The sequence below is a fragment of the Pelophylax lessonae genome (genome assembly GCF_965119305.1).
Source record: "Pelophylax lessonae genome assembly, chromosome: 8".
Lineage (NCBI taxonomy): Eukaryota > Metazoa > Chordata > Amphibia > Anura > Ranidae > Pelophylax > Pelophylax lessonae.
The window spans coordinates 90981581-91269938 of NC_138775.1; the positions used below are offsets into that span (position 1 = coordinate 90981581).

The 288358-nt window shown below is 42.3% G+C and overlaps 1 protein-coding gene across 2 annotated transcripts; it reads left to right on the plus strand.

Annotated features, from left to right (window-relative positions):
• The first annotated feature begins 3176 nt into the window (after positions 1–3176).
• CACNG2 (calcium voltage-gated channel auxiliary subunit gamma 2) lies at positions 3177–234074 on the plus strand. Of its 2 annotated transcripts, XM_082265107.1 has the most exons (5): positions 3177–4454; positions 134531–134614; positions 154172–154186; positions 226968–227108; positions 231555–234074. In XM_082265107.1, the coding sequence occupies exons 1-5, from the start codon at positions 4244–4246 to the stop codon at positions 232082–232084; spliced, it is 981 nt and encodes a 326-aa protein (XP_082121233.1). In that variant the 5' UTR covers positions 3177–4243; the 3' UTR covers positions 232085–234074. The 2 variants fall into 2 exon arrangements, with proteins under 2 accessions (XP_082121233.1, XP_082121234.1); XM_082265108.1 differs by lacking the exon at positions 154172–154186 and having other exon boundaries at positions 3179–4454; positions 231555–234072.
• Positions 234075–288358: the final 54284 nt, after the last annotated feature.

Below are 288358 nucleotides of genomic sequence, written 5' to 3' on the forward strand. Positions count from 1 at the left end.
GAGAAAGAAGACTGAGAAGTCCTCAACCTTCATATTTGCAGCCTCAGCAGCACAGAATGAATGAACAGGAATGGCTCTGTGCAGAGCTTCCCAGTCATTCACAAACTGAAACATAGTAAACATTTTGTTATGCTTATGTTATGAATGAACACAGTGAGTGACTGGTACTGAACACTCACTGTGTTCATTCAGAAAAGTAAGGGGCTGATAAAAGACATATTTACCTGCCCCTTCTCCTGCTTTTGATCTTCCATAGCAGTCGTTGGGAAAGCAGAGGAGGGGTAACGCCGCGGGGGGTTCAGGAGATCACACAGGGGGCCCAGGCAGCAGAAAGAAGGGGAACCTAGAGAGAAAGGGAACCTAGACAGAAGAGGTGGGCATTAACTGGAGCTGATCCCCTTTTCTCTAGTTGCAGCTGAATCCCGGCAGGTGGGAGAGAAGGAGAAGCCTCCTTTCAGCTTCTGCAGGAGAAAAGAGGATCAGTTCCTGCAAATCCTGCCCCCTCTCCTGTCCAGGTTTCAGGGCTTGGCAAAGAAGAGATGCAATCTACCCGTCCCCTGTCCGCAGTTGACTGGTAGATTGCAATCAATGGGTTGCCGACCCCCCGCAAGTAACCATAACTTTCCTTGCAATCGAGAAAAACTAAATTTATTTTCAGTTTGATCAAAAATGAGTCGATTGGCCAGGGTGGAAAACGATCAACCCGTTAGCACTGAGATACTCTATGTATAAATACATTTGGTTGCATGGTGTATTCACGAACAATTGATTGATAATTTTCAACCCTGGCTGATGGACTCATTTTTATTGAATCTGATCTAAATGTAGTGTAAAGCGTTTTGAACCGCATCCGATTCGCATGACATGTGAACTGAACCAGCTTTCTATGGAGCCGATTCACATCTGTCCAGGCCAATCGCAGACTGTTTTTAACCGGTTCCCAACAGGCCACCGCCTTTTTACTGAGTCAAAGTGGCTCTGCTGTGCAAATCGACATAGGTCTACGCCGGTTGCGAGCAGGCAGCTAGGGGGCGAGTGCGTGCCCCCACTCGGCAGCGGGGAAACGGATGCGCGGGTCAGGCGGCTCCGATTGCCGCCTGACACCCACGAGCGTTCCCCGCTGAGAGAGAAGAACGGTCAGCTGTTGTAAACACAGCTGACCCTTCTTCTCCCTGGAGTGATCACAGAGGCCCTGTGATCCTTCTATATAGGATCACAGGTCTCTATGAACATTTCAGAAGCAACGTCCCCCCCACAGTTAGAATCACTCCCCTAGGCTCACATTTAACCCCTTGATCACCCACAATGTTAACCCCTTCCCTGCCAGTGTCATTATTACAGTAACAGTGCATATTTTTAGCACTGATTACTGTAGAAATGTCACTGGTCCCCCCAAAAGTGTCAAAAATGTCAGTCAGGGGTCCAAGCTGTCTGCCGCAATGTCGCAGTCCAGCTAAAAATCGCAGATCGCCGCCATTACTAGTAAAAAAAAACAATAAAAATGACATAAATCTTTCCCGTAGTTAGTAGACAAGATAACTTTTGCACAAACCAACCAAAATACGATGATTGCGATTTTTTTTTACCAAAAATATGTAGCAGAAAACAAATTGGCTGAAAATGTTAAAAAATTTGATTTTTTTTTTGAGAATGTTATACAGCAGAATGTGAAAAATATTGTTTTTTTTTTCAGAAATGTCGCTCTTTTTTTGTTTATAGCGCAAAGAATAAAAATCGCACAGGTAATCAAATACCTCCAAAAGAAAGCTCTATTTGTGGGAAAAAAGGACATTACTTTTATTTAAGTACAGTGTTGCACGACCGTGCAATTGCTCGTTAAAGTAACGCAGCGCCAAATCGCAAAATATGGCCTGGTCATTAAGGGGGAAAATCTTACGGTCCAGAAGTGGTTAAAAAGAGTCCTGTACATTTTTCAGTCTGATTCAGTAAAAAATTCATACCTGAATCGGTGAACAAAACTGCATTGTCATGAAACGAAAAAAAAAAAAAAAATACATTGGACTCCTTTTAAAAATCGCACAGAAAAAGCGGCTGTCCATATGTGAACCACCTTTAAATTGATCAGAAGGGAAGTTATGTCTATTTGACTGCTTACAGATTTGATCGTTTTGATCGAATCATCCATTGATCAGATAATAAAATCAAATCGTGTCTGTCCACCACCGATCGATCAGATTATGAGATTAAATGGTGAAAACCCAAATGTGATTGATAATTTATGATCGTAAGTTACAATTGTATCCTATTGATCTAGCACATCTCTCCCAGCAAGGAGTGTTGTCTCCAAGGGTTGGAGAGGCTGGATTCACCCCTTTTTTATGGATAGTGTATGACCCACTGACAATGGGGTACTTTGACGCAGTGGTGGGCTTGAGCACGATATGGCCATATGGTGGGACCAAATCCTCATTTTTATTTATGGATTGTCTCCATATTTGATAGTCATTTCTTTTGCATGTGTGCGCTATTCTTTTTTAATATACATGTCGCTTGGTTCATAGCTGCACCGGCTTTAGATATACATGTTCAGGGTTTGCTCCCCCAATTTTTTGCATGTTTATTATGTTTTTTATGTCTATTTGACTGCTTACATTGGACTCCTTTTAAAAATCGCACAGAAAAAGCGGCTGGCCATATGTGAACCACCTTTAAATCGATCAGAAGGGAAGTTATGTCTATTTGACTGCTTACAGCTTTGATCGTTTTGATCGAATCATCCATTGATCAGATAATAAAATCAAATCGTGTCTGTCCACCACCGATCGATCAAATTATGAGATTAAATGGTGAAAACCCAAATGTGATTGATAATTTATGATCGTAAGTTACAATTGTATCCTATTGATCTAAATCCACTTCCCAGTGTATGGCATATTAATCAAATGGATTGTGGCATATAGATTGGTTCTTCCTATCAGAAGAGATCGATTGGAAAAGAAAACGATCATTTATTGAAGCGTGTATGGCTGATTTCAATGAAAAGGAGACCCATTGTTGAAAGGAGACACAATAAATAAAAACACAGACGCTGCTGATACAAAAGGTGTAAATTGGGGGTGCAGACTTTCATCTGAGATATATTTTGACTTGGGGGGGGGGGAGGGAGATAAAAAGGGGGGGCTGTAAGATCTGACACCCCCCAATCCCTCCTAGAAGCTGAGCGGGGTGGTGACTTAGGACAGCAATGAGAGGAGGGACATGAAGGTTTCCAGTACAGGAGGTCCTACATGAAAGTGCTCTCCAGCAGCAGCAGCATCAGCAGCATTGGTGGTGTCTAGAAGCTGTCCATTGTAGGAGCTGTCCGTTCCAGGAGCTGTCTATACTCGGAGCTGTCCATTTCAGCACCACGTACTCCATCATCACTTCCATGCAGCAGCGGCGGAGGAAGCCCAGCCGACACCGCCAGCCTGGACAGCGCACAGGGGGCCTCGCACTGCTGATCCTCACCGACACCACCATGGATTGCAAAAGCCGCAGTCCGTCTCCAGCCAAAGCTTCCAGCATCCACAGGATACTTGTGCTGTAATCAACAGCAGGGGAGGAATCCCACACTCCATCAGACACACACACACAGCAGACAACCAGAAGAGGGGAGAAGAAAAGATCTGTCAAGAGCAGAGAGAGAAAAAAAAACAAGAAAAAAAAAAACCCTCTGATTTTTTTTTTTCCTTTTTTACATGGCGCAGGCTGCAGAGCAAAAGAAGGAAAGCAGAGCCCGCATCCCTAACCCTAAAGCCTCCCCTTGCTGCCTTGGTCCTGATGCTGCTGATGGTTGGTGATGAGAAGGCTGCTGTTTTATTCCTGCCGACAAGAGATTCCCAATTAGCCATCACTTATGGAAACTGAAGATCAGAATTTTAGGAAAAGGGATTAAGAGAGATTAGAGCCTCTCTGTCTGTTAGCTGCTATCCTGTGTGTTGTCAGTCTGTCTGCACTATTTTCATATTCTTTTTTTTTTTTTTTTTTTTTGTCCCCCCACCCCCCCTTTTTCTCCTGCAAACCTGCATTTGGACATGATCTGATGGACAACGAGCTCTCCATCCACAAACCTTCCAGGTTTACTTTTGCTATTTTTCTATTAGGATACCTCATCTTTTTTGGGCACCATCACTGCTAGCTAAGACCCCCCAGGTCCCCCCCCTTATCTACCACCTATTCAGCTCCTGCACCCCCTGCCCCCCCTACACCAGAAGACTGTTGGATGTCTATAGAATGAAGAATTATGGGTCTGTTTGATAGAGGTGTTCAGATGCTCTTGACCACTGTGGGAGCATTCGCTGCATTCAGTTTAATGACAATTGCTGTGGGCACAGACTACTGGTTATACTCCAGAGGGGTCTGCAAGAGCAAATCTATAAGTGAAAATGAAACCAGCAAAAAGAATGAAGAAGTCATGACCCATTCTGGATTGTGGAGAACATGTTGCCTTGAAGGTATTTTGGTGACTGGCTAAAAAGCCTTTTTTTTCTTCTCTTGCATTTTTTCACCCTCCTCCTAGCTTCCCTGCTCCCCTCCCTCTCCCCAGAATCAGAAAACTACATATTCCTCCATCTTATCATTTCATTTTTTTAAACAAGGGGTGGCTAGACTAAGCTAATAAACTGGAAGGGGGGAGGAGGGGGAGGGGAGGGGTGATTGGAGAGAGACTGATCCACTTCCAGCGGTTCATTGTGATGATGTGAATGATAGATTTTGTTAAGATGGAAGCAGTGGGGCACAGAGTGTAGTAAAAGGTGTGTAGAATACATTACTCTGGCTACATGGTGTGTGCAGCAGTGTGGGAGGCTTTTCAGCTGCACTGAGCCATGCCTTCTCAGCTATGGAGCAGTGCTAGAAATGGGAGACTGCAACCATACCTGAGCAGGCTAAAGCCTCCTATGTAAAATGGATGTCAAGCATTGCTGATTAAGAAATCAATGAGAATAGATTAAATGCTGTACAGGCCCAAAGCACCCTACTTACTCTACATCTGCAGGTAAGGGTAGGTCTGCCAATGGTGAGAGAGTAGACGTTGCATAGAGCTGCATCCTTAAAGGGGTTGTCCGTTGGCGTTAGCTCATTCATTCAGCTTCTAAAGAATATATATATATATATATATATATATATATATATATATATATATATAAATATAAAATTGGTGGTATGTTGTGAATAGTAGGTTGGGGCCTTGTGAGCTAATTGGCTATGTGCAAAAAGATGGCACTATGGTATCTATGTGTGTTTGTGTGTGTATGCATATATATATATATATATATATATATATATATATATATTTCATTGCTAATTTGAAAAAAAGACATAATTCCATCCATCCAATATCCAAATGAATAAAAAGAATACATAGAAAACCTCCATATACAGTTGACCCAGAGGAAGGCAAAAGAAAAAAATCCAATGAAGCATGGTCCAGTTTGCTCCAGTGGGTATATTTGTGTGTGTGCATGCATATGTTTTATATATAAATATTTATATATATATATATATATATATATATATATATATATATATATATAGTGCCATTGTAATGTCTTTTATTGTTGGTCATTACTGCATTATGTTATAAGAGGCCCATGGCTGTTGTGTTATTCCCTTTATTACTTTGCTGTGTTGCTGATAGCTGCTTCATCACTAGTAGATTGGAAACCCCTCACCCACCCTTCCTTTAACCATGTGTCCTGCCAGAAAGCCCTGCAGTGCATTGCCGTGTAAGCGGAAGGGTTAAACACAGCCCACTTGAAGGGAGATGAGGACTGTGTGCCAGGCAGAGTGAGGTAACAGTATGATTAGTATAGTGGTACACAGACCACCCAGCCCCTCCCCCACCACTCCCCTTTTCAATCACTGCAGGTCAGCAATCCAGCCTTACAACACAGTACATGCATACATACACAAAACCCTGGATGAAATATGACATGTATGGGAGCTGAATATATAGCAACACTTCAAAATTATTCCAAAAGATGGAAGAAAATATTTCATTTTACATAAGCAGAGAAAAAAAAAAACGCCATAGGATAGATTCTCTTGCATATTCTGTCTTTGCTAAACATACAAATTTTGTGTGAACCGGTACTCTTGTGTATATTTATTGCTAACCTTGGCTGAGATGGGAACAGATTGCCAGCACACATGTCCACGCACATATACTAAAATACACACACTATACAGCGTATGCCAAGCACATACACACAGCACCACACACCATATGTAGGGTCCAGACCTTGCAGAGCTGCAGACACAAAATTTAGGCACATATGTTCACAAATGATTTGCAAACAACATACCCTTTACACCTCCTACACATATCTTTCTTCTCACATTGCACACATTCAGATATGGCCAGACAGCCATGAACCAGACTTAGTCCACACCGGGTGTACACTTAGACATATAAATGCTAAAGTGAGCTGGATACAGCTTCTTATATTTCATGTCACAAAATGTAAAAGAAAAATGCACATATACACAATAGGGTGTATGTGTCAAATGTTCTTCTTATGGTCATAAAAAAAAAAAAAAAATTAATTATGCTAAACAGTTGCTTTTTTTTTCTACAATTAATGAGAATAAAGACACAAAAATCATCAACTCACATACCCACATAGATCGAACATTACACTTACTACAAACACCAAACCACTAATAAATGTCTGTAAGCCTAGACAAATCTAAAAGGTCACTACACCACAGGTACAGACATACGAGACTCGAATGTGAGGTAAGGTAAATGTGACACTAATATATATATATATATATATATATATATATATATTTATATAATATATACACATCTTCCAAGTATAATATCACCTCCACCAGCTATCAACACAGACACACAGTCTCCAGCGCAGGCTGTCAGCCTGTGGGACATTTTGGCCCTTCCTTCTCTGGAGCTGGGCTGTGATGGGACATGCTCTGAATTGCTAAGTGTCTCCATTGAGCGATGAGAACAGTTTGACGCATTAAACACGCATAGCGCATCCGCTGAGCCTCTCCTCAGCCAAGCCAGCCTCTTAACATAATCTGCAGAGGAACATTGTACTGAATAGAATATGCCGTCCCTCCCCAGGCAGGAGAAAATCAATAGCTATGAATTCACCCTGATAGATCTGAGGGCCCCCCTCCTCCTCCTCCTCTTCTTCTTCTTCTTCTTCCTTCACTCCACAGTTTCCACCATCCACAACACCTCATTCCTACCTCCCTCCTTCCAGGAATCCTTTTCAATTGATGCTGGTATTTATTAGGTGTCCCCAAAGTGGCTAGTGGTTACAATTAAACATTTATAAGATGCTAGGAATTTTTGTTTAAGCAGCCAGCTGATCCATTAGACCTTTTGCATGGCTAGCGGCTTGGGCAGCCGTTGCCTGGCGGTGAAATGGTTACACTTCTTTTTTTTTTTTTTGGAAGGGTGATGGAGCTGAGGAGACAGATGGAACAGTGGGGTAGTCTGGTCAGGTTACAGTTTTTTGAATGATAGTCATTGGTGGACTGAGAATGTGGATTTTTTTTCAGCAGTGCAGGTGTCTACATTTTAGGAGAGGAGTTAGCGGAGATGAGAGGAGCCATGCGCAACGTTCAGTTTAACTGCCTGGTTAAGAGAGGATTGTCTAATTTTCAAAGACTGCACAGGGTGTGTGTAGAGAGAAAGAGAGAGAGAGAGCACAAGGAAAGAGGAGGGTGAGGGAAAGAGGGGGAGGGGGGGAAGGCGAAAAGGGTGGGTGTGAGACAGGGGGAGGAAAAAAAAAAGAGGGAAAAGAGAAGACCTTTAGAGAGTGGGAGGACCAATGCAGAAGAGAGCAGGGAAGAAGAGATGGAGCAGAAGTCCCACTTTTGTTTTTTAGATCTCCCTTTCTGCACAGAGAAGCATGATCAGGCCTGTACAACATAGAGCATCACTAGTATTAGACCTTCATATTATATTAAGGTCACTGCACCCAGGCTCTTTGGCTATAAGCATTTCCGGCGCTTTTATATCTCTATACTCATGGTCAGCCAAGGGAGCTACCGCCATCAATTGCAGATATGTAAACACCAGTAAACTGGCATGGTCCAATAAAGCCTGTATCTCATGTATATATATATATATATATATATATATATATATATTTACAAAGTCATACCAAAGTCAGCGTTTCTAAGTCCATCCATAAACAGGCAGATCTTATAGGTAATTATTTCATATGCCCATCCTCAAAGCTCTTGTCGAATGAAAATGAATGATGCTCCTGATTCATTCAGTATCGCAAGCCGTGGGTAAAAAAGATCTTTACCCATTGGAAAGGAAACAATCGCAGGTTGACCTCAAGAGATTTTCCAACATGCTGGAAAATCTAAATCAACCCTGGGCTTAGCATCTGTCACATACATCCAATATGCGACAGTCGCAAGCGATGCTTAGATCACATACATAAACAGTATTGGGCTATTGGAAAGTGAATGTCATAATACGACATGATATGGCTAACAGGCAACTCAGCAATATGGTCTCAGATTGGCTTTTCAGTTGAATAATTCAATATCTGCAGCAGCAGGGCTATAGATGTTACAGACCTGGTAAGAAGGGGTTATAAGAGGGCTCAAATCATAGGCAAAGCAGAGGGAACACTGCTGTAATAATTTACAGATGAAGGCTGAGATGTAAGGGGGTGAGCTTCACCGAGGGCTTTGAAGGTCAAAGACAGAGCTTTGCATCTTATTCTGAGAGACAGAAGATGCCAGTGTAGGTATTTGTAATATGCTGGTAGCTGTTGTGTAAAGGAGACTGCTGGCAGGGCTTTAGATTAATTGCGGTGCAGATAATCAATTGCAGAGGCAATCAAGGAAAGGATATGATGAGTAAATTAATATCTTGATTTCATTTTTATAAGAACAACTGAACAATTGCATAGTGGAGGCAGCGGGACTCTGAAGACTAAAGGTGAACATTAAATATGTTAAGGTCACCTCTAGGCATCAGGCTTTTAATACTGAATGCATAAAGAGATCAGTGATCACGTCCTTATTGTTTTTGAGTTTTGTATGTGCTAGAAAACATCCAGTTTGTTAAATGAGACTATATGTGTTCCAATTTTGGTAAACATAGAGGGAAAACCTCTGCTCTCAGATGTCATATATCTATCACTGAATGCAGTAATCTTTTATTATTATTATTTATTCCAAACAATCTATGATACATAAAAAGGTTTCCATGAAAAATGTAAAGCCCATCCTTGTACGGGACTATTTCCTTTAGAAAACAGGGGTCCTTGCCTCTTTATACAACAGCAAGACTCCATCCTGTAGTAGAGAAAACCTGTGACCAACATATTGAGTTGTTTCCTATAGGTACTTAGTAGGATTTCATTTATCAATGTACTTTGCATATTTATTGATTGAACAGAATGAATGGTGTGTTTGAATTTTTATACCAGCCTTTCTCAATCAGGGTTCCATGGTACCCTAAAGTTCCTACAAAGGTTGCTAAGGGTTGCTTGAGCAAGGAGCAATTTCTGCCTCCCAGATGATTGACCACTAATATCATTGATCTTTTGGGGAGATTTCTTTCCACTGACCACAAATGTAATGAGCACTCTTCCCCCTGACCATCATGCGATCAGTGAGGGGTTGACGTAGTCATTTTTGGCAAGGATTCCTTGAGACTTTTATGTTTTTTTATGGGCTCCTCTATGTTGAAAAGGTTGAGATAGGCTGTTTTAGATGATTATCATCCCGTAGGTACTTAGAAAAATGGCATCTATGGGTCGTATATTTTAGTTCAGCTAGTAGGCTGAATGAGAAAAAAAAATTCCTCCATCCACACAAGCAAGGTGAAGCCCCCTGGGCCGCTTTGATGCCCGTAAAAAGGCTGCACCGCTTCTGACACAGACTTGCCAATAGGATTCCTGGTAAAGAGAAGTAAAATGTCCCTGCTGCTGACCTACTGAGTGAGGGCTGAAGACAAGGACAGAGCACAGGCCTCTCCCTCAGCATGGATGATGTAAACTGTGTCTGAGTAGAGGCCGGTTTATTGCCCCACTTTAGACTCTCTTCCCCGGCCAGCCCCAACCGAATTGCCCCAAACAGCCCCCTGCTGGCCAGGTTGGGAACTCGGATTTAACTGGTGAGTAGAGAGTACCTGGAGTGGAGGTTCAGCCTGGAATGAGGGTCAGGAGAAGGACAGTAAGAGGGAGAGTGGGAGTGGCCTGGAATGAGGGTCAGGAGCAGGACAGGGAGAGGGGAGTGGCCTGGAATGGGGGTCAGGAGGAGGACGGGAAGAGGGAGAGTGGGAGGGGGGCCGAGTCGCTGCACCATGGGCCTCTGGTTTGTACTTGACCCCTGGGCCAAAAGTTGCCAGTCTGTCCCTGGCTGTATGGCACAAGGCTTTCTTTTGCCTCTTATTTGGTGATCCTGGAACACTTCTGCTGGTGATGCTGGAACACCCTCCTTGATGCCATTACTAAGACCTCACAAAAAGCAATCCGATTCAAACTTTCCTTGCAAGTCTGAATGTGATTGGAGATGCATAAAGGACGGAGGGAGGAAGCTACACAGCAGAGGATTCAGAAATTACCCTCTGTGTAGCTGGATTTGCTTATTCTGTTGGGGATTTCACAGAAGTTAAATCAATGTAAATTGAGGTAACATTCTGATTTTGGCACAGTTGAAGTGTTTACTGAATAGCATAGGCACCTAACTGAATGCTTTTAAAGAACAGTTGGACATTCTAGTATTATCTGATTGTCTTATGGATGTCTCTTGGCTCACCCCTGCAGATCTAAAAGAGAAACAGTTATATGAGTGTTCCTATTTAGGCAGTGGAACAGGAACAATGTGGTATACAAACATTTCTGGTACCTTTGTATCCTGGGAAAAGCAATAGACATCACACAAGGTTTTCAAATGAAAGACAGCTGTAAGAGAGTGTCAGAGGCTGCCCCATAAACGGTAGACCTTACCCTTTTGTGGCCAGAAATGACTCGATGGGCAATTTTATTTATTACAGTCATTTATATAGTGCAGACAATTTACACAACACTTTATATACTATTTATTCACATCAGTCCTGCCCTCAAGGAGCTAACAATCTAAGGAATCTTTCTCACACACATACAGTGAGTACACCCCTCACATTTTTGTAAATATTTTATAACTTTTCATGTGACAACACTGAAGAAATTACACTTTTCTACAATGTAAAGTAATGAGTGTACAGCTTGTATAACAGTGCAAATTTGCTGTCCCCTCAAAATAACTCAACACACAGCCATTATGTCTAAACCGCTGGCAACAAAACTGAGTACACCCCCTAAGTGAAAATGTCCAAATTGGGCCCAAAGTGTCAATATTTTGTGGTGCCACCATTATTCTCCAGCACTGCCTTAACCCTCTTGGGCATGGAGTTCACCAGAGCTTTACAGGTTGCCACTGGAGCCCTTTTCCACTCCTGCATGACGACATCACGGAGCTGGTGGTTGTAAGAGAACTTGCGCTCCTCCACCTCCTGTTTGAGGATGCCCCACAGATGCTCAATAGGGTTTAGGTCTGGAGACATGGTCCACCGTCCATCACCTTTACCCTCAGCTTCTTTAGCAAGGCAGTGGTCATCTTGGAGGTGTGTTTGGGGTCGTTATCATGTTGGTATACTGCCCTGTGACACAGTCTCCGAAGGAAGGGGATCATGCTCTGCTTCAGTAAGTCACAGTACATGTTGGCATTCATGGTTCCCTCAATGAACTGTAGCTCCCAGTGGCGGCAGGGCTCATGCAGCCCCCAGACCATGACACTCCCACCACCATGCTTGACTGTAGGCAAGACACACTTGTCTTTGTACTCCTCACCTGGTTGCCACCACACGTGCTTGACACCATCTAAACCAAATAGGTTTATCTTGGTCACATCAGACCACAGGACATGGTTCCAGTAATCCATGTCTTTAGTCTGCTTGTCTTCAGCAGACTGTTTGAGGGCTTTCTTGTTCATATCTTTAGTGTACCCCCCTCCCCAGGCCCTATTTCATCTGAAACATACCAAAGCATAGGGGGGGCATGTGCAACACCACATAATTTGAAACAATGCCCACTTCTTGACCATGCCTTTACGTGTTTTTCTTTTTTTTTTTTTCTGTTTAAACGGTTTTTATTAAGGCAGAAGGAATGTAGTACAAAACAATACCAATAGGTAATAGTGGTGCATAACAGATGAATACACGTCAAAATGACATTATTAACAGCAAGTAGTAGCATAACAATCAGGTTTAGGAATAGGAAAGGGGCAAGCTGGGCGCCCGGTATACAGGTACAAAGGATAAACACAGTGCATAAGGGCGGCTGGGGGTAGGGCAAAAAGGGAGGCCGTAGTGCAGCAAAAGTTGGTGGTCCAGCCACAACAGGGAAACAAATTAGGTAGCGGACAACTCGAGGCAATAAGGGGGGGGGGGAGAGAAAAAGAAGGGAGTAAGAGGGGCAAGAAGGATGGGGGGGGAAAGGAAGGGCAAAACAGTGGGGGGGGGTTATGCGGGGGAGGAAGGGTGCCCGGAGGGAGTCCCGGGCCACTGATGTGGTTCAGAGCGACAATACCAGTAGGGAATCGGTGACCACAGGTCAAGCTAGTACAAGGGATTCATCAAAGCCTATCGGAAGACAGTTGTCAATCCATGGTTTCCAGAGCTTTTCGTAAGGTATAAGTTTATCCAGCAGGATAGCTTCAGTTTTAGCGTGGATCATAGCTTCAGTAACTCTATTTTTCGTGGTCAGGAAACAAAGGGAGGAAGTTTTCCAGGCCTTCGCTATGGTCTGTTTGGCAGCCGTGGTGACATACAGGATTACGTGTTTTTCTTAAGACCTTCAAGGTCTACCTCCTAATTATTTGCAAATGTTGGAAACTTTGTGAAAGTACCTGTTTTCCTTAGGGTATACAGTGGTGGATTGCATTGCATGGTGGGAGCATTGGAATAGTAAGAACAGGCAGCTTATGGAACTTCAGTGCCTCTTACAAAGCATGCTTGTTACTTTACTAAACTGGTATTGTGCACAGGTAGGGAGTGAGTAAAGTATTAGACAGTGTTTTCAGGTTGGGATGCCTAAGGTCTGTTGCACACAGGAAAAAAAAATGCTGAGTTTTTTGGTAATCTTAAATTAGATGCATTGTTGTCTATGGGACATTGCACACAGCTGAGTAAAGATCAGTAATACAGTGTTGGGTACAGAGCAGTAAAACAAAATAGAAAACGAAATTAACCTTTAAGTTGCAAGAATTGACTTGCGTGTTTACTCGTTTAATGTTTATGCGAGTATAAGTGAGTATACGCTTGCACACCTTTATTCACCTATACTGAACATTACTCAGGTCTTTACATGCAGTTTTTGGCCCCCGTGATTACGAAGAAAACATCAGTAAATTTTGAAGCTTCTGTGCAAGGGGCCTTAATCGGTATTAAACCCTAAACCAAAAGTGTAATATATTACCAATCATTAGATGTGGTGGCTGTATTAGTTTTTTTTGGCTTTTTTCCTCTGTTTCCATCTGGTGATCAGTCCAGGAACACACCTCCTGTATTAGAGGTGTCCCCACTCTAGATGAATGAGCACAGTGACACCTTTGGACAGCAGTGTTGTCAGTATGCGGGCAGGGGAGTTTTGAAAAATGTACTAGCAGATTTAAATACACTAGCAATTTGAAGCCAAATTACAGCTAAAACTTTTTAAGCAGTTACAGCAACAGGTTTGTTCCTTTTAGGATACAAATTTTACAAGAAAAAAAAGCTGACCATTGGAGGCAGCCCTGTCAGTGCTAAATGGTTTGTCCCAACCCTCTAACTGTTACATCTTCCGGACAGCTTATTCTGTTGAAAAACAACAGATTTACTGGCAGGATCATCAGGTGAAATATAGCATAGAAGGCATAAAAAAGAAAACAAATACAGCCACCACATCTAAGAACTAGTAAGCTGCAATATAAGAAATGTTTGCTTTTGGGTTTAATGCCACTTTAGTGCCTATTTCCATCTGCTTATTGGTGATGTGATGCAGTTACAGTAAAAAAAAGTTGTGCTTGCTGCATCTTTGATACGGTTTCCATCAAAATACAAGGTATATGTTATATAGAGTTCAATGGTAATATGCCTAAAACTCACGAGGCAAGGAACAGGTGTTAGTTACACCACAGAATTGTTAGTTCTTGGTGCAGAATTCCATTTCCTGAGTACTACTGCGACAGGCTAAGATACCATGCTGTCAAGGGCAGAGAAAGTTAGTTTGAAGTCCATTATAGGCAAACAGGAAAAAATACATATATGCTGCAGTCTGTCCACAGCATTACCAGGAGTTTTGTTTAAATGCGTCCTCTCTGTAACATAGTTTTATTACTAGCTGATCCTGCCAACAGATCCGTTAATTTTCCACTTTCTTTGAAAAGACCCTGTAGGTAAAAGCACAGGAAAATCAAGTATTTTAAATGCTTATATAAGAGAAAAGAGTGGTCAACTCCAAAGTCCTTGATGCAAAAATGTGTTGGCTACATTTGAGCATTAAAAACATACTGACGCGTTTCGGCGTGAGCTTACTTGCAGTGTTTTTTCTTTCCATAAATGATTATGTAGCTGTTGGGAAGGGATAAAGGAGAATAACAGAAAATGTCACTTGAGGGACAGTTCTGAGGCTACTGGAGGTGCTGATACTAAAACCAAGATGGCGCCACCAGCAGCAGTCTCAGGGCTTTGGGATGACTACACAGGAGAGGATTTCTATAACAAGGTGACAGCATCGTTTAATCTGCCATAAAATTACTGTAGCATTATCACCCTGTGGATAGGGTCATTTATGGCAGACCTATAATTTTAGGCTGCAGCAATAGTTTATTTTCTTGTAAAAAAAGCTTTAAACGATAGAAATAAAAGCACACTATTTAGGCACCATTGTCAATAAAATAGCTTGTCCCAACCACTGTAATGTTCACCATTGCTGGACAACTTGGTTCATATGTAGATGTGAAAAAAAATATCAATAAAGGCATGTGAAATAAAAAAGGTATTCATAAACTGAATGCTATACTATCATTATCTTAAAGTGGTTGTAAATCTTATTTTTTTTGTCTAAAATAACAAACATGGTATTCTTACCTGTTCTGTGCAATAGTATTGCACAGAGTGGCCCCAAACCTTCTCCTCTGGTGTCCCCCACCAGAGCTATATGGTCCTCCTCTTCTCGGCGCCCCAAAATAGGAAGCTGCTTCCTACGGTAGCGCACCTGGAGGTTCGGCCCCCGAGCAGGGCTGTGTGCATCTATGGGCACACAACGCAGCTTGGCCCTGCTCCCTCCTCACAAGATTTGATTGGCATCAGCAAGAGCCTACGGCTCCTGCAGCTCGCACTGAGTTTCATGAAAGAGAGAGAGCAGCGCTGCTGTTCTTAGGCACACTGCCGGATCAAGATAGGACTCAGGTAATTACTTATGGAGGTGAGAGGGTGATACAAATACTGGGAAATTTTTTACCTTAATGCAGGAAATGCTTTAAGGTAAAAAATGGCTTGCCTTTAGAACCACTTTAAACTGTTACCAGAATACAATAATTTTCATTATAGTGGGTCTCTAAATTCCATTGATAAGGGTTCTGTTTGAATCATACAATAAAATAAAGCTATTATAAATTTACTGGTAACTCTGTAAGAATGTTTGGCCGCTGGAACACTGGACAGTAGAATCGGCTGTAGAGGAACTGCATATGCTGACAGTTGCAGTCAGTATACAATGTAAGCTGGCCATAGATAATGCATTTTTCTTTCCTGTAACCATGGGTTGCAGGAAAGAAAATCACTCAGTTCCCTATCAGCACAGTCAGTTTTGATGGGGGAATCCCTCTCATAGGGCTGTTGGGTTCAATGGATTGATTTGGGTACAATCAGTCTGCCCATACATTCGGCCAAGGCTTAAACAATCTATTGGCTGGCTTTAGTTATCATGTTGTCCTTTACTCAAGTCATCTTTTGCCAGCTAAATTAGACTAGACATACTGTATAATGCCTATGATCATTTTTGTGTGCTCAACATACACCACATGGCAGCATTGATGTCCCTGTGAAGTAGTTGACTATTAAGCAGAAAATCCAAAATTTGCACTAGATTTTCAAGATCTATCTTCTTGGAATTTATGTTGCAAACTGAGCACTGCCAAAATTGTTATCACCAGCACAGATCCCCCTCAATTCTGTCATTAAAATAGGTCTATAATGGCTTGATCCAATGTAAAACGCAGACTATGTAGCACAATCTTTAAACAAAGAATAAAACTAGAAATGTCTTTCATTGGGTTAGTATAGAGAAAAATCCCCAAAACTGTGTGTCATAGACAGTGGCATATTAGTTGCAATTGCATTTGTTCGTCTGCTACAGGGGAGCCTAGAAAGCCTACCAAGCCATATCCAAACACTTTCTCCATCACCTTGAGGAATTGTGCAATTACATTGCTTAGGTCCAGTCTTTCTCAAGCAGAGTTCAGTGAAATCTTAGAGTTCCTTCCAAAATTGCTACAGGCTTCGTGAGCAGTGAGCAGTGTCTGATTGATCTCCTGCTCAATGGTGCCTGCCTAGTTCCAGGCCCAATGTCATTTAGCAGACCTTCCTAAACCCCTCCTGTCATCTTTAATTAAGTATACTTTTTACCAATGTTCTTTTTAGCTGTCTTTACCGTAGCTTTCTTTCAGCTGACCATCAGAGGCACTATACAGATTGCCAATGTAAGGGGCATTCTTCGCACCAACTATCAGTATTAGGTGGCCATTTTCCACCTGAGCACCAATCTAAGGGGACTGTTCTACAACGGACCATTAAAATATGGGGCCTTTTTCCCACTAACCATGAATGCAAGGGGGCACTTTACTGACAAGCAATGTAAGAACACCACAGCTTGCACTGTCTGAAATTCTTTTCTGTCAAATATGCAAGGTATGGCATGTCCCTTATTTTTTTATTTTTATATCTATGACTTATTGGTTACTGAGCTGTAGATATAATAATAATTGCTAGCAGAGGTTCCCTGAGACCTGAAAATTATTTTATGGATTTCTCTATGGTAAAAAGTTCAGAAAGGCTGTTTGCATGTAACTCAAGGGCAAGGTCCTGAATGGTATGAATGGTACCCTAATTTCGAACCGTACCGTACCACTTTTTTGGTACCCTTTCATTGGGGTACCAAGCACATTAGACCCGTACCAACAGGGTGGAGCTACACTCTGCAGAACTTTGATTGGTTGACAGAGAATCGTCTATCACACTTTCCTGCTACACCACGCCTATCATGAAAGGGTATTATTGGCAGTGGAAACGCAATGTGTACCGTACCGTACTGAACCGAACCGTACCGTACCGTACCACTCAGTGGAAACGAGGCATTAGAGTCTTTTGAAAGCCACCATACTTCCTGCAGAAACCACCTCTTGTAGTAGAGAATTCCACAATCTTGTAGCCCTAACAGGAAAGAACCCCCTCCCCACGTTGGCTGAGGTTAAAACGCTTCTCCTCTAATCGCATTGTATGCCCTCGAGTCCTCATGCAATCCCTTCGACTGAACAGCTTTTTTTCTAAGCTGAGATCCCCATTGAGATATTTAAAAATTGCTATCATGTCCCCCCTCAGGCGTCTCTTCTCCAGGGAGAAGAAATCAAGAGATTGCAGACGCTCTTCATACTTAAGGTCCTCCAATCCCCTAATTAGTTTAGTTGCCCTTCTCTGGACTCTCTCCAGCTCTAACACATCCCTCCTGTGAACTCGCGACCAGAACTGGACAGAATACTCCAGATGCGGTCGGACCAGAGTTTTATAACTAGACGTAGACTAGAGGTGGTGGATGTCTGGAGAAGAGGAATTCTCCACTAAATGAGAGGGAACATACTGTGCTATGTGGGGGAGGCTATAGGAGGTGCAGAATTCAGTAATAGGGGTTATGAGGATCCAGAGTTTTAGGTACAGGAAGTATTGGGGCAGGCATGTTAGCTTTGGGAAAGGAGTTTATAGGAGCTATGAATTTCAGGACTAAAGTATCGAGTATGGGATTAAAACTCCAAAGCCCCTGTTAATAACTAGTACCACAGTTCTGGTCAAGCTACAGCATTGTACATTGATATACCATGTTTAGTCCATGTTTGCATCACAAACTCCTAAATACGTTCTCATGTGGGCTTTTTGTATGATTGCATTCAATTAACTTGTGTCAGTATTATTGGGATACCATCTCAATAAATGCTTTTCTACTACTTGAAAATCTTGAGGTTATACCTTGCCTGAAGAAATGCCTGACCACTTCTCAAGGCTTAATGCTCAGCTTTGGGGTTTGCAAGCCCTAGATATAATGGATGAAGTCAGCCTTACAAGTGATTGTTCATCCTGCATGCTGATCTTGCATTATCTGTGCTTTTTTTTCCTTACTGGATCAATAGTCAGCCTTGCAGAACAACCAGCAAATAAAGGAAAAAACAGAACAAAAATGATTAAGTATGAAACTATTTATGTTACATTGCTTCTCAAAGCCTAAGCTTGTTTAGGTCTTACTATGCATGTCATGCCTCAGTGATGTCAGTTGTTATTAATCAATTTGTAGGCTTTGTGCCTTATTGATGTCATGAGCAACCAGTAAATGGATGGACCAAATTCTCATGAATATTGAATCAGCCCACAAAATGACTGTAAATGTAGAGTGGTTCACAGCTGCAGATACTGGCATTTAATTTTCTAAAACACTTTTGTAGCCGGAGCTTAACCTGAACATTTAAAAGCCTCCATAATAGATTGATAGATAGATAATGTTAGTTGGCCCTTGGGCTGCTTATCAGGTTTGCAGGAGGCCCGCACAGACCTGACCTGATAGGCAGGATGAGCAGTTAAAGCAACTTAAAGTAGGATGCCTACTGTCTGGACTCTGCTGGACAACTCACGCTATGAGGTCACTGTCCAAAATACCACAACTGTCCCACAAGATCCAGGCACTTGACATTTATGGCTTCTTAGGCTTCTGAGGCCTACTGTGCCTCATGGTAAATGTAGTCCTGCATGTACTGATTTAGGGGAAACATTATAGCTGGCCATATGCATGGCAATTTTTAGTCAACTTCAACCACTTTCAAGCTATTAGGAATCACAAATACAATCTAAGCACCTGAGAAACAAAGCAATCCACTTGGGTTCAACCAAGCACCAGACTTTGAATGGTTGTAAAATCAAAACCAGGCAATAAATTACAGGTTCATTACAATTAATTGAAAGATTGAATTGAAATTAAATTGAACCGGGAAAAACGATGGCAAATGCATCGAAAGCAATCAGATTTTTCTGCTGCATTTGTTGGGATAATTTCAATCTCATCTCCTGCCAGTTGATTTAAACCACCGTATTATGTTTTTTTTAACTGCTTGGTTATTTTGACATAGAATGAAATTAAACCTTCACTTGATCTATGGTCTGAAAAAGATCCTTTTCAGATAACTAATTTTTTTCTTCACCATACGCAGCCCCCCCTCCCCCCAGGGTAAGCCAAAGGAGGTTTAGGTCCGGTTCACACTTATGCGAGTGCGGGAAGGCTGCGAATCCGCAGCCTGTTCCCGCATCGCACACGCACCCCCGGCAGTTCACACTGCCATATACGATACGCTGGGGGTGTCAATGTAATCTTAACGACACCCCCAGTTTGATCGCATATCGCAGTGCGATCATGCAGTTCGCACAGGATCGGATCGCACAAGTGTGAACCGCTGTGCGATCCGATCCTGATGCAGCTGCCAAAAAGGGTCCCTGTTTCTTGTTTGGTGCGGCTGCAGTGCGAATTTAGCCATACAAACTGTATGGCTAAACTCGCAGCGCCCAGCCGATCGCATGTAATGTCGGAGCAGTGCGCTCCGACATTACATGCGAACCACGCACAAGTGTGAACCGGGGCTTACACAAGTTACAATGTGCCCACAGACGTACAGTATGATCATACCCTGATCTGAAAGGGATTGTGCAGTCAAATTATGAGATGTATGGTTAGCTTCAGATTTCAGGGGAAAGCAAAAGACAGAACATAGAACCAGAAAAAGGGAGTAGGAAAAATGTATATGTATAACAACCCACTCACCCAGCGCTAATATTTTATTTAAAAGAAATAATAAAAAGACGACAAAAACTGCCGATAAGCTGCTGCTATAAAATCACAATATATATAAACCAGGTGTGACTTATTCAGATGATTGATATAGAACCCAGTAACACTAGCAGCGCTAAAATAATGACATACATAAACAAATATGATATATAAAAATAAAATAAAATAGGGACACAGTCTTATTGTGCAGCATGCAAGTGTACAAGATACACTGTGATCAGTAGCTGGATTCTCGTACAAAGGAAAGTCCAACAAAAGTGCAAGATCCTTAGACATTTAATGGAAATATATGCTTCCTCTATACACCAGTGCACCTCCACCGTCACTCAGTGCCACCCCCGTCAGAATGGACACTCACCAGAGGTAGATAAGTATGCGCCTTTAAACACCAAATAAATGGTATAATCCACCAGAGGATAAGACTCAGCTGCACCTCAAATCCAATGAAGATTTGTGTCCCAAAGCGAATACAACTCACGCCAGCATTTACATGTAGGTGAAAGCACAAGAGCGGGGACTCATAGCGTAACTTTGTAAGATTTATTGAAACATCACACAATGAACAAACCCCGTTCCCTTAAGAAAGCTACTCACAATATTGCACAATCTTCAGGCGTTACAGTATATCAAAATAGCCGTTAGTCCAACGCTACTCACAAAATGTACGGCCGCTTGGTATCAAAGCCGGCCGTACATTTGTGAGTAGCGTTGGATTAACGGCTATTTTGATATAACGCCTGAAGATTGTGCAATATTGTGAGTAGCATTCTTAAGGGAACGGGGTTTGTTCATTGTGTGATGTTTCAATAAATGTTACAAAGTTACGCTATGAGTCACCGCTCTTGTGCTTTCACCTACATGTCAATGCTGGCGTGAGTTGTATTCGCTTTGGGACACAAATCTTCATTGGAGTCGAGGTGCGGCTGAGTCTTATCCTCTGGTGCAGTGTTTCTCAACCTTTTTTCAGTCGAGGCACCCTTTAAAATTATGGACAGTCTTGAGGCACCCCATCCTAAAATGTAAAAAATATTCTAAAAGTGTTACATAATGCAGCAACATACACACAGGTAGGATGCCCAATGTTAGAGGTACAAGTTGATACTGACTAGTATTCCAATGTTTCTCTTTTTCCCCAGTTTTTTTCTATCGCTCAGCTAATGTGACCCCAAAACTTATGGAGAGAAGCAGGGGGGGGGGGTCAAACAAGCATGCTACACAGGCAACTGACATCCCACTTATTAACTGATGATGTCATTCGTCGTTAGCAGGTCGGCAGCTAGAGGGTCGTAATGGTGCACAATGAAAACCTATGACTTTAAGTAAATAAAAAGTCTGGCTTCATCCACCCACTGACTTGTATACAATTTTTAGGACATTTTTAGGGCATTTTGCTGAGGCACGCCTGAGGAAACCTCAAGGCACACTAGGGTGCCTGGGCACCCTGGTTGAAAAAGGCTGCTCTGGTGGATTATACCATTTATTTGGTGTTTAAAGGCGCATACTTATCTACCTCTGGTGAGTGTCCATTCTGACGGGGGTGGCACTGAGTGACGGTGGAGGTGTACTGGTGTATAGAGGAAGCATATATTTCCATTATATGTCTAAGGATCTTGCACTTTTGTTGGACTTTCCTTTGTACGAGAATCCAGCTACTGATCACAGTCTATCTTCTACACTTGCATTGGAAATTTTTAGTCTATCCCTTATCACATTGAGTATTCCTCCTTTTTTTCATTGTACAACAACTAGTTACTCATCACAAAGTCTCAGATGACTGCGTCATGCTCTAATCCTATTAAACTGTATTTACAAAACTGGATTATCACCTTCTTTTTTTGACTTTGAGATGAACCCCTTGAAAATATTATTCTAAACAGGCATGATGATATGGGCAGAAAGTCAGAACCAAATGAGAAATCGCAAAACTCAGGAATTGTTATGGAATATACAGAACAAGGAATTTATTTGGTAATAACCAGCGGCGTAACTAGAATCTTCAGGGCCCCAGTGCAAGAAACCATGGAGGCCCCCCCCCCCCGACCCCCAGCCAGGGCCCTTTCCACCGAGCCCGATGGCAGAAAGCAAGAGCCTGGTCGCAAATGCAACCTTTGTGACCCTGGTAGTTCCGCTACTGGTGTCAGTCGTTTTTTATTTTTGTTATTTTATTTTTGATTATTTTTTACTATTTTTATTTTTGTTTACAATATTATTTTTTTTACAGTTCCCCTTGTGGCCAGTCAGCATCCCCACTGGCTTTTGGTTAACAAACTGAAGCATAGTAAACATAGTTTACTATGTTTCATTAATGAATGGACAGAGTCAGTTATTGGTACAGATCACTACTTTATTCAGTCAGACAAGGAACGGCCGGTAAATGACACATCTACCAGCCCCTTCCCTGTTTTCCATCCTGACAGCATCCCTTGCAGTGGCCTGGGGGAGAGGGGGGGGAAGCTGGCAGAGCTGCAGGGGACAAGAGGGGCAGGAGAGAGCACAGGGGGGCAAGGAAAGGGCACAGGGAGGCAGGAGAGCACACAGGCATAGAGCAGAAAGAAGCTAGATATGAGGATCGGCAGGGGTGGGTGCATACAGAGGAACTGATCTCTCCAATTTCCTCCTGCCGCTAAATACCTGTGGGAGGAAGAGGAGGAGAAGCAGGCACTCAGCTGCTCCTCCTATCAAGGTGTACAGGGGGGGGGGGTGCATGGGCCCCCTGGACCACAGGGCCAGGTCGCAATTGCGACCCCCTGCAACCCCTGTAGGTACAACCCTGGTACAGACACTGGAAATCACAGACTGTCACAGAAGACCTATCAAATGAACACAGTTTTTATTAAACTTAAATGACAAATTCACTTGAATAACTGTTGCTCCCAAGACCTCTCCTGTGACCTGAAGCCCTGAAGCAGCCCTAATCACATCATCACTGGTTACCACCAGGTGCACTGTGGCTGTTCATAACATTAGAGATTGCAGGCACTCTATTTTTCGTACTAAACTTGCAGTGAGGTATTAGGGTGCACCATTGTGAAGCACTACTTAAATACTGCATATATAATAATAATTGCTCCCCTGTAATTACAACACTTTACATAGAAACAACATTTTCTAATGCACATTGATAAGATCAGGGCCACTAATAAGGCCATACAGCCAGCCCTCCTGTACTGGGCCCATAACCCATCAGTTCAAAAGGGGGGTGGGGCCTGGGCACCTGGCTGTACTGTCTTATTGCAGACACCACATCCTCTTCTGCCTCCCCCTGCAGCACTGCCAGCTTCTCCTCTTCTTTCTCATTCTGGTTGCATTGCAGGGGGATTGGTTCTAGCCTATGCGCTCCTTTTATCTACTGTCCGGGCCCCCATGTGTGCCCCTTAATCCCGCAGTGCTGCCGGCTTCCCTCCTCTTCTGCCTGCAGCTGTTGTGGGATGGAGAGGGGTGGAAGGGGTGGGTGAACATGTAATTTACTGGCCCCTTCCATTCCTGAATGAACACAGTGAGTGATTGATACCAATCACTCCTGTGTCCATTTGTCACTGAAGCAAAGTAAACTGTGTTTACTATGCTTCAGTTTAGGAATGAGCGGGAGCCTCGGATCACTCCCTATTCATTCATCTGTGTGGCTGAGGCTACAGAGAAATGTCCTCACTCACTTTCAGCTGGGGGAAGGGGGCCCTCTCAGGTAGGCTGTATCTAACAGCAACCCTGGATAAGATTATAAGCTTTAGAATTTATTCTGATTCAAATTTATATTTCAGTTCCTGGTTCATGCTAGAAAGTTAAATGAGGTTCCTAATTTGTGTTATTAATACAGCTGAACTCCAGGCACCAAAACTTTCAACAAAATGTAATCCTTGATAGCCACAAAGACTTTAAATGCACTTTGTGTGGTGCACCAAATTTCTTTGCTAACTCAGTTATTATCTTTTAAAATTAGCAGTGACATCACCACCATGCTGTTCATAGCCTGTGCACAGAGCAGAGCCATATGAAGGAACCAACAAGCTCCATCCACTACAGGCTGCCTATAGAAAAACTATAAGAGGGGGGCGGAGACAAGACCAGTAACCCTGCACAAGAAGAGAGAGCAGCAGTAACCGGTCTTTATTATAGGAAACTCCTATACAAGAGGCAGTTTCACACTGAATTACTGCTCATATGTGGAAGAAATACACAAAGCTCACCAAAATTCAAAGAATAATACACATGGTTCATATCCACTGATAATATTTACTTATCCCTGAGTTTTTAGGAGAATGCAACAGGTTGAGTGGAACATCCCCAAAACTCCAGTATGGAAGGAAACTAAACCAAGAACTATGACAAAAGAGTCTATGCATCAAAATTCACCTATAACTAAAATACCACTTACTGGAACCTGAAAAAATGTTTTAAATAATATGAAAATGCGGGTTTACAGAATCCTAATATCATTTTCGTAACTAACAGCTTCCTTACCAGTGCCAGTGCCGGAACTTAAAGTTTGAGACTTGTGAGTACGTAAGAACTAAGCTTAAGCTGGCCAAATCAGGTCACTTATAGGTTAATAAAGGTCAAAAGAGGAAAGTCAATGATTCCCCTGCCTGATCATTGGTTTCGATATTGATTAAGTGGGATGGAAAATCCAGTTAGATATTGATTGCATTGGAGCGTGTACACAGTCATTAGTCAACTATTCTGGTTTTCCCGTATGATTTGGAATTTCAGCAGAGTTGCAGAACAACTGACCTGTTCTGGCTTGAGCAGGTCAATGTGGCAAAATCCTTATAAAGCTTTGTTCCAGGTTAGGATCTAAATAAACAGTTAAAATACATGTGTGGGGATTTTTTTGCCTGCCAATAGATTTGTAATTCTGTGCAGCCAGTATTATGGTCCAGAGGCCCCCTATCACACACCAAAGGCAGATCATCCCCCCCCCCCCCCACTGCAGCAGAGGTATATCTCTAGAAAAATGAGTTCAAAGACACCCTCAGCTACCTGATTATACTGTAAAACAGAACACTGGTAGGTCATCCCTCTTCTTAGTCTATTCTTTTTAGTTTCAGCATATGTTATATAGTTTTATAGTTGATTAGGTTGAATAAAGACATCAGCTTATCCTGTTCAACCTGTGTGAGTGAGGATGTGACTGTTTATGTTAGTACCATTTTCCAAATCTCTGTATATTGCGTTCACTAATATGCTCATCATGGAGTTTTTTTGAAACGATTGACACTTCCTGCTGACACCACCAATTGTTGAATTGTTGTGGGGAGTTCCACATCCCCATAATTCTGACAGTAAAGAATCCTCTATGCAGTTTAAGGTTAACCCGCTGCACCTCCCTGAAACTAAATCGTTTTTTCCCTATGCTAGAATTACCATTGAAGTATTTGTATATCACCATCATATCTCCTCTCAAGTGTATTTTCTCAAGGGAGAATACGTTTAATGCTTGTAATTGTTCCACCTAACTGTGGTCCTCCAGTCCCCTTATTAGTTTTGTTGTCCTTCTCTTCACTCTCTCCCTTTCCAGCACATCCTTTCTGAAGACTGGTGACCAGAACAGTATACTCAAGGTGCTTCTGAACCAGAACTTTGTAAAGTGGTAGAAATAGCATATTGTTTTGATTAGCAAATTATTGGATATACTACCTTATCATCCCCTCCAATAGTTTACATACTATCTGTGTTAGACTGACTGGTCTGTAGTTTCCAGGTATATATCTCTGCCCTTTTTTAAATATTGGTACAACAATGGCTTGTGCAAGGAACAGAGCTAGATTGGCTCCTAGTTCTGGTCATTCACTTCCATTCTATGTGCAGCTGTTTAGGGTTATAAGAGGCCTATAACAAGAAAAATGTAGCTACTATATTTATCATTTTTGGAATGTATTTTTAAACAAATATACACTATGGCACTGTGAGGAGGAGTGGCCATACACATCTCTTTTTTAAATTCTGCCACATGTGTTTGAAACCATGGAAAAAAAATCCATGGATATACATATGTGAAAGGATGCTATTATTGATATCCTTCAAAATTCCAGGATAATATAACCTTGGGGACACATAAATATCTCTGCTAATGTGATACTGTCCATGTATTTACAAGCTGTGGAATGCATATGAACAAGCATTTCTCATGTTGTGATATTATCTATAGAAACATTTGCAAGCTGTGGAATGCATACAACCAATGCTATGATATTTCGGATAATCTAATAGGATTGAAAGTGATACTATATATTGATGCTGGTGTTGTTGTCCACTATTTCTAAGTGGGTCTAAATAAGCCTTTCTTAATCTTGGTTCCTCCAGAGGTTGCTAAGGGTTCCTTGAGCAGTTTCTGAATCTCAGATAAGTAGTCACTGACACCGATGACCTTTTTTTTTCCTTTAAACTTGTTTTATTGCGTATACACAAAAAAGAGAACATATATTCACAAAACGGTGTTCCATACATCAAGCCTGTAAAATTATGTTACAAAAAAAACAGTGAAGCCGTCAGAGTGTGTGTAACAAATAAGCCTTGTTTGAATAGATGTATATAAAACATCCAAGCAATAGTTAGGCAAAAGGTTACAACAGAAACAAAAATAAAACTAGACACAAAAAGATAAGTGAACTAGTTTCACAATGTGTGCTTTCACCAGTTTTCCAGATAAAAGAGGTTGTAAAGTATCAAGCTAGCCGTGCATCCTGTGGTTTCTTCATTACTCATAAAATGTGTTGCAGTAAGATGTAGGGGTATTTCAAGGGGGAAGGCTAGTAATCAGTGAGAGAAGAGTGTCACTGGTGTCCTGGCTATCCAACCAGGCACCCCAGATCTTATAGAATTTCCCAGACCTCTGGTCTCGTAGGTCAGTTTATTCAAGAGTAGGTTTTGGTTAATCAATCTTTTCCTTGTATAATTTTATGAGGTTCTGTATGTATCCATTGGAGTGCCACCGTTTTCCTAGCATAGCACAGAAGGATCTGTAAGAAGTGCTTTTGCATTGCACGGATATCTAAAGCTGGCTACATATTATATACTTTTCTTGTACAATTTTCCTTTGGATTTACCAAAGACATATAATATGAGATCAAACCTGAACACTTTTTAATTTGCATGCAATCAGGCAGCCCCTTGCACTACATAAGTAAAGGTAAATCTAATGGAAATTGAACAAAAGAAATTATATTTTGTGTAGTCAGCTTCATGTGTAGCCAGCTTTAGTCTTCGAAAATGCCCAACAAACACCGTTTGGGGTTGCACAAGTTGTGGAATTTGAAGGTAGTGAAAACAAAGTCAATAATTTGAGACCAGAACAGACTGACTCTATCATAATTTCAGACCATATAAAGAAAATCCCTGGGTTCCTTAAAACATTTGTGGCAGGTAAGTATGTCCCTCTTTTGCATTCAAATTAGCCATTGTCGGTTGTTATATGTCCTATGTCCTATGCAAGTATCGTAATTGAAAACGTTTATCTCTGGCATAGCTAACCATAACAGATAATGGGTTAAAAAAAACTTTTGCCAGTTTTATGCAGAGTTATCTGGAATATTAAATTGCCATCATGTTTGTGCTTTGAGGACAGAAGGACATTGCTTATGCAAAAGAAGAAGATAAAGGTAGAGATGAGGCATGTACTGTATAAACTGGGTAAGGCAGGCCATAGATTACTCAACAGTGAAAGGAAAGAAAATCACTTGATTTCCCCATCAACACATTCATTGTTGATGGGGAATGCCTCCTGTAGAGCTATTGTATTCTGCCAGTTGGGGGCGTAGGGAGCCGCTGTAGCCACTGTAATCTTATGTAGAAAATCCAACAGGCTGATTGTACCCAAGTTGATCAATGGATGGTATAATCAGCCTGCCTATACATGGATCGAAGTTCGTCCGGTCCCTGCTGAACTGGCCAAATTTCGATCCACATATGGCTGACTGAAAGCAGTCTTCTATAATTTAGAGTTGGAAAGGTGCACTTCTTGAAGCCCAAACCGAGTCTCCACAGTGTGCCGAATCTGTAAATATCCAAAGTCCCAGTTTGCTGGGATACCCAGTTCCTGTTGCAATACTAAAAAGGCCTTGAACGAGCCCTGAGAATAGAGTTAACGGAGGTATTTTAGGTCATGTTGTGCTCACAGCAGACCATCCGGAAGGCAAAAAAGTGTAGAAGGCATGAATTAAGCCAGATAGGTTCATTTGTAGATCTAAGGTGTGCTGAGTCAGATAGTACAGTGAAGCACTGAGTATATATTCTCAATGATACAATTAAAATGTTAGTTCCCACTACTGTGGGGAGCGTATGCCTAACAATGAGCTTGGCCAATGTCTTGTACTAGAAGACTACAGCAGCTTCCGTTGCAGTGACTGCATTGTTCAATTGAGGGAAGAGCCACCAATAAATATATATACTATATCAACTAAGAAGCATAGTATTAAAGATAGCGGTTAGGTAGCGCCAAACATCCTCAAGAGGTGGGGAGAGGCAGAGTCTCTAACGAGAGTCTGGCCAATTTAGGGTGTCAAAAGAATGTGGAGAGAACTGATTCAATTTCTTGGAATACCCTTTGAGAACATAGATTGGTGAATTAGACAAAATGTACAATAATTTAGGAATAAAAATCATTTTAAATACATTCACTCTCCTCATAATTATAAGAGGAAGTTTAAGCCATTGTGCAGTTTTAGCACAGAAAGAGGGTATGCAGGACAACAGTTGAATATCAACACTTAAATACCTAAATTTGTATGTGATCTGCAATGGGCAGTTAGGTGGCAAGGCAAAACAGTGGGATGCACACTGAGTATCATCAGAATTAATGGATCAGCTCCTGGACTTCTGATCCTGCTACAAAGCACTACATAGTTTCCAGTTTTGGGTACATTTCGATTCAATTACAACCTTATCACTTGGATACAAATTCTATACATGCAGTCTCAAGCACGGCTATGTATCAATGACTGCATTTCCACCTCTTTTTTAACACAACGGGGAACTAGGCAGGGCTGTCCCCTTTCACCCCTGCTGTTTGCCTTTGCAATAGAACCACCAGGGAGTCCCAGGTCCAAAGGGAATATGTGTGATTTGGCCCAATTAACTTAGAATTCTTAGTAATGACCAAAGTTCTGAACAATTTGTAAAACTTCAGCTATAGTTTGTTGTGGGTTGTGTGTCTAACATGTACAACATGTCATCAGCATATAAAAGAGACTCGTTCTTCCAACACACCAACCTAGACACCTCTAAACAATGGAGTACTGTATTTCTAAAACGTTCCACTAGTGGTTCTATTGCAAGGGCAAACAGCAGGGACGAAAGGGGACAGCCCTGCCTAGATCCCTGTTGTGTTAAAAAAGAGGTGGAAATGCAGTCATTGATACATAGCCGTGCTTGAGACTGCATTTATAGAATTTGTATCCAAGTGATAAGGTTGTCATTGAATCGAAAAGTACCCAAAACTGGAAACTATGTAGTGCTTTGTAGCAGGATCAGAAGTCCAGGAGCTGATCAATTAATACTGATGATGCTCAATGTGCATCCCACTGTTCTGAAGACCAGGTTTGAGGTCTGCAGCCCAGCAGGTCATATGTTGGGCTGCTGGGCACCAAGGTAAAATGGCCCCATCTGCAGCCAATACCTTTCACTTTCTAAACATTTTTTTTAAAGCGCTTGTTCCCCCAGCACTTCAAATTCCTGATATGTGACTGCTGTACCAGGTACATGTATGGGAAAGAGTCCTGTTCTCTTTGTATCGCTTTCTTTATGGGAAATCCCTGGTGTTCCCGACAGTTTCTCTGCTTTCTTATTAAAAACTGACCACACTAAGCAGGAGAGCACATGGTGGTCAGTTTCCTAGCTATGCTGGGAACTCAGTGTGCTCTGCTCCAACTTGTGCTGACACGCCCCCGCTGCACAGCCATTCACTGACAAGCTCAGTGTGCTGCTGCTTCTCTTCCCCCCAGCTGAGAACAGAGGGAATGTGATCACTTGAAAAAAAGGGAAAAAGGGTATTTAGAATGTTTTTTTTATATCTATACAAAAATGTTTTGCCTTTAATTTCTATTTTAAACTGAATGGGTTGTTTTACAAGGTGATCCTTTACAATCGCCTTAGGTTTTTTCCAATTACAATCACTGTAATCGTTAATAAGTCAACAATACTTATAACAAGTTTATGCTAATGATCAATATTTCAAAGAGAACGTGCAGTCTCCAAAATTCTCACTATCTTACTATAAAGGTATTGAAAAGGAGGAGAGAAGGAAGATAAAGAGAAAGAAAGGAAAAATATATGAATGGAAAGGGGATGGACAAAGATATTGAGGGGTATAATGTTCATAAGTTAAAAAGTTGGAAGCCCCCTTGGAGGTAGGAAGAGAAGAGTAGAGATTTAGGGTAAAACGGAGAAGGCTCCAGATGTGCTTTTCCCTATGGTAATATTTAAAGAGAAGTGTAATTTGCATTTGGAAGTGAGACATGGGCATACTGGATCCATGGGGACTATTCTTGTGGAATTTTTGTGGGTGTCCATAATTATGCCTATAGGTTTGTCTTGGACGAAGAACAATTGTGTTTCAACTTTCGCAAAACAAATAATTTGTTTTAGCGATAGTTTGTTTAGCTGCTAAAAGCATGTATGTTGTAAGCTTAAATTGTGATTGGAGAAGTGCAAGCCATGGCTCATTGGAAATTGAACAGTGTATAGTGTATTAAATAGCATATGTAGGAGTTTAAATTCCTTGATGGTACCAACACTTTATTGTGTGTTTTTTTCTGTGCAATAGCATGAAGAAGGTCTAGAACTTCTGTTAAGTTTTTATTGTAATCTGTGTTCCTATTAAGTAGATTTTAGAGTAGATTTTAAAATGATCCCAATTTCATGTCTTGCAAACATGGGTTCACCAGGACAGGAAGTAATGAGAAATCGCTCAAATGGGCACAGAAAAATGAATAAAAACACAATTAATAGTACAGTAGGGGGAAATTAGACCCTCTGTAAGGTTTTTAGTGCTGGGTTTGATTTTCTGTCTTGGTGATCCATGTTTACTAATTTCTTGTCCTAGTGTCACAGTGGTGTCACAGGGACAACAAGTGAGGGGAAATCTTACCAGTGGAGTCAAAGACAGACTAAAAAACCCACCAGAAGCTCTCTTCCTTCCCCAAGCAATTCTAAAAAAAAAAAAAAACCTAAACTAAAAGAAAAATTAAAATGAACAGATTTCGGCTTTACTATAATCACATTTTAGATATGTGATAAGGCCTTTTAAGCAATATTGTAATCTCTACTTTTGTTCACTAGATAGTAAAACAACAGAAACATTTTGATGAATTCTCATCTGAGACATTTGGCTCAATGTAAACTTTACGCAGAATTGCACACCAGTTGTTCCTCTGTTTACAAGGCCTTACAAGTGGGCTGAGTATGGCCATCTGGCAACCTTGGCAATTGCCAAAAAGGCCTGTTTCAGTCTTAATGGTCTGTTGTGAGCTTTTGGGAGCTGCTCAGATTTAGTTGGGTTTGTTTTTATGAAATACCAGATTTTACTGCAGCCTTTGTGTTTTGTCCCCTCTATCATAATGTGTTGGCAGACATTTGCATACCCAATTATTATTTCTCTTATTCATTTGCAGAATGTTGATTAATACACAAATATGGGCAAATATGGACTTTTAAGCCAGGGCTGCTTTTTAGTCCCGATCTGCCTGGAACATGAATACATTTTAAAATAAATGAATATCTCCATAAAAAAAAAATGTTAGGTACGCAATGGTATATCTAATACTTGCTATGTTATATGTGGTCAGTTTTAGACTTCCTAGCCTCTTAAATCTTAACAAAAATTGATGATATCTGAATATAGTTTACAAGGATTCCTTGTTGCCAGGCAGATCTATCTTTACAAGTCCAACATGTTTAGGTTTAGTGGATCATAGCTGACAACATGATTCATTTTACCCAAGACAGAGTGCTCTGCTCCTGGTTTTCACACTAATTTCCCAGATGAATTAATCTGAACTGAATTGAATGAACATCATTTACTTAATTCAGCCTACGTTAATTGAATGGGGGACTAAGTGAAACATTGGAAGCAAGAAGCTTAGGTTCTGGGTGCAACTGATTACATCAATGATCAAACTGGGTGTACATAAAATATACTGCTAATGCTTTGTTACTGCAGTGTTAGATCACACTGTTTGGTGTAGAATATGTAACTGATATATCTAGAATAAAGGAAAAGTCTATTCTTTAAAAAATTGAATTACACACTAAATATGTGTGTCATGCACAATGGGATTTTTCCATGTTTTGCAACAGGCTCACTTCAGTGAGAACCCCACAAGCTGCACATACTTGCTTTGCCTTAACTCCTTTGTAGTCCTATTTGGCAGCCAGAAGTGAAGAGAGGAAGACCTATGTAAAGCTGGCCATACACTAGTAGAATGTACGAATTTTGGAATTTACAAACATTTTTACAAAAATTCTCATCAGTACATTCGATGACATGAGGAATGTACTTAAAATAAAAGTATTGATTTAACATTTCATTTTGGACAGAATGGACTTGACTTAATGGAATTAAAATTGCATTCCTCATCCTACTCATTCAAATGTTCTCATCAGTGTGGTCGAAAAAAAAAATCACCAATTTAACCCCCCCTAATAATTACAAAATTGAATGAATGTCCTTAAAACAAAATAATTTCCAGCAATATTCCACTAGTGTATGGCCAGCTTAGGTTCCAAGTCACAACCATGAGCAGAGGACTACAAAACAAACCATGTGCCTGAGCAGCCTATCACCAAACACTACTGCCAATACATGGGAGGGAGATAGGTGAGTCCCATGCACCCACTCACATGCCAAGAATTGCCAGGTATTTTGCTTTGATCCCAGCTGATGAACAGAGCAGATGAGGAAAGAATGGAAGGTGATTAGGTGCCACTGCGAGGTTTACTATTAAAATAAGCCTGTCGCTTTTCCATTCGTGTGCAAAACACAGGTTAGCTTTACATTTCACTGTTTAAATATTCATTGAAGGTGCTTAGTGAGATTTACTTCTCATTTCACCTGACCATCCTTGACCTTCTCTCATCATGACGAATTGCAGATTGATTCGCTCAGCTCTGATAATGAGAATGAGTGTAGATTGAAAATGTCTGTTTTCACTTGCTGAGATTCTCAGAATGTTGGAAAAGCACTGCAGTTGATTCAAAATTGTTCCCATTCCTTCACAGAAAATAGAATGAAGTGTTTACTATGTGATGAGTTTCCACACCACTTGGATTAAATTAAATGTTGTGTTGGTTTGGCTCTCGTGACAATGATGGGAAGATTTCTCATCTCCTGTTGTTTTCACTGATCTGCCTGTCTATAAGAAGCTTAAAGTGTACCCGTAGTCATCCTGAGCAAAATAATTTACCTCTGCAATGTTATAGCAGGCACCTCTAGCTGTCTTCTAGGGCATCCGCAGAGCCCAAAAAAATATATAAATCAATCTGACTTATCAATAGGTGAGGTGTGGGAACTGGGAATGAGTGGGTCAAAGAACTGATTTCTAGTTGAAGTTGGTAGACCATAACGGGATTAGGGCTCTCAGTTGGTAGACCATATCAGGGATTGGGGATTTTCAGGTACTCTAGAGAAAAGAAGAGTATATGTTTGGGCAGCTACTGGTACTTACCATAATTTCCACCACTTGGATTAGAATTAAATGTTTTGTTGGTTTGACTCTCGTGACAATGATGGGAAGATTTCTCATCTCCTGTTGTTTTCACTGATCTGCCTGTCTATAAGAAGCTTAAAGTGTACCCTTAGTCATCCTGAGCATAGTAATTTACCTCTGCAATGTTATAGCAGGCACCTCTAGCTGTCTTCTAGGGCATCCGCTGAGCCCAAAAAAATATATAAATCAATCTGACTTATCAATAGGTGAGGTGTGGGAACTGGGAATGAGTGGGTCAAAGAACTGATTTGTAGTTGAAGTTGGTAGACCATAACGGGATTAGGGGTTCTCAGTTGGTAGACCATATCAGGGATTGGGGATTTCCAGGTACTCTAGAGAAAAGAAGAGTATATGTTTGGGCAGCTACTGGTAGTTACCATCATTTCCAGCTATCGCTTATTTGGAGCAACTTGTCCTTCTTTTGGAACAATATCCCACTGCCCCTATTTTTTCATAACTCGTCCCTCTTCTTTTGTCAGATATTTTATATCTCTGTATATATATATATATATAAAATGTACTATTTAACTTCTGTAGGCTTTTGCTTTTCTAAATATTTCATCTGAGCTCCAAATTGTTGCATTTCTTATTTTTTAAAAGCCAGTATAAGAGCTCATTCACATAGATGCAAAATATTCAGATCCCTAATGCATCCATTTTTTTCTGAATTTGGACGCAGCAGTATAATATGCTTTGGCCTGATAAGCAAAGCTATGCACAGTTCCATAATCTAAAACAAAAGGAAAATTAAAGATCAATATCTACAGTCCTGCATATAGAACGTATTTAACATTGTAAGCACCCTAACAATCTAGTACACTAGGAGGCAGGAGCCACCTGCACCCTGGCAACCAAGGGTGCTAGGCAGTAGGAGCTGCCTGTGTCCTAGCAACCTAGGATGATAGGTGGCTGGAGCCCCCAAGTCCAAGAAACCTTGGACATTAAGCAGTAGGAACCACCTTCATCCTGGCAACCAAAGATGCTAGGTAGCAGGGGGCACCTGCATCTTGGCAGCTTAAAATACTAGGCAATAAGGGCCACCTGTGTCCTAGCAACCAAGGATGCTAGGCATTTGGCCACCTTTTTCCTAGAAAATAGGGTACATTTGCACTGTTCACATGTAATGATAGCACAAACAGTACATTTAAACGATGTACAGACAAGATTTTAACTAGGAATTTGCTCCCAGCAAGATCCTACATAAAATCCTATGCCTGTGTGGAGGAGAGAAAAAAAATCTTCTGGGTTCAGCCATTCATTTTGTGTATTTTTTCTTCATGGTCCATGTAGCTGGGGGACATGGCAGAAGTGTTTCCTTTTTCTACATGTTTTGGGCTAAATCGTGTCCCTCTTTTTGATTCCAGGAAGTTGGAAGGTATAACTTGCTTTATGAAGAGGTAGTTTACTAATAACTCTCTCTAATAAACATTTGTATCATTTATACCTAAAATCTGCCAATAAAAATTATTGGAAACGAAAAACATACAGGCCGTCACTTCTGATTTCTCCTTATATCACTAGTTGCCTGATTGTGATGCTGTTTTATTAGATTCAGTCATATTTGAGTCATAGACCTATAACAAGAAGTTGGATCAAGAGTCCTAACACTTTAACTCAGGGGTAGGCAACCTTATAGAAGTGGCAATCTACCTGAACAACATGAGAGAAGTCAAAGATCGCCCAGTGTCGCATAGTGTTGCCTCGTCACACCTGATTTAAACCTCGAATTGCTGTACTACCATGCTGCATTGCATGGCAATCACGGGTTCCTCACTCCCTTTTGAATCACTTTTCAAAGGAGCAGCAGTGCTGCTGCACTTGTGAATGAGCCCTTAGTTGCATTCGGCAACGGCACCCTTACAGCTCATTCACACATAAAGTTGGGGGGTGAAAAAACCCTGTGGATGAGTCGTAGATTTACCACCCCCAATCCCTACCCCCTTTAGCTGCTGAAGCAGCAGCTAAAGCTGTACACATGTAAACCCCCTGTTGCTTTTGGTGGGTGCTATCGCCTGCTAAACGCGACTTATTCAAGTAAATAGGGCCACTCTGCAAGCATCCTGCAACATCATGCTTCTGTAGGGTCCAAGGGGTTAAAGCAGGTGGCAAGAAAGCAACACAATGCTGCCTGTTTAACCCCTTGTTTGCTGTGCTGCACAAGGTTGCAGGCACTTGCAGAGTGACCTCATTCACTTGAATGGGTTATGCTTGGTAGGTGCAATACCCAGCAACCATAAGAGGGGGTATAACTCCTGTTGCGGCTACAACATGTATACACCCCTGGCCACTGCAGCTAAAGGGGGTGCTGTTGGGGCAGGGGTGGTATAAACTTGTCTTCCCTTATGGGGTTTTACCACCCGCAAACTACAAATGTAAAATAATGCTTACTGTTCTGAACCCCCTTTAAGGCTGCTTTCACACTGATGTGCTGCAGTTAACCTGCATCACAGGTGCAGCACAATGCATCTGCAAACTTCCTGGGTTAGCTGCACTTTGCCGTAGACTTACATTATATCCTGCAGGTGTGGTGCACTTTCCGTAAATGCACCAAAAAGCCTGCATTCAGAAAGTGCACCAAACCCACAGGATCTAATACCGTCGTGTTTCCCCAAAAATAAGCCTGGGTCTTATATTAGTTTTGGCATCAAAAAACACAGTGGGGATTATGGTAGGTCTTATCTCCCTCCCTGCCTGTCAGGATACCCCTGCGTGAACCTAGTTTAGTGTTTGTAAAATGCTAGAATCCATTTTATGACTGTTTTATATAATGCCCCGTGTGTTTCTGTAATCTAATAGTGTGAAATACCTTTGGTACAGTGCCGCTCGGCGCTCAGCTGATTTCCAGCTGTTCTTCCTTCTCTTCTCCCCCACTGACAGCTGGGGGTCATGGAAGCGCCAAGCGGCACTGTAACAAAGGTATTTCACACAATTATAATATAATGCTCCGCGCTTCTGTGATGCGCTCTGAACACTGCAGAGGGGAGGGGCTAAGATCCCCCGCTGACAGCTATGAGAAGAGGAGAAGAGCATAGCGGGGAATCAGCTGAGCACCGAACGGCACTGTACCGAAGGTATTTCACACTATTAGATGACAGAAACACACTCTGGACATTATATAAAACAGTATAAAACTGGATTCTGGGATTTTACAAAGACATAACTAGGGCTTATTTTCGGGGTAAGGCTTATATTGCAGCCCTCCCTGAAAAATAACAGTAGGTCTTATTTTCAGGGAAACACAGTAGAAGTCTATGGCTAAGCACAGCACACCTGGCGGAAAGCTGCAGGTACACTGCACTGTACTTACCGTGGTGTGGATAAACCACAACGCATCAGTGTGAAAGCAGCCATATATTATTATGCCCAGTGTATTTCTTCACACTGATCTGAAGATCTCTTCTTTCCTGCTGCTGGCACTACTCTGTAGACTGCTAGCCGGGATAAGAGGTGGAGTGCAATTGGTATCACTCCGCATGGGACAGGAGCCATCACTACAGAGGAGGTATCAGCCTATGTGACACTTTCTCCCTACTACAGCCCCAACTTTACAAGTAGTCATTCTGCATTGCACTTTGTTTGATGCTCTGGGATGGTGGGTCTGCAAGCCCAGAGCACAATCTACCAATCACCTGGCTGCTATTTACTGGTAGATCTCGGTTTACTGGTTGCTGACCCCTGCTTTAACTATACTTCTTGTCAGGGGCGTAACTACAGGGGTTGCAGGGGTTGCAACTGGGCCCCATGCTCTAGGGGGCCTGTGCGGCTCTCCTGTACACCTGTATAGGAGGGGCGGCGGGGGCAGCATGTAGAGAAATCACTGTCCTCCTTTTTCCTCCTGTAGCTGCAGGAGGAAAATGGAGGAGATTGGTTAATTTGTATGCTGCCCCCGCCACTCCTCCTATCCAGTTCACTTGTGTTCTGCTATCTCTGGGCCCCTGTGTGCTCCCCTGGTCCCCCCCCCTACTGTGCTGCCCTCTCCTGCCGGCTGCTTACGGGGATGTGTCACAATAGAGAACCAGGAATGGGTCGGTAAATATGAAATTTACCAGCTCCTTCCTTTTATGAATACAACTAAAATACCAAAAAATAAAATCTACTGACACCAGTGGGTGAACTTCCAGAATCGCAAAGGTCACACTTGCAACCAGGCCCGGGCATTCCACCACCGTGGGGAGGCCCCAAGATGGCAGGAAGGGGTCCCACTGCAGAACTTGTGAAAGGGTCCCACTGCGGGACCATAAAAGAGGGCCCCCGCAATGAGAGTAAAGGACCCCAGGATCAGTGGGAAGAGCCCCAGGCTTGAAGGGAAGGGCTCCAGCCAGGGGTCCGTGGGGCCCTTCATGGTTTCTTGCACCGAGGCCCAGAAGGTTCTAGTTACGCCTCTGCTTCCTGTGTTCTTTTCCCAGGCCAATGATTCAAAGTACAGAAAAGAGAGACAACCAGTCAAATATCATATTCAGAAAGTAAATAAAAAAATGTCAGCCCTCATATTTCTCTCAATATAGCAATAAAACTTATTTATTACAGATTTTTGCAAAGAATTGCTGGACAGCCAGACTGAACATATAGGCATATTAGAAACAGTAACTCTACAGAAGGAAAACTTACAGAAAGAAATTTCATGGGGCACTGGTTATATAAATATCGATGTATAGGAAACGTTATACAGAGTGATCTTTATGGAGCAGCAGGAAATTTATAAGCAATTGTTATGTGGAGTTATAGGAAGTAATTAGGGGGTAAAACATGACTTACTTGAAATAGCTTTCTGATACATGGAGCTATCAGGAAGGACCACAAAGACTGGCAGAAAAGATAGACACAGTTATAGCAAAACGTTATGTGAAGCAATCAGGAGAACTGTAGGAGAGTGTGATTTTTCTGTTCGTATCAAACTGCACATTCTTATTCTTTGACCAATCAAATCTATCCTGAAATGTTTAAAAGAATGGCACAGTACTTCGACATCTTCAATGTGTTTATGTTTTTTAACCTTTTTATTAATCATACATTTGTACTTATCTATATATGTCAGCGTATTCACAGTACTTTATAAGGCACCTACATCAATTTTCATGTCAATAAATATTTAATTAAAAATTCAGTATTTACTTAAAATATAACACTATTAACCTAAAAAAAATTAAATCTAACATATAAGTGACACACTTTGACAAATGAAAACCTTTAACTCAATTTCCCTCATGACAACTCATCATGAACACAATCACTCCAACGTCTATCAAAATCTTTTGCAACACATATTTAGTGTATCAGATCTTCATCTAAAAGTATTACATATATTAGCAATTGAACTACTCTTCATTTGCTGCCACACATAGTGATCCCTTTACCTAAGGGCTCTTTCACACGGGCGTTCCGTATGTCCGTATATCACCCCATCCATTTGCGGGTGATATACGGACATAATGCATGTCAATGGGATGACCATCCGCTGACATCCGATTTGTGTCCTTTCAGTTCTGTTCCGTTTTTTGGAACGGAACAGAACCCTATTTTTCTTCCGTTACAAAAACGGAACGGATGCAAAATCGGATGTCAGCGGTGTCATCTGCAATCCCCATAGACATACATTATGTCCGTATATCATCCGCAAACGGATGGGATGATATGCGGACATACGGAACGCTCGTGTGAAAGAGCCCTTAGGTGGAGGGATCACTATGTGTGGCAGCAAATGAAGAGTAGTTCAATTACTAATATATGTAATACTTTTAGATGAAGATCTGATACACTAAATATATGTTGCAAAGGATTTTGATATACGGAGCGGATGACACAAGTGTCATCTGTGTCCGTGAAAAAAAAAAAAAAGTGCCGCAGCGGAAGAAGAAATCGGAGCGGCTGTGTGAAAGAGCCCTAAAACTGAAACACACACCAGATTTTTAACCTCCCCAATCACAGAAAGGCAATCACACTTTATGGGGATACCACTCCGCCAGACAGTAAACTACCACTCTTGCTTCACCAAACATACTAATATTAATCTCTGCTTCTGACACTCATTTCTTTTCCAAATAAATCTTCCGTCATGTATGTGGTCATCATTCAATACTACAGAAGAAAGGAAAATCGCATATAGTGTGAAACTTTTTAAACTTATCAACACTGTCTCTAAAATTGCACTTATGAATTATTAGTGTTCATTAGCACCAGGGCTTTTTTTCAGCTGGAACTTGGTGGAACTCAGTTCCACCACCTTTGGCTCAGGCCCTCTGCTCCCTGCTCATCACTATCACTTGTAAACACAGGGTCATGGTTCAGTTCCTGCACCTTTTTTTCTGAGAAAAAAAAGCCCTGATTAGCACTAGATAAAAGCATCCAGGAACAGCAGCTGTAATCTCCTATGCACTCCTGTTCTTCCCCTCCGGCCTGTCTGTATCTACCTCACCCCTTGGGTTTGCCACTAACATGGCTAGGGACTCCACCTGCGCTATTCTGTAACATCACCAGACTCCGTCCAACACATTTCATCTATTTGGACTTTATTAAAGGCACCCTCACAGCCAAGACAAGCTGCAGCTATGAATCAGCTGTCTCCTTCCTAGCTGTTGTCAGATCAGTTGAAGCAGGAGGGGAGGGGGCAGGTTGGGCCTCATAAGTCGAGTTAGAAAGCACTTAGAAACATGGGACAAAGCACAGATGACAGTGTGGAGGTTTGGTGGTTGGTGACTAGGCCTGAGCACTGCAACCTAGAAGGAGGTTGCATGCCCCTCCAAACCAGACTGTTTATTGCGGACTGTCAGAATCTGGTTAATTCAGTTATGTATTTTTGAATGTAACTAGTGTAAAGTACCTGAAACATTTTATTTTTAAGCCTTCTATAATATGAATAACAGCAATTTGGAATATACAGTACATCTGGAAAGTATTCACAGCGCTTCACTTTTTCACGTTTTGTTATGTTACAGCCTTATTCCAAAATTGATTAAATTCATTATTTTCCTCAAAATTCTACAAACAAAACCCATAATGCAAAAAAAACAAAATGTGCTGCACCAGCTAAAGTATAAACCTCAAAACACCTTTAAGAGAATATAAACATAATCCACATAAGGCCCCGTTCACACTGGGGCGATCCGACTTGGGGGGGCGACCTCCGAGGTCGCGGTGCGAGCAGCGCGCCGCGACCTCGGAGCGGCCGGCACGGACTTCATAACATTGAAGTCTATGACGGTCGCCCCAAAGAAGCTCCGGACCCTTTTTCTAAGTCGGAGCGACTTGTGTCGCTCCTATTAGAACGGGTCCGCAGCTTTCCTATGGAAGGCGACCTACGGCGACCTGTGAGGCGACCAGGTCGCCTCACAGGTCGCCTTAGTGTGAACGGGGACTATATCCTTGTGAGTATAAACCAAACCCACATAAAATCAATAAAAATCAAATAAATAATAAATTATATGAAGTCCAAGTGTCCATAAGTGTATAAATTGTCCTACACCTCTGTGAAAATATATGAGTAAATGTGCTCCTTTATCCACCACCGAGTGATAAAGCCTCTCACCGTCCTCTCTGACCCAGGAGTCACCACTGGGTCAGATACCGTAGTACCCCTCAAGGGTTAACGGATGGCCGGATAAACCTTGGAAAGGGAAGCGACCAGTGATTTCCAGTACCAGGCTGCGTTTAAATTCCTCTCTGACCAAAGAGTCACCACTGGGTCAGATACAGTAATCCCCCTCAAGGGTTAATGGATGGTTGGATGGACCTCAGATAGGGAAGCGACCAGTGATTTCCAAGGACAAGGCTGCGTTTAACTCATAATAGAACCCCCAGGCATAGAAAAGATAAAGAAAGAATCCAATGCTCTCTGATAGAATATAATGGGAGATTTATTCATAGAAAGAAACTTACAAGCAAAGCACTTCACCAGTGCAAACTGTCTCGCAGTATCTGAGTATCTCACAGAAGAGGATGTGACATATGACAGACAGGCCCCGCCCCCATACGCATTACGTCGAAGCAATACCCCATAATGACAATGTGAAAGAAGTTTGTTTGAAATCTTTGCAAATTTATTAAAAATAAAAAAAAAATCCAATGTACATAAATATACACAGCCTTTCCCATGACACTCAAAAAATTTGATTGATTGCACATGATTTGGAAAGGCACACACCTGTCTATATAAGGTCCCCCAGTTAACAGTGCATGTCAAAGCACAAACCAAGCCAGGAAGTCCAAGGAATTGTCTCTAGACCCCCATTGACAGGATTGTATTGAGGCACAGATCTGGGAAAGGGTACAGAAAATTTCTGCAGCATTAAAGGTCCCAGTGAGCACAGTGGCCTCCATCATCCTTAAATGGAAGAAATTTCGAACCACCAGGACTAGAGTGGGCCTTATTCAGGAAGGTGACAAAGAACCTGATGTTTACTTTGACAGAGCTCTGGTGTTTCTCTGTGGAGAGAGGAGAACCTTCCAGAAGAACAACTATGTTGCAGCACACCGCCAATTAGGCCTGTATGGTAGATTGGCAAGACGGAAGTTACTCCTCGGTAAAAGGCACATGACAGCCCATTTGGAGTTTTCCAAAAGGCACCTGAAGGATTCTCAGGCCGTAAGAAACATAATTCTCTGGTCTAATAAAACAAAGATTGAACTCTTTGGCCTGCATGGCAAGCGTCATGTCTGGAGGAAACCAGGCACTGCTCATCACCTGGCTAATACCATCACTATAGTGAAGCATGGTGATGGCAGCATCATGCTGTGGGGATGTTTTTTAGCGGCATGAACTGGGAGACTAATCAGGATCGAGGGAAAGATGAATGCAGCAAAGTACAGAGACATCCTTGATAAAAACCTGCTCCAGAGCGCTCTGAACCTCAGACTGGGGTGAAGGTTTATTGTCAAACATAACAACGATCCTAAGCACACAGCCAAGATAACAAAGGAGTGGCTACGGGACAACCCAGAATTGAACATCTCTGTAGACATCTGAAAATGGCTGTGCGCCGATGGTCCCCATCCAACCTAATTGACCTTAGGAGGTCCTGCAAAGAAGAATGGGAAAAACTGCCCAAAAATAGGTGTGCCAAGCTATTATCTTGATACTCAAAAAGACGTGAGGCTGTAATTGGTGCCAAAGGTGCTTCAACAAAGTATTGAGCAAAGGCTGTAAATGAGAGTTTGTATACTTAAAAAGTACATCCCTCGCGCCAAAGGGTGGGGTCAGAGGTCTTATTCAAATGTGATAGTTAAATTACAATAGCAGCTGCTATAGGAAGGGTAAGGAATAAAAGAGTATAGCCACAAGAAAAAGGGGCTAACTATAGAGCTTGCTGAGAGGTATGTACTGGGAAGTGTTTAATCAGTGCAGATAGTTACAATATGATGTTGAGGTAGGTCTTAGATAGTGTTACCAGAAGAATGCTAATAATGCACAAAATCTCTAAAAATGCTTAATGTGCTAATGTTGATAAAATTATAAAAAAGATTGTGTTATCTGTAACCAGAATTACAGCACAAAGATGATATGTACTGTTACCCCTAGAATACTATTTGAGGTGTTGATGTGCTGTAAATAATAATAGATAATAATACATTCCTATACAATTAATTTTTAAAAAAATAGATACAGTGCAAATTATGTACAAACAATGGGATTCAATTACAAGTTTGGTAGGAGTCCATTAGTGATAGGAAGTGCAGTCCTTTTTGTGGTAATTCAATCAAAATGGTGCTCAAATATAAATAAATAAATAATTAAAAAATTCTTCATAAAAAACAGTTTGTAGGTGTATTGTGGTGCAAATATGCAAAATATCCTAGAGTGCAGAGTGAATATAAAGTGCAGGTGCTCTGTGCTCATTCTTCAAAGGGTCTGGTGCTGGTACTTGATGTCACCATGGGAGATAGTAAAACAACACACTCACCAGATAAAGTGGGTCTTAAATACCTTATAGTATGAAGACCTGTTATCGCTTGTTTGGCCACCTGGGCCAGGGGAGATACCGCTGGGCAATGTGGTGCCCCAATGCTCCTGATTGCCCTCTCCTGGATGGCCTCCTTCTGCGGATCCGATCGGGAATAGTGGGAATAAAAAGAGCTCCAGATGGTGTAGTACCGTTAAAAAACTTTTAATAAACTTAGGTACAATAAACGATAGGTAAAATAATAGGTGATGGTAAAACCGTCAGCTAAAATGGAGCCCGCGAGTGGAGAACGGTGAATACCAGCTTGCGTTCCCCTCTGCTGCAGTGAAGTAGACAGCGTGCATTCCACCTTACGTTCGTTTCGTCAAGTCGTTGGTACTTGATGTCACCATGGGAGATAGTAAAACAACACACTCACCAGATAAAGTGGGTCTTAAATACCTTATAGTATGAAGACCTGTTATCGCTTGTTTGGCCACCTGGGCCAGGGGAGATACCGCTGGGCAATGTGGTGCCCCAATGCTCCTGATTGCCCTCTCCTGGATGGCCTCCTTCTGCGGATCCGATCGGGAATAGTGGGAATAAAAAGAGCTCCAGATGGTGTAGTACCGTTAAAAAACTTTTAATAAACTTAGGTACAATAAACGATAGGTAAAATAATAGGTGATGGTAAAACCGTCAGCTAAAATGGAGCCCGCGAGTGGAGAACGGTGAATACCAGCTTGCGTTCCCCTCTGCTGCAGTGAAGTAGACAGCGTGCATTCCACCTTACGTTCGTTTCGTCAAGTCGTTGATGTCTTCAGAGGTGGCGTCTTCATTATGTGCACTGATTAAACACTTCCCAGTACATAACTCACTCTCAGGAAGCGCTATAGTTAGCCCCTTTTTCTTGTGGCTATACTCTTTCAAAGGCTGTAAATATTTAAGTACATGTGTTTTCATTATGGGGTATTGTTTGTAGAAATCTGAGGAAAATAATGAATTAAATCAATTTCGGAATAAGGCTGTAACATAACAAAATGTAAAAAAAAGTGAAGCGCTTTGAATCTTTTCTGGATGCACTGTATTTGATAAGGGTCAAAGTAGGCTCTACAGTGAACAGAGGGATGACTTCATCAGTGTGCTGCATCTCATTGAGTTCTGAACCGACAGACTAAAGCCCCATACACACGTATCGATCATCGGCCGAACGATCGGCCGTCTTTTGTCCGAGGGCTGTCTTGTCTGTTGAAAACTGCAAAAGGCTGCACACGAATTTTGTCGGCCAACAACAGCCGACTGCAGAAGTGATGTCATGTGATGGTTAACTTTCCTGGTCTTTTTTCTTTTCTGAGCATGCCCAGTCTTGCAAATCTGCTGTCTGTCGGCCGAATTCTGTACTGACTGGCGAACAATCGGCCGTTCTGGTGTTGGCCAACAAAAATTTTAATGCTTGCACGACAGATTCTTTTCGGCCGAAAGTGCGCTGTCGGCTGTCGGAAGCATCATACTAACAAGCCGAAAATGGGCCGATCGTTCGGCGGCCGAATATTTTCGGCCGACAATCGGTACGTGTGTACGGGCCTTAAGGTTCTGTCCAAGACCTGCTGTGGTGCTGTTGTCACATGGAAGGTCCCAGACAAGACTACCCTTCTTGCCAGGAGTATCCACATCACAGAACTGGTGGCAAGGAATTACACACCTTTCACAAAATAAGACAGTTTACATGTATGAAAAAAAAAAAATAGAAAAATATATTTTCCCAAGTTGAGGTGGTGCTGTGATCTCTACAAATCAATCTTTAGCATCATAAGTATAACATACACCTCCTGTAATCACACATTTAACCACTTGCCGACCGCCGCACGACTATCTACGTCGGCGGTCAGCCCCTCACAGGCAAAGTGACGTAGGTCTACGTCACTAGCTTGTGAGGGTCTAGGGAGCGAGCGCGTGCCCCCGGAGGCGCGCTCCCGAGTGGTCACGGACCCCCCCGCGCGTGTGACCGGCAGACCCGATGTCCGCCGGCCACTCTGCGATCGGCGGGGGAGAGGGAGAAAGTCAGGCAGCTTGTGTAAACAAGCTGCCTGTCATTCTCCTCGCTGTATGAGAGCTGATCATCTGGATCTACTATGTAGATCCGTTGATCACTCTGCATACAGCTGAAGCCCCAGCCAATCACAGTTAGAATCACGCCCCTAGGGACACACACAGCCCCTCCCTCTCAAATAAAGTTAACCCCTTCACTACCAGTGTATTTTTACAGTAACAGTGCATATGTATAGCACTGATTACTGTAGAAATGTCACTGGTAACCCCAAAAGTGTCAAAAATGTCAGTCAAGGGTCAGATCTGTCCGCCGCAATGTCGCAGTACCGCAAAAAAAATCGCAGATCGCCGCCATTACGCGTTAAAAAAAAAAACAACAAAAATGACAAAAATCTTTCCCTTAGTTAGTAAACGCAATAACTTTTGCGCAAACCAATCAAAATACGCTTTTTGTGATTTTTTTTACCAAACATAGGTAGCATAAAACAAATTGGCCGAAAATTTTATAAAATTTTGATTTTTACATTTTTTTTTGGGGGAATTTCATATAAAAAAAAGGGAAAAATATTGCTATTTTTGCAAAATGGACGCTCTTTTTTTGTTTATAGCGCGTGATCAAAAAATCGCACAGGTGATCAAATACCGCCAAAAGAAAGCTCTGTTTGTGGGAAAAAAAGGACGCCAAATTCGTTTAGGTACAGCATCGCACGACCGCGCAATTCTCCGTTAAAGTCACGCAGTGCCAAATCGCAAAATACCCCCTGGTCGGAATGGGGGTAAAATCTTCCGGGGCTTAAGTGGTTAAAAAAGTGCTTTTAATGTAATTAATAAAGTTGCTCTTAGGCCCCTTTCACACGCGTTTTTGCCACAATTTTTTGGCCGCCAATTTGGCATGATTGTCCCGTGATTTTGACTGGACTTGAAGCAATGCCTATGTCTATGGACCTCAAAATGTATCAACGATGGACCAAAGTAGTGCAGGGACTACTCTGAATATGAACGATACTCATTGGATATTAGATTTGCATTCCCAAGTCGCAGGACAAGTCTCACAAGTGTAAAAGGGGCCTAATTATGAAAACTGCTGACATTACCTGGACCTTTATTGTGGACAATAAGAGCACTTCATTTTGGACATTTCTCATGTGTGATCACAGTTGGTAGATGCCATACTTATGAACTGATTTGTAGAGATCACAGCCTAATTAAACAGTTGTTTGTGCCTCCTAGACGCAGAATATATTTGTGTTTTTATGTGAGTTTACATGAATGCATTCTAACTGTGGTATTACTTGTTAAACTGGAGCTTTGAAATTACTATGGTGTGTAACACTGCATTCAGTAATTATATCTGATGGCGTGTTTTGTATATCTAATAGAAAAAGGGTATTTTTTTTTCATAAAACATTTTAAATGCATTAAAAAAATGAATTTTTCACTGGTTACTTTAAAATTCAGGACTGAATACCAATTCAACAAAAACACTTATCAGACTAATATTTGTAACTGTTCATTCTAAATTATATTAGAAAAGAACTAATTTGTACTTAATTTTAGATTAATGAGATAAGTGAATTGATCTGCTTGGTTAAAGATTCACCACAAACACATGTGTCTCTGCATAACAATAGCTCCTTTTCCACACTGGGCATACAGGCTGGTATACCCATAGCAAGACACCCATGTACATTTAGCCCTCATACATGTTAATCCTGTTCCAAATACCTTTAAGGCAGGGGCGTTTTCTGGCAGGAAAACCCCCCCAGAACTAGTGGGTTTTAAGAGGAGTTTTTTTTAGCTGTAAAACCCTCTAACTCTGATAACAGCTAAAAAAAGCTAAAAATTGCTGAAAAACGCGACTATTCAGCGTTTATCAGTGTTTTTCAGCCATAAGCTTTTATGGGAGTATAGTTTTGCTAAAAAAAAAAAGCTAAAAATGCTACTGCAAAAATGCTAAAAAACTCACTCTACAGCTACAGCTTTCTACAGCTAACGCTACTGTTTTTTTTTTATAACATCCAGTGTGCATGAGGCCATGGGATTAGGTGGTTGCTTCAGGACAGGGTCTAAAAACTTACAGTAGGTCCTCTTCCTAAAACGCCAGCTGAGATCGTAGCTGCTTGTCCATTATTTTTGCATGGCAGGAGAAATTTGGCAGCCGGGCTCCCTTCAAATGTAAACGAACACCAGGTGTTGTATGCTAATAGAAACCAACGAAAGGCCCATACACACGATCCAAAAATTACCGCTTTCGGTAATTACATTGATCGTTCAATAATCGGATCGTTAGTACAGAACTTTTGAGAGCCGATCACGACAGTTCATCTGATATTATCCGATCGGCCAATTTTCGTTTAATCAGTACAGTTGTCATTCGAAAATACAATACAAATAAACTACAACACATGGCATCACTTCCGAATTTTATATTTTTTTATTTTTTCCAAAATGTTTATTCCGAATTTTTATTCTGTCGTATGAGAATTTTTGTAACTTTAGTAAACTCTTCATGTTCGATAGGTGACTAGCATGCAAAAGAAAAACAAAAAAACAGACGATCTGTCGTCCGATTTTCGGGTTTAATGTGTATGGGGCTATAAGCTAGGTTCACACTGGTGCTTACTGCAGGTAATTCGCAGCACATTCCAGTGTGAATTATATGCAGTGTCTCTGGGGTGCTATTTGAGAGCACTGCATTCGCACCAAACTGGTGCAGGACCCTTTTTTGGTCCGCACCAGAATCAGATCGCATGGGTGTTCACACCCATGCAATTTAATTCTGCAAATTGCGCTACGTTTTGCAAATCGGTTGTGGGGTGTCCTTAACCTAACCTTAACACTCCACAATCAGTTCACATGAACGAATTGCGATTTAAATGTGGTGCTGAATCCGCTGCAAATTTGCTGTGAATTTGCCCCGCGTCTACCCAGATAGCAAGGTTAACTTGCTGCACATTTTCACTGGCAAGTTGTACATTTGCAGAGCACTTGAAGCACAAGTTCTAGTTGCCACTTTTCCAATTTGTAGCAAATTTGCGTGGCAAGTCTCTAGCAAGAGCAAATTTGCACTGGTGAGTCTACAGCAAAGCTCTGCAAGTCACAGTGACCCCTTTGACTATTGCACAACATAACTGAACCAGAACTTGTAGAAGACTTGCAGAATGTTTGCAAAGAAAGTTGATCTGCGGTCATACAATGCGGACTTACTGCAATTGTGCATCAAATTTGTGAAGCCTGACGAGTCTAGTAATAGCTTTGCACGTTATTTTCAAACTTGCAGCACAATTGCTTGCTATCTGGGTAGTATAAACCCAGGCTGAAGCCCAATTTCAGAGTCTTTGTTGTGATTTATTAAGGATACATGACTGGGGTATTGCCCATGTTACCGCTGCCGCAAATTCCCCCAAAAACCCCCACTTTCCTTTTTTCTCTCTTTACTCCAATGTAATGACTACTCCACACACTTACATTGGGTTTTAAAATGGCCGTAGCAGTCTTTTTATTAAAAAACAACCATCTTTAACAATAGAAACTATTAGTTACATAAAATAACATACTTCAAAACATAACAGCAACCTAACAGCCTGATGTAACTATCTGCACTTCCCCTTGGTCTAAGGATTTTGAAGGCACCCATTGACTGACCAACTGGCTGTTTCTGGCACCAACTCACATCTCTACGGCCCCCAGCCCCAAACTACACCAGCTCTGGGACAATACACCAGCCGATATAGCCAAATAATCAATCACATGACACTTCTGACACTTAAGAGGGCAGGTATACCCATACCGAAGATGGGCCCCAACCCCTCGTTTTCCAAAGAACGCAACCATCCCCTGCCTTCAAAACCCATTGACCTCTGCCTGCTGCTACAACAAAAAACTGCCCCCACCTTATGAAAAATCGGAGACGCCCTCCAATGGTAACAAAAAACTGAGGGCGGGAGAATCTTTCCCTGCACTGTCCCACGCCAAATGGTGCCCTGAGTACCACCTACCACCAAGAGACCACCATTGCCCCACCCTGCCACACCCTGCCCAACCCTGCCACACCCTGCCCAACCTTATCCCCAACGAATCAGGTAAGGCCTATCTATTTTAGCTACACCTTACAATTAACCCATTTTCTGCTTAGCCTAGACTGTCAAACCCAGTCATGTGGGCCCTCCACTTAGGCTGCGCCTATATCTGCAGGTCTGATATTTACTTCACAGTATAGGCAGCTAGAGGTCAGCGAGGGCTTCTTGGAAGCTTTTTTACTGCTTTGTAAGAATGTGTAAAACATTTATTGTCCCTAAAGCCCCATACACACTACTATTTTTTATTTGTTCCGATGTTAGTACAATGATCTCCCCTGCTGTGCTGTTTTGTTCTGACAGGGGGAGAACCCTCTGCCAGAACTATCCGGTCATTGCCTGAGAGCACTGATCAGCAGCTGGTTGGCAGACCTTTTTTAATCATGACTCTTCAACAAAAGCCGGCCAAACGGCCAACCTTTGTCGGATCAACTGCCATACACACAGGCAGAATATTTATTTTGAACTGTCTGACATTTGGCCCGTGTGTATTAGGCTTTACAGTCTATGCAGATACATTCAGCCAGCTAGCAGCAGGTAAGTATATGAAACCCCAAAATCAGTCTGTAAAACAAAGTGCAGTGCCTAAAAAGAAATATATCCTTAAAGTAATAATATATCACAACAATATCACCATGTGACAGCATAAACTGTGAGAAAATGGAATGAAAAACACAATGAAGAAAAGTATGGAATGAATGAAAGTGACTGAAAAGTCCCAAAAAGTCCAGTGAATAAATTCATGGCTGCCATTGGAATTATTCCACACTGCTCGTGACTGAGGACAATACCGCACTCACTAGATCCACAGCTGCTAACACAGCAAGCAGCATATTTGTATCAAACAATTACAAACCTTCCTATATGGTCATCCAGCTTCATCCACACTTCTGGGGTCTCCTGATGGTAGCAGCACACACCATTGGAGGGCATAAGACACATGGAAGGTTGCTCCGCTGTCACACAGTGATATATTTTATGATGAAATGAAAGAGACATCACCACTATTATAGTGAGAATGATCCAGATGCAGGGGTCAATAACAATTGTACATTCAAAAAGCAACAGAAAAGGTATGGTATAAAGGTCCTGACAGTAGGTCTTACACAGGGACCTTTGTAAAAAGCCTTAGGTCCGGTATCGACATGCCCCTGGGTGCTTCTATTAGGCTCTTACAGGGTGTTAGGGAAAAGAACGAGGAAGAGGTGGGCTAACTCAACCTCAAATAGTAACCTCTAGGTCTTAAGCGCTGGGATCAGAAGCTAGATTGAATGACAAACCAAAATATAAGGGGGAAGGCCGGGACAGAGAGTGCAGTAGGGAAGAAGAGGCTAAGGAAAGAAACCACTTAGCAAGTTACTGGTTAAGAGCATCGAATGTGTCCAGGTTTGTCCCTGACCAATAAAAAAAAACGAATAGCAAAGAATAATGACAAGGTTCATTCTCTTTCAAAAGCAAGGTAGAGCTCGTAGTTTCCCAGTTTTGTCATCCCCAAAGTTTCTTCTCATTTTGTTAAATATTTGTCCAAATATCATATGAAACATAGCTATCTTAGACACAGAGGCCTTGCAACATTTATTCCTAAAAGTTATTTTAAATAATAAGCAACAATACATAGATGTCATAGAGCTGCACTTTGTTTGAGTTGCTCTTCCTTATCACAACGATAGTGTCCCTATAAAATGCATTTTACCTTTTTCCCCTATGGCTTTCTTTTTTTTTTTTTGCTTACCTTCTGCCTTTCTCCCACTCTTTCATATCTGTATTAATTCCACCCCTCCTTGTAGCCTTCAATGCTTTCACATTCTCCTCCAAGATCCCCCGCCTTTCCCTGCCCTTGGTTTCAGACCTGAGATGAATTGAGCTGGGGACCGAGGGATGGATACTTTATTAAAAAAACAAATGCTCCCTGCTGGAAGATATTAACAGAGTCTTTTACTAAACTCACCCCCTGTGTCCTTCGCAAGCTCAGGATGCCTGACTGTTCACAACCACCTGTCACATTCCCACTGACATAATTAATATGTGCACTTTGGGGTTTGGGTTACCCCAATTACACTAATTTATTGGCAGCAGAGTGAAATCAAGCTAATGTTACTCTTACATGTAATAGCAAACACGGTGGAATGAACAAACACAACAGAGTGTAGACAAATGTAGACAAATGCTACTTTTATTTAAACAGGATTCAGAAAACTGTGGCAGGCAAGACATACTGGGGTGTCCTTTAATGATGTATTTGTACTGAAATCTAAAATATGAAACCCCAGGAGGTAAAAGCAGGCAGTGAAAGAATAAAAGTATGCAAATTTCATCTCTAAGCTCTGGCGTGCCCCCTACAGAGAAAGGTTTTTTATTGGTTATGGAGGCTTAGTGCATTGATTTGAGAGGTGTGGCAGAGCTCTGGGCCCAATCCCGGAAGCAGCCATAGCATATTAAGGACCATGGCTTTGGGGGATTTTGGGAAGTTTTCTCCGTGTCTTTTATCTTCTTGGATCAATGCTTAAATGAAAAGTATTGCAAACACCAAAGTGCTACCTAAATAAATAATACTATGCATTAATAATAAACTCATTTAAACACATGCAAAACATAGTCCATATCCACATTTATCTTCCAGAAATTAACAAAAGTGCAGTCTCTTAGTAGTGCAGTGTGCTATTCATTTAATTGAAGCACAAACATTTTTCAGTGCATGCTCCCCTTCAATGTCCCCACTCACTCACCAACAGTTGTGGACTCTTACATATGAGATAAGAGTGATATGTGCTTGATACTCAGTTTTCCCGGTGTTGCTGGGGCTTGTATTACTCCTTTGGGACCACTCATTTTGTGTAGTAGCACGTCTAGGATTGCTGGGACTTGAGTTCCTCTTCTGGGATCACTCCTTTAGTGTAGTAATAATGCTCAGTATGATGGATTACTCTCACATGTAAAGAGAATGACAGAAGGAATCCACATAGTGTAATTCCATTTATTTAAAATCACATGTAAAATTAGTTACACTCACTTAAACAGTATAAAACAGAGCAGGATCACTGGACCGGAATTGGCACATTGATGTGCGTTCCACCATGTGCTCCACCGACCGTAAATGACTTTACTGATAATTACCGCCTAACATGTTTCGCCCCTTACATTGGGCGTCTTCTTCTGTTTTAAACTACAATGATTTGTTAACAGGCAGTGAATGTTTGATGAAGGTTGCATTCCTTACTTTATAAATATGCCCCTAAATACAGTATATTATTGATTTTTAGGAGATTTTTCCTTTTAAGTGTTAGTGTAGGCCAGTGGTCTCAAAAACTGATGTGGCCCTTTGTTTGCCTTTATCTTGCCATTGAGACACTATTACAACTACTGACACCAATGATGAGGAACCAATCCTCCTACACACATCAATGATGGGGCACTATTCCTCCCCTAAATACCAACAACGCGGCACTGTTCCTTCAACGGACACCAACAATGGGGCACCATTTCCCCCACTAAAATGCATAATTGGGCATTGTTTATTTCCCACTGAGGCCAGGAAGTTTTCTAATGGCACTGGTTACAGTCTGCCTCCCCTCTAAGGCCTGAAGGACAGTAACTGACTATTTGTTTAGAAAGTTTGTATACCCCTTGTATAAGCAAATAACTAAATTCTTAGCTGAAATACATATGAGATACATAATAGCAGCCTTTGTCCTTGCCTTTCTCACTGCAGTCAAAGCAAAATAATTTTGTTAAATCTGTGATCAGATAGTGACCGAACAGAAGCTTGCTGACGATGAAATATCTATGTTCTCTCCTCCAGTCAGCAAATTCTATTTTATATATAGTGATAGCCTCGCTTCCTGATGACACATTGTTATGTGAAACATGTCGAGGCATAGTGACGCAATACACATATGATCCCCTGGTTTTTGTGAACAGCACAGCTGAGAATTGGCATGCACGCTGGCTTCAATAAATGGAGCGGTGGGACAATTTTCAGATTTGGTTTGCTGGATAGACTTAGTGCCGATCGGAGGGCACTAGCAAATGTGAGTTGGCATTTTAAAACGTTTTAACTGTAACATTTATGGAATAAACATGTTGTGCCATGATAGCATCTTTTTTTGAATTATTTAATTTTTATTTTATGAATTATCGCAAGAGAAGTGGAGATGAATATTATATATATATTATTCCTGGATGGTCTTAGGGATAAATTAAGTAATATAGTGGATCTTGAGGAGTGGATAATAACGCCCCATATTGGAGGAGCTCAAAGAGGTGTGAATTAGTGCGCACAGCACCGAATTTGATTTTGAAATCACAGAGGAATTATCACAGTCACTTTTATGTTGCACTAATAGACTTTTTATATATTTTTTGAAGTTTATGTATTCCATATTAATTAGCGCAGCTATCACTATATATATATATATATATATATAGCATTTGTCATTTTTCACATTGAACTGAGAACTTTATAGCTGCAGCTGACGATCAATTTATGATTTTTTAATGCGCCGGTGACACACACACTATAGCAAATTGTATTTTAGATTGACAGCACTGCACAATGCGCTAAAGCCTGATTGGTCAATAGCGCTGCCCTTTCCTCTGAATGTTGATGTACAGGAGAAATGTTGATGTGCAAAGAGAGATTATGATATTTTTTCAAATATGTTTCAGGATTTTTACTGAAAACTAAACTGGTTTAAATAAGGGGTCCTTTATACCTGCCTACCCCTCTGCTTCATACGCTGCAATGTTGAATTAAAATGATTCTTCTTTTCTACTGATACAATCAGAACCAAAGTCACACAGCCAATTCCTTTTCTGTAGCACCGTCACTGGGGATGTTTGATCAAGGGAGAGAAAAAAAAAAGAACCAAAAGATACATTTAACAAGTCAAGGTTCTCCTGAGTGAATGAGAGTAGAGGTGTTGCAATGTAGTGGTTAAGGTGTTAAGGCTTATTACTGAAATGTGTGGATTTAATTCCTGTGGGCATCATTCCTGGTGATCTCAGATAAACCTCACTCCTCCACCTTTCTCATTCCCCGGAGTATGTTTATCACAGTGTATCTGTGACTTATGCCCCAATAAAATGAATAGCAAGCCTGTGTATTCTTCATGTTATGTGGTGTGCTGAATTGTCAGTTGAAATACAAATGAGCATGTCAAAGAAAAAAAAGCTCTGTAATGATATCTAGATTTGAGATTGCTGCTTTTCAGTCGGAGGTATGTGTGCCTCAAGGCTCTTCTGATGGGTCAAGGGGAGCTTTTGCCTCTTATAGTAAATTCATCCTAACAAGTCATATAAAAAATTACACCATTGAGTATTCTCAATTATATAAAAGGAATGTATAATTTTTTCATATATCATATTGCTATGAACTGTGTTTAGTGCTAAAGATTACAATTTCAGAAGAAATTGTATTTAGCAAGTTTTTATATGGTAAATATGAAGGTATTTCATATGCATATTTTTAATATTTACTATCAGTAAAGGTGAGAGGTGCAACAAAAGTGTCAGTCTTCTCAAGCTCATATAAAAATCCCTCTATAAAATAGGCCCAAGGAGCAGGAAAAATTGAAAATTTATATCAAATACTTACCGTAATTTTCCTTTCCTGATGGACTCCATGGCAGCACACGTATGGGTAGGCTCCGCCTCCTCTCCTACCCTATAGGACCCCACTCCCATAAATTTTTGCTTCAAGCCAGGAGCCGTGTTCCATGAATAGACTACTCCAGCAGATGGGAGGGAACTCCTGCTGCCATGGAGTCCATCAGGAAAGGAAAATTACGGTAAGTATTTGATATAAATTTTCCGTTTTCCTGACAGACTCCATGGCAGCACACGTATGGGAAATAACTAGCCATACACACCCGGGCGGGTAATTGCTGGTCAAACAGAAAATAGGTTTAATTTGCACTGTCAACAGACAAAACTTTTAAACCAAAATCAACCGAGGATAAAGAAGCAGGTTCGACACAATAATGCGACATGAATGTATTAATCGAGGACCATGAGGCCGCTCTGCAAATGACATCAGGTGCGACATGAAGGGAAGCCGCCCATGACGTAGAAATCCCTCTGGTGGAATGAGCCGTCACCACTTCCGGAGGAGTCAGTCCCTTGGCTCTATATGCCCACTGGATGGTCTGAACTATCCAACTAGATATAGTTCTGGAGGAAGCCCTCTTGCCTCTATTCTTTTCATAAAAGAGAACAAATAGGTGGTCTGACTGGCGAAAAGAAGCTGTGATCCTCAAGTACAACTGAAGGACTTCACCCACATCCAACAGCTGGATACTCGGGTGACCCTGAGATCTAAATGTAGGTAAAACAATTTCTTGGTTGACATGAAAGACTGATGTTACCTTCGGATTGGATCCCAGCATAGGGACCAAAACGACCCGATCAGGGAAGAATGTCAAGAACGGTTCTTTACAACCCAAAGCACTGATTTTGGAAACACGTTTAGCCGATGTGATTGCTACCAAAAAAGCCATCTTCATAGACAGATTCTTAAGGAAGAGCGAATCTCTATGTTCCAAAACCGTTGATGAAAGAAACTCAAGGACTAATGGAAGATCCCATTCGGGGAACCTGGGTTTCCTGGGAGGTCTCAACCTAGACGCACCTCTGAAAAACTGTCGAACCAGAGGATGTTTTGCCCATGCAGTCCCCGTGAAGGCAGAGATGGCTGAGATTTGGACTCGGAGAGAGCCGACCGTTAGGGATAGGTCTAAGCCTGACTGGAGAAACCCCAGAACATGATGAATTTTCGGATCAGTGATGGAATCAGACTCATTAGCCATGTAATCCTCAAATCTAGACCAAATCCTCTTGTAGACTTTATTGGTGCCCGGTCTTCTAGCCTTCAACATTGTGGACATTGCAACACTTGGGCAACCAAGAGCTTTCAGTCTTTCCCTCTCAACGACCATGCCATAAGATGTAGTTGCACTGGGCAGGGATGCAGCACAGGACCCTGAGACAGAAGGTCCGGCCTGAATGGCAGGGGAACTGGATCCCGAAAACTGAACTGAAACAACAGGGGAAACCAAGGTCTCCTCTGCCAAAACGGAAGGATCGCTATGATCTCTACTCTCTCTCTCCTGAGTCTCTGCAGGAATTTGAATATCACTGGGATCTGGGGAAAAGCATATGCTTTGTGGAACTTCCAGTGGTCCGTCAGAGCCTCTACCCCGTAGGCTTGGGAATAACGCCACCTCGAGTAGAACTTCGTCAGTTGGGCATTTCTTGGAGAGGCAAACAGATCTACCTCTGGAAGGATCCCCAGTGAGGTGACCCACTTGAAGGTTTCCGGATGAAGGGACCATTCGTTGTTGTCTAGAACGGTTCTTGACAGAAAATCTGCCTGGATGTTCTGGACTCCCGGAAGGTAGGCAGCTGACAGGTTGGAAAGATTCCGTTGGGCCCAAGACATGATTGGTTTCACTTCTTCCAGAAGGGAAGAACTGCAGGTGCCCCCTTGTCTCTTGATATATGCGACTGCCGTCGTATTGTCCAGCCGCAGGAGAACCGAGGCCCCTGTCACCAAGTGACGGAAAGCCTGGATGGCACGAAAAGCCGCCCGAGGCTCCAGGACATTTGAGACCAGCCCGAGAGTGGGAAAGTCCCACCTGCCCTAGGCCACCTCCGACAGGCAGTGCGCGCCCCAGCCCGTCCTACTGGCGTCTGACGTTACGACAACCCAAGGAACAGGAACAATCGAGTGACAATTTAGGAGATTTTCCCGTTGAAGCCACCAAGACAGACTCGCCCTCATGGAGGATGTTATCCGGATAGGAATGTCTGGGTTCCCGGAGCTCCATTGACGGAGGAATCCGGTTTGGAAAGGCCTCATCCTCCACTGTGCCCATTTGACCATGGTAGCCGTGGAGACCATAGTCCCTATTATTCTTAGGCATTGAGAGGCCCAAAGATGAGAGGTTGACATTGCCAGTTGTATCCTGCTGCGGATCACTGGAATCTTCTCCACTGGTAGTGAGATGGTGCCTCTGGAGGTGTTGAAGAGTGCCTCCAGGAAGATCAAGGATTTTGTAGGTTCTAGATGGCTTTTTTCCAGGTTCAAGAGCCACCCAAATTCTTGAAGGGTGGAGATCACCTGAAACCTGTGTTGCAGAATCTGATCTTGGTCTTATGAAAGAAGAAGCAGATCATCTAGATAGTGAAACAATCACATCCCTTTTGATCTGATCAGAGCTACAATAGCCAGTAAGATCTTTGAAAAGACCCGAGGTAATGTGGTAAGCTTGAAAGGGAGACAGGTAAACTGGAGATGTACTTGACCCACAGCGAAGCGAAGAAACTTTTGCAGCTCTGCTGCTACTGGGACATGAAAGTAGGCATCTTTCAAATCTATAGAGATCATCCAATCCTCTGGCTGCACCACTTGACGGATAGTGAAGAGTGTTTCCACCCTGAACCTCTCTTTCTTTATGAAGGAGTTAGATGAGTCAGATCTGTGACCGGCCTCCAGGTACCGCTTTTCTTTAACACCATGAACAGAGGTGAATAAAGGCCTTAAAACCTTTCTTCGGCCGGAACTGGAATGACAGCACCCTGGGAGATCAGGGAATCTACGTATGACAGAAGAATTGATTTCTTTTCTTCCACGCGAGGTAGAGCCGTAGGAATAAACCGAAGAACTGGACTTTCTTCGAAGGACCAAACGTGACCTTGAGACAGGGTCTTGATGGTCCACTGATCTGTGATCGAAGCTGCCTAAACGTGCGCAAACTGATGCAGGCGAGCGCCTACTCGCAACGCCTGGGCAGGCCTGATATCAAAAGGACTTCGTGGCCTCCCGACCACCTGAAGGTGTCCCCTTGTTAAACTTCTGACCCGTAGGTTGAAATAGTTTCCAGTTCTTCCTAAACTCACGTCCAGGCCTGTAAGAGCAGGCTTCTCTGGATCAATCCGAGCTCTGCTTGTGCTGAAATCTTCTGCGGTCTAGCAAACGGCGATCCAGAGGGAGGAACCCCGATTTACCACCAGTGGCACGGGTAATGGCACTGTCCAGCTTTATTGCCAAAAAGGGACTTACCCTCGAAAGGAATCCTGCACCAGGCTTGCTTGGAAGCAGGGTCGGCCAGCCGAGGACATAACCACAAAGCACGTTTGGCCGTGACAGAGGAGAGCATGACCCGTGCCACCAGGTGAATAATATCAATGGAAGCCTCCCCCCAAAAAAACGTTGCCAACCTTAACTCTTGGACAGTCGAACTTCCGGCTACATCCTCTTAAACACTTAGCAGTGTGGCCTCCACATTCTCTACCCAGGCCTCCATAGCCTTAGACGTGGCCGAATCAAGATGTTTTACCTTTTCATTCTTGAAAGGATACAACCTAGAGATCTTGGACGATAGGGAGTTCTTTCTTTCAACTCCTTCCCATTCGTCTGTGATAATTTCTCCCAGCTCGCCCAGAAAAGGGAAGCTCTTTCTTGAGGTGTTTAAAATACTTCCTCTGTTTTGCAGGGGAATCCGCTGGCTCCTCCCACTTTAATGCCTCTTTTACCACTTTCACTAGCGGAGGAACCATGGCAAATTCAAAACCTGTATTTTGGTCTTCTAGGTCATCCTCACTTCCAGAGGAATCCTCCGAGAAGCGTCTCGGCTGGGAAGTACCTGGCTCTAAATCCTCCCTCTGAAGGGGAACTGGTGTATCAGATACAGGACCAGACAATCGGCTAGGATCCCAATCCCTGAGGTATTCTTGAACAAACCGCCTGACCAGAGATTCTACTGGCTGATCTGAGCCTTGTTTTTCCTTGATCGCCCGAGAATAGCAGGGGTCACACAGGGATCTGTCTTCAGGGACTACAGCCCTACAGCCCCAGCAGGATTTGCGTGTGGGGCGGTCAGAATGGCGGGAAGACCGTAGGCTAACTGAGCCTGGATTATCCTGAGCCTAGATCAAGACATGGATCTACGGTGCCTGGATTTGGATGATGCATGATGATGGCCTGAAGGTGACCTATCCTTTGATCCAGACACAGGGCGTTGGTCAGACCTAAATGGGCTGAAAAAAACATAGGAAAGAAAAGCTCAGGCTACAGTAAGCCAGCTGGCAAACAAGCAAGAGTTAAAATAATACTCACCTGTTGCGCAGGGACTGGCCACCGGGGGGGGGGGGGGGGGTGAGGCATCCATTGCAGATCACAGCGAAATAACCTGCGATAGGAAAGGTGTAAGAATCCAATCTTACCTACCCACAGCCGCCCCTCCCCTCCCCCATTTGTGCAGGACTGACCCAGCATATGACTTACCCAACACAGGCAGAGACACAGCGTGGGGAGGCCTCCGCAAAGCCCACAGACATCCCAAGAATGACAGCTCAGACAGCTGTTTAAATTTCCCGGGAGCCGTAAAGCCACGCCCCCCATGACGCCGCTGCGTCATCGAGGACCGGAAATAGGGTGTGCTCATGAGCAAACCACTGCGGGGAACCAAGCCTCGCCCTGAACGCCCAATCGGGAGCCAGGGAAGCGGGGGAGGAGCCGAGAGCTGCGGTCTGGAACGCAGAAGCGCTCCAGCCGCCATACCAACCAGGAAAAGCAAAACATAAAATACAAAATGAGTAATACATTACCACCGATACCATCAGAAGACCCTGGAACGCTCCTCAACCGGAGACTGGCGTGTGCATCAGGGCATAAGGGCCTACCGCTAGTAGCAAGGATGTTTGGCCAAGCGATGCAGCCCACCTCTCATTCAGGATTTATGGCATCTTCCGGCATCATTTTAAATTGCCCGGGTCCACCCAGATAATACTGAGATTGCTGGACTAAGATAGAAGAGGCATCATCCAAGAAAAGCCACATGCCACCAGGTATGTAAGAAAACGCATCCTATAAGGTAAGACTTCCTTTGCAGGAGGAGGACAAAAAAGGAACACGGCTCCTGGCTTGGAGCAAAAATTTATGGGAGTGGGGTCCTATAGGGTAGGAGAGGAGGCGGAGCCTACCCATACATGTGCTGCCATGGAGTCTGTCAGGAAAATCAGATTACACACACACTTGATGAATGACTTGAATGAAAAGGAACAAGTTTTTATCATAGTTGACTTCAAAGCTGCTGATGGCCTAGTAGAATGCAGTGCCAAACAGTTGGGCATAGACACAGAATGCTTTGAAAACCTAACTTCAATTATATAATTGTTAAAATAAATAAATAAAATGAATTACCTTTTTTTATTTTTTTTTTTACTAACCAGGATTGGTAAGGTGAGGCAGTAACCGATGAACAGAATCGGTATAGAGTACACAGCAAGTAGGTTACAAGTATGCAGACAACTGATCAAAGACATAAGCATCCTGAGAAAGGGGGGCCCCCATTGTAAAAGAGAATGACTCAAGTGCTAAGGCAAAGCAGCCAAGAAAAAGAACTGCAGGAGAAACAGTAATTGTGTCGTCCATGGCTGCCAAACCTTATCATATTTCCTAGAGCACCCCCTACTAACATACATCAATTTGTACAAGGGTGTAGCGAGGCCTCTGGTCATAATCCGGGATGCCCAGGGGAGAGTGGCAGGGTCAACTGTAAACGGGTATTAATACTTTAAAAACCTCTGCCCGGAACTGTACCACCCTAGGGCAGGACCAGAACATATGATAATAGGTTCCAACACTGGTTCCAACACTGGAATGACAACGGGGACAATCGGGGGGTTCGGTGTGGATATATTATGTGCAGCCTCTGAGGCGTATAATATATTGTATGCAAACATTTTTTTTGGATCAGTTTATCTCGTGATAAAACTACCAACTTAGAACTGTCCCCAAAGCATTCCTCCCAGGGCTCCCTGTCCAAGGTTGGGATATCTGTTCTTCACTGCTCCCATATCCCATCCAGCTTAGGAGGCTCCATGCTAAGGGGTCTTTTTTTTTTTTTTGTAAAAATGATTTAAAGATTTTTAGATTTCATACAAATAATTAAAAAAAAAAGAAAGCATTATATACTAAATGTGTAAAAAAACAAACAAAAAAAAAACCAAATAACATTTGACCAAAACCCTTTATGTATTATTGGAAAAAAATGAACATACTTATAATAAAAAGTACTGTACATACAAAGGAATACATACATTATTAAAGTTGAAAAACATCATGTTTGATCATCCATGCTGCACATGGTAGGGTAGATTAGGTAAAAAACCCTACTTTGGCTATATTTGTGGAAAGGTTACATAGACCTCTGCCCAAGGAAAAGCTTCACTGGAGATCAGGGGCAGTCTTATTGCACAGGAACACCAAAAAATAGGAAAGGCCATGGGTACCACTGCTAGGCACAGCTGGATGCAGTAATGTAGACGGGATCTTGACATGGCTTGCTACACTGCTGAACACATTGCTTTCCATGGGGAATTGACCCAACCCAATCATTAAATCTAGTCTATAGGTGACTACACATACAGGTAGCTTAGTGGTTTCACCTGGACCTAGTCTTTAAATGCCAGTACATGACATTTTTAAAACAACAAAACAAAAGTAGTTTAAACTGTATGTTATGGTGCAATAGTAATTTTGATTTTGCTTTAGCTGAATTCATGGTAGAAGAACATCTACTTTTGGCCAATACATTGTTTCAAATCTACAACTGATATACCCCTGCACCCAACCAGAAATCTACCCGTTACGTTTGTTTAAAGGTGCCCAGTGTGCTATTGGTGTAGGCAGGGCCCCACCATTAGAAACCATGGGATCTCGTACAGCCTACTTGACAGACCTCTAGCCATATTCCAGCAGTACCCTGTTAGTCAGATAATATATATATCACACACCAGATGGGACTGTGCATGTTTTTAATGTGTTTATATATATATATATATATATATATATATATATATATATATATATATATATATGTACAATTTATATTAAATATATCTTTGTGGTCCTTCCAGTACAGGTCACACACATATAACACTGCTCACCTCTCCGCACATCATGGTCACATGGTGGAGTAGGCTGCACCTCACCCGCTACTCCTAGTTCTATCATCTCCTCCCAGCTGTGGAGTCTAGCGGTGTCTAGTGATGTCACATTCACATAACAAATAAGCAGCATCCTAGGGGTTCTAATGAACAAAGTGTCAGAATGAAGGTGGGAGGCACTAAGTATAGAGCACCAGGGGAGACAAATCACCTCAGAATGACAGACAGCAGATAGGCTTGCCCCTTCATTGTCCTTTCCATCCTGGACTCATCTGTAACCTCCTCTGCAGGAAAAAGCTCTGCTATCAGGCCACCTCCCCCATGTTCCTATGACATATAGACAACCTATGATTTTACTATCTCAAGAGGACAAGTCCTGTAGAAGCAGGGAAAAGAGACCTAGTCCCCGAAGTGTGCCCAGGCCCCCCTGCTGACCAAATAAGGATTGGGCCTGTCCCCCTAGTGGCCCTTGGGCAGAGGTGGGGGACTTGAGTCACATGACTTGACTTAAGTCAGACTTAAGTCACCAGTTTGAGGACTTGAGACTTGCTTGACTAAAATTAATAAAAGACTCGACTCGACTTTGACTTGGTATTCATGACTTGAGACTTGACTTTGACTTGAGACATATGACTTGAAATGACTTTACTTTTTTAAGTTATTAAATATTTGCATTTTCTCAAGATGTGTTAAAGCAAAATTAATGTGCCTGTTATGTTTCTGACACCATAGTCACTTAAAACACCTCAGTGTGTTTAACCATGGAAATACTTAAAGCAGAGTTCCGGCCTCAAAATCGACAAAATCGTTTTTGGGCCATCCGCTTGCTCTAGGTCACCTGAAAAACAAATGGATAATTACAATTTTTTTTTTGTTTACTTACCTTGTTATTGAAGAAAATATACTTACCTTTCTTACTCTTCCTCCCTCTGCGGCCACAGCCCGCGCCGTCACTTCCTACTTGCATTGATTCCTGGGGGCTGAACGTCATTGCTCTCAGCAATCAATGCGCCTGCACCGGCCCCGCTCGTAAGTTCTGATGCAGGCGCGTCATTCCCTGCTAAACTGCTTCTGGGCATGCCTGCACAGGAAGTGACGAGCGGGGCCGGTGCAGGTGCATTCTGGGAGAAGAGGAAATGGAAGAGGACGCAGAAGAGGACGCGCTGGCTTCAGCTGCCACATCCGAGATGGCAGCGCTGGAGAAGACATTTTCAAGGTAAGTATTTCTTCTAAAAGGTAAGTGCGACCTGGGACAGTTCAGAGGCTATCCATTGTGGAATGTACTAGCCCTGACTGTCCCGGGGGTATTTTTATCTAAATTTCACCCCCGAGACCAGAACTCCGCATTAACATGTTTTTAGTGACTGTGGTGTTGAAACATGACCGGACGACGGATTTTGAGCTGTTTGGGCATTCAAAGTGTTTCTCTAATATGCCAAGAAAAATGCACTAAGCACTTTTGTTAATGTTGAAAATAAAACAAAACCTTTCCTGACCCCTGACTTTTAACTGATTTAAAGGTGAAAATTGGGGTGGATCAGTATTTTGACTTGATTTGTGACTTGGCCAAAATAAATGACTTGACTTGCTTGACTTCTAGCAGGGACTTGACTTGACTTGCTTGCTTTTCGCCACAGTAACTTGGGACTTGCTTGCGACTTGAAGGTTAAGACTTGAGACTTGCTTGTGACTTGCACATGTGTGACTTACTCCAATGTCTGCCCTTGGGGTTGAGCTGTAATGTGCATCACATTGTTATAGTATGTAATCCAGTTCTTTGACATGAAATATTAGTGAATCAATGGTGAGGATATGACATAGATAAGCAAATGTATTACAGAAATACTTCCATGTGAAGTGTATATAAAATAATGTAGCTGTGGGAACAATTTTTTTAGTACAATGTTTACTGTATTGTGTGTGCAGATTAGTATGCACATTACACATTGTGTACCAGAAGTCTGGGGATTCATTGCCTTTTGTATCCATAAATCAAAGCTGTAGTAACCATAGCACTCCATTCAGTTTTCAGTCCAACCTAAATTGATATTTCCCTTTTTGGTAGATGCTGGAGATTTTAATCACCTGACCATTTCTTATATCTCTCGGGAGAGGTGATATTTCTGTACTTCTGTAGATCCTGGGTCTGCTGTAGCCATTAAAAGGGGTTTCCATTATCCCTGCTGGGTTTGTAATTATTAAATATTGGAGAATGTAAAAGGAGAATTCCTTGGTTTGCCTAACTGCTGTGGCCGTTTGGAGGAGTTTCCAATGCACCTTTTATTACATTATTTAATGGAGCATGTAAAAAGAGGTGAACAGGAATTATGGCAGGGAGATCTCACTTGAGGCATATATACATGTTAAAAAAAAAAACATCCCACCAGACTCCACCTATAACTAAAATGTAACTTTTGAAGGGACTGGCTTTTGAAATAAATACATGTAGCAAACAGTTTCCCTCTGACAGCCAGTCTTTTGGCCCATTTTCAAAACATTGGGGTTATATTATATTGCCATTGCTCACTAAATTAACCTTAGGATAGAATTAACCTTAACCTTAAATTAACCTATTAGGATAGAAATGCAGGAGCTTACACTGATAACTTGTTATTTGCTAAATAGATAATGTAATTAAATACTAAAACCAAAATGTCCAGCACAAATCACATTCAGCAGCGCTCAATATGTATTAGCATATTAAGATCATGAAGTCCTCATACAAGAGTATTATACCGCCAAACAGTCTTTGTTCAAGGCAAAAACCAGATATTCCATAAGTTATAGGTGCTACCGGTGCTCAATATAGATAATCCAGCATTAACCTTCACCACACCATCAGTGACCCCTTAAGAGTGGGCACTCACCAGAAATAACATGGTAATACGCCTGTAAGCATTGGTTGCTTGAACCCTTGACACTCCGGACCACCTCTTCTTCCACCAGAAGACCTCCGCTCTCAAGTATCAGACAGGGATCAGACCATACCCCAAAAAATTGGAAATAGGAGGCACAATAGTGTGATACCGTTTCAAAACTTTTATTTTCTACCACACTCCAAAATAAACCCCCCACATCCAATGTGCTTACATCAAAATAGAATTTTTCAAGCAAAAAAGTGATAATCACGTTGTGATGGCCAGCTCACCGCTGCTGCATAGATTTTAACACGCTTAATCCATGGGTGAGACCTGGAATCCAGCCAAGACTTCAGTGATCATCAGGGAGACAGCGTGCCTGTGTTCTGACACGTTTCGTCGTGTGTGACTTCTACTGAGGAGGAGCTGGCCATCACAACGTGATTATCACTTTTTTGCTTGAAAAATTCTATTTTGATGTAAGCACATTGGATGTGGGGGATTTATTTTGGAGTGTGGTAGCAAATAAAAGTTTTGAAACGGTATCACACTATTGTGCCTCCTATTTCCAATTTTTTTGGGTATGGTCTGATCCCTGTCTGATACTTGAGAGCGGAGGTCTTCTGGTGGAAGCAGAGGTGGTCCGGAGTGTCAAGGGTTCAAGCAACCAATGCTTACAGGCGTATTACCATGTTATTTCTGGTGAGTGCCCACTCTTAAGGGGTCACTGATGGTGTGGTGAAGGTTAATGCCGGATTATCTATATTGCGCACCGGGAGCACCTATAACTTATGGAATATCAAGTTTTTGCCTTGACCAAAGACTGTTTGGTGGTATAATACTCTTGTATGAGGACTTCATGATCTTAATATGCTAATGCATATTGAGCGCTGCTGAATGTGATTTGTGCTGGACATTTTGGTTTTAGTATTTAATTACATTATCAGTTTTACTTGCTATTGTATGGTTTCCCCCTTTTAACAGTAAGCGCTGGGTGAGTGTTTGAGAATTCCCCGTGTTTTTCAACCACTTTTTATCTTTGTTATTTGCTAAGTCATGACCTAGAGCAGAGATGTATAGTAGACACTATTTTATCAAAAGTATTTGGACGTCTGCCTTTACACGCACATGAACTTTAATCACTTTAAGACCAGAAGGATTTGCCCCCTGAATGACAAGGCCCATTTTCTCGATTCGGCACTGTGTTACTTTAACTGACAATTATGCGGTTCGTGTGACGCTGTACCCAAATAAAATTGATGTCCTTTTTTTCGGTGGTATTTGATCACCTGTGCGATTTTTATTTTTTGCGCTATAAACAAAAAAAGAGCAATAATTAAAAAAAAAAAAATATATATATATATATATATATATTTCACATTCTGCTATATGATGATCTCAAAAAAATGTTTTAGAAATCTAATTTTTTTAGGTGTAGGACTCTACAGGTAGGTGCTAGGTAAATGTATAGTGGGCCTTGCCTGCCTAACAGCAGGGCCATGATTTCTGTTAGTCAGGGTGTCATGGGTTCCAGATGTGTTTGCTGAAGAGGAAGTCTCCCTACTGGCTCCTGTGAGAGGCTTCTCATAGGGTAGTGGAGGAAGCCCAATCAGGGGACACATTCAAGCTTGTAGTTACCCCAGGAGGCAGATTATGCCGCAAAGGATTCTGGGAGTGGATATAAGTTTGGGGGAAGAGCGTGACACGGTGTCTTTGGCGGGAGCAGAGTCCCAGGAGGGAGAGTACGGCTGTCTCCCCTCCTGTCTGAGGAAGCGGATGTCTCGGGGGGTGTCGCCTGGAAATACAGAGAGTGCTGAGTTGAGCTGAGGGGATCCGGTGTACCGAGAACCTGCGGAGAGCGAGAGGGGTCCAGTCCCAGGAAAGCCTACACATGTTGTGAATACTGAGTATTGCCCATGGGGGTCTGCCTAAAGTCAGAGGGGACCACTCCGGAAGAGATTCTGGGATCCACTGCTAGCTAACTGAGGAAAGGGGGTACCTAGGTTGAGGACCCTGAAGTTACTGAGGGGGTACATAGTCAGTGAACCCCGAAGAGTTCAAGGTTAAAGGGGACTCTGGCGGTTTGGGCCCTGAAGTGTACAGAGTGTCAGTAGAAAGTTGCAGCCATACAGAAACCTACAACAAACTAACTCAAGCCAGTGCAAGGCTGGGGAGGAAGTAGTCAGTGACTTTGCAGTACCGCAGTGTCAGTAGTTCTATAATGCACAGTCCTGGATCTTCTGGACTTAGAGTTGAGGAGTCAGCACTTCTATCAAGTTACAGTGTGTTCTGAGAGTCAGTGAGCGTTGGCTAGCGTCGGCTGGCGTCAAGGCAGCGTTAACAGACATTTTTCCTGGATAAAGTCCCAAGTGTATTTAGTTGAGCCTAAGGAGTATCCCACTCATTCCCTTCTCCCATCCCCTTATCTACAATAAAACCACAAAACAAAGATGCCGGAGTTGTCAATGTGTCAGTTCTCACACCCAGGGCCGCAGCTAACATGAGCTAGAGAGGTAACCGGTAACAATGGCAGACCCACATCAGGCCACAGGCCTGGAAACCTTGCTACATAACATTTTAGGCCAATTTGTTTTATGCTACAAATTTTTGGTAAATAAGCATATTTTGATTGGTTTGCGCAAAAGTTATCGCGTCTACTAACTACGGGAAAGATTTATGTCATTTTTATTGTTTTTTTTTACTAGTAATGGCGGCAATCTGCGTTTTTTTGCAGGACTGCGACATTGCGGCGGACAGATCGGACCCCTGACTGATATTTTTGACACTTCTGGGGGGACCAGTGACATTACTACAGTAAGCAGTTGTAAAAATATGCACTGTTACTGTAATAATGACACTGGCAGCGAAGGGGTTAACATTATGGGTGATCAAGGGGTTAAATGTGAGCCTAGGGGAGTGATTCTAACTGTGGTTGGGGGGGCTTTTGAAATGACCATAGAGACATGTGATCCTATATAGAAAGATCACATGGGCTCTATGATCATTGCAGAGAGAAGAACGGTCAGCTGTGTTTACAACAGCTGACCGTTCTTCTCTCTCAGCGGGGAACGATCGCGGGTGTCAGGCAGCAATCGGAGCTGCCTGACACACACATTGGCTTCCCCGCTGACGACCGGGGGCGGAAGCCTGTTGCCGGCGGCTCGCGCTCGCCCCCTAGCCTCCTGAGAGCGAGTGATGTATACCTACGTCGCTTTGCCCAGGAGCAGCTGCCTGCCGCAGTATATCTGCGGTGGGCGGTCGTAAAGTGGTTAATGACATCCGGGTCTTAGTCCATATGGTTCAATATTGAGTTGGCTCACCCTTTGCAGCTATAGCAGCTTAAACTCTTCTGGGAAGGCTGTCCGCAAGGTTTAGGAGTGTGTCTATGGGAATGTTTGACCATTCTTCCGGTAGTGCATTTGTGAGGTTAGGCACTGATGTTGGACAAGAAGGCCTGGCTCACAGTCTCTGCTCTAATTCATCCCAAAGGTGTTCTATTGGGTTGGGGTCAGGACTGTGCAGGCCAGTCACGTTTCTTCAACCAAAACTTGCTCATCCATGTCTTTATGTACCTTACTACTCAGGCCTGCATGAGTTTAAAGACATATGCCCCAAATGTGGAATTTCTGTGTTTGGGGCATACAGCAACTGCATATTTCAGCCTATTATTGATTTTGGCAGGGCTGCCATGAGCGGCCTATATATAGAAACTGTGCTTTCCAGTCACCAGAATATGCCTGTTTGTTTTTTTTTCAAGCTATACAGACAAAGCACCCATGTGCATTAGCCCTTTGGATCATGGGTGTTTATTTGCTAAAGGCAAATCCCTGTGCACTACAAGTGCACTGCAAGTCCCCTTGGAAGTGCAGTCTCTGTAGATCTGAGGGGGACATGCAAGGAAAGTAAAAAACTGCATTTTTGCTTGCACATGATTGGATAATAGAAATCAGCAGAGCTTCTCCTTATTTCAGATCTTCCCCTCAGATATGCAGTGCCTTGAAAAAGTATTCAAACCCTTGAAATTTTCCACATTTTGCCATGTTCAACCAAAACCGTAAATGTATTTTATTGGGATTTTATGTGATAGTGGCACATAATTATGAAGTTGAAGGAAAATATAACATTTTTTACAAATAAATATGTGAAAAGTGTGGCGTGCATTTGGATTCAGCCCTGTTAAGGGCTCTTTCACACGGTCCGCCTCCGTAGGCGGATCCGTGCTGCTCAGCGGGGATCAAACCGCAATCCCCGCTGAGCCGGCGGATGACAGCTCCGTCTCCGCTTGCAGTGCGGAGAGGGAGGTGTCACAGCCCCCGCTGCTCTCTATGGGGGATCGGATGAGAGCGGACCGCCTGTCCTCTCTCATCCGATCCGATACCTAAACGGATGGAAAAATAGGGTTTCCATCCGTCCAGATTTCACGGACAGGATCGGATACGGGTGGCAGCGGGTGTCAGCGGAGGTGTCTCCGCTGAAATCCGCTGCCCTATAGAGCTGCATGGAGGATCCGATCAGATCCGCCTAAAAAACTGACAGGCGGATCTGATCAGACCGCCCGAGTGAAAGAGCCCTTACTCTGATATCCCTAACTAAAATCTACTGGAATCAATTGCCTTCAGACGTCACCTAATTAGTAAATAGAGTCCACCTGTGTGTAATTTAATCTCAGTATTGATATAGCTGTTCTGTGAAGCCCTCAGAGGTTTGTTAGAGAACCTTAGTGAACAAACAGCATCATGAAGGACTAGGAATGCACCAGACAGGTCAGGGATAAAGTTTAGGAGAAGTTTAAAGCAGGGTTAGGTTATAAACAAAATATCCCAAGCGTTGAACATCTTACAGGGCACTGTTCAATCCATCATCCGAAAATGGAAAGAGTATGGCACAACTGCAATCCTACCAAGACATGGTCGTCCACCTAAGCTGACAGGCTGGGCAAGAAGAGCATTAATACAGGGCATCTTAGAATAAAACTTGTCAGAGTCAGCAAAAGACTTGAGACTGGGGCGGAGGTTCACCTTCCAGCAGGACAACAACCCTAAACATACAGCCAGAGCTACAATGGAATGGTTTGGATCAATGCATGTTTATGTGTTAAAAAGGCCCAGTCAAATTCATATGAGAATCTGTGGCAAGACTTGAAAATTGGTGTTCACAGATGCTCTCCATCCAATCTGACAGAGCTTAAGCTATATTGCAAAGAAGAATGGGCAAAAATGTCACTCTAGATATGCAAAGCTGGTAGAGAAATCCCCAAAAAGACTTCTTGCAGCCATAATTGTACCAAAAGTAAGTTCTGCAAAGTATTAACTCAGGGGGGGGGGGGGGCTGAATACAAATGCACCAAACACTTTTGACATATTTACTTGTAAAACATTTTTAAAACCATTTATCATTTCCTTCCACTTTACAATTAGGCGCCACTTTGTGTTGGTCTATCACATAAAGTCCCAATAAAACACATTTACGTTTTTTAAGGCACTATACAGCGACTGAACTTCCAAGTGGACTTGCAGTGCACAGTGATTTGCCTTTAGTAAATCAACCCCACAGCACACAAGCAAATTTGTAGCAGCTACAAAGCTCTCTGCATGTTCTCCCTTATGATTTGTAGCTAGTTGCAGAGTTGCTGCTGTAGCTGCTTATGTATGCAGCTATAAATCCCTGGTATACAAAACTGCCAGTGTGACATGAACCTTAGAAATTAGTTAGACATTAAAGACATTTAGATACTATTCTATTTAGGCACAAGTGCTTCACTCCCTTTCCCCTCATGTGACAATGGCGGTATTTGGTGATTGGCCCTGTGCTGTCACATGGAGACAGTCCCCAGCTCTGTGTAAGCGTGACATAGAGTTTACAAGGGGCATCTTTTGGCACTCCCAGTGACTAAATGGAGCAGCTAAGGAGTGAAGGAAAAGTTAGTATGTAGTACTGGGGTGGGGGTTATTTACAGCGAACCTGTAAGGGAAAAAGTACAAGTTTGCTTTGTAGCGGAACTAAATCTATCAGTTAAAGCGGAGTTCCACCCAAAAGTGGAACTTCCGCTTTAGGGAGTCCTGACCCCCCGACATGCCACATTTGGCATGTCATTGTTTGGGGGGGGGGAGCGGGTACCTAGTTTTGACAGGTACCCGCTCCCACTTCCGCTCGGAGCGCCGCGGCGCCCTGAACGGAAGTTCTCCTCTCCCCCTCCCTCCCTGCAATCTTCTGGGACACGTCAGAGGTCCCAGAAGATTGCCGGCCAATCACGGCGCGCAGCGCGACTCGCGCATGCGCAGTGGGTACCCGGCTGTGAAGCCGCAAACTGTCACAGCCGGGTGCCCACAGCAGTGATGCCGGTGCCGAGGGAGAGGATCGAGGCTTCGGGCGGCCGCATCGCTGGACCGTTGGACAGGTGAGTAAATGGCTGGAACTCCGCTTTAAGTGGTTTTTCAAAACAGACCCATTTGAGGCATGCCGTGAAAGATAACTGTCACATTTGCTTGATATTTCAACTGTTCAGCCATCAAGTCATAACTGATCACATGTGCAGCACCATGGCGACTGCAGATCAAGCACAGGCTAGGATGGCAACTTCCTTGACTGTAGGGGTTAGAAGGGTTTAGATCCACTTTAAAGCGGTGTTCCAGCCTCCACATACTGTAGCTGCTGACTTTTAATATTAGGACACTTACCTGTCTTGGAGTCCAGCGATGTCGGCACCGCAGCAGATGTTTCCATTGGCTGTGGGGTGCTGCCGCTGCCATTGCCGGTGAGGGAACCCAGCAGTGAAGCCTTATGGCTTCATAGGCGGGTCCCTAATGCGCATTGCGCGAAGCGTGCTGCGCATTCGAATTGGCTCAGTGGCGGGGGAAGGAGGCGGAGGCCAAACTTCAGAGGGACAGCGCCGCGGCGCCATCTCCATAAAGTGGGGAAGGGTACCTGTCAAAAACAGGTACCCACCCCCCCCCGAAAGGTGCTAAATGTGGCACCTGAGTGGGGGAGAATGCAAATTAGCGGAAGATCCACTTTTGGGTGGAACCCCGCTTTAAGTATAGGTAATTTTAAAATAAACCTAGTACCATAAATTTAAAAAAATAATTTATTCCACAAAACCAGGTACCAAAGGGTGACTGCACATTTTCCTATTAAACAGGGAAATCTGTTCTGTGTGCTATGAACCCAGGTACACAGAGTACACAGGCCTTGGCCTACTTCCAAGATGGAGCTCAAGCTTGCCAACCCACAGTGCTACGTTGGTGCTTCTCAGCAGTTCCTAAACTGTGCCGCTTAGAAAGTTGGTATTTGCCTATTGACTGAAGGAGGAAGAAGGTAAGTACATACGGTGCCTGCTCTTCAATGAAGATGTTGGTTTCGTTTTGGTATGACATGTTGACTTTACCAGTTTGATAATATACCCCCCCAGTACTAACTAAAATCAGTGTTGGCTGACAAGTTCCTTCATTGCAGTCTCACTCAAATAATAATTTCACTAGCAGTTTGGCTTGAAATAACTTCTTACCCTCTCTAAATTAGCTCAGGTTAAAGTCTGCTAACGCAAGTAATACTTACTAACAGGATAATAAAAGATCTCTTGAAAGTGAGAAGGGCGATTTAATTAAAATGCTTAACATAATAGTGTAAACATCTGTAAGTAACAGGAAGGATTATTAGGCCATGTTTAATACTGCAGCTTGTAGATTATACTGGGACCTAATGTATTTTAAAAATAATGAAGCATGATCCATTACAGGTCCCCACTGTGTCTCGGTATCTTATCACCAGCCTTCTCCTGCTAATGCTGCCCATACATGCTGAACTGAGGTCACAATCTCTATAAAACATTTGATATAGCCTTTTAAGCTTTGTAGGTAGGAATATCAGCTCAAGGGAAAAATGTTGGGTGTAGGGAACATTTTAGGCCTAGTAGTGTAGAGACACATACTGTAAATGAAGGACATGTTATACAGCTATTGTCATGTCTGTAGAACTGAACAATTGCATACATGAAGCTCACAGTGACAAGGCCAGAAATTAATACAAAGCCCAGACTGGCAATACGACAATCCCAGGAAAGCTGGCCTGTCAAAAACTACTTATTGCCTGAATATATGCAAATAATGAATGGTCTGGCCATACACTGTTCAATTTTCATTCAAATGCTCCTAGACAAATTGTTCATTAGAACATTCTTTCTTGCCATCATTAAAGTTATTGTAAAGTCAGAGTGCCTATATACTTTGTCTTTTGGGGTCCCCTGCTGGCATTCTCTGATACTCTTTTTCTGTGTGTGCCCCCATAGCAAGCCGCTGTGGATGTAATAAAGAAAGAAAAACTTTTGGAAAATATTAAAAAAAAAAACACCCATACAACATAATTTACACTTGCGTTGTTTAACATTTGACAGGCTGTGAAAGACATTATAATATTAACCATCTAGTAAATACTAAATATTATAAGCATTGCTGGGTAAATTAAGCAAACAGGGTTGCAATAAGAATAAATACAATGTAACAGGTATGTCATCAAATAAATACAATATAAAATGTTAGTGAAATATCCAATATAAAAGATCACTCTGACACCCAGTGCTGTGTGTAGTGAAAGCCCAAATGGATCTCTCCAATTTTCAACAAAATCTTTACACTGCTATTAGCGCCTAAAGTGCCTTCACCCAAAATCAGACAGAGATTCCGCTTAAGAATCCAAGAATGGTAAAAAAAAAAAAAACTCCACTTTGTCTTCTCTTTAAATAAGTAGCCCAGCCTACATTTTCTACAGCTTCATTCATGAAAAAAGAAATAAGCTCGATAATGAATTATATAAAAATAAGCTGCGCTAAAACAATGAATAATATTTAACTAAAAATATTATACAAATTGTGAATAAAGGTGATAGTGATAAACCATACACAAAATTATGTGAACTACGAATACTTCCAATATTTTAGGTTCAAATGTCCATTAAATAATAATAATGAAACAAAAAGTCTGTGTGAAGTCCTTTGTAAAAACTGGAAAAGCCACTAGATGTGCAAACTCCTTACCAGATACAGGTAAATAAATTGCCCAAAATAGTATCGAATCCAATCAGGAACGACTTCTGGATGAATCCTCAGATGTCCAAGGAGACTCAGCAAACATATACAAAACATCAAGATAGTAGAGCGTAGGGTTTGAATGAGCCGCCGGCCGGTCGACTCCTCCTCCCGTCCTCAGACTCGTAAGCACGCCGCGACCGACGTACGTTTCGTCAGATGTGACGTTCTCAAGGTACCAATAGTGAATTACCTCCTAAAATGATCAAATGCACTTACAAAGGGAATTCTTTTACACCGCATGTTTTCCCTTGCAAAGTGCAACTTCCCTTGCAAAGTGACCAGTCAATATGCCTTTAGTATATCAACCCCAATAAATGTGATACAGGCCATGTAAACTCGTACTGCCATAAATGAGAGTAGCATAATGCAGTAAATACACCTTCTTTACCCAAAATTAAATTCCAGGTAATCTTTTTTAGCCATGTACACGTCAGAATCCATACCAGAGGTTTTGGAGGTTTGATACAGGAACTGGAGGGTCTTTAGACTGGCAGACTGGATAAGCGGTTGAATTCTTCTGATAAATATACCACCTCATTATAGGTGGAAGCAGATGTGCTATGTGTTCAGCATCATCTATCCCTTCTGAATTGTGTACTAAAGTAACAATAGTCTATGACTCTGGCTATAATGTAGGCTTTATAACTACAGCTGGTTGCGTGCATTCTTTTTCTGCATTCTTGCATTTGTTTGCTTTCTTTTTTAAAAGTCTTTGATATGACCATAAAGGAAATGCCTAGTGTGCTTGCACAGTATTTACAAAAAAATTGTGTTATAAATAATTAAATATTAAATACATGTGCATCCATAACACTGGTTTTGAAATGAATAATAGGAATAGCACAGCACGGCAGTAGCTGTATGATTCAATGTTGCCTTTCTCTAGCAGAAAGTCTGTATGTACTGCAGCTGTACAGATCCGTGAGGATAAACTACTACTCCGTGTATGTAGTTTGAGCTTAAAGCGGTATCAAACACAGGAACAAAAATTGAATACGCTGCAGCTTATCAGTCCCTAGATTCGGTGCCTGCATCATTTTCTTAAGCTTTTTTCCCTTTTTCTTTTCACCTGGTGATGTGGCTAGAAACACGCATCATGTAGGGTGTCTGCATTTTGGATGAAATAGTAAAGCAGGCAGCTTTGAAGAACAGCATTGTCAGTCTGAGGAGAGGAGAGGGTAGTAAGTTGGGTATACATTATAAGAAAATCAGGCGAACAATCGTCCGATTTTCCTCGTTGTTTCACTGCAAATCACAACCAATGAACAAAAATTTGTACAAAATTCTTGTACGACAAAGGCTTTCTTTTGTTGTTTATTGTTTCTGATCCTGCGCAGTCTTTCTTTTCAGATTTTTCTTGTACGAAAAGCATACGAACTAAACTAAAAATGTTCTGTTCCTGTACGAGAAAAATTTGGGAGTTTGTCCCTTCTGCAATTTTCGTACGAAAAGTGGGAATCGGCTGTTGAAAGTTGTGTATACACTATACGAAAATCGTACAAAAGTTCCTCGGACGAAAATGATCGCCTGATTTTCTTATAGTGTGTACGAGCCTTTAGACTAGCAGATTTAGATGGGCTTCACTAACAAATTAAACTCCAGCTAACAGTTTATAAGCAGTTACAAAAACATTTTTTTCCTTTTTAGATAAAGGTTTTATATAAATGAATAAATGTTCACCATTGCCGCAAGTCTCTAATGGCGCTTTTCCACTGCATAGAACCGTACCGGCTCGGCACGCTTTTGTGCTTTTCCACTGCGGTACCGCATGGTATAGGGTCGGAACGGTTCGGTACGGTACGGTATAGGTTTGCTTTTCCACTGCATGGAACCGAACGGTACGGTACGGTACGGCTCTGAAAAAACAGTACCTACTCGATTGTGGTTCCAACAGGTACCAAACTGGTACCATATCCCACAATCCTTTGCATGCAGTCACTACTAGCCACTGATTGGTCAGAGAATCACACCCACGCCGTTGTTATCCCACCCACTTAACTTTAGTACTACTTTAGTGGAAAAGCAAACCTATACCGTACCGTACCGAACCGTTCCGACACTATACCATGCGGTACCGCAGTGGAAAAGCAAACCGGGCCAAGCAGGGCCGAGTAGAGCCGAGCCGGTACTAGCAGTGGAAAAGTGGCATAACTGCGACTTTGTCTGGACAGCTTGGTCTGTTAGGCCTCTTTCACACCTGGCGGTCCATTGGCGGACTCCGTTTTTCTTAGCTGGGGATCGATCCGCCGATCCCCCGCTGAGCAGGCGGATGGCAGCTCTGTCTCCGCTCTGTGTGCGGAGACAGAGCTGGCAGGTCCCCGCTGTTCTTTTTGGGGAATCGGATGAAAACGGACCGTCTGTGTGTGTGTGTATATATATATATATAAAACGCATGAATTATAATCGAATCAATAATATAATTATATATATATATGTGTATATAGGCATATATATATATATATATATATATATATATATATATATATATATATATATACATATATATACATGTATATATATATATATATATATATATATATATATATATATATATATATATATGCATATATATATATATACATATACATAAATATATATATATATGCATATATATATATAATATAAAATGTGTTACGTGTTTGTGTTTTGTGCAACGTTTTTTTTTTTAATTTCCCTCCCTAGTTCCGCTCCCATGCAGCATTGCTGCTGCAGGGAACGGAACTAGGAAGTCCTCCTACCGACAGACGAGCGGCGGGGATCTCGGCTGGCGGTCACAGCAATGAGAGCTCATCGCTGGATCGCCAGGATAAGGTAAGACACTCCGCTGCGCTGTCTGCACATTCACCCCGAGCGTGATTCGGGGATACAGATAATAGCAGGAAATTCCTACCCCGAGTCACGCTCGGGGATACCGCTAGCCTAGTTAATTAACAGGCCATTTTTTGCGATATGGCACTGCATTTTCTTTAACCACTTTACCACTAGAGGATTTTGCTGTCTTACGTCTGGGCCACTTTTTGTGATTCGGCACTGTGCGACTTTAACTGACAATTGCGTGGACGTGCAACGCCGTACCCAAACGAAATTTACGTCCTTTTTTTCCCACAAACAGAGCTTTCTTTTGGTGGTATTTGATCACCTGTGCGATTTTTACTTTTTGCGCTATAAACAAAAAAAGAGCGTTTGTTTTGAAAAAATAACAATATTTTTAACATTTTTTATACGAAATTCCCCCCAAAAAAAATGTAAAAATCAATTTTTTTTTAATTTTTGGCCAATTTGTTTTATGCTACCTATGTTTGGTAAAAAAAAAATCACAATAAGCATATTTTGATTGGTTTGCGCAAAAGTTATTGCGTTTACTAACAAAGGGAAAGATTTCTGTCATTTTTGGTGGGTTTTTTTTTAACGCGCAATGGCGGCGATCTGCGATTTTTTTGCGGGAGTGCGACATTGCAGCGGACAGATCGGACCCTTGACTGACATTTTTTACACTTTTGGGGGTACCAGTGACATTACTGCAGTAATCAGTGCTATATATATGCACTGTTACTGTAAAAATTACACTGGCAGGGAAGGGGTTAATTTTATTGGAGAGGGAGGGGTTAATGTATGCCTGGTGCTTACTAACGTGTGTGGGGGAAGGTGACTGTGTGACACAAGGACAGATCGAGGGTTCAACTATGCTGAACCCTGCAATCTGACCCTGCCTGTCACTTAGGAGATCCGCCCGCTTGTGTTTACACAAGCAGGCGGATCTCCACACTCGATTCCCCGACGATCGGGGAAGAGCAGCGGCGATCACCGCTGCTCCTCCCCGGGCCCGACTCCCGCTGTGACTGAATACAGTGGGAGCGAGCCTCCGGCGGCGGGCGGGAGCGAGCCTCCAGCGGCGCGCGGTGCCGAGAAAGGGGAGTGTCTGGCGACGTAGGTCTACGTCGCCAGACGATAACGAACCACTTTGCCACAGTAGGCTCAACGTGAGCAGACGACAAGTGGTTAACTGACAAATGGGCAGTCGTGCAATGTTGTACCCAAATAAAATTGATGTCATTTTTTCCCCACAAATAGAGCTTTCTTTTGGTGGTATTTGATCATGTCCGCAGTTTTTATTTTTTGCGCTATTAACAAAAAATGACCGACAATTTTGAAAAAAAAAAACAATATTTTTTTACTTTTGTTATAAAACACATCCAGTAAAAAAAAATAAAAAATCGAATTTCTTCATCAAATTAGGCCAATTTGTATTCTGCTACATATTTTTGGTAAAAAAAAAATCACAAAAGCGTATATATTGATTGGTTTGAGCAAAAGTTTACAAACCTCAGGATAAATTTATGGACTTTTTATTTTTTATTGATTTTATTAGTAATGGCAGCGATCAGAAATTTTTAGCGGGACTGCGACATTGCAGCAGACAAATCTGACACTAAGTGACACTTTTTGGGGACCAGTGACACTAATACAGTGATCAGTGCAAAAAATATGCACTGTTACTGTATAAATGACACTGGCAAGGAAGGGGTTAACATCAGGGGCGATCAAGGGGTTAAGTGTGCTCCTAGGGAGTGCTTTATAACTGTGGGGGGATGGACTGACTGCAGGAAGTGAGAGATCTGTGTTCCTGATTAGTAGGAACACAAGATCTTTCTCTTCCTGTCTGACCGAATGGCGGTCTACATTGTTTACATAGGCAGACTGCCTTTCTGTCATTCTCCTGAACTATCGCAGGTGGCCTGCTGCTTGGCTCCCACTGTGTCCAAACACAATGGCCCCCTAGGGCCCATCTACAAAATAACGTACAGGTACGTGATTTTGCGCTTAAGGGCCGCCCTGCCGAAGTAAATGTACGTGGGGCAGTCCTTAAGTGGCTCAATAACACCAAAAGAAAGCTTTATCTGTCTAAAATATTGCTAAAAATTTCATATGGGGACAGGTTTGCATCATTCTGCAATTGTCATTCAAAGTGTGACAGTGCTGAAAGCTAAAAATTGGCCTGGGCAGGAAGGGGGTAAAAGTGCCCATTAGGCAAGTGGTTAAAGGAAGTTGAAAAACAACAGACTTACTGACAGAATCCCCAAGGGAAAATAAAGAAAACTAATTCAAACATATCTCATCCAAGAATTGGTGAGCTGTATTTTAATAAGTTTTTATTTTTGGGGTCAATATCGCTTTTAAGATCTGTGACTAACAACCTTTTTTTTTAGCAAAACATTTAAGATTAGTCTGGTAAATACATGATACAGAACCTAGAGCTCTGTCTCTTAGCTAAAAATATACAGATTTCCCATGCAACATTTCATATTTATCTAAATAAAAAATAATAACATCAGTAAATATGTTATTTATATAACTAGTAAAAAAGTTATAACACTGTTATACAAAGATTTAAAAATGTATACATTTTGCATTATTAAACGAAATAGCCAAAGTAGGCTAGTAGTTTACAATGCTCTTTTTAAAATATAGGGAAACCTAATAATAAAATAAAGAAAAACATAAGCTTAAAAAAAAAAAACCAAATATGAAAAAAGATTGCTATAGATCAATTACCAAAAAAAAAAATCCCAAATATGAGTTCCTTAAGTTGAATTATTATCAATAAAATAATAAGGATAGCATCTAATCTCACAAACGAATAAAAGGAGTCCTCTAAATATTTAACACATTTCTTGTATAAAAAAAAGCACAAGAATTAGAAAACAATAATACAATACATACTGTATGTCATACATTCTGGGAGTTCCAAGTATAAATACTATAAATTATATTATTATGAAAGGGGTCACCACATGTAGTAAGCATGATGAAGAATTGATGTACAGTTCCAATATAGTCTTTTTAAAAAGCTTATATAACTTAAAAACTACCCCCAGTAGAAATAATTTCCAACATGCTTCAAAAAATAAACAACATTCCACAGTTCTTTCAGTTTAATGGGCACAAATCCCCAAAGACCCCAAAGACAAAATCAAAGCCAACAATAAGAGCCGGTTCACACTACTCCGACTTGGGACGCGACTTGTGTGCCCTCAAGTCGCTCCAAGTCTCTTGTCATTAGGGATGATTGAACGGTTCGGGTCGACCATCGGTTCGACCCGAACATTGACTGTTCGAAATTCGGCCGAATTCCGAACTTTTTGCGGAAAAAGTTCGGAATTCGGCAACCAGAACCGACCAAAATGCAATGGGACAGGAACTGGGCTTTAAAAGCCAGTGATTGGACCAGAACCATCAGTAAAAGCCAATTGAGGGGGCAGGAGGATGCTAGGAATGTGATTGGAGTGACTAGGGGGTCCAGAGGCCAATCAGTAGTGAATGTGCCCCCCAGTATATAACATAGCCCCGCCAAATCTCTAGCACTGTAATACAGGGGCTGTGGAAGAGAGTGGAAGCAGTTCTGCTACTCCTGCTTCAAAAGTGTCTTTCAGCAATTATTAGTGTGAGGAAAGGGATATCTAGTGTAGTTAGGGTACTATATACCACTATAGTTAGATTCAATAATCTAGTTTCTGTAGGGAAAGTGTTAAGTGTCAGGGTGACCGTAGTGTAGGGTGAACTGACTCTGACTGCTATGGCAGGGTGACCAAACTCTTCCATGTCAGGGTGACCGCCATAGAAAAAAGATTGTTTGTATTAGAATTGCAGTAGAGCAGGCATAGGACTCCGCTCCTTTCACACCTTGCCGTTTTTGTTGCAGGCGTTTATTGGGCTTTTTTGTGGACGTCTTTGGAGGCAGGCATGACATCTGAACTTCTGTGTAGGGGTATATATACACACACACATATATGTATATATACACATACACACATATAGGTGTGAAAGTAGCGTAACCCTATGCCTGCGCTAATGAAATTATTTGCAGGCATAGGGCTCCGCTCCTATCACACCTATATGTGTGTATGTGTATATATACATATAGCTCCGACTTCAGAAAAGGTTCCTGTACTACTTCAAGGCGACCTCTATCCGACTTGTGCACATGGACTGCAATGGGAGTCACCTCTAAGTCGGATCCTTATCTATTTTCAAGCGACTGTGATCAGACTTTCCAGGAAGAAGAAAAAGATTACCCAGGCATTCCCCACAGACAAAGTAATCTATCATTTAAGTCTCTTTAAAGTCTCTTCAAAGTCACACTAAAGTCAGCGCTAAAAAGTCGCTCCTTCATGGGGCGACTTTGAGTCAGAGTAGTGTGAACCGGCTCTAAAGGTCAAAAATTCAACATTTAAAAGGATCTTAGACTTTTTTTTATGCAATTATGGTGTGGTGTTCCTTTCTGTTTTTTTTTAATGTGATATTAACAATGTCCTACTGCTTCTTGGAAAGAAGTTTGGGGTCCGACTCATCCATTGAGCTTGTCCATTGAAGTCTCCAACACAACAGTGAAATAGTTGAATTACACAATGAGATGGCGTTTTTCAGATGAAAGAACTTATTTTCCATGCTTATTGTCAGAAACTCCCTTAGAATACCTTGGTAAGGAAATAAAGTCTTGAGTTTACCAATACTGGTATGAAATTGTATTAGGTGGTTGGTAGGATTTCTGGATTTATTAAGAAAAAATAGCAATCATAAAACATGTTCAGTGGCCTCTATAAGTAAAAGATTAAACAGTCACAATCAAGTGTGTTATATGACAACAAAGTCTCTTTTTGATTAGCTGTTTTATTGGCAAACCTTTCAGTCTTGCAGTCCCTGTGTTCCTGGTCCCTAGACATGCCAGGCCAACATATTATCATTGTTAACCTTGTTTTAAAGTGCTGAAAAGCTCACCGAGACGTATGTAGCTTTTGTAGTTTTTCCAATATTCCACATTTTCATATTATAATTCTGAGCCTTGATATAAGTAGGTCATTGGCAATTTAGAGTGACTGTCACTGTGACCAAAATTTAAAAAGCCACTGGTTTTAGCGCTGAATAGACCACCCTTTCCCATGCAGTTACCTAAAATGATGGCTAAATGACATCCTCTGTTTAATATTTTAAGTTCTGTAATGCTATTAATTTCGGAAACTGGTTGGAGGAAATCATCAACAGGGTACTCTACCTTAGTAATGCACTTTGAATCAACAGACCTGAAAAGTGTGTCTACAGTAGCCATCCATTTGCTGGGGCATACAATATGTGGCAGTCATGTAAAATTTCTGTACCTTCAGCAGTGTTCTTTGTAGTCTTGGAGAAAGTTCAATGGGAGGTTGTTTCAGAACAGCTTTCAGGGGTTTATGGTCAGTTTGCACTTTTACACCAGCTCTAACCAGTTTTTAGGCTTTGAAGAAATAAAGCATCACCTCCACTCTCAAAGCCAGCTAGCTAGATCTCAGGAACGCCAGTGCCAGGGCTGAAGAGGCATCATCTGCATTTAAAAAACACAGAAGAAATGAAGGACAGACACACACTGATGGCTGCACCATATTGGCCAGTTCATTCCACAGACAACCATGGTAATAGTCCCCATCCAAAGACCACCTCCACCACCCAAAGAAGCTTCCTTATTGCATTTCATCCAATAGGTCTTTGTCAAGTACCTGAATGTGCATGTTTATTAGTTTCCAGTACTCTGCTGTACAACAGCATTCATACTCAGTGAAGGAGGGACAATATTCTCAATAAATCGTTGTTTTGACTCCTACTTTGTCCCGTCATGGGGGAGATTTTTAAAGTACAACTAAAAGCAAAACTTTTTTTTTCATTTTGGCTAGAGTAAGGGAGGGTCATAGCCCCTGTCAGTTTATTGTGTCCCATTAGGGAGATTTCCCTTCATTTCTTTTCCCAAAACCAAAACAGGAAGCGAGAGGAAATCCCTCCAAAATGAGGGAATCCACCAGAATTAGTGTTCCCATTGGAAATTACTTTTCCTAACTTTCACTTTTGGTGATAACAGTAAACAGGACAAATAGAGAATGCATATCTCCCTAAAGGGGAAACAGAGAAAAAAAGAAAAAACCTGACAATGTTCTAATCTCTCTCCACTCTATCCAAAACCAACAGTTTTTGCCTTTAGGTACATTTTAGAAAAATTTTACTGACATGTAGTAAAAACTCCTTGAAACTGTCTGCCTGGAGTTCAGCTTAAAGAGAGACTTTACCCTCCCCAGGGTTAATTGCAATATGATCCCCTTCTTACCTGATATGGTGGGTTGAGATGGATTAGCATAATCCCCTGCCAATGTCTCGCTGTGATCTGCTGAAAGTCACCTTACGTTGGGTCCTGCATCACCATCTTCTCTGTGACGTCACCAGGAGGCTAGCTGTCCCTTCCGGGTCATAGCAGCTGGCCTCCTGGTGGACTCTCCCTGTACATGCACAGTGGGTTCTACACAGTCTTAAAGCCTCCTGGGATCTGTGACGTGGGCATCCCAAGATGAATTATGGGAGCAGGTGAAATCTGTCTGGCCTAGCCCAAAATGCAAAAAAATAAAAAAATAAAAAACATCCCCCAATATATATTTAAAAAGTGTTCTTAATTGCAGAAGGGGAAGGGAGGGGGTGAAGAGAAAAAGAGTTCTTTTAAGGACAGTTAAAAAAATGATTTATGTTTCGCTTCAAGTAGTATTCACAAATGTTCCAGCAGAGATGCATAATGAGGAATATAGTGCACTTAAAACCTAATCATGCCTAATTAGAATAGTAGAGATTCTGAGAGGGGGAGATTTACTAAAACAAGTGCAGACAGAATCTGGTGCAGCTGTGCATAGTGACCAATCAGCTTCTAACTTCAGCTTGTTTAAGTAAGCTTTGAGAATAAAACCTAGAAGCTGATAGGTTCCTATGTATATTAAAAAAGAATAGCGCACACATTCAGAAGAAATGACTATCAAATATGAAGACAATCCATAAATAAAAATGGGGATTTGGTCCCACCATATGGCCATATCGTGCTCAAGCCCACCACTACGTCAAAGTACCCCATTATCAGTGGGTCATACACTATCCATAAAAAAAGGATGAATCCAGCCTCTCTAACCTTTGGAGACAACACTCCTTGCTGGGAGAGATGTGCTACTGCACTACAAGAGACTCCTCCTATATCTACTTGATAGTGGACTCTGATAGAGTACAGGTGTGTGTGGGGGGGTGGGGTGCTCAACTCAGAAGTCTGGTCAGACCGAATACATAATAAACAAGCAAAAAATTGGGGGAGCAAACCCTGAACATGTATTTCTAAAGCTGGTGCAGCTATGAACCAAGTGGCATGTATATTAAAAAAGAATAGCACACACATGCAAAAGAAATGACTATCAAATATGAAGACAATCCATAAATAAAAATGGGGATTTGGTCCCACCATATGGCCATATCGTGCTCAAGCCCACCACTACGTCAAAGTACTCCATTATCAGTGGGTCCTACACTATCCATTAAAAAAAGGATGAAAGGTTCCTATGTATAGCTGCACCACATTGTGTGCGCACCAGTTTTAGTAAATCTTCTCCAAGTCCTGTGTTGTGTTTTAAATGTCTACTGTTTTGTTAACATTGCTTTTCTCATGATTATGATGTGTTCTGTGTATTTCACTTCTTTCATGAACTTGTACAATGTATTCCTATTGAATTAACATATTATCATTATCCTGTTTGATCAAGGCAGCTGTGATCATCTCATCTGCTACTAGGCGGCCTGTGTGTCCGAATAGTCCTGTATCTTTTTCTGAAATTATTCATCAGCAGATTTAATCCAGGTGGTAGCCAAATGAACATGTGTCATCCCCAAGGTGTATTTAAAGTACATAAAAGTGATAACTGTTCATCTAGAAGCAGTTGCCAGTACCCATCCTTCTGATGCAAGCCAATAAAGATTTGCTTTCCACTCTGTAACATTTTCAGGTTTTGGAATAAGGAAATTGGAACTTTACAGTAAACAAAAACATTTGTTTTTTCTTGCAGAAGAGAGGTACTATAGGCTCCATTAACAAAGTTAACACACTAGGATAAGGATCATTATTTTTCTAAAAAGTGGCAGTTCATTTCAGTCCAATAAATTCTGAAAATCACAATTATATGATTAAAAGAAAGCAATGCAGCTTAATGTAAATTATTGGCTTGCCTTTGTGCCGGGATGAACTAACTCCGGTGTGCACACAACGTAGATGGTACATTACACCAGGCTAGCCAATCAAAATGGAACCCAGAATAATGCAAGGCAAATATGTTGGCACTGATGGGGGAGCAAACTGATCCTCCACCATTGGAAGGGAAGCAAGTATAGTGGACTTTATTTCCACTTTCAGATCGTCAACTTGGGTTTACCAGGAGGAATAATCAGCACATTTTATAACCTTTCTGAACAACTGTCCTCCACGACATTGGCTCTCTATGAGAATTAGGGGTCTCTCATAGACATAAGACTGATGTTTGATTTGGCCTTTCTTCTAATATGTATTACCTTTACTATCCTATGTAATATGTTTACTCATCATAAATTCTGTAGCGTGTTTTTATCAGAAGCACAACTGTTACTTGCTTCTCCACTGTACTGCCACAGCTTGAAAGCAGACATTACTGGTGTCAGGGGTAAATTTGAAACTTCACCAGATGCACGTCAAAGCTCAACACTAGGATTTCCATTGTGTTCAAAAGTGCCTATTCATGCTCAAAGTATAGGAGCTTCTTTTGGGGCCGATTCATGCATTTAGCCCTAAAAGATTTCAATGGGAGCACCTGAAAATTATTGTAAAACATGTAAAATGTATATAATGTACTGTTTTGTGTTTTCGTGCCTAGAAATTAGCTTTCCATTGTCAAAACTTAAAAAAAAAAAAAAAAACTCTAGCCCAAAAACAAGTGCAAAAAAAGCCTGAAAAATTACCATAGTTGCCCAGTTCAACTATGAATGGTTCCTTGATGGAAGCTGAGGCTAAAACAATTACTTTTCTTCCAAGGCAGGGCTACTAAATGACAAACACAATTTTGTTCCCAAGCATGAGATAATTCAGTGTATTTAAATCCTTTAGCATACTTTTCTTCCTGGCATTACAATGCTTTCTGAATTATAGTGACAATTATATTGCAGTTGATGCTTGCAAATTCTCATATTGGCAAATTTAAAAATTATGCAACTCTAAGGCTGCATGCACAATGGGCACTTAGCCCCGTGCGTTAAATCCCAGCCCTTTCATGTGCCTGGGAGGCACAGGTCAATGGCAGGTTGAAACACACTTTAGCTTGACTTGGTTGAATGCTGTATCAAGTGGTATTCATGTTTAGGGCCATATGTGCTCAGGGACATATGACCAGAACAAAAGTATTCACCAGGATTTGACACACAAAGGATAAACGCCCAGTGTGCATGCAGTCTAGACTTTTTCTCCCATGGTCCGCAGGAAAATGCTTTTAATCAAAATCCTTTTGGTATTTGAAAACATAATTTGCAGTCAGATTTAGCTCTTACTTCAATATCCCACAGATATGGTGGCTTCCATTGAATATAGTAGAGCTAGAAGGTTTAAATTGCTCTGTTCCTATTAGGAACATTCTTTTAAGAAATTTAAATGTCGCCAACAGAAAGCTATAATTTCTGACACTGTTTGATGTTTTGGGTGTTCAGACCAACATTTTCATTTTCCTACAATTAATGGAACAGTCTCCATAGCATAAAATGTATAAAACATCCAATGGGGAGAATGGGAACCCAAAATAATGGTCACTGCAGGTGCAGAGAACAAGGGCAAGTTCAGATAGCTCGCTAAAAAAGTTCCCATAGGCAGCACTGATAAATTAGTTGTTCTGGTTGAAAGAAGGGGTCTGGGGCATGGTTATATTGACCTTTGTGTAATCGTTAATCATGCCCAAGCACAGAATTTGAATGGAGGAACAGCATAGATTCATTTGTGCCAACTCAGTATTGAGGGTACAGATGACATAATAAACTTGCTTGTACCTAGCACAATTTGAGCATGCACGATGGGAGCACAGGCCAGTGGGAGAGGGGACAATCATGCTCGGGCATGGCACAAGTACCCCCCTACTTTAACTTAGAAGTACACAATGTTGCAACCACAAACAATCAGAGAAAGTTCTGCATAAAACTTAAAGTGAGAGCAAGTAGTAGTGCATGCTGCAAAACATGTTTTAACAGTTTAACAGTTTAACAGTTTTACATATTGTTCTTAGCTTTTAGAACCTGTACTAATACAGCCATGTTTTGCTCTGAGCCAGTCAAGCATGAACTTATTACACAAAAACCTCTCTATTTTTCCAAACTTCTTTTCTTGGATGATAATATATCCTGCCTGATCATAGAAAGGAGATAGTAAGGACAAATAGAGTTACTGTATATTTACGTGTTATTTTTTTCTAAATATAAAAAAACATAACTGTCTATTTAGAGTGGGGGTCTCCAAACTACGACATGTGATCCACATCTGGCCTGCTACCAGATTTTATCCAGCCCACAGCAACTGTCCATGAAAATATCTTGGCTGGTGGACTGGCAGTAGATGCACTGGGGGACTCTGATAGGCACCTCTGGATGAAAAGGAGACTGTGATGGGAACTTCAGAATGTAGGCAGATACTCTGATAGGCACTCTTTGATAAGAAGGGTACTCTGAAAGGCACCCATGGGACAAGGGGTGACTCTTTTTAAAGCTGATATTTTGCTGCCCACTAACATTTGTTACAGTAATGCATCCAGAGGGTAGTAATAAATGGCTCATTTTCAGAATGGTTTAAAGTCATGAGTGGAGTGCTCCAGGGTTCAGTCCTGGGGCCAATTCTGTTTATCTTGTTTACAAACCAACAAATAGCTCAATCTTCGTGTTTTCTGATGATACAAAACCAACTTTACAACAGGATACAGAATCTCCACAATAAGACTTTAAAAAAATGAGGGGTGGGCAACTACAAGGCAGATTAAGGTTTAATAGGTAAAAAAAGTAAAGTTATGCACTTGGGAGCTAAAAAGATGTATGCAAGCTACTCATTAGGAGCTCCTCTGGAGGAATCGGGAATAGAAAAAGATCTGGGGGTCCTTGTAAACTACAAACTCAGCAAATGGCATGCAATGTCAGCAGACAACTATGATGCATTAAAAAAAAGATTTTCTTACTCAAGAGATAAAGATGTAATTCTATCACGTTATGAAACACTGGCTTGGCTACATCTTGAGTATGCAGTTCAGTTTTTTTTTTTTTTTACCAACCCTCAGAATGGGTCTCCACAGAAGGGTATATCCACTGGGCCGGGGATGTGGGAAAGAGGCCCTTATTGTCATCAACGAGGCGCATTGCCAGGTGGGGGCCTCATCGCCACTGTGTCTCATCGCCACTGTGTCTCATCGCCACTGTGTGTGTGATCCACAATAAGACCAGATTGGCTTATGAGTATATTTAGTATGCATTCTTTTAAATAAATGTTATCTAAGGTAATGAACGGGGGCTTATTTCACTCTTTTTAGCTTGAAGGATTCCCTCAATCTGAAGAGGGCAACTAAGTCTAGAAGCTTCCTTTGCTACATGTGTTAATATGAAGACCTATAGATGGAGGTTCATACCTGAGATGCATATCTGCTGTTGACAGTGTTTTTTTCTTCTTCATAATGTACTGTACAAAACACTGAGCATTAGTTTCAGGTGAACTAAACCTTTAACATGCTACTTTTGCCTTCTTAGCAGTCTATGTCCAGTCCCTGTTGTACGCCGATTCTGCAGCTAAAATGATTCTAGCTCACCATAGCTCTTGCTGTTTGTGTAGGGTTTGTTCTCCGTGGAAGGTGGTTAATAAATGAAACTGAAGGCTTCCCTAGAGTACTTCCTCTTTCCTGTGTAACACCTGTCCTGTGACAATACATACTTCTGTGCATAGACCATCGGCTCTTTCAGCTCTCCCGGGGGCAGGATTCCCATTGTCAGCAGATTTCATATACAGACATGGAAGTGAATATCATATACATCATCCATCACTATTAGGACTCATGTTTTCCAGTTTCTATGATCCCTGAAATGCATTCTTTATTATATTACCCACCTTTTTATTAGGTGGTATCTGTACATGCTTTGGGGTGTTTGTGTTTAACATAGTTTTTTTAATAATCTTTTTTAACCATAAAGACTTAACCAGATGTGACAGAACCTTTTTAATGAAAACCTATGTCAAGGCAAAATTTAAAAAAATGTAGTACATCACTGGAATATGTGAACATACCCCTGAAGGTACAGAAAAGTAACTGTTGACATACCAGAAATATAGTGTTCTCCCACCTTCCTCTTTGATAGGACAACAGAGCTCTAAATTCCTAAGCATGTGGTGTCAACCCTGCCTACGTAAACTCTGATGGATTAAAAAGAACACAGACCTCTCCTCATCTCCTCTCCCACTCATCTCCGTCTCCATAATTCCTCCTTGTGCACAGGCAAACAATACTGGAAGATATTGGCCCTCAAGATTTTTGGCTAAATCAACTGGTATTTTTTTCACCTATGGCCACAGCGTCGGTGGTGTCACTGGAGAGAAAAAATGGGGAGAGACAGATTTTTCCATTTTTGGCTGCTTTCTACAGAAAACTAACTGTAAGACTTTGCACACCTTTTGTTTGATAAAATGTATTTAGCTTATTTAAACTGAACATTCAAGTTGGCTTTAATGCACCTTACATATGCATTGAACTTGAATTTGTAAATAGGTTCAGGTATTGCGTTTGCTTTAGGCGTGTACAGTACATTTATGACCTCATGACAGCTTGCTATGCAAATGTACTGTAGTATTCTATCCTGCTCCAACTCATTTCACTTTAGTAAATCAGACCCTCCCTTGAGTTTAAGAATGTCCACTGCCAGTGGGGGCTGGAGCATTGGGGGCACAGGGGCGCCACCCCCCATCCATGCGTCCAACCCCCTAATCTACATGCAGGGCGCCAGACGCATGGATTCCAATGGGTTTTTTGAGAGGCTCTAATAGGCTTAAAAAAAGGGTGGGCTCGGGGCACAGAGCACTGCGCCCCGAGCCCACCCAGTTGTGCGACAATAGCGAATGAATATTCACTATTATTACACTGATTCTCCTCCCAGCCAATCAGGAAGCAGGTCCTGAGACCCATTTCACGATTGGCCAAAAGGAGAGGCCATGCTATTGGCCAAGGAGGAGGGAGGAGATGCATGAGAAGCCACCACCGCCGCTGCAGGGGAGTGAGCCGGCAACGGAGGGACATGGTGTGCAAGCTGGTGTTGTCTGGGGGGGTATGGTGTGGTCCGTCTGCCGCCCCCCCCCGGCCCATGGAGCACCAGCTGCCACTGTCCACTGCACAGAAAAAAAAAAGCAGATCAAAAATAATCCTTTAATTATTTATTTTTTTAAAGACTGTCCCTTTGTCCTCACTTGAATGAAAAACTCTTAAAAAGCTCCACCCATCCCACATACACTCCCCTGCTGTTCTAACCTATGTTATCTTCATACTAAGCCTCGCACACACTACTATATATATATATTTTTTTATTCAAACTGACAGCTAACAATCCGATGTTAGTACAGCGATCTCCCCTGCTGTTCTATTGTGTTCTGACACCAGAACACTCCTGTCAGTGCTTTCAGCCATTGGCTGAGAGCGCTGACCGGGAGCCGGTCGGAAGACTTTTTTCGGTCCTGACTCTTCAACAGAAGCTGGCCAAACGGCTGTCTTCTGTTAGATCAGCTGCAATACACAAGGGTCAAATGTTGGCCGGTTTCTTTTGAACCGGCAGATGCAGCCTGACATTCGGCCCATGTGTATTAGGCTTTTTTAGATGGTATCGAAGTTTACACAGGATTGATAATGTGTTCTTCCGGAATATCAGTGTTTGGTTCTGGCAATTGGCTGCTAGGCCCAAGTACTGCATAATAGAACAAATTTACACGCTCCACTATACCAAGAAGCACTAAGTATGATGCAGCGGCTCCTAAGATTCCACAGAGCAGGTGGAGAGTTTGTGAAAGGTAAGTATAAATGGGTCAGGGGGTGGGATTTAAAGAGACTTTGTCACTTCGCCCAGGGCAAAATGACAGTCTCTTTAGATATGGAATAGTCTATCTAAGGAAATAGACTTCTGCACACACACATACACAGTGGGGAGCAAATAAAACAGTGAAAGCTGGAAAAAGGATGGCTTTATTTAACAAGAAAATGCATCTTTGTTATTTACCTCCGAAAACACTGCAGAATCATGCTTTATAAATAATGCACACCTTAGCAGAAAATATGCAAAGCGCCTACATTGCCCTATTTTAGCCTGTGTTCTTTTATGAAAATCCCTTAGTGAATTGATCATTTCAAGCCCTTTTCACAGAATGATTCGCACGCAAACAGAAGGTCAATTTGGAAACATAATCTCTTGACCAGTGGCATAGCCAGAGGGGTATCTGGAGTATCAACTATTATCAGTTCTAAAACCCAGTGGGAGGTCCAGCTGTGACCCTGGCTAATGATCACATGTATATTTTCTGACCTCTTGTACCAGTGGAATTCCTGTGATGTCTTTATCAGCTAAAAAGGCAGTACACATTTGTTTGAATTGTAGGTGTTATAGATCTTAGTAGCCTCTGGCTGGCATTCTGTATTCAGGCCTACTGTATAGCTACAGCCTTGAGTTTGGACATGTGCTTTCTGTATACCTTTAACATTAAGTTACTTTAGGCTCAGTTCTCAAAGTTGCAACGCCATGATAAGTCCACTTCTTTTAGAAAAAGTGACAGTCCAATTAGATTTGAAAGTTACAGTCACATAACTAAATTAGAGTGCCTTAACCTTGTGCTAAAGCTTTGTGAATTGAGATTATTTGCTGTAAAGAACCTATCCTATGCCATTCATAGGTGTTACATTTGACTTTCTGCTACTCTGTATAGAGATTGCTTTACACTTCATGAATTTCAGCTGGTTAATGAGCAGGTAAATGAAGAAAAAAAATTGATTTTTTTATTGCACTTGACTGGATGATTGGGATGAACACAGCCTTTTTTTAATTTTTTTTTTTTTTTATTTACTAAATTATATTTAGCAAAGTCTGCAGTTTCTACTGCCTTAATAAATCAACCTTTATAAATGGTAAAATTGTATATTTATATTGTAGGGGGTCTCCAAACTTTCTAAGCAAGGGGCTAGTTTACTGTTCTTCATGCTTTAGGGGGTGCCAGACTGTGGCCAATGGGAGTAGAAAATGCCCTAGCATCAGTTCCCCATCATTGCTTTTAATGGGAGAAAAAGTTCCCCATTGACGGTTTCAGTAGGGGGAATGATTACAGGTGTGTGTAAGTGCTTCCACCTTCTCTCATCCCAGTAGGGGGAATAGTACTCCATCACTGGTGTCACTTGGTGGAATTCTGCCCTGAGGGCCAGATAAAGGCAAGCAAAGGGCCACCTCTGGCCCCTGGGCAGCAGTTTGGAGACCATTGGTATATTGGTATATATAGCATAACAGATACAATTTTTAACAATATACTTTTAAGGCCTCATGCACACTTGAGCTCAATAATGCTGCTTTTAAAGGCATTTGAGCTTTTTGTTTTTTTTCTCTGCCTCTAAACGCCCCTCCATGTAAGCCTATGTGTCCGTGTCCACTAAAGGGGTTTACAGATGTTCATAGTCAGAGGTGTTCAATGGCATAAAACAAACCCACCAAAAATAAAAATAGAAACCCACTAAAGTCACGTTGAGGAGAGGAGTTTGAGCATAAAAAATACCTGATGCGCCTAAACACAGGTAAATGCACCTAAGTGCTAGGCGTGTTTAGCGCTTGAGCATTTTTTTCATTTCAATAGCCAGAATAAATTAATATTCTGGCCAATTAAATAAATGCCCAAGGGCTTGACGCACCTAAACGCATCTGCAAAAATCTCCTGCTAGGAGAAAAGAGCTTATAAGAGCCCCAGTGTGCATGTATCCTAAATCCTTAGATGCTATGTTGCCTGTATCTTTATAATTCACTGTAAAAAAAAAATGGCATTCAGCATTTATCTGCTAATCTGGAATGTCAGTTGGCATAATGGATGCTTGAATTTAGTGGCATACATTTTTGGATTTTCTACCCATGTATGGCCAATTATATCAAAGGGCCTGCCAAATGATGCTAGGATAGAGTGTCTGGAATTTCAGACATAAAAACCTCCAAACAAGTTTTGGCTAGTCCTTTGATGTTCACATATGGATGACTGACAAGACTATCTGCAGTTACAGAGTTTTTGAAATGTAGATTGTAATAAATTGTTCCCAATGCACAGTATGCACGAGAAAGTAATACAGAGAGATCTGTTCATGCTATTGCAAAAGGACAAAGTCATTGATTTATACTTTTTATCTTATTTTAGTGTTTTTTTCGTCTATATACTTTATTTGTAATCTAATGTATTCAGGACTGACAGTTCAAAATAACAATTACACATGAAAGCTATAAATAAAAGTACAAGAAACATGAAGATATGCACACAAAAAGAATACTTTTAATGTTTATTGCTGTACAATTTGTAACATAGTTGCTGTGTTTGCATTGCTTACTTTGCGTAGCATAATCTGACATGGCCTTTGGATAACATTCACTGCAAATTAATATAAAAAAAATCAGTAGGAAAAATAATCAACCCCTAAACATTTTCTTGGTTAACCATTGATTAAAAGCTAGACATTATGCTTATATAGGTAGGGTTACATAAAAGGATGGACAGCTTTCCAAAGTATATTGCAATGCAATATATAGAGTTTTCTGTAAAAATACTTTACATTTGATAGAACTACAGAAAGACATACATGTCAGAATAAATATATTTTGGATGATTTTTCAGTTCTACTGAGAATTGCCAGATAGTTTGACCATTCCTTCTGAAAATATTAGTTACCTGGCCATCTTCCTGATGTTGTGGCTTCTCTGCTTCCCGAGCCACTCAAGTTGATTTACCGCAGGCAAATAGACTGTGGGGGTTATTTACTAAAACTGCACGGTGCAAAATCTGGTTCAGCTGTGCATAAAAACCCGTCAGCTTCCAGGTTTTATTGCCAAAGGTTACTTGAACAAGCTGAAGTTATAAGCTGATTGGCTACCATGCACAGCTGCACCAGATTCTGAGTGCACCAGTTTTAGTAAATCTCCCCCTGTGCTCTTTCATTTTCCCCAGAGCTTACTGACTTCCAACATCATGCGCAAACAGGAATGCAGTTTTTTTTTTTTCCTTGCACCTGATTGTGCATTCTTTACAAAGTGAAGTTTCATCACATTCATTAAGCTTTGGAGAAAATGAGTGCAACTGTATTTGAAAAGTGCACAATAAACACAGAGATAAAAAATGTAGACACTATTCTGACATTAATTTACAACATAAATGTCTTGCATCTGTGATTTAAAGTCTGATGGCAGACAATAATCATGTTTTAGAAGGAAGCCAACAATTGCAGATGTTGTAGGGACACTTTAACCACTTATGAGAAAAGGGTTAAATACCAGCGCTATGGAGTTTCAGTACAAATAGTGGTGTAAGCTGCCCCCAACCTACCACTGAGGTAGTAGATTAGAAAAAGGTGCAAGTGATGTTGGGACCGGCGCTACCACTTTAAATATTATGTCTGTGCAATTCCATAAACTGTATAATTCATACGTTTATTCAAAAAAGTGCATATAGTGCTTTATAGTGCAAAGATAAAAACCAAACGCGTTTCGTCATACGACGTCATCTGGAGCGCTCCAGATGATGTCGTATGACGAAACGCGTAGGGCGTGGTTTGTGTACGGTTTGTGGTGTGTGGTTTGTGTACGGTGGTTTGAGTCGGTGGAACGCGGAAGCGTCCCGGCGAACACCTCAAGCTGATAGTGAACTCCCTAAATGTGAGTGGATGCTACGTTGGTTTATCCTTAACAAACATATACTACGCAATGGAGGCTTATCTTTTGTTCTAATGACCAAGGAGTGCCGAGCCACCTGTCTAAAAGTGCGGTAAGCAGCGGTGCAATCGGTGGGGTATCCACTGGCGCCATACATTGTTACAGCACGCAATCACACACGTGGTTATTGGTATCAGTAGCACTCAGCACTTTGTATATGCATATGTGATTTATGATATGGTACACTGAGCACAGCCCATGCTAATTTATTTGAAGGTTTACTAGCACACAGCACTTTGGTTTTTATCTTTGCACTATAAAGCACTATATGCACTTTTTTGAATAAACTTATGAATTATACAGTTTATGGAATTGCACAGACATAATATTTAAAGTGGTAGCGCCGGTCCCAACATCACTTGCACCTTTTTCTAATCTACTTTAACCGCTTAAGCCCCGGAAGATTTTACCCCCTTCCTGACCAGGGCCTATTTTGCGATTCGGCACTGCGTGACTTTAACGGACAATTGTGCGGTCGTGCAATGCTGTATCAAAATGAAATTGACGTCCTTTTTTTCCCACAAACAGAGATTTCTTTTGGTTGTATTTGATCACCTGTGCGATTTTTTGATCATGCGCTATAAACAAAAAAAGAGCGTCAATTTTGCAAAAATAACAATATTTTTCACATTTTTTTATATGAAATTCCCCAAAAAAAATGTAAAAATCAAAATTTTTGTAACATTTTAGGCCAATTTGTTTTCCTCTACATATGTTTGGTAAACAAAATCGCAAAAAGCGTATTTTGATTGGTTTGCGCAAAAGTAATGGCGTTTACTAACTAAGGGAATTTTGTAATTTTTATTGTTTTTTTTTTTTAACGAGTAATGGCGGCGATCTGCAATTTTTTATGCGGTACTGCGACATTGCGGCGGACAGATCGGACCCTTGACTGACATTTTTGTGGTACCAGTGACATTACTACAGTAATCAGTGCTATACATATGCACTGTTACTGTAAAAATGACACTGGGAGGGAAGGGGTTAACTTTATTGGAGAGGGAGGGGTTAAGTGTGTCCCTAGGGGCGTGTTTCTTACTGTGATTGGATGTGGCTTTGTGTGTAACAGCACAGATCAATGGTCCTACATAGCAGGACCGAGTGATCTATGCTTTTACACAGGGGAGAGTGACAGGCGGCTTTGTTTACATTAGCTGCCTGCCTTTCTCCCTCTCTACCCGATGATCATGAGTGACCGGCCATCGGGTCCGCCGGTCACACGCGCCGGCTTCTTCGGGTACGAGCGGGGGCAGGAGCGCGCCTCCGGCGGCGCGCTCGCCCCCTATTTGCTCCCAGGCTAGTGACGTACCAGCACGTCACTTTGCCTGGGAGGGGCTGACCGCCGCCGTATATAGTCGGGTGGCGGTCTGCAAGTGGTTAAAGGACAATAAAGTGTTTTTTGCATGATTAACTAGTTTAAATTTGATAAAACAACAAAGGAAGGCATGTTACACTCTTAGGCTTGGTTCACACTGCCCTCTGCAAACTGCTGCGGGTGTCAATGTAAAGTTAATGACACCCCCAGATCAGATCGCAGTGCGAACTGTGAAATGGTACAGGAATCATCTAGCATTGGTGTGAACACCCATGTGATCCAAGTCCAGTGCAGAACAAAAAAAGGGTCCTGTACCATTTTGGTCTGAATGCAATGCAACTGTATGGCTGACTTTGCATTGCACAGACATCGCATCCGAATCACATGCAATATCTGGCATCGCAATAGTGTGAATCCAGCCTTATAGTCAGTTATTAATATTATGAGTTATAGTAATATTATTACTATTATTATTAACAATTATGAAATAAAGAATAATAGCATTCACATTTGAAACAATCTATTCCAACAAATGCAATGCAACAGATACAAAAAAGCATAGTCAGTTAGAATTAATATAAGTTATCGTAATATTAATATTATTATAATTTTTAACAATTATGAAGGTAAGAATAATAGCATCCACATTTGAACAATCTTTTGCAACAAATGCAAGGCAACAGGTAATAATAAAAAGCACATTTTATTACAATTGAAATGTTGTAATTAACACAGGATATTCTTCAGAGCTACCACATTTTAAAGAAAAACAATTCAGTGTCAAATATAATACACACACTGTATAATAAAAAGTACACAGTAAACTGTATGATTTTAGCCTAGACTTTCCTTTACTACAAAAAGCAAAGGGGAATTCAATGAAAGGTTGAAGCTCTAATTTATTTGTTTGGACGTTGTTGTTTTGAGGTTAATAGTGAGCAATAATCAAATACAAGATATAAAATGAATAGTTATAGAATGAAAAGTTAAAGAATGAATGTTTGTGGTAAGAAATGGTTTGCAGTTTGGGTAAGCTCAACCTACAGAAAAACCTGGATCAACAGAAATATATAGGCTGATATTCTAGACCCATGCTTCTGAAATGCCTATATAGTGGATCTCACAGATAAAGACCCAGGCCAAAATTAAGAGCTCTGATGAAAAAGGTATATCCTTCGAAATGCATTAGCCAATTAGGTTCTTGGAGAGGACCCCTGGTTCCATGAAGCCTACGGAGTTTGTGACTTTTGGGCTATGGAGGATTAGATTGACAGTGTTTTTGATTTAATGCGTTTGTGAGTACATTTTATGTAGTTTTTACTTTATTAAACGTTGTGGGATAATGCACTAGGCTGATGCATCCTCTTCTGTTTATCGTTTGTGGTGGCTACAGGACATCTCCAGCCCTAGAGGGTAGCCAGGCTTGGATTGATTTCCCTATGAAGTAGAGCTTACAACAGCACTTGAACCAGGCCACACACTTATGCGCAGGGGATTTGTTTTTTTTTGTGTCCAAATTAAGAGTTTTGGCTTTTCTCTGACTTCGTTGGTAGCATGTTTTAGGTCAGCGGCTCAGCAAGTACTGGAATCAGAGGAAAAGGCATGATTGCCAAGCAATTAGGATTTTTAGGAGAAGGTCAATAATGGCAGCCTCCAAAATTCTCTCAGCACAGGTTTTCTTTAGGAAAACCTGGACATGCTTATGGCGATATGTAAACGCCACGCTCCAATAATTTCCTCATGTTATCCCTATTGTGGTTCAGTTGCACTTTTGTGTTTGTGAGTATGGATCTAAAGACAAATGTATAGAGTCTCATTTAAAGTATATGCAAACCCAGGAAAATCTCATATGAGCCTTAATATGTTCATGTTTTGAAATTTTCAATCTACAGCTTTCATTAAAATATTACCAGGTGATCCTGCTAAAGGTCCTTTTTTCAGACATTTCTTATTAAATGGTAACATTGCTTTTTGCTGTCTCCCAGTTATGTCACTTAGTTACATCGGCTTCTTGTAGAGATGTCCTTGCAGTTAGGGTATAAATCTACATTAAAGTGGTATTAAACCAAAAAGAAAGCATTTGTTATACTGCAGCTTACCAGTTTTTGGATGTGGTGGCTGCATTTGTTTTTTAATTTTTTAGGCGTTCTTTCCTTTTTTTGTCACTTGGTGATCCTGCTTAATATACATGTTTTTGGTTTTGAGTTTATTACCGCTTTAAAATTTAAATTTCCACTTATTACTAACAGAGGTGTATGATTTGGACCGGACTGGGACAAAAAAAATAGGTCCAGGTATTTTAGACTGAGCAACCGGGGGGGGGGGGGGGGAGAGCCATTGCAGGAGCTGTTGGTTGATGACAGGATATTCAAGGAGTCGGTCCTTTGCACTGTAATGTATAGGGGCACTGTGATATAAAGGGGGCTGCCCTGTAAAGTGGCACTGAAATTATTACAGTGCTCCTTTACAGTGCAGTCCCCTTTATATCACAGTGCAATCACAGCTCTCCTATCACAGTGCCCCCTTATATTACAGTGCAATCACAGCTCTCCTATCACAGTGCCCCCTTATATTACAGGGCAATCACAGCTCTCCTATCACAGTGCCCCCTTATATTACAGTGCAATCACAGCTCTCCTATCACAGTGCCCCCTTATATTACAGTGCAATCACAGCTCTCCTATCACAGTGCCCCCTTATATTACAGTGCAATCACAGCTCTCCTATCACAGTGCTCTTTGCAGTCTTGCCCCCCCCCCCTTTTCTCTCTTATCACACCTTAGGCAGGGCAGAGGCAGGATTCAGCCCATGTATCCTTTCCCGGCTCTGCCTCCCTGCCAATGATGTCATCCTAATAGCAGGGCAGGGGGCCGGAGGAACTGCAGATCTGGGTCATATTAATAAGCAGGGGATTACCCAATTGTTAATATAAAAAAAAAAAAAAAAGACTCCCACTCTCTGTGCAGATATTCAGCTCCTCCCACCCCCTGCTTTGCTGATAGGACGACATTGCTGGCGGGGCGAGGAGACACATAGCAGGAGGTAAAATGTGACCGCAGTCTATGGTAGCCCAAATCTTCTCAAATTCTGCCTCCTAACACATATCTCCCCCCCCCCCCATCCTTCATAACACAATCCCCCCCCCTCCCCATTACCCTTTCCAGCATAAAAAGCTCCTTCACAAGCCCCCCTTCCAATCTTAGAGGAGTAGTGAGGAGGTGTGGAATGTGGGAAGCGGGCAGATAATTAAGCCATGTACTGTTTGAGCTAAGAGCAGTCCTGTGTAATCCACTGTATAGAGGAGCACTCCACTAACAGGATGGGAGAGAGCACAGAGAGCCTGCAGCTCCTCCTGACTCTCTTCTGTCTGCTTCTGACACTTCTGTATCCTGCCCCTTGTCCTAGCCCTAAGTGCGGGAATTGGAGAGAAGCTTAGCAGGCACAATGTCCATGGTGGGGGACCAATACTGAAATCCGAGGGGAACCCCATTCGATTCAGTCATGGAGGGCAGGGCACATCTTCCTCTGGTGAGGAGCTGGCCAGACAGCACATGGAGAAGAGAGAGAGCCCCGCTGCTCAGTGCAACAGGCACCCCACTTGGTGGGATACCTCCATACAGTGTCTACATACAGAGCCACTCCTGCTCTCTGCCTCAGCATCCAGCCAGGGAGAGCTCAGATCTAACGCTCTGTGTGGCTGGGAGTCAGAGCTGGAGGAGGGAGGTGTGCAATGAGGATGTGTGAGGAAACAAGGCTGGTGGGCTGTTAGGACATGCAGCCCGATGGCCCCGGCCAACCAAGCAAATGCCCGATCTGCCCTATGGCCAGGCCGGGCCTGTGATTATCTGTTTTTTACATTAATAGTGTAGCATTGCCCTCGTAGGGGTCACTGAGTATATATTTTCCTGGGTCTCCCTCTGATTATCCTGCAGTCAGTAGCTTGGGTATTTTCACTTATCCAGGTACACACTCGTCTGCTTTTTCTCCAATGACCAGTCTAGGGGATTTGTTTTTTTGTATCTATTGGTAGAACTTGGATAGAAGAAGGGATTAGTGGGATACTCCAACTTTAACTATGCACAGATGAGGACAACTCTCACTTGGCCTCACTTGGTTGAACTGAATAGCAGACCCTCTGCTACACTATACTGCATTTGTATGGAAGAATAAGTCCTTTGCTCACTCTGGCAGCAGACTCAATGAACACTGATTCTTCAGGACACTAACCAGTATCCTCTTTAGCCGGCACCCCTCCACTGACTTCACTAGCTTGAAGGGATGGCCCTTACCAAACAGGCCCCTAGATGTAGATCTGTACTCACAGTAACCAGGAACAGATCCTTCCAGATATATCCCCCTCTCAGTCAGCTTTGCAAGAAATCAGGGTTGCAGCTTCTGTAACTCTGGCTCTCAGGTCGACCACCTGAGGCTGCATGGCAGCCTGTACAAAGGAGGGGCAGCGACCCCCTTTTCCCAGGGACCCCGCTCTCCAGCCGAAGACCCCGTGCACACATGCTCTGGTGGTATAAGTATAGTAACCCAGCATGACTTGAGGCACTTTCCTCTGCCAGTGGCCAGGACTGTATCTTTACCCATGCTCCCATTTGTCAGGTTTCCTCCCACTGTCCAATATGCCCCGTCCTATTGGACCAGTGTGAAACAGGCAGACGACATGAGCAGCATCTGATCACACTGAGCAGAGCCTATCAATGAATCACTGCTCCCTGTTAGGCAGAGAGTACTTCAGTTTTCCTGACAGTTCCCCTGTTCAGCAGGGAAACCCGAAAATTCTGCACTCTCTAGCACCTACCTAGGAGGGCGCTACAATAGTATGTCGCAACTGGTATTGTTTGTAGTTCCTTCAAGCACATACCCATAGTTATGTATATACATACTGTGTATCCTGCATGTAAATACACACATATACATATCTTATATAGTCTCCATTTTCCCCTTGGTTTGTCTGTATATCTTCAGCTTGATACTGTTCTTTCTCTATATGTTGTGACTGTGGACAAGCCACCAATCAGGCCTGCTGCTAAATTCTATGTATTACCAGCCTCCTGCTGCTAACATCAGTGGGATACCATGGAACTGTGACTGAGACTCTGAACGGCCAAGCAATTAATCACCCCCTTCTGGAATTAAAATAATAGTGGCTGCATTTATTGTAATTATTGATTTGAAAGCCCAGGCTGCTCTTTATTCATAAATGAGTCACAGGATCCAACTCTCTAACTAGCCCTGCAAGAAGAGGAAAACAAGGGTATGGAATGCATGTAAAACCTACAATGATGCCTTCTAAATATATAGCCTTTTTTAACATATGTAACATATGTAAGCGATCAGTTTGATGGAAATAATCTTATCGGTCTTTGTTAATGTTTTATTTTTATGTAGAGTTTAAAATGATGTGTGCATACGGGGCAGCCTTATTTGCTTATTACATGCTTAGATTCCCAGTTAGCAAGGTTAACAGCGGTAAGTCTACAGCAAGAACTCTGCAAGTCACAGTAACCCCTGTGGTGGGATGACTATTGCACAACAGAATTGAACCAGAACTTGCAGCAGACTTGCAGAATGTTTGCAAAGAAAGTTGATCTGGAGTCATGCAACACATTTGTGAAGCCTGGAAAGTCTAGCAATAGCTTAGCAAGTCATTTTCCAGCTTGCAGCTCAGTAGCTTGCTATCTGGGTTATGCTTCCAGCTCTGCACTGCTACATAGTGGTTGTGCTCTTCTGCTCTCCCGGTACTACTTATAATGGCTAAAAATGTGTTTTTCTCCATTTTTTTCTTTTGATTTTTACATTTTCGTACAATTTATACAGCTGTTTTGTGTTACTTTATTCACCTTTTTACTGTTTCTGTACTTTCAAGCTGTGCCTTATACTAACTGGCTGGCATGTAGTTTGCTAAAGACTTGTGAATCATAAATAATTTCTATGGTATATTCTTTTAGGACCAGCTCACACCAGAACCTGGTGTGAGAAGGGCACGTTCCATGCGCATTTCCAGCACCGCAAGTGAATGCACTGCCCTTGCAATCTGCACATAGGTGCCAATGTATTGTTGGTGCACGCCACACCAAATGCAGATTGCAAACGCATTGCATTTGTGGGCACCAAATTGCATGGTAACACAGTACTTTGCAGTTTGGTGCAGTGCGTTTTTTTAAGTAGTGCAAGCACTACTTTTTGCATGGTCAAGTGCATTTTGCAGCCCATTCAGATGAATGGGCCGTCAAAACACACCTCATGGGAACTGCATGAGAATGTGCGCATTCCCATGCGTTGCTGGTGTGAACCGGCCCTTACAGAATACTCTTTTGGTCTTGTCTCATCCTTTTTTTCTGATCTTTCTCAGCCTTCTTAAGTCACTTCCTGTCCAGATACTTGTGTTTCAGTGACAACTGAACAGCATTGTTCATGGTGGGCTTTGTGATAGTGATCAAGACAGATCATACCTGCACAATGTACAGTACATTGGCATATTCACTTGTAGTCTCCTTCAAGGTGATGATGATAATGTAGATTCAGAGTTGGCAGACTGTTGTCACCTCATAACAGGAGGTGCCTGAGCTAGTACTTTTATAGCATTTTCAATGAGTATATTTGTAATGAAAGCTAAAGATTTAAAAAAATATTTGAAATTACATTACCATATAAAAATGTATGAGAATTCAGGACTAGGTTTAGATTTTCTTAAAGGGATAACTGCACTTAGTCCACTGATCCTTTAATACCTCCTTCCCACCCCAGCTTATACAGTACCTACCTACTACCCCATCCTGATCTTCACTTCAATAGAAAGCTTGTCTGTCAGCCTGTCAGTGCACATACCAAATGAAATATTTTAGCTCATTGTTAAACACTTTTTTTCCCAAAAAATGTATGTAAAATTCAGGTAAAACCAAACCCATCAATTTAACAGTTTATTAAAACAGATGCATTCCCAGCAAGCTGGGAATTCTAACTGTCACATTTGCTTGTGCTCTCAACCAAACTGTCAAACCATCAAATAGTCGGGGCCTAACTGATCACATGTACAGCAACACAGAGGGTGCAGATCAAACAAAGACCAAGTTGGCAGCTTCCTTGGCTGAAAAGGATAGGTGGATTTAGTTCCACTTTAACAAAAATATTTGCACACTTTGTTGCTGCCTAAAATACAGCCAGCTTCAACTTCATCCACACCCTTAAGTGAATCTCACCAACTTACTTCAAGTGGCATAAAAACAGTTTCCTGCCAACTAGGTTTAAGCGGAACTCTGGGCAGAAATATGATTGCATCATTGTAAAGGTGCATTCATACCTTTAAGTAAAATGTTCTTTTTTCCATTGATTGCTATCCAGATAGTGATAAAGTCAGCCCTTACTTTAAGGCTTTACAGCACTTTTAACCCTTAACTTCCATTACAAAGGACCAATGGCCATTATGCTCTCTACCCCCACCGGTCTTGTAACTTCCCCACTGTAGAACTTTGGACAGGAAGCGGTGACGCAATTACAACCAACTCGCTGTAGTGGGTGGACCCAGGAGTCTCAGACTCCCAGTCTGACCCACCCACTTTATCTGCATCAATGCCTCAGCTCCTTCTGCAGACACACCCACAGCCCTCAGCTCTGCCCCCACCTCAGCCCATCATGTCTTACATTTCCCTTAGCATCATAGGAAATGTAGTTTTTATAGAGGTACAGATGTGATGTGTGGCTGGATGTAAAGTCCTCCTCCTGGTACTCGGAAGCTGAGCAATTTTCTGTGGAATGCTATGACATCCGTTTGGCAGCAGTTTAATTGGGCCAGCAGACAGCATAATACAACAGAATCCTGGAGATCAGCTTGATAAGGAGTCTCACAGCGCACAATTTCCGGCTCAGAATGAATGATGCTCCTTACCCTACCATCCAATGCCCCCTTTACATCCAAATTCCTCTCCCACAACCTTCAACCTTTCTTCCCTCTCTGGACCTTTAAACTCCCCCCCTATCTCTTACACAAAGTACCTATCACATACTATCTCATGTACCTCCATCATTTTTCCCAGCTGACTCTCCCATGATGCAAATGAAGCACCATCACTACTTACCTTATAAAATCCAGAGTAAAGTGGGACTGTGTTGGTGGTGGGTGTATAAAATGGTGACCTAAGTCCCTGTTCCTGAATCCCATTTTATAATAAAAGCAGGCATAACATAATGGAAATGTTTAGTGAGAGAATAAAATTTGCAATGCTATATAGAAACCATTCACTGTGTAATAAGAACACAGACTGTAGTGTCCACATTGAAGTACCCTATTGTGGACATGGCACAAAAGTGTACATGATCAATAAAGAGTGTTGCTTCACTGTGTATGGCTTGTAGTGTGCCTCGTTATCCTATTTGCTTTACTATGTTTGAGACAAAATAGGGCCTGGGGGTACACTGAAGAGATTGCAGGAGTAAAATAAATCCCATTGTTGGTGTTAGTGGCAGGAAAAATAATAACCACCATCGATGCTAGTGCCAACAGTGATAATTTACAAAGATGTGCCAGGGCCAGCAATAATCCCCAGCAAGTGTAGGGCCAGCACTAATAACCCTCTAGAAAATGTCAGGGCAAGCAATACCCCCTTGCAACAACAACAACCACCTACAATATCCCTCAGCAATGGTGTTTAGTACTTTTGCAAAAGTTACCTGTCTCCTGAGCTGCTGCCAAATCTAGAATTTATCTGTCAGGCAGGAGATCACTCCAACTGACAGATCAAGGCAAGGCAGTGTGCTAAAAGCTCTGAAAAAGGAGATCTATTTATCAGTCTTCACCCAAAATGTAAACATTTTTCAAAATTAATTGTATTGAAAAATATGTAAATATTGGGTGAAAATTCTGATAAATGGAACCCTAAAGGGTTTAACATTTCTTTTCAAATATTAAAGCTGGGCAAATTGGGTCAGGTATTTTTTCATATTATAGGTGTCTCAAATGAACTGGCTTTTAGAGCTGTATGAGATAAAGATATACAAATGTCATACAGAGATATATTTACTTAATACAGATAAAACCATTGTACTAGTTTACATGCATACGATGGATAAACAATTGTTAATTGTGACAGGAAACCTAAATGGAGCAACTGTGTGTTCTTCACTCTGCTCAGAATCTGCCAAACTGCTCTAGTCATGCCCAGTGTGTTGCTGTTAGAGAAAACCATTGTAACAAGCACTTCATAGTGCCATTTGTATAATTAAAGCATGTCCCATCTGTAGAATATCTGTATTCAAGCAATTAGTGTTGTTTCCAAATACAGCAAATATTAAAGAAAGTCTGTCACCAAATGAACATGGTATTAAAAGCTATCCATGAAAAGAAGATGGCATTTACCTCTGCAGCTGCCTGTGCCATTGAATCCCCAATTGAATTTTCTTTTGGACATTTTCAGTAGTGTCGATCTCGTAATCAGTGTTTTTTCCTGCTGGCCACTTAATCACTTCACTGCTATATCTTATAGTGATGTTGAGGTTCACATACACCACATTTACCATCTGGCTTTGCCCAAAACACAGTGTTCAAAGTGTATTCTTCTTCATCTGCAGTTTTCCATTCTGGAAAAAGGAAAATAAAGGTCATAACACTTGTTGCATTTATTAGATAGTGAATGATAGATTTGTCATCCATGATTGTACATTTGCAGATGATAATTTGTTATGGAGACCCACCATCTCCTGACCTATTCATCATAATCACATTTATCACAATGCAAGACAAAAAAATTGATTTTTCCTACAGCTTACCTGTAAAATCATTTTCTTTGAGTACATCTCGGGACACAGATCAGCCATAATAATTACTATCTGGGTTATGCGCCACCTATAGGTGAATAGACACTAGCAACCAAAAATACAGGAAGTCCTCCCCTATATAACCCCTCCTACACAGGAAGTACCTCAGTTTTGTAGCAAGCAATAAACTTCCTAGACAAGAGGGGAGGGACCTCTGTGACCCGTGATGTACTCTAGGAAAAGGAGTTTACAGTAAAGCTGTAGGAAAAATCCAATTTTCTTTATCGTACATCACGGGACACAGAGCAGCCATTTTAATTACTATCTGGGACGTCCCAAAGCAATGCACTTGAAGGTTGGGAGACACTATCACAGAAAACTGCCACCAGAGAAGGACCTACTCTGCTGTTTGTAATACGCTGAGGCCAAAGGCAGTATCATCTGTGGTTTTGACATGCACCTGATAAAAACCTTGCGAATGTATGAACCAAAGACCAAGTAGTGACCTTGCAACCTGAGCCACTGACACCTGATGGCGGATAGCCCAAGATGCACCCATACACCTGATAGAGAAGCTCTTCCAAGCCAGGGTCGGATTTTGCCCTTTCAAACCATAGGCTTGAATGATTAACTGGGGGGTCCTATGAGAAATAGTTGCCCTGGATGCCATCGGCCTTTCCAGAGCCCTTCTGGCAGCACAATCCAGGATTCCAGACCTGTGCTGACAATTCAAGTAAATCCTAACTATGCAGTATTCTTTTCCCTGCCAATTGTGGACTAGGAAAAAGAAAGGCAAGATACTGTCCTAATTCCAGTGGAAATTAGAAAACCACTCTAGGCAAGAAAGATGAAGGAGGATGCAACATCATGTTAATATGATGCAAGAACCAAGAACAGTTCCTTACATGAAAAGAGCCACCAGTCCAAACATTCTTCTTGTCGAAGCGACACTAACCAAAGAAGCCACCCTCCAAGTCAAAGGATTAACGGAGTTTCTTGAATTAGTTCAAAAGGTGGCTTCTTCAAGGACAGTGAAGACCAAATTCAAGTCCCAAAGACACAAGGGTGGCCTGATAGGTGAGACTGTCTACGTTACATCATCCTGCATGAAGTATGAATCAAGGAGTGAGGAACCACGATCTCCCGAAAAAAAATTGAAAGGTACGAAATCCTATCCTTAAAATGGTACTTAAAGCCAATCTCATTTCCCCTACATATTGGAAAAAGAAAAATCTCCCACTCACATATTTCCAAGGGTGCTATTTCTTGGCTACACCCCAGACATAAAAGATTTCTAAATCTTGTGAGTAAAGTCCCTGAAGCCAGCTTCCTGGCAATCAACAGTGCAGAGATAACAGAACCCAAGACCATTAGGTCTGGTTCTATCGGAAGTGACCAAGGAGAGTACCCCGCAAGGTTCACTATGTCAGTCAGTGTACCAAGCCCTCTTGGGCTAATTCAGCTAAAACTATTATCAGTGTTACCACCTCCTGGATTCTTCGCAAAAGACGCAGCAGTAGTTGAAACAGAGGGAAGGCATCAATTAGGGAGAAGTGGTCCCTAAGGAGTTACCAGTGCATCTACCTTCATTGCCGGTGGGACTCTTGTCCCGGACACAATCTGTCCAACTTGTTGTAGAACTTGGAATCCAGTAGATCCATCCACAGAGTTCCTCAATGTTGGCAGATTGCCAAAAACATCTCAGGATGCAGAGACCACATGGTCCCGGCATTAGTTGTTATAACTGGAAAACCCCTCTGCCATTTTTCTATATCCAAATATATGTATATGTACTATATGTATGTAGCCAGGTTGAAATATGGCATTATAGTAGTGAATTTCGATTTAAGCCTGGACCGGTTGTTCCTTTAAGAACTATGGAAAGAAGATGGGTTTCTCCCAAGGAGCGTTGAACTGGATTATGGGGGATGTAGTGTGAAAGAAGGCCAGGACCATGCATTGAAGGATTGACTGGACCACACTCCCAGGGAGCCTTGAGGGATCCGCAGAGGATCATGGGAGAGGAGATAAATTGGGGGCAGAGTCGGATGCGCTCTCATGCTTCAGGGGAACTCGTGGAGTGCGGTGTGCAGAGTAGAGCAGCAGAATGGACTGACCAGGTGAGAGGCCGGAGGACAAGGCCTAGATTGTGGAGAGAGCGCATCCTGAGAGAGAAGGACAGCGGAAGTCATGGTGAGGTGACCGGTCCAGTGTGGGGATTGAAAGGACAGAGAGCGGTGCGGAGAGAGAGAGAGAGGCCCACATACTGAGAGTGCTAAAGTTGTCTGTGACACAGCATCAGAGGGAGAGAGCCCTGTGAAAGGCTAAGTGATCACCGCTGGACACTGCTGCCAGTAAAGTGCCTGGTGATCTGTGGAGAATTGTAAGTATACCTATAATTGTGCACAGCACACATTTACATTAGGATCTGGATACTGCCTACACCCCTTTTGTGGATTACAAATATCACTTAAGTAAGGGATTAGAGCTCCAACTGCCGGTGAAGAACCGCAAGGTCTTGCTAGGGTAGTGGCTCTATTGATTAATCCTTGGAGGGACCCCAGACTTCAGAGTGTTTATGTCAGTTATTTAGATTGAATCTTTTATATAGTGAGGACATAACAGTGATTGCGAAGTATATTAAGTTCAAGTTGCTTAATAGTGAATAATACAATATTGCATCATAGTCATTCTCACTTACTGTGAATATATAATACAAAATACAGATTGCTAAGTATCTGATTTGGGTTGGTGTTTGTGTCTCAAGTCCCATATATATTATTGGGATTTGGGAAATCAAACTCTCCTTAATTCTTGATTGCATATTTTGTTGTGTTGATTTTGTATCTGTTACATCTAACTTGATCCAGTAAACAGGTACACGGGTCGGAGGTGTCTCAGGGTCCTGGGAGTGCAGAGGAGGTACTATTACCAAGCAGCCCCCATGGGGGTCATGCTACATGTATATATGTACTCACGACAGAGACAGCACCTGCTGTTCTGCTCCAGACAGAATGTGGATCACCTTCCTGAGCCGCAAGACTCCTGGTGCCACCCTGGTAACTGATATATGGCACTGTAGAGGCATAGTCAGATGTAACCTACAACCAGTTCATCCAATCCAGAACAAGGTGCACTGTCCAACAGTTTGAGGATATTGATGGGCAGTATTTTCTCCTGTGGAGACCAAGTCCATTGAATTGTAGCCACCTTCAAACCAACTGGAGAGAATGGCATCAGTGGTTATTATCTTCCAGGCCCCTGAAAGGAAGAATTTCCCCTTCCCCAGATTCAAAACCATCAATCACCAATTTGAGCTCTGCATTACCCCAAGAACAGAGCCCTCCGGTATTCCAATGCTTGGATCTTCATGTTCCAGACAGAGAGAATGATCCTCTGCAAAAGACTTAGCCGAGGACTGTACGTAGGGAACGTTGCTTCGATCTAGATACAACTTCCTAATGCAGAAATGTATCAAAGGAAAATCTGGAACCAACTTTTTCCTGAGCAAAGATTATTGAGGTATACTGAAATTAACACCCTCTGCATCTTCAGCAAGTCCATCACCAGGGCTAGTAGCATAGTAAACCCTTAGGAGCTGTGGCCAGCCCAAAGGGTAGAGTCACAAAATGAAAAGATGACTTTCTACTGCAATTGCAGAAACCCTTGATGAGCCTGGAAAAAAAAATTGCACATGAAGTTATAGGTGAATGATTACTATGGACCCCAAAATCTACCTCCTGCAGATAGGTCATCACTGAACAGACTGAGCATAAGGACATCCAGTGGCTTGAGCTCTAAGATAGACCTCATGGTTTTGGAACTGCTACCAGTCGAGTGTTTTAAAATAATGAGCCCATAATTTCTGCTCCAGGAGCCAATGCAGGCAAGGACTGACCAATCTGTGGCAGACCCAGAAGTTCCCAAAAGGCGTAATTAACCTACCAGATTTATGCCGTCTAAAAATGGAGCGAACCACCTCAGAGACTGCCCTAAGATTCTCTGGCCCAAGATAGTCTCAAAACACAGCAGCCTCATATGCCTCCCTCATTCAGGAGGGGAAAGGCTTACAGCACCTGATATTCTCAGGCAGTCTCCTATCCAAATACTAACCAGGGTTGGTCCTGCTTAGACCCTGATCAACAGCTATCAGGCATGTTAAGGGTGATGCAGCTGCAGTCCCTCTGGTGATAAATGAATGTGTCAGGAAACACTGCAATGTTAAACACCCGTTTGGCTCAGATGCACCTGACACCACTGGTCAATCGGGAGATGTGGACACCGCTAGATCATTGACCTGAGAGTGATGCACCTGCCTCCTCCAGCTGTCTCTATCTTCTGAAACCATAGCTGGTATAACAGGTAAATAATCAAGCAACTATCTTAGCCTAAACCTAATACGCAATCCGCCAAGGATGCAGGCCTAAAATAAATGTTGGTCTACCACTACGCAACCATGTAGGTATGTAACTATGCCGATCTATGCTAGATCATTGACCTGAGAGTGATGCACGCCCACCACGCCGCGTCTGCCTGTACTTAAATGCGATTCCCACACGCGAATGAATAGGCCTACGCCAAAGACACGCGATGCAGCACAGGCGAACATGTGGACACTTATGCGCCAGGGCAAACACAACAAACAAATGGGGGTGAGAGCAGTTTAGGCTGAATCTTGATTGTCACAGCTGATACTTTTCAGATGATCAGCTAAGGGTAAGAAACAGTGTAACAATATGCTTTAACCTCCCTGGCAGTGATCCCAAGCGTGACTCGGGGTTGATTTTTTCTATCAGGAGCGGTAACCCCGAGTCACGCTCGGGGTGGATATGCAGAGAGCGCAGCGGTGTCTCTGGCGATCCAGCGATGATCTCTCATTGCTGTGACCGCCAGCCGAGAGTCCCGCCGCTCCTCAGTCCTCCGTCGGTGTGATGACTTCCTAGTTCCGTTCCCTGCAGCAGCAATGCTGCATGGGAGCGGAACTAGGGAGGGAAATTCAAAAAAATAAAAAAAAAACGTTGCACAAAACACACACATTTTATATTATATATTATATATATATGCATATATATATATATATATATATATATATATATATATATATATATATACACCGGTATATATATATATATATATATATATATACATATATATATATGTGTGTGTATATATATATATATATATATATATATGCACACACACACACATATATATATATAAAATTATATTATTGATTCAATTATAATTCATGCGTTATATATTTTATATATATATATATATACACACACACACACACACATATATCTATATATAATATATAATGCATGAATTATAATCTAATCAATAATATAATTTTATTATATATATTATATATTAAATAATAAAATTATATTATTGATTAGATTATAATTCATGCGTTTGTGTTTCAAATTTATCACATCTGGGATGTCTACTAGAGTCTTGTTTTGGTCAGGTTTAAGTCAGTAATTACTAAGAATTGTAGGCCTATAATACATAATGCCAAATTTCCATGAAAAAAATTGTACCACTTTTGGTACAGAATTCCTGACAGAATCATACCGCCAGGGAGGTTAAACATTCGTTGCATAAACCTGCTACAATGTAAATACAAGCAGAAATACACTTGGTACAAGTCTCTGTAATCTTAATAAAGGGAACAGTGCAAAAAATATTTACAATTTTGCAATTTTTAACCTTTTAAGGTTTTTTTCTTTGAGGAAAATGAGCACATATCTATGCAGTTTGAGGCAAATGAGCACATACATATATGCAGTTCAAGGTAAATGAGCATATATGTATGCAGTTAAAGGCAAATAAGCACATATGTAGTTCAAATGAAAATATGCATTAATAGCCAGCATGCATTTAAGCAAGTATGGTTTTTTTGCAATATGCATTTAAGCAAATATGCATTTAAGCAATGTATGCATTTATATGCAAATATGCAAACCTGCATCTACATCAACATGCAAGCATGTGTCAATCCAAACATGCGCCTACGTAAACGTATGCATGCAAATATGCAAGCATGTGTCTACGCAAACATGAGTTCACAGAGGAGGAAAGCCGCTCAGGTGTATGTAATCAGCGGTTGGGTGCAGGTCAGATCCGTAACTCCGGTAATGATGTGTGCATAGACGATGAGACTGCACTCCAAATTGAAATTGTAAACAAATTATTGGTCAAAGTGACAGACAGATAAATTCAGAGACAGGAACGCGGTTAACGCTTTTCACGGAATAGGATCCGCTTGATCCGCTTGTCATAACCATGACATGACATAGCCGATCCTATTCCGTGAAACGCGTTAACCTTGTTCCTGTCTCTGAATTTGTCTGTCACTTTGACCAATATATTGTTTACAATTTCAAGTTGAAGTGCAGTCTCATTGTCTATGCACACATCTACGCAAACATGTACCTACGCAAACATGTGTATGCAAACATGCGCCTATACAAACGTGTGTATGCAAACATGCAAGCATTAGGCCAACATGCGCCTATACAAACGTGTGTATGTAAACTTGTTACTATGCAAACATGTGTTTACGCAAACCTGCAAGCATGTGCCTATGCGAACATGCGTTTCGCAAACGCAAGCATGTGCCTATGCAAACATGCAAGCATGTGTCTCAACATGTGTTTATGTAAGTATGCAAGCTTGTGTTTCTGCAAGTAAGCAAGCCTGCATTTATGCAATATTTGTTTGCAGCAAGTATGCATTTTTGCAACAAGTTTGCAAGCATGTATACTATGCTGCACCAGCCCAACTGCACTTGGCCCCATACTAGTTTTGCAGGATTAGCCAAGCACATACGCATCATTTATGCTGCTTCAAAGCAGCCTAAGAGTAAGCTCCTGCAGACCAAATGCATGCAATTCTAGTGACACAACTCCTTAAAGTGCACTGATACCCGTACAGGGGTGTTTCAACAGACAGTCGTACAAGCCCCCCCAGATTAAGCAGTAATTTTACAAGTATACCTTATGCAGTATACAATCATGACTTGTCTGGTCTCCCTTAGGAAGCACTCACATCTCATTATGTAGCCATGGGCTGCAGATATGTCTCAGAGGCCTTATTGATCCTTCAGCCTACATGGTCACAAAATGGCCACCATTCTACTTCCTGCCTATACTGACAGCACACTGCCCCCAGTGGCCACCGAAAGGGAAGCCCAAACAGTCAGATTTCTCTCTCTTATTTATTTATTTTTTTTTTTTTAAAAGAGACACTGCAAATGCAGACTTACCATTCCTGGTGCAGGACTCTGAATCATAACAGGAGTCCTATCTTCACCCATCATGGTGGGTTTTGTCACTTAAGGACCTTCAGGGACTGGGTACCCTCTCTATTTTCTGGGTCCACTTCCCTGGACCTGTATAGCACCCTGCTGGAAAGCACCTTGGTCAGAACAAATACTGCACAGGATTCCATTACGCAGTGTCCAGCGCTGTAAGGCTGCATTACAGGCAAATCTTGAGGACTCTTCTCCTTATTCATCGAGACAACCATCCATTTAAGTGGACAGCTTTACTAGAATGAATCCGATTAATGTTCATGATCCTCAGTAGAACCGTTCCAGACCTTCCCGTATGCTCCAAGAACACATAAAGCACTAGTGAACACCACCTTACAGACACTGGCAAAAAACTGAGGTATGACCTAGGGGTCATATGGTGTTATATAGGGGTCCTGTGTAGATGGTGTTATATAGGGGTTGCCAGTGTCCATTCACCTATAGGTGGCGTATAACCCAGATAGTAATTATTATGGCTGCTCTGTGTCTCGTGATGTACGATAAAGAAATCACAATTTACATACATGGCATTCATATATATGGCCAGAAACGAGGTATGTGTTGTAGGTAGAACCCTGTAAGCAATAGAGTGGTCATCTCTCCATCTTGGAGAATGAAGCAAGTTCAGGAGATGTCAGATTCAGCCATGTTCCATAAAGAAACCAGCCAATTCTGAAATTGTGACTGCCGAAAAAAGCTGAAGCAATATTAGCTACAGGTATGGAGGCAATACAAGCTCTTTGGGTAAAATCCAGCCCCCAAACTCATTTGGAGCACACCCAGCACCCTTTACAAAAAAATGTGTACACCGTTTTTCAGGAGTATTTGTTCTGGCTTGGTGACATCACAGGTCTTCTTCGTTTGCTTCCCTCCCACCATGATTCTGAATGCTGCAGAGAAAAGCACCACATAATCATAATTACCCCATGTGTACTTAGCCCTAATTAGCCCATGGAGTGAAGGTGAGGTGGAGCATAAATGTCATGGGCTCATGACTCTGGATTTCATTTATCCTGAAAAATAGGCAGCTACATTGCTGGATTGGCATGAGCAGTTTTTCTTAATTTGTAAGAAGTGAGAGCTTCATACATGTTTGCCTAAGCTGGAATTGGGCTTTAGGAGGTTTGAGATGGTAATGAGATAATATATATATATATATATATATATATATATATATATATATATATATATATATAATATAATAAGTAATAGTATACGATCCATACAAATATATGCCTAAAGCAGTGGTCCTCAACCCTGGCCTACAGGGCCCACTAACAGGCCAGATTATCAAGATAACTGAAATACATCCCAGGGGATATCATTTGCTGCTCAGTGATTGCAGTACTCTAGTCTGCATCTCCCCAAGGTAATACCTAAAATCTGGCCTGTTAGTGGGCCCTGTAGGCCAGGGTTGAGGACCACTGGCCTAAAGGACTGTGTTTTACATCTGAACTCCAGGCACAAACTTTTTTTTACTGAAATATATTCCTCAATAGCTATAAAGCATATAAATCCATTTTGTGTGCACCAAATGTCTTGGCAAACCCAGATAATACTTTATAAATGCAGAGGTTACATCATCACTGTGCTTCACATAGCCTGTGCTGAGAACAGAGATGTAGGAGGGACCCAGTAGGTCCAACCCACTACAAGCTGCCAGCAGAAAACTGTAGAAGGGGCAGATACAAGACCAGTCACAGTGCTCAAAGGGAGAGAGCAGCAGTGACTGGTCTGTATTACAGGAAGATGCTTCACATAAACAAAGTATCCTGGATTTTGCAAATCTCAAAGCAATACACAAGCACACCAAGATGCAAGTAAGAATACGCATGCATATTGTAATTGTACAAGATTTGCAGGAGTTCAGCTTTATAATCACAGGAGAGAATGATTGTGGAGGCCTATATAACTGATGACTCTTTATTAAGAGGAGTTGATGACTCCGCCCCCTTATTGCTAAAGGAGTTTGGCATTAGAAAGTAGCAATAAGCTTTTTCTCTGATATACTGTATGAGTATTAGGGTGACTTTATTAGCCTGACATGTTTTATGCTTACCATGTATGAAGACTAGAGTAACATACTCTTACTCTAACACGAGAGATTGTGAGAATGAATGTACAGTTCTTGTTATTAGCATGTTAAGAGTATGTTATATAAATGTTAAAATCTAAAATAGGTTTATTGTTTCCAAGGACACATCATTGGCACCATGACTTGTTAAGATTTTGCAGTTGCCAGGCTGACAGTTTGGGTGTTTGTAGTCTAAGAAGAGGTGATCTGTTTGTTTCACTTATGATGATTTATAAAGAAGAGTGAGAAATGGTTCTCTTCTGATACCCATGTACTTTGAAAAGGTGAGAAACACATTTATGGATGTGGCAAAAGCATGAGAGCTATGAGTATGATCCTTTGTTATAAGAAGCAGTCTTTGGTGTGCCTGCATCTGTGAAGAAGATAGGTTATGGAGGGGCTATGTGACAAAAACATTGTCCCCCGGGTGGTCAAACTGGTGTAGAAGAGAGCTGCACACTAGTTTAAATCTCTGTTAAATATAGAGAAATAAAAATCCATTGTAGAGGTAGAAATGGCTATCAATTCTCTACATTTAGCTACTGGTGCAGGATTCAATGGCAACATTAATTACATCTTTGGGAGACCTAAGTTTGGGCTTCAGTTAATTTTGCTAAGAATGCATTTTGAGACTAATACATGGCAATTCAATTAGATTCTGTAGACATATTATATCAGTAGCGGATCCAAATAAAGTTGAATTTTTTTATTTATACCCAAATCAAAAATCACTTATCAAACAACCTTGGGCCGGCCATGGTAAATTTCTGTCCTGCAACCCACGATCATTCCAGCTGCAAAAATCCACTGATTCTTGCTGTGGGAATTCAGCTGACTGGCAATGTGAAGGAGGCCCTAAATAAGTCCAAGTGGTTGCTCAAGTAAAGCCGGCCATAGATGGTTTTAATCTTTGGCAAAGATACAACTGATTATGATTCCTTAAAGATGTGTTAAAAGGAAAAAAAATTGCTGATCTTGCCACAAATCCTGACTTTACATTTTTTTATTGTTATCTCTGAGGACTACAGAACCCAACACCTTTAATTTTTGACAAAACTATCCACCTCACCTGTCATGTGCCTGCTCTCGTTACTGCATCTGTGGCAGTCAGACGTGCTTTCAGTGAAGGAAATCCTAATTTTGTTACGGGATACCGTACCTCTTGAAAAATTCCTCAAATTAACGTTTGGTTTCCCTGTGCAATCACAACTGAATATGATTGGCTGTATGGGACCCTCTTGTCTTTTGGGGCTCCTTGGTATAATTGTTGATAGAAAAAGTGTCAAATCGGTTAGTGTATTAACAAATGATTTGTGTTATGATAGAAAAACTGTGAAAAGGACTGGTTGGAGAAGTAAGGAGTGTTACTGATAAGACCACATCCCGTAAATGTAGAACAAAAAGGGAAACCCCCAAATGGGACTTTTAAGGTCTAACACAATAAAGCACTGCTATACAAGCAATGAAAAAGAAGTATGTTTAGATAAAAAATTCCAAATTTTTTTATTTTTTTTATTTTTAAACGGTTTTTATTGAAGGCAAAAGAAATATGGTACAGTAACATGCAGTGGAAAGAGTAGGTACATGCCGTGATAAAACAAGTCGCATTGAAATACAGAACTGCAGCATATAACAGTCAAGTAACAGGTAACAACGTGATACGTATATGGGATCGACCCGGCGTCCCGTCTGAGAAGCAAAGAGGGTACGCACTAACTGTAGGTGTGGCCGAGGTCAAAATGCGTGGACGTACCCCCACACAGAAGGGGTCTCAACCAAAACAAAGGTATATCACTTAATTAGGTATGCCGGGGCGGGTGGGGGGGGGGCTGGGTTGGCACGGTTGGGAGGAAATCAGGGTAAGTAGGAGAGGGTCGTGGGGGGAGGTAATAGCAGGTGCCCGGAGAGAGCCTCGAACCCCCCCAGAGGCCCAGGTGGGAAAAGAGGACCGGTAATGAGGACGCCAAATCAGATGAGAAAAAATTCCAAATTTTATTATACAAAAGTAAAAAAGGACACAAGAAAAGACATAATAATTACATAGAAAAAACGACATGGGTGGCTAGCCCTAAAATGACACATCATGTAAGTAACTAGGTACATCCAGACAATGGAAAAATAAACCATGGAAAAATAAACCATGAGGTTGTTGGGTGTAACAACCTCATGGTTTATTTTTCCATTGTCTGAATGTACCTAGTTACCTACATGATGTGTCATTTTAGGGCTAGCCACCCATGTCGTTTTGTCTATGTAATTATTATGTCTTTTCTTGTGTCCTTTTTTACTTTTGTATAATAAAATTTGGAATTTTTTATCTAAACATACTTCTTTTTCATTGCTTGTATAGCAGTGCTTTATTGTGTTAGACCTTAAAAGTCCCATTTGGGGGTGTCCCTTTTTGCTGATAGAAAAACTTGGACGTGGACAAATAGCACAGGGCAGCCAAATAAACAGAAAAAATACTGGGCATCATATTCTCTATAGAAAAAAAAAAAAATGAAAGAAATACTGGTTTTGACCTTTATAAATAGTTGCCTCAGAGGACGTTTTGTATGATGATGAGGTGATTAGTTAATGTATTCATGAAAATCCATTATACCATCAAGCTATAATGTTGGAAAATCTGCATATATACACAGTAGGTGACAGTCTGATGCTCTGTACAAGGTTCTACACTGATGGGTAAGTCTGAGGCAGGTGCTGCACTTGGAATTAGATGATAGATGGAAATGAAGAGGGCTTGGAAACATAGCTAGGAGCAAGGTGACCCTGAAAACATTGCAACATGAATCCTTCAATAGCAATGCCATATGAAAAATCAATATTTCTTTAACTTGTAGTCCTAAACTGTAACATTTAACTAGAAAGGTAACAGACCTTGAGATATATTAAAATAACCAATTCTCAGAAACAGGCTGAAAATGATTTATGTAAGAAGCATGAATAAAGATCTATAGTAGATACATAGAACTTGTAGCTAATATGCTTGCTATCAAGCCTTGACTTCTTCCATTCATTGCAAAACCAAAGTCATTTATTAAAGCTGAGAAGTGCCAACTTTCTGTCACCTCCAATGGAGGCAGCCATACCTAGAGAGCCATGCAAAGTCAGAGGAAGCCAGAGTGGTGGCAGCACACTGGCCATGCCTAGTTTCCAGTAGGAAGAATTTTACATCTACAACTTATTTAAGCAGACCTTCACACTTTTCTAAAGTTCATGTCTCCTGCCTCTTCCCCCCTCCCTGTAACACAACTGAAAAAAAATGTGTCTTTTACTTCTTGTTTTTTTTTTTTTAAGTCCAGGTTCTTAATTCTCACCTAGGCAAAGATGCCAAACTGGGACCCAGTCCCTAAGCAGGGACGCCAAGGGTCACTCTGGGAACCCTTTGCTACATACTTTTGCATGCGCATTGTTCTGTGAACTGCCCCCTGGAATTTGTATATCATGCATTCCAAGAGGCAGCTGGTTGGATTTCAATCTTTGCCAGTTTACTGGCAGGGCGCACGGCATGCCTGTGCATGTGCTGAGGGGTCCGGCACATGCACAGGCATGCGGCTGGATCTGCCTAGTCTTGTACACCTGCAATTTATCCTTGAGACATGTCTGCACATGCTCCAGGTCTCAAAGCAAGGTGGCAATGTGGGGTCTCAATCCAAGATGGCAGCGCAGAAAAGGAGAAGTGTAGGGAGAGCTTTTCTAGTAAAGCCAAGTAAGAAAATACTGGACCCCATGGACTACTATGTTTTTTTCTTACTTTGGGACACGTTGCATGATTTCAGATTTTTTATTTTGATAGTAAGGGTGGAGTTCCTCTTTAAAGGAAAAGTATGGAGCCTAAAAAATAAACATACATACTCACCTGCATGGTGCAGTATTGACATGACACTGAAGCTGTGCCACATTGGCTCTAAGACCAAGACCTGAGCAATCACATGATGGCTGATCGAGCAGTTCTTAATCTGCTCAGAATAGAGAGCAGTGACTGGTGGCAGTCGCTGCTCCCTCCTCTGCTCCTCCATTACTCAGTGGATAGTTAGGCTAGGGAGGGGGTAGAAGTGGCTGGGTCCTGCTCTCAGGTGTGGGCTGAAAGGCGGAGCCAGCTGTCATTCAAGCAGCAAAGTGAATCCCAACCAGTGGCGGCTGGTCATACAGGGGGCAGGGGCACCGCCCCCCTATAAATTCATTTTTTTTAGCCATGTGATTAGAGCCAGAGGCTCTCACAGGCTAAAAAAAGGGTGGGCTCGGGGCGCAGAGCAGTGCGCCCCAAGCCCACCCAGTTGTGTGAAAATAGCGAATGAAAATTCGCTATTGTCACACGGATTCTCCTCCTGGCCAATCAGGAAGCGGATTTTGAGACCCGTTTCCCGATTGGCCGAAAGGAGAAGTCATGCCATTGGGCATGGAGGAGGAGGGAGGAGACGCCGAAGACGGGGAAGAAGCCGAAGCTGCCGCCACCGCCTGCGGCTGTATCCAGGCAGGGTGAGTGAGCGGGGGGGTCCTGTCTGTCCTCTCCTCTCCTCTCCTGCCTCCCCTGCGGTACAGGGGGATATGGTGTGCGGCCTTATGTGGTCCAGGGGAAGGGATATGGTGCGGTCGGTCTGCCAATCCGCCCCCCCCCCCCCCCTGGCTCATGGAGCACCAGCCGCCACTGATCCCAACAATATTATTGAGATTCATCCAAAGCATGCAGTGGCTCTACTCCGTCAGATAGCTGGCAATAGCCTGCTATCAGCTGACCCTGTGTCACAGAAAGACAAAGGTTTTTGTCACAATGAATGTGTAGCAGAAGGGGAGGGGGTGTCCACCATGTAAAGAGGTAAAACACTCAGGAAATTAGAATTTTAGGTGTTCTGACTTCTTCTGTCTCCAGAAAGATATCATGTGTGTTTGTTACAAAAAAAGAAAAGCTTGCTCAACTTTAATACAGTAGTTGACTCCACAAAAATGACCACACTGAATTCTTTCAAGAAAATAGCAGCTAAAACATTAGTGAATCAGCACTCATCTATATATCAACTAACACTAAGGGGTTGATATACTAAAAGGTAAATATGCTGTTCAATTTTCAAGGTCATTTGCTCTTTGCAAAGGAGGTCATTTTGCAAGGAAATTTCTCTTAGCTTAGTGAATGAGCTGAAGCCCTGCTGCTCTTTAGTTATCCAATCCAATCATGTGCAAGCAAAAATACTGTTTTTTTTTTTTTTATTTTATTTTCCCTGCAATGGATTAGATATTCTTTGCAAAGTGAATTTTCACTACATTAACTAAGCTAAGGGAACATTGCCTTGTTAAGTAAACCACCTATAGGATTTTAGTAAATCAGCCACTAAACATCCTGCATCACTGTGCCATAACCCATAAAAAAAGACCAAAAAAAATAGAAAAATAAAAAAGCGGCAGTACACAAATGGCAATCAAATACACAGAAACGGAAAAAAACACAAATACAAACAATACAATTAAATAAAGTACTGTAAATAATAAAAAACACACACACATCCAATAAATTAAGAAAAAAATAGAAAGTCGATTTTTTTTTCAAGTAAACTTTGCCTAAGCCGCTCAAAATGTAGAGTGAAATTGTGGGGTTAATGTACTAAATGCAAAAGGACCGCACACTTTGCAGTTGCTCCAAAGCTTAGTAAATTAGGTAAATCTTCACTTTGCAGAGAATACCCAATCATTTGCAAGGAAAAAAAAATAAATAAATAAAAAAAAAACAGCATTTTTGCTTGCACACGATTGGATGATAGAGGTCAGCATAGCTTTTGCTCATTTACTAAGCTCTGGAGCAACTGCAAAGTGCAACTGTCATTTGTAAAGTCCACAGTCTATTGGCCTTTACTAAATCAACCCCTGTGTGCCCTCTGGCACAATTTCAAGAGAAACGAAAAATGGTAATTTTGCAGCAAAATAAATTTCACCAAATTCACTCTACCACCCATAATCCCTAGCAACCAGTCACTGATTAACCTCTGTTAATGTACAGCAGTTACCTTACTGTTACTACCCATTGGCCCCCATTCAGTGTAGAACAGTGACATCACTGTGATGTAATGTATACCAACCAATTATTTGTTTTGCTCTTCTCTGTCCTCATAAGTGTACTGCAGTCACATGACTGTTCTATACGCTGTAACAGCCAGCCAATCAATACTTGGGGGATAGCAATTACAATTCAGTTCTCTAACCCAGGGTAATCAATCATTGATCAGCCTTAAGTGTATTGCAGTTGGATCGATGAAATGTGAGTGTTGACTGTATGCAGCATTACACTGTAGTTTCTAATCAACCACAGACAGGCAGATTTCAGGGGTAACCGCACCAAGTGCCAATCCTGATGTTTCCACCAAAGCAGTATATTATGGTAATACATGAGAAATGACAGCACTGAGAATACACCTAGGGCTCATATACATTTCTGCAGTAAGGTAACACACGTGTTAACACGCATTAATGTGGCTTGCATTAGGGCAGCCCATTCATTTTAATGGGCTGCCAGTGCACCCAAACATGTTCAAAATTAAATTACGTTTTTTGTAACATAGCACACGGCAATGCATTATACTACAATGCAGGTGCATTGGGGAGCCATTCTAAATGTATAACACGCCATTGCACCATTGCAGTAATACAGCACAGAAGTGTGATATGGCCCTTATATGTGTTTTTATTACCATATACAGTATGTTTTGGATGCAGGAGAGGGCAGAATGTACTGTATATGTTTATTGTAGATTATGTGGCTCCACTGAAGAGTTTACCTGCTCATTAAATGGTAAAATATTAAAAGATGTTTATTGCTTCTTTTAGGGTAGTAGACAGTATAACTTTACTTTTATTGTGGATTTGTGATGTAAGTTACGAACATGTACATGCTGTCTGTTTTATGAAGGCAATACTGCACTTTATAGTGCTTTAAGGTTTCTTGGTCAAATTATTATGAAATAACTGACCATTGTAAAAGTTCCCCTTAAAGTGTATTTCTACTTTTGCAGCCAAATTGGGATAACACCTGGTTTATATTTGTTACATGTTCCCATTTACACAGCAAACCTTTGAAAAAAATGTAAAATTGCTACTTACCTGCTGAAAAATCTTATTTAGCTCTCTTATTTAGCTCTCCCCTCTAATGTTAAGGAGGGGGCTGGGGAGTAATAATTGCCATAGTTAACTCTGTACTGTACTTTGGTGGTACATAGTATGTCAGTGCACTTGGATCTCTGAATGGAGGAGGTGGGGCTATCAATCATCTACCTGTCCTCCATTCTTAGATCCTGTTTTATTTATAGAAGCTGTAGTACGGCTTATATGAATGGCCAATCTGGACAGAAAGGACAGACATAGTCAGGCAGTTTTGGTGAGAGCCTTTGACAGACCTTTAGCTGTTCTAACCTTGAAGATTGCGGTGGCGGGGATGGGGGGGGGGGTCGGGTACATCGGGGGACGAGGATTACATCAAAAGGAAGACATAGCGACACAAGGGACATATACCCTTCTGAAGGTAAGTGATGTTCCTTGTGCTGATTTTTTTTCAGCTACACTTTGGTCATAAATACCCAAAATAGGGTATTTGAAGTTCATCTCGGTACTACATTGTTTGGATTAGATACCGTATATTGTACATGAGGTGTCTCAGTATGTTTTATCAAAGGGGTTAATTGATATGTGGCAAGTGAATTGATTCTTTTAGCTTCTTTGAATATGTGGTGATGATGTGTTCCCTGTTTTGGATATTTCATGTTATAAATGGATTACAATATACACGAGGACTTGTGAATAGGGTAATGAAGCCCAAAACTCTTGTTTAGATGTGTTCCTTGTGTATAGTTTAGGATTTTCAAAATGAAGGCATTAAGAAATTGCGATTGAACCAGTACCAGATTCCTCCTCTATCATACAGTATACTGTATATATATATCTATTCTATTATTATATCTTTTCATGTGACAACACTGAAGAAATGACACTTTGCTACAATGTAAAGTAGTGAGTGTACAGCTTGTATAACAGTGTACATTTACTGTCCCCTCAAAATAACTCAACACACAGCCATTAATGTCTAAACTGCTGGCAACAAAAGTGGGTACACCCCTAAGTTAAAATGTCCAGATTGGGCCCAAAGTGTCAATATTTTGTGTGGCCACCATTATTTTCCAGCACTGCCTTTACCCTCTTGGGCACAGATTTCACCAGAGCTTCACAGGATGCCACTGGAGTCCTCTTCCACTTCTCCATGATGACATCACGGAGCTGGTGAATGTTAAAGACCTTGCGCTCCTCCACCTTCCATTTCAGGATGCCCCACAGATACTCAATAGGGTTTAGGTCTGGAGACATGCTTGGCCAGTCCATCACCTTTACCCTCAGCTTCTTTAGGAAGGCAATGGTCATCTTGGAGGTGTGTTTGGAGTCATTATCTTGTTGGAATACTGCCCTGTGGCCCAGTCTCCGTAGGGAGGGGATCATGCTCTGCTTCAGTATGTCAAAGTACACGTTGGCATTCATGGTTCCCTCAATGAACTGTAGCTTCCCAGTGCCGGCAGCACTCATGCAGCCCCAGACCATGATACTCCCACCACCATGCTTGACTGTAGTCAAGACACACTTGTCTTTGTACTCCTCACCTAGTTGCCGCCACACACGCTTGACACCATCTGAACCAAATAGGTTTATATTGGTCTCATCAGACCTCAGGACATGGTTCCATTAATCCATGTCCTTAGTCTGCTTGTCTTCAGCAAACAGTTTGCGTGCTTTCTTGTGCATCATATTTAGAAAAGGCTCCCTTCTGGGATGACAGCCGTGCAGACTAATTTGGTGCAGTGTGCGGCGTATGGTCTGAGCACTGAAAGGCTGACCCCCCACCCCTTCAACCTCTACAGCAATCCTGGCAGCACTCATACATCTAATTCCCAAAAACAACCTCTGGATATGACGCTGAGCACGTGCACTCAACTACTTTGGTCGACCATGGCGGAGCCTGTTCTGAGAGGAACCTGTCCTGTTAAACCGCTGTATGGTCTTGGTCACTGTGCTGCAGCTCAGTTTCATAGTTAGTCAGGTTGAAAAGAGACACAAGTCCATCTGGCTCAACCAAAAAAAAGCAAAAAACAGTAAAGAAAACCCAACCATACATATACACAATCCTATACACGCAGTTGATCAAGAGGAAGGCGAAAAAAAACCCAGCAAAGCATGGTCCAATTTGCTACAGCAGGGGAAAAAAATTACTTCCTGATCCCCCAAGAGGCAATCGGATATTGCCTAGATCAATATTAGTACCCATATATATTATGTACACCTAGGAAAGAATCCAGGCCTTTTTTAAAGCTATCTAGTGAGCTAGCCAGAACCATCTCTGGAGGGAGTCTATTCCACATTTTCACAGCTCTTACGGTGAAGAAACCTTTCTGTATTTAGAGACGAAATCTGTTTTCCTCTAGATGTAAAGAGTGCCCCCTTGTCCTCTGTGTTGACCTTGTGACCTTAAAGTGAATAACTCAACACCAAGTTCACTATATGGACCCCTTATGTATTTTTAAATGTTGATCTTATCCCCCCCTTAATCTCCTCTTCTCAAGAGAGAATTAATTCAGTTCCCCTAATCTTTCCTCATAGCTGAGGTCCTCCATGCCTCTTATCAGTTTGGTTGCTCTTCTCTGCATTTTCTCCAGTTCCCAGATATCCTTTTTAATAACTGGTGTTCAAAACTGAACTGCATATTCCAGGTGAGGTCTTATTAATGATTTTTACAGGGGCAAAATTATATCTCTCTCTCTGGAGTCCATGCCTCTGGGAATACAAGAAAGGACTTTGCTTGCTTTGGAAATTTGGCATTGCATGCTATTATTAAGCTTAGGATCTACCAGAACACCAAGATCCTTCTCTGCTATGGATTCCCCCAGTTCTACTCCCCCTAGTATGTATGATGAATGCATATTCTTAGCCCCTGGGTGGATAACTTTACATTTCTCAACATTAAACCTCATTTGCCACATAGTTGCCCAATGAAACAGTGCAGTTTCAGGATCTTGGCAACCTTCTTAGCCTAGGCCATATTTATGTAGAGCAACAATTCTTTTTTTCAGATCCCAAGAGAGTTCTTTGCCATGAGGTGCCATGTTGAACTTCCAGCGACCAGTATGAGAGAGTGAAAGCAATAACACCAAATTTAACACACCTGCTTCCCATTCACACCTGGGACCTTGTAATGCTAACAAATCACATGATACCAGGGAGGGAAAATGGCTAATTGGGCCCAATTTGGACATTTTCACTAAGGGGTGTATTCGGTTTTGTTTCCAGGGGTTTAGACATGAATGGCTGTATGTTGAGTTATTTTGAGGGGACAGCAAATTTACAATGTTATACAAACTGTACACTCACTATTTTACATTGTAGCAAAGTGTCATTCAGTTTTGTGAGATACTCAGTTTTGTGAGATACTGTCAATAGGGAGGGGGCTGCATTATTGTTAATCTAAATAATCTGTACTAGTCCATAAAAATTTGTATCATGTTCTTACATGGTGTGTGCACAGAAGTTACAAAATAGCACATGACAGACCAGGAATGGGAGAAAGTAGAGGCTGTCCTACTTTCTCACATACATACACTGACTAGGGGTATAACATGACCACATAACTAACATTAGCCTGCTTCATTTAGTTGTTGCATGTCATTTTTCTTACATAACACGTACATTGTTTTGTGTCTAGATACTGTAGCATTTCCAAATGGGTGACTATAGTGTAGTATAGTGGTCAGTGGTGAAAAACACAGATTAGAGAGATTACATCAAAGGCCAATCTGTATCCAAAAAATGAAGGAAATTTGGCCTATAAGTTGCAAAACTGCTGAAGTATAGGCACATTGTGGTATCTACATACATCTGTGCTAGTCTTTAGGTTGATTCTTGTAAAGCCCCCTTGGATCCCAGGCCCAGGCTGTACACAGGGACTTGACTTGTCTCCAAACTGAGATTAATCCTGGTCCTCATCATTCAATTTTTGAACCTAGAACCTTGATGAATTGTAGAGATGATGGCATTTACTAGTTAAACAGAGTCAGTAAAGACTGCACTTCAGCATTATTGCCACCTTTGACTGTAGCTGCTGACTTTTAATAAACAGACATCAGGGATACAGCGCCATTTTCACCTGAACCAGTTCTTCACCATTCTATGGGTCCCCAACGCTTGAAATCCATAAAAAAATAAGGGTCTGATATAAATTTTGAGGGCAAACCAAGTGTAAACAAGCCCTTAAAGTGAAGAAAGGTTTGAGGCTCTGTCACATACAGGTCCTTCTAAAAAAATTAGCATATTGTGATAAAGTTCATTATTTTCTGTAATGTACTGATAAACATTAGACTTTCATATATTTTAGATTCATTACACACAGCTGAAGTAGTGCAAGCCTTTTTTTGTTTTAATATTGATGATTTTGGCATACAGCTCATGAAAAACCAAAATTCCTATCTCAAAAAATTTGCATATTTCCTGCAAATGTAGCCCATTTCCTGCACACGCCTGTACACGGTGGCTCTAGATGTTTCTACTCCAGACTCAGTCCACTGCTTCTGCAGGTCCCCCAAGGTCTGGAATCGGTCCTTCTCCACAATCTTCCTCAGGGTCCGGTCACCTCTTCTTGTTGTGCAGCGTTTTCTGCCACACTTTTTCCTTCCCATAGACTTCCCACTGAGGTGCCTTGATACAGCACTCTGGGAACAGCCTATTCGTTCAGAAATTTCTTTCTGTGTCTTACCCTCTTGCTTGAGGGTGTCAATGATGGCCTTCTGGACAGCAGTCAGGTCGGCAGTCTTACCCATGATTGCAGTTTTGAGTAATGAACCAGGCTGGGAGTTTTTAAAAGCCTCAGGAATCTTTTGCAGGTGTTTAGAGTTAATTAGTTGATTCAGTTGATTAGGTTAATAGCTCGTTTAGAGAACCTTTTCATGATATGCTAATTTTTTGAGATAGGAATTTTGGTTTTTCATGAGCTGTATGCCAAAATCATCAATATTAAAACAAAAAAAAGGCTTGCACTACTTCAGTTGTGTGTAATGAATCTAAAATATATGAAAGTCTAATGTTTATCAGTAATTACAGAAAATAATGAACTTTATCACAATATGCTAATTTTTTGAGAAGGACCTGTATTTATTACAGTCTATGGCTCCTCTGGGGAGATTTGTCCCCACTTCCTATTTCACTGACAGGTATCACAATGATAGGTAATTTCAACCAGGACACCAACAGCATAAGAAAAAAAAAATCCTACAAGACGTTCTTATCCTTCCCCACAGTCTGATCGCTGTAACTGCTAAATTACTGTTATTTAAATTAAGTGCTGGTCATTGACACAGCAGGCCCACCTTGGTTTAACAGCTATCTGAAATTGCATGTAGCCTCGTAAAGTAAAGTCTGCTAACCTGTATTAGTTTTATTGTATTCTAAGAAATAACATCCACAGGTAAAAATAAACACTGAAAGATATTAAAATTCACCTTAGGGTTCTGTGACATCTATAAATAGAAACGGGAAAGATGCATAACTGCACCATCGCATCGATTTTGAGCAAAATACTTGAGCAGAAATTATTCTGATCAGTCTGATTGAAAGAAAATAGATCAATATGATGTAGTGTATGGCGTACTGAACAATCGTTTCAATCTTCTGTAGAGCGTACTTTTTTCATGAACAGTAAACCAGTCGACAATACGATCGTATATAAAATTATTCTGTGTATGGCCACCATTATAGAACTTGAAGATGGTGTGTAGCATTTCCTACAATTGTACAAATGAATACAGCTTTACCATTAATGGGAATTCTAACATTTTGAGTGATGGATGGACATTGCTAGAGAGTCAATTGAGGCGACTAAGGAAAAGGTTGTCCGAAAACACTTGTTTCTCTTTCATAAGGCCACATTCATATCTGAGCGTTCCGAAAATGCTCATTTCTGCTCGTGTTTTCAGAAATGTGGGAAAAATTTGATTGTGCTTGAGTTGCCATTATTTCTCACTGTACCCCCCACACAGGTAGCAGTACCACATTTTCATGCAAAAAAACAAGCAAAAACCATGGTACACAAAACACGCTTTGCTCAGTGCCAAAAAAAGGTACTTGAGATACTTTGGAACATTTTTTGCAGTTTTCAAGTGAATGGGCTGCCCTATGCTGCTGCGAAAAAAAATGTACCAAAAAACAAGATGCGATGCTCAGGTGTCAATCCGGCCTTAGTCACATAAGAGCTGCATGAAAGATCGTGTTAAATGGTCTTTACTTGCAGGGCAGCTATTAGAAATCATTGGGCCCCATACAGCCTGCCTGCCTCAGTTCTAAAAATGAGTAACCCAGATAGCAAGGATAACTTGCCACAAATTTGTGGCAATGTTGAATTGTAGGTCTCCTTAACTTGCTGCACATTTTGTACACTTGCAGAGCTCTTGAAGCACAAGTTCTAGTTGACACTTTTCCAATTTGTAGCAAATTTGCGTGGCAAGTCTCTAGCAAGACCAAATTTGCAGCGGTGAGTCTACAGCAAGAGCTCTGCAAGTCACAGTGACCCCTGGACTGGGATGACTATTGCACAACATAACAGAACCAGAACTTGCAGCAGACTTGCAAAATGTTTGCAAAGAAATTTGATCTGGAGTCACGCAATGCGGACTTGCTGCAATCGTGCAACCGACTTGTGAAGCCTTTCAGGTCCAGCGATAGCTTAGCAAGTCATTTTCAAACTTGCTGCTCAATTGCTTGCTATCTAGGTTATGCTTCTAGCTATGCAACGCTACACAGTGGTTGTGCTTTACTACTTTCCCGGTACTACATACAATGGCTAGAAATGTGTTTTTCTCCATTTTTTTCTCTTGATTTTACCTTTTTTTTCGTATAATTTATACAGCTATTTTGTGTTACTTTATTTACCTTTTTCCTGTTTCTGTACTTTCAAGCTGTGCCTGTTTAAGGTAATTCCTAACTGGCTGCCATGTAGTTTGCTAAAGATAAAAACATGTGAATCATAAACAATTTCTTTGGTATATTCTTTTAGGACCACCTCACACCAGAACGCCTAGCAAGTCTAGAAATAGCTTTGCAACTTATTTTCAAACTTGCAGCACAATTGCTTGCTATCGGGGATCCCATTTCTGTCCCCAACCCCCTCTGCTGAACTAATGGGGTCTGGTGAACTTTTACTTTATTACTGGGAGCCATGGCCCTTGGGATCACTGCACATGCACCAAAAGGCATTTAAAGAGTTCCTTCTTTGCCCCCAGGCCCCCCTGCTGAACTGATGGGACCTGGGTCCTGTACAGGAGGTTGGCTCTACCCACCGATCATTTGTATATTTCTTACCCTGTGTGTATATTTTCTAGCTAGTGAGAGATCCCATGCAGAATATAACCCCCTGATACAACACTTGGCATTAACAACATTATCAAAGAGAACCAGTCACTATAAAAAAGCAAGGATAGTGCCAGCCTTCATTTACTGCTGCTCTTCAAGCATATTGTTTTCCATACCTCTTCAGGTCTTAAAACACCATGTGATTTAAAGCATCCAACTGATCTCTAGATGTTGTGGGTGCATTCATTTTAAGGCAGTTTTTTTTATAATTTTCACCTGGTTATTACCTGATTATCCTGTCACAAACTTCCTTCTTGTTCCAAGGGGCAACACTCACTGCACTGCAACTGTCAAGGAGCAACTTTGTCACTCTAGGCTGACTTTTGTAGAGCCAGGGAGCACACACACTGAACCAAATTTTGCCCCTCTTGAACCAGCTAGGATTCAATCCATCTATGGCTGGCTTTAGAAGGTTTATTTCACAGGCAATAGTGGGCGCACATGTTGCCCGACAGTGCTTTATCCAGTGCCGTTTATAAAAGCCACTGGGTGAATAACCGTTCATCACTTTACCATCAGAAACCAAGATCTGACACAAACCAGAAGAGAGAACCTATGATACCTTTTAGAAAACTTGAAAAAAGTTGGGGCTCTCATGATAGCCCAACTGAATCTTGGCTTGGTCTTTTGGCCTCCATTGTACATATATGTTGGCCTCAGGAGCTTTCTTGATCACTATTTTTTGCTGAGTTACAACTTTTTGGGTTTTCCCAATGCCTATTTCTGTGATACTTGATTGTTTAAAGCTGTATCCCTATTCGCCTCCCTAGTGGAGTGTACTGTTATGTCGGATCCTACTTTTGTTACTGGTAGTTAATTATGGTCTATAATAGGATCATTTGTTAGTGCTGTGGACGGCCTGGTTTTATGATGACTGTGACTTATAACCCTGATGTCTGTTGCTTGTTTTCTCTGTATGCACATTTTTTTCTCAATAAAAATATTGTGAAATAAATTACTGGTCATCTACGCTGGATGGCAGTAAAGTGCTTCAATAAATGCGCTTTCTGATTAGTAAGTGCTCTTGCAAAAGGGGGGCCCAAAAAATTCTAAGGCCCATTGTTTTTTATTGGCCTGTGCACACAGCCATTAAATGGCAGGAACTAGTGCCACATTTAGATTGGTTAAAATAAAAAATCTGTTACTGGTCAGGATTTTACACATATACATATGCGTGCTTATTTCACATCCCCCCAATTCTGAGAGGTGGAAGCGTTCTGTAATCATTATGAGCATTTACACGCACAGACTCTATGTGCCTATAAGTGTGTAAAAACAAGCATTATATGGACTATATTCATGTTTTTTTACTATGGAACTTCAAGATCCAGCATAATGTTTTCTATTTTTATGAAACGGATATTTACCCAGCACAGTTTTACAGATGTAAATGCAGTTGTGTGTAAGGGCCCAAAGCATAGAATACTGCTGTGTTCAGATCCCTAAAACAAACTATACAACTTACGGATCTGAACACAGTGTTTGTTTCTTTGCTGTGCATGATTCTCTGTTGTATACACATTCTAGTCCACCGTACCATTACGTACTCACTACAAGAGACAGAATTTGGATCTGAAGGAAGACAAACTTAGTTCTCAGTGCTGACCCTCATCTCTAATCCACAGCTAGCACCATGCACCGACTTCTGGAGCTGATGCATAAAAAAAGAGCTTCAGGCAGATTTCTTAAAATTTTCTCCCTTCCGGGGGATAAAATATGACTGCTAATAGACTGCTACAAGATAAAAGTCCACTTTTTCTCCCAAAAAAAAAAAAAAAAACTTCCTTAAAAAAGTAAAATACCGCCGATTTGATCCCTGTCGCCAGCCTGAGTTACAGGTTTTTGTTGGGGGGAGCCAGTACTGATTTTTATCAGTACCCACTTCCATTCTGCAATCTTCACCAAGGTGAGGAAAATGCTGCTTGCCCTGCCTGCTTTTCTATTGCAGCCTCCTGGGAGATGTCACATGTCCAAGGAGGTTGCAGAACCATTCACAGAGCGCAGCCTGAGCACACACCTGCACAGTGGGGAGCTGGCTGTGGTTCCTCAGGAAGCCACACAGCCAGTTTCCATATACAAGAGTGTGGTGGAGGGGACCGGCAGCAGTAAAACTGAGCCCGATGCGGGAAGATAGCACTGGACTCCAGGCACTGGTAAGCACCTGATTGCAGCTACAGCAGGCTAAAAATATCAAGTCCTGACTAGCCAGGGCTTAAGAGTTACTCGCCACCATTTTCCCCACCCAACCCCTACCCTGCCCTGCCCCTAAGTCTGCCCCTAAACATTCTTCTTATAAATTATCTCATTAAATAACACTGTTAAATGTTTTATGCAGAATTATACTACAAAAATAAATATTAACAACAACTTTAACAATATTAACATAAAGCATATCAGTACACATCAGTTCAGCCTCATCAGTGCCCACCGGTGCAGCCTCATTAGTGCCTGTCAGTGCAGTCTTATCAGTGCTCATCAGTGCAGCCTCATCAGTGCCCATCAGTGCGGCCTCATCAGTGTCCATCATTGCGGCCTCATCAAAGGCCATCAGTGCAGCCTATCAGTGCCCATCAGTGCAGCCTGTCAGTGCTCAATAGTGCAGCATATTAGTGCCCATCAGTGCAGTGGCCATCAGTGCAGCCTCATCAGTGGCCATTAGTGCAGCCTATTAGCGCCCATCAGTGCAGCCTATTAGTGCCCATCAGTGCACCCTTATCAGTGGCTATCAGTGCCCATCAATGCAGCCTTATCTGTGCCCATCAATGCAGCTGGGAGGAATCAGGAGGATCCCACAGAGTGGGGATCTCCCGCTGTAACACAGCTTGTGTATGAATAGCCGGCTGCTGTTAAACAAAGTCCAGCCTCCTGGACTGGCATTGGATCAGTGTGCTGTCTATCATAGTAGCCGGTCTAGGAGGCAGGACTTTGTTTGACAGCGGCCGGCTATTCATTTACAAGCTGTGTCACAGCAGGAGATCCCCGCTCTGTGTGATCCAGCCGCCAGATCCTCCTGACAGTCTCCTGGCTGATCACTTCTGGCAGAAGCGGTGCAGCCTTTTTTGCAGGACATCAGAGTGTCCTGGAGGGCAGGGAGCCCCGCCTTTCGGGCTGCACCGCTTCTGCCAGAAGCGATCAGCCAGGAAACTGTCAGCCCAGTCCGCTCCTGCTCCACACTTACCCTCTACTAATTTCCACTCGCCAAATGCGAGAGGCGAGTGGAAATATTAAGGGCTGAGCTACAGTTTTAAAAAAAAAAAAAAATATGTGCAAATCTTAAATTTTCCTGTACATATCAACTCCTTATAGGTCTTTAATTTGATGGGCTTCCTCACTGACCAATATCAAGGCATAGGAGCCATAAAAGAGCTGGGTCAAGTTAAAAAATGACATAAACTGCAGCATACAATCAACTGATCATTTAGACATGCTGTTTTCACTGAAGGTAACCTATAGTTATGCACTTTTATTAATATATATTTAGTTTGGATCTCCTGCATTGGGGACAGGTTTACTCTGGCAAACTAATGAGCACTTGTATTGTTGCAAAAAAGAATATGCATCAAAAGAAATGAAAAGGGTCCAACTTTGTTTCAGCTATAAAGGGTTTACAACATCTTATATATATATTTCTAACCAGGTTTTCTTTATAGTACCTAAAATGTAGTAAAATTGATTTGGTGTGTGCATTTTGCTATATGTCTGGTAGGAAAAAAATACATATTCATGTTTACATTGGAACCCCAGCCAGAACTTTTATTTAATGTGGTACTGAGTGGGAAAGGGTAGGAATTTTGTCAGTTTTTTTGCTGTGTACCCACTGCAGAGATTTTATTTGTCATGCTGACACCACACAAAGTGGTGGGAAATCTCCCCAACACAGCAAAGAAAGAGGTAAATTCCGGGGCTCTATTCTGTCTGCACTGCATTCGATTTTTATTAAATATATATATCTTGTCCATTGCAATGCCAGTAATAGGCAGCAGAGAGATTTCATTGTAGTGGTGATGTTAATGTTTCGTTCATATGTATTTGAATGGGTCATCATGTTGACAGTAAACTTGCAAAGAAAATTCTGACACATTTTTCACATCTCTCTTTAGGTAATTTTAAAGGCGTGTGCAAACAGATTGACCACTTTCCAGAAGATGCAGATTATGAAGCAGATACTGCCGAATATTTTCTCCGTAAGTTCACTGATTTCTTTAAATGAAAACTAGAATGTGACCAGGCAATACAACATTATTATATATTTATGAGGTATAAAGCAGCTAGCACGTTCTGTGATTCTACCCCCAAAATAGTAACATTTTCAGAATTTATCAACTTTGTGCAGTGCTAATAACAAATAAATAATGCTCATATTAAAAATGCAAAACTTCTACAATATATAAATGTGCTACAATGTGTGACCAAATGAATTTTAAATCATTATTATAGACGTCAAATAATTGTGCAAATGTCTTAATCATAAGTGCAATTTTTAACCCAGTCCTTATGTTCAAAAAAAGTCCATTGTGAACCAATAAGGCTAGGTTCACATCTATGCGGTTGCGATTGATTCGGTTTTCTGGTGTATTTTGCATTTTTTGAACACGCATTTTTTATACGTATTTGCATGCAGTTTTCATGCGTTGTGTTTTTTTTTTTTTTTCTCCCTAACAAACTGTGAATAGCCAGTTGTCAAGGAGTGGGTGGCCACAGTCATCAGCTGTAAGCAGAATGGAAATGTAGCACTGTCCCCATTGGGCTTGCTGTGTGATAACCTGCAAACAGTCACTTAGGGACAGTTCACATATTCACCCTTATTCCCAATGGCTCATTGCTCAATAAACAGTCCAGGGGTTTTGGTTTTTGGTATTTATTGTGGAACTTGGATGGGAGAAGGGAATAGTGGGATAATCCAACTTGAACTATTTACAGTTGATAAGGACAACTCTCACTTGACCTCACCAGGTTACTTGTGGAAGCAGTCACACTGCTTTAACCATACTGTTATGTGTATGGAAAGGGTTAAGTCTTGGTGCTTTCTCTCCAGCAACAGACTTGGTGAACTACATTATCTTCAGGACACTCTCTAGCATCCCCTTTACTGACACCCGTCCACTGACTGTTCTAACTGAAGGGATGGCCCCCCTCAGGACAGGCCCATTGACATAGATCTGTTCTCACTGTATGCAGAATCAGATTCTTCCAGTGTCTTTCTTCAATGCAGCTTTGCAGGACCTCTCTAGCTCTTAGGCCCTCAGGTGAACCACCTGAGGCCGCATGGCAAGTTCTACTGTGGAGAAGGCAGCTGCCCCCTCCCTCCGGGACTCCGCTCTCCAGCTGAAAGACTCTGAGCACATGTGCTCTTGGCATTTATACAGTATCCCAGCATGAACCGAGGCACTTTCCTCTGCCAATCACCAGGGCTGTACGAAATGCCTGTGCACTCATTTGTCAGGTTTCCTCCCACTGTCCAATATGCCTCCCTATTGGACCAGTGTGAAACACTTCAGACAAACTGAGCTGCACCTGAGCACAATGAGCAGACCTCACTAGTAGATCCTGCTCTCTGGTAGGCAGAAAACAATATAGATTTACCTGGCAATCCTTCTGGTAAGCAGAAAAGGTCAAAAACGATGCTCTCTCTCTAGCACCTACCTAGGAGAGTGCTACATAAAAAAAGATTTGCCGGTAAAGAAAAAAATACGAGAAAATTTGGAGTGGGGTCCCTCTCCAGGTCTATTATGGATTTTGAGGGGAACCCCACGCCAACATTTTTTTACAAATGGTGTGGGGTCCTCCCCAAAATTCATACAAAACCCTTATCCGAGCGAGTGGTTGTGGCGGTGTTGTGGGGGTCTGCAGGCGAGAGGCTTATCAGAATCTGGAAGCCCCCTTTAACAAGGGGGCCCCCAGATCCCCCTCCCAAGTGAATGAGTATCCTACTCATTTACCAAAACAAAAGGGTGTAGTGTAAAAAAAATGACAGTAGGCAGTTTTTGACAAGTCTTTTATTTAAAAAACAAAAATAAAAAAAAAACAATGTCCCCCAGTGTAGATCCATCATCAATCATGACACTCGACACACAAAAAAGAAAATTAAAAAAGGCCCACTCCCGCTGTTGACAGCTCCCATGCCTGGCAATTCCAAAATAATTAAGGGGCAAGGTCACCGGTGAAATCATCAGGTCGCCCCACCCCTAAATTAATTAAGAACTGTCAGACAGTGGGAGCCTTTGGCAGTAGTGGGCATTTTGTTTTTTGTTTTTTTAACAAAGGAATTGTCAAAAACTGTCTCTGTATGTTTATTTATTTTTTACAGTTTTTGGTGAAATAGTAAGGGTACAATGTACCCCATACTCATTCACATGGGGGGATGGGATCTGGGGGCCCCCTTGATAAAGGGACCTTCCAGATTCTGATAACCCCTCTGCCCGCAGACCCCGACAAATACTGGCCAGGGTTGTGGGAAAGAGACCCTTGATGAGGGCATGTGGCCTGGTATGGTTCAGGAGGGGGGGAGGCCTCGATATTTTTTTTTTTGTAGCAATTCTTTTTCAACTGTCAGCAGCAAACCCCACTCACAGCTGATGACTCATCAGTTGTTAAGAACGCAGGGGCCTCCTAAACAACCAGATATTCACAGTTTAACCACTTTCCCACTAGCCACTGTGCTGCTACTGCGGCACAGTGGCTCCTTATCGTCTAGCGACGTAGACCTACGTCGCTAGACTCCTCCCCTTTAGGCGGCGCTCGCGCACCGCCGAAGGCGCGCTCCCGCTGTTTTCATTCACAGCGGGAGTCGGGCCAGGGGAGGGCGGCAGCGATCGCCACTGCTCTGCCCCGATCGTCGGGGAATCCAGTTTGTGTAAACAGAGCGGGCGGATCTCCTAAGTGACAGGGAGTGACAGATCGGAGTGTTCAGCATAGCTGAACATCCGATCTTTCCCTGGCTCACACAGTCACCTCCCCCCCCACACGTCAGTAAGCACCAGGCATACATTAACCCCTCCCTCTCCAATAAAATTAACCCCTTCCCTGTCAGTGTCATTTTTACAGTAACAATGCATATTTATAGCACTGATTACTGCAGTAATGTCACTGGTACCCCCAAAAGTGTCAAAAATGTCAGTCAAGGGTCCGATCTGTCCGCCGCAATGTCGCAGTCCCGCAAAAATATCGCAGATTGCCGCCATTACTCGTTAAAAAAAAAACACCAAAAATGACAGAAATCTTTCCCTTAGTTAGTAAACGCAATAACTTTTGCGCAAACCAATCAAAATACGCTTATTGTGATTTTTTTTACCAAACATATGTAGCAGAAAACAAATTGGCCAAAAATTTAAAAAAAATTGGTTTTTACATCTTTTTTGGGGGGAATTTCATATAAAAAAATGTTAAAAATATTGTTATTTTTTCAAAATAAACGCTCTTTTTTTGTTTATAGCGCAAAAAGTAAAAATTGCACAGGTGATCAAATACCACCAAAAGAAAGCTCTGTTTGTGGGAAAAAAAGGACGTAAATTTTGTTTGGGTACGGCGTCGCATGACCGCGCAATTGTCAGTTAAAGTCGCACAGCGCCGAATCGCAAAAAGTGGCCCAGACGTAAGAGCAAAATGCTCTAGCGGTAAAGTGGTTAAGGAGAAAAAAAGCATAAAAAACGCAACACTTGTGTTTTTGGTGCAGGTCCATTGAAGTTTATTATACGCAAAACGCAATCTGCTGCAGGAAAAAAAAAGTCCCTGACACTTTCCAAAAAGGCAGCAGCTGAAAAACTGATAGATGTGAATGTGTCCCATAGGAAACCTTGTTAAATGGACTGTATTGCATTGCATTTCTGCAAAACGCACTACAAAAACACACAAGTGTGAGCCTAGACTAAAGGTAATAATCCACCACGTGAACACTCTTCATTCAATGTAATTGTGCTAAGTAAACACTCTTTTCTCCAATGTGTGTCCCCACCACTTCATGCTCTCCTCTATATACTGTATGCTCAACTCCACTACAGACCTTTTAATTACATGAGGTCTATAAGTGATTGATAATAATCACATAAGTGCTGCCATACGTACATGGTAAGATGTTCCACCAATCGAAAACCTGGCAAACGACTTTTTCTTTCCCATGAATCTGAATCTGAAACTGAATCTAATGTTCTCTGTAAAAATATTTTTTTATTGCTTCCTAAAAATCCACTAATTATACTCACATAACATGTAAAATAAAAGGCATCTAAATCTGTGCATAGCAGCTAGCAAGGCAATTCACAATAGTGGTCAGAGGATCCAATCACTCTAATGTGCCAATAATTTCTCTCTCTCCCTGAGAACCGAGTATTGGCTCAGCAAAAATGTGATGACATTGCGTGGGTGTGGCTCCGCCCCTACGCGTTGCGTACCAGAGGTTGGACTTCATCAGAGGGTAGCGAACACCCTGCATCACTCTTACATAGCATCTCAATGTTGTCATGGAGACCAACAACAAATACTCGGCTCTCAGAGTGTAAACTATCAAGCGCTTAAAGACCTCCAGTAATTAACAGGCCTGTAGTGGGGCCTGTAGTGGTGGTGAGCATATATAGAGGAGCACACTGAGTGGTGGTGATAAACAATGGAGAAAAGGGTGTTTATTTTGCACAAATACACAGGGTGGATTATTACATTGGTTCACAATGTTTTTTTTCTAAAACACAAGGACTGGACTACAGTATATATATTTTTGCACATATGATTGATATCTTTACACAACTGTTTGAAGTCTATGATAATGATTTAAAAAATGATTTTGATCATCAACATTGTAGCACATAAATATATTAAAGAAAACCAATATTTGGCCTATGGAGTGCAATGCCACATAATCACTTTAAAGCAGACCTTACAGTAAAATGCAATGTCCATTTATAATGTTTGGGCCCCATATCTTGAAGAAAATACCTGCTGATAGTATGTCCAAAAGATACCTGTAAGGCTAGGTTCGCATGGGCAGCCAGGGGTGGTAAAAAGGAGAGGCTGATATGCGTTTTTACCTCTCCTATTAGTCATCTACAAGTAGACATGGTGGAAGCTCAGGTATGCTTACATTGCTGCAGCCATGATGCTTTAATAATTTTACCTTAGCATGTCAATTTTAACTTCACAGGCTGCACAGCTTGTCAAATTCACAAACTGAAGTCAATATGACCCTACCATAACCACAGGCCTAACATGGCTATGGCTGTTTCAGGGCTGCAGAAGAATGGAAAATCCCCATTGGTATTGAAAAAATACCTTAATTGAGGAGATGGCAGCATCGTCTCTTGTGAATAAGCCCTAAAGAAAAAAGTTACAGTATTTATTTACCATACCCCAGCTTCTGCCCATGGCACCTAGGTAATGGTCAACCTCCTGGCAGCAAGATCCAGAGGAATACACAGCAGCTCAAATCTCACGAGAATATGCTCTTTTAGGTAATTAGAATATTGTTTTGTGAGATTTTGGCTGCTCTGCATTCCCCAGGAATCTTCCTGGGTGATGGTAGTGTTGCGCCTTGTGATGGGGAAAACTGGTAAGGTGAGTATAAACTTTTTTAATTACAGGTACCTTTTAGACATACTGTCAGCAGGTGATTGTCAAGGGTGGGGGGGGGGGGAATACCCTGGGCAAAAGAGGAGGACCTTGCATTGTACTACAAGGTCCACTTTATTGCCCCTCTTCCCAACAGCACCAGTACAGCCCTGTGTAAGCTCATAATACACTGCCTCCAAGCTTACACAGGGCTTTCTTTTCTAAAGGCCCGTACACACGTACAGATTGTCGGCCGTAGAAATCGGCCGGCGACCGATCGGCCGATTGTAGGCTTGTTAGTATGATGCTTCCGACAGCCGACAGCGCTTTTTCGGCCGAACAGAATCTGTCGTGCAGGCATTAAAAATTTTGTTGGCCAACACCAGAACGGCCGATTGTTCGCCAGTCAGTACAGATTTCGGCCGACAGACAGCAGATTCGCAAGACTGGGCATGCTCAGAAAAGAAAAAAGACAAGGAAAGTTAACCATCACATGACATCACTTCTGCAGTCGGCTGTTGTTGGCCGACAAGATTCGTGTGCAGTCTTTTGCAGTTTTCAACAGACACGACAGTCCTGGACAAAAGACGGCCGATCGTTCGGCCGACGATCAGTACCTGTGTACGGGGCTTTACTCCCAGCCAACAAAATAAGTGAAAGGAAAGGTAAATCTGTTCTACTGAAGCATTATTGAAAACCTGCTGCTTTCCTTGAATGGACAAAAAATAAGTTCTCGTAGAAAAACACAGACCCCTTTCACACAGGCATTGTTTGTGTCCATTTTTCATTCATCCTTTGACAGATGAAAAACGTACAGCAATTCATTTCTATGGACAAACGAATGTAAAGGGATTAGTATCCATTTACATCTGGATCTGTTCAGTTCTGTTTCTTAAACAGAACAGGCCAACGGTCAGATCCATTTACATGGATCGGAATGGATGTAAACCGATTTAACTGTTTACTTTGAAAGAACGTGATGACGTCTGTGTAAAAGGGGCCTAACGGAATAAAAAGGTGAAGGTGTTGCCAAATGCAACCAATCAGTACTTGTCTCTTTTTCTACACTGTAAAGAAAAAAGACAGCTGGAATCAGCCCATTTGCTATATTCCCATTTCTTTGCATTTTTCCCCATTCCGTTCCTCTAGTTATTATACATGAGGTCCACAGGTCTTCTAAAAAGTACTAAAATCTCTTGGACATTTAACTGCTACAAGATGTTAAAAAATATTGTGAAATTACTCACTTATTTTGTATAACACATCAAGAAATGAAGAAGCTCTTCACAGACTCTGTTCACTACGAGCTTCTTGAGGAACCCAAATATTTTCTTCTTAGTTTCACTGTTGTAAGCCTCCATCTAAGTAGGCCCATGTTTAATGATTTCACACAAGAACAGTAAGATACAGTATATTAAATTTGCACAGAGTTGACATTATCCTATTTATTTAATATAAGCCATGATGGCAAAAAGTGAAATAACACAATAAAATAGCATATTCAATGAGTGATGATGATGATGATGATATGCATGGTTCAGTAATCTACTTTCAGCCAATCAGAATTCTCTACTTTAGTCAGAAAAATTCTTATGGTTGTCATGGGTCAATGCACATTATATATCATTGCAGTTCCTTTTTTTTTTTGCACTGCTTCAGTAAATTGGTCCAATAGGGTTCACAAATTAATTAATATTTAATAGATAGAAAAAAAATAATTCCTAGGACTACCAAAAATGGGCAGTCTACCAAAGGAACTTTTAAAGATAATCTCAGACAGGTTAAAAAAAAAGGTCAATGAACTGCTAATCATAGGAAGGGAAATTATAGAGTGTTATCAGTGAGCTCATATTGCACTGTTTACCTTAAAGTTCACCTTTGGTAAAAAAAAAAAAATAAATCAATAATAAATGCACATCATTTTGCAGGTAAAAAAATGTGCATTTATATATTTTTTTTCACTACAGCCTGAAAAGCATTGCACTTGCTATCAGTGGATCATGGGTGCAATACCAGGCTCCTTCAGACATTCAGAAGGGCTACCAAAGTACAGGAAGAATCAATGAACTACAAGGATGCTCACCATTGCCCTTGCAGTTCATTGCTGCAGTGGAAGATGGGAATGAATGATGCGGCTGTATGGGTGGAGACTTGCACAGCCTCGTTGTTTTTAAAATGTGACAGCAGGTACAGGGAGAAATTGAAATGGAAAAATTATCCAAATATCCTGGCCAACCCTCCAGATACTGCTGTACTTTGCAGTCGTGATGCCCTGTGTTGCTGGTGTAGCATTCCGTATACCACAATACACAGTCCCCGAAAGAGTATCCATAATGGTGCCAGCAAAGGCAAGTGTTCATTGGTCAGCATGGTCACATGCCATTACAAGCTTTAGGATGTTCACTCTGGGGCTTACAGACCACTACATAGACAGCATGGGGCATGCTGACCAAATACTCTATCCCTGCAGATTTTGTAAGTTTGTCCACTTACAAAAAAGAAATAAGGGTCTATAATTTTTATGGCAGGTGTATTTTAAATGATAGAGACAGAATATCAACCAAAAATCCAGAAAAAAAAACAAGATACAAATGTTATAAATTGAGTTGCAGTTCAGTGAGTAAAATAAGTAATTAATCCCCAAGCAAAACATGACATACTGTAGTACTTGGTGGAGAAACCCTTGTTGGTAACCACAGAGGTAAGATGTTTCTTGTAGTTGGTTTGCACACATTTTATGAGGGATTTTGGTCCACTCTTCTTTACAGATCTTCTCTAAATCCTTAAGGTTTCTTGGCTGTCACTTGGCAACTTGAAGTTTCAGGTCCCTCCATAAATTTTCTATAGGATTAAGGTCTGTAAACTGGCTAGGCCATCTCATGACCTTAATGTGCTTCTTCTTGAGCCACGCCTTTGTTGCCTTGACAATAGGTTTTGGGTCATTGTCCTGCTGGAAGACCCATCCATGACCCATCTTCAGTGTTTTGGCAAGGGAGGGAAGAAGGTTCTCATCCAAGATTTTACAATACATGGCCCCTCAATGTGGCAAAGTCAGCCTGTACTTTTAGCAGAGAAAAAACCCTAAAGCATATTGTTTCCAACTCAGTGCTTGACTGTAGGGATGGTGTTCTTAGGGTCATAGTCAGAATTTTTCTTCCTCCAAACACGGCAAGTGGAGTTAATACCAAAGAATTAAATTTTGGTCTCATCTGACCACAGCACTTTCTCCCAAACCTTCTCTAAATTATTTAGATGTTCATTGGCAAACTTCAGACAGGCCTTGAGAAGGGGAACCTTGTGGGTGCTGCAGGATTTAAATCTATGGTGGCGTAATGTTTTACCAATGGCTTGTTTGGTGACTGTGTTCTCAATTGCATTTAGATCATTCACAAGCTCCTCCTGTGTAGTTCCAGGTGATCCCTCACTTTTCTTATGATCATCCTTAGTCTAAATCCTTGAGTCTAAATATTGCATGGAGCTCCCGATCGAGGGCAATTGATAGTTCTTTTGTATTTCTTCCATTTTCACATAATCACTCCAACAGTTGTCTCCTTCTGAAAAAACTTCTTGCTGATGGTCTTGTAGCCCATTCCAGCCTTGTGCAGGTCTACAATCTTGTCCCTAACGTCCTTTGACAGCTCTTTGGCCTGTCTACGAGTGTGAGGTTTGAATAGAAGAAAGAGATTCTGTAGACAGCTGTCTTTTATACACATAATAAGTTCTCGTTAGAAGCAACTTCTTAAATTGACAGGACTAATCTGTACACCACAAGAGCACATACAGTAGTCAACTTGTGGGAGCCAGAATTATTGTTCATTGGTAGGGGATCAAATACCTATTTTACTTACTGAACTACAACTCAATTTATAACATTTGTAGTATGTGCTTTTTTCTGGATTTTTTGTCGATATTCTGTCTCTACTATGTAAAATACACCTATGATAACAATTATAGATCATTCATTTCTTTGCAAGTGCACTTACAAAATCTGCAGGGGATCAAATAATTATTTTTGCCACTGTAGTATAAAAATTACAAAATATATATATATATATATATATATATATATATATATATATATATTATATATATATATATATATATATATATATATATATATATATATATATATATATATATATATAAAGAGAGAGAGAAGCTAGATTTTTAAACTGTATACAATTATCTATCTTAAATTATTCTCCAAAATGAAAAATAAAAAATTAGAAAAGACGACAGATTGCTGTTTTTTAAAAAATCCACTTGATTGGCCCCAATTGGCTTTCTCTGTAATCCACTGCAACATCCAAAAAGCAACTCACATTTTTAGAGGGAGATTAAGTCTGTAGCCTGTGCCTTGCAACCACTTCATTTTCCCTCCTTCCTGTATAACCAATCGAAATCAAACTTCTTTGATTGATAGCCGTAAGAGCCTGTAAATATTGATAATCTATACATCATAATTTCTGCATGGGAGCAAGAAAGAGGCTAGCGTGGACATGAGAATTCCTCTCCTGTATTACAAGTATGAAAAAGGAATTCTCTGATTCACAGATTGCTTTGAAATGGACTAGGGTAAACTGGAAATGGTGTAATGTAGCAATGCCTGGACAAAAATGTACTAATAAAATAGACTATGTGCTCTGTATGTAATGCAGTACTTAGTTTTAACTTTGGACTGGAGTGTACCTTTTAAAGGACAACTTTTCACTTACGAAGAATATGTCCCATAGGGATCCCCGTATAGTGGATTCCCTCTGGATTAATACTAAGGATTACTAAAAACTTCAAATACCTGATAAAGATCCTACTGTTCACATGAACAATATATTTCTTTATGTGTGACTTACCACCCCCCCCCCCTCCTTCCCCAGAACCCCTTAATTATATACACAATGGTGATACAGACACTAAAGGCCCGTACACACGTACCGATTGTCGGCCGAAAATGTTCGGCCGCCGAACGATCGTCCGATTTTCGGCTTGGTAGTATGATGCCTCCGACAGCCGACAGCGCACTTTCGGCCGAAAAGAATCTGTCTTGCAAGCATGAAAATTTTTGTATGCCGACACCAGAGCGGCCGATTGTTCGCCAGTCAGTACAGAATCCGGCCAACAGACAGCAGATTTGCAAGACTGGGCATGCTCAGAAAAGAAAAAACACAGGGAAAGTTAACCATTACATGACATCACTTCTGCAGTCGGCTGTAGTCGGCGGACAAAATTCTTGTGCAGTCTTTTGCACTTTTCAACAGACACCGACAGCCCTGGACAAAAGACGGCCGATCGTTCGGCCGACAATCGGTACGTGTGTACGGGCCTTAAGACATACACAATGTAAGTTACCGATTGATATGAACCCATAAACACATAACAAGTGTATATCCACCATAGAATGGCCCTCAGACAATCCAAAAATTGTCCGTATTTGAAAATCTTTATGATAAATCAACAACTTCTCATTATAAACTGTGCTTCACACATACTACCTTTTCATTAGGAACTATAATATACTAGACAGGCCAGATTAGCTTGCATCCCTTTATCGGGCTCTTATCAGTCACATCTGCTTCCTCAAATGTTCTGTGCCATTTCTCTCGGGAAGTAAAAAAAAGGGGTGTGGCTATATAGCGTAAAAAAAGTATGCACAATTTAAAAAAAATATTATAAAAAAAAAAAACAAACACACTCACATAAAAGGTGCACTCCAATCCACGCACATGGAAAAAAAATGGTGTACATAAATTGTTGGCATACCATTAACCGCTTCACTGTAATATACCTTCATTATCAGGCCATTTTTCTGTTTTCAGTGTCGTGATACTTTGACTGACAATTACTTGGTCATGCAACACTGTACCCAAATTAATTTTATATAATATATATTAATAATCTAATATAATATAGTATTAATATAATAATTTTTGAGACAGCTAGAGCTTTCTTTTGGTGGTATTAATCACCACTGGGATTTTTTTTTTTTTTTTTACAAAAAGAAAGAAAAAATTACCAAACCATTAGAAAAAAAAAACTGTTAATTTTACCTTCTGGTACTAAAAATATTACATACAGATGCGTCTGTTAAACAAGCCATCCAATGAAGGCCCATAGGGAGATAAATCTCAGGAGAAAATATTTTTATTCCAATGCAGTTCTGCAGCAGAAGATCACTATAGAAGTGATCTACTGCTATTGGGAGATGCTGGACAGACCTGCAACAGCTCTGCCCATTCCTCCATACATCACTCATGATGCCACATCATTTCCAAACATTGTGTTTACACATACCTCCTAACTTTTTGAGATGGGAATGAGGGACACCGATTAGCAAAAGTATGTAGGCATAGGACACCCCCTGCCACACCCCCTCAAAGAAGAATTAAACCAAAAAAAAAAAAAAAAGATTAGTTAAACCCACAAGTGTTTTTGTAACCAAAGTTATTCCTTTATATTGGCTTTTGAAATTTACAAATGCAGCAATCTAGACATTGGATGAAAGGTTTAGCACTCTTTGAAAGGTAAAAGTGCATTTTACATACAACTATATAGATGAGACTAAAATAAGGGACAAATGAGGAGGAAAGAGGGACAAGAGGGACTTTGTTCAAAATCAGGGACAATCCCTTGAAATCAAAGACTGTTTGGAGCTATATTTACATTGAATTGTTACAGTGATCTGTTTTTAGGCTTCATTCACATGTGAGCGTATCGATCGCGGGCAGAATCACCACGATTCTGCCCGCGATCCGGAAATCATTGCAAATCGCGGGACGCCTGTGCATTGCCCGTGATTTGCAATAGCACCCCAAACGCTGTGCGATGTTGCCGTGATTTGCGCCTATTGAATCACGGTAACATCGCGCCAAAAAAATTGCGGGACGCATGACGCCCAAAAAAGGTACAAGAGCTTCTTTGGGGCGTCATTCGTCCTGCGATTTTTTTTGCGCGATGTTACCGCGATTCTGCCCGCGATCGATACGCTGACATGTGAATGAAGCCTTAGCACTCGTGTTGCTAAACCCTAAGCTGGATACTGATTGGTTGAGCTCCTGGGCTTAGCGCTGGATGCTAGCTGTCACTAACAGCGTGAACCCATGCCCAGACCTGCCATAGCAGCTAATTCCCAGTGCCGCACCTATTTTCCCCAATGTTAGATTTGATTTTAAATTCCATATTATTTCTTGTGAGAGTATAGAGAGTTCTAGATAAGCTGCAACAGAAAACAAATACTAATATACCATCCTACTGCTTCACTTCTTAACAACTGGTGAGATACACTACTGTGCATAATTTTTAGGCAGGAGTGAAAAATGCTGTAAATTAAGAATGTCTTCAGAAATAGCTATATTAACTATGTTAAAAGTTTATCCTTATCAATTAATAAAATGGAAATGAAATTAATAGAAGAGAAATCCGAATCAAATCAATATTTGATGTGACCAGCCTTGAAATAAATTCTTTTAGATACACTTGCTCACAGTTTTAAAAGGAACTCGCAGGTAGGTTCCTCCAAACATGTTTCTAGAACTAACCACAGATCTTCTGTGAATGTAGGCTGCCTCAAATTCTTTTGTCAGTGTGTACCTGGGTCCCTCTGGTTTCTGACTGTTTTGTGCTAATGGCACTGCTGGACATCTTCCGATGTGGAAACATGATGCGTTTTTCATGCCGTGATTCTAAAGGCCTTATTTTTCCAATAAAAAATAACAAACATGTTTTTGCACAAAGCAGCCCCGATCCTCTTCTTTTTGGGTCTCCTGCAGCAGTCCTGGCTCATCCCCCTGCTGAGTGCCCCCAATAGCAAGCCTCTTGCTATGAGGCACTGGAGCAGGCTCGTTTCTGAGCCACGATCCTGTGAATAGACATTATCTATTCATACACAGAGTGTGTCTCGGCCCCGCCCCACCCCTCCTCTCTCCTCATTGGTGCACTGGCTGTGATTAACAGCTGCAGGAGCCAATTAGCTAATGAGGAGAGAGAGACCCTGGATAGCCACTGTTCTCATGCACATTGCTGGATCGGTAAGTATAAGGGGGGGGGGGCTGGGGGGGGGGGATCAGCACCCAGAAGGTTTTTGATCCTGAATGCACAGAATGCATTAAGGTAAGATACCTTCTGCCTTAGAACCACTTTAAGTTCCTTCACCGACCACTGCCTCTACGGTCCTCAACAGTGCTTGTTTCTTTGTGCTTGAGCATGAATAGCACATTTTGAAACTTTGCCAATCCAGTATAGCTACCTTGTGTCTTGAAGCTGTGTTCAGTCTTGTCATGGTGTATGACCCGTGACATCAAACTGTCTTCCACAACCACACCTAATTAGCAGAGTTTGCCTGTTCCTCACCTAATTTTAAGCCTCCATTTTTTCTGTTTAAGGTAATGACTGTGTTTCAACCTACATATGAAACTGATGACCATTAGCACCTGCTTGGTATATCTGATTAGTCCTATACCTCACTCTAATCAAACAAAATTAGTCCTATACCTCACTCTAATCAAACAAAATCCATGATTTGTGCAAGTGTACAAAGTGTAAAACGTTAAAAACAGACAAAGGTTTGAATCCAAAGGGTAGTCACATCAAAATATTTATTTGATTTACATTTTCATCTGTTCACTGTCAGGGCTGGGCTCCTGCTACTTAACCACTTTACCACCGCCCACAGTAATATTACTGCGGCAGAGTGGCTCGTTATCGTCTGACGACGTAGTACTACGTCGTCAGACACTCCCCCTTCTGGGCGGCGCTTGCGCGCCGCCGGAGGCTCGCTCCCGCTGTTTTCAGTCACAGCGGGAGTCGGGCCAGGGGAGGAGCAGCGGCGATCGCCGCCGCTCTTCCCCCGATCGTCGGGGATCTAGTGTGGAGATCCGCCCGCCTGTGTAAACACAAGCGGGCAGATCTCCATAGTGACAGGGAGTGACAGATCGGAGTGTTCAGCATAGCTGGACATCCGATCTGTCCATGACTCACTCAGTCCCCTCCCCCCCACACGTCAGTAAGCACCAGGCATACATTAACCCCTCCCTCTCCAATAACATTAACCCCTTCCCTGCCAGTGTCATTTTTACAGTAACAGTGCATATATATAGCACTGATTACTGCAGTAATGTCACTGGTACCCCCAAAAGTGTCAAAAATGTCAGTCAAGGGTCCGATCTGTCCGCCGCAATGTTGCAGTCCCGCAAAAAAAATCGCAGATCGCCGCCATTACGCGTTAAAAAAAAAAACACCAAAAATGACAGAAATCTTTCCCTTTGTTAGTAAACGCAATAACTTTTGCGCAAACCAATCAAAATACGCTTATTGTGATTTTTTTTACCAAACATAGGTAGCAGAAAACAAATTGGCCAAAAATTTTTTAAGAAATTGGTTTTTACATTTTTTGGGGGGGGAATTTCATATAAAAAAATGTTAAAAATATTGTTATTTTTTCAGAATAAACGCTATTTTTTTGTTTATAGCGCAAAAAGTAAAAATCGCACAGGTGATCAAATACCACCAAAAGAAAGCTCTGTTTGTGGGAAAAAAAAGGACGTAAATTTCGTTTGGGTACGGCATCGCACGACCGCGCAATTGTCAGTTAAAGTCGCACAGCGCCGAATCGCAAAAAGTGGCCTGGACGGAAGACAGCAAAATCCTCCGGTGGTAAAGTGGTTAAAGTAATTGCACAATCTCGTCTTTTTAAAAAAAAAAATAAATAAAAAAAAAAATAACAAGCATATTATACTTACCTCCTCTGTGCAGTTAGTTTTGCACAGAGCAGCCTGGATCCTCCTCTTCTCGGGTCTCTCCTAGCTACTCCTAGCCTCTCCCTCCTGTCGAGTGCCCCCACAGCAAGCAGCTTGCTATGGGGGCACCCGAGCCGAGCTGCAGCTCCATGTGTCCATTCAGACACGGAGCTGTGGTTTAGCCCTGCTCCTCTCTCTCCTGATTGACTGACTTTGATTGACAGTGTCTCGGCCAATCAGTAGAGAGAGTCCTAGGCAGCCGAGGGACTCGCGGACATCGCTGGACAAAGTTGGGGCTCAGGTAAGTATTAGGGGGTGCTGGGGAGGCTGCTACACCCAAAAGGTTTTTTATCTTAGGACATAGAATGCCTTAAGATAAAAAACCTTCTGACTTTACAACTCCTTTAACGAGCAGCTCTTTTCTTTTAGTGCTCAGAAGCTGCTCAGCTGTCAGTTAATTACGACAGTGACTCACCTGGTTACCATTAACTTTCCTTATTAGCCAAGCCTACAGCCAGACCATTTTTGCTTTTTTAGCAGCTTTCCTCCTTGTGTGGTCTATGATCTCTAGTGCATTCCTTATTCTGCACCTGTGTATGACTTGGCCTGGCTGATTTCCCTTCCGATTCCTGTTCTTGATTTTTGCTCCTGACTATGCTGAATTCTGGTTTCCTGACTCCGGTTCATCTGATTATCCGCTCTGGCATCCAAACTCTGGCTTCTGTTTTTTTGACTAGGTTCCCGAACTGTTATTTTTGCCATTTCATTAAAGGTGTAATTTTGACTGCACTTTCTGTCTCTGTCCGGTTTATGGTTCCTGACATTACGCAAGGGCCATGAATCCAGAAGATGCAGGCAATCCACCTAGTTGTAATATTTTTTTTGGGCAGATTGGATGAGCAGGACCACCGCATGGATCAGTTTGCCATAGCATTACAGGCAGCCACCTCTAACACTACCACTGTAGGAAGTATGACTGGTTCTGCTCCCCTTCCCCAGCATGATGGGGCGATTCAGCTCACTGCAGAGGGTTTTTCAACCAGGTTGGAGTATATTTTGAGATGTTGCCCCAGGCTTTCCCTACTAACATAAGCAAAGTAGGCTTCATTATTTATTTGCTTTCTGACAAAGCCTTGGCTTGGGCAAACCCACTATGGTTGACACAAAAACTCATTGTCCAGAGTTTGTGGCCTCCTTTAAAAGGGTATTTGATATTCCTGCTCGCTCCACCTCTGCTGCCAAAAGCCTCATGTCCATTAAACAGATTACGAGAACTGTTGCTGACTATGCTATAGAATTCTGTACTCTGGCAGCAGAGGTTGGATGGAACAATGAGGCTCTTTTGGCTGCTTTTCCAATGGCCTCTTCTAATAGCATTAAAGATGAGATTGCAGCTCAAAATATACCTAGGAATCCTGAGGAGTTCATCTCATTTACCATTCTCTTTGATACCAGACTCCAAGAGATACATTTCTTTAGGGAGCACTTGCAGAGGCCTCCTATACATTTGGCTCAGAGTTTTGCATTCCCACCCATGCCTCCCTCACCTTCCATGCCTCCTGGGCCTGAGTCCTCCAGTGAAGAAGAGCCCAGGCAGCTGGGCTTCACATGTCTCTCTGCCGAAGAGAGGGCCTTTAGGAGAAGGAAGAGATTGTACCTTTACTGTGGCCAAGCAGGTCACTTATTAAAGTCTTGTCCAACTCATCCTGGATAGACCTTAGGTGGTGACCTTGCGTCCCCAGCTTTCCTGAAAGATAAACTTTTAGTTCAGGTTATACTTTCCTGGTCTGAGTTTTCTATTCGATACCCAGGCACTAATAGATTCTGGGGCTGCAGACTTGGTCATAGATAGTGCCTTAGTAATGAAGCAATCGATACCACTGCCGCGAGTCTCCCCACTTGCCATTGAGGCTATTAATGGGAGACCTCTACAACCTCTACATTTTGCTAATTGGTAAAAATAAACAATTCAAATATATATTTTTGAAAGCATTCTTACTTTACAGCATTTCTTCCTGCCTGCCTAAAACTTTTGCACAGTACTGTAAGTTGTCAGCAATGCAAGGAAGTGATTTCTAGACATTACCTATATTATCCCAAAACTTCCTTCTCCTTCTCAAGAGCATATCCCGGCATTATTATTTTTACCTTGTTACTGCGTGAAAAGCAGCTTTTGCTAGTCCTTGTCAAACCTTGCAGGGAGAGCTGATAGGAGTAGGGATCAACAGGGTGCTTTACAGAAGTTCCTGTTGACATAGGAACATCCTCAGAACTACGTCTCCTAAGAGCCTTTTTCGTAAACACATTTAACCACTTTGCCACTGCTCACTAGAGCTCTACTGCGGTAAAGTGGTTCGTTATCATCTGGCGACGTAGACCTACATCGCCAGACACCCCCCTTTCTCGGCGGCGCGCCGCTGCTCTTCCCCGATCGTCGGGGAATCGAGTCTGGAGATCCGCTCGCTTGTATAAACAGAGTGGGCGGATCTCCTAAGTGACAGGCAGGGTCAGATTGCAGGGTTCAGCTTAGCTGAACCTGCGATCTGTCCTTGTGTCACTAAGTCACCTCCCCCCACACATGTCAGTAAGCACCAGGCATACATTAACCCCTCCCTCTCCAATAAAATTAACCCCTTCCCTGCCAGTGTCATTTTTACAGTAACAGTGCATATGTATAGCACTGATTACTGTAGTAATGTCACTGGTACCCCCAAAAGTGTCAAAAATGTCAGTAAAGGGTCTGATTTGTCCGCTGCAATGCCGCCATTACTCGTTAAAAAAAAAAACACCAAAAATGACAGAAATCTTTCCCTTAGTTAGTAAACGCAATAACTTTTGCGCAAACCAATTAAAAATACGCTTATTGTGATTTTTTTACCAAACATAGGTAGCAGAAAACAAATTGGCCAAAAATGTAAAAAAATTTTGATTTTTACATTTTTTGGGGGGGGGGGGGGGAATTTCATATAAAAAAATGTGGAAAATATTGTTATTTTTTCAAAATTTACGCTCTTTTTTTGTTTATAGCGCAAAAAGTAAAAATCGCATAGGTGATCAAATACCACCTAAACAAAGCTCTGTTTGTGGGGGAAAAAAGGGACGTAAATTTTGTTTGGGTACAGCATTGCATGACCGCGCAATTGTCAGTTAAAGTCGCACAGTGCCGAATCGCCCAGACGTAAGACAGCAAAATCCTCCGGTGGTAAAGTGTATGCACATGGAGAGGGACAGAGAGGGGCGGAGATAGGTTGAATTCAGTATGAGAGCCCAAATCAGTGCTTTCATCCACCAACAGTGAGTTAGGAGTTCTTTCTTCTTTCTGGCAGAATAATTAGGTATTTTTTTTGCACTTGCAGCATCTTTAAAGCAATAAAACATGGACAAATGTGCAAGCAATGCATATTTATTTTATTTACACATTTATTGCCGGCATTTATATAGCCCTGATAATATACATATTGTAAATTCACAATAAAACTTAAGGTCTCTAACTCTTGCATAGATATACAACTTAGGGCCAATTAAAACACGAGCCAGTTAATTCACCAGCATGTCTTTGGAGTGTGGGAGGAATCCGGAGTGCCTGGAAGAAAACCACTACAAGAAAGGGCTCAAGATAATTGAATCATGTGACACATTTTCTTCAATTATCTCATGAGATGCAGAAAATGTAAATTTAAGTCACTATCACCTCATGAGTCATTTAGCTCACAAACCAAAAACATGAGCTAAATAACTCATAAAACAACGGTAAAGGCAATTCACGAAGGAAATAAATAAAAAAAAAAAGCATGAGCTAAATAAGTAGTGGTCCAGGCATGAGGTATTTAACGAAGTTAAAAATATAATAGCCAATTTTTAGTAGGCTCTACCTTTTTGGATCAGTTTCTCAACAGTAATGCATAGAAACCTAAATATGGAAAAACATAGAATGATCGGGGCTGATTTACCTAAAGTAAAACCAAAGGTAGAACTTTTTTTTCTTAGTTTTGGATAAAGTGGAGATGGATTAGTACCCCTGTCAGGTTTTTATTGCTGTCTGTGCCCCCGTTAGGGAGATTCACCCTCTTTATTTGTCCTGTTTACCATTATCATTGAAAGTGAAAGAAAATCCCACAATTTGGGTTGTCCCCAGAAAAGTAATAGAAGGGAAATCACCCAATGGGGACAAAAGATTCTTTTAATTTGTAGGGACTTCTTCTCACTTCCTGTTTTGGCTATGGGACAGAAGTAAAGACAAATCTCCCCAATTACAAAGCTGTCTTTTTTTAAAGGTGGAAAAATGGTATTTATACTGTATATGTGTGTGATTTTTAAAACTATTTTTATTCGATATTTGAAATTTATAAAGATATTTTGTATTTACTTAATTTAACTTGGTTGTTTTTAATATACACCACATGTGTCCTGTGAAAGCATCTTCCCTTTGACTGGTATTCTAGTCATCTTTCTTCTTTTGTATTAATACATATGCTGCAGGGACCGCACTGACTTGTGAGTTGACATATTTCTACGGTTTAAACCATATTACCTCTTTATTAGCTCTAAAACCTGAAGGGGTTCTAATCTTTCTCCACTGTATCCATCCCATATCATGTCATAAGATAAAATACCACATGGTTTCATGAATAAAATACCTCACATTTTGATGAAATACCTCATGCTTTATTTTAGTAATGTTTTTTTGTGAATTGCAAAAAAAATGTGTGAAAAGATTTGGGTTATTTTATCTCAGATTTTAAGAGTAAAATAGCTCTTTGTGAATTGAGCCCACAGGGAGAACATACAGGTGCATCTCATAAAATCATCAAAAGTTAATTTATTTCCGTAATTCAGTTTCAAAAGTAAAACTCATATATTTTATATAGATACACAATAATATAATAGCAATATATTTCAAGCATTTCTTTCTTTTAATTTTAATTTCTTTTGATTTTTATGAATATGGCTGGCTTAGAGCTAGTGAAAATCCAAAATTCAGTATCTCAGAAAATTTGAATATTACATAAAACCAATAATAAAAAAGGATTTTTAATACAGAAATGTTGGCTTAAAGAAAGTTATGTCCATATACAGTACAGTACAGTATGTACTAGGTCAGGGCCTTTTGCATGAACTACTGTATCAGTGTGGCGTGGCATGGAGACGATCAGCCTGTGGCACTGCTAAGGTGGTATGGAAGCCCAGGTTTCTTTGATAGTGGCCTTCAGCTCATCTGCATTGTTGGATCTGGTGTCTCTCATCTTTCTTTGACAATACCCCACAGATTCTCTATGGGGTTTAGGTTGGTTTGTCCACTGTGTTTTATCAAGTCCAAAGTCAGCGCAGCCCTCTACCAGGAAATTCTAGAGCACTTCATGCTTCCCTCTAGCTTTATGAAGATGCTGATTTAATTTTCCAGCAGGACTTGACACCTGCCCAGACTACCAAAAGTACCAATACCTGGTTTAATGATCATGGTATCACTATGCCTGATTGGGCAGCAAACTCTCCTGACCTAAACCCCTTGAGAATCTGTGGGGTATTGTCAGGAGGAAGATGAGAGACACCAGACCCAACAATGCAGATAAGCTGAAGGCCACTATAAAAGAAACCTGGGCTTCCATAACACCTCAGCATTGCCACAGGCTGATCGCCTCCATACAACGCCACATTAATGCAGTAATTCATGCAAAAGGAGACGTGACTAAGTATTGAGTGCATACTATACTGTACATGGACATACTTTTCAGAAAGCCAACATTTCTGTATTTAAAATCCTTTTTTTGGTCTTATGTAATATTCAAATTTTCTGAGATACGGAATTTTGGGTTTTCACTAGCTGTAAGCCATGATCATTGAAATTAAAAGAAAGAAATGCTTGAAATATATATCACTACAGTATGTGTGTAATGCATCTTTTTAAAACATATGAGTTTCACTTTTTTATTGAATTACTGAAATAAATTAACGTTTTGATGATATTTTAATTTTAGGAGATGCACCTGTATACACTCCATGCAGATAATGTCCTTATTAAGATCTGATGTATCGACATAATGCATTTTTTTTAATTTTGTCCACACAAACTCTTTATTGTGTCAGCAGACCAACAGACCTGCATTGTGATAAGAATCAGTAAAACATAGCCATGATTTATCACTGGAAAGCAAGAATTACAGCATGTGTATTTAATGAGCACATGTATGTTTGTAATTACACACTATACAGAAACAGTTTTTTAAACTATTAGCAATAAAACATTTACTAATATCTAAATCGCTCTTAATGCATATGCAAAAAAAAAAAAGATTATACATTTTCATTGATTTATTTAATTCCTCTGTGTAATATAAACCTGCATCAAGAACCTCTATGCATTACTGGCAAGGGGCTTGACCCAACTCTACATTGCTACTACTATGCAAATTCAATTAGCTCAAGTTTACCAAAGGACTAATAAGGAATCCATTGGACTCATTTCTCCTTGTGGTCTTGGAAATTATAAATAAATCTAATAAACTATAGTGCAGCCCCCAATAAATATAAAAAAAAAAAAAACTTTAATTGATACTACTCAGCTACATAAAGGCAATAATCACCCAAAAATCAATCACTCCACTATATGCAATAACATAAGTATTCCACAGTGTACACTTACACCAACCAAAAATATAAAGGTGATGCCTACTTTATAATTGCTCCTAGAAACGAATACCCCAACAAGCATCCATAAAAAAAAAATTGTGCAATTAACATCTGAATAATTATAAATAATGAGGAAAAAGCAAACATTTATTATATTGCAGCTTACCAATTCTTAGATTTGATTTCTGTATTAGATTCCTTTCTTTCTTCTGTTTTTATCTGGTGATCCAGCCAGCAAGTCTGCTGTTTTTAAAAAGCCGAAGCTCTCCAGCAGAATGTATTAGTTTACATGGATGAGACAAACCACTTAACATTGGCAGGGGTGATTAAAATGATCACCATTTTTTATTATTCATGCAAAACCTTGTTTGCCGCAACTGGTTATAAAGTGTGAACCAGAGTTTGGCTTCAATTGTTAGTGTATCTACATCTACACTACCTTCCCCTCCAGAATGACAATGCTGCTGTCTGCTGTGCCTCCTGTGCTCATTCATCCAGAGTTGTGTCTCACTAATACAGGAGATGTGTTATTGGCCAGATCACCAGGTGAAAACAGAGGGAAAAAAAGCCAAAGAAAAGAAAACTGATGCAGCCACTACATCTAATGATTGGTAAGCTGCAAAATAATACATTTTTTGTTTTGGTTTAATACCGCTTAAGTTAAAGTGCGATAAATTTCATAACAATATTTTAAAAATATGGTCTCTAAATTGATCTTTTTTGCCACTCTTATTACTGTTTAAAAGTCTTTAACCATCAAATCATAAGTGTACACATCAGCAAATCTTATCTGGTGTGTCCAGCTCTATACACATTGGCACTAAGAGATAATAAAATATAGGCAGCAGCCACACAGTGTAAAACTATATGATAAATGTAAAAAAGAACTCAAAATAAAGTGCACTCAGATGTGTGCAAAGGGTAAACAGTCCAGCAAACTCTTGGAATAAGAGCAACAGGAAAGCTAACAGTTACAGCAAGGCTTCCAGGTCCAGATCAGTGTAAAGCTAAACATCACGATGGGCAAATATTGTCTAAATACATTTGTCTTGTGCATTCTTAGGCTGCTTTAACACTGATACCTTTTTCTTGCATTTTTACCTTGCAAGAAAAACACAAGAAAAATATTTTGGCTTTAAAGCCTATAGGACTTCTCACACCACTGCGCTGTGGGTGTGGTGCATTTTTAAAAGTCCTGCATGCTGCATCTTTGGTGTGCAGCTTCCCACTGAAATAATTGGAAATCGTTGCAAAATTGCAGTAAAAACGCACCACGATTTGCATTTTTGGTGCATTTTTGAGTCACATGTCCATTTTTCACAGGTGCAGGCAAACCAAAAACGCCCCAGAAACGCACAGCAAACACATATGAAACACAGAAAAACACACTTTAGTTTTTACATCGATTTTGCTACAGAGCAGTGTGAAAGGTGTCTTACATGAATTTGGAGTGTTTTGTGTACTTCTTCCTAGATCTGTGCACTAATCCAGTATGAAATGTTGCCTGTGTGCAGGAGCTTCCTCCAAAGACCAGTCACTGCTGCTCTAACTTCTTGGGTAGAGAGACTGGCCTTGTATTTACCCCCTCTTGTAGTTTTCTGTAGGCAGGCTTTAGTGGGTGGAGCCTGCTTGGCCCCTCCCAAAGCTCCTCTCTTTGCACAAGTTACCTACAGCACAGACTAAAGTAGATTTACACTGCCTGGCCAAAAAAAAGTCGCCACCTGTAATTAAATAAGCAACTAACTATACTAAGCATGCAGTAACTATCCTATTAGATAGTTACTGCCTTGTGCCCAATGAATGAGGTCAGCTGACTACCTGAATATACTGAATAACCAGATTATTCCATCAATAGATTTTTTTCTTCCCTGATGGCACGGGCATATTCCAAGATGACAATGCCAAGATTCATCGGGCACAAATTGTGAAAGAGTGGTTCAGGGAGCATGAGACATTTTCACACATGGATCGGCCACCACAGAGTCCAGAACCTAACCCCATTGAGAATCTTAGGATGTGCTGAAGAAGACTTTGCACAGTGGTCCAACTCTCCCATTATCAATACAAGATCTTGGTGGAAAATTAATGCAACACTGGACAGAAATAAATCTTGTGACATTGCAGAAGCTTATCGAAACAATGCCACATCGAATGCGTGCCGAAATCAAAGCCAACAAAATATTAGAGTGTGTGACCTTTTATTTTTTATTTTTTGGCCAGGCAGTGTATATTCTTTGTGGCAATTGAGGAATAGATTTCAATCAAATTTTTAGTGTCTGCATTTCAGCTTCAGGAGAGACACTTTTGTCTGACCTAACTAATATAAGTTAGCTTAGGTCAGAACAAAAAAGTGTGCGAGAGTCCAGAGGAGAGGAAGTATGTGTGGGAATATAATTTTATTTTTTATTTTTTGATTACAAAATCAAGAGAAAAGGAGTGGATACATGATATCATGAGATCTTCAGCACATTTATGAGAGGATACACTTATGATTTGATGATTAACCACTTGAGGACCGCCCCACGCAGATATACTGCAGCAGGGTGGCCCTCCTGAGCAAAATCACATACATATACGTGATTTTGTGCACAGGGTGTAGAGCACATTAGCGGGTCCAGTGGATGGAATGTCCACCGGGACACGCAGATCGTTCACAGGAGAGGCAGACCGCCGAACTGTCAGAGAGGAAGATGGAGATGTTGTGTTTCTTCTAAGCAGAAACACGCATCTCTGTCTTTTGCCAGTTAGGCTATCCCCCACACAGTTAGAAAGTACTCCCTAGGAGCACACTTCCCCTTCCCTGCCAATGCCATTAGTACAGTGACTGTGTATTTTTTTTAACACTGATCACTGTATTAGTGTCACTGGTCCACAAATTAGTGTCAGTTAGGTGTCCAATTTGTCTGCCGCAATATTGCAGTACCGCTAAAAATTGCTGATCGCTGCCATAACTAGGAAAAATAAATAAATAAAAACTCCATAAAAATATCAAATAGTTTGTAGACACTATAACTTTTAAACAAACCAATCAATATACGCTTATTGGGATTTTCTTTTACCAAAAATATGTAGTAGAATACATATTGCCCTAAATTGATGAATAAATTTGATTTTTTATTGGATATGCTTTATAGCATAAAGTAAAAAAATATTGTTTTTTTTTTTTTCAAAATTGTCAGTCTTTTTTTGTTTATAGCGCAAAAAATAAAAACTGCAGAGGCAATCAAGTGCCACCAAAAGAAAGCTCTATTTGTGGGAAAAAAAGGACATTATTTGTTTATTTATTTGGGTACAGTGTCGCACATCCAGGCAATTGTCAAGCAAGGCTCCTTTTGCACTTGTGTGACTTGTCCTGCGACTGCAAAGTCACATGACAAGGCGTAATCCATGATTTCCAATGAGTACTGTTCATATCTGTGTGACTTCAAATTGCAACGACTTCAAAGTAGTCCCTGCACTACTTTGGGCCGATTTTAATGTGTTTTGAGGTCCATAGACATAGGCATTGCTTCAAGTCCAGTCAAAATCGCGGCAAAAAAATTGCAGTAAATTCGCTCAACCTTTTGGTCGCATAAGTGTGAAAGGGGCCTTACCTAGTTTCATATCGCAAAAAATGGCTTGGTCATGAAAGGGATTAAACCTTCCGGGGCTTAAGTGGTCTACAATTTTATACCATAGAGAAACTATAAGAGTAGAGAAAAGGGTTGATTTTGAGACCATGTTTTTGATTAATGTTATGAACTTTATCCCACTAAGAGCTCTTTCAGACAGGTGCCACCTTCTGAAAAGCAATCAGGGGTGGACCACTTTTAAGAGGGTGGCTTAGTAGCAGGTGGCAGGTGTTCAGGTGGCTCTAGTGGTGCATTCTGATGTTTTTTTGTTTTGTTTTTTTAAATTGCCAAACAGTAATTTTACATTGTGAGATTATGCCGCAATGTAAAATTACTGTTCAACAAATTTGAAAAAAAAAAAGTAAAAAAAAAAAAACGGCATCAGGAGGCACCAGTACATCTGCCAGCCGTTGATATACCACCCTCTTAAAAGGAATCCACCGCAGATTTACTTTCAGAGGGTGGTAAGCTTTACCATCTGTCTGAAAGAGCCCTAAGTGCAATAAAGTCCATATCAATAATCAAAAACATGGTCTCCATGTCAATCCTTTTCCCTACTCTTATAGTTCCATTACAGTCTTTTAAGTATTTGGCTTGCGGTTGCAATGTGGCCCCAATGATCTCAATGAGCGAGTTTAACAGGCAAAGCCCCCTGTCAAGCTCTGCATCCCAAGTTACAATTGCCGTAGCTGTGATGCTGCCTGTTTATACCATTCCCCCACCTGCCAGTGTGAAAGAGCCCATAAGCACTTCATCACTATTATTTGCTTTTATTAATATGCAGTATATATTATTAAATAATTATAATATATTATACTATTTATATTATAAATATACAGATGCTGATTACACTATTTTCTATGGATGCATGTTATTAATATTATTATACAGGATTTATATAGCACAAACAGTTTGTGCAGCATTTTACAACATGAGGACAGACAGTACACTTACAATACAATTCAATACAGGAGGAATCACAGGGCCCTGCTCTTTAGAGTTTATAATCTAGAATGTTGGGCTATTAGTTTCCAGGAGCAGTTATAAAGTGGGAGCACACATTGGACTTTTTAGGTGATGTAAGTGTACAATGTGAAGTGTTTTTTTCATTTACTAATATTGCAAAGAGTGAAATGCCTGTTTTATTTTTGAGCGATTATAGCACTTTATGTCCTTGGGTGGTATCGATTGAAGTTATTCGTATATTTATTGGGGTTAAGAGCTGCACTTTAATTTATTAGATTTGTATAAATTTTACTTGAGCTGGCTGCTCTGGCTACTTCATTGCTGTGCAATTTAGGGTAAGCTCAAAAGTTTTTTTTTGTTTGGAAATGATATACAGTGGGGAAAATAATTATTTGATCCCCTGCAGATTTTTGTAAGTTTGCCCACTTACAAAGAAATGAAGGGTCTATAATTGTTATCACAAGTGCATTTTAAATAATAGAGACAGAAAATCAACCAAAAATCCACGAAAAATTATGAAACAAATGTTATAAATTGAGTTGCAGATCAGAAAGTAAAATAAGTATTTGATTCCCTACCAACAAACAATAATTCTGGCTCCCACAGAACTGGCTACAGTATGTGCTCATGTGGTACACAGAACAGTCATGTCAATTTAAGAAGGTGCTCCTATTGATAGCTTGTTATGTGTATAAAGGCACTTGACCACAGAATCTCTTTCTTCCATTCAAACCTCACCATCATGGCCAAGACTAAAGAGTTGCCAAAGGACATCAGAGACAAGATTGTAGGCCTGCACAAGGCTGGAATGGGCTACAAGACAAACAGCAAGAAGCTTGGTGAGAAGGAGACAACTGAAACACAAAATAACCATCAATCCCCCCTTAGGTCTGAAGCTCAATGCAGGATTCCCCTCATGGTGTAAGGATGATTATGAGAAAAGTGAGGAATCAGCCCAGAACTACACGGGAGGGTCTTGTGAATGATCTTAAGGCAGTTGGGACCACTGTCACCAAATAAACCATTGGTAACCAGTGCTGTATCTTGGCCTAGGCCAACAAGGCCCAGGCCTAGGGTGGCACTTTGCAGGGGGGCAGCAAAAAAGCTGCTCCCCGCACAAATAAATACAGCCTCTTCCTGGCTCCCGCCCGAAAAAAGGCTCCCCACCGGCTTGTGCTACACTTTTAGTATAGTGCCAGTCTTATGGGGCAAATTTGGCCGGAGGTCAAGTTCAAGGAGGCAAATCAGTCTGGCACCCCCATAAAGTGGCCACACTGCTACCTGCCGGTATAATAATCCCGACCGGTGAGGACATTTGGACAGACTGCAGGCCGCCGATCACACTTAACTGGCCTGATGGCCGTCAATGCTAATGAGTGTGGCACTGCAGCCTAATGCTCTGCCTACCCTCCTCCACCCCCAGGTATGGCAGGCATCATGTCAATAATATAATTTTATTTCTTTAAACATTCTTGTCCTTGAGCGAGCATACTGAATTGCATCATATACAATTAAGGCTTTTAATTATATATGATTTCAATAATATTTTGGACCTGCTTGTTCACTGGATTAGTAAGATTACTCCAATCTTATAAGATATTTGGACTTGTGTTTGCTGCCACTGATTATTCCACGTATTTGTATAATCACTATGGACTTCCTAATCATTATACAAATAAGTGAAATAATCCTATGATTACAATGAGTGGCAGCAAACACAAATCCAAATATCTTAAAAGAAAGGAGTCATCTTACTAATCCAGTGACATAGGGCTGTGCTAATGGGCACTGATGAGGCTGTGCTGATTGCCATTGATATGATTCACTGATAGGCTGCACTGGTGGATGGGGTTGCACTGATGAGGCTGCATTGATATGCTGCGCTGATGGACAGTAAATGAGGCTTCACTGATGGGCACTGATAGGGCTGCAGTGATGGGCACTAATGAGGCTAAACTTATGGGAACTGATGAGGCTGAATTTATGGGAACTGATGAGGCTGCACTGATGGGCACTGATAGACTGTGGTTGTGGTCTGTGGTTTACAGATGACAGAGCGGGTCGTAAACAGGAAGGGGTGTGGCCTTTACAGGAAGGAGTGGGTCATATTTAAATTGGGGGGTGCACAAGTTTAGTCAGGCCTAGGGCAGCACAAAACCTAAATGCACCACTGTTGGTAACACAATACGCCTCCATGGAATGAAAACCTGCACTTTCTCTGCAGAGAAAGTGCTGTGGTCAGATGAGACCAAAAATGAGCTCTTTGGCATTAACTAGACTCACCGTGTTTGGAGGAAGAAAAATGCTGACTATGACCCCAGGAACACCATCCCTACAGTCAAGCAAGGAGGAGGAAACATTATGCTTTGGGGTTGTTTTTCTGCTAAAGGTACAGGCTGACTGTGTTGCATTTAAGGGCCAATGGACGGGGCAATGTATTGAAAAATCTTGGATGAGAACCTTCTTCCCTCACCCAGAACACTGAAGATGGGTCACGGATCGATCTTCCAGCGTGACAATGACCCAAAAATATACAGCCAATTCAACAAAGGAGTGGCTCAGGATAAAGGACATAAAGGTGGCCTAGCCAGTCTCCAGACGTTAATTCTTTAGAAAATGTATGAAGGGAGCTGAAACTTCAAGTTGCAAACAAGCAACCTTAAGGATTTAGAGAAGATCTGTAAAGAAGAGTGGACCAAAATCCCTCCTGAGATGTGTGCAAACCTGGTAACCAACTATAAGAAACGTCTCACCTCTGTGGTTGCCAACAAGGGTTTCTCGACCAAGTACTAAGTCATGTTTTGCTAGGAGATCAAATACCTATTTTCCTCACTGAACTGCAACTCAATTTATAACTTTTGTATCATGTCTTTTTTCTGGATTTTTGGTTGATATTCTGTCTCTATCCTTTTCAATACACCTATGAAAAAAATTATTCACCCTTCATTTCTTTGTAAGTGGGCAAACTTACAAAATCTGCTGGGTATCAAATAAATATTTTCCCCACTGTATATGTGTCAACTTCAGTATTTTTTTATTGCTAAAGAAAACTCATAATGGTTTGCATGGCTACTGTAACCAAGCAGTGGCTCTTTGAATTGAAATAAATTTGATTTCAGTGCTGATTAAACTGCTTCTGTTCATTATTATGGAAATGTGCAAGAAAGACAACAGAAATTTGCCCTACTTTTTGTTTTTTCCTATAACTCGTGTTCTAATACATCTGATAACTATAGAAATCCAGTGAATGTGATGCAGACTGCTCTCGGCACAGCCAAACAGAGCCTCATAGCAACCGCACTGTTGTATCTGTGCATATTCTGAAAGGCAGCTGTCCTTGCAGAGGATAACGGAATCCTTACTGACCTAACATGACAATGGGATTAATTCTCTGGAACGATTCCTCACTTCTACTATTTACTAATTATAGCGGGATAGTTTTTCGAAGAGAGTGATCCAAGTCCTTTTAATCCAAACAAGTAAATCTGCAATCTCCAGCCCAGTTGGGAGGAAACAGTATAGTCTAAGCAACCTTATGCAGACAAATCCTATTCTTCTGTGCTACTGCTGAAAACTGTTTTATCCAATTTACCATAACACAGGTTGATATTTGCAGCTATGTCACCAGTCCAAGCATCTCATGCGATTTGGCAGCCACTTTTCTTGTTTCCAAAGACCAAAACCCAGATGGCTTGAGCAACAACTCAATGTGTGCTCTAGTTCTCAGAACTCAAGGTCTTGGTTTAAACCAGTGGTCTTCAATCTGCGTCCCATGAGTTGGATGTGGCAATTTGCTTTTCCTGCTGATACCAGCGATGATGTATAATTCACCCAACTGATATAAACAATTGGGCACTATTTCTCCCACTAATGCCAATAAAAAGGCACTATTACTTCCACTAATACCAACAAAAGGGTACTATTTCTTCCACTAATACCAATAATGGGCACGTTTCCTCCTCCTACTGACCACAGGCACTATATCATTTTTTTACACCCACTAACCCCCAACCTAAGACACTGTCTACTCCTTATGATGCCGGTACAGTTTCTACACCCACTGGCCACAGTCCAGCCCTCCTAAAATCTGAAGGACCATAAACTGGCACTTTGTTTAGATAGTTGAAGACCTCTGCTCTAAACAGAAGAATTGTGATGTGGAAAAATAGGGTTAAAGGAGTAAAAAAGCCCAAACATTTTTTACCTTCATGAATTTCTTGCAGGAAGGTAAAAATGTTTAGACATCAGTATCCCCCCTCACCCCTCTTTTTACTTACCTTCATTTGATCCAGCGCTGTGCTCATCTGCAGCTTTTCACCCCCTTACTTCTTTGTCTCACTGGAGCTGTCAATCAAAACCAGTCACGAGAGAGCAGGGGGAGGGGCCAGGTCCCATTGTCTGTCAACAGATGCAGACAGTGAAGCTCAGGAGTGAGCCCCCATGAGTGCCGACATAGAAAGCGGCTTTCTAGAGGGGAGGAGCCAGAAGCACTGGCAGGGGACCCAAGAAGAGGAGGTTTGAGGCCACACTGTGCAATTATTTTGTACAGAGCAGGCACTTTAAGTGTAAACCTGTTTGTTTTTAATTTTGCCCCATTTTTTGGATTTGTCTTTGGCCACACAGCAGAAGCCACAACTACTATAGTAAAAGTTTTAGCTTTAGTTATACATTCTGCTAAACACTCAATAAGATTAGTGGTAATGATAAAACATTTCTGGATTTTTGACATGGGGTAGACTTAAATCACAGATTTAAACAGCTAAATACAAGTAAAATACATATGTGTATTTTGTACTTGCTAAAGGGAAAGTAATGCTTGTCATGTTTCACATGCTTTGTGATATACCTTTACATGTTTTATGTGTTCCCCTGCCCCTGGTTCTTTCCCTTCCCGTTAGCTCAGTTTATCCTGTATAGATAGCTCCACCCTTTTGTTCATTTTTCCCAGTAATGCATCTCAGCCTCATGTCTCATGAAGTGGATCACATTTTGATCTTTTGACCTATCCAATGTTCATTGTGGTAAGATCCTCACAGTTTATGGATTAAACTTCACAAGATCTTCAAGGTGTCATCTGGATAGAGTCACTGTCTGTTAGTTCAGCTAAGATTGAGGGTTATCACTATCTCATCGCAACTGTAAGTTACAGAGGTCACACTTTCAATGCTTAGAGTAGAGAGGCAGATAAATCAAAAGATCATTAGAAAGATCAGTGAAATGTCTTTCATAGGATCCTTGCTAGCTCTGGATAAACAGTGAGATGTTATATGGACACTGGAAATAGCAGCTAATAGACAGGGCAGCAGTTACTACACAAGCCTGTATGTGACTGTAAGAAAATCTCAGCATAGCACTCATCAGTGTCAGGACAATATTACTGCTGTGAATGTTCATACGACTGTGCCATACAAACAGATTATACACTGCCTCTGTATGCATTAGCACATGGCTTTTCGTCTGTGAAATCTCATAAGAAAGTCAAAGTAAACCTTTCTGCAACTGCTGCCTAGGAAACCTGAGCTCAGGCACAGCAATTCATACATTTCTCTGCTGCTGGAAGAACTTTACTATTAACCCTTTCCTTGTTAGCCACAGTGTTTCAAAGCAATATACAATCTGGGCAAACGAATACACAATCTTAATTGGAACACCTTCCAGATTTGTAATTAAACCCTGAACCAAACAAAAACAGAAACGCTTAACAAAACCAACCTGGAAAGTGCAAGAAAATCTTAAAGCTGACAAGGAAAAACTGCTGTCTAATATCAATGATTTATGGTCTAATACAGTTCAATGCATGTCTGCTCTCTCCTAACAATCTCATGAGCCTTTACAACTAGAGGGTGCTATCAAGCAATTGAATGTTGCTTATGAGAGTTATCAAAGAGTGTGTGTTAAAAATACTGATCTCTTAAAGGGGTACGACACCCAAGGGTCATTGGAAGAATTAAAGGGATTTGAGGAGCTCCGTCTCGAAAGAGACAACTTAGTGGTGCAAACAAAGACAAAGTCAGAAGTGAGAATAACACAGCTCCATGAATTCAGATCTTATCACTCTGCATCTACTAGACGCTCCACAAGTTCTTCCAAATCCCTACAATCAAGATCTTCTTCACTCAGTTAGCGACTCATAAAAACCCATGCAGATGCTGAAGCCTCTAAAATTTAGGCAGCTTTCGCCCAAAAGAAAGCAGAAATGGAAGCTTAAGCTGCTCACCTGGAAGCTGAAGATGCATGCCAGAAAGCAGAGAAGGAAGCTGAAGCTGCAAGCCAGAATGCAGACATGGAAGTTTTGGAAAAACAATGTGAGCATGCCACAGCCATGGCAAGGTTAAGGGTCTTAGAACAAGCCGCTAGTGAAAGCGAGAGACAACAGTTGCTGATACTCAATGGTATCCCATGCCTCAGATTCTTCACATACCTCTCCAGACCATCAACTCCCTGTCACAGCAGCCAAAGCACTCAAAGTCTCTTCTTTGCACCCACTGTACCTCAAGACATTGTGCCTTTATATCTTCCAGTACATGAGACTGCAGTATCTCAGCAAGCAACAGACAGTGATATGCATATAATAGACTGTCCACCTTACTTTGGCACAAACCAACTACCTACTAGCAAGAGTACTATTCCACAGCTACAAACCAACAGGTCAATGAATTTTAAGCCAGTTCCAGCTTTGAATGCCTTAGCACCAGCATATTTTCCCAAGCTACTCAACGTCAATGCACCAGCCATCACAACTAACTTTGTTCCACCTGCAGTCATGCACCCAAAGTCTGAAAACATGGACATGTCACAGTTTGCTAAATACATGCTCCACAGAAAGCTCACTAAGACAGGCCTCACCAAGTTTGATGACAAGCCTGAAAATTACAGAGGCTGGAAATCCACCTTTAACCACTTCCCCACCAGTCCTATTTCGGACACTTTTTGTTTACAAGTTAGCAAAGACTCTGGAGAATAAAATGGCGGTCATTGCAATATTTTTTGTCACGCGGTATTTGCACAGCGGTCTTTAAAACTCAATTTTTTTGGGAAAAATTACATTTCACTGCATTTAAAAAATACTATGTTAGCCCATTTTTTTTGTATATTGTGAAAGATGATGTCACGCCGAGTAAATAGATACCCAACATGTTACGGTTTAAAATTGCTCCCCCCCCCCCCGTGGGATGGCGACAAACTACGGTCAATAGAGATCTCAATAGGCGACACTTTAAATTTATTTAACGGTTACCAGTTTAGAGTTAGAGTGTAGCTCTTTTTTTTAAATTATTGCTCACGCTCTGGCGATCGCGGCGATACCTCACATGTGTGGTTTGAACAGCGATTTCATTCGCGGCTCGACTTCCGTATACGTTTTTTTTTGTGCACGAGCTAACAGTGATCGGGGCGGCTAAATTTTTTTTTTTTTTTTCCCATTTATTTTATTTATTTTTTTAACTTTATTACAGTTTTTTTTTAAAAAAATCGGATCACTTTTATTGCTGTCACAAGCAATGTAAACATCCCTTGTGACAGCAATATGCAGTGACAGGTACACTTTATGGAGGGATCGAGGGTCTAAAAGACCCTAGACCCCTCCACTACACTTCCCTGTATGCAAAACGCCGAAAACGGCGTTTTTGCATACAGCCGTTTTTCAAATTTGCCGCCGTTTTGCAGCACACTAACCCGGAAGTGACGTCATGGACGCCGCCTCCGGGTTACGTCATCGGAGACCCGATCGGTGCCGTTTCCGGCATTCATCGGGACTCCATCCAGCCGGCGGATGCGCCGACTGAATGCTCGGGGCTCCCGGTGCGATGGGAGCCCCGGTAAAAGCCGCGGAAGGCGGCGGGAGGGGGGGGGATGTCCCCTCCCGCCCCCCCGGGTAACGATCGAGCGGCTCCCGAGCCGCATCGATCGGTACTGGCGGAAAGCCGACCGTCGGCTTCAAACAACGGTACCGGGATGATGCCTCTAGCTAGAGGCATCATCCCGGTATACCCCCACAAAGTTTACGACGTCATATGACGTCCACCCAGGGGGAAGTGGTTAAGGCCACAATGAATGACTTAGACATCAATGCCACAGTCTACTGTCTACTACATATTGACAACCCTGCTGCAGGCCTTAATGCTGCTTGGGACAGACTTGAACGTACCTTTGGCAGCCCAGAGGCCATTGAAGTTGCCTTATTCAACAGGTTACAAAGCTTCCCAAAGATTTTGTCTAGAGGTAATCTAAAGTTTCAAAAACTCAGCGATGTTCTATTAGAGCTTCAACTTGCTAAGGCTGACATCAACTTACCTGGTCTCAGTTACCTTGACACCCCTCGTTGCATCAACCCTATTGTTCTCAAACTATCATATGGCATTCAAGGAAAATGGGCAGTGCTTGGATCAAAATATAAGGGAAAACATCAAGTTGCCTTTCCTCCTTTTTCATACTTCTATGAGTTCATCAAAAGAATTCCAGACACGAAGAACGATCCAAGTTTCTCTTCTGGTGACTGTAACCCTCTCAGTTCACCCACTCCAAAACATACAAACACACATATGATACACAGAGACTATAGAGGTTCAGTGTCAGTGAAAGGGACTAATGTTCTACCTGCGCCTGCTACAGTTCTTGAAAAGACTGATCAAAACAAGAAAATTTAGAACCCAAATCGCCTATGTCCAATACATAATAAACCACATCCACTTAAGAAATGTATTGGCTTCAGAAAGAAAACCCTACAAGAATGTAAGGAACTTTTGAAGAAATTTGGGGTTTGCTTCAAATGCTGTGCCTCCACAGAACACTTTTCAAAGGAAAAAAGCTAAAGCTATTATCAAATGTATACCGTGTGACAGTGATGACCACATGCAAGCTTTTCATCAATATCCACACAACTCTACTATGCTCACAAACAATCTTCCTGAGGCAAAGCAAGGCAGGGAGCGCAGAGATTACAGCACATTCCACCTCAGTGTTCTTTACATGCACAGAAGTCTGTGGAGAAGGACTATGTGACCAATTCTGCGCAAAAATATGCTTGGTTCATGTATAGCCCAAAGGTAAACCTGAAAAGGCCATAAGACTATACTATTCTGGATGATCAGAGTAACAGATCTCTGGCAAGAACACAGTTTTTTGAACTGTTGAACATAAAAGTAGATGCTCTACCTTATACCCTAAGCACTTGTGCCGGCACTGCAGAAGTCTCAGGTAGGAGAGCTAGTGATCTTGTAGTTGCTCCTCTGAATGACAATGTGGAAATATCCTTGCCCACTATCAGTGCAACCAGATTCCATGCAACAAAGGTGATCCCTCTGCTTGAAACTGCCTTTCATCATCCTCACTTGAAGGAAATAGCCAACCAAATACCAGCTTTAGACGAAAGTGCTGATATCCTGCTGTTGCTTGGCAGAGACCTCTTAAGGGTGCACAAAGTTCGCCATCAAATCAATGGTCCACATGATGCACCATTTGCTCAATGTCTGCATCTAGGCTGGGTCATCATAGGCAATGTCTGCCGAGACGAAGGCAGAAGGTCCTACTCAGTCTCTCTTCCTTTAAAACACATGTCCTGTCTAACGGACTAACTACTTGTTCTGCACAACAACCCCATCAATATAATGTTAAAGAAAGACTTTTTGAAAAAGGTGCACAACGGCACATCATACAGGACAATAGAAAAGCTCTTAATTTCTGGGATGACAACATCGGCAACACAGTGTTCGAGGTAACCACTAAAGACAATGAGTTGGCATTACCATGGAAGACAAAGAATTCTTGAAAACCATGAGTAAAGAGTTCTACCAAGATGATTCCAACAGTTGGGTAGCACCTCTACCATTTAGTACCCCAAGAAAGACACTACCAAACAACAAAGAGCATGCAGAAACCCGGTTTGTTTCTTTAAAGCGCAGTTTGAACCAGAAGCCTGAGATGTAAAAGCACTTTGTGGACTTCATGCAGAAGGTGTTTGAGAGAGATCATGCTGAGCCAGAACCTCCTTTTAAGGAAGGAGAAGAATGTTGGTACCTACCATGTTTTGGTGTCTACCATCCTTGCAAGCCTGATCAGATTAGGGTTGTCTTTGAAGTGCTCGTCATGAAGGTGTCTCCCTCAATGACAATCTTCTCACTGGGCCTAATCTGAACAACAATCTTATAGGAGTTTTACTTCGCTTCAGACAAGAGCCATTTGCTGTTATGGCTGACATTCAGCAAATGTTCCACTGTTTCGTCTTCTGTGAAAACTACAGAAACTTTCTCAGGTTCCGATGGTACCACAATAATGATGCCAATGAGAAAGCCCTAGACTACCGGATGAAGGTACATGTTTTTGGTAATAGTCCTTCTCATGCAGTAGCAAATTATGGACTGAGGAAGAGGGTGAGAAGGAATTTGGATCTGATTCATGGCAGTTCCTCAAAAATTATTTCTATGTAGATGATGGACTCAAATCTCTGCCTACGGAAGAAGATATTGACCTTCTCACTAGAACCCAGAAGATGCTTGCCACTGCAAACCTCAGACTTCACAAAATCATCTCCAACAGCCACAGCTGTTGAGAGCCTTTCCTTCTGATGACTATGCTGTCAGTGTGAAGAAATTCCAGCTAGGATCTGACCTTTCCATTAAGAAACGCAGTCTTGGATTGCTTTGGAATGGTAAGCAAGACACATTCACATTTCAAGCATCAGCCTGTGACAAGCCCTTCACAAAGTGAGGAGTTTTGTCTACAGTGAACAGCATTTATGATCCAATGGGTTTTATAGCACCCTTCACCATTCAGGGTAAGATACTTCTGAGACAACATACTTCCGAAAGCTCAGACTGGGATACCCCTTACTCAAAGAGAAACAATAAAGGTGGGGATCCTGAAAACAGTCTCTAAAAGCATCAAACTCCAGATACCATGCTCTTAAACCCTATTATCCTTAAAGAATGCCAGAAGAGAGATGCATCCAATGAAGCCATCGCTGCTGTGGCTTATCTTCGAGCTACAGATCCCAGTGATAAAGTGGGTGTAGGATTTATCATGGGCAAGGCCAAGCTCACACCAAAACCTGCACATACAATTCCAAGGCTTTAACTTTGTGCAGCTGTGTTAGCTGTGGAAATTGCTGAGCTTATAGAACTTGAAACAGAACTTGAAATAAACTCTTTTGACTTTTATACAGACAGCAAAATAGTGGTACGATATATATACATAATCAAACAAGACAGTTTTAGTTCTATGTGTATATCAGTAACAGAGTGGAACCATTAGGAAGTTCTCTACACCTGAACAATGGCACTATGTTCCCACTAACCTCAACCCTGCTACTGCATTTCTGGACACATCATGGCTATCACCACCAGCACTCTTGAATGATAAACTCATCTCAAGTTCTATAGATTCTACCTTTGAACTGGATCATCCAGAATCTGATAAGGAAATCAGAGCTATTACCATCACACTCAACACCTCTGCAAAAGCAAGGGTAAGTCCTCACTGTTTTAAACGCTTTTCTAAGTGGTCCTCTGTTGTAAAGCCATTGCACATCTTATTCACATTGCTCATCAATTTGCAAACAGCTTTAGCACTGAAAAAGAGCGTCACAAGTGGCACATCTGTAAAGCCCCCCCCCCCCCACAATTGAGGAGGTCTCTCAAGCAGAAAGGGCTATCATCCAATGTGTCCAACATAAAGTGTACTCACAAGAGATTGCTAACATATCAAAAGGGACTCAACTTTTCTAAGGATACCCCTCTGTACAAATGAAATCCAATAATTGATCAAAACAAGCTATTTCGAGTCGGTGGTAGCATTGGAAGGTCTAATTCGTTCAGTGAAGAGAAAAATCTCCTCATTAATCCAGGACGTCATCACATTACTGCTTTTTTAGTTAGACATTTCCATGACCAAGCTGAGCACCAAGGTCGTCACTTTACAGAAGGAGCAGTAAGGTCTGCAAGTTTATGGACCCTCTGGATGAAATTGTGTATATCGTCCATATTCCACAAATCTGTAAAGTGCCAGAAACTAAGAGGAAAGCACCCACAACAACAGATGGCAGAGCTGCCAGCTGACCGATTAAGCCCTGAACCACCATTTACTAATGTTGACATGAACATATTTGGCCCCTGGACCATTGTTTCACGCAGAACCCGTGGCAGAGTTGCCTACAATAAGCGATGGGCTGTGCTGTTCACTTGCTTGAGCATTCGTGCAGTGCACATCGAAGTGATAGAATCAATGGACTCTTCCTGTTTCATTAATGCCTTCAGAAGATTTGTTTCTATGCGAGGCCCATTAAGTTACTTAGATCAGACTGTGGGACTAATTTTACAGGAGCAGAAAAGATAGTTAACTTCTTGAATGACAACAAGTGTAAATGGGAATTCAACCCACCTCATTCCTCTCACATTGAAGGCTCTTGGGCATGCATGATTGGAGTTGCAAGAAAAATCCTGGACTCTATGCTACTGGACCAGAAAACTTCCCAGCTTACACATGAAATCTTAGTCACTCTACTTGCAGAAGTGTCTGCTATAATCAATGCAAGGCCACTGGTTCCTGTGTCCTCAGATCCAGATTCTCCAGTACTGCTCACTCCAGCCACTCTTCTTACCCAAAAAATTGGGATAGCCACTATTCCCACAGAGGAACTTGATTACCCTAATGTTTACAAGCATCGGTGGAAATGGGTTCAACATCTTGCTAATGTTTTTTGTAACCACTGGAAGATAGAGTACCTTTCTAACCTTCTAAGCCGCAGTAAATGGCAAACTAGCAAGCCCAACCTACATATGGGAGACATTGGCCTATGGGTCTTATTACAAAGAGTATGCCAAGTAATGAGAGAAAAGTATGGAAAGTAGAAGTTAAAGTAATGAAAGAAGGTTCTGCACACCTTTACTTCAGGTGTATAAAGGGACTAGTACTTCTTTTGTCCAAAGAGGAAGACAAGTCTCACAAGTGATTGACTTGATTCATAGGGAGGTAAGAAGAATTGGTGCATGTTGCTGCCTTCCCCTCTGAAGATGGATTTTCCTTGTCACAGCCTGGACCTTCGAGATGAGCATCTACAAGTTCTATGTTAATGTTTGTGTTGTTTTCCCTTGTTTTTCCCTCCCTCTTGTTGTGCAGATGTTCCTGGAAAATAATCTTCATTTGCTTATATTTGGACTCAAATTTGTTAATAATAGAAAATCATAGTTTTCAATGGGGAGTGTCATGTTTCACATGCTTTGTGATATGCCTTTAAATGTTATACTGTATGTGTTCTCCTGCCCCTGGTTCCTCCCCTCCTCTCAGCTTAGTTTATTCTATATAGATAGCTCCACCCCTTTGTTCATTTTTCCCAGTAATGCATCTCAGCCTCATGTCTCATGGAGTGGATCACAATATGATCTTTTGACCTATCTAATGTTCAGTGTTGTAAGATCCTCACAGTTTATGAATTAAACTACACAAGATCATCAAGGTGTCATCTGGATCGAGTCACTGTCTGTTAATTCTGCTAAGATTGAGGGTTATTGCTATCTCATAACAACTGTAAGTTACAGAGATCACACATTCAATGCTTAGAGTGGAGAGGCAGAACAATGCTGTTTAGCCAATCTAGCGATCTACACAGCCCTGCGGCAGCCAGGAAAGTGTCACTTTCCTGGTTTACTGTAGCTATGCAGCTTTGAGTGTTACATGTCTGCCTTCAGTCTGCTCATTAGACAAGGAATCAGCATGTCCAGTAAATAGGTATCTCAGAAGTATGATTCTGGCTCTGCAATATGGCGGTGGTGTGAGAATCATGTGGCTAGCTAAACAGAATCGCAAATTCTTTACCAGATTATTATTATTATTTTTATTATTATAATACAGGTTACACAGTGTTTTAAATATAAAAGGCAGACAGTACAGTTACAGTACTATGAAATACACGAGGGTTAAGAGGGCCCTGCTCATAGGACCTTACAATCTAATAGGGTGGGGCAGGTGGTACAGAAGGTTGTAATTGTGGGGGAATGAGCTAATGGAAGTGATAGAAGATTAGCTGGAGGCATGATAGGCTTCCAAGAAAAGATGAGTTTTCAGGGTTGCCTAAAGCAGTGATTCTCAACTCCAGTCCTTAGGACCCACTAACAGGCCAGATTTTAGGTATTATCTTGTAGAGATGCAGACTAGAATACTGCAATCACTGAGCAGCAAATGATATCACCTGCAATGTATTTCAGTTATCTTGCAAACCTGGCCTGTTAGTGGGTTCTGAGGACAGGAGTTGAGAACTACTGGCCAAAAGGCAGCCAGAGTAGGAGATAGTCTGACAGATTGAGTTAGAGAGTTCCAGAAGATGGGAGAGTCTCTGGAGAAGTCCTGGAGATGAACATGGGAGGAGGAGACAAGGGAGCTTAAAGGCAGGATGGTTTAGGGCAGGCATGTCCAACCTGCGGCCCGGGGGCCGCATGCGGCCCAGAGCCCCAGGCAATGCGGCCCACTGCCCCCTGACAATTTTTTTTTTTTAGATGGGGAAGAAGGAATTCAGGTTGGGTCATGGCCACAGTGGCTTCCAAGTAACTGTAGGCAGAGGCTGCCTCGGAAAGGATCATCCTCTAGTTGTGATAAATTAGTGCTGGGGGGGGGGCAGCACGGGAAGGGCGCGGTGAGGTTTTATTACTTATATACCTTAACTATAGTATATATTTTATATGCGGCCCGAGAAAATTTCTCTACACTCAATGTGGCCCAGAGAAGCCAAAAGGTTGGACACCCATGGTTTAGGGGATATTTGGAGACAAGATTGGTGATGCAGCATGGGGTAGAGTTGTAAATGGGTTTGTATGTTGTTGTTAGTATTTTGAATTTAATTCGCTGGGCGATCGGAAGCCAATGTGGGGATTGGCAGAGTGGTGTGGCAGACAATGAGTAGTTGGTAATGTAGATGAGTCTGGCAGCAGCATTCATGATAGACTGAAGAGGGGATAGCCTTTGGAAGAGTAGGCCTATGAGAAGGGAGTTTCAATAGTCGTGGTGAGAGATAACAAGGGAGTGAATGAGTAGCTTGGTGGTTTCATTTGGTAAAAAGGGGCAAATTTTTGAGATGTTACAGAGGTGAAGTCTACAAGCTTTCAACAACTATTGGATTTGAGGCTGAAAGGACAGGTCAGAGTCTAGGATTACACCTAGTACTCTGGCGTGAGTGAAGTGATTGACTGTTGAATTATTGACCTTGATGGAAAAGTCATGGAGGGGGGCACAGGCAGGGGAGAATATTATCAGCTTCGTTTTAGAGAGATTTAGTTAAAGGAAGTGGTGCAAAATCCATGCTGATATGTCAGTTAGTAAGTTAGTAATGCATGAAGAGACTGAAGGAGTGAGGTGAGGAGTAGACAGGTAAATTTGGGTGTCATCGGCGTGGAGATGGTATTGGAAGCCATGGGAGGTTATCAAGTGACCAAGGAGGAGATGTAGATAGAGACGACAAGGGGTCCATGAGCAGAGCCTTGGGGGACCTCTACAGAGAAAATGAAGAGGAGGAGACAAAGTTGTAGGTAACACTGAAGGAGCCCTGTGATAGGTATGAGCAGAACTGGGATAGCGCATAATTTTGGAGGCCAAGGGAACAGAGTTTATTGAGAAGGAGCGGGTGGTCAACAGTATCAAAGGCTGCAGAGAGGTCAAGTAGTCAGAGTATGGAGTAAGGAGCCATTGGTTTTAGCAGTTAGTAAATCATTTGTCAGTTTTAGTAGGGCAGTTTCTGTGGCGAGTGAAAGCCAGACTGTAAGGAGTCAAGTAGGTTGTTTTCAATGAGGTAGGAGCTCAGACAGTTGTAGACCTAGTGTTCTAAAACTTTAGAGGTGAATGAGAGCAATGAGATGGGTAGTAAGTTGTTCAGGTTGGTGGGGTCCAGTGAGGGTTATCTGTGTATGCTTTAGAGCAGGGGTCTTCAAACTACGGCCCGCGGGCCACATCCGGCCCACCAGGGTCCTGAACCCTGCCTGCCTTCCAGCACCCATGATGGTGGAGTGACTCTCCCGGCTCCCGCTGCACCCTCCGCTGATTTTTATATAAAGCCACCACCGGGGCCCGCACAGAGGGAAGCAGACCTTGCCTCTATCACCCTGCCCATCAGGTGAGTCTCATGGACCAATTCATAGAGCACCAGCGTGCCCAGTCCACCCCCAGCAAGGAGCGAACGGAGACCACTGCAGCTCCTCTCACTGAAACAGCTATGGCCACAGCAGCACGTGCAGCAAGAAAGGAGGGGGTGAGCGCTCCTGTCTAACTCTTGCAACACACAGGACCTGCTCAGCCCCAGTTCGCCCCTGCTACCTATGAACTCTCTGATCCAGTGTATCAGAAGATGGCAGAAGTTGTTTCTGCCATCCTGTCACCCACCATTAAAGCCACCATAGAGGCAGCCATCACACAGGGGCTGACACAATTTCAGAAAGAAATTGCCACGCATAAACAGCAAATACAGAAGGCTGAGCAGAGAATCACATCCCTGGAAGAGGGACATAAACCACCATTACAAAACGGCCGCTGTCTGCTGACCTTTTTTTTATTGCGTGTGCAGGAAATCGGCTGTGGCAGCTGCCAATTGGCTGTGTTACTACCACGCTGCATTCTGGGAGTTGTAGTCCTGACCGCGCTCAAGTTCCTTGTGGGGGTGGGTGGGTGGGGAGAACTGAGCAGGGGCGCGTAGCAGGGAATTACAACTCCTGGAGACTTTGAAGGCGGGCAGAGGCGCGGCGCACGGCGCATCAGGCTGGGTGCTGGATGGCGGCAACAGTGCAGCCTGAAGTTTTTAAAAAGAGTGAGAGAAGCTTATTTTGGACCTGGAGTCTCCGGACTGGAGGCAGGGAGCGCCAGCCTGCCAGGGGACGCATGTGACTGGCTCGGGCTGGGCACTTGCTGCAGCTTGAAGTGGTCATCACCACCAGGAGGCCAAGCAAGGACCTGCTGAGCTGTCATCGGCATCGCTGAGGTGAGACACCCTGACACCCCCAGCTGACCCCTACATCCCATCTCCAACCCCCCCACATACAGCCCATTTACCCTGCCCCAGCGCCCTGCCCACCCAGTAACCTCAAAATAGGAAATAGCCCCCAACGCTGGCAATGGCCTATGGGTCCTGCTGGGATCTGGCCATGGCCTGTGGGTCCTGCTGCCCATGGCCTGTGTGTCCTGCTAGCCATGGCCTGTGGGTCCTGCTGACCATGGCCTGTGGGTCCTGCTGACCATGGCCTGTGGGTCCGGCTGCCCATGGCCTTTGGGTCCTGCTGGAAGCTGGCCACGGCCTGTGGGTCCTGCTGGAAGCTGGCCACGGCCTGTGGGTCCTGCTGGAAGCTGGCCACGGCCTGTGGGTCCCTGTTGGCCATGGTCTGTGGGTCCTGCTGGGAGCTGGCCATGGCCAGCTCCCAGCAGAACCTACAGGCCAGCAGGACTCATAGGCCATGGCCAGTTTCCAGCAGAACCTACAGGCCAGTGGCCAGCAGGACCCACAGGCCATTGCTAGCTCCCAGCAAAACTTACAGGTCAGCGGCCAGCAGGACCCACAGGCCATGGCCAAGTGAAGGACTGTAAGTTCCAGCATGAATCCCTCAGAGCTGAGGACGTGACACCCCCTCCTAACTCGTGAAGGACTACAAGTCCCAACACGAGCCCCTGAAATCTTAGAATGTCACCCCCCCAAAAGTGAAGGACTACTAGTCCCAGTATGAACCCCTCAGAGCTGAGGACATGACAGCCCCCCAACTAGTGAACGGCTATAAGTCCCAGCATGAGCCCCTGAGATTTAAGAACGTGACCCCTTAGATCTCACGGGTTCATGCTAGGACTTGTAGTCATTCACTAGATGGGGGGGTCAGGTCTTCAGCTCTGAGGGGCTCAAGCAGGCACTGCTTGCACTTTAGTTCCTGAGGCCATGGTTTTAAATATTGTATTGTTTTTCCTGTTTTTGTGCACTACAAATAAAACATGTGCATAGGAATTCATTCATATTTTTTTCAAACTATAGTCCGGCCCCCAACAGTGTCCGTGGGACAGTGAACTCCACCCTGTTTAAAATGTTTGAGGACCCCTGCTTTAGAGGGAAGGTGCCAGTAGAGAGGGAGGGAATAAGGGTGACTTTAGTAGTTGTTAGGGAACAGGATCAAGGGTAAAAAAGTTTTGTAACCGCTTCAGTTGTAGCCAGTTCAAAAGACGACAATGTTGACTGTGGTGTTAGTCAAGGCATGTTCAGTATTGCATCAATCTTGTCCTTGAAGTGATTGGCAAGTGATTGCCCAAGAGGCAGTGAGTGAGTTAGTTGGTAGAGGGCGTGGGGGACGAAGCAAAGAGTTAAAGGTAGAGAAGAGCCGATGGGGACTGGATTACAAGGTAGTAAAAGGAGAGACAATGTAGGTTTGTTTGGCAGCATGGAGGCAGGAAATGTATTTTAGGAGGGCAGATTTATAGGGTGATGTTTTGCATTGATTTGGTTTTATGCCCCGATCGTTCAAGAGCACGGCAAGGTCTCTTGAGGTTTCTGGTGTTGTCGGTTTCCAAGGGTTGTAACAGTCGGGGCCTGATTCTGCGTGTAGCTAAAGGAGCAAGTGCATCCAGTGAGAATGAGAGTGAACTGTTGTAGACAGAGGTGGCCAGGTCAGGACAGGATAGGTGGGAGATTTTGTCATAGATGTGGTCAGTAGCAAAAAAGAGACGAAAAAGGTTAAAGTGGAAATGTTTTCTAAAAATAAAACAGTTCACAAAGATGTGTTTAACTGTATAATTAACTGTTGTGTGGAATTCAACTTTAAAGCCCAACTGGACCTTCAGTTTAAATAAACTAAATGAATTCCAGGTTCATCAAAATAAAAAGTGCTCTATTTATCACAGTTTAATTTCTTTAGGGCTCAGTCACACCATGTGCAGTGACCTATGTTAATCTACACAGATCAACACAGGCTCACTGCTAGGGCACATAAAATACAACTGATTTCTAAGTGCATACCTACCAACTGTCCCAGATTTGCCGGGACAGTCCATTTTTTCTGTTATCTGTCTCGTCCCATCTTTGTCCTGGGCTGTGTCTCGGAATTAGGGCTGCAGTGACAGCTACACTCTCTCTACTCTTGCAGCTAAATTAATTAACACCTACTCCCATTGATTCTCCTCCCTCTGTTCGACACTGTCCAGTGTTCCCTTGGTCACCTCCAGTGCTCCCTTCTTCTCCCCCAGCAGTCTCCAACATTCACTCCATCTTCTCTCGCACTCTTTAGCGCTCCCTCTGTGTCCCTCAGCAGTCTCCAACACTGCCTTGATCTCCCGATAAATATTCCAATGCTTCCTCCCTCTCCCCCACGGCACTGCAATGTTGACTCTGCTTCCCTGAGCACTTTCCATTGCTCCCTTTTTCTCCCTTACAATGCAGGGCATGCCCCGTCAGGTTGTAATGTTAGCATTTGGGCTGAGGGGGGGGGGGGGAGTAAAAACGCTGCTCAGTGGGCTGTTTTTTACCACCTCCTTGGCTGCCTGTATGAAAGAGCCCTTCGGGATCATTCACACCATGTACTGTCATACCATCTGTATTCTCCCTTTACCAACTATGCACCGTCATAAACTCTGTATTTCACTCCTGCATATAGTACCTGCTGTCAAAAACTTGCATGCTGTCTCCTGCACATGCTAGAGACCATCATACACTCCTCATTTCCCTTCTGCATAAACTGGCCACCGTTACACCTTCCTCTACTGCACATACCCACTGTAATACACTGCGCACTCATTTCCTGCACATAGCAATATACACTCCACACTCTTTTTCTGCACATACTCTCATGCTCTCCGCACTCATTTCCTGCCCATGCCACCACACACTCCACACACCTTTCCTAGACATAGCATCATACTAGAGCTGACAGTGCAAATAAAACAGCGCAAAAAGGTTGTGAGTAATCATGAAAATGGATAAAAGCAATGACTGAATAAAACACTCATAAATTCATCAAGTGTCCAGTGCACCCTGTGCAGTTACAATCAGTAACATAAATACAATAATAGATATGTAAAGTGAAAAATTCCTCATAAAATTCCATATAAATCCCAAAAAAGTGCTTCAGCAAGTAGCCAGTGAAAGATAGTCCATAGAAAGTGCTTGGGTGCTGAGGAATCTGTGCAAAATCATGCTGACACTGTGATGTGATATTTGTGAATATCCTCTCCCCTAGGATGTTCCACTTAGCGGACAGAGTGGGCCCCTAGACAATACTGTCTAAGGGTCGCTCAGGCTTAGTCCAGTAAGGAACCCAGGCAGTATCCTTTAGGCTGATAGGGAAATTAAGTAAACCTCCAATATGTAGACTCAGCAGGATGATATGACCATATAGGGAAGGAAAGGCTCACAATAGTGTAATACTGATATTTAGCGTTTATTGATAAAAAATAGTTATATCACTCACATTTGGTAAGAGAAAAGCAGGCAAAGTATATCACTCATCAGGTACTAAGGATCGTTCAGATCGCGGTGCGCTCGGGGCTGGCTTGGTCCCGGCGTGCGTTCCACCGCTACTGGAAGTGACCGTCACTGTGACCAAGCCAGCCCCGAGCGCACCGCGATCTGAACGATCTGAGTGTTGCTTACAGAACTGTTTTTAACGTATCATACAGTCCTAACCTTGTTTAAAACAGTGACACATTACTTTAAAACAATGCCACTTTCTCTCAGAACGGAGAAGGTAGGGAAGAATAGTGAGACCTGCCAACCATAGTAATGAAAAAGTTAGGGCCAGCTGTGGCAGAGACTCCTTCCCTCCTCCACATACTGCGGCAAAACTAAGGGGGAAGGCTGCTAGAGCGCACCTCTCCATCAGGGACTCATGCCACTACAGCAGGGGTGCCCAACCTTTTGAGGAGAGAGGGATGGCCACTTTAGTGCCTTGGTAACCAGTCGTGGGCCGCAATGAGCAGAGCGGGTGGACGAGATATGCGTGTCCACTGAGCATATGCAGAGCAGACACGGACAAAGCCCTATCTACTCTATGGGCCCCTGATCTGATCAGCCCAGACAGAAGAGGACATATCCCCTTCTGTTTTTTTAAGTGGATCGGATTGGAGATAGGCAGGTGTAAACGGACACAAGTCCATTTACATATGCCACTCTATAGAGGTGAATGGAGGGTCCAAGTGGGTCCACTCAAAAAACAGGCAGGCGGACCTGACTAGAATGATTGTGTGAAAGGGGCCTACTGCCCCTGTCTGCTTTCACATGGATGCACTGCCATTTACCTGCACCTCAACTGACCTCAATCTTCACTTCTTCCTCAGGATTACTGCAGGTATCGCTGGCTGCTGCTGTCCCCTAGGCGGATATGGCTGATGGCTGTTGCTGGCTGCCCTGCAGGGCGGGTACTGCTGGCTGGTACTGGCGGTGAGTACTGGAGGCTGGTACTGCTGGTGGGTTCTGCTGGCTGGTGCTGGTGGGTACTGCTGGCTGGTTCTGGTGGGTACTGCTGGCTGGTTCTGGTGGGTACTGCTGGCCAGTACTGCTGGTGGGTACTGCTGGTGGGTTCCACTGGCTGGTACTGCTGGTGGGTACTGCTGGCTGGTGCTGGTGGGTTCTGCTGGCTTGTACTGCTGGGGGGTACTGCTGGCGGGTGCTAGTGGGTACTTCTGGCTGGTTCTGCTGTCTGGTACTGCTGGTGGGTTCTGCTGGCTGGTACTGCTGACTGGTGCTGATGGGTACTGCTGGCGGGTGCTGCTGGCTGGTATTGCTGGCTGTTACTGCTGGCTGGTACTGCTGGCTGGTACTGCTGGTGGATACTGCTGGTGGATACTGCTGGTACTGCTGGCTGGAAATGCTTGCGGGTACTGCTGGCTGGTACTGTTGGTGGGTATTGCTGGCTGGTTCCCAACCCACCATTCCTGAGCATCAGTGTGACAGGAGCCAGTGCTGGAGGAAGCATGCCGCTGCAGTAGAGAGCAGAGCAAATGCTTCCTGTATGGCTACTGTCACAGGCAGAGTACATTTGGTATCATTTGGTACATTTGGCTGCTGCTGTCCCCTAGGCGGATATGGCTGATGACTGTTGCTGGCTGCCCTGCAGGGCTGGTACTGCTGGTGTATACTGCTGGCTGGTACTGCTGGTGGGTTCTGCTGGCTGGTACTGCTAGTGGGTACTGCTGACTGGTACTGCTGGTGGGTTCTGCTGGCTGGTACGGCTAGTGGGTACTGCTGGCTGGTGCTGGTGGGTACTGCTGGTGGGTACTGCTGGTGGTTTCCACTGGTGGGTTCTGCTGGCTTGTACTTCTGGTGGGTACTGCTGGCTGGTACTGCTGGTGGGTACTGCTGGCTGGTGCTGGTGGGTTCTGCTGGCTGGTACTGCTGGCTGGAACTGTTGGCGGGTACTGCTGGCTGGTACTGTTGGTGAGTATTGCTGGTTGGTTCCCAACCTCCCATTCCTTAGCATCAGTGTGACAGGAGCCAGTGCTGGAGGAAGCAGCGGCTGCAGTAGAGAGCAGAGCTGATGCTTGCTGTAAGGCTACTGTCACAGGCGGAGTACATTTGGTATCACTCCGTCTGTGACAGGAGCCGGCGCTATACAGGAAGCATTGGCTCTGCTTCCTCTAGTGCCGTGCCGGCTCCATTCTTCACACTGATGCTCTGGGATGGCGGGTCGGGAACCCGCAATCTGGGATTGCCGACCCTCCATCCCAGAGCAGGAGTTGCGCCGGGATCCTCGGACTCAAAGGCTCAGACTCAGAGTCAGTAATATTTTCTCATGAGGGAGCAATTGCCCCCCCCCCCCCCCACTTGGATCCACTCCGGAGTCTGAAATTATGCTGCCCTGGTATGACGATATACAGCTCTCCCCTGACACTACATTCTGTCCTAGCCTGACACTATACTACTCTAGCATAACTTCAACTCCCTTATATAAAATGTATTTAAAGGACGACATTAGATTAATGATATGCTGCTTGTAAAACCACGTCCATTTTAAATAAATGCCCCACCCCTAATTCTCCACCTACAAAGGCTTTCTGGACGCACAGCTAAAAAGGTGTCCCTGGAAATTTTTTTAAAAATGCTGTATGTAAGTGCCCTATTTAAAATACAACATAGCCTCAAGGTCAGGGCCGGTGCAAGGACTTTTGACACCCTAGGCGAAATCTAATTTTGCCGCCCCCCCCCCCCCCTTGGCTCTTCCCCTGACTGCACCCCCTTTCCCCTGCCCATGTATACGGTGTAGGTTGCAGGGGTCAGAATTGTGTAATGCACAGAATGCAGGGTTGCGGGGTGCGCTACATACTGCGTGCAGGGTTAGGGATGCACTACGTACTGCGTGCAGGGTTAAGGGATGCACTACGTACTGCGTGCAGGGTTGCAGGGTGCTCTTCATACTGATTGCAGTGTTGAGAGGTGCGCTAGGTACTGCATGCAGGGTTGAGAGGTGCGCTAGGTACTGAGTGCAGGGTTGAGGGGTTTACGCGAAAACTTGAGTGCAGGGTTTTGGGGTGCACTAGGTACTGCGTGCAGGGTTGAGAGGTGTGCTAGGTACTAAGTGCAGGGTTGCGGGGTGCACTTTTTGGATAGTGCAAGGTTGTGGGGTGCGCTAGGTACTGAGTGCAGGGTTGAGGTGTGTGCTACGTACTGCATGCAGGGTTAAGGGGTGTGCGTTAGGTACTGAGGAGGGGGAGGGAGGAGAGGGGGTTGGAGAGTAGGAGGAATGGAGGGGGGTGGAAAGGAGGGGGTGTATAAAGAGGAAGGGGGGGAGAAGGGGGTGGAGGTGTATGGAGAGGAAGGGGGGGAGGAGAGGAGGGGTGGATGGAGAGGAGGGGGGGAAGGGGGTTGGAAGGGGGGGAGAGAAGAGGTGGAGAGGAGTCTCAATTAGTGTAGGCTGCAGAGTGCATGCTGGGAGTTTAGCCCGTCATCCCAACAGCATGATGGATGTGGAGCCCCTCAGAACCACTGCAGATGGCATGCTGGGCATTGCAGTCCCTCTGCCTCACTGCAGAGGGCACGCTGGGCATTGCAGTCCATCTACCTCACTGCACAGGGCATGCTGGGCATTGCAGTCCATCTACCTCACTGCAGAGGGCATGCTGGGCATTGCAGTTCCTCAGGATCACTGCAGAGGGCATGATGGGCATTGCAGTTCCACAGGATCACTGCGGTGGGCATGCTGGGCATTGAGGTTCCTCAGGATCACTGCGGTGGGCATGCTGGGCATTGCAGTTCCTCAGGATCACTGCGGTGGGCATGCTGGGCATTGCAGTCCCTCAGGATCACTGCGGTGGGCATGCTGGGTATTGCAGTCCATCTGCCTCACTGCAGAGGGCATGCTGCCCAGCGTGCCCACTGTAGTGATCCTGAAGAACTGCAATGCCCAGCATGCCCACTGTAGGGATCCTGAGAAACTGCAATGCCCAGCATGCCCACGACAGTGATCCTGAGGAACCTCAATGCACAGCATGATGCTGGACATTGCAGTTCCTCAGGATTACTGTCGTGGGCATTGCAGTTTCCCAGGATCCCTACAGTGGGCATGCTGGGCATTGCAGTTCCTCAGGATCACTACAGTGGGCATGCTGGGCATTGCAGTTCTTCAGGATCACTACTGTGGGCATGCTGGGCATTGCAGTTCTTCAAGATCCCTACAGTGGGCATGCTGGGCATTGCAGTTCTTCAGGATCACTACTGTGGGCATGCTGGGCATTGCAGTTCTTCAGGATCACTACTGTGGGCATGCTGGTTATTGCAGTTCTTCAAGATCCCTACAGTGGGCATGCTGGGCATTGCAGTTCTTCAGGATCACTACTGTGGGCATGCTGGGCATTGCAGTTCTTCAGGATCCCTACAGTGGGCATGCTGGGCATTGCAGTCTGCCAGCTAAGTATCTTTAAACCCAAGGCAAGGCCATACTGAGAGCTCCCCTATGGTACATACCGCAGACAGTGAAGTTGTAGTAGACAGTAGTCGGCTCCTGGTGGTGAGGGTCGAGCAGGTGACACACTCGGCTACAAGTCACTGGCTGCTCTGACTATACACTGACTTCTCTCTTCAGCACGCTGCTCACTCACAAACCACGCCCCTTCACCGGCAAATTATACACAGCTATCCATAAGCAGTAGTTGGTCCCGCCCCCCTCCACCTTCTTCTCCACCCACCAACCACTGTTTTGTCTATGCAGGGGGCAAAGGGGCGGAGCCCCGCATATCTGCCCCTTCCCGACATCAGAGAGTCCATTTGACAGCTCCAGGCCACCTTCTTCTCCGCCCACCAACCGCTGTTTTCTCTAGACTATACCGGGGACAAACGGGTGGAACCCTGCATATCGGCCCCGCCCTTCCCGACATCACAGCATCAATTTGACAGCCAGCTCCACCTCCACTCCGCTGGCTTGGGATTTAAGGTATGCTGCTCCTTCTCCACAAGTGCAGAAGGCAGAGAGGGGGAGAGAGAGGAGAGCGAGGAAGGCAGAGAGGAGAGCGAGGAAGGCAGAGATGGAGGGCGGGCGCCGGAGGGCGAGCGCCGCCCCCACTGATGTGCGCTCTAGGCCGACGCCTACCTTGCCTATAGGTAGAACCGGTGTTCCGTGAGAATCACCTACCCGTGAGAAAAACCTACCCTCGTCACTTCCGGTTGCACGGCAGTGTGTTTAATGCGGCGGTTACATTAAAACAGCTGGCCTGCAATACGAGTCATCTCCGCTCCTGTCCCTGTCACTTCCCTGATCTCGGCTAGTAAATATAAAAGCGGCGGCGGGTGTATGAAAACATAAATCACGGAGCCGAGAGCCACTTTTATATTTACTAGCAGAGATCAGGGTAGTGACAGGGAGAAGAGCGGAGATGACTCATAGTGCAGCACAGCTGTTTTAATTTAACCGCCGCATCGGTAGGTTTATTTCACGGACACAGTGATTATTTCATACTAGTGCGCATGCGCACTAGTCCGATCCTCAGCTGCTCCATTGCGTATCGGGGGCTCTGGCCATGCGCACTGCTGCGCTGCTCAGCTGTTCCTGGCCGGAAGTGACGAGGGTAGGTTTTCCTCACGGGGTAGGTAATTCTCACGTTACACCGGCCCTGCTCAAGGTAGATTCCAGTGTGTTGTGTAAAAATGCAGACTTGTTCACCTGAAGTCACCATTAGTCACTGCTTCACAGTGGTGCACAGAAATGAATGAAATGTAATTTGTGAGATTTCAGTTATTTAAAAAAAAGTAAACAATGCCTTACACTAGAACAATGAAAGGCACTGCCTGCCACTGCTTATATACATCAAAACCCGACCTGCAAACTAAAACAGATTGCATTCAGGTGAGGGTGGTGTGAGCAACCCCTAAAATATACCCACAGCTCATGCCAGCATGTTGCTGTGGGTACTCTCTGTGTAGAAGCAGTGATTCCTCTGCAAAGCTCTGCAACATCCACTGCTGATTTAGAGCTGGAGCTTTCCAATAGGCAGGGACCACATATTTAAACACCCTTTTTTATCAAATTGTATTTTGCCACACAAAATAAAAGAGCTAAAAAAAAAATAGAAAAATGTAAACAAAATAGCAAAAAAAAGAATACAGCACTAAGCCTACAAGTTACAATTAAATACATATATCAGTGTAGCCCCTCTACCACAATAACATACCGTATATACTCAAGTATAAGCTGACCCTAATATAAGCCGAGGCACTTAATTTTACCACAAAAAACTGGGAAAACGTATTGACCCGAATATAAGCCTAGGGTAGGAAATGCAGCAGCTACTTGACCCAACTGGACCACCATGAGACCCAAAACAGGGGCTGCTGGCATGGTGCAGGGGCTGCGGACATGGTACAGGAGATGCATGGCTGTGGGCATGGTACAGGAGATGGTACAGGAGATGGTACAGGCATGGCACAGGAGATGGTACAGGCATGGCACAGGAGATGGTTCAGGCATGGCAGAGGAGATGGTTCAGGCATGGCACAGGAGATGGTACAGGCATGGCAGAGATATGGCACAGATGATACAGTTATGGCACAGAGATGGTACAGGCATGACACAGATGGTACAGGTCAGGTATGGCACAGATGGTACAGGCATGGCACAGATGGTACAGGAGATGCAGTGCTGTGGGCATGGTACAGGAGTCTCACTTACCTTTACCTGCATTTCTGTGGAGGAGTCTCACTTACCTTTCCGCCTTACATTTCAAAATGTCTGCCCAGGAATAGCCGAACGTGTACGGGCTTTCCCAAGCGGCGGCGGCGCATGCGCACTGACCGGGGAAAAGGTAAGTGAGACCGTGACTCGAATATAAGCCGAGGGGGAATAAGCATAGCCATATAAGCCAGCATGAAAAAACATGCTGAAAAAGTCGGCTTATACTCGAGTATATACGGTACTTGGCAAACTAATATATATCCCACATGTTACAATAAAAGCAACTTTTTCAACAAAGAGTAATAGACAGGCCCATTGTGTCTATCCAACTTGACCATATTGCAGGGCCGGAGTGGGACTCATTTTCAGCCCTGGAGTTTCATGCCTTAGACTGGCCCACTTTAGTTCACGACTCACTCACTATATTAAAATAATGTAATTAAAACCTCTGAATATAAGTTTGCAATGGCGCACTGTTCTCTACAGCCTTGTAATTCATTCAGTGAGAGTGAGAGTGAAAGAAAGAGGGAAGGAGAGGCAGGGAGTGAGCGAGAGAGAGAGAGAGAGGGGGTGGAAAGAAAGAGGGAAGGAGAGAGAGAGAGCGAGTAGGTGGGGTGGAAAGAAAGAGGGAAGGAGAGGGAGAGAGCGAGTAGGTGGGGTGGAAAGAAAGAGGGAAGGACCCTACACTGACCCCCCTATACTGACCCCTACACTGACCCCCCTACATTGACACCTAAACTGACCCCCCTACACTGACACCCCCCTTCACTGAACCCTTACACTGACCCCCTACATTGACCCCTTCACTGACACCTACACTGACCCCCCCCCACATTGAATTGACACCTACACTGACCCCTTCACTGACACCTACACTGACCCCCCCTACATTGAACCTTTACACCGACCCCCCTACATTGACCCCCTTCACTGACACCTACACTGACCCCCCTACACTGACCCCTTCACTGACACCTACACTGCCCCCCCCCCCCCCCCACATTGAAGCAGTGGCATCTGTAAACCTCTAGCTGCTGCCTCTGCAGCTTAAACGGCGGGAGTGATAGGGAGCTGTAAAATGAAGCTCAGCAGCATGTTTTATTGCCCGCCAACTGCAAGTGTAAATGAGCCCATGGCTAGGTTCACATTGTTACAGGTGGTTGCATGTGCGGGACAGCGTGTAAATGGCACCTATTCCCACAACCACCTGTAGGAAAAATTCCCTGCTCTTTTACAGATGCACAAGGCTGCCATTTATTCCTTTTGGCACTCCCGCGCATCTGAAAATGCAGCACATTTTTTTGGTGTGGGAAATTACATGGTACTTTTGCACCATGCGATTTCCCTGCGGCTGCGTTTTCATAAAGGTGCAGGGACCTTTTTCTTGTGTTTCCTGCAGGTACAGTAGCCCATTTAAATGAATCGGCTGCTGTGCCTGCGCAAATGTGAGTCACAGAAAACGCATTAGTGTGAACCTGATATAATAGTCACCTAAAAGGAAAATACATACAGCAAGGTGCCTCCAACATATTTTACTTAATAGCACAAAGTCACTTTAAAAAATATTTCTGCCGAGTACTCCCCTATTTATCAATCATATCCACAGTGCTCAGCTGAAAAGAGCAGAACATCACTGCATTGTGCAAGTGCTATAGATATTCGCGCCAAATGATTACTAAATTAATTAAATTATATATAGCGGTGAACAAGACTGCAGCTACCTTACAATCACCAATAGGGAAAGAGTACTTTACTAATATTAAGAAGCTATGCTTCAATTAGGCAGCGCATATCTTGTCTTCCAAAATTGTGCTTAAATGTATACTGTAGTGACACGGACTTTTAAATAATATTAATCCTTATAAATAATTATTAAAGTGCATAAATGTCAAAAATGAATAAAAGATACATAAAGTGCTCTGTGACATTCATGTAAACATCCGTATCCAAAAGAATATAACTGTGTGTATATAACACTGCAATCAATTAAAGTGCTTAGTGCTCATGAAATACCCAATTAAATACAATTATATATATATATATATATATATATAACACTTCAAACAAATAAAAGTGCTTTTGTGCTCAGTGCTACTATAATTTGATCACTCAAAGTTCAGTGCAAAAAAATTGTCCAATATTCTCCCAGTGAAGTATTCGCGACCATGCAGGGGAACAGTGGTGGTGGGTATCTCCTATTCACCCGTGCAGTATTATCTGGGGTGTGCGCTTACCAGAGGGATATGATCCCTGTTACCTTATGGCAACCAGGATCCTGAATGCTTTTTAGATAATATTTAGCTGTTGAATGGTCCTCTCGTCCACTTTTCCTCTGTTTGGGATCACCTATATGTCTCAGGGTAAGTAATAGGAGAGAGACAAGGGACTTCTCATGGTGTAGTATGTTCAATAATCTTATCCTTTATTACGGGTTCATTAAAACTCATACAAAATATAGAATCAATTAATGCCTATGTAGCACTATGCTGAATAGCTGTATATACTAATTACCGGATCATGGAGAATAGCAAGCCCTCAGGTGCAAATCACGTCGCTCCTTACCGGCTACTAGTCCGGCATCCGGCGTGCGTTCCAGCTAAACTCTGCAGTGAGGCGGATCCTGGTTGCCATAAGGTAACATGGATCATATCCCTCTGGTAAGCGCACACCCCAGATAATACTGCATGGGTGAATAGGAGATACCCACCCCCACTGTTCCCCTGCATGGTCGCGAATACTTCACTGGGAGAATATTGGACAATTTTTTTGCACTGAACTTTGAGTGATCAAATTATAGTAGCACTGAGCACAAAATCACTTTTATTTGTTTGAAGTGTTATATATATATATAATTGTATTTAATTGGGTATTTCATGAGCACTAAGCACTTTAATTGATTGCAGTGTTATATACACACAGTTATATTCTTTTGGATACGGATGTTTACATGAATATCACAGAGCACTTTATGTATCTTTATTCATTTTTAACATTTATGCACTTTAATAATTATTTATAAGGATTGGTATTATTTAAAAGTCCATTTTACTATAGTATAATTCATACATTTAAGCACAATTTTGAAGACAAGATATGCGGTGCCTAAGTGAAGCATAGCTTCTTAATAATAGTAGAACACTGCATTGTACCTGTAATTCTTCAGTGTTCTTGGGTTTAATCTGGGAGTCTTCTGTCTGCTTCTGTCCCCGTCTGTCAGCCCGCCCACCACCTGCATTGCTTTAGTATTCTGAGCTCTGCCAGGGATGTAGTCCCGACATTTTCTTCATCTTCTGCCGGCCTCTATCCCCGCCCACTGGCCCGCCCACCACGTACAGCACTTCCCTAGACCATTAACTACAGTTCTGATAGGAGGTGGGCGGGGACAGAAGATGCAGAAAACGCCGGGACTCAACCTGGACACAGAGCTAAGAATTCTAAAGCAATGCAAGTGGTGGGCGGGCTTACGGTCGGGGACAGAAGCAGACAGAAGATGCTAAGACTAAACCCGAGCCCTAAGCACTTCACCTCCGTTGCGCCCCCCCTTTCCTACAATAAATTGTTCCACCCCTTATACACACCGGCCCTGCACTAGACCAGCCCACCGGGAATTCTCCCGATGCTCCCGATTAGCCAATCCGGGCCTGCCATATTGCAGTAAATTTATCTAGAGCATGGCGAGAGGTACGTACAGTGTGTTTCTCTAACAAAATATATTTATCCACTTTGGATTTCCACTCATCTACTGATGACGGAGTAGAGGATACCCATCGTGGCGCAATCAGTTTTCATGCAATAAAAACAGATCTTAGAACTGCAACAATTGGCTTTGCGTCCAATGTATTGGAATCAACATATCCCAGGATACATAAAATAGGGTCAAGGGTTAGTAAAATACCATATGAATTATTTAAAGTTGAAATAACCCCCTGCCACTAATGCCCAAGCTTTGGACATCTCCACAGTAAATGTATGAGATTACCATGTGGATGGCCACATCTAGCACAGTGTTGAGTTCCCTTGCAGCCTATCTTATGCAAAAATTCTGGTGTACAATACACTCTATGCAAAATAAAGAGTGTTGTTACTTTATGGGATGGAGAAAGTGAAATATTCTGACAATTCTGCAGCACCTTGTCCCAAAGCTCATCGGAGAGGTGACCCAGACCCTCCTCCCATCTGTGCCTACATGTAGGAGGCAAATTAAGAAGACATTTTGACAACAACTGTGTGCATGCCAAAGAGATGAGCCCCTTAGTAGTCTCAGCCCTACAAGCATATCAAGCAAAGGCGTTGAGGCAAAGGAGGTGGATGGAATCAAGCCCTGTGCATGAAGTGCATGACGTAATTGTAAATATTGATAGAACCAATGTTGTTCCAAGTCAAACTCCAGATGCAATTGTTGAAAAGATTTTAGGGTTCCATTAAAATAAAGCTGAGACAGAGCTGTAATTCCTGCTCTCTCCCATCTAAAAATGCCTTCCAGCCAAGAAAGTTCTCGCCAATGTATCATTGGACCAAAGTGGAATATATCTGGTGTATCCAACAATTTCCAAAAGAGTTTTACCTGTTTGCCACGTCTTTTGCACCAAAGTGCAGATTGCACTTTAAGAACAGTAGGAGTGTTTATCATCTGTAATGGATTTTTACCTTTAAATAAAAAAGAAATGTTAAAGGAAGTTAAAGGAAGGCCCCAGAGGTCCATGCCTCCCCCATCCCTCAAAATGCTGAAGCTGGGCAGCAAGGAAATACACCCATGGGTTAGAAGCCGACTACCCCCCCCCCCCCCCCCCCCCCGGACTTTAGAATATTGCAAAAATTTGAATTTAATCCTGGGTTACTTTTTTTCCACCAGATCAAATTTCTAAACACTGCATCAATCTTCCTAACATATTTAAGTGGGATCCATCAGGGTGAATTATGTATAAAAGTATAACAGTTGGGGCATCCAGACCATCTTGAGGAGATTGGTGCAACCGGCTACAGATAATGGTAATTTACACCATACAGAACATTGGGAGTGAAATCTAATAAGTAATGGATTTAAATTCAGGGGGATCATGTAATCCTGTATCCGGCTGGTAATCTGCACTCCTAGGTATTTAAACTGAGAAACAATTTTAAACTGGGAAAATATAGGAAAAGATAAATCAGGGAGTGGGTCATGTGGAAGCAGTACAGATTTGTCCCAGTTCATTCTAAACCCTGAAAATGTACCGAACTCTGTAATAAGAGACATTGCAGAGGAGAGAAGAGTATACGTATTAGAAAGAAAAAGAAGTATGTCATCAGCATAAAGAGCTACTTTCTCCTCATGCATTTCCCTAAAAAAGCCACGCACTTTGTTAAGACACAAGAGTCTGTCTTAACAAAGCCGTGAATGGCTCTATTGCGACCACAAATAGAAGCAGCGACAGAGGACAGCCCTCGTTCCATGATAAAGTGGAAAAAGAGAGGACTGCACACCACTGATCCGAACCGAGGCCTTTGGAGAAGTATACAATAATTTAACCCAGCTACAAAAAAACATCTCCAAACCCAAATTTTTTTAAAACTTCCCACATATAACACCACTCAATACTGTCAAATGCTTTGACATCATTAAGTGAAAGAAGCGCTCTATTATTACATGCATCAACTGGAGTTGGAATATTTAAGAAAGTACGCCTAATTTTAATTGCAGTGGAGAGATTAGGCATAAAGACCGTTGGATCTGGGTATATTATTGTTTAATCTATTAGCGAGTAATTTTACAAAACATTTTATCATCACTGTTAAGCAGTGATATGAGTCTGGATGGATATAAAGGATCTTTGTCTTTTTTGGATATCATCACAATAGTTGCTTCTATCATGGAAGGAAAAGACTTCCTTAAAGGTATTTAATAAGACAGGCAGAATAATCTCACCATAATGTTTATAGATCTCATTAGGTAGCCCGTCCAGACCTGATTTACCATTAGGGAGACTCGCAACTGCAACCTCAAGTTCTTTTAATGTCAGAGGAGCATCCAGCATATGTTTATCTCCTAAAGAGAGGGTGGGCAGAGTGATACGATCCAAAAACAATTGCAATTCAACAACAGTAAAACTAGCATGAGAGGAATACAACTGTTGATAAAAAGATTTAAAAATCTCCAAAATATCAGTAGTACTAGTGTGCATTTGGCCTGTACTAGCCTTTACAGCTCCTACATAAGGAGTACCTGATTGGGAACGGGCGATATTAGTTAGTAACTTACAATTTTGCTCTCCCTCTGCCCATGACAGTCGTTTTTGAACAAATTGCTTCTGATGGACCCTTTTTTTTTTAAATTTCTTTTTATTGAAACTCTGAGATGTATAGGAAAAACAGGGTTTTGTATTTGGGACTTTTAAAGGTGCTAATAATTAATAATGGAGAAAAAATAATTTTTTGTAAAAACAAATTTTACACATTTTATTGAAACAATTTAACAAACACATTTTTTCCTTTTAAAAACACATAAAAGAGAAAAGAAAGAACTTGATTATGTCTGCTCAACATGTTTCGCCATCTTGTGGTCCCAATACAAAACTCTGTTTTTCCTTGAATACAAATAGGGGATGTGGTGCCTTTGAAAATTTACTCTCCAGCAATATACAAAATTAAAAAACTACTAATAACGCCTCCTATTATAGAACCCAAAAAAAAGGGGAAAGAAGAAACAACACACCTTCCATACACCTCGCTCTGTCATTCTCTTATAAAATCACTTCAAGGGTTGATGATTATAAGGAGATTCCTGTTCCCTCTCAACCATCAGGATAATGTATCGGAAGAATATCAACTTGTGTTTAGAATCCTACCTTAACAAGCATAATGTGAGTCCCTGCAGAGCAATACATTTGTACATATCATAAACTAAACCTTATCGGGGGGGGGGGGGGGGGTAATGAATTCAGTCTGTGGACTCCTGATCATCTGTTGTACACTCCAAATCTGTCCTGGTGTGCCTTTTTTAACAACAATTGATGCAATCTGGATTGCATATCTAACCAATGTGCATGATTACTGGAGGAGGGTTTCAGCCTCAAGTAGCACCCTATTTGCCCGATCAACTTCACGTCTACCTGCAGCTATAATAGTATTAATCTCTTTAATAAGAAGACCAAGTAGATATGCCTTCACTGCATCCCACATTCAGCACTTTTCAATATGGGAAGTGATAGTACAACTTTAAAAAATGGAGCGGGGGGGGGGTGTTTTAGGATGGGTATAGTCAACACTTTTTGACACGTGCCTGTGACAGGTCCAGCAGCCTGTATTAACCCATGCAGCACTGGAAGATCACAGCTTCAAGGGGGTGTTGGAAGGGTGGGGGAAGGAAGTTTTCAATGAATACAGCAGCCACCAGCACAAGGGATACTTCTCTTTCATTGAAAGCAACATCCCTGGGGTTGTTTTAAAAAACTAAATTAAACTAAACTAAACATAAAGGAAATCTATGGTAAGAGCATACAAATTCATTCTATAACATCATCATTGTAAAAGCAATACAAATAATAGTTATATTTGACAATACAATATAATCTAACTTGAAAAAAATCTATTTTCATGTTGTGATTTCTGCCTGTCTGCTTACCTTCTCTTTCAACAACTTCCTGGATTCCCTGCATGCTTTGTAACTTCTCCTCTGCTGTTTACTTACAATTTCTAAGAACTACGGTATATATGCCATGGTACCTTGCTGCCTGCAAGCAGTGATTCCTGTACTGACTCCGCCCCCTGAAACTCCTCCTCTCAGCACCTCTGTAGTTCAGAAGGTGGGCTCTGTGATATGTGTGACACCACAGTGCCAATCAACAGGGCATAGTGAATACCTATCACAGAATTCAAGGAAGCAAATGTGTTGGAATATTCACATAGTAAGTAGTGGTGGCTGATGCATTGTCCATGTATCCGGCCCCCAATCTACATGCAGGGCGCAGGACGCAATGGGGCTTTTTTTTTTAGCATGTGATTAGAGCCAGAGGCTCTAATAGGCTAAAAAAAAAGGTGGGCTTGGGCGCAGAGCACTGCACCCGAGCCCACCCAGTTGTGTGACAATAGCGAATGAATATTCGCTATTGGCACACGGATCCTCCTCCTCCTGCCCAATCAGGAAGCGGGTCTGAGACCTGTTTCCCGATTGGCCGAAAGGAGAAGCCATGCCACTGGCCATGGAGTAGGAGGGAGGAGACAGAAGACAGGGGGAAGAACCCGAAGCTGAAGCTGCCGCCACCGCCGCTGTCACCATGTGCTGCTGCTGCCTTCCCTCCCTCCACATACCCAGGCAAGGTGAGTGAGCCGGCGGGGGGGGGGGGGGGTATGGTGTGCAGCCTGGTGTGGTAGATTAACAGGAGCAGGCTAGAAAGAATTGAAATACAATGTGGAAATGAATATACATTTTTACATTTTGATCATTGGATACACTTTAAGCTTTAACAGTCATTGAAAGTTCTGTTTAACATAACTGGCTGCTTAATGTCTGATGGCCTGTAGAACATTGAGTAAATGACTCTGAGCCTTCTTTGTGCATGTATGAGTCTACATTAGTAGAAAGCTACCACCAATTACTGTGTCTGGAATTTCTGCAGATGCCTTTTAGAGCGAAAGCACTAGAATTTTAAAGCCGATATATTACAATTATCTTTTGTGGTGTCACGTTGAAGTCACACCTGTAATTTTCTTGTGAGTGATTCAGAGATGTTAAACTGAGGCAAGGTATGGTTAGTGGTAATATCACCAACATATTTCAATATTACAAGTTCTAAGGTGTTAAAACATTTGCATGTTTGTTAAACATTACAAAACACACTTTTATATAACAAATTATATTTAACCATAGCCTATACAGTAGGTGCATGCGTGCATCACTGCAAAACAAGAATCACAGTTACTTTTTTGCTTCACCTAACTGGTGGTCCTAAAGTAGTACTAAATGATTTTGGTTTCCCAGGAGCTTTTGCCATAATGTCCAAAAATACACAGGATATTTGCAAATCATAGCAAACTTACCTTGCAAAGTGCACCTCTCCAGCAGTGTGACATCTGCGATTCCCCTCATCATTATGTTGCCTGTGCTTCCATCTTCTCCCAGCCCTCTTCCAGGTCCAGAGTCTTGGCCATCTTAATTGACCTCCCCTAATTAATGCATGTTGGGAGTTATCCAAATGAAGCAAACTCCAGCACTTAAAGGGATAGTAAAAGTTTTCCATATGCAGATGGTCCTGTGAATACAGACCACAGCCTCCATCTATAGTGCCTCTATTGGTATCTAAAGAGATAGTGAGAGCCATACTTCTGTTGTGTACCAGTTGTAGTGCAAATAATCATGTGGGTTTTTCTTTTATTATTATTTGCAAAAAATATTTTGGAATGATTACAGAAAGCACTATAATGGCTTAATCTTTTGTCTTTTAGCATTGTGTTAAAGTGATTGTGAAGTTTTTTTTTTTTAACCTTCATGCATTCTCTGCAGATCCCCCAGCCCCCTCTAATACTTACCTGAGCCTTGCCTTTCTGGGGACATGCACATGCTGATTGGCTTTTGGCAGCAGCGGGAGCCATTGGCTGTCAATCACAGCCAGTGAGCCAATCAGGAGCGGGTGAGGCCTAACCACGGCTCCGTGTGTGAATGGACACACAGAGCTGGGGGTCAGGAGCGCACCTGCTTGGGTGCCCCCAGAGCACTCAGCAAGTAAGAAAGGGGGTGCCAAGTTAGAACCCTGAAGAGTGATTCAAGCAGGAACATATTTGCTATCTTCACTTCAGTGGCAAGGTAAAGCAGTGGCCTTGCCGCACACTACAGTTAGTTGTCCTCAAGATTGTGCATAGTTCATAGTTGGAGTATCCCACTCATCCCTTCTCCTATCCCAGTAGTTCCAAATAAAACCACAAAAAAAACAACATCCCCTGGATTTATTATTGACCGATCCAAGGACTTTTGGTGCTAATTTTCTGCTATCAGTGGCTAAGGGTAACCCAGGGGAATCCAGAAATTGCAATACTCAGCAGTCCTCTAGGGGGCAGCGCTACATTTTTATTATTCCATTGATTCTTTCAATTTGAATGCACAAATTAAATATTGCAGCGCTGAATGATTTTGTTCGAATATAGAGCACATGTCACAGAAGTTAAGAAAGTAAATGTGCGGCTATCTTCACAAAGTAAGTTTACAAACTTCAAGATTGTTCAGATTAATAGGAGTAAGCTAGAAAAAATTAAAATCCATTGTGGAAATGAATAGATTATTTTATATTTTGGCCACAGATATGCTTTAATGGCAGAAGAGACACAAAATCTCTTCTATCATAAATACCTACCTGCTATAATTTTCTTCCTATCACCTTCACCTCAGTGCAAGGCAGAGTGGTGGTCCTAAAGCAGTCCAAAAATACATAGGATATTTGCACATTATGGCGCACCTACCCTGCAAAATTCCCTGCTCCAGCATCTCAACTTCTGGCTTCCGCTAATATCAATCTGTCCATTGAGAGAGCCGAGAGAGACGCTGCTGTCATGCACAGTGCTTGCTAGAAATCTGGCCCAGGTAGGTATAAGGGCGGACTGGGGGGATCCTGCAGCACAGAATGTATTTTTACCTTAATGCATAGAGTGCATTAAGATAAAAAAAACCTTAAGGGCTCTTTCACACGGGCGTTCCTTTTTTTTTGCCCGGTCAGGTCCTTTTTTTTTTTTTGTAACGGACACGGATGACACTTGTGTCATCCGGTCCGTATGTCCGTTTTTCATCCCATCCGTTTGCGGATGAAAAACTGACATAATGCATGTCTATGTAAATACGGATGTCTGCGGATGACACCACTGACATCCGTTTTTGCTTCCGTTCCGTTTTTTGAAAGGAAGAAAAAATAGGGTTCTCCTCCGTTCAAAAAAACTGAACTGAACTGACAAAAAACGGATGTCAGAGGATGATCATCCGATGACATCCGTATTTACATAGAGATACATTATGTCCGTTTTTCATCCGCAAACGGATGGGATGAAAAACGGACATACGGAACGCCCGTGTGAAAGAGCCCTAAGGCTTCAGAACCACTTTAACCACTTCTGGACCGGAAGGATTTACCCCCTTAATGACCAGGCCATTTTTTGAGATAGGCCACTGCGTTACTTTAACTGACAATTGCGTGGTCATGCGACGCTGTACCCAAATAAAATGGATGTCTTTTTTCCCACAAATAGAGCTTTCTTTTGGTGGCATTTGATTACCTGTGCGATTTTTATTTTTTGTGCTATAAACAAAAAAAGAGCAACAATTCTGAAAAAACAATGATTTTTACTTTCTGCTTTATAACATTCCCAATAAAAAAAAAAATTAAAAATCAAATTTTTTCATCATTTTAGGCCAATTTGTATTCTGTAACACATTTTTGGCATAGAAAATTCCCAATAAGTGTATATTGATTGGTTTGTGCTAAAGTTATCGCGTCTACAAACTAGGGAAAACATTTATATCATTTTTGTTTTATTTTTTTTTTACTAGTAATTGCAGCGATCAGTGATTTTTAGCAGGACTGCGACATTGCGGCGGACAGATCGGACACCTAACCGACATTTTTGACACTTTTGGGGGGACCAGTGACATTACTACAGTAATCGGTGCTAAAAATATGCACTGTTACTGTACTAATGACACTGGCAGGGAGGGGTTAACACCAGCGGCGATCAAAGGGTTAAATTTGTCCCTAGGGGGTGCTTTCTAACTGTGGGGAGATGGGCATGCTGCATGAACACAGAGACCTGTGTTCCTAAATAGGAAGAACACAAGATCCCTGTGTTCATAGCTGACAGAACAGCAGTCTGCCGTGTTTACAACGGCAGACCACCGTTCTGTCTCCACAGGGAGCGATCTCGGGTGCCCGGCGGCAATCGCAGCCGCCGGACCCATTAATTGGCTCCCCCTGTGGCCAATGGGCGCGTGCATGTGCCCGCGATGCAATGTACAGGTATGTAGTTTCACGGGTAAGAGCCGACCTGCCGTGGTAAAACTACGGCGGCTGGTCGGCAAGCGGTTAAACCAGTGACATTTTCTTATATCAATTTGGGACTGGGGAAATCTCCTTTCCTGAATTTCTGGTGTTTCACAGCTGCTGCAGCAATTATTTGGTTTTCAATTCTCCCTGTTGGATATTTTATTTATTTTGTATCATGGAGAATTTAACAGTAGGTGGTGTGGTCGACATGCAAAGGTAGGCAGGAGTTAAAAAAGATCCCCGCACCAACTGCTGTGAAAGAGTGCACGGGTCACCACTGTGGAGAGGTCAATCTGCTTACCAAATAATGTTGACCCTCAAGTTAAAGAGAGATTAATGACTGCATATATAAAGCCAAGGCTCAATGAATCAGCAGCTGGGCCAGGTGCACACTATGTCACCCACTGCAGTTACCAGGACCAGATATGCTCCACTCTCAGTCAAAGTGAGCTTCCACTCCAGAAGCAACATAAGGGACCATAAGCCTTTTTCTTCCTGATCCAGAATCTATTTCAGGTATCTACACAGGCTCCAACCTGGAGACAGGGGGGTGAATACAAGACGTGTCAGGAAATTGTTAAAGCTCAGATATACACGCCAGTCATTGCAAGAAGCTGGCTGAGTCAGAGTTTTCACAGCTCCAGTACAGGTGGACAGAGCAGGAATAGATAATCACAGTGCAGCTCTGATCACTGCTTCCTGCCCAGCACACACCAGACCTTTCCCTGGGCAGAGTGAAGATCTTAGAGAATGGATAGCAGCCTGCATCTTCTCCACATCAGCTTCTTGCAATGACTGGCGTGCACCAATATCTGAGCTTCAACGATTTCCTGACACGTCTTGTAATCACCACCCTGTCTCCAGGTCGGAGCCTATGGATACCTGAAATAGAATCTGGATTGTGAAGAAAAAGGCTTATGGTCCCTTATGTCGCTTCTGGAGTGGAAGCTCACTTTGACTGAAAGTGAAGCGTATATGGCTTTCGGAATTTGTTTTCCAAGTGCAAGAAAAGAAAAGCTTGTTTTACAGTTTGTTCTCTTTAGAAAGCAGCCACAGTCTGAGTAGAAAGGCATGTCTCCTGCCAAAATAATGTAGCTAAGGACAAAGGTCAGATGTGCCCCCTACTGAGACTGACCTATAGTTCTGCAGTTATAAATGTGCATGATAAATGTGCATGATCCCTGGAGATGTAGCTCTGACTCAGTAGTCAGTAGAGGTGCATCTGATTCTGTACAGAGACCATTGGTTCCATACGAAGAGCAAGAATGTGTGTAGCTGAATAACCGCTTTTCTTCCAGCCAATGCACAAATACAGTCGCACGGAACTTTGCAAATGCAGGTGGACTCCCCCCTACATACTTAGCAATCAGTACCTCATGCATGGCTCCTAGAGTGTGCACCAGTAAGTCTGTTGTCTGAGAGACACAACGGATCACATGACCGAGTACAGGCCCAATGTACCATGTGATCAATGTGTCCAGTCATAGCAATCGTATATGTAAACAAACAAAGTGAAAGTAAGCATCAGTTCTCTCTCCTCCCAAGATCATCTGTGAGAGAAAAGAGAACCATTAACAAGATCGGTCAGTGTTACACAGCTCCTCACAGTGTTAAACACACACAGGCACCAGAGCCAGCCAGCTTACAGTGTCCCTGATCACTAGCTTAGCAATGTTGTGTAAATAAACAGTGGAGTCAGCTACCTATCACACCTTCTACAGTTTTACCAGTGCGGCCAGTAACACTGTACCTTTTTACTAGTGTAACGGGGTTTTGAGGGCGCCCCCTAGTGTCTTTGGGGTCCCTGAACCTAGTTAACTCACTATGCCTGACAGGCGGATCCTGAGCCTCCGCTATATGGGAGCTGGGGTACATGTCTGCGGCAGTGCCTCCACCCAGTGGGGCATCCGGGGTAGGGATGTGGGGTCCCACTGGGAACATACTTGGTGCAATGAGACTGACACAGCCTAACTTGAAATGACTTTATATAGTAAGTAGCAAATGAACCAACATGCATGGGAAAATACAATAGAGTAACACAGATAACAATGCAATGTGTATTTTCATCACCCACCCACTAGCACACCTGCGTCCCACCCCCTTATCTTCACCCTAGTGGCCGTTGGTGCAGATAGGAGAGTTGGGGCCCTTATAAGTCCTGTTCCGCAGAGTCACTGAAGCAGCCTGAAATGTGCAATGTCCACTCTGAACCTCAGAGTCTTTACTATGAGTGAGGAGACAGGTGCTCTGTGGTGATACAGGGAGAGGCTTGGCTTACCCTCACAACGCAATTAACCCGGTCAGTCCGCTGCAGTCTCCTCTCACTGGATTCCCCAGACGTCTGGACTCAGTGCTTGTCTTTGCCAGGGGTCCCTCTCTCAGCTGGTGTGGTCTTGGGTGAAGCAAGTTCTCTCAGCAGGATTCTATCTCTGTGCTGCAGTCTCTCCCAGCTAGTAGCATGTCCTTTCTCTGGCTGAGCAATGAGGTAACCTCTAGAAGCCTTCCAGGACCTGCGATGATGTCACAACCATGTGACTGAAAAGGCAGCAAGTCCTGTGATCAATGCTCAATGTTTTATTAACAGCATGCTGAGTCCATCTGCCATCTACTGGGCATTTCAGATAATACAGCCTGTGTAACTCCACAGGGCTACACTAGCTACACCAGTTAGTGTCACCAGATCACTGCCGTCAGCCAGTGTCTGATTACAGTAATGCCAGACCAGTATAGGCCAGAACCAGCGTCCTGATCACCGCCATACTAGCGTCCTGATTACCGCCCCACCAGTGTCCTAAGCACTTCCATACCAGTGTCCTGGTCACTGCCATACTAGTGCCAGTGTCAAAAGAGCCAGTGTCTCTAAGTGCAGTGATGGCAGACCAGTATACACCAGCACCAGTGTCCTGATTACCATCACACCAGTGTCATTGTCAACAGAGCCAGTGTCCCCAATTACAGTGACACTAGACCAGTAGAGCCATTCAAGCCAGTAACAATGCTCTGATCACTGCCACACCTGTACACCATCACCAAAACCTGAACACCATATCCAAAAAAACTTCACAAGTGAGGAGGCCTTTCCGGTTCTGAGCATGAAAGATGAAAGTAGCAGGGGGATCTCACTGTCAGATTTGGATTCTGAGTATCAACCCACGGAGAGCAGGGGTATGGTAACTGCCTCTGAGTTAAAGGAGGAAAGGGTCCCTACAAAAAGAAGTGTTCTAAGCAGCATTAGGCAAGCACCAGCAGTGCACTACATTCTGGTGAAGTGGTGAGCACCAGCAGCACAGTACAGCTGGATGAAAGGCGAAGTATTGGGGTGACACATCAGTCACAAAGGATTAAGTCCCATACAAGTGTTCCAAAGCCACTGGCAAATCCTTTATGACTACCTTCTAATTCAGCAGCATCAATCATCTCTCCATTTACAGGCCAACCATATATTCAGGCAGAAATCAAAATTTTTACACCTTTTCAGTTTTATAATTTGTTTTTCAAAAAGGCTTCCTCAATTAAAATATGGACCAATGTAGTCTGTATGCCCAGCAGTACATCACCAATAATCCTAGTTTATGCCCACCCATCTGAGTGGAAGCCCATCACAATTGAAGAATATAAATGTTTTCCTGGTCTAACCCCAAATATGGGATTCACCAAACACTGTATTGTTTTCTTTTATTTAAAACTTGTTGAAAAAAATGACAGTTCCAAAGGGCGCGTGATTGGGGAAGATGGACGCCTTGATTCCTCACTCCGTGCCATTGGACCATATAGACTCAGCTATCAGGGCACAGCACGCTTGCAGGCATTGGCAAATAGGCTCCCACTGCTTCAGGAAAGTACCAGGCTCCCGGTGGGTATGCACCGCACTCCCTGGCACCACCAGAAGTATCGCTCCCATCCCAAGGCTTTTCCCCACCACAGAAAAGGGGAAGGGCAAGATGGCGCCCGAACTGCCAGAGCCAGACGACTCCACATGGCTTTCCACGGCGGACCCAGCCTCCCCTGCGGACAGTTTCAATCAGTTCCCCTCGGGCCTGGTAAGCCCTATGCCAATAGACTCTGATGCTTTATTGACAAAATTCTGTTCTATAATGCGGGACGAAATCACCACGCAAACTCCTCAGACCTACTGAAAGGTCTCAAAGAGCTAAGCCACTGCCCTAATTAATTAGAGCAGCGCATGGACCTAGCAACCACAGTCCTTGAGGGACATGAGGAGGAGGTTGATAAACTGAATGCTGAAATGGTATGTTTACGGGACAAATTTGAAGACGCTGGAAATAGGAGATAACCTCTGCATACGCGGAGCCCCTGAGGTCATTACAGACCTATAGGGCACCACCACCGCATTTTTCCGGGAACGAGCACCAGAGACCCTCCTTGAACGTCTAGAATTTGACCGCATTCATAGATCTCTGGCCCCTAAACCGACTGAGGGCCCGCCAAGAGACATTATCAAATTCCATTATTACCGCACTAAAGAGAGGCTTCTGCAGGCAGACAGGGAACATCAAGAGCTTTCTTTCCAAGGCAACTCCCTCCAATTATTTGAAGATCTTTCTCAGGTCATAATCACCAAAAGGAGATAGTTGAAACCTTATCTGCAGATCTTGCAGACCCAAGGAATAAAGTACAGGTGGGGGTGCCCCTTTAAGCTCTCCTTTTCTCATCAAGGCCACCAGTTTCATGCCTCTTCCCTGCCTGACCTGAGAAGACACTTCCAGGAACTACAGCTTGACATTCCCCTCACCCAAACTGAGGTGCCATCTTCACCAGCCCATCCACGATCGTCCCAACCCTCCCGCAAACCTTCTCAACCATTGCAGCTATACCAGTGCTCTTCTCAAGCACTACATTCCCTTCAAAGTTTTCAGGATGTGCCCAAGGGATGACAACGCTAACTCTCGGGACGGCTTGCGAGGGACAGGCTGGCCACTTTTTGGGTAAAGTGCCACTACGGCGTAAATGCGGCTACACTTCTAACACAGTGACACCCCATCATCAGCATCCTTTCACCGTGTCCTCTCTGCTCCACTCTTTCAGGTAACTGCTTACACTTTTCATTGAAATACAAATACAAAAGCCACTCTGCCTGTCTGCAATCCACTGCTGCCTGCTGTAACCATCGGTAACTGCTTACACTTTTCCCTGCAACACAAAAGCAACTCTGCCTGTCTGCAATCCACTGCTGCCTGCTGTAACCACCTGTAACCACTGCCTCAACTCTTCTCTGAAACACTGGGCTATATTGCATGACCAATACCAACTACTGCTTCGCTAAGACTTTGAAACTGCTGTTTATACTTGTCTGTTGAAGTTACACTTACTTTTTATTATGCTGCTTTGACTAAGATCAAACACCTAGTCTTATCTGCTGTCTCCCTCTTGCTTAGCAATTTAGGCCTTTTTTTATTATCTGCTAATTTATTAATTGTTAACCTCCCCCAACCCCATCCCAGGATAAATTCAGTTTAACTCTCAGGACGGCTTGCTAAGAAAAGGCTGGCCACTTCTTGGGTAAAGTGCCACCGTTAAGTGCCCAGCAGTTTCAATACGGCACTGCTATAAAGGCAAGTACAAACATTAGTTATCAACGCCAAGTTCTCTTAAAAAATACCCTTCATCTTTTCTCTTTCCCTCCTCCTTCTCCCCCCCCCCTCTCTCCACCCTCCAACATGCAAATACTACTCTTCTTTGCAACACCAACCACTCTCCTCAAACAATCATCTCTTTACCCCCCCCCCTCTCCACCCCACAACCTGTACATATCCCCCTCACTTTTGCCCTCTCAAAATGACTGCACTTCTCACCTCCTGCTCATTCAAAGCCCACACATTGCCACCTCTTCCACTTTACTGCAGCACCTGCCCTCATATGAATCCCACTCCCACCTTACCACCCTCACCCTCCTACTACTCCTAACTTCTGGTGATATCGCCCACAACCTTGGCCCTCCCCCAGCCAACTCTTACCCCCATAATTTTCAGTTAACCCTCTCTGATTGTAGCCGTAACTCCCGCTCTCTTATCTCAAGTCCCTTGATTCCAAGAGTCACCCCCCCCATTTTATGTGCCCTCTGGAATGCCTGCTCAGTCTCTAACAAACTTGCCTATTTCACTACCTTTTTCTCTTCAAATCTCTCAATCTACTTGCTATTACCGAAACGGCGGGTGCACTCACCACCTCCTCTAAGTCTCAGGCGAATGGATGCTAGGCTATACGGTTTTGGGCTTACTGTTCAATAATGTTATTTACTTAACGTCAGTTAATCCTATTTGACCTAGGTTTCACCATAATTTTCTTTATTGTTTGCAGGGCTTACCACCTTGGACCCCCCTGTTTGAGTTAGTGGCACTCCAGGATAATTGTAACCCTTTTTGTTCTTTTTTTCTCTCAATTTGGTAACGTACTATTATGAATATGATGCATACTTGTGCACCTTTATATGACCTTTATGTTCTGAGCCTATGTTCTATTTTGCAAATTTAATATATAATTTTGCCGAGTGGTCTTGATGGGCCTCTGCTCCCTCCATTGTGCCGCAACTTGGCTAAGACATCTGTCTTGACCCATTTGTAGGACCATTTTCCCACTTCCTATTGCATTTCTGCTTTCTTATCTCCAATGTCCCGAGTTTTTCTTGGTCTTTCAATTTTTTTTGTGTTACCCTATCTTTTTGTTCTTTACTAAACTTTCTTTCTTTTCTTTCTTTCCTCTTTAAATCCGCGGGGTTTGTGCTGGAAGGCGTCATAATATTTAATTTTTTCCTTCCTCTATGACGCTAAACTGGTTGTCCCTGAAAGTTCAGGGTTTAAAATTCCCCCCAAAAAAGAGTGAAGATTTTTAGGATATAGTTTGCTTACAGGAGACTAATTTTTCTTCCTCCTCCTGCCCCAAATATTTTGACGCCTAGTACTCGCAGATCTTCATGGCCAATGGCCCAACCAAGCAAAAAGGTGTGCTAATAGCCTTTCACAAATTGGTACCCTTTGATAGTACTAAACAAATCTGGGATCCAGATAGTAGGTATCTTTTGCTGCAAGGTACAATTCAGGATATGGAAGTCACCATTATGACTTACTAAGCTCCTAATTCAGCGCTGGGACCCTTTCTGGCCCATGTTTGCTTTCTGCTGGCATCCCACCAAAAAGGTACCCTCCTTTTAGCAGGTGATTTGAATGTGGCTTTACATCCTGCTATGGACAAATATCCTTTGGACCAAACTGCTCTGTCCCCACATGCCAAAAATGTATTCACTCTTTACGATCTCATGATTTAGTTGACCTCTGGAGAGAGCTTCATCCCCTGGGCAAAGATTATTGCATTTATCTAACCCACATCACTCTCACTCTAGAATAGATCATATGCTTATGCCCCTTGGTAGTATCTGCATCTATCCTCGCTGCCCCATGGTCGGACCACAATCCTGTTTTGGTAGTGTGTCACTCTATTCTTAACAAACCACAGTACTCTCCTTGGGTCATTAACAACTCACTTTTATCGCTTCAAGAGGTCCAGGCGGATATCATGAAAGCTTCTGTGAAATAATTCCACCTGAACGCAGGATTGATCTCCTCCCCTGTGACTCTCTAGGAGGCATACAAGGTGGTTCTTAGGGGCATATTATTCAACTAGCGGTGAAACGGAAACAAGAATGACACACAGCACAATGTAATCTTGAGGCACGCATGGAGTCACTGTCTGCTACATTCAAACAATCCCCTACCCCTGCTAACCACAAGATCCTGGACCTACTCCTAGTCCATTCGGAGCTGGATCTTTGCCTTACTGATGGCGCTGAATGTACCCTGCGTTGGTCCTGTCAGAAATGGTATAAAGCGAATAAACCAAATCAGATGTTGGCTAACAGATTACGTACTTTTACCCCCAAGTTCACACCCATTACTTTACGCACCCGTCATAACGTTCTTACTAGTAATCCAGTGCGAGTCTTAGAAGAATTTCGCCACCGTCTTACCACATTATGTTCAGCCCCTGACCAGACCAACACCCAAGACCCTTACTCCTTTTTGAATTGTCTCTCACTACCCATGCCGTCTGCGGACCATACATCTCTTATGGATCCAGATATCCAAGTGTCAGAAGTCCTTTAATGTATTAAAGGCCTGAAGGTAGGCAAGCGGCCTGGACCGGATGGCTTCACAGTACTGTATTATAGGAAGTTGGCTGATATTCTGGCCCTGCATTTGACAACTATGTTTAATGGCATCAAAAATTAAGTGCTATGGGTTTGAGTCATCTCTCTTCCCTGTTAAGAGGGGTACCCATCAGGGCTGCCCACTCTCACCACTTTTGTTTGGCTTTGGAGCCTCTTGGCAGAGGCGGTCCCCTCCTATCCAGATATAAAAGGTATCGATGTGGCAGGCTTCCCACACAAGATATCCCTATTAGCAGATGATATCCTATTGTCCTTGACTTCTCCTAGAATTTCTTTACCCAATTTGCTATCTCTTCTGGATACTTTTGCGTCTCTAGGGAAAAGAACCCAGTGGTGTTTAAATACCGCCAAAAGAAAGCTATACATTTCTGAGAAATTATATAAAATTCAGTTGAGTAAATTGTTGCATTGTATTTGTCATTTAAAATGTGACAGCACTGAAATCTGAAAAATGGCCTGGACTGGAAGGGGCAGGAATAGTCAGTGGTTAGTTGGGCTTTAACCACTCCCCACCTGTTGGCCTTCATATGCCGTCCTAAGCTTTGAGTGGAGATATCTGTTTTACAAAAAATTTTATTGAGTTTCAGAAAAGAATAAAAAAAACAGTACAATTTTGGAATAATTAGAATGACACAGAGCATAAAATCTGTCAATAAGTTATACAATATTAAATGTATTGTACATTTTTGCAAAAAAGAACAATTAGTTAATAACAAAAAATAAAAATGTAAAAAGGATAGGAGAAGATCCAAGTCAATAAGGTTAAGCGAATTTGAGATGTAAAAGTATATAAGTAAATGAAGGAAAGAAGAAAGTAGCTAAGAGAAGGGGCTCCGGGAGAAGGGTCTCAGTAAGTTTGGGATAAGAAGGAGATCCCTTGTGGATCCAATATTGGTGATGACGGTAATTGGTAAAGCATTTGATCAGAGAGAAAGAAGGGAATGATCAATATGCAAGTGTATGATATAATTAAGCAATGGTTCCCGTATTTAGTGTGATTATCGTTGAAGATAGAAATCAATTTTTTTGTGGATCATAGTACCCAAGAGGCATTGTTTGACTTCAGAGAAGGGTATCCATGCCTGTTCCAGTTTTTTCGGGCCTGCCAAGAAGAAAAATCCTACCAGCTTTCATTTAGAGTTATTTAGATAAGGGATAGGCTTGTGTAGGAGAGCTTCCCAAGGGTTACCCAGTGAACAGCCTTAGATAATACAGAGATGTAACAAATCCTCCTATATAGGTTTTCCTTGTTTATCTGCAGTATTTTCTTCCCTACACCCTTTCAATAGGGCTGAAAAGTGTTGGAAACTTTCTTCATCTGTCCAGAGCACAGAGGAGGGGGTGGAGAGCACCAGTGACAGTGTGCTGATTGGAGGAAAGGCGCACACACCCTTCACACAGCAGAAGAGCTGTGTTCTGAATAGACAAGCTCCATGCTTATCTTTCTACCTGACACAAATGTATCTCATGTGTCAGAAAACTTCTCAGAAGTGACTCATGCTCATTACAGAGGAACGAAAGCACCAGGGAGAAACAACCCTCTTTGGAGAGAGATAAGTAAACACTACAGATATGTGGGCTTTGCTTAGATTCCATGACTGATGTTTACAACCACTTTAACTATGGGTTGTGTTCTTTTATCTACAAGCTGATTAGCCTTCGCTTTGAAATGAAATATTAGTATTCACTGAGGTCAGTTTATCAACCAAACAAAATAAAGTATTTGAAGAGAGAAAATGTTGCACTGCCATTAAAAGTGCCTATAAGTGCTTAATTTTTAATAGGCAAATGCAAAAAAAAAAAAAACACTTTAAATTAGGTGCTATCATACAACTAGCCATAAAGTGCATAAACGTGCCTGAAAAAAATCATAAACAGCAATCCATCCATGTATATATAACAGATAAATTCATCATAATAAGAAATAATCAAAAGCAAGGTTCGAATTCATAAAGTCCATGTTATCATGCAAGAGGGGTGTGCAAAATCCATAAAAATAGTTTAAATGAAATTAGTCCCATATGAGATGAGATGATGATATTGAAATAGTGCTCCACGTGTGCACTTCCTATTTTTCTAATGCTCCAGGTGATCACCCTATTGTTCTCCACTCTAAGGTGTAAAAGTTGGCCTCTTACCAGGTACTAAGACCCTATTACAGGGTCTGGCCTCGCTTTAGTGAGAATATGCCTCACTTTGAGTATAGAACATAGCTCCCATCAGAAAGGCCTATGTGGCAGATGGTTACTTACTGAGGAAGGATCTCCGGATCTCTCCGCAAATTATTAGTCCCACAAAATCATATAGAGCAGGGCACACGTGAGGAGAGGGAGAGAAGTACTCATTGCGCAACATACACAAAAACTAAACTTTATTTTAAAAGGCATATACTCACAAATATAGAACAATAGTCATTCAGTAAATTAAACTGACCAATGCCTCGGTGGACGTGCTGAAGTCACCGCTACGACTTCCACCCAACTAACGTTTCGCCTTATGAGACGTCATCATCCAGCACTTGCAGTGTACAAACTTTCAAAGCTGCACATTTCTGCATTTCATTGCTGTTTCCCTGAACTTTTAATCTTCACAGGAAAGACTTAACTGTGGACAGTTTTGTTTTTTATTATCATGAATTTATCTGTTATATATACATGGATAGATTGTTATGTATGATTTTTTTCAGGCACTTTTATGCACTTTATGGCTATTAGCTGTATGATAGCACCTAATTTAACAATTTTTTTTTTTAATATGCCTATTACAGTTAAGAACTTATAAGCAGCGCAACATTTTCTCTCTTCTTATACATTTTAGTATTGATATGTACAATATAGTGAGTGCAGCTGTCTGTAATACTATTAAGTATTGTTACAAGCAGTAGGTTATTTACACTTAGTGCATAAAACACTTTTAAGGATACAAAGTATTTACATGGAGAATTTACGCTAAAATAAAAGAAACAGATGCAGAAAAACATGGTCCTCCAACAGGAGAGAGTAATGATATAACCCAAATTAGTGTATGACAACTGTAAAACTAAATGAACATAAAAACAAACAATAATTACGCAACTCAAACTGTTTCTCTTGTACATAACTTGTCTTAATTTACTGTATTTAACAGTTGTAGCTTAATAAGTTGTGAGGAGGAATGTTGGGTAATTCATAGCCATAGAAGCCAACTTTAAATTTACAGCCATATAATGGAATTATATAAATGAACATCTTATTAGTTACTAGGAGTTATGCATTTTTATTCATACAATATAAATGAGTTTTGTTGTGCAATAAAGGCAAAGAAATCACACCTAATTGTAGGAACTGTACCTATTCAAGGAATTTTTTGCAGGAAAACTGGACTTGGGGGGTGGTCAGTACACATTCTGTGTATAGAACAGCTCCGGGTAGCCATATTGCATTTTCAGAAAATTACAGCAGCTGCAGATTGAAAAGGAGAGGTAATTTTTAATAGCATTCAATTATAATATGATTTGTGTTGCAATTGTATATGCTATATTGTTTTTTTCTTTATTTGCTATTTTTTTTTCCCCACGAAAGTGGAGTTACCCTTTAAGGGAGAATTAACTTTCAAACCACCTCTCCTTCATGAGGTCTTTCATTCATTTTTCACTACAATATACAGCCTTCTAACTCCAGTTTCTGACTGTGACTCAACTAAGTCCAGGCCCAGATGGCTTTACGCATACGTTTTATAAAACAGTTAAGGAATACCTTTCTCTATTCTTGCTCCAGGGTTTCAATTCGATCTCTAAGGATAACTTGTTTCCTCTTAAAACCTTGGTAGCACATACTTCACTGCATCCTAAACCAGACAAAGATTTTAACCTCTGTTCCAGTTATCATCCCATCTTGCTGATTGGTGTTGATGTAAAATTCTATGCAGTTGACTGCATTTCGCTTGCAACCACTCCTGCTGGACCTAATACATACAGATCAAGTGGGAGTCATTCAGGGGTACACGATAATACACTCAAGACCCTTCTACTCATGATTTATGCCCAAACCTCAAAAACACGTATATATCTGCCTTCTCTCCGTTGACATGGAGAAAGCATTAAATAGAGTCAGTTGGTCTTCTGTCAAACAAACAAACATTGATCCAAATAGGGCTGGGTTCGGCCCTACCACACAAAATACTTACCCTGTACTCTTAAGCTTAATGTGAGGGTTTGGATCAATGATTAATTGACACCTGGATTTCTTCATAGGCAATGGCACCCACCAAGAGTGTCCTCTGTCTATGCTGTTATATGTCCTTGTGATGGAGCACTTGGCCATGGCTCTTCACAACAGTCCTTCCATATCAGGCATTAGGCTGCAGGTCATGAAGCTTTCTCTGTTTGTAGATGACCTCCTTCTCTATATCACTAACCTCCATGTGTCTATGCCCTCAGTCTTACAGGAATTTCAATGTTTTAGACTGTTCAGCAATTTCAAGGTCAATCTTTCCAAGTTATAGATTCTTAACATATCCCTAAAGCCATTGCAAGTCCAAAGTTCCCCGTTCACATATGTGTGATGACAGACATCGCATGTGATTCAGAGCGTATTGCTTTGCAAATCACATGCAATGTCTGTGCAATGCAAATTCAGCCATACAGATTGTATGGCTGAATTTGCATCGTGTTTGGACACAACTCGCACAGGACCCTTTTTTGGGTTCGCACCAGAATCGGATCGCATGGGTGTTCACACCTATGCAATCTGATTCAGGTCCAAACTGACAGTTCCCACTGCAATATGCAAAGTGATCTGGGGATGTCGTTAACTTTGTATTGACACCCCCAACAATTTGCATATGGCAGTGTGAACTGCCTGCGAATTGAATACGATGCGGGAACCCACAGTGGATTCGCAGGGTTCCCACATCGCATTAAATGTGAACTGCCAATTAATGATCTCAAAAACTATGACTGTAATATGTATTCCTGGTTTGGCAGGATTAATATTCTAAAAAGTAATATTGTCCCACGGTTTCTTTATATGTTTCAAACTTTCCCCATTAGCGCTTCTTTAAAACATTGCAAACAGCATTTACAAAATTCATCAATTCAATGGAAGCCATAACTCCACAGGACAATTCTGTCTTTCCCTAAATGCAAAAGGAGGGGCTCGTGCACTAGACCTTTAGCTATATCATGCATCTGAAGTCTTACCTAGATTTGTGAATTCATAATCTGGAACAAAATTAGACACAAACGTTTGGTACAGGTACTATGTGGGAGATATCTCCCACCCTTTTCGTCGGTTATGGCCTCAGGCCAGGCGTCTTTCACCCGGTGGATGGAATACCAATAACTGTCTTCTTTTTTTTTCAATCCCTTCCAAACAAAGATTTGTTAACTAGAGATCCCGATTCTATGGAAGCTTTGCTTTTACAAGACTCTCCACCTGAACATGCCCTCTCTGCCATTTACAACGTTGTCTTAGAGTGCACGAATCCCAATAACCTGGAGTATGCAGCTAAATGGGCATCCGATCTCAATGTACAGATTTCTTAGGAAGATTGGGAAAAATCCATTGCACTCACCCACCATCTACGCTATATTGTCAAAAGTATTGGGAAGCCTGCCTTTACACGTAGGGTTCAATATTTAGTTGACTCACCCCATTGCAGCTATAACAGCTTCAACTCTTCTGGGAAGGCTGTCCACTAGGTTTAGGAGTGTGTCTATGGGAATGTTTGACCATTTTTCCAGAAGCGCATTTGCGAGGTCAGGCACTGATGTTGGACAAGAAGGCCTGGCTTGCAGTCTCCGCTCTAATTCATCCTAAAGGTGTTCTATTTGGTTGAGTTTAGGACTCTGTGCTGTGCAGGTCAGTCAAATTTTTCCACCCCAAACTCGCTCATCCATAAGTAATTTATACTCATTAGGCATGTGATGCTCTGCAGCTTAGCTCAGCCTCCAGCAGGGCATTGATGGGTTGTACTAAAGTCACATGACCTAGGAAGTCCATCATTTATTTACTTAAAGGACAGCATGCACATTTTGGAGGCAACACTGAAAAGGCTCTATGAACTTTTAGATCATTATCACCATGAAGGAGGAAGCCCTTACAAATGGCAGGGTCAACAGGTTATTTCATTTAGAAGAGCTAAAAAAGAGCCAAAAAAAGAAAACCAGACATAAAGGTAGGCAAACATGATTGGACAAAAGTGACATTTGCATCATTCAGCTGTGGTATAGCAGAGGATCCGTTCACGGATCCCCTGCTGATCTGAGAAGACACAGCCGGTGTGAAAGGGCCCTAGTATGCTGAACAGTAATGTATTGATGTTCAAATTCTGACATCAACAGGAAAGCACTCATGTCCATCTCTAACCTCTCCCCTGGCCACTGAGTTTGCAGAGCAAGACATTACAATCACTGTGGCTACGACTAACAGACTAATTTATTCTTCTTTGTTCTGTGCAAGATGGCGGCATTCAATCAGGGAATTCCTTGTCTTCTAGAGACAGACCAGAGCAACCAGAATAACATTTTTGATCGCTGGTTATGTTCTTTCTGAACTAAATAGTTCAATAGCCTTATGATTTCTGTCAACACTGGCAAAGGAAAGAATTAAGCAACGCAGGCTCATCCAGGACCTACTGCATACTGTGATTGAACCATGAAGGATTAGCAGAACATTGATGAGGTAATCCACGTGCTCTACTATCATGTAGTAGAGCACATGTGTCAAACAAAAGGCCCGCGGGCTGAACCTGGCCCACCAGTCCAATTCATGTGGCCTTCGCACCCAGGGCTTTTTTTCAGCCCTCTGTTCTGCCTCTGTTTAGCAACTCTGTTCTGCCACCTCCATCTTTCTCGCTCCGCTACTTACACACCACTGTCACTTAGAAACACAGAAGGCTTTTGTGTTTACAAGGACAGCTTTACTCTCAGCGGCCCTCTCGGATCTCTGCCAGCCCTGCATTCACAGCAGGGACAAGGCAGATGCAGGTGCAGTGAGGGATGGGGCATCAAGTGGTAAGCTGCACCCCTGCACTCTGTACGTAGTCCCCCTTAACTGTGCACTCTATGCATAGGGCACCCCTGAAACTGCACTATGTAGGTAGTGCACTCCTGAACTCTGCACTATGTATGTAACACACCCTTGCACTTTGTGCAAAGGGCATCCTTGGCACCTGCACTCTGCAAATAGCTCATCCCTATACTCCACATATAATGCACACCTGGTATTTATTGATTCTTTGAGATTCTCCCACTGTTATTGCAATTTGACCACACTTACCATTCAATGCGCTTCGGCAGGGGGGGCATTGTTGAGTTCCTGCACCTATTCTCTGAGAAAAAAAACACTGGATAATGGTATGTAGTCTTACGGATACAATTGGCCCTTTGAGGGCAGCTATAATGCTGAGGTGGTCCACGATGAAATTGAGTTTGACACCCCTGATGTAGAGGATAGCTTTGTGCAAGTAGCTGGGTTCCAACTGGCTCAAAATGACCCTCTCTCTCCCAATCAGAATACTGATGTACAGAGGATAACAGGAGAAAATAATTCAGTCATTCTTTAAATTTTGAATACTGTAAATTGATTAAAATGTGTTTTCATACTTGCTTTGAGGTCAGATTTAAACTGAATGTAAAAAGATATCTAAACGCAAAAACAAAAATTTAATATATTGTAGCTTAGATTTGGTAACTTAGTTATTAATTAATTCGTTTTTTTTTTCAGGCTAAGTATATTTTCTGCAAATACAACAAAAATTATGTGTTGACCTTCCCAGAATTCCAGTGTCCCTGTAATCGTTTTCCCAGCTATTTTTTGTGAACTACAAAACACATTCACTAAATGCAATGAAGATGGGAAGGTATTTATAGTCTAAACTAGGAAAGCAGCCTAGGCTGACGCTGCCACTCTATAGATACAATACAGTAAACAAGCATTATCATTCTAGAATACATGTGCTTCTGGCAGGATTACCAGTTGAATATACTGTATAAAAAAGGAACAAATGCAGCCTCTGCATCTAAGGACTGGTAAGCCATAACAGTGTTTCTCAACCTTTTTTCCAGTCAAGGCACCCTTTAAAATGACAGACACTCTCAAGGCATCCTTTAAAATTATGGACAATCTCGAGGCATCCTTTAAAATTATGGACAATCTCGAGGCACCCCATTCTAAAATGTAAATTATTCTAATAGCTTTACATAATGCAGCAACATCCACACCTAGGACACTCAACATCAGAGGTGATTTATTCTTCAAAAGCAAATACACTTTTGCACACTGGTACTGACTAGTATTCCAATGCTTCTCTTCTCCCTCAATTTCTCTCCTTCGGTCAGCTAATGTCACCCCAGCATGGTGTATAATGAAAACCTGGGGCTTTAGGTAACCAAAAGGCAGGCCTGTATACATTTTTAGACATTTTGCCAAGATACCCCTGATGAAAGCTTAAAGCGGTAGTATACTCCGCTTTTTACTTTTTACCTACAGGTAAGCCTATAATAAGGCTTACCTGTAGGTAAAATTAATATCTCCTAAACCTGCACGGTTTAGGAGCAAAATTGATTTTTAGCAAGTTCAAAGACACTTGCTATTATCTGGTTAAAAATATTGCAGTTTTTGCTGGTTATCCATGTAAAATCATTACACCACCAGCGATGTATGCCTTAACAGATTGATGTGTGTGCTTTGCCTCATCCTCCAATGATTCCTGGTTCATAATTAGAGATGAGCTCCAGTGTGTTCAGATGCTCCCCTGAATTCACATAACTGAGCCTGCCAGGACGCTTTCACTCATAATGGGCCAATTACCTATGGCTGAGGCATTCCCTGCCCCGCAGAAGAATGTTGCTTGTATATGTGTGGCGAAGTAGAGAATGCCCCTGCCGCAGATTGCTCCATTACAGGTGAAAGCCTATGACAGGCTTGGCCATGTTGATTCAGAAGAGCCTCCGAATATGCCAGAGCTCATCTCTAATTATGAACCACGTCATGGGAAATAAAGGACATCTGAACACACCAGAGGTCATCTCTACCCATAATATATATTATGTATATATTATATACATACAATATTTAAGGTCACTCTTAGTTTGTGACAGGTTCTCTTCAAGCAACCTCATTCTCCTCCCTAAAACACAAGTATCTTTTTTTTCTCCTTTCTACAGTGTTTCCTCCCAAATGAAGTCAGAGATAAGACAGACAGTTGCAAGGGAACATGAATCATACACATTGAAGACCCCTTTTAAATATGCTAACCTATTGCTCTACGTTATCACCAACTATAATTCGAGGAAAGGTGGGCCGCTGCCTTTCTATTGTCCTTGTAAGGCTGTGAAGAGTAACCTGTGCACAGGAAAATGCCTCTCAAATAGGCAGAACTTTTTTTAAGTTGTATTGCATTTCTGAAACATTCAAATCTCAGTTTTAACAGTGGCTGTTCTAATAAATTGACTTTTATCTTAGGTTTATTGTTCCTTGAGAGCTCTTGAATGTGGGTGCGAGAAAAAAAAAATAGAATGTATGACGAACACAAACTATTCCTGTAATAAAATATTTTAAAAAAATAGAAAATGTGAAATATTAAAGGACACCTGTTGTGGGAGACCAATGGAGTAGTCATTGCTGACCTTTGCTTTTAAAAATGCTAGTTCTCTGGCCATTTTTCTGATGCTTTGACTTCTTTGCTGGCCCAGAAGAAGCATATTCCTATGTAATTTTGACACTTTCCTAAAACACATTTACAACACACAGGAAAGAAGTATATCCAGAGGTATAGTTCTCCTGCACCACATCCCTGTATAGAGTATAGAACAGGAAAAATGCTCCCAAAGGGAGCTGGGATTTTTAAGGTGTAATAATGTACTTCACAGAAAATTTAATAAAATTACCAATTTGAATTCAATTCATTAAAATATATAGAAGAGACACTGATAGACAAACATTTTTTTAAAACATTTATTTAAACATGGTAGTCTGGAAACTGATTGACATAGTCCAAAATTCACGATGGTTCAGGGGTGATAATCCCAACATATTTTGGTAATATATTTAGCTTCTTCAGGGGATACTGTGATATCACACCTATATCAATAAATGAGAACCAATCAACAATACAATATTGGAGATTCTTTCAATCAATCCAAAATAACATCATAAAGATGCCAAAAATTCATGTTTATAAATATGCATATATATCCCAAAAAAAATAATAACTTCAAACATTCACATATATACATATTCATATATGTACATAGATAGCATAGTGTATATATACGGTATTAATTGGAGTTGACAGAGGGCCTCTTACCACTGTGTATTAGGACCTAGAATAATCATCAAAATTTCCACTATTTGTGAGAAAAGAACCAATTGAAAACCTTTCATATTGTTTAGGGCAAAGATCCAACAGGAGACTGCAGGATGGGACTCCTATGTGCTGGCCGCAGGAGGAAGTATCAGATCTGATTTTATCAGATGAAAAGCTCAATAAAAGATTGAATAAAACTAAGCTATTGGAACCTATGAATAAATTAGATAAAGTACAAAAAGTTTTATCACAAAACTCCCTGTAAATCATCATTGGATATCATTCTAACACTTTAAAGGAAAGGGTACAAAATGGCTCCAAAGCCTTTTACAACTTACAAGAAGGTAGCTCCCTTTGTTAACTGCATACTACATCCGTAAGATCATCCATCAAGCAACCTCCTGAATATTTAGGAGACTTTTTACCCCAAAATATGCTGTACAAACTAACAGACAAAAGAGGATTTAAATTAAATTAGATTGAAGGTTCCGCAAAGACGCACCTATTGTATATAACATACCAGCAGCAATCCGCCAGGATTAGAGCCTCGATGTGGCTTGTACGGCTTCCCGGCCGGTCTGAAATGCTGACGGGGCGAACTTTCTAATAAATTCCTCCCGTCACACCACAGCGTGTCACAGCGCTCCTCTGATGCTGGTTAAGGCTGACTGATGCTGGCCTCTGCATGGCCAGATACTGGAACTTCACCTCTGACTGTAGGAAAAGTCCATTTAAGCTCCCCAAGACACTCCTTCCTGAGCTAACTGACTTCAGAGTAAACTGTATTGCTGAACACTCCAGGGCCCTTCCTGGCGCCCCCTTTTACTCCCCAACTTCAGGGTTTAACTACTTGGCACCCCCTTTCACTGTGCACTCCTGGTTAGATGGCTCTTGAATCCATTTTGGCCCCTCTGGAGAGGTCCCCTCTCTTAGGCAGACCCCTGGGCAGTTCTTGAGTACTCACAATTCTGTTTTTCCTGAAGAATTCTGCCCAGCAGCTCCACTTGGTCAGCAATTCTGGATCCCTACTGGCTCAGCTCAACCTCCGGTCCCTAGGCCGTCTGCCCGGACCACCTTCACACTTTACAGAAGGAGAGACAGCCGTCACCTCCTCCTGGGACTGATGCTTCCGCCAAAAGAGACTCTGCCTCAGGTGCTCCCCTCTTTTATTTCCAATCCCATCATGCACCTCTCCAGGTACCAACCCATTGGGACGGTTACAAAAGCCTGTGTATCATTGGCCAGGTTTCCCCACTGTCCAACAGGCCTCCCTATTGGACGCAGTGGGGACACTCCCTCAGACCAGATGAATACACACTGAGCACACTGAGCAGACCTAACTAAAGATCAAGCCCCTCTGTTAAGCAGATGAAGCAATTAGGGTTTTTCCTGCTGCTTCCCTATTAAGCAGAAAATGCATAACTATATCTTCTATCTAGCACCTGACTAGGAGGGTGCTACATTCACCCCACACCAAAAATGAGCCATGTCCCCATTGACTCTTGGGGAGCCGCCCCTACAAAAATTCCTACTGGAAAAATACCCGAGGAGTATCCCACAAACCTGGAAAGGGGAAAAAGGGAAGATAACAAATTGACAAGAATAAATTAGGTAGTAGAAATATAAATACTGTATCTGTACATTACGATACAAATTAAGGTGCATTTAAGGCAATGCACCCCCACCAAGCAAACTTTGCTCTGGTGGGCAAATACATGACCCTAACTCTCTATCTCTAAAATCAGGGTCACCTGTAGAGAAAAACATAGCGTTAATTATATCTTACACATATACACAAAGCACAGTTGTCTATCCTAGCAGATGATGAGAAGACCCTCCCCGGCCTTCTCATCCTAATCCCTTACTCCTCTGCTTGTCCAGTTCTTGACACAACGTTCCATCCTCTCTTGCTGTAGGTGGATCTGTGCCCTATCACTGGTTACCTTACGCAAAGTCCATAAGAGAAGTACAAGCAGCATTTCCCTGCTGTAATTCACTGACACTCCTCTCCTTTGGAAACAGGATAGGCCACTGTAGCCTGAGTGACCCACAGTCCTGCTGAGTCAGGGATAACTTCCTTTGGGGGTCTCTGGCACCAGAGCACCCCCACCAGACTTCCTGGAGGCACCACCCATTCCTGTAACAGTTACCCGTATAGTTCAATTTTGGCCCGATGGCCCAAGGACAGTCACACTAAACTTTAACAGCATTTGCAATCCAATAATCCTGGCCCGATGGCCCAAAGGATCTATGAGGTTGGAGTTTCTCTTTAAGGCCCTAGCCCAATGGCCCAAGGGGTCTGTAGAATAGCAATGCAGGTCAGTCCCAATTCTTGAAGAGGGGATGATCCTGAGTTTAAGGGGAAAAGGGGTGATGAAAAAGGGGTATGAGCCCCAACAGCAACTTTTGAACTAACATTGTGCATTTTTTTTTCCTTTAAGGTAGTCTCTCCTCAGACTTCCAATTGTCAGTTCCTTCTTCAATGAACCCAAATCTTATTTGGGAAGCTTGGAGACTCCACATCGATGACCCCGGCCTTTTCTTTACTGCTCATGCTAGCTGCAGAAGCCTCAACGGCTGTGGGCCATCTCTCCTCTTTGATGGGTATGGGGGCAGACCTGGCCTCTGCTGCGGTACTCTTCGGTGCATCAAGTGGCCACTTCCTGGCCCTTTTTACCTGCATGCATCCCCTGCCTGGTTCCCGCCTCCATGGAGGGGGTCCCAATTCCATGGCCGTCATAGCTCGTGTGATCCCTGTCTCCCATGACACACACAGCTGTCTGGATTGACCATCACTCCTCTCCGCCCCCAGCAGCAGATAGCCGCAACACCAGCACTGGCCCCACACTTGCACCCGCATAGTCTAGTCACACTTGCACACTGGGGACATACCAGGCCTAAGTGCTCCACGCCTCCTCCGATGCATAACGCCAGTCCTCCGTCGGGCACCATCCGTATGCCGGTATCCCATAGGAATGACGGTTCTCCGCCGATGGGTGGAATCATTGCGGCTGCGCACTTTTGCTCTTCAGCAAGCTCCATCTTGCCTCTCCTCACACGTGTCTCCCTCTCAGCCACACCCGAAGGGGGAAGTAATCTGTAGACTTCCTTAGTCACTCCTGATTGGCTGGGGGTGGCCGACGTCTCCACCCACACTCCTGGTTTGGCGGTGGCTCCTCCTGTTAGGCAGAAACTTCTAGCTCGCGCTTTCCCGCGTGGTGCAGTAACCCCTCCGATGCCGCACTCTCTCACCTCAGCCGACACAGAAGTTGCTGCAAAGCGGACCACGTCCCTCACCAGACATGCATCCACCCTTCTTGCTTGTAGCAGGGCCCCAGCTGCGCCTCCCTCTCCTGGAGCCAGCTGTCCCTCTTTGCCAGTCTAGAGAATTGTCCCGCTGTCGTATGCATGGTCAACAGTCCTCTTCCCAGCACATGTACAAGCAAGGCCCGTCACTATACTGTCTCCAAAGAAAGCTCCTTTGCCCCTCCCGGCATGGCCGACTGGTATCTTCACAGTACTGACACTGTCGCTATACAGAATAAATGGCCCGCTGTCGTATGCACGGTCAACATAACTCCATGTAGCCTTGACACACACACGGCCCCTGGCACACTGCTCCACGTGCCCCTGGCCGCCATTTTCTCCGTCCACACTTGGACCTTTTCCTATCAGGCAGATACAGTCAAACGCCTTTTTCCCATCATCCAATACTTTATAGAAGGATACATTTCATAGCTGAGGTGAAAGATTCCCGCCATTTTACAGTTCTGACTGAAATGTTTGCGTTACTGTGGGCAACCTTCAAAGTGCACTTTTATCTTTATCCCACTCTCCCTATCTCCTGTAGAGCAGGCCTCACACTTAGATTGAGCATTATAACAAAGTCCCGGACACAAAAACTGAGATTTTGAAAATTTTCTTCGGACGTTGCCGTTAGCAACCAACCTGGTAACCCAGGGTGAAATCCCGGACGAGTCCCCAAATGTAGCAGTACTCCCATGGGAGCTGCTGAGTGTGGGTTCCCTTGGGTTACCATTAGTAACAGTAGTACATTTAAGCATATTTCCAAGTGTGTTTACCGCAGACAAGAACCAGTCAAGTTTCTTTGTTTTTTTTGATTTATTTGAGAACTTGGATGGGAGAAGGGAGAAGTGTGGATACTTCAACAACTGAACTATGCACAATTAGGCAGGGACACTGAGAAATGCTACTTGGCGATTTTGTTAGCGCTCCTCTGACACTTATTAACGCTGACTGATGCTGGTTAACGCTGACTGAAACTGTCCTCTGCAAGGCCAGATACTGGAACTTCACCTCTGACTGTAGGAAAAGTCCCTTTAAGCTCCCCAAGACACTCCTTCCTGAGGTAGCTGACTATAGAGTACACTGTATTGCTGAACACTTCAGGGCCCTTCCTGGCGCCCCCTTTTACTCCCCAACTTCAGGGTTTAACTACTTGCCACCCCCTTTCACTGTGCACTCCTGGTTAGCTGGCTACTGGATCCCCTTAGACCCCTCTGGAGTGGTCCCCTCTCTTAGGCAGACCCCTGGGCAGTTCTTGAGTACTCACGATACTGTTTTTCCTGAAGAATTCTGCCCAGCGGCTCCACTTGGTCAGCAACTCTGGATCCCTTCTGGCACAGCTTAACCTCCGGTCCCTAGGCCGGCTGCCCGGACCACCTTCACACTTTACAGAAGGAGAGACAGCCGTCACCTCCTCCTGGAACTGATGCTCCTGCCAAAAGACACTCTGCCATCATGCACCTCTCCAGTTACCAACCCACTGGGACGGTTACAAAAGCCTGTGCATCATTGGACAGGTTTCCCCACTGTCCAACAGGCCTCCCTATTGAACGCAGTGGGGACACTCACAGTGGGGACCAGATGAATATACACTGAGCACACTGAGCAGACCTAACTAAAGATCAAGCTCCTCTGTTAAGCAGATGAAGCAATTATGGTTATTCTTGCTGCTTCCCTGTTAAGCAAAAAATGTCAAACTATATCTTCTATCTAGCACCTGACTAGGAGAGTGCTACAGATGTATTTCAGATATGCGCACAAACCTGCTCAGTCTAAACGACCAGGGACATGATTACACAAGAATTAGAAACAGCCCTTCCCTTTTTCTGTTCAGTATTTCTGTTGTTTCTAATTCTTGTGTAATCATGTCCCTGGTTGTTTGGACTGCGCAGGTTTGTGCGCACAGCATATCTGAATTACATCCAAGCTCTCACTATGTGTCTTCCTGTAGGGGAGAAAATTGGCGCGTCATTGCATCCGCGTCACACCACAGCTTCACACACTGGGTGGGACAGGAGAAATTTATCAGAAAGTTCACCCCATCTGCATTTTTAGACCGGCAGAGAAGCCGTACAAGCCACATCAAGGCTCTATCCTTCTGGTGTATTGCTGCTGGTATGTTATACATAATAGGTGCGTCTTTGCGGTGGCCCATTGTCGGAACCTACAATCTATTTTTTTTTATATCAAGAAGAACTTTATTAAACTTTGTGCAAAAAAAACAATACAATACAGAGTCCCGAGCAGACACGTCCACATCATACAGATAACAAGCAAAAATGGAATTAACAACCGACATACATTAGTCAACAGATTAAGGCGCTCCTGGCACCTGAATAGGCAGCTCATATTTGCATTCTTACAAGGAAGTGGCAGTCATATATGTCACATAGTGCCATGCATCAACCCATGTAAAGGTACCAGACATTACCCTCACAGCCCACCAGCCACTAATCTGTCTAGCACCAGGTCCACCGGAGCCAGTCCCGGTACAGCCAACCAGGGAGCCCACAACTTTTTGAACTTGCACGGACTGCCCCTGTGCTGATATATGTACTTCTCCAGTCTAAGCATAACCCCCATCTGGGCAGTCCATTCCTTAACAAAAGGGGAGTCCGGGGAGATCCAGTGCCTCAAAAGCAGTTTCCTGGCTTGAAACAAGGCCCTTAGAATGGCATGCTTGGCAATCTCAGGGATCTGGACTTCATTCATAATGCCTAACAGGCACATCTTGGGATCCTCAGACAATTGGACCCCAAATGCCCCTGACAGAGTGTCGAGCACACCCCTCCAATACATGTGAAGTTTGGGACAGCGCCATAGGAGATGCACCAAATCCCCATGGTCTCTCTGGCACCAGGTACAGAGAGGAGTATCCCTCCTACCCATCCTATGCAATCTTGCTGGAGTGTAGTGGGTCCTATAGAGAATATAAAGTTGTGATATCCTCTGAGCTACGTTTAACGAGCTCAGCTGTACCGCCTGAAGGGCCTTCTCCCACTGCTCATCCTCAAATGATCCCACATCCTTTTCCCATTGGGCTGATATGCTGGTGGTTGTGGTCCAGGAAGAAACCCAATAGTAACGAGTAACAGTGGGATATGAAACCTTTGAAGGAGTCTACCTCAGACATGAAGTGAAACACAGGAGCAGGGGATTGTTCCTACAGATCATCCCTCACCTGGGCCCTAACCATATGTCGGAGCTGCATGTAATAAAATTAAATGAATAGCGGGAGGAGAAACGTATCCCTCATCTCATCAAATGACCGGAGTGTCCCATTCCGAAATATATGTCTCAAGTACGTAACACCATGCAATTTCCACCTGGCGCCATAAGGTACCTTGGCAAACTCAGGGTATCTAGGGTTATCCCAAATGTGGCTAAAGCTAGTGAAACCCACCACCTGCTGAAGCTGTCGGGCCTTATTCCACATTTTCTGCATAGGTAAGGAAGAGTTTGCTAGATTTGCTGAATCGTAGGGATTCCAGAAGGGCCGCCACCCCGCCCAAACCCACAGTGTGGGCCATGAGAAGGGCAGCAGACTCCTCTCCACCACTCCCCATAACCCGGGCAATATGTTGCAGCTGGGAAGCTACCTTCAATCTAACTTAATTGAAATCCTCTTTTCCCTGTTAATTTGTACAACATATTTTGGAATAAAAAATCTCCTAAACATTCAAGAGATTGATCTTATGGATGTAATATCCAGTTAACAAAAGGGAGATACCTTCGCGTAAGTTTTAAAAGGCTTTGGAGCCATTTTGTACCCTTTCCTTTAAAGTGTTTGAATGATATCCAATGATAATTCACAGGGAGTTTTGTGATAAAACTTTTTGTACTTTATCTAATTTATTCATAGGTTCCAATAACAAAGTTTTATTCAATCTTTTATTGAGCTTTTCATCTGATAAAATCAGATCTGATACTTCCTCCTGTGGCCAGCACATAGGAGTCCCATCCTGCAGTCTAATGTTGGATCTTTGCCCTAAACAATTTGAACAGTTTTCAATTGGTTCTTTTCTCACAAATAGTGGAAATTTCGATGATTATTCTAGGTCCTAATACACAGTGGTAAAAGACCCTCTGTCAACTCCAATTAATAACGTATATATTACACTATGCTATCTATGTACATATATATATGTGAATGTTTGATGAAGTACTTTTTTTTTTTTTTTTTGTGTATATATATATATATATATATATATAGATAGATAGATAGATAGATAGATACATATTTATAAACATTCATTTTTTGGCATCTTTATGATTTGTTATTTTGGATTGATTGAAAGGATCTCCAATATTGTATTGTTGATTATTTCTTATTTATTAATATAGGTGTGGTATTACAGTATCCCCTGAAGAAGCTAAATAAATTAGCGAAACATGTTGGGATTATCACCTGAACCATCGTGAATTTTGGACTATGTCAATCAGTTTTATATTTTAATGAATTTAAATTAAAATTGTTAATTTTATTCGTTTTTCTTTGAAGTACATTATTTGCACCTTAAAAACCCAGCTTCCTTTGGGAGCATTTTTCCTGTTCTATACATTTACAACATGCTTGTTCTGGGTCTAGTTGAAAGTCTGAAGTCAGACCCAAGCAAGCCATCAAAACTTTTTGGAAAGAGGCCTGCAATGGCAGCCCCTATACTTTTCTAAGGACAGCCATTTTAAAGAAAGTCATATGTGTCTACATCCTGAGAAAAATCATTACGTCCTGCTGGAAAAATGTAATATTTTGTTTAGAAATCCAGTAACGTTCATTATATACTATACTATTTTAGTGCTTTTCGTAAAGGATATCTGTCACAAGCAAAATAAGTAGGTGGGGATTTCTGACCACAATGAATGGCACGCAACACAGCACACAAAGAGCAGATGTATTGAGAGAATACAAAGCAACGCAAGAGTTGCCACAACATAGTCCAGGCACTAGTGAGTGATCAGAAGCGTGGGACTCGGTTTTGCTGGTTCTCGGTTAAACACATGTTTAGTCATTTTGTCATAAACAGTGCAAATTGGTACAATGCAGTATACAAAAATGTTTCTAGCACTATTGTTATGTCCTTTGAGTCTACTCCAGGAAAAATCATAATCACGGTATATTTTTGATGCCACCCCTTAAATACTGTTAGAAGGTTTAAAGTCTAAACATAAATATATGATCTCTATTACTTTTACACTTTCTTTTTACAGGGGCTGTGAGGGCTTCCAGTATATTTCCTATCCTCAGTGTAATTCTGCTCTTCATGGGAGGGCTTTGCATTGCTGCCAGTGAATTCTACAAAACCCGACACAATATCATATTAAGTGCTGGAATTTTCTTTGTGTCTGCAGGTAAAATACATCATTCTTCAAATGCAGTTAATACTTTTCTGTTTTGATACTGTTGTTTGGTACTGTTGATATTGCTAATACTGTTTGGGGAAAAAGTGTTCTAAAGTGGTCCTAGGATGCAAAATTGTTATTGAAAGGAGTTATAGGGTTTCATTGAAAATTTTGTGTAATTTAGTCCTAAATTCATGCACATATGTTATACATTGGGCTTCTATGCTAAAAACCCAGCACTGGTTTTCATCTGGATGCTCCCTGTACCATACTGTACCCTATCATAGGGTCTCCCCACAAAAAGTCTAAGACTCCCTGAAACCCTAACCCTCATATTTATCTTCCTTGTAACCTCATTCCTCACAATAACCCTCCCTGTAACCCTATTACTCACAATAACCCTTTTTGTAACCTCATTCCTCACACTAACCCTCCCCTGTAACCCTAACCTTCACATTAACTGTCCTTATAACTCCATTCTTCACATTAACTCCCTCCTGTAACCCCAATCCTCACACTAACCCTACCTGTAACCCCAACCCTCACACTAACCCTTTCCTGTAACCCCAATCCTCACACTAACCCTCCCTCTAACGCCAACCCTCATAATTACCCTCTTTTCAACCCCATTCCTCACACTAACCTGTAACCCTATCCCTCAAATTTCCTCCCTTTGTAACACCAGAATCTAGACTAACTTTCCACCACTGCTATTGTACCGTGGATGCATTCATTCATTTATTTGAATACAGCCACTGTTTGGCTGACAATTTTCTGCCCAACTCCTTTCATTTTTCATTCAAAGCATGTCAAGCAGGAGGTTCAAGTGGTAGTGGGAACAATAAACATGCACTAGACAAGCACATCTTAGGAACAATCTTAGCAGGTTTTTCCACCACTTTTATTCAGCAAAGCAATAAACAATTAGCCTAATTCAGGAGGGCTTTGTACAGCAAGTCAATAGCATAAAACAAACAAAAATATCTGCTCAACTGAGCCACTATCTAAACTTTTGTCAGTTCTTGATTAACAAACTGCCCTTAATAGGTTCCCCAAAACAAAGAGCACATCTACCTTTTTAACATCCTGTCAAATTGAAGACACGTGATGGAAATATTTCCTCAAACAAATGAAATTCTACGAGTGCAGTGAAGATCATCAGTTCCAAAATCAAACATTAAAAGCAAACAACTTTTGGAAGGACCTTCATCAATTCTCTTATCAAATGTAAAAAAAGATAAAAGATGTGTAGTAAGCGCCCTAAATAAGAAAAAAGCTGCTGGCACTATAAGTGATCATACAACTCTTATATAAAGCAAAACTGTACAAATGCAGTGCTATGTGATATACCTACTGAAAAAAATAAGAAAAAACAAACTTATATAATATAAATTTCGAAATAAATTCTAAGTATTGTCCCAATATTAGTATAAAATGTCCTTGGTGCAAAATGAATGTCCACCATGTGTTCAAGCTTCCATCTATTGTGAAATTCTGCTCAACTATACACTCACCAAAGACATGCAAATAAACAGCAAACGACAGCTGATGATGACAGCCTCCACCAACATATGCACTCACCAGAGGTAAAATATATGCATGCCTCAATATACTCATTTTTAGTGTAATCCATTCCAGCTCCTCTTGCTACTAAAATTAAGGGATCATCCGGGGAAACGTTAGGGTGTAAATAGACAGAGATGTGCTCGTGGCCCATCAGGGATGTCAGTCTTCTGGTACAAGACTCTGCAACCTGTTGGGTACACAAGCACAGCTGCCGGCCACTTCCTCCTCTCCACCCAGGTTTGAGAAGCTAGCCGGTGGCTGTCAAAGTGTTTGTTATACCTGGGGAAGTGCATCAGCTGTAATTTGCTATTTATTTGCATGTTTTGGGGGGTATAATTGAGCAGAATTTCACAATAGATGAAATTGTGCAGAAGCTTTTCGGCCGACAATCTGCACGTGTGTACGGGCCTTAAGACATTTATGTATGAAAGTTCCAGGTTGTAGGATACACACTTTCAGTCATTCTTTTTGGCATAATGCTGCATAATTCTTCATTTGTGTCTGTCCCACTGCTTAAGAAGCTGTGCTGTCAGAACATCTGAAATGTTGGTTGAAATGTAATGAATGTGCTAAAATCAAATACTTCACCTTGTTTCATCAAGTGCTTTCATTTTATACTGAGGAGCTGTGGTGGATGCAGAATAGAGATAACTTAACAAGCAGGTCTTTTTGCCAAAATAAGGTAGGAATACCAGTTAAATCTAAATACAAAATTAAAATACACATATAGTATCTCACAAAAGTGAGTACACCCCTCACATTTTTGTAAATATTGTATTATATCTTTTCATGTGACAACACTGAAGAAATTACAATTTACTACAATGTAAAGTAGTGAGTGTACAGATTGTATAACAGTAAATTTTCTGTCCCCTCAAAATAACTCAACACACAGCCATTAATGTTTAAACCACTGGCAACAAAAGTGAGTACACCCCTAATTTAAAATGTCCAAATTGGGCGAAAATGTCAATATTTTGTGTGGCTGCCATTATTTTCCAGCACTGCCTTAACCCTCTTGGGCATGAAGTTCACCAGAGCTTCACAGGCTGCCACTGGAGTCCTCTTCCACTCCTCCATGATGAAATAATGGAGCTGGTGGAGGTTAGAGACCTTGCGCTCCTCCACCTTCCCTTTGAGGATTCCCCCCACACGCTTGGCCAGTCAAATACCTTTACCCTCAGCTTCTTTAGCAAGGCAGTGGTTGTCGTGGAGGTGTGTTTGGGGTCCTTATCATGTGGAATACAGCCCTTCAGCCCAGTCTCCAAATAGAGGGGATAATGCCCCGCTTCAGTATGTCACAGTACATGTTGGCATTCATGGCTCCCTCAATGAACTGTAGCTCCCCAGTGCCAGCAGCACTCATGCAGCCCCAGACCATGACACTCCCACCACCATGCTTGACTGAGGGCAAGACACACTTATCTTTGTCTCCTAACACGGTTTCAGCCTCACACTTGACACAATCTGAACCAAATAAGTTTATCTTGGCCTCATCAGACCACAGGACATGGTTCCAGTAATCCATGTTCTTAGTCTGCTTGTCTTCAGCAAAACTGTTTGCAAGCTTTGTGCATCATCTTTAGAAGAGGCTTTCTTCTGGGATGACAGCCATGCAGACCAATTTTATGCAGTGTGCGGCGTATGGTCTGAGCACTGACAGGCTGACCCTCCACCCCTTCAACCTCTGCAGCAATGCTAGCAGCACTCATACGTCTATTTCCCAAAGACAACTTCTGGATATGATGCTGAACACGTGCACTCAACTTCTTTGGTTAACCATGGCAAGGCCTGTTCTGAGCGGAACCTGTCCTGTTAAACTGCTGTATGGTCTTGGCTACCATGCTGCAGCTCCATTTCAGGGTCTTGGCAATCTTCTTATAGCCTAAGCCATCTTTATGTAGAGCAACAATTCTTTTTTTTCAGATCCTCAGAGAGGTCTTTGCTATGAGGTGCCATGTTGAATTTCCAGTGACCAGTATGAGAGTGAGAGCAATAATACCAAATTTAACACACTCGCTCCCCATTCACACCTGAGACCTTGTAACGCTAACAAGTCACATAACGCCGGGCTCAATTTGGACATTTTAAATTAGGGGTGTACTCCATTTTGTTGCCAGTGGTTTAAACATTAATGGCTGTGTGTTGAGTTATTTTGAGGGGACAGAAAATTTACTCTGTTATACAAGCTGTACACTTACTACTTTACATTGTAGCAAAGTGTAATTTCTTCAGTGTTGTCACATGAAAAGATATAACAAAATATTTACAAAAATGTGAGGGGTGTACTCACTTTTGTGAGATACTGTATGTTTACTGTTTTACATGCAAAAGGTTTTGTCATTCTGTTCAGCCAGTCTTGGGATTCACACATATTTGTGACACCGTACCAGGCAGTTTTTTTCCCAGTTTAGCAATGCTATTTTTGTGTTGCCTCCCTACAACCTGTCCTTTGTACATAAATCAGCATCATCACCTCTGTCCAAATAAAATAGAGATGCGGCTGAATAGTATAGCCAATATGTGTTAATAAGTAGCTAAAAATGCCAATCCTATTGCAGATAAAACAGTAAAAATGTATGTTCTTTTTATCTTTGAATTCAACGGACTGTCTATATTTCCACTTTTTCACAAGTTCTCCATAGTTCTTACCTCAGTTCCAGGTCCCCAGTTGCCCTTGGTGAACATACTGATTACCTAGTGACTGAAGGAGAGGGTTAAGCCGTAGTTTTGAGGGAGGGAAGCCTAGGACCACACTTTTAGTGATATTTTGCTTAGCATAAAGAATTTCCATGTTATATAATATTTGTTCTAGTTCTGAATTACAGTTGGCATCTTCTTACGGTGTAATACTTTATCCTCCTTCTTTCTCCTGTATAAATTTAACAGGTCTAAGCAACATCATTGGAATCATTGTCTACATATCAGCCAATGCAGGTGACCCTTCCAAAAGCGACTCAAAGAAAAACAGCTACTCATATGGCTGGTCTTTTTACTTTGGGGCCCTTTCCTTCATTATTGCTGAAATGGTGGGAGTGCTTGCTGTTCACATGTTCATTGACCGCCACAAACAACTGAGGGCCACAGCACGGGCCACGGACTACCTCCAGTCCTCTGCAATCACCCGCATTCCGAGCTATCGCTATCGTTATCAGAGGCGTAGCCGCTCCAGTTCCCGGTCTACGGAGCCATCCCACTCCCGTGATGCCTCTCCTGTGGGCCTTAAGGGCTTCAACACCCTTCCCTCCACTGAGATCTCCATGTACACGCTGAGCCGCGACCCCCTCAAGTCGGCTGGGACCCCCACGGCCACTTATAACTCGGATAACAGCTTCCTCCAAGTTCATAACTGTATACCCAAAGATAATAAGGACTCTGCGCACACCAACACAGCCAACCGCAGGACCACCCCAGTATGAAACAGGATGGAGCAAGAAAAGAAAGACAAAGAGGGATAGAACAAAGAGGGTCAGAAAGCTAAAGTAGTGTGGTCTAGAGATCAGGATCTGTGTATCAAGCTTTTGACTGTCATTTTAATCAACAAGTGAACTCTTTTGGTTCTAAATTCAGTTCCAAAGCTAGCCTTTCTGTTTCTACACAGACACCACAACATTTAAACAGTAATTTCAAATGTTTTGGAATTCAATAGTAGCCCAGTTGTTTCTAGACTACTAAAACCATGTAAAAATGGAAATGAGCATCAGAAAGAAACTGCTGAAGTCACATACTAGTAACCTTCAATTTTTATTCAAATTTTGAAACCATAAACTAAAATCAAATTTTAACATTTCTATGGGTTTAAAATAAGAGCCAGCGTCAGGAAAGAGCATGAGGCCATCCCAGAAACTCGAAGTAAAGGAAAATACGTTCTTCACTTGATCTGCAGTGAAACTTATTGTACAAAGCAATTAAACAAAGTCTGATACACAGATCTACATGGCTAGGACAGGGGCTTTCTTTCAAAAATAGCCTCAAAATGTTACCATTAGCATAACTACACACAACTGCTTTGACACAAATATTCAAGATGGTCTATGGGATTGTCTGAAACTGAACATCTTGCCAAATCAGAAAGTCATATCCAATGTCTAGAATTAGATTATTTCACTTTATATATAAGAACCACTGCTGCATCAAATATGCAGTAAACATCATCATTTTGAAACATGTGGAGGACCTTTAAAGGCTATAATTGTTACATGCTAATATACAACATTTTGGGTTCTATTTTTTGAAAAATGCATTCTGTCTAACACACAGTCTTGCTTGTATGGGGATTAATAACAATAATTATAAAAAATTGCCTTGCGAAACAAAAGAAACTTATGATAGTGGGTACCCATGTTTAAACATTACTATTAAAAACATTTATGCAGCATATTTACTGGGAACGTGATAACAATATATAGCCACATTGAACAACATACTGCATCACCATCGTGTAAACCATCACTGTGTGCAAAGGCAAAATGGCAGAGTATGTGTGTGTGTGTGTGTATATATATATATATATATATATATATATATATATATATACACATATACATATACATATACACACACACACACATGCACATGTACAAAGGAATTATGAAGTATAAAGTTTTAATTTCTTATCTTGCTTAGAGGGTTTTTAATATTTCATGGAATTTGGTATTTTTTTTGTATACCTTTACCCTGTACAAGCAAACTGTAGAATTTAACCCTTTCATTATATTTATCTGGTAAGACTGAAAGGGTTAAACAAAGTTTCAATGGTAGAATGAAAGAGACTGAAAGGGCTAGAGACCCATACTGAGCAAGAACGTGCAAGTACAAAGAACAAAGTGCTAAAAGAAGAAGAAAAAACAGATTTCTTAAAAAAAAGACAAAAAAAATCAAAACACATTAAAAAAATTCCCAAAAAGGATAGAATGAACCAAACGAAGAAAAAAATGCATGAATTCCCTCTATGTACCTGTTCATTTAACTGATTCATTTAAAAAGAAAAAAAAAAAAAACGATCAAAGCAAAAGGACGAGAATACTGGGGCAAAAAAAAAATAAATGAATTTGGGGAAGGGGAGGAAAAAAAATGTGAAGCGATTTTCAATGAACAAACATGTTTTTTTCTGGGTGGGGAAAGGTGGGTAGGTCATAGGATTTGTTTTATTTAATTATACTATATTTTTGTCTGAAATTATTTAATTTATTTTTATTTATTCTTTTTTTTTTTTTTTCTTTTACAAATTCAGTAGGGGCTGCATAAGAATGGATGCAGAAAATGCCAAGCCAGGCTTTTAAACCACTTTTTTAAACATTTGCACTGTAACAAAGATTACTAATATTCTCACATCAAAGACATTATTAAGAAATCTCAGAAAATAAAAAAAACATATATGCTAGTCAGTTTTCCTTCAGCTGTCAAAGAAATATAAACACATACATATAAAAGTCTATACATAGAAATATATAGGTATAACTATATCTATATATATAAATGTATATATTTATATTACTTTCTATATAAATATATGTATGTGTAAAAAAAATATATATATATATTTATTTTTCTATTATCATATAGTGTTAAGTAAAAATATTTAATTTACTGGGAATGTATGTTTAATAAGATTTGTGACATCTATCTTACATATAGGATACATTTTTATTATAAAAAAATATTTATATTTAATTTTCTTTACAAACCTGAAGTGGATTAGTGCTGCATCAAATTGTCAGCACTGGAGATGCGCTACAAGTATGGTATACATTTAAATTACTCATCTACTATACAGTGTATATTTGACATATATAATATTGCATCAACGCATTAGTGCAAATACATGGCAGGATTTCAGATGGAAATTGTATGGTATACTGTTTGCAATGCAAAGAAACACAAAGATAGCAACAACCAGCTTTTCCAGCTACCAGCGAAATCCTTACTAACCCACATATTTAGGACTTAGGACTTACAAATATAAAAACTGTTGTATTTTAAAAATAGGTAACTATTAAGAAAATCATTCATCCCTACATGTGTGGTCTTCCAGACAGGGAAAAGAGTCTGCAAAGATGCTGTCATTGGTGCTCTTGGTTATGTCACTCCCTGCTATTACAGCACTGTTTGACTACTAGAGCCCAAAGTAAGTACAAGAAAGATGAAAACTGTTATCATATAATAAAGCAGGTTTTAAATAGGATGGAAAATCTGAGTGTTGCAATCAACAAAGAAGGGCTGGTTCAGACAAAACAAACCTTTATATACACATAGAGGAAATAGAAGAAAAAGAATTTGGACTTTATTGGCACCAATATTAAAATGGTATATTTTTACTGAAAAATTCACAAAAAAACACACATTTATGACAGAGACAGAAAAGAGATATATAAAATGATGAACATACAGTGTACATACAATAAAATAAGGCGGCAAAGCCTCAAAACAGTGTGCAAATCGCATAACCTGCTAGGTAATGATAATTGTAACAGCGATCACATATATTACAGAGTAACCTGTATCCATGAGGCGGCCATAGAGAAGGATGGTGACCGTCTCTAAAGGTCGTCTGTACAATGTGGATTAACAGATGTTAAGTTGAATCCCAGTTGCCCTACATGTTTCGATTAGCATAGTAAGCTTCCTCTGGAGCACGTGGTGAAAACAAACATCTGAAAGGAACTTCAGGTGATAGAACTTTGTAATAAACTAAGCATGGTAGGCTAAAAAGAGTAACGAGGGGGTCGGTACGTTGTGGTTGGAGCAAAACTGCCTAATACATGTGCCCAAAGTAACCTGGAACATAATTCGTCATATGACATAGATCCTGATCAAATCATGGACTCCCTGTCATAGATATCTAATCTCAAAAGGGGATTGTATTAAGGGGCCAGATGAGAGGGGAACCCCGGCCTCCAAATCCAAGCGAGGGAAGGCGAGGTGGGTACACCTCATATGCCTAGAACCCTGGTATGTTCAGGCAAATGTTTGCTCCTGCTCCAACGTCCGCATATGCACCCCCCCCCCCGGATGGGGATACCGCCAACAGCTTACTATGCTAAGCGAAACATGTAGGGCAACTGGGATTCAACTTAACATCTGTTAATCCACATTGTACAGACGACCTTTAGAGACAGTCACCATCCTTCTCTATGGCCACCTCATGGATACAGGTTACTCTGTAATATATGTGATCGCTGTTACAATTATCATTACCTACTAGATTATGCGATTTGCACACTGTTTTGAGGCTTTGCCGCCTTATTTTATTGTATGTACACTGTATGTTCGTCATTTTATATATCTCTTTTCTGTCTCTGTCATAAATGTGTGTTTTTTTGTGAATTTTTCAATAAAAATATACAATTTTAATATTGGTGCCAATAAAGTCCAAATTCTTTTTCTTCTATTTCCTCTATTCAACGATTCAGGATGTGGCACCCCCAATTATCCCCCCCCCCTTCTTTGCGCCTAGGCACCCTGCGACCTAGGAGCGCATACACAAATTATTTCTTTATATACACATATCCGGAGTCCCATAGTACAGGGGCCAATACAGCAGATCAGTCACTGGAATAGAATCCACATTGGTTGACATGTGCTATATCAATGTCAATCAGCTGAAGCACTTAAAAGTGAAAGGATAAGTTATACCTGCAATTCCCCTGTTCAGTGAAAGTAATTCTATGTTCTTTAAACTCTTACCAGACTGGATAGGGGAGGTAAATTAGAAGTAATGGAAGTCAGGCCCTGTAACAATCTGAAGCTCATTTAAAGAAGCTTTATAGAGTGTAAATGTAAATAGCAAAAATCATCCGTTTTTTGTTCTTATGTAGGACTATTAGTTTAACGTTTAAAATTTCTGACAGGTTCACTTTGACAGGTTTAGCTCAGTCACAAATAAGTATACGCTGTATATTAGCCATAAAATAAGTTGGTGATGACTTCTAATGTAGTCTCCGAGGACCTTTAGATAGAAGCAGATGTGAATACATATAGCAATTTTCTAGATACGTACTAGAAATAAACTCTTTGAATAAAATAGGTATATGTTGTGTCTGATTACTATTTAGCAGAATACATGAGAACATGCTAAAAAAAAAAAAAAAAAAAAAAAAAAAAAAAAAAGATGAGGATTAGTGTGTAAAATAAAAAAAACTGTGGTTGTATCTTAAGGTAAATCATTATAATTCTTTATGGTGATCCTTGGAATACCAGGCCCAGCAAACCACTGACTGTATTTCTAAAACTAAATGTGGTGATTCTAGGGCAATCAAGATAATGCAGGGTGGGTTTAAATTTCCATTCTCCTTAATTGTTCTTTCTTTTTTCTTTCTAAACACCTATATGGTAAAATATAAAATCCTACTTCACATGAAAGAGTAGAACATTATTTGGACTTTTACTGAAATAACATCCACACCCTGCGTCTTAATATCAATACTGGTACCCAGTGCACAAGGGTCTCTCTAATGTTGGCCATCTCACAAAGTTCCAGAAAATCACCCTGGTAGAGTGCTTAGGGGTATGATGTTGGCAGCTCTTCATGAAGTATAACCTCCCGCTTCAGAAGACAAATTGTGAACATTGGCATTAGGTCATATGACCAATTTTAGAGGTAGCCCAGAGCACTGGGTACTGTACAAATGGTACATTGGCACTTATTTTACTACTTTTGAATCTAAAGCTGAACTCTCAGGACATACACATTTATTTAAATGCATTCATCAATAGACACAAAGGATATAAATCCACTTTGTGTGCTGTAGTGTCTTTGTAAACCCAATTATTGCCTTGTAAAAGTAGCAGTGACCTTACCGCTGTGCTCCACATAGCCTGTGCAGAAAGCAAAGCTGTAGGAGGAACCCAGCAGGCCCTCCAACTACAGGATGTCTGCAGAAAAGAAGAGGGCAGATACAGGCCCAGTCACCGTGCACAAGGCAGAGATCAGCAGTGGCCGGTCTTTATTACAGGAAGTAAAGATTCACACTGGATTACTGCACATATGTGGAATACACAAAGCACACCAAGATTCACATAATGTCGCATGCACACTGGATGTTTTGCTAACTCTCCTAAACTCCTTTCCCCCTGGAAGCAGCATTTTGAGCATAAAAAACCCTTGACATTGTAAACTCGTGTAATGCATTTAGGCTCTTCAAGCGCTTGAGTGTTAATTAATTTCATTGGCCAAAATAACAATTTCTGGCCACTGAAATGAATTAACATTCAAGCCCCTAATGCACCTAGCACGTAGGCCCATTTAGATGGGTTTCCACACATTTAGGTGCGTCAAGAGTTTTTTCGCCCAAAAATCTTCTGCTCCTGGACGCACTGGCTGTGAGGGTTTTTTTTCTGCCTCTAAACTCCCCTAAATGCCTATGTGTTTATTGACACATAGGCTAACAGATAATTAAAGCCCCTAGGAGCAGCAGAAAAATTGTTCCGTGTGCATGAGTCATAAGAACACACATGGCTTTTGTATTTAGCCATACTTTGCATATCCTGGAGTTCAGCTTTAAAGGAGCAGGATTTCGGGGTTTTATTTCAGTATGTAATGGTTGTCTGACCTATTTCATAAAAGTGACTATTTAGACAAGGGGCCCCTTTAGATTAGTTTTTAAAAAAAATGCTGATTGTTGGAAGAGCCATACCTGTGGGTCATTTTCAGTAGCACTAAAGTCTTGCTCAAATACTAATACTAAATAATACAATTTTTGCTGACATTCCTGTCCTGGCTACTTTTCGGGTAGCTCTAGTCATTATATGCTTGCCCCCAGCATCCCAAGAATGAGTGTCTCCCTGTTTGCAAAACTGAGCATGCGCTGTGCGCTCTCTCTTACCCTGGAGTAGCCTTTAAGGTACTTGCGGGAGTAGAAAAGCCACGTAAGCATGTATGTTAAATTATTATTACAACAACAACATGCATTGGCCCAAAGGAACCAATCTCATTGTTCTGACAGCTGTAAATTGTGTAAAATGCTATCTTGCTATAGATTATTGCATTTGACACATAATCTTTGTTTTTGCAATGCCTTAAAAAAAATCCAGACAGCATACAATGTAAATGATATCTGATGCAAAATTATAGTTTATTCTTCACCGTACTTTACAATATATTGCATACAGTGCTTTTACAGTTATCAGCTAGCAGTGTTACACAATGTAGCCCTGACTGTATCATGCAGTATGCTGAAAATGATGCAGTCATTGCAAATTTCTCTTCTCAGACTACACAATAGCTGAGATGCTTACTGTAAGAGGTTAAATACTGCCAAACTGAGATTTATTGTTTGCAATTAGAGATATAGGATTATCAACTAACAGTTTATAGAGAAGTTATAGGGAGCAGTTATGTGGCATAGTAAGAGGAATTATATAGGAGGATTATGTGGCATAGTAAGAGGATTATGGGAAGATGTTTATACTGAGTAATAAGAGTTATAGAGACTAGAATATGAAACAATAGGATGAATTATATAACATCACACATGGATTATAATTGAAAGAATCCAGCTCGCTAATGTATCTATTTATCTATTTTAATGAAAGTTACACTTGAATGTCCCTTTTAAAAAAATCTGCCCCAATTTTTTTTTTTTTTTTATGGGGGTAGTCCAGGTAAAACTGTCATTTCAGGTTTAGTGGATGCCAGCAGGTTGAACCACACAGTGGCTTCTTGGGGACTCTGACAATGAGAACTCTGTATTGCGCCTGTATTTCCATATCCGCCTACCTGCTGCAGCCATTGCAAGAGAGCCTGATACTCTATGCTGAAGTTTGCATTTATTTTAAATGAGGTGCCTCTCTTTTCCAGTGTAGACTTCTCACTATCACATACCCTAAGATATGTAAAAAGCCAGCACGTGGTATAGCCCATCAGTATCCACCCATTATCTGAAATACTAGTTTTAAACGGACTGAACCTGTAATTTTTGGGGCCTCAGGGAACATCTGAAAAAATGAAAATTAGCCCATCTTAAAGTATTTTTTGTAGATTGTTTATTACTTTGCTTGATGATATGAAAAATTGTTTTAAAAGCCTGGCCTGGCATTGTCTGTATTTGCCTATCTGTTTATAAACCTTGTGGTTTTCCGACCTTCCCTGGAAGGCACAGGTTGAAACTATAAGCTAAAGTCCCAAAACAAAAACTGGGGAAGCTTTTAGGGATTTTCTGACGACCATTTAATTTATAAGAACAATTCAACAAAACAACCTTTTTTATTTTCTTTTTGTTCTTTTTTTAATAAAACGACAACTAAAAAAAATCAGATATAAATAAATGTAAATATGTAACAGAAGTCCTGGAGAGAAGGTGGATATGGTGAATTCTTTCATTATGGGGTCTTGGGATATAACATGATTGTTATTATTTATTTTTTGTCTCCGCTAAACACTGTGACATCCAAACAAGAGATGAGTTTAAAAGTTGCCCTTGCTGTACCTGTGATGTGTATACCTGTCATGGTGTAGCAATGTCTTTGAAATGGAGAGACTGCTGTTGACAGTGATGCCTGTGATGTGTATAGTGTTGTCTGTAAGGTTGAAGTGTGTGGATAAGACCATTGATGAACTTTGGGGTGTTTGCTGGGATAGACCAAAACGAAATGTCAATGGAGAACCTGCCCTGTAGCAAACTGTGTCAAAAACAAAGGAAACTGTTTAGAAAATATCCTGACAAATCCATGCACATCCGAAGATCTGGATTTACCCACATTCTGTAGAAGAATTTGTTGGATTCATGAAGATTACCGTTAAAAGTTGTAGAGGGTAAATAAACATGATGAATTCTGCTGAATCTTCAGCCGATATGGACTAAATACATCCATAGACAATAGATGATAGTTAAATACAAGTCACAAACTAGAATCCGTTGCTCACCAATTGGTGATGGTGAAAAGTACAATGCCTGACTGATCCCGAGCTGCTGGGAAAAAAACTCCTTGGGAAGGAGACATCAGAACAAATCCACACAAGGTTGGGAACAAGCGTTGACAGAAGCAGGCTAACAAAATGTAGGCATCCACTACAGTACCCTAGCCAGGAAGCACTAGGAGACCTTCTCATAAAAATAGCCAATTTTATTAGTAAAAAATAGAAATAGAAGTTTCTATTTTTTAGTCTCCTAGTGCTTCCTGGCTAGGGTACTGTAGTGGATGCCTACATTTTGTTAGCCTGCTCCTGTCAACGCTTGTTCCCAACCTTGTGTGGATTTGAATAGACGATAGTTACCTGATCTGGCTTTCTTTGGCTGGAGCAAATGACAATCAGTTGTCTATGGAGTAATACTCAACAGGCCTAAATAAGCTTTCCCAAGAATGGCAAAAAACCTAGCTAACGTTGTCTACGCATGGCTACCCCTATATTGCCTCAAATAGGAATGGTTATGCAACTAGATAGTAACTGTTTAGGAGAGAACTGACCCAGGATATATTATGAGATGGTTAGCCATGCGTTGTCTACGTATGACTACCCCTATATTGCCTCAAATAGGAATGGTTATGCAACTAGATAGTAACTGTTTAGGAGAGAACTGACCCAGGATATATTATGAGAAGGTTAAAGTGATTGCAAAGGATCTTGTATTTTTTCTAAATAACAAACATGTTATACTTGCCTGCTCTGTGCAATGGTTTTGCACAGAGCAGTCCTGATCCTCCTCTTCTGCGTTCCCCCGCTGGTGCTCCTGGCTCTTTCCCCCCAGCCAAATGTCCACTATAGCACACTGCTTGCTACTAGAGCACTCATGCAGGCTTGCTTCGATTGGGCTTTGTGTATCTATCGGCCCTTTTCCCTCATCCCTGGCTGTGATTGACAGCATCGGGAGCCATTGGACTCTGAGCCAATATGGAGGGAGAGAGCAAAGAGAGCCTCTGCTCTCATGCACAGAGCCAGATCAAGATTGGGCTCAGGTAAGTATAAGGGGGGCTGGGGGGGAGCGGCACAGAATGCAATGCCTTTGCAACCACTTTAAGTCATGCACACAAGTGAATGTTAGCTAATGTCTGAAGCCAGCTTAAAAAAAAAAAAAAAATGGGTGAATTATTTGCAATACTTTTGTTCAAACTAGTTAATTGGCAAATCTTATAACATTATCTGCTTTATAAAAATGGAAATGTTACTGGCCCTAGCATTTTAAATGAAGATATCTAGACGTTGTAAAATTTTTTGAAACAAGTGAATGTGTCAGCTAATGTGTGGTGAATCTTGGCTGAATCTGAGATTCAACTCTTTAAAAACAGACAGCTATGAGACAAGATTGTATATTTCACTGCTTACAGATGTGCCACCCTAAACTGTATTTTTTATTTGGCTCAAAATGTTTATGGACACATTGCCATAACAGTATTGCACCACCCATAATGATTATCACGTACTGCATCCGTGAAATTTTAGCTATGATAGCAGTATGACTACTACTACAGTATGACTACTGTTTAGAATAGAAAACTTATATTAAGTGTCTTTACAGACAAAATGTTTTATTTTTTTATTTTTTTGTGGAAAAAGAGAGCAAGCGCTAGAAACACCAATATTTTTATCGTCCCTCCCCAGAAGACCAATTTTCGTTTAATGTGTATGCAGTACGTCCGCGAAAAATCGGATATGAAAGACCACGCATGATCTGAAGTTGCTGACGACCTGGAAGTCTAGGAACAAATGTCCCAAAAAAAAAAATTGGACGAGAAATTTTGTGAACATTATGCACTGTCAACTAAAAACTGTTATGACCGCTGAGCATGAGAGAGAAAAATCGGAGGATATTTCGTCCGATTTTCGTCAAGTGTGTACGAGCCTTTACAAAAGGAACCGCAGACAGACCTCTAAGCAAGTATTAATACATGCAGGGATATGGTTGAAAAACACTCAAATAAGCAATGAACTCGGTGTATGTAATAGCATATTGTCTACCCACAAATGATTTTGGTAGTGAAAGTAAACATGCTTACTACAACATAGATAAGGCTATGAATCTCCATGGGCTCACCAACAGGTCAACATAGTATGGGTCTGAAAGGGTCTCCCTTTTGGGTTTTATCAGTATTATATTTTATGAGGGATTCAGGGGATCGAGCAAAAACAACAGAAGGTTAAAGAGCACACCCAAAATCCAAAGTGGGTGGAAAAAGATCCCAGATGATTCATGTTTGTGACTTCTTCTATAACTAAAAGATCACTTTGGGTGGAATAACCTTTTAGAGTGTATGTAAACCAACATCTGTTTTCAGTATGTTTAGTATAATGTTTCGCTGTATACTATTTTTGTACCACATTTTTTATTTTATTTTTTATTGATTGCAAAGGTTTTTATCTAGAGACCAACCAATAACAGTACTTCTCGTTTCAGGCAGACAAAGCAAAGCATTGTCCCACAATTAGCAGCAGCATTGTTAGCCCGCAGTGTGTGCTCCTTCATTGGCCATTGGGCTTCCCACCAGGTCTATCAGAAAAGCAGCCCAACAGCCAATGGAAGGAGGTTGACATCACTGCTGTTAATTTCAAGGCAGTATTAGTGTTATCAGCCTTAAACAGGAAGTGCTGTTAATGGCAGGATCTCCAGATAAGAAACTTTTTACCGAGTTACAAAAATAATTTGCTTAAGAAACACAGTAAAGCACGATGCCAAAGAGAGTGGAAAAAAAGGTGTAGATACAGTTAAACTTTTGTGTGTTATAGAATAACATGAAAACAGCACTCCAAATGGCTGGTGAAATGACAATAACACAAAAAGGAGTTCAGGCGCTAATCCAAAGCACAAGGTTCCTATCGTATCCTTATCCGGAGAGTACACAATTGTAATTGAAATGTATATGGTGCACCGCCGGTCGCCCAATCCTAGACACGGGATGGTGTATGGGAAAGTAGAAATGTAAAAAGGGATGGCGCTCTAGCGTGCATAAATATAGTCAAATCATCCCAACTGAAGCTCATATGTGCAGTCTATAAAGTTTATTGGGTATATCCAGGGTAAGTTAAAACAATTAGCATATTATCCTACCGGACCTTGAAGCCTCTGTATCTCCTGGCTGTGATATAGGGATCCCTGATTTAAATCATGGGAACCTAGTACCTTTAGTCCCGGTGGAAAGGAAGGAGGCACTCTCAGGTTGAAAAGGTGGTCCCCGATTTTGGAGGCTCGCATGGTCCTGTGTGCCGCCGCTTCCTAGGACTCGAGCCGATGCGCTGTGCTACTGGTGAAATGACAACCCTATTTATTTGTATTTTTATTAGCTGGCATTTCTGAGTGACTGGAAGCCTTATACTTCTGCAGTTAATCCTGAAATGGAACAAACAATCTGCAGATAATACAAACAGTGCAAGGTATCAAAAAGATTATGCCACGTAGTATGCCTATTATATCATACAATAAACTAGATAACAGTGTGACATAGTGAAAGTCATAGCCCTATGCCAAAATGACCAAATATGAAATGACATGGTATGAATAAGGAGTAAAGAACTCAAAATGATAAAATAATTCAGATACTGTCTTAAAGGCATGTAGCTGGTTGCACCAACCATCTGTCCCACACCTTGTTATATTTAGCCAGGCATCCTCTGTGGACATAGATCCGTTTGTTTTTTTTTTAATATGGGAGGGCGGAATTCACCCTCCGTACCCATATTTCAAGTAGAGAAAAGGTTGCCTGCATGCAGTTAGATGCAATCACTTAGGGGCAGAGAGTAATGATTCATGCAAAAAAGAATTTAAAAAGTGTCTATATAAGGCTTCAGGAAGATACCCAGCAGGCATGCCTGAGATCTAAGGACAGGGGAAAGCCCACGTGGCCATGTAAAAATCAGACTAATGCCCCGTACACACGCATCGATTATTGGCCGGGAATTTTCGGCCAACGTCCGATCGGCCGATTTTCGGCTTGTTAGTATGATGCTTTCGACAACCGACTCCGACTTTTCGGCTGAATAAAATCTGGTGTGCAGGCTATAAAATTTTTGTTGGCCGTCACCACAACGGCCGATTTTCCGTCAGTCAGTACAGATTTCGGCAGACAAAAATCTGATGAGCAAGACTGGGCATGCTCAGAGAAGAAAAAACACACGGAAAGTAAACCAGCACATGACATCACTTCTGAAGTAGATTTTTGTTGGCCGAGAAAATTCATGTGCAGTCTAGAGCACATTTCAACCAACACAACAACAATGGACAAAAGTCGGCCGATCGGTCGGCCGATAATCGTTGCGTGTGTACGAGGCATAAGTCCAAAAGGACTGAACCACAGGACACGACCATATGAGATAAAAATATTTACTTGTTGTAAACAAATGGGGCAAGAGGAGCTATAAGATGGCTTGTAGCTTGAAACATATATATATCTGGGTGAATCAGTCAGAAACTTTAGGTGAGACCAATTTGTAATTATCTAGGACTTCTTCCGACTCCGCATCTTCCACTTTTTCCACAGTACATTGTAATTTAGCTGCGCATCCGTTTATATACTATTACTTGTGTTCCTTGGAATCATGTGGTTTCCAATGGATTTTTCATTTTCAATTTATTGTGATGTCATTGAAAATAGGATTGCTATGGTGATCTTACTTCCCAGTCCTGAAACACATCTAGAAGTTGACAGAGCTTCTGTCAATAATAGCTATTGGACTATTGATTTATTTTTTAACAAAACAACCCCCACCCCCCCCCCCCCCCCCCCCCCATTGACAGCTGCCTAAAATAAACGGCATATTGGATTGGCAGCTAGAGAGTGTGCAAATCCTAACTCCCCCCCCCCCCCCCCCACATCCCTGGACAACCATCCTACATGCCTTTTAGTAATAGAGGGCACTTTAGGAGGAAGAGGGTGCCTACAGTATGCATTGAAATGACCAAAAATGTTCCCATTGGCACATAAATAAAAGAAAAATGCAGGCTTGTTAAAAAAAAAAAAAGTTATTGAAAACAATCATTATTTGTTATGTTGTCCATTTTATAAGATCTTAATAAAAGATGAATTAGGTATTTATTCTGCCCAATGCGGAGTTTCCAATTCTAGAAAAGTTGCTGATTATCAATCATCATGAGAACTGGGCTCTGGGAATCTCCCAGAATCCCAAGGGCCAGTACACTCAAATTGAACAATTCTTAGATAAACATTCCGCTGCAGCTTTTATACAGAGGGATCAATGCTACCTCAAAATTAACTATAGAGGTTTTCATGATTAACAGTGTGCGCCAAAAAATAGTACAAACCCCCTAAGAATGTTTATAGATTTTTATTTAAATGGTAAACAGGATTTCGGAGTAATATTTAATTAGACCCCGTTCACACTGGGGCGATGCTACTTGCCGGGGCGACCTCACAGCGGCTGGCACGGACTTCATATCATTGAAGTCAATGCAGGTCGCTCCAGGTAGCCCCAAAGAAGCTCCGGACCTTTTTTCTAAGACGGAGCAACTTGTGTCGTTCCTATTAGAGCGGGTCCACAGCTACTCTATGGCAGGCGACCTACGGCGACCTGTCAGGCGACCAGGTCGCCTGACAGGTCGCCCCAGTGTGAACGGAGAGCTCATTTTCAAACTAGGACATTTTTCTGTTAACATTTTATGGACAATTGTGAACTGGTAAGGGGACAAAAAACCCACACCAGCTAGCAGAAGACATGGTAGCAGCATCTATCTCCCACAAGAGGCAGAAACATTGCAAGATGTCGGTGCTATCTGTTTTGATAGCAATGCTGGGCAATTTTCCTGACACTCTGAACTGATATAGTGTCTTGGACAAGCTTCAAAATGCTTTCAACATTACAGAATAAACCCAGTTGGATGTGACTAACTTGAACTAGATATACTTGTTAAGAATCCTCTTCATGCTTCAACATTGGGGAAGATTTAAGCCCCGTACACACGCAACGATTATCGGCCGACCGATCGTCCGTCTTTTGTCCAGAGTGGTGTTTTGTTGGTTGGAATGTGCCTAGACTGCACACGAATTTTCTCGCCCAACAAAAATCTGCTTCTGAAGTGATGTCATCTGTTTGTTTGCTTTCTTTGTGTTCTTTCTTATCTGAGCATGTCCAGTCTTGCTCATAAGATTTCCCTGTCGAAATCAGTACTGACTGCAGGAAAATCGGCCGTGTTTTGACGGCCAACAAAAATTTTATAGCCTGCACAGCAGATTTTTTTCGGCCGAAAAGTCGGAGTCGGTTGTCGGAAGCATCATACTAACAAGCCGAAAATCGGCAGATCGGACGTTGGATGAAAATTCCCTGCCAATATTCGATGCATGTGTACGGGGCTTTACTATAACTGGTGCACACAGAATCTGGTAGTAATCAATCAGCTTCTAACTTGTATGTAAACCATTACCTTGTAAAACAACCCATTCAGTTTAAGATAGAAATGAAAGGCAAAACATTTGTATATAGATTATATTATAATCTATATACATTATAAATATCTTTTTTTCTCTTTTTAGAGGTGATCACATACTGTAGCATCTGTTCTCAGCAGCATAGAGGGTTAAGGGTCGAGAAACAGCAGTACACTAGTCTTCTCAGTGCTAGGCTCCTATGAGCAAGTCTGATCATTGAAGGAAAGCAGGCTGAGTTCCCAGCACAGCTAGAGAACTAACCACGCTTTCCTCTCATGCCTAGTTTAGTCAGTTTTAATAGGAAAGTAGAGGGACTGACAGGATCACCAGGCATTTCACACAAAGGAAGCAATATAAAAAGAATAAGATACTTTCACATACAAATACATGATACAGCAGGCACATATGAATATGAAATGTTGGGTTTGCATATTCTTTAAGCTTGTTCATTTAAGCTTTGACAATAAAACCTAGAAGCTGATTGGTTACTCAATGCACAGTTGCACCAGATTCTGTGTGTACCAGCGTTAGTAAATCTCCCCCATTGTATGGCTGACTGTCAGTAACATATTCCTGTATGTAATAAACGGTTCCAGACTACCAGTCTGCCATTCAGAGCAATCCATCTGGATACACATTTTACTCTCCCTGCATACATTTGTTTGTTGCTGAAATAATGTATTGTGTATTTACAGTTCTCCCCACTGTTGGCCCATACATATAGGGCCAAACCACTAGCACACTAGGGTGACAACTTCTTTAGTCTTCTAGCCATCAGTTTTTGGTGTACAGACCCAGAGAGCATAAGCTGTCTTTTTCAGCAGCTCCACCTGAGCTTTGACATTGCTCATATGGCTATCATGTATTTTCTTGTAACTATGGTACTAAGGCTAGCCAGACATCTAGAGATTAAATAGGAAAAAAAGTAGTTGGCATTGGGAGCAAGAAATTTAAACCTAGCGTTCTAAATACTTTCAAAGTGAAATTCATTACCCAGAATGGTTCCTCTGTGGCCCTCCCCATCTAGGTTCACCTTGTGACTGAAGTCCAATGAGACTACCTTAGAGTCTAGTAAAGGCACTCTCACTGGACAGGGGGCTTGCTTTCAGTTGAACTTTACCACTGAACCAGGAAAAGTAACAGTACCAAAGCAAAACTAAAATAGAGAATATAGAGGTGTAACTAGTACCTTCAGGGCCCAGTGCAAAATACCATGAAGGCCCCCCATGACCCTCCCTCCTGGGGCCTTTCCCGTTGAGCTCAGTGGCAGAACACCAGGGCCCATTCGCAAGTGCAACCTTTGCGAACCTGGTAGTTCTGCCACTGGGGTCAGTTGTTGTTTTTTTTTTGTTTTTTTATTCTTTAATTTCTTTTACAATTTTTTTTTTTGTTATTTTCTACATTTTTTTTTTTTTTTAGAGCCCCCATTGGGGGACTTTGGCGAAATATCAGGGGCCTAAACAGACCTCTAATGTTTCACTTTTGAGACAGAGAAAGGAGATTGAGGACACAACCCTCAATCCCTATCTCTGCAGCCTTAGCAGCACAGAATGAATTGACAGGAATAGCTCTGTAAACAGCGTCTTGTTCATTTACAAACTGAAGTATAGTAAGCACAGTTTACTATGCTTTAGTTATGAATGGACAGAGTCAGTGATCGGTACTGATCACTGATTCTGTCCATTCAGAAAAGGAAGGGGCTGGTAAATATGTAAGGATTTTTCCATCCCGATACATCCCCTGCAGCAGCTAGTGGGAAAAAGGAGAGGGGAAGCTGACAGAGCTGCAGGGGGGGGACTAGGAAGGGGCCAGGGGAGCACACAGGGGCCTGGGGGCAGAAGAAGGCAGAGGAAGCTGGATAGGAGGGGCACGAAAGGTGGCACATAAAGGAACCAATCCCCTCCATTTTCCGCCTGCAGCCGCTGAATGCCTGCGGGAGGGAGAGGAGGAGAAGCAGGCTTTCAGCGGATGCAGGAAGAAAATGGAGGGGATTGGTTCCCCTATATGCTTCCCCCGCCACCCCTCCTATCCAGTTGTTCAGGGGAGCCACACTAGCTCCCTGGAGCATGGGGTAAGGTCGCAATGCTCCAATTAAAGAAAGCAGTGGCAGGTATCTATTGGTGTCTGCTCTTAGGCAGGATGTTTACGTCAAAAAGTTTAACACTGAGTAAAAATCATTTTAATTAACTGATCTGGAACATCTGAAGTCACAATTCCTGATGTACTTATTTATTTATTGAAGCTATTTGGTCAGCATAGCTCCCAACTTTCTAATATGGAAAAGAGGGACACAGTGTAGCATGCAGTATTTAGGCAAGTCCACACCCCTACCATGCCCCCAATAATGTGAACCACAAAGCAATAATATGCAAAATACGATTGGTTAAGCAGATTTCACCACTACGTTTCCTTTATACCAGCTTTTCATAATAACAAATGCAATAAATTGGAGCTTGGGGGAAGGTTTATGTACTTACTCTTGATAAATAGTACATTTTGAATAGGGGCATATACATCAGGTCAAAAAGGAGGGACAATTAAGAGGGAACAAGGGGCAGTGGGGCTAGTTCCCAAAAGAGGGACTGTCCTTTCAAATGAGGGATTGTCCTTTCAAATGAGGGACAGTTAGGAGCTATGGGTCAGCATGACAGCCCAAGAACTAGGGATAGTTCACCAATGGCAGTCTCCATTTCTCTGTAAGTACAGGAAGTGTACAAGAATCATAATCCTGCACTGATGGGTCTCCAACAATAATGGCATTTTGGTTTAAAAATACCCAGTGTGTTTAGTGTGTGCATTGTACGGGTTTGTGTATATGTGTGTGTGGTGCAAAGTAAGTGGGCTAGGTGCTAAATGGACCCTGTGCTGTGCACACTTTTAGCGACCACCAAAAGAGATTTGGAAAACCATATACTGTATAGTCACTGCTGCTGTAAAGGCTTCAACTGCCTTCAAAAGGATTGGTAGCAGTTATCAGAAGGCTGTTATCAGAAGGCTCTCACAGCAAACATGATCAGAGGTTTCCAGTGCATTCACGTGATAACATCAACAGCAGCCATAATGGTATTTTTGTTGTACTGTAGCCCAAGGGAATAAAGGTATGAATATGAGTCTGCTATTACCTGCCAGTCCCTCTGGTATGTACAATGAATGTCATACACACTCATCTTAGTAATTATGTGAAAGTTGAACTCCACTCAAAATGTTTTATTTTTAGTTCTGATAGGATAGAAAAGAGTAAGCTCTGCTACCAATGAGGTGAAACATATGCCTCCGTTCATAACAATGCCATGGGTCTCAATGGGGCAAAGTGAACATAAAACAGGACAACCCTTTCTTCCAATACTTTACTAAAGGAGTAATGACTTTTAATATAGCAAAATGATTAAAATAAAGTTGTGTTCACTTCAATCATTTAATTATACACAAGGCAAAATCCTGTTCATTTTATTCTCTTAGACAGAACTGGGTATTCAAAGTTAACACAGCTTCATCTCCTGCAGTGAACATTCATTGCATTATTTAAAATTTGTGATAAATAAGCACTCATAGGTACCTCAAATAGTGTGCAAAGATCTCTTGATGCAGTCTAACATTTTTTTTTAATATATAGCTAGATCAAGTGTGATTAGGTGTCTGGCTTCACTGTGGAAACTCAAGAGCCTTTGTTCCAGGGTTATTTATGTTCTGGTGAATTCAAAGGTAAAGTATTTTATGGCTGCCTAATATTAACTGAGGTTTAGCTCTATGTACCGATCAGTGTATTGCAAACAAAAAACAAACAAAGGGCTCACCGGCCTAGCGCATTATCCTCAATATTGGCTTTAATCATTTTAAAAAAGTGTCTACTCACAAACAATTGTTGTAAAACAGCATATCCAATCCAAATATCAGGAACAACCTGTGCCGGTACCCACTGTCCTCAACGGATGATGGCTAATGCGTTTGGAGGCTTAGCCCCTTCTTCAGGGCTCTGAAGAAGGGGCTAAGCCTCGAAAAGTGTCAGCCATAATCTGGTAAGGACAGTGGGTACCGACACAGGGCTCTGAAGATGGGGTTAAGCCTCGAAAAGCGTCAGCCATCATCTGTTAAGGACAGTTGGTACCGACACAGATTGTTCCTGATGTTTGGATTGGATATACTGTTTTACAACAATTATTTGCCCCTTCTTTAGGGCTCTGAAGAAGGGGCTAAGCCTCGAAAAGTGTCAGCCATAATCTGGTAAGGACAGTGGGTACCGACACAGGGCTCTGAAGAAGGGGCTAAGCCTCGAAAAGCGTCAGCCATCATCTGTTAACCACTTAAGCCCCGGAGGATTTGGCTGCTAAAAGACCAGGGGGTATTTTGCGATTCGGCACTGCGTGACTTTAACAGACAATTGCGCGGTCGTGCGACGCTGTACCTAAACGAATTTGACGTCCTTTTTTTCCCACAAACAGAGCTTTCTTTTGATGGTATTTGATCACCTGTGCGATTTTTTGATCACGCGCTATAAACAAAAAAAGAGCGTCAATTTTGCAAAAATAACAATATTTTTCACATTTTGAAATTCCCCCCCAAAAAAATGTAAAAATCTAAATTTTTTAACATTTTCCGCCAATTTGTTTTATGCTACATATGTTTGGTAAAAAAAATCGCAAAAAGCGTATTTTTATTGGTTTGCGCAAAAGTTATCGCGTTTACTAACAAAGGGAAAGATTTTTGTCATTTTTGTTGTTTTTTTTAACGCGTAATGGCAGCGATCTGCGATTTTTTTTGCGGTACTGCGACATTGCGGCGGACAGATCAGACCCTTGACTGACATTTTTGACACTTTTGGGGTTACCAGTGGCATTTCTACAGTAATCAGTGCTATACATATGCACTGTTACTGTAAAAATACACTGGTAGTGAAGGGGTTAACTTTATTTGAGAGGGAGGGGCTGTGTGTGTCCCTAGGGGCGTGATTCTTACTGTGATTGGCTGTGGCTTGAGCTGTAGGTACACTGATCAACGGTCCTACATTGTAGAACCGTGTGATCAGTGTTTTTACACCGAGGAGAATGACAGGTGGCTTGTTTACACAAGCCGCCTGACTTTCTCCCTCTCCCCCGACGATCGCCGAGTGACAGGCGGACATCGGGTCCGCCGGTCACACACACGGGGGGTCCGTGACCGCGCAGGAGCGGGAGCGCGCCTCCGCGGGCGCGCGCTCGCTCCCCAGAGCCTCACAGGCTAGCGACGTAGATCTACGTCGCTCTGCCTGTGAGGGGCTGACTGCCGCAGTAAATATACTGTGAGCAGTCGGCAAGCAGTTAAGGACAGTGGGTACCGACACAGATTGTTCCTGATGTTTGGATTGGATATGCTGTTTTACAACAATTGTTTGTGAGTAGACATTTTTTTTCTTCATAAATATAGCCAATATTGAGGATAATGCGCTAGGCCGGTGCGCCCTTTGTTTGTTTTTTGTTTGCAGTACCTTTAGACTACCCCAGTCTTATAGAGCAGCAAGGCCTCAGCCATTTGGGATGCCAAGTGTGAGTTTCGTGGAATGAAGTAGACAGGGAGCTCTGGTTCTGAGCGCAGGAGTAAGGTGCTACAGCATCGCAATTTTGTTTTGGACCTATCAGTGTCCTGACTGTCATGGTAAAAATTAAGCAGATTTGGGAATGCTGTCCCCCCCCATGTGCAGCCTGACATACTGTACAGCATTAGCCATGTGTGTGTGAAGGGCATTGTTGCTGTGCTGGACTTTTCAGCTGATTTGAATGAGACCGATCCTTATGCTGCAGCACCGCACATGTAAATGACATGGTGGCCCCCACGATGGCAAGCTCCATAAACACATGGAGCGATGGATATCAACTGTATGAACAATGCATAACGTATAAAATGTGGTAACACTAACTTAGGTACCAAATGAAACCGCTGTGAGTCATTACAGAAGTAAATGTTACCTGAGATATACTGTATGTTCTGTAAGCAGGCACATGCAGGATATTGCATACTGAAACCCAATATGATACAATAGTTTCAGACAACAAGAAACCTCACCTCTCACCGGGAGTCCAGCGCTTGCAACATGTTAGCTGCTCGTTTTATCATTTTGCAAAATTTTACTGAATAAGGACACCAATTGACAACACACAGCATCCAATTAGAACTTATCTTGCCATGATATGGCTACAATAAACTAATATCTCTATACTATACTATATTCTTTTTGCACCATTTTCTAAATAGAATTCACTGTTTACGTTCAAGAAAGCAACCACTTGGTGCAGTTATTGTCTAAATCATTTTCATAGTGGTTGCTCAGCTGGTTTATAGAAGCATTTCATGTACATATGGCTTCCACGATACACTGAATTATTAAATGCTCATTAAATTGGTTTATACATCCAGTACAAACAATCATTTGAAAAACCAAGAAAACCTTAAAGGATGGTAAGGGTTGGACAAATCTGACCATACCGAAAAAGAAAAAAAAAAAGTCAGGTCCTAATTTCCTACCATTTAAAATATCTATGGCAACCAAGCACCGTAGAAAACCCTGTCATTGATATATTGGCCCGTAGAAAATGGCGATATCTATTAACCCTTGAAAGGAAGAAAAAACAGCTATAGTGTAATAGCTGATGATATGTTTCCCACAAGAGGTTAAATTCTTTTTACTGCAGTCTATTTAAATCTAACGTGCCCAATTCTATCACTGTGTCTCCCACCCTCCCCCATATCTTAAATCCCACCTAATAAGCCCTATGTCGCCCCCTGTGTCTCTGTCCTTTCTCTCTCCTTTCTCTTCCTTCTTTGCTTCTATCCTTCTTTTTTTTTCTCCTCCACCCTCCCTTTCTGTCTCTATCCCCCTCCTTCTCCGTTTATCTCCCTCCTCCCTCTCCCCTTGCGCTCTGTCTCTCTCTCTCTCTCTCTCTCCCGCACTGCAGGCCTGTTTATCCCCTGCAGTCCACTATCACAGTGAGAAATGTTCTGCACCTAGCATCTCATGTCATGCAGCAGGAGCTGTGTGGGGGCAACTGAGCGTCCACCCACCTGCAGCATTCACTGCCATTAGCTCTGTGCCTGCTCTAACAGATACAATAAACATTCACTGCAATCAGATCTATATGTGCATAGAGACAGAATAAAACAGAGACTGCATACATCTATATTGTACAAATAAAAAGCATGTAACTCACCAATTCAAATAATTATTGCAGATAAATCGGTCACCTAAGAAGAGCTATCACTGGACAGTCATTTTGGTCAGACATATTGGACCATTCTTCATAGTTTTTCTCCAAGTGCGAATATGCAACTTTCCCCCCACTAGAGAGCTTTATTTCATAACATGCAAATAGCAATTGTGTGCACAGAAAGCAGCTATAATTCTTGAGGATGAAGACTTTGGGCCAGATTTACTAAAATTGACTCGCTTTTATGCAGGAAGTTGAAAAACATGAAACTTTTCCTATACAGGTTTGGATCTTTGTTGTAAATACAGATGCACTTTACTGCACATCGCCCAGTCTTACACTTTAGTAAATCAGTTTCTTTGCATCTTAACCACTTAAGCCCTGGAAGATTTTACCCCCTTCCTGACCAGGGGGTATTTTGCGATTCGGCACTGCGTGACTTTAACGGACCATTGCGCGGTCGTGCGACGCTGTACCTAAACGAATTTGACGTCCTTTTTTCCCCACAAACAGAGCTTTCTTTTGGTGGTATTTGATCACCTGTGCGATTTTTTGATCATGCGCTATAAACAAAAAAAGAGCGACAATTTTGCAAAAATAACAATATTTTTCACATTTTTTTATATGAAATTCCCCCCCAAAAAAATGTAAAAATCAAAATTTTTTAACATTTTCGACCAATTTGTTTCATGCTACATATGTTTGTTAAAAAAAAATTGCAAAAAGCGTATTTTGATTGGTTTGCGCGTTTACTAACAAAGGGAAAGATTTCTGTCATTTTTGACACTTTTGAGGTTACCAGTGACATTTCTACAGTAATCAGTGCTATACATATGCACTGTTACTGTAAAAATACACTGGCAGTGAAGGGGTTAACTTTATTTGAGAGGGAGGGGCTGTGTGTGTCCCTAGGGGCATGATTCTAACTGTGATTGGCTGTGGCTTGAGGTGTAGGAACAATGATCAACGGTCCTACATAGTAGAACCGTGTGATCATCGTTTCTACACCGAGGAGAATGACAGGCGGCTTGTTTACATTAGCCGCCTGCCTTTCTCCCTCTCCCCCGACGATCGCCGAGTGACCGGCGGACATCAGGTCCGCCGGTCACACGCGCGGGGGGGTCCGTGACCGAGCGGGAGCGCGCCTCCGACAGCGCGGGCTCGCTCCCCAGAGCCTCACAGGCTAGCGACGTAGACCTACGTCGCTCTGCCTGTGAGGGGCTGACTGCCGCAGTAAATATACTGTGAGCAGTCGGCAAGTGGTTAAAGCAAATTTGTTTTTTTGTTTTTAATGCAGAGAAAAACATCATGTTTGATTTCACACCCCCCTCTCCCAACCCACTCCCCCTATTCCAGTAGCACATACTAATCTTTTGTTTATTCTATACCTCTCTGTTCTGCCACTGGGAGGGATAGAAAAGCTTTAAAAAACTAAAAATGAAATTGACGAACATTTAGATAAAAATCAAGGGCTCTGGCTGCTAAACGCACTATATTTACGGAGTTGTTCCCGCAGACTCTTTTGCTTACTGATACAGCACTGATCCTCTTATGGGTTATAGGACACTCAGGGGAAGATTTACTAAAAGTAGTGCACTCAGAATCTGGAGCAGCTGTGCATGGTAGCCAATCAGCTTCTAACTTCAGCTTGTTCAATAAGGCCCCTTTCACACAGGCGGACCGTTCAGATCCGCCTGTTAGTTTTTTTGGCGGATCTGAACGGTCCCCCATGCATTCCTATGGGGCATCGGATGTCAGCGGAGAAATGTCCGCTGACATCCGACCCGATCCGTCAAATCTGGACGGATGGAAACCCTATTTTCCATCCGTCCAGCGGATCGGATGGGATCGGATGAGAACGGACCGACGGTCCGTTCCCATCTGATTTCCCCCATAGAGATGCATGGGGAACTGACAGCTGTGTCTCTGCACACAGCGTGGAGACACAGCTGTCATCCTCCTGCTCAGCGGGGGATCGGCGACTCGATCCCCCGCTGAGAAAAATGGAATCCGTCCGACGGACGGATAGTGTGAAAGGAGCCTTAAGCTTTGGCAAAACCTGGATTCTGATTGGTTTCTATCCAGATTTTGCACTTTCCAATTTTAATAAATAAACCCCTCAGTGTCTTTCAAATTAATTCCTGTCATCGGAGTCAAGTGCTTGCTCTGGACTCACAGGAAAAGGCTGCTTTCGGGATCTGCCAACCACCTGGGCAAGAAGAAGGTGAAGAGGACCTGTGAGGTCACTGGTTTGGGCTTAAGACACCAAGCATTTGGGGGTGCTCCTGTAAGTGTCAACACCCCAGTGGACTTTTGGGGGGGGGATATCTTATCAATGGAGTGGCACTCGGCACTGCAGCAGCAGAAGAGGTAAGCATTTACTATTTTCCTCTATAGGGGTAGGTTTACTGTAGTGACAGGGTGACTAATTAATAGGTCCTGCTTGCATGTCCCTTTATCCTAGGTCATCTCATAATCCTTGACAGGTGCCAACCACCAAATTAGAGGAGTCAAATAGGGCTGTGGTATGATGGAAATAGAGGGAACCATGAGCAAAGTCAAGCATTTAAGAGAATTTGCTCAGAAAATGATGTTCTTCTAACAAAAGTTATGTGCATCCACACTGTGATGCTGCTTTTAGGAGATGCTGTTAATTGGTCAGTGAATATGACGTGAGAGACTTGATTTAAGCTACCCATAATGTATTCATGAATACAATATAAAATCCCCAGCCAATTGTTCTCATGGAATAGCAGGATGATTTGGTTTAATTTTTCCAATCACTATGGTTTCACTGAGATAATGCCACCTACACACTCTCTGTCCACTGCAATGTGAGCATGCTTGAAGATGCATATGTTTGTTTAACTGTTCAGCCCACATATGAAACTGAAATCTTATTTCAAGGACTAGCTTAAAGAAGAACTGGCATTTCGTTCAGTTATGTACGGTATATTTAACAGAATGGGTAATCGGCCAATTGATCAGACAGAGAGTATCTGTAGCTTGCAGTCTACTAAACTGGAGCAAAATTAGAATCAATAATGCACAAGCTCAGGATGACAAATTAACATGCATACACTACAAAATAATAAAAATAGCCTAAACATAACTCTTCACAGCAATTTCTCTGTTACTCAATCAGGGAATTATGTGACTGCCTAGCTTAGTCTTTGAGACTCTAGAACAACAACAACAGAGTTAAGAGAATCACTACTTCAGTAAGACATTACAAAACACAACTACTTGCAATTATCTTCATCAACATCATCCCTTACAGTGAAGTCCAAGGCAGTTCTAGTAAGACAGGTCACAGTGCCACCCCACTAGACCTAGAGTACACTGGTAGCAATCGGGGAGGCTCCCTTACTAGCTGGGGCTTTTGGAGAGGTTGTGTTCTACTAGGCTCTGGCTCGGTGGCCCGTTTTAAATTATAACAGTGGGGGCACTGGGGGACATCTCGCCTAGGTGCAGATAACTTGCCCAGCTATCCTTACTAGGGATGATTGAACGGTTCGGGTCGACCATCGGTTCGACCCGAACATTGGCTGTTCGAGGTTCGGCCGAATTTAGAACTTTTTGCTGAAAAAGTTTGGAATTCGGCAACCAGAACCGACCAAAATGCAATGGGTCAGGAAGTGGGCTTTAAAAGCCCATGATTGGACACGAACCATTAGTAAAAGCCAATTGAGGGGGCAGGAGAATGCTAGGAATGTGATTGGAGTGACTAGGGGGTCCCTAGGCCAATCATTAGTGAATACGCCCCCCAGTATATAAGATAGCCCCGGCAAATTCCTAGCATTGTAATACAGGGACATGGAAGAGAGTGGAAGCAGTTCTGTTAAATTTGCTTCAAAAGTGTCATTTAGCATTTATTAGTGTGAGGAAAGGGATATCTAGTGTAGTTAGAGTGCTCTTTTACACTTTAGTTAGATGCAAAAAATTAGTTTCTGTAGGGAAAGTGTTAAGTGCCAGGGTGCCCGTAGTGTAGTGTAGGGTGAACTGACTCTGACTGCTATGGCAGGGTGACCAAACCCTTCCATATCAGGGTGACCGCTATAGAGAAAACATTGTTTCTCTTATGTCACATTCAGAGCACTGATATGGCTTCTCACCGGTCAGCCTGCTTTTTGGCTGCAGGCGTTTATAGGGATTTTTTGAGGACATGTTTGGAGTCAGGCATGACATCTGAACATGTGTATAGGGGGTATATATACACACCCATGTATGTATATATACACCTGCACATATATTGGTGTGAAAGGAGCAGAAATCTATACTTGCGCTAATTAAATAATTAACACCAATATGGCTCCGCTCCTATAACACCTATATATTTGTAAGTGTAAATTACATATAAGTGTGTGTGTACATATATACCCCTATACAGAAGTTCAGATGTTTTGCCTGCCTCCAAAGAACCCAAAAAAATGCCCAAAAAAACGCTAGCGCCAAAAAAAAACGCCCAGGTGTGTTGTTGCAGGCATTTTTGGGGGTTTTTGGAGGCAGGCAAAACATCTGAACTTGTGTATAGTGGTATATATACACACATACTTGTATGTATTTTTACACTTACACATATATAGGTGTTATAGGAGCAGAGCCATATTAGTGTTAATTATTTAATTAGCTCAAGCATATATTTCTGCTACTATCACACCTATATATGTCTAGGTGTATATATACATATAAGTATGTGTGTATATATACCCGTATACACAAGTTCAGATGTTTTGCCTGCCTCCAAAGAACCCAAAAAAATACCCAAAAAAACGCTAGCGCCAAAAAAAAACGCCCAGGTGTGTTGTTGCAGGCATTTTTTGGGGGTTTTTGGAGGCAGGCAAAACATCTGAACTTGTGTATAGTGGTATACATACATACACACTTATATGTATTTTACACTTACACATATATAGGTGTGAAAATAGCGAAGCCATATCCCTGTTCTATAAGTGACATAATACAAACAAATCTTTTTTTTTTCTGGTTCTGGACATGCTACAGAGCTGAAACTTCACAGGTACACTTTTTTTGTTTAATTTTTTTTTTTTTTCAATAATTGGCTCTCTATCAAAAATGTCAATTTTTAAGAACTTTTTTTTGTGTGATTAATAGTCCCTGGGGCATGACCCAGAACCCTATGCACTTTTAAGGGGCATTTATTGGGTTTTAGGGCTTCAAAATTGTGTTTTTTGATTACCGAAGTTCGGGTCCCATTGAACTTTCGGGAAGTTCGGATGTTCTGGCCGAACCGAACTTTTGAAAAGTTCGATCATCCATAATCCTTACCTAATCAGGTAAGCTATACTGAGCTGCTGAGGAAGGAAACATATCTTCCCTGGGCATGTGCAAGCTTAGATCTCTAAGAGAGCTTTGGGGGTTTAGCATGGGTTCCATCTTCCAAGATGAGAGGTACCAGTCTCTGTCCTCAGGCCCCACCGTGGTAGCATGGATCTGAGCTGGCTCACCATTGGGCTATGTAATATTGTCATTGGTGGCAGAGATGTTTGTGGCTCATAATCTTGGACAGGTTCCTCCAAAAAACTCTGATTGTCATCTCTGTGGGTCTCTATGGGTTTGAGGGGTTTACAGCAGGGATTCCCAAACTACAGCCCTGCAGCTGTTGCAGAACTACACCTCCCATGAGGCATTGTAAAACTCTGATATTCACAGACATGACTAGGCATGATGGGAATTTTAGTTCCTGAACAACTGGAGGGCCGTAGTTTGGGAATCCATGGTTTACAGTGTAGATGTCTCGATCGGTCTACTTTTCTAGCTCCACCCTTGACCAGTCTTTAAAGCAGAGTTCCAACCAAAAGTAGAATTTCTACTTTAGGCACTCCTCACCCCCTTACATGCCACATTTTTTTTCAGGGCGAGCAGGTATCTAGTTTTGACAGGTACCCAGCTCTGGCCGCTTAGGTGACTCAAGCGGAAGATCTCCTCTCCCCCTCCCTGCCTGCAATCTTCTAAGACACGTCACAGGTCCCAGAAGATTGCCCGGCAACTGAGGAGGCGGAATGCGGTTCACTCATGCACAGTGGCATCCAGCTGTGAAGCCGCAAGCTGTCACAGCTGGGTGCCCACACTTGTGATGTCGGCGGCGGGGAGAGGCAAGAGAGAGGAGCGAGAGAGAGGTGCGAGAGAGAGGAGCGAGAGAGAGGAGCGAGGCTTTTGGCGGCCGCATCGCTGGATCGTGGGACAGGTGAGTGTGTGTTTATTAAAAGTCAGCAGCTACACTTTTTGTAGCTGCTGACTTTATATGTACTTAAAAACGAGTGAAACTCCGCTTTAAGAAAGTGTTGGACTTCAGAAAGGCAATTACACTCTCATATCCAGGAAGTTGGAGTGTGTTCAAGTTCTTCTGTGAGCACAGTGGCCAGAACTTAGTAGAGGTAGTAGAGATATAATTCGGTCTTCACTGCATCTTTTGTCTCCTTATAGTAGGGCATACTAGTTTAACAGCTTTTACTGTGTATGGTTGGAGCAGTCTCTCTTAAGATGGCCTAGCTCCACAGCCTCAGCACCACAAAAAAAGTGAACTTGCCTGCCCCTGAGATGGCTACATCCCGCGCCTACCTTTCCTTTTCCAAGAGAGGGCATCTCCATGGTGCACCATAGAGAAGTGTTACCATGTGTACTTTGTGGTGGATAACTGTCTGGAGCTGTGCCATCCCTTCTGTCAGTTTCCAGATGCTCCCCTCCCATAGAGCTGTCTGACCTGTTGCAGGTTGATCTATCATTGTTTCACCTACAATGGCCAAAGGTGCATCCAAGCCTGTGATTCTGTACTCCTGACAAGCTATGGCAACTTCTTTATAACAGTATAACTGAAAATTAGAGTTGCTTCTGTCTCTCAATAACAAGGTTTCTATGATCTTGCTGGACAGCAGTTCATCTACAGAATGTTCCTTCAGCTATCTGTCTGTGTCACCCTAGCCCAGTGATGGCAAACCTTGGCACCCCAGATGTTTTGGAACTACATTTCCCATGATGCTCATGCACTCTGCAGTGTAGTTGAGCATCATGGGAAATGTAGTTCCAAAACATCTGGGGTGCCAAGGTTCGCCATCACTGCCCTAGCCAGACCATCCTATTCAGCCTCTCCCCTGCTATGTTTTGAAGTTCCAGTGCATATTGTGGAATGGACTCCCTGCCTTCTGGTGATGAAGTGAGCCCTAAGGTCCCCTAATGTTTGGTTATTAGCAGTTAGAACAGAACTCTAGGATAAATAAACTTTTTTGACTTTTGTTGTGTAGAAATAAATGACCTCTAAATGGTGGGTGTCCCATGTGTGGATACTGCTGTATGTTGAGTACATTTCTTATTTTTAATAAAAGGCATTCCATGAATGGACAAAGGGAGGGTGTGGCATTCATATGCCCTTCCTCACCTCTTATTCAATCACAAAAAGCCTTGTAATTCCATAAATAGACAAAGTGGAGAATGAATGAGCCACTGTCAATCTACTAGAGCCAAATTTGAAATATTCAGGACCTGAAATTTGGTGCTTATAGTAGTGTAACCATTGAATGAAAATAAGAGTTTTACTCAAGGCAGCAGCATCCACGCATGGGGCACACATCATTACAGATAATTTATTTTTACATAGTAAATGTCAAAAAAAATGTTTTTTTTTTTCCAAAAGTTCAGCTTTAAATATCTTGTCTAGGGAATCCTGGTCTTTCTCTGGAAGGTGCAAAATTAATTTTCTTGCTTCCCCCTCCAAAATGTTATAGGCCAGTTATGTCAGAGTTCCAGGTGAATGGTACAGGTCCTGCAATCTATTGGCCCAATCATCCAAGTCCTGACCTGGCCCTTTGTTCTTTGGTATCTGTTGCAGGGAGAATCCTGCCAGGAATAAGTGACCAATATTGTAGGGGCAGTGGGTTGCCTGCTTCCTTCTGGAGTAGTACAACCAGGTGCCACTGTCACTCCACTCCAATCACCATTGTCTGACATGGGCGATCTTGTTTGAAGACGCCAAGTTTAGATTTCAATATGTTTATTCATTTTGTAAGAAGAAGTAACACCCATGGTGCATACAGTTAACAACCATAGTATAGGTTAACATAAAAGAACACTAAACATTAACATGGTCAACAGAGAGATGTAAGGCTATGTCATACACATTGAAAACAACATATCACTGGCTCTTTCCGTGGGCCGGAGCCATGCCAACCTGGCCGGGTCCCACCCCACCCCTTCTAGCGCCCCCAGGGGAATACACTGCGCTTCGAGGAGGGAAGCGGTCCCCCATCCCCCAGCCCACTGAACAATTGCATGTATAGGAGATCTGCACCTCCAGCAGCGATATAAAAGAACCATTGACATGGCGAGTATAGATAACAGCCCTGTCAAGTAGTAGCAGAGGGTCCACAACGGCCCAAGATAACCCTGTCTGCTTTAATCACGGTGTAATAGAGAAAGGAGGAGGGCATGAAGGGAAGAGAAGTGAAAGAAGAGGGAAAGGAAAAAACGAGTAAATGAAAAAGAACAGAAACAAAGATTAGAGTAGAAGAAACAGAAACAGAAAGTCGGCGCCCAGGTCCGTGAAAGGAGGGTCCAGGTGACTTAATTAAACCACCTGATCCCGTGATAAGGGGGGTACCAGGCGTTTATGGAGAGCCTGCCAGGTATCTTACCCAGGGGTCCCAAGTCTTCTCGAAGAGGTGCATTTTGTCCTGGACGATGGCCACCATCCTCTCATTGATCATGATCCAGGTCAATTTAGCCTTAAGACGCCAAGTTTAAAGCTGAACTCTGCCAAAAGTAAAAATCTTCCACTTGCAGTGAGGCTGCCCCTGGACAGCAAGGGTTAAATGATAGTGTATGCCTAGTGGATTTACTTACCTGACTCCTCCGCTCCCACAGGCCCCTGCAAGACCAGTCCCTGCAGCCACTTCTACCCTGTACTCCAGTGGTTGTATACCCTCTGATGTCACCACTACCAATTCAGGGCCTATATCACGGCATTAGTCGTGACCACATCGCGGGGAAAGTCCACTGCCAGAGCATAGGGGGAAGCAGAGGTTCGGGTAAGTAAAACTGCTTCTCCTGGTCCCCAAACATAAATTAACATTTAACCCTTTCAGTGCATTGGCAGCCCCACTGTAAGAGATGATTTTTTACTTTTCATAGACTTGGGCTTTAACGGAATGGGTTTTGGCCAAATTGTCAAAAAGAGAGTAAGTTGTAGTTTACTAAAAAGAGGCAAAGATAAAACCAATAACGAAAACCAGGTTCAATATGGCAAAAAAACATGCATATGCTGCAGAATAATGAAAGCTGCATAAACATAAACTACAGCAATGCCTCTGTGATTGAAAGTAACATGTGGCTCAATAACATGGGGAACACATGGCTGGGGAAAACCAAGCACAAAGCACCACCCCATTGGAATTGTAGTACCAGTAGCAGTAGGGGAGGGGCTCCCGACAGTAGCTGGATCTTTTGGAGAAGCTGCGTACTATTATGAAGTGGCCCAGCTGCCAACACATTGGTTTGCGCAGTGGAGAGCCTCTCACCTGCAGATACCTGCCCAGCTACCTCTGCCTTATCAGGTGCAGCATATTTGAGATGCTGAAGGGGGCGGCTAAGAAATATATCTTGCCTGGGAGTGGGTAAAAATATCATACTGGATATCTATACTGATATGGACTGGATAATGTGTTAAGGCCCGTACACACGTACCGATTGTCGGCCGTAAATATTCGGCCAACGTCCGATCGGCCGATTGTCGGCTTGTTAGTATGATGCTTCCGACAACCGACTGCGACTTTTCGGCCGAACAAAATCTGGTCTGCATGCTATAAAATTTTTGTTGGCCATCACCAGAACAGAAAAGCCAGATGAACAAGACTGGGCATGCTCAGAGAAGAAAAAACACACGGAAAGTTAACCATCACATGACATCACTTCTGAAGTTGGTTGTTGTTGGCCGACAAAACTCGCGTGCAGTCTTGAGCACTTTTCAACCAACACGACAGCACTGGACAAAAGACGGCCGATCGTTTGGCCGACAATCGGTGCGTGTGTACAGGGCTTTAGGAACAAAAGGATGCCACATCGTTTGATGGAAATGAAAATGATCAACCTACAGAGGGCTGAATTCAAAGACCCCACGAAAATCAAAGTTAAAAATGATACAGCAGGCTAGTCCAGTTTGCTAAAATTTAATTGCAGCAACTCAAAATGGTACTCAGTAGTTTGTATGGCCCCCATGTGCTTGTATGCATGCCTGACAACATCGGGGCATGCTCCTAATGAGACGATGGATGGTGTCCTGGGTATTTCCTCCCTGATCTGGACCCGGGCATCACTGAGCTCCTGAACTGATTGAAGTGCAACCTGGTGGTATCGGGTACACTAAAACATAATGTCCCAGAGGTTTTCTATTGGACTAAGGTCAGGCATCAAATCCTTCATCCTCCAGAAACTGGTTTCATACTCTCGCCACATGAGGCCAGGCATTGTCTTGCACCAGAAGGAACCCAGGACCCACTGCACCAGCCTAGGGTCTGACAATGTAGTCACCTGTATTGCCTGCGTTTTCCATGCAGTTTTTAAATTTTTAGGATATCAATATAACATTGAACATCTTCGAGCTGAGCTCCCGGATGCTGTCTACTTTGGACCCCTAGCTCCCCTTCCCTGTGCACATAAAAACTCCTGTTTTTTAACAGGTAACGCCAAGCCCAAGCCCTGGTGGCAAGATCTAGGCAAGTGGTGCACACCACACCTGACATGTTTCCCAGTGGGAAAAGAAAATACATTTCCTATGACTCCATTGGTGTAGTGGTCATGGTCATGACCTGGTTCTGTGGATACTGTACTTACCCACAAGAAGCATATGTAAGACATTAAAGCGATATTAAACCCTAAAGCAAAAATTTATTATATTGCAGCTTACCAGTTCCTAGATGTGATGGAGGCATCAGTTTTCTTGTTTAGGCTTTCTTTCCTTTATTTTCACCTGATGATCTGGCCAGTAAGTCTATTTTTTTCAACAGGACAAACTCCCCTTCAAATGTAACAGTTAGAATGTTGAGATAAACTATTTACCACGGACAGGGGTGCTTACAATGATCAGCTTGTATTAGTTATGTAAAACCTTTTACCCAAAAGAAAAAAAAAACTGTTGCTATACAGTATCTAACAAAAGTGAGTACACCCCTCACAATTTTGTAAATATTTTATTATATCTTTTCATGTGACAACACTGAAGAAATTACACTTTGCTACAATGTAAAGTAGTGAGTGCACAGCTTGTATAACAGTGTAAATTTGCTGTCTCCTCAAAATAACTCAACACACAGGAACGTGAGAACGCCATACGTCACATCCGGTCCCTGGAAAGCAAGTGGAACGCGGAACCGCGTCCCCTGATTCTACATCGCTCTAGTTTGTTATTCTAGACCTGCTGAATGCGGACTACTTTAACCACTTAAGCCCCGGAAGATTTTACCCCCTTCCTGACCAGGGGGTATTTTGCGATTCCACACTGCGTGACTTTAACGGACAATTGTGCGGTCGTGCAGCGCTGTACCCAAACGAATTTCACGTCCTTTTTTTCCCACAAACAGAGCTTTCTTTTGGTGGTATTTGATCACCTGTGCGATTTTTTGATCATGCGCTATAAACAAAAAAAGAGCGACAATTTTGCAAAAATAACAATACTTTTCACATTTTTTTATATGAAATTCCCACCAAAAAAAAATGTAAAAATCAAAATTTTTTTACATTTTTGGCCAATTTGTTTTCTGCTACCTACGTTTGGTAAAAAAAATCACAATAAGCGTATTTTGATTGGTTTGCGCAAAAGTTATTGCGTTTACTAACTAAGGGAAAGATTTTTGTCATTTTTGTTGTTTTTTTTAACGCGTAATGGCGGCGATCTGCGATTTTTTTTGCGGTACTGCGACATTGCGGTGGACAGATCGGACCCTTGACTGACATTTTTGACACTTTTGGGGGTACCAGTGACATTACTACAGTAATCAGTGCTATACATATGCACTGTTACTGTAAAAATGACACTGGGAGGGAATGTGGTTAACTTTATTAGAGAGGGAGGGGTTAAGTGTGTCCCTAGGGGCGTGTTTCTAACTGTCATTGGATGTGGCTAGTGGTGTAATAGCACAGATCAACGGTCCTACATAGCAGGACCGAGTGATCTGTGTTTTACACAGGGAAGAATGACAGGCGGCTTTGTTTACACTAGCCGCCTGCCTTTCTCCCTCTCTGCCCGACGATCGCGAGTGACCAGCGGACATCTGGTCCACCGGGCACACGCGCTGGCTTCGTCGGGGTACGAGCGGGTGCGGGAGCGCGCCTCCGGCAGCACGTGCTCGCCCCCCATTCGCTCCCAGGCTAGTGACGTACCGGTACGTCACTTTGCCTGGGAGGGGCTGACCGCCGCCATATATAGTCGGGCGGCGGTCGGCAAGTGGTTAATGTAAGTTTCTACCTTATTTTAATAAATGGGATCTTTTCTCTCTACACTATGAAGAGTTTCTAGTTCTGTCTATATATCTAACCCCTGCCCGGTGCCTTTCACATTTGTGATAAACCCGGTGAGGAGAATTCTGAGAAGGATTGCTGTTCTTGGTTTTTGATGCCCATTCTAACTGCCTGTAATAGGGCTCATTGTGATCCGGTAAGCAGCTAGAGTTGCTTGAGAGTGGTGAAGGACACCCGGTGGAGGCTACACTCCAATTTTTCCACGCACTGGTGTTTTAGCACTGAGGATACAAGGAAAGCTATCCACACAGGATTTGAACTATTAGCACAGAGCACTTTTTTGATTAATAAGAGAGACTCACTATTTTTGGATGCACTGACCACTGTTTTGTTTGCACAGTAATTTGAGCATGGTTCAACCCCTGTCTTTTGATTTGTGCTTAAGGAGCGTATTTGCATTTCTTTGGACGTGCCACTCATCATTTGTTTATATATGCATTGATGTAATTTATTTATTTATTCACAATTATCTATCGCTCACGCAGTCAACATTTATGTGCAATAATTGTGAAGTCACCTATTCACTTATCTATTTATTTAAAACCAACTAATTTAATTATTTGATGTGCAATTATTTATAAATAATATAAAACATATCCCATAGGTGTTTGGTTTGGCACTATAATTTGAGTGCGGTCATTCATTCCCCTTATTTACACAGCCATTAATGTCTAAACCGTTGGCAGCAAAAGTGAGTACACCCTTACGTTAAAATGTCCAAATTGGGCCCAAAGTGTCAATATTTTGTGTGGCCATCATTATTTTCCAGCACTGCCTTAACCCTCTTGGGCATGGAGTTCATCAGAGCATCACATATTGCCACTCGAGTCCTCTTCCACTCCTCCATGATGACAACACAGAGCTGGTGGATGTTAGAGACCTTGCGCTCCTCCACCTTCCATTTGAGGATGTCCCACAGATGCTCAATAGGGTTTAGGTCTAGAGACATGCTTGGCCAGTCCATTACCTTTACCCTCAGCTTCTTTAGCAAGGCAGTGGTCTTCTTTGAGGTATGTTTGGGGTCATTATCATGTTGGAATCCTGCTCTCTGGCCCAGAGGGGACCATGCTCTGCTTCAGTATGTCACAGTACACGTTGACATTCATGATTCCTTCAATGTCCTGTAGCTCCCCAGTGCCAGCAGCAATCATGCAGCCCCAGACCATGAAACTCCCACCTGCATGCTTGACTGTAAGCAAGACACACTTGTCTTTGTACTCCTCACCTGGTTGCCACCACACACGCTTGACACCATCTGAACCAAATACGTTTATCTTGGTCTCATCAGACCACAGGACATGGTTCCAGTAATCCATGTCCTTAGTCTAATTGTCTTCAGCAAACTGTTTACGGGCTTTCTTGTGCATCATCTTTAAAAGAGTCTTCCTTCTGGGATGACAGCCATGCAGACCAATTTGATGCAGTGTGCGGCGTATGGTCTGAGCACTGACAGGCTGACTGACCCCCACCACTTTAACCTCTGCAGCAATACTGGCAGCACTCATACATCTATTTTCCAAAGACAACCTCTGGATATGATGCTGAGCACGTGCACTCAACTTGTTTGGTCGACCATGGCAAGGCCTGTTCTGAATGTAACCTGTCCTGTTAAACTGCTGTATGGTCTTGGCCACCGTGCTGCAGCTCAGTTTCAGGGTCTTGGCAGTCTTTTTATAGCCTAGGTCATATTTATGTAGAGCAACAATTCTGTTTTTCAGATCCTCAGAGAGTTCTTTGCCATGAGGTGCCATGTTAAACTCCCAGTGACCAGTATGAGAGAGTGAGAGTGATAACACCACATTTAACACACCTTCTCCCCATTCACACCTGAGACCTTGTAACAGTAACAAATCGCATGACACCAGGGAGGGAAAATGGCTAATTGGGCCCAGTTCGGACATTTTCATTTAGGGGTTTACTCACTTTTGCTGCCAGCGGTTTAGACATTAATGGCTATGTGTTGAGGTATTTTGAGGAGACAGCAAATTTACACTGTTATACAAGCTGTGCACTCACTACTTTACATTGTAGCAAAGTGTAATTTCTTCAGTGTTGTCACATGAAAAGGTATAATAAAATATTTACAAAAATGTGAGGGGTGTACTCACTTTTGTGAGATACTGTAACTGCAGTACGAGCTGGAGCTTGGCTTCAGTTTGTTAGTGTACCTAAATCTGCTAGTCCATCTAACAGTCTCTTCCACCCAGACTGACAATGTCGCTATCCAAATGTTCTCCTTCATCCAGAGTGGAGGCACTCTAAAACAGGAAGTGTGTTAATGACCAGATCACCAGGTGAAAACCTAAAAAAAGAAAACGAATGCAGCCACCACATCTAAGTGTTGGTAAGCTGTTGTATATTACATTTTTGGTTTTGAGCTTAATACCGCTTTAACCACTTTAGCACTGCTCACATTGCTGCTACTGCAGCAATGTGGCTCGTTATCGTCCAGCGACGTAAACCTACGTCGCTGGACTCCGCCCCTTGTGGGCGGCGCGCGCGCCGCCGGAGGCTCGCTCCCGCTGTTTTCAGTCACAGGGGAGGAGCGGCGGCGATCGCTGCTGCTCTTCCCCGACCGTCGGGGAATCTAGTTTGGAGATCCGCCAGCTTGTGTAAACAGATCTCCTAAGTGACAAGGAGTGACAGATTGCAGTGTTCAGCATAGCTGAACATGCGATCTGTCCTTGTGTCACTCAGTCACCTCTCCCCCCACACGTCAGTAAGCACCAGGCATACATTAACCCCTCCCTCTCCAATAAAATTAACCCCTTCCCTGCCAGTGTCATTTTTACAGTAACAGTGCATATTTATAGCACTGATTACTGCAGTAATGTCACTGGTACCCCCAAAAGTGTCAAAAATGTCAGTTGAGGGTCCCAACTGTCTGCCGCAATGTCGCAGTTCCGCAAAAAAAATCGAAGATCACCGCCATTACGCGTTAAAAAAAAAACACCAAAAATGACAGAAATCTTTCCCTTAGTTAGTAAACGCAATAACTTTTGCGCAAACCAATCAAAATACGCTTATTGTGATTTTTTTTACCAAGCATAGGTAGCAGAAAACAAATTGGCCAAAAATGTAAAAAAATTTTGATTTTTACATTTTTTTGGGGGGGAATTTCATATAAAAAAATGTTAAAAATATTGTTATTTTTTCAAAATAAACACTCTTTTTTTGTTTATAAAGCAAAAAGTAAAAATCGCACAGGTGATCAAATACCACCAAAAGAAAGCTCTGTTTGTGGGGAAAAAAGGACGTAAATTTCGTTTGGGTACAGCGTCACACGACCGCGCAATTGTCAGTTAAAATCGCACAGCGCCGAATCGCAAAAAGTGGCCTTGACGTAAGACAGCAAAATCCTCCGGTGGTAAAGTGGTTAACCACTCCAGAAGAGGTAACATGACAGGGCGCAATTTATAAACGGAGTAAACAATGGCACCTGGTTGCACAACCCGTAAGTTATAAAGAAGGCATGAGGGACAGTTTGGGGGGGGGGATAGTGAAAGAAATAAGAAAGCACTTTACTAATAATATTTTATGCCTCCTTGGCTGATGTTCAGCTTTAATTTCTTGAGCTCAGTTCAGTATTGTTTCAATTTTTCAAAACAGTGACAGTGTAATTGCTTAGCACAGCATAGGCCTCTTATAACAAAAGAAGACTTTCTCTTCCAACACAGATCCAAAATAAAGGGGTTTTTAGAAAAGTGGGCGGAGCTATGAAAATGAGTCTATTATACCCCTGGGCCAATTATGGATCCAGCAGCAGCACAGATACAGCTTGTTGCAGGAGAATAATTGAATACAAACGGTGTGCAAAGGTTTCAAGATGTATAATTACCTGAAATCTAGTTTTATATTATCTTACCATAATCCTTTGCACAGAAATCCGACAAAGTGTGGGGCGTTACCCACCGTGAGGTTGTCAGGCTCTGTTGTTTTGAACACAATTTCCAATTTAACATGTATTTGGGCACTGAGGTCTTGAGGTTTTTAGGAAGCGTTCAGTAAGGATCACAGCATTGAGCTGCTGGTCTTTCATAGTCTGAAGAGCAGGCAGGAGACACAGAAGCTGCAAAAGTGAATAACAGAGACACCATCCTGGCTATGCAGTGTGGGAATCACAAGAGTAGCTGCAGTAAGAATAGCGGCACATCACTGTTTCTTACACCTTGTTATTACATAAAAATTCATTACGTATTTTTCACCGACTGGTAACAAGAACACACTGTGCCAAACTCTGTTTTATTTAATCACATTAATAGATATGGTCTACTATTAATTAATGAAATATACACTAAGAAGAATAAAGTTAGGCCTGCATAAACATTGACATTTAACAGTCTGTCTTTAGGGCACTGAAATGATTGCATGGGCTAACAAATTTAATAAATGATACAAAGCGCTGACAAAATGAAGTCATCATACGTAGTTTTATAATACAGTCGCGCTGATCATACTATATTAAATAGGCCTACTAGCTGCTCGTCTCCGTGGAGTTCTGTGACTCAGTCTATGCCCTTAGCAACTAAGAAGATTCTTAAAAACTGAAATTAGAAGCACAGAATTCCGATACGGCCTCTTTTATATAATAGTTATACCTTACACGCTGCAGGCAATACCATTCTATTGTTTTGCCCCCAATATTTGATTTATGCTGTAGTAATTAGTTGTCCTCACTATTTACAACGTCGGTATATATTGCAGCATAAAAGGAAGCAATTTATAGCTGTTAATTGTGGAACTGCAATTCCCAGCATACCATGACAGCACTATGACTTACATAAGTCAGGTGACATTCCATTCATTCTACAGTGTAACAAGTTGAAATATTTATTATGCAAAGCTACCTATGACTACAGAATCTCACAGCTGCCAAGAGTATCAGCTTGAAATCAAGTAAGTAACAAGGAAAGCCACACCAATAATTTGTCCAGATTGCCGCTATGCTGCATAGGGTGCTCTGTGGCTAGGGTTGCCAACTTTCTGAAATGGAAATAAGGAACAGGGGGAGGGGCATGGTGGGGGATGTTTTTTCCAGTGCAAAAAATAAGACAACATTTTAAGGAAGTGTAGTGCAAATATCTTTATATAATTTATACTTCCATAACTTTTTCTTTGCTTTCCTTACCATTTTATCTGCTACTCTCCCCCCCCCCCCTTTTTTTGCTCTCCTTCTGCTCTCTTTCCCCTTTTCTCTGCTATCCTTCCCTTTTCTTTGCACTTTCCCTTTTCTTTGCTCTCCTTCTGTTTTCTTTGCTCTCCTTCCCCTGTCTTTGCTCTCCTTCCCCTGTCTTTGCTCTCCTTCTGCTGTCCATCCATTTTCTTTGCTCTCCTTCCCCTTTTTATTGCTCTCCTTCCCCATTTTATTGCTATCCTTCCCTTTTTGTCTGCTCCTCTTCCCCATTTTTTGCTCTCCTTCTCTTTTCTCTGCTCTCGTTTCCCTTTTCTTTGCTCTCCTTCCCCTTTTCTCTTTGCTCTCCTTCCCCTTTTCTTTGCTCTCCTTCCCCTTTTTTTGCTCTCCTTCCCTTTTCTCTGCTCTCATTCCCCTTTTTTTTTTGCTCTCCTTCCCCTTTTTTTTGCTCTCCTTCCCCTTTTCTTTGCTCCTTCTGCTGTCCTTCCATTTTCTTTGCTCTCTTATCCCTTTTCTCTGCTCCTCTTCCCTTTTTTTAAATCTTCTTCCCTTTTCTCTGCTCTCCTTCCCTTTGCTCTCCTCCCTCTGCTCCTCTTCCCCATTTTTCTGCTCTCCGTCCCATTTTGTTGTCTCTTCTTCCCATTTTATTTGCTCTCCTGATGGGATGCTCTCCTTCCTCTTATCTGCTGCTTTGCCTAATATCCCTTTTCTTTGCTCAACCTTCCCCTTTCCTCTGCTCTTCTCCCCTTTTCTCTCTTCTGCTTACCTTTTTTTCTCTTGTGCTCTGTTCGCTTTCTTGCAGCAGCAGCTAGTTTTCTTTCTTCTTCTTCTTCTTCTTCTCTTCTTCTTCTTGGTACCGCGGGCGCCGGGTGGGGAATGCAGGGAGGGGTTACGTCGTGACGTCACAACGTCATCAGCACGGCAATCTGGCTATTCAACTGTGCAGTGCTTCATATGGCCGACGGATATCCTGACAGGGTCTGAAGATTTTCACTTCCTCCATGGCAGCGTATTTGTTGTGTTTATATTTGTGTAAACTTTCTTTTCTTCTATTCTTCTATCCCTGGTGGCCCAATGGCTGCTGGAATGCTCTATGCGTTCCAGCCATCTCCTTCCTGCTCCCCCTTCCGCACAGTCCGGCGGATGCCTGCGCAGTAGGGGATCGGAGCTCCATTCCCGGCTCGCAGTTTGCCGCAATCTAAAGCGAAGCCTGGTTCGTGCATGCGCACTCGCGATCACGGCCAAGTCACCGCTGACGTCATCCTGGTGCGAAATTTAAATGGCTGTCAGCCCCAGTGCTATTGGGAAGCACTGTGGGCATAGCGACAACTTCCCTGTGCCTTTACCTTGTATGATCCAGGTATGTGGGGACTGGGGGCCGGATGCTGTATATAATGGCAGTGTGGAGAAGGGGGGGGGGGATGGATGGATGGATGGATGAGGGGGAAGACACCTTATGGCTCTCTGTACTTTATTATGATCCATTGTATTTTTTCCCTGTCAGTTGTGGTTTTGCCTGAAACATGGATCCTGCGTCACCGCCCTCTTGTGGCCAGCCCTCTCACAACAGGTGAGTGCTGGTACATTTAAGGGGGGCGTGAAGGGTGGATGCTGGCTCATGATTCATGGCTAAATCCTGTGTCTCCCTGGATTTCTCTTTCTCCCAGCTCCTCCAGGTCTGGTCAAGAAAGAGACCCTGTCAGGCCTCGAAGAGAATCTTCTTAAAGGTCCAGACGCCATGAGTCTCCATCAGGGAGCAGGCTTCAGAGGAGACGCTCAAATTCCTCCTCCAGACACCGCATACACCGCTACAGTAGCCATACGGCCCAAAGAGCCTGTTGGGGTTGTAGGGCGCATGTCCCGGAGGACAAGTCCCTTTGCGAGCCCTATTTTGCTCATGCATCCGGTGAGAGGGAGTCTGAAGATCAGAGGTTGGAATCCCTGGTGAAGCGGGTTGTTCAACAATCCCTGAAAGAGTGGGGTGCTAGTCCCGCACCTGGTCCTGCTACTTCCAGCTCTCCTGCTGAGGCCCTTGAAGACCAAGGCCCCTCTCAACCGAGCTTCACTTCCGGAAAATCTTCAGAGAGTGATTCAGAAGAAGAAGATGGCGCAGTTGGGGGCTTTGATTTTGCTCTTGTTCCACCTCTTATCAGAGCAGTCAAGGAAGCTCTGAAATGGGAAGATCCCATCACCCCACAGACGAAGCAACGGAAGTTCTTCAAACACTTGGGAAAAGAGCGGCTAAACTTCTCACTCCTTATCCTCCCTATCCTCTAAATTAGCAAAGCTGTATCCCTTTAAATCAGAGGATGTCAGTCACCAGGAGTCGGCTCCCCTGGTTGATACCGCAGTCACCAGACTGGCGAAGCACGTTACCCTTCCGCTGGACGATGCGGTTTCTTTTAAAGATCCTCTAGACAGGAAGATGGATCTAGATTTGAAAAGAATCTATATTATGGCCGGTGCGGCCTGTAAACCTGTGCTAGCATTGGTAGATATTTCTAAGGCCATGGAAGCCTGAGTTTCTGACATGGAGCTGAAGCTGGGAAGTGTTTCTGAAGATGCAGTGGAAAACTCTCCCATTCAAGAGCTCAAGCTAGCTTCAGTCTTTCTTGGAGAAGCATCTATCGATGTTCTACGTCTCCTATCCAGGACAATGCTGTCCTCTGTCACAGCCAAACAGGCCCTGTGGTTGCACCCCTGACTGGCAGACCCAGCCTCCAAGCAGGCATGGTGCAAGATTCCTTTTGAAGGTTTTTCCCTGTTTGGGAACAAATTAGATAGCGCCATTACTAGAGCTACAGGTGGAAAATCAGGTTTTCTCCCTCAGGACAGGCGCCTCTTTGGTTCTAAGAAACCGCAACCAAGAGAACAGTTTGCAGAGCGTTCAAGAGATGCCCGCTCATACAGATCTGGGCGAGACTACAGAAGAAACTGGAAAGGAGGTCAAGCATCTTCCCGTAGAACGGTCAGAAGCTCAGCACCTTCTGGGCAAGAAACCTCAAAGTCTTTTTGAGATTGGGCCCGTTCAGACATGCCAGGTGGGGGCGTGCCTGCTCCACTTTCAGCGTGTCTGGGCAGCCTCAATCTCAGACTTCTGGACCATCAAGACAGTGTCCACAGGACACACATGGACTTTTTCGACAGATCCCGTTCCCAGGTTCATTCCCACCCGCTTGCCTTATCAGGACAAGAAAAGAAGTGTTTAGCTCGACTATGTAAGCACTTTGGTGGCTCAGGGCGCAATAGTTCCGGTGCCCGTGCAAGAAAGGAAAAAAAAGTATTCGCCCCTTTTTCTAGTACAGAAAAAGAATGGATCATGGAGACCCGTGATTGACCTCACCTATCTCAACAGATTTATAAAGAACGAAAAGTTCAAGATGGAGACCTTATTTACCATCCAGAAAGCAGTGCTTCCAGGAGATTGGCTAGCGTCAATAGATCTCAAAGATGCATATTTCCACGTGCCTGTAGCAGTGAACTTCCACAAGTACCTCCGCTTCGCGATAGAGAATCGGCACTTCCAATTCACCTGCCTCCCTTTCGGTCTGTCTACATCCCCAAGGGTGTTTTCCAAGGTCCTTCTGGCTGTGGTAGCTCTAATCAGGACAAAAGGTGTACGTCTACATCATTACCTAGACGACCTCCTACTGTTGTCACAAGACAGGGATCAACTTCTGTCCCACAGGGATCAGGTCACTCCGACTCTCATGGAGTTCGGATGATTGTTGAACATACAAAAGAGTCATCTAGAACCTACTCAACATCTGGTCTATCTAGGGGCCCAATTCAACACCATTCAAAGTACACTTTCTCTGCCTCTAGAGAAAATCCCGGTGGTACGGGAGAGGATCCTCCCAGCCCTCTCCTCCTCTTTTCTGACGGCATCCCAGTGTCTCAAGATCATCGGCACTATGGTCTCAACGGCCCCTATGGTCAAGTGGGCGCTATGGCGAACAAGGCCTTTTCAAAGGGGCTTCCTTCTTCAGTGGAATCCGGAAGAACACGAGCAGAGTATCTTTCATTCCCACAGTATGAGAAACAGCCTGTTATGGTGGCTCCAACGCAAGAACCTGCTCAATTGCCATTCCTTAGTTCCCATCTCCTGGGTTATCATTACAACAGACGCCAGCAACCTTGGTTGGGGAGCCCATTGCATGGCAGAAGTGTCTCAAGGGAAGTGGCCTCCACAAACCCACTCCCTGGTCTCCAATATCCTGGAGCTCCGTGCGGCCTTTCTAGCTCTTCAAGCTTTCCGCAATCTGATAGAAGGCAAATCCGTGCTTCTCCGAATGGACAACACCAAGGCAGTGGCTTACGTGAAGAGACAGGGCGGAACCAGAAGTCTCTCCCTTCTTCAAGAATTAGACCCAATCATGACATGGGCTCAGGCCCATCTGTCCAACATCTCGGCGGTCTACATTCCAGGGCCACAGAATGTCCAGGCAGATTTTCTCTCCAGAGTCCAGTTGAATCACAACGAGTGGTCTCTCCACATCGACTCATTAAAGTGGATTCTGTCACTAGGGGTCTCACCCGAAGTAGACCTGTTTGCATCTCCCTGCAACCTCAAATTGGATCAGTACTTCACACGCAGCAGGTGTCACCAATCCTGCGGAACAGATGCTCTGACCGACATATGGGAATTCAGCAGGGCATATGCCTTTCCCCAGTTTCCCATTATCCTGAGATTTCTACAAAGACTCCAAGCAGAAGATGTGGAGATCGCCATGTGGCCCCACATTGGCTGAACAGGCCCTGGTTCCCACTTCTCCTGCAGCTCAGTTATCGGAGCCCGATTCCCCTTCCTCTCAGACCAGACCTCTTCTCGCAGGGAACGACATTACACCCCTGCCCTGCCCTGCTCTGCCCTGGTTAACGGTCTGGTTCTTGAGAGGGAGAGGTTGGAATCCCTCGGGTGCCCTCCTGGGGCAATCCCTACCTTAATGAATTCTAGAAGACCAAGCACAAACAAAGTTTACTGCAGAGTCTGGGCTAGATTCTTAGAATTCACGTATCCGGAGGGAAATTCTTCCTCGGAGTTTGGAGTACAAGAAGTTCTGAAGATCCTCCAAGCGGGACTGGATAAATCTCTCTCAGTTGGGACTCTCAGGGTTCAAATATCAGCCTTGGACAAGTGCCAAACATGCACTTGTCCAACAATTTTTCAAAGGTGCAGTCAGACTCAGACCTCAGAGGAAACCAAGATTTCCGAAATGGGACCTTCCTCTTGTTCTTAACGTCGTCTCAAGAACTAGTTCAACAGATCCCATCTCTATCAGAGAACTTACCATTAAGACAGCCTTTTTAGTGGCAATCACTTCAGCCAAGAGGGTCTCTGAGATCAGTTCCCTTGGTCATAAAGAACCTTTCCTCACGTTCTTTCCGGATCGAGTGGTCCTAATTCCGATGCTCGATTCCAATCCGAAAGTGACATTGGTTTTTCATGAGAACCAGGAGATTGTTCTTCCTAGCTTTCGGTCCTCTGAGGATAATGAACCTCATCCCTTGGATGTAGGGAAAACTCTAAGGGACTACCTTCAGTCAACAGCTCCCTTCAGGCAATCACATAACCTCTTCGTCCTCTTCTCAGGCAGGAATAGAGGAAAGCGGGCCTCGTCTAGGTCTATCGCAGCCTGGATTGTGTCTGCTATTCAACAAGCTTACAGTGTAGAGGGTTTGGCTCCTCCGGAGGCGGTGACAGCCCAATCAACGAGAAGCATCTCGACGTCCTGGGTGGCTTCACATCATGTTGCACCAGAAGTAGTCTGCAGAGCGGCTTCCTGGTCTTCTGTTAATACGTTTATGACACATTATTGTGTGGAGCCAGCCTCCTTATCTTCAGTTCATTTTGGCTTGACTGTTTTGTCTGCTAATAATTTGAAGTAAAATTTTCTTTGTTAAAGCATTCCCACCTGTGTGGCTTGGGCTAGTTATTTCCCACACGTAGGCTGCCATGGAGACTGTCAGGAAAACTGAAAATTCCTATTATATACTTACCGTAATTTTCCTTTCCTGATGGTCTCCATGGCAGTCGGAGTTCCCACCCTCTGGTCTTGGATTTGGCTAAGATATGGAACACTGGCTGTACCTGCAAGCTGAAATTTATAGAGGGGGGTCCTATACCATTGGAGAGGAGGCGGGGTTAACCCACACGTAGGCTGCCATGGAGACCATCAGGAAAGGAAAATTACGGTATCTGATAGGAATTTTCCGTTTTTTTTTCCAAAATTGTCGAGTTTTTTTTTTTTTTAATATAGCGTAAACACAGAGGTCAATAAATACCACCAAAAGAAAGCGCTACTTGTGGGGAAAAAAAGTAGTGATCGACTGATATTGTTTTTTTGTTGCCGATACCGATATTTTGGCCATCGCATATCGGTATTGGTTGATATCGGCCAATATTTTTGCACATTTAAAATTTTGCAAAATAAACACAAATTTCTACAAAAATCTGTTACTGGACATGTAAAACATTATTTATTAACATTTTTAACTTTAAGGGCTCGTTCTTCACACCTTAACTGCATGAAAACGGATAGGAAAACTTCAATTGCAGGGACATTTCACATCATCTGATTGTGCATTAATGCATAATAAACTGCTGCAGTTGTGCACTCACTCACTGCAATAATTTTAATTCACTACTGCAGTGCAGTCAGTGCAAAACTGCTTGAAAAAAAAAACTAGGCAACATCTATACGGTGGATTGGCCTGGAGTCAGTGGACTACCTCTGCAGTATGGCACTCACTGCAACTACTGCAGTCAGTGCAAAACTGCTAGAAAAAAAGCTAGGCAACACAACAGCTACACAGTGGATTGGACTGGAGTCAGTGGACTACCGCTGCAGTAGGGCACTCATTCACTGCAATAATTTTAAATCACTACTGCACTAGTGATTTAAAATTATTGCAGCAGTGAGTGGCACACTACTGCAGCAGTAATTCACTGACTCCAATCTACTGTCTAGCTTTTTTTCTAGCAGTTTTGCACTGACTGCAGCGCAGTCAGTGCAAAACTGCTAGAAAAAATAGCTAGACAAAAGCTAGACAGTGGATTGGAGTGGAGTTAGTGGACTGGTGGACAGACACTACTACTACACTTTCAAATCAATACTCCCAGTTAAGTAGAACAATATTATAGTGCAGAAAGCATAACATTTCAGCATGTTCACAAGTTAAACGGCTTCTTTTCTTTTCATAAATTGCTGCCACTTCACTAAAAACACGCTCACTTGGTACCGAGGATAGAGGAGCAGAAAGGTATCTTCTAGCATGAGAAACAAGTATTTTGTAGCATGCCTCTTTCCACCACTGAAGAGGATCGCTTCTTCTGTCAATTACTGGTTCCTTCAAATAGAGATGAAGTTCATCATCCGGGCTCAATATTGCAGATTCTGATAAATCCTCCGCATGAGGCCCAAATAAAACGCTGAACGTGGCATCTATTTGACCATGATGAATTTTCTCTTCTGCCGTTGTCTTTTTGGACATTTTTCTCCTGCATCCTGCTCTTCCACATCAGAAACCTTCTCTTCTTTACTTTTCTTTTCGTCAGGAGGAACCTCCTGCACCTTCTGTTGAATATCTTCTGTCAGCCATTGTGTTACCTTGGCCAATAAATCATCAGAAGAGAAAGGATGGTTCTTGTATCGAGGATCCAAAAGACATGCAAGCACAACTTTTTTATTCCCCTCATGCTTCTCAAACCGTTTGGCGAGGCTGTCCCTCATGGCCTGCCTACATGCTTTAATGCCACATGTGTTGGGTCCTTCATTCTGTTGAAGAAGCATCTTCAGCACTCTCACACATGGGATGACAGAGGACACATCACAGCCATGCCTACTAATGGTATGGCTGTGATTGGCCAGTGCAGCATGTGACCCAGCCTCTATATAAGCTGGAGTCACGTAGCGCCGCACGTCACTCTGCTCTAACTATTGTAGGGACAGGTTCCTGCTGGTGCTTATTTGAGGGAGAGATAGGAGATTATTGTAGGGGCAGGCTGGAGATTGCTTTCAGGGAAAGAATAGGACACAGGACAGAAGAATGTTCTTTAATCAGACAGCGATCTACATTGATTGTATTGACCTGAGCCCAGTGAGGAGGAGGGAGAAAAAAAAACTTTTATCAGTCTGTTAGGTGGGCCGCGTGTGGCGTGCAGCGGACATTTAATGCATTTAATGCAAGCTCAGTGCATATGTGTCTGCTTAATCTGGATTAAAAAAAAAAAAAAACATTTCCTTCATATTTTACTGTGACATACAGCATTTAGACACTGCTGTTCTAATCTGCTATTCAAAAATCACCAATTTAAGGGAGAAATAATTATTTTTCAGTTTTTTATTCATACTTTACTGTGACATACATTGTTTAGACACTGCTGTGTTCTAATTTGCTATTCAAAAATCACCAATTTAAGGGAAAAATAGTTATTTTTCAGTTTTTTATTCATACTTTACTGTGACACACAGCGTTTAGACATCAATTTAAGGGAAAAATAATTATAAATTATTATCACAGACAAGCGCAGCCACCTGTCCAGAGCCAATGTGGACAAGCTCACATTCATTAAAATGAACCAGGCATGGATCCCACAGGACTTGTCCGTACCTTGTGCAGAATAGACATGTATACCGGCCTTACCCAGCCATTGTTGTATTTTTGATCTTTCTCACTCTTTTGGGGTGTATCCTAATTTAAAAAGAAATAAAATTAGAAACAAAAACCAGTATTGGCTACCTCGTCCTCCTCCACCACCGCTTCCACCTTCACTGCCACATCCACCGCCACCTCAACCTCCTACTCCATATGGGCCTCGTCCTTCTAGATCAAGATGATTCTTTTTTATTTTTATGGTTTTTATGTTATTTTAAGTTATTTCCCTATCCACATTTCTTTGCAGAGCACTTGCCATGCTCTTAACAAGCTTTTGCTGCCATATGCAGCCCTCTAGCCCTTTCCATGTTTTTTTTTTAGAGCCATTTTAGTGCTCAAATGTTCGGGTCACCATTGACTTCAATGGGTTCGGGATCAGGGTCAAGTTTGGGTTAAGTCCGGGTCACGAACCCGGACTTTTTTTTCAAGTTCGGCCGGACCCGCCAAACCCGGACATCCAGGTGTTCGCTCAACTCTAATAGTGAGAGCTCGCTTCTGCTCCAGCATCCTTTGTAACATGTGTAGCGTTGAGTTCCATCGTGTTGGAACAGCCTGTATCAAGTTGTTTTTGGGTAGGCCAAGGTCTAACTGAATGCACCTCAGTCGCTGCTTGGCAAGAATACAATGGTGGAAATGGCTTGTGCACTTCTTCAGCATGCTAATAATGTCAAGCAAAGCTTTCTGGTTTGACAGGCCATCATTTACCACAGGCTGGAGGGTGTGTGCCATGCAACCAAGGTCTGACACTTCAGCAAGTCTCATACCTTTAACCATGCTCCGCTGTCTCGCAGCACAAGCATCACTCGGTCTTTGGTGATTCCCCATTTTTCTAACATGCCTAGAAACTTTTCTCCAATGTACTCCCCAGTGTTGGATCCTTGCATCACTTTTGTATTCAACACCAAATGCCTTCTTGTCCATCCGCTGTCAATGAAGTGGCATGTAAGACTTATTAGTGATTCTGTTTGTCCTGACCAGCAATCAGTCGTGAATGAGAGTTAGTTGTCAGCATTCTCTGGTTGCAGCATAGTCTTTACTTTGTCAATGACCTTTTGGTGAATCTTTTGCAGAATTTCAGTTCGATAAAATTTGTCACTCTTCAGTGTGTACCTTGGCTCAAGTATGGACAGCAACCGCTTAAATCCAGAGTCAGACACTACTGTAAATGGCTGGTTATCAGTGACCATCATCTCTGTGATTACTTTGTCCAGCAGTTGGGATCTTCCATCAGATTTTAGCCACCTGTTTTTTTTTTTTCTGAAACATATCCATTATTGTTGCCTGGGATAGTGATGTTTTACTTTGTGATTCATTTTGTTTTTTCTGTCCTGCATTATACAATTCAACATGATGAACTCTTAGATGGGCCCAAACATTAGACGTATTTTTGGTTTTTGCAGTTATTGATCCCATGCTTACACTGTTTTTGCAAGTGTTGCACAGTGCTGCTGATTTTCCTGGAGATGGAGAAGAGAAATAGTCCCAGACCACACTTTTAATTTTTCTATCTCCATCCATCTCCATTGACACTTAAAAAGACAGTAATATAGTCTTAAACAAAATGGCTGGCTGGCACCATGTGGTGATGAGTGGCTGGCTGGCACCCTGTGGTGGGTGGCTGGCTGGCATCCTTCGGTGGGTGGCTGGCACCCTGTGGTGGGTGGGTGGCTGGCTGTCACCCTGTGGTGGGTGGGTGGGTGGCTGGCTGGAACCCTGTGGTGGGTGGGTGGCTGGCTGGCAACCTGTGGGTGGTTGGCTGGCTGGCACCCTGTGGTGGGTGGGTGGCTGGCTGGCTCCCTGTGGTGGGTGGCTAGCTGACTGGCACCCTTTGGTGGGTGTCTGGATGGCGCCCTTTGGTGGCTGGCTGGCACCCTGTGGTGGGTGGGTGGGTGGCTGGCACCCTTTGGTGGGTGTCTGGCTGGCACCTTTGGTGGCTGGCTGGCACCCTGTGGGGGGTGGGTGGCTGCCTGGCTAGCACCCTGTGGTGGATGGCTGGCTGGCACCCTTTGGTGGGTGACTGGCTGGCACCCTTTGGCGGGTGGGTGTTTGGGTGGCACCCTTTGGTGGCTGGCTGGCACCCTGTGGTGGGTGGCAGGTGGCTGGCACCCTTTGATGGCTGGCTGGCTGGCACCCTTTGGCTGGCACCCTTTGGTGGCTGGCTGGCATCCTTTGGTGACTGGCTGGCACCCTGTGTGGTGGGTGGCTGGCAGGTACAGGCCCAGGGCCTGTGGCTGGCTGGTACACAGGCCTGTGGGTGTGTGGCTGGCTGGCACCGGGCAGCTGTGGGAGGTGGGTGGCCACGGCGGCTGTGTTACACAATGTGCACTATGTCTGTGACTGGTCACTGTACTGTGATTTTGATAAGAACTAGAAGATCACTTACTGTCCTGACCGACTGTGCACAGCATGCAGACTCCAGTGTGGCCGTGGTGGGTAAAACACACTGAGGCTGAGGGAGGCGGCCTACGAAGGCCGTAGAAGCTGCCCAGTGAGCGGAGGCACGTGGCGCAACATACGTGATGATGTCACGGCAATATCGGTACCCGACGGGGCCAATTCCGATATATAGAGGAAAGTGCATATCGGCCCCCGATATATCGGTGTTGCCGATAATCGGTCGATCTTTAAAAAAAAAAGACACACATTTTATATGGGTACAGTATCACACGACTGAACAATTGTCAGTTAGTTAAAGTAACGCAGGACTGTATCACAAAAAATGGCAAAAATGGCCTGGTCATGAAGGGGGGGGGGGTTAAACCTTCCGCAGCTGAAGTGGTTAAGGTAAGAGAAAACCTTCAGCCTTTAGAACCGTTTTAAAAATAAAAAAATAAAAAATAGCAATGTCGCCAGTTAAATGTGGCAGGAAATCAACTAAATAAAACAATCTCCTATAACTTGCCATTTCTTACAATGACATGTATTGCTTCACTTTTTTTTTTTATAACTGATCAAAACACAAGCAAACCCCTTAAGAACCATACATATTTAAAAAAAAAAAAGTAATCTATTTTCTAAGCATTTAAAACCACAAATAAACACATCTACAGTATAACTCATAGACAGCCATACTAAAAAGGAAAGTCTTATTCCCCCTGAAGGTACAGACGCAGGTCTTTAGTAAATATTACATCTGGTGATATGTTCTTGAGCTACGGCTTAAAATACTTTGGTGTCAATTTGTAGCCTTATACTGTATGTGTATATTCGTGCATGTTTTATCTTAAAGAACACCAATACACATTTTTACATAGTTATTAAAAAGGAATTCCAGAAATTCTAGGGTATATCAAGATGCCAATGGTGTTTTTTTACTAAGTTAGTATTTGCATAGTGGAAAAAAATGCCTTCCATATCACAGTGCTTGGCATACCAGGAGGTCGCTAAATCAGATCCAGCACTGCATTATAGGAAAGGGGAAGGAGAGAAGCCCACCCTACATACATACACACACACACACACGTACAAGCTTTCACATAGTAGCACTATTTAGCCTAAGATTTGATGATCCCTAAAATGTATGCATATCCTCTTGCTCATCTAAGATGATTTGATCTGACAGTTAGAGCAACAAGGCTGCTTTCTGGTGGCCACAGTTGGAAACTGCAGACTAGTAGGACACAACTCTGCCCAGGAGCCTTATCCTATTAGCCTATTACAATTAGCTTCAATCCGCTACTGCCAATAAGACTGACTCTCAGCACCACAGCATACCAACTGTAAAGCCCTCTGATAATAAAGTACCGTAGTTTAAAGCACACTGAAAACTAAACCAGATGTTGTGCTTCACTTTCCAGCCTGACAGCCAACTTTGAACTTACGCATCCTCAAGCTTACAGCATCATTTAAAAATAACTTCCCTTTTAAAGTAAAAAGATGAACTGTCCAAAAGCTGATAATAAAAAGAAATATCTTTCAAAGCATTATAATATATTTATGTCTAGAAAAAGTGTATCCCTTTGCTGCCCGGCTGAAAAGCATAAAAGACACGATTGTTAAAAAAAAATGAAGCATTTATCTAATGCTGTGTTGTGTATAATTTAAGTGATAAATTTGTAATTTTTGTTCAAAATGTAAAACATTAAAGTAAATGTGCCCAGACTATGTATGCTAAAATATTTAAATATTCTCAGCATGTAGTAAAAGCGCTTTAAAACGAGTCTTAAAGGAGAAGTAGGGCCAGAGCTCTTTTGGCTATACCTCACCTGTGGGTCACAGGAGTGCACTTCGTTATGCACTCCTGTGACCTGTTTCAGCCGACAGCGGGCTAAGGTCCACTGTCAGCTGACGTCACTCAGCCAGTCAAGGCTCTGGACTGATCTCAATATTAATGTCAGGAGCAACCCAGATGCATGGAAGCAACTGGCTCAGCCTCTCAGCAAGACGCTGGGAGACTGCCCCTGCCCGCTCCACAGCCCAGCACTCCAGTGATCACACAGTTCTCGGTGAAGAGGAGGAGGGGAAATCTGCAGTTGGGATCTGTACTGTAGCCATCTAGGTGAGTATGACTGTTATTATTGATTCCCAAATGTTTCTTTTGGTTCACCTTTGTAGCTGGTAAATCTGAAGGAAAAAGTCTTCAGAAAATCTTATAGTGTGTATGGCCCTAAAGCTGTTAATTTACAGAAACTGACTTCAGAGTTTTTTTTTTATTCAACCTTCATTTATTAGGTTTCAGGTTCAACCACTTCTGGAACGGAAGGTTTTACCCCCTTAATGACCAGGCCATTTTTTGCAATACGGAACTGCGTTATTTTAACTAACAATTGCACGGTCGTGCGATGCTGTACCCAAATAAAATGTATGCCCTTATATTCCCACAAATAGAGCTTTTTTTTTTTTTTTTTGGTGGTATTTGATAACCCCTGCGGTATTTATTTTTTGCGCTATAAACATAAAAAGACAGACAATTTTGAAAAAAATATATTTTTTTTACTTTCTGCTATATAACACAGCCAATAAAAACATTTAAAAAAAATCTAATTTTTTTTACCAATGAAGGCCAATATGTATTCTGCTACATATTTTATGTAAATAAAAATCCCAATAAGCGTGTATTATTTGGTTTTCGCAAAAGTTATAGCGACTACAAAAGGGGATATTTTTAAGGGAACTTTTGTTTATTTATTTATTTATTAATAATGGCAGCGATCAGCGACTTGTAGCTGGACTGCGATATTGCAGCGGACAAATTGGACACTAAGTGGCACTTTTTTAGGGACCAGTGGCACTAATACAGTAATCAGTGCTAAAAAAAATTGTTACTGTCACTGCACCAATGACACTGGCAAGGAAGGGGTTAACATCAGGGATGATCAAAGGGTTAAGTGTGCCCATAGGGGGTGCTTACTACTGTGGGGGGTTGCACTGATTGGGGGAAAACAGAGATCCAGGTTCCTGCTTAGCAAGAACACAAGATCTTCATCTTGTCCCCTTGCAGAACACCAATCTGCCTTATTTACATATGAAGGTTGCCGTTCTGCATCTCCAGGGGATGATAGTGGGTAGCCGGCGGACATTGGGTCCACCGGACCCGCTGATTGACATCCCTGTTAGCCAATCACGGCGTGATGGTGCCATCTAGTGACTATTGAACGCAACGATGTACAGATACGTTGTTTCGCGCAATAGCGCCACACTGCCGCAGTAAATACATGGCAGCAGGTTGGCAAGTAGTTAAAGACAATACAAAAAAAAAAATCAAAATAGTCTTAAAAGTCACATAGTGCATACAGTATAGTATAAGGCATACAGATACATTTGCAGGGAGTGTAGATGCATAAAACTACGTGAGCACCGATCAGCCATAATATTATGACCACTAACGGGTTAGGTGAATAATGATGATCATCTGAAAATGTATGTTCATTGGCATCTGAAAGTCAGTGAGATATATAAACATGTTGTCCATCAAGCTGATGTGCAGAAATAAAATAAAAAAAATGGGCATTACTGTTTGTTGTGTATGGGGTTGAATAGCTGAAAACCGAACAGGATACCCATGCTGACCTGTGTCCGCAGCCAAAAGCTCCTAAAAAAGGCCTGTGAGCATCAGAACTGGACAACAGAGCACAGGAAGAAGGTAGGCTGGTCTGATTAATCAATTTTTAATCGACATCATGTGGATGACCGTGTGTATGTGTCACTTACCTGGGAAGGAGATGGCACCAGGATGCAGTATGGGAAAAAAAGCAAGCTGGCGAAGACCGCGTGATGCTTGGGCAATGTTCGGGTGGGAAACCTTGTGGCCTGCCATTCATCTGATTGTTACTTGACATGTATACCACCTACGTAAACAATGTTGCTGACTAAGAATACCGCTTTGTGGAAAGATTTTTTTTGTGATGGCAGTGACTTCTTTCAGAAGGATAATATGCCCTACCACACTGCAATAATGAGTTTGAGCTGTTGATTTGTCCTCCAAATTTTCCTGTTCTCAATCCAATTGAGCATCTGCAGGATATGCTTAAAAAACAAGTCCGATCCATGGAGGCTCCACCTTAAAACTTACAGGACATAAAGGATTTGATAAAGACAGCTTGGTGCCAGATACCACAGCATATCTTCAGAGGTCTGGTGGCATTCATGCCTCGACAGTTCAGGGCTGTTTTGGAGGCAAAAGGGAGACCTATTCAGTATTAGGTTGGTAGTCATAAGGTTTGCTGATTGGTGTAAGTCATGTCATGTAAGTTAAAGCGGTAATAAACCCCAAACCAAAAATGTAATTTATTGTAGCTTACCAATCATTAGATGTGGTGACTGCATTTGTTTTCTTTTTTCTTTTTCAGCTTTTAGTAAAAGCTGCATTTTTCATATAAGGCCGTATGCACACTGCAGCTCAGAACCGAGCGATCGAACACCGCCGATCGCTCGGTTCTCACAGCTCCATGAGCAGAGAACTGCTGACTGTCAGTCAGCAGCTCTCTGCTCTGCCCCCTCCTCGCTCACTGGAGCGCTGGGCTGTGGAAGGGGCCAAGCAGCTGGCTAAGGCTCTCAACGGCTCACTGAGAGGCTGAGCTGGGTGTCGGTTCAGGGATCTGGCGGATGCCGACTCTATGGTTGTGATGACGCAGAGCCTGGGCCAACTTCTGTGAAGTCAGCAGAGAGCAGACTTCAGCACGCTTTCTGCTGAAAACGGGTCACAGGAGTGCAGAACGAACTGCCCTCCTGTGATCCATAGGAGGTGTACAGCCAAACAAGCTTTGACTGAACATCTCCTTTAGGCTTTCAGTTTGCATTAGACCTTAATGTATAACTAAAACATGATTTTTTTTAATAAAGTACAGATAACCACTGTCAGATTTTCTTTTGCTGTCTGTTGCTGCTGTCCCACTGAAAAAGCAGATTAGTGCTTAAGAAACTTAAACCAATGGGAAGGGCACCATCATCCCAAAATAACAATAGAAAAATGAAAGTGGAATAATCTCAAATGATGGACCGGTACCGATAAGGAGGTACTGACACAAGGACAGGGATTTCACACATATGCATTTATAAAAAGTTTAAAAACAAAAAATCTCCCTAAAAGACATGTAGCAAACATAACAGCACATTGTACTAGCATTTCCACCGTTCAAATTAGGTCAAACCACTTTCCAAAATGGTAGTTAACAACCAAAACTGGAGTAACTTTCCTATATTGGATAAAGGGAAAGAAGGTTGTGGTGGCTCCTCTACATGTTTCTCAACATTCGTTGCATCCTCTGGAGGAAAATGAGCCAGTATTGTCTAAAACAAATTAAAACTACAATAAATAAACAAACGATACGGTGAAAATATGATAAAAAACATAACACAATAAAGAAACCTAAGATGACTGCTTATGCTTACCCACAACCGAAGGGAACGATGACCTGCACAAATGCACCAGGGAAAAACACCAAAAAACCCCACCC

Excerpts from the sequence above, each read along its gene's own strand:
- CACNG2 (XM_082265107.1), top strand. The coding sequence starts at position 4,244 with ATGGGTCTGTTTGATAGAGGTGTTCAGATGCTCTTGACCACTGTGGGA. Across the intron at positions 4,455-134,530 it reads GAGAACATGTTGCCTTGAAG|GTAATTTTAAAGGCGTGTGC; the intron begins GTATTTTGGTGA and ends ATCTCTCTTTAG. Across the intron at positions 227,109-231,554 it reads AATTTTCTTTGTGTCTGCAG|GTCTAAGCAACATCATTGGA; the intron begins GTAAAATACATC and ends TAAATTTAACAG.